Source organism: Dipodomys spectabilis, unplaced genomic scaffold, assembly GCF_019054845.1.
Source record: "Dipodomys spectabilis isolate Male_0828 unplaced genomic scaffold, ASM1905484v1 ptg000039l, whole genome shotgun sequence".
In the NCBI taxonomy this organism is placed as follows: Eukaryota; Metazoa; Chordata; class Mammalia; order Rodentia; family Heteromyidae; genus Dipodomys; species Dipodomys spectabilis.
In genome coordinates this window covers 9174439-9462796 of record NW_024870716.1, presented here as the reverse complement: position 1 = coordinate 9462796, position 288358 = coordinate 9174439, and the positions used below count along the sequence as shown (strand labels likewise).

At 40.0% G+C, this 288358-nt stretch overlaps 1 protein-coding gene and 1 pseudogene across 4 annotated transcripts; one reads left to right on the top strand and one right to left on the bottom strand.

Moving 5' to 3' along the window:
* Window positions 1-119014: 119014 nt before the first annotated feature.
* Window positions 119015-264865, bottom strand: Kif21a (kinesin family member 21A). 4 transcript variants are annotated; one of them, XM_042677566.1, is made up of 35 exons: window positions 264664-264865; window positions 191890-192112; window positions 191602-191784; window positions 188579-188728; window positions 186793-186927; window positions 185829-185996; window positions 182069-182184; window positions 180462-180657; window positions 179631-179820; window positions 178571-178634; window positions 168216-168419; window positions 158161-158248; window positions 157176-157293; window positions 156564-156752; window positions 155738-155937; window positions 153652-153759; window positions 152393-152461; window positions 152074-152288; window positions 151770-151923; window positions 151168-151362; window positions 150590-150691; window positions 148615-148780; window positions 143481-143541; window positions 142506-142560; window positions 140937-141151; window positions 138848-138955; window positions 136588-136716; window positions 133846-133884; window positions 130028-130164; window positions 127845-128025; window positions 125898-126062; window positions 123856-123973; window positions 123392-123562; window positions 122136-122335; window positions 119015-119717 (listed from the first exon to the last, which is right to left on the bottom strand). In XM_042677566.1, the coding sequence occupies exons 1-35, from the start codon at window positions 264705-264707 to the stop codon at window positions 119624-119626; spliced, it is 4950 nt and encodes a 1649-aa protein (XP_042533500.1). In that variant the 5' UTR covers window positions 264708-264865; the 3' UTR covers window positions 119015-119623. The 4 variants fall into 4 exon arrangements, with proteins under 4 accessions (XP_042533500.1, XP_042533501.1, XP_042533502.1 ...); XM_042677567.1 differs by lacking the exon at window positions 133846-133884 and having other exon boundaries at window positions 264664-264864; XM_042677568.1 differs by lacking the exon at window positions 136588-136716 and having other exon boundaries at window positions 264664-264864.
* LOC122106340 lies at window positions 188900-190714 on the top strand (annotated as a pseudogene).
* Window positions 264866-288358: the final 23493 nt, after the last annotated feature.

Below are 288358 nucleotides of genomic sequence, written 5' to 3'. Positions count from 1 at the left end.
AGTGATTAATTAGAGATAAGAGTTCACAGCTTTCTCTGCTTGGGCTGGCTTTGAACTGCGACCCTCAGATTGCAGCCTCTCGCTAGGATTGCAGGCATGAGCCATTGGGACCTGGCCTGGTTTCACTCTTCACAAAGTGCATCTTCATCACACACAAAAAATGGCTTGTTAGCTACTCAGGAGGCTGAGATCTGAGGAGTGTAATTCAAAGCCAACTCGGGCAGGAAAGTCAATGAGACTCTTTATCTCCAATAAACCACCAGAAAACTGGAAGTGGTGCTGTGGCTCAAGTGGTAGAGTGCTCACCTTGAGCTGAAAAGCTGAGGGACAGAACCCAGGCCCTGAGTTCAAGCCCGTGACCAACCAAAAAAAAAAACTTGTGTTTACAGCAGAACTCCTTTCTAATCCTACTTGCTGGCTATGGGACCCTCAGCTGGACACAGTGATACATGCCTATAATCCCAGCACTTGGGAAACAAGGTCAGGAGAATTGTGAGTTCAAAGCCAGCCTGGACTACCTAGCGAGACTGCCTCAAAACACATACAAACAAATGAACAAACAAACCAAATAATAGAAGCTCAGGCATATGATCTCCTATCCAGCAATCTCTGGCTGATGTATCTCAAATTGACACAATGTACTTAAAGCCTTCGTAAGTTTTTGTTTTGTTTTTTGCTTTTTATTTTAGAAATAAAACAAAAAAGATGGAATTTCAACGCATGTCCAAAAGCCCTATTCATAATTCTTTTTGAGATAGTCTTCTTTGTACCCACAGCACCATAGAAAATGCCTTTCAAATATCTTTCAAGCCCTTTTGCCTGCTTTAGAAGGTCTAATAGTCAGTGTGTTATATTCTGTCTTTCAGTGTCTTTATAAAAACTACAGTCATGTATTTGTCAATATTAAACTAAGGCCACTTGTTGCTGCTTACTGTATAGATTCCTGTGAATAAGTTTTACATTTCAACCCAGACCATGTGGAGGCTCTCTATTTTTCCCCAATTCTGCCTAAAAACTGTTGGTCCTGGTTCACTTTGGTTATCTGTCCCTATGGCATACACAGTTAAAGAAGATTCTATGTTGGACACAGATGGCTCAGGCTTGTAATCCTCACTACTCAGGAGGCTGAAATCTGAGCATCACTGTTCAAAGCCATCCAAGACAGGGCAATCTGCGAGACTCTTATCTCCAGTTAATCACCATAAAGCCAGAAGTGGAGCTGTGGCTCAAGTGGTAGAGCACTAGCCTTAAGCAAAAAAGCCAAGACAGAGTGCCCAGGCTCTGAGTTCAAGCCCCAGAATTGACATTTTAAAAAAAGAAGTTAAAGAAGAAAGATTCTACCCAGAATCCTCCTTTGCTAGCTATTAGCTCATTAGGCACATTACCAACCTTCTAAATAACTGGATTCATAATAAGGAAAATCAACATATTTCCTTCCCAGTAGAGTGCTAAGATCATGAGTCACTGCCACGATTTAAAAAAGAAATTCTGACTCAATGGATGATATGCCATCCTCTCTGTGTGGAATGAAATAATGAAGCAGAGGCCTGCCGCCATGCTTCATTAGCCATCAATGATTTTACCAACCAGGCCTAGCAGTAATCCATGGTGGTAATGAACAACATCGATTAGTGATCACCAAAGCTCCAGGCACAGCTCTTCCTTGCCCAGTTTTCTCTTCTTTACTCTATCTCTGAAACTGCCGCAGAATCCTCAGGTACTAGAACTTGAATTTGACACCAGCACCACTGGCCTTAACGCCACACCCTCACTCACTCCAGCCAAACTTTAGAGAATGAGACCCCACCAGGCATTGGCTCGGGCCTCTAATCCTAGTTATTCAGGAGGCTGAGATCTGAGGCTCACCATTCAAAGCCAGCCCTGGCAGGAAAGCCTGTGAGACTCTTTAATTAACCAGCAAAAATCTGGAAATGGAGGTGTGGCTCAAGTGGTAGAGCTCCAACCTTGAACAAAAAACTGAGGGAAAGTGTCTAAACCCTGAGTTTAGACCCAGTATACACACACACACACACACACACACACACACACACACACACACACGCACGCACACACACACACACACACACACACACACACATACACAAGATCTATTTTCATTAGTTTTTGGTCAGGTCCACTGTTTTTGGTTTGGTATGGAAAAGCATCTCTTACAGTTTTTTTGTGATTGAACAGTCATTCCTAGGAGGTGGAAGATTCAGTCATAGTGTTCAATGCATATCCTATGAAATTAAGAATACTGCAGGAAGAGATGTAGTTGGGATGAATGGGAAGAACAATGAAAGAGGAGACATTGACCAAGATGTGTTGTATTCACACAGTGACTTGTTGAATGGGAACCCCTTTGTACAACTACTTAACAATAATAAAAATATAATTTTAAAAAGACTAATTTACAAAGAATTCTTCAAGATTTGTGAGTTGCCTAAATTCAGTAAATACAACATCCCGATGACCAAATTGAGACCCAACATTAAGCTCCCAAGTCCAGAATTAAGGACAGCCAACAAATAACCAATAATAATAATAATCCTTCATCAAGAAAATGAGAAATTTGAAGCCAATGAATTGTTCAGAGTCCTACTGATTCTCAGGCAACTCCATTCCATATACCCTGCCTACCAATCAGACATTAATATTTTAGTCATTTCATTTACCTGATTTTTATTTCCCTTATTTAATGTTATAGTCCACAAGTCTGACTCCTTCTTGAGTTCTTTTGATTTTGATTGTAGATTTTAATCAACGTTCAGAAAACTCCCCAGAATGATCTGATTTATAAAAAAAAAATAATGGTAAAAATTCAAACCAAGGGCAAATTTAGAATAACAGAAAATAAGAGGCGATGTAAGTTAACTCAATCAAGTTCTATTTTTGAGCTTGCAAAATAAGCTGCTTTCTTCAAAGCAGAGCATTTTCAAGGTCCAGAAGCAAGAAAAACACCAAAAAAAAGTAATGATATTTTTCTTCTTTTCTTTCAATTTAGAATACATTGTGTCTCTGAGTCTAGCTCATTTCAACTCTTTTTTTTTTTTTGTCGGTCGTGGGGCTTGAACTCTGGGCCTGGGTGCTGTCCCTCAGCTCTTCAGCTCAAGGCAAGCGCTCTACCACTTGAGCCACAGCGCCACTTCCTCATTTCAACTCATTATAAATCAACTTCTCTCACCTAGACTTGCTACGGTCTCTGTGGTTGGGTTTTCTTTGTGTGTTTGTGTGCTTGTTTTTGTTTTTGTTCTTAAGGAGTATCATCCTTTAAATCCCTACTCTTAAGCATCATCAATAAATTTTTACATTACTGACTCATAAGGAATGTAACTGAAATAGATTTGGACACAGTTTTTAAACATATGCCATATAAAGCATAGAGTATACTAGTTTATAGACCGAAAAGAGAAAATATCAGTCTTTATAACACTCTTCTCAGCTTTGTAAATTACACAATTTGATACAGTCCTTACATTTTCCAGGAAAAAGAAAAAATGATTTGATCCTTCCAAATCAGGAATTTAGGCTGCAAAACTCAGCACACGAGCAAAAACAAATGTGGGGTGTGTTAGTACTAGGGCTTGAACTCGGGGCTTTGGCACTATCCCTGAGTTTTTGCACAAGGCTGGTAAGCCACAGCTCATTTTTGCTAATCTACTGAAGATAAGAAATGCCTGAGTTGGTTTCAAATTATGATCCTCAGGTCTCAGCCTCCTGATTAGCTAGGATTACAGGCATGAGCCACTGGTACCTGGCACCACTAACATGTTAAATCAGCCCTAATAGATTTATCAAGCATCTTCTTTAGTCTTTTTCCGTCTTAGATGCCCATTTATTATTACTTCTCAGTGCTCCAAAGAGAGCTCAGAAAAGTCAATATATTATTTCTTTTCTGTTGGCTGTCTTTTTCTTCATTAATTTACTAGACCTCCAACAAGAACTATGTGAAAACATTACATACATGTTCCCTCTATAATCATGGGTTCCCAACCTTCAAAAGACCCTGTGGTTCTAATTACTTGCTCATCTTCTTCCTTCTATAGCTTTTTACCAAAAATAAATCAATAAAATCCCAGCTGTGTCCATTAGCCCTGTTGCCTTCCTCACCTTTGGTATTTGGTGGAGTTTTATTGTCCTCCTGTAATTAATTGTAGGCATTACTAATCTTTTGCTCCTGTAAATTGGATAAAACACTGTAATACAAAAGAGATTTACTTCAACTCCCAAACCACAAATTGAACAGTCATAGTTTAATCAGTTTTTAATAGCAGTCATGAGCAACATTTTGATCTCTATTTGATGCTATCATTTACACCTGTAATTCTAGCTACTCAGGAGGCTGAGATCTGAGGAGCAATGTTTGAAGCCAACTCAAGCAAGAAAGCCCTTGAGACACTTATCACCAATGAACCACCAAAAAGCTATAAGTGAAGCTGTGGCTAAAAGGGTAAAGAACTAGCATTAAGCAAAAAGGTCAGAAACAGGTTTCAGGCCCTGAGTTCAAGCCCCAGATCATGCACACACACAAAATCTACCCTGCAATGCTGCAAAGAAATCTATGAAGCACCTGCTTTAGAATTCCTGTCAAATCAAGACATGCATTTAAGGGATTTTCGCATCTGCTCAGTGCTGGTGGAGACAGAATGGACCTGTTGAGCAGAAATTGGCAGTGTCTGCCAGACTGTACATGTTTTCACTGTTTGACCAAACATAGTTTGGGGTTTTTTGTTTTGTTTTGTTTTGTTTTGCACCAGTCTTGGGGATTGAACTCGGGGCCTTGGCACTGTCCCTGAGCTTCTTTTGTTCAAGGCTAGCACTCTACCACTTGAGCCACAGTGCCACTTCGGGCCTTTTCTGTTTATATGGTACTGAGGAATGGAACCTAGGGCCTCATGCATGCTAAGCAAGCACTCTACGACTAAGCCACATTCCCAGTTCCAAACATAGTGCTTCTATACTCCAAGAACATACTAAGATCGTCAAGGAAACGTTGTTTATCCCTCATGAGGAGAGTGAATGGATTATACAATGGGAAGTCATAAAAGGGGTTAAATGGCACAACTGTCTCCAAACTAATCAAAATGGCCAGACATCAAGGGGAAAAGACAGGAATCATTCTACTCCATCTCCTCTGAAATTAAGGAAATGATTTTTACCTGAGAAAAGAAAATTAAGCCAGAGGATAATCACTTGTGCATGCCTGTAATCCAGGCTACTCAGGGGGCTGAGATTGTAGGATCGCAGTTCGAAGCCAGTCAGGGCAGGAAAGTACATAAGGCTCATATATCCAATTAACCAGCAAAAAAAGCCAGAAATGGAACTGTGGTTCAAAGCACTAGCTTTGAACAAAAATGCTCAGGGGCAGCGCCCAGGCTGTGAATTCAAGCACCAGGACCAGTACCCAAAGGAAAAAAAAAAAAAAACTGCTGGGGGTAGGTAATCTCAGGTACTCAGGTACTCAGAAAGCTGAGATCCAGAGGATCAAAGAATTTAACTTTAAAATAAATAAGTATAAAGAAATAAATACATTAACGTGTTTAGGTAACTTTCAGTATGATAAAAAATATGTGCAAATTTTAAAGAAAACCATGAACATGAATCTTAATTTAACTGATCATTCTCTTTTATACATGTGCATAGTTTATTGCTTGGTTCAATGCCAAACCTAGAAGCATATGGGCATGGTGAAGTAAACCTATAATCCCCGACACTGAGGAAATAGTTCAGGGGAACTTTGGGTTGAAGCCAGCCAGGGCAAAAAGACCCCATCTCACTGAATAAGCCATGCCCAGTATTTTACCACTTTAATACCACATCTAGAAGGCATAAGTAGAAGAAATAGGGTCCAAGTCTAGCTCTGGAAAAAAAAAAATCACTAAATCCTGCTTAAAAAGAAACTGCAGTCATGCATTATGAGAGCAAGGTTCAGCTGGTAGAGCACCTACCCTGCGAGCAAGAAGCTCTGAATTTAAACCCCAGAATCAAACGTAGCAGCAATGACAAGCTGGTAGCAATAAGTCCCTTTTAACACCCAGATTTGTGGGGGGGGGGGGGTGGGTGTGTGTGTATATAGTTGCCAAAATAAATCCTAAGTATCAATTACACTTGAAATTAATAATTGAAGTCAGGGCCTAGAACTCAGGGCTTGAGTTCTGTCACTTAGTTTCTTTGCTCAAGGTTGATGCTTTACCATTTGAGCCACAGCTCTACTTCTGCCTTTTTTGGAGTAGTTAAATAGAGAGAAGAGTCTCATGGACTTTCCTGCCCCGGCTGGCTGTGAACCACACTCCTCAGATCTCAGCCTCCTGAGAGGTTAGGATCATAGACGTGAGCCACTGGCTTCCAGGCGAGAGCCCTTGAATTTAAAGAATGGCAAATGGACATTGGTTTCATTTACGGTTGCTGACTGCATTAGCATGTTCACCAAGGGAAGCAGCCTGCCTTTGCACACTGAAGCCAAGCCTTGCCACTTCCTTTGAACCTAAGAGATGCACTTCTGTCATCCCAGCTATTTAGGAGGGAGAAATCAGGATGATCACAGAACCCATCTCAACAGAAGCAAGCCAGGTGAAGCATGTACATCTGTCAACACAACATCAGTGTAAAGTATGAATAGGGGGAACCAATCCAGGCCACGGCAGGAGGGAAGGAGAGAGCCTGTCTCCAAACTAACCACGGCAAGACAAGCTGGAGGCAAGGTGCAAGCAGTAAAGCACCTGTCTAGCCACAGGGGAAGTCCAGAGTTCAAACCCAAGGACCTCCAAAATAAAAAGGAAAAAGAGAAAAGGAAGTCCTCCGTGGAATTTTCTTCTACGGTAAGATTGTTTTGCCTCCATTGCAAAGCTGCTATTCACAATGGTCGCCATAAGAATCAAAAGATAGGAATGGAGAATGACTGTTTCATGGGAATGAGGAATAACTAAATTCAGGGCAATTGGTACATCTTCGTAGACTTCTATGTTCTGGAGACAGTCTTTTTGTCAACCTTCTGCTAACTTGGAGCTTTTCTTCTACAAGTTTCCCCCTTCCCACCCCCAGCTTTCAGAGGAAGGAAGGAGAATGGAGTCTTGCTGGGTGTCTGGTTTTGGCTTAAGGGAGTGTGGTGAATTGTTTCATCTATTGCAACCACTGAGACTTTCTTCCTATCAGTGACAAGGCTCTTCTGCTTTCTTCACGTACTTGCTTTCAAAGTACTTTGTTAAGATCCCTTCAAACACCATTTTCCTCTGGACATACAATTGGAATATGAAAAGGACTGAAATGTCTTGAGAGTTTCCAAAAATATGGTACAGAGGAAAAGAAGGAGCATATTCTGGGGGTGGGGGACAGGGGAAGGCCCTAACAGACTTGCTCAAAGCAAGGGCACCCACAAACTGTAGATCTGTAAAAAACAGCAATGATGTGCCAAGCACAATAAACCAAAGGGAAATCATGAAATAAAATGAGGCAGTCCCAAGCTTAGAATAACCGCATGCAATGCAGATGCAAGTAACCAACTGTTGCACCATATTGTTTGGGCGATACTGACCAGTGTTTTGTTTTGTGCCAGTCCTGGGGCTTAAACTCATGACCTGGGCACTGTCCCTGAGCTTTTTTGCTCAAGGCCACTTGAGCCACAGCACCACTTCAGGCTTTTTTTTTTTTTTTTTTGGTGTTTCACTGGAAGTAAGAGTCTCATGGACTTTCCCACCTGGGTTGGAACTGTGATTCAAACTGTTTCTCAAATTTCAGCCTCCTGAGTAGCAAGGATTAAAGGCATAAGCTACTGAAGCTCTGCTTCAGTTTTAATTGTGCAAAACAGAGTTACAAGTAGCATGTTCTAGATACATAGAAAGCTTTTTGTTGTGACAGAACTTGGGTTTGAACTCATCCTTACTGGTACTTGCTGTCTTGCTTGCCTGGGTGGTGGTCTACCACTTGAGCTCTACCTTTTGCTGTTTATTTCAAAGATAGAGTCTCTTGGAGTTTCCTGCCTGGCCTGGCTTCCAACCACAATCCTCTAGACTTCAGCCTCCTGAGCAGTTAGGATTACAGGTGTGAGCAACCAGCCCCTGACTCCCATGAATTTGACAGATTCCTGTTGACCTGTTAGTTAGTATTTACACGATGTTTATTACAAGAAACTAGAAAGCTCTAAAAATTGCCATCTGTGATTATCAATAATGAAGATCTTCAAATTCCATTTAGAAGTCCATCAGTAACAAAAGATATGACACATTTAATGTTAGGTTGTTTTACAAGTATTTTTCTTTTCATATTAATTTTTGTGATGCTGAACACAGTGTATTAAACTTTTATTTAATTTTTTCTTATCTTTTTCCAGCACTGGGTCTTAAACTCTGGGCTTTGAACCCTTCCTTGGTTCTTTTTACTCAAATCTGGTGCTCTACTACTTGAGCCATGCCTCCACTTCCAGCTTTTTGCTGGTTAATTAAAGACTCTCAGATTTATCTACCTCAGCTGACCTCAAACTTCAGTCTTCACATCTAAGCCTCCTGAACAGCTAGGATTACTGGTGTGAACTACCAGTGCCCAAAAAGTTTAAAAATTTCTTCAAAGAAAAAAAATAGTAAAGTAAAATAAAATAATTTATCTGCCAGAAACTTTGGGGGGAAATTCCAGTAATCTATGGCCTTCATGGTTTCAGAAAAGAGACATCTATTCATTGACTGTGAGGAACTTACCCAGGATAATTTGAATAAATTGTCAATGCAATGCAGTATAAAAAGAAGCAAGAATAATTTCCACAAATGGCTTTCATTACAGTGTCATGCCATGAGATTAGCAGACAGGTGGTTTCGTGTTTCAATTTTGTTCTCCATTTGCTGTGGTGGTCTGGGTGTGCCCTTTAGGCTCTATAAATTAAGATTTCTTCATCTTTAAAATATATTTAGCACAAGGGAAACAATAGCTCAAGTGGTAGAGTGCTAGCCTGGAGCAAAAATGCTCAGGGACAGGACCCAGGCCCTGAGTTCAAACCCCAGGATCAGCACGCACACGCATACACACACACACACACACACACACACACACACTGCATACAAGCAAGCACTGGTAGCTCATACTTGTCATCCTAGCTATTCAGGAGGCTGAGATATGAGAATTGTTGTTCAAAGCCAGCCTGGGCAGGAAAGTCCATGGGATCTTATCTCCAATTAACTACCAAGAAGTGGAGCTGTGGCTCAAGTGGTAAAGCATCAGCCTTGAGCAAAAAAATTCAGGGACAGTACCCGGACCCCGAGTTCAAGCACCAATACTTCCCCTCCCCCCACACAAACATACGAACCTAGCGATGACAGAAAAGGACAATGTATATCAAATATTACTGAAAAGTTCAAGACAGGAAGCAGAGAAGCAAAGATAGAGATATTATTTCTCAATATTTTATACAAGAACCTCTTACATTACCTGAGAAGATGAGGCTACCAGAAAATAGAGTGACACTTGCACTGGTAGCTGCCTGCTGGCCTGGTTTCCCAAAATCAATTCTGCCTTAGACATATCAGAAATCAGACTGGAACTTGGGGTGGGGGTGGGGGCAAACAGAAGGACTCAGATGGAAATGTTGGTTGAACCCTCACACCTACGATTTAAATGGGGTTGTGGGCATGTGTATGGAAGAAATCCACCTTTGTGGCTTTGTTGAAATACTGCCTTTGCATTTTTGGTGTTTTGCATTTTGTTTTGGCTTTGATTTTTGTTTTCTGCCAGTACCGTGGCTTGAACTCAGGGACTAAGCTCTGTTCCTTAGCTTTTTCTGCTCAAGCCTTGTGCTCCACCACTTGAGCCACAGCTCCACTTTCAGCTTTTTTTTTTTTAAGAGTTTATTGGAGATAAGAGTCTCTTGAACTTTTCCTACCTGGGCTGGGTTTGAACTATAATCCTCTGGGTTTGAACTATAATCCTCCTAGATCTCAGCCTCCTGAGTAGCTATGATTACAAACGTGAGCCACCAGCACCCTGCTGCTTCTTCCTTGCTAATTCAAGCCACAAAGATTTTCACAAGGAAATGACTGTGGAGATCTGAGCACCTGCTCTAAATCCTGAATTACCAGGAAACATGAAGACTTACAGACAAATCCTGGAGGAATTGTGAGCGCCATAGGGTAGCATTACATTAAAATCTAGGAAACATAGCATATACATTTACCACCCCACTGTGAATGAGAATGAGGCAGTCATTCTATTCTCTGACATAAGCCAAACAAAAGTTCTTCTGGGGGGGGGGGTCTGTGTAGTGGTACTGTAAAGATACTGTAGAGAGGCGTTACATACAGTTACATGAGTAAGGTAATGAGTACATTTCCTATCAAGCATTGTTACCCCCTCCTTTGCTTTCCCCTACCCTCCCTTCCTTCCCCCACCTCCCCAACGCCTCCCTCCCTGCCCCCGAAGTTGTAAAGTTCATTTTTTGCTAAAAGCTTGGTTTTTTTTTTAGCCATTTTCAATCACATAAATCAGGAAACTCAGTGAACTACTTTCATGAAAATATGTCTCGCATACTTGAAGACTTGTCAGGCTCTCCTGCATCTGTGGTACCATATTTTTATATCACAAGTGGGACAGGGAATATGACAAATTTGCCTTTATAGGGAAAATGAGATCAAAAGTTTAACATGCAGACAGAATGAGAGAAGTCATACACACGAGAAAAATCTTAGAGTTGATTTATGCTCAGCATGACAGTGGAAGGAAATGGTCAGCTGCATTAACCATACATTTATTCCCAGCACATACATATTTTATTAAAATTTTCAGTCTGTGTTAGGATAAAATTCAGAGTGCTGCTGAAGAAGATTTTTTAAAAATATACATTATTGAATGAAATTTAACAATATGACTAGAAGTACTTCTGTATACATTATATGGGACATTAGTTTTAACTAGGAAACTAAGATATATTTTTTTAATTTTTTTGCTGGTTGTGGGGCTTGAACTCTGAGCCGGGGCACTGTCCCTCAGCTCTTCAGCTCAAGGCTAGCTCTCTACCACTTGAGCCACAGCACCACTTCTGGTTTTTTCTGCTTATGTGGTGCTAAGGAATCAAACCCAGGGTCTCATGCATGCAAGGCAAGCACCCTACCACTGAGCCATCTTCCTAACCTGGAACTAAGATTTTTAAATTAATCAAAATAATGGATGACTTATCCTAAGTGTTTGTTCAGATTTCCTGTCACCAACTTAAACTATTCATAAGTATTTATATAGCTCATATATTTTCAACTAGAAAGAAAAATATATAGGTACATATATATGCATACATATTCATATATAGAGCTTTGTATATATATATATATATATATATATATTTATCCTATAGGCATTCTTAAATTTTCCAACAGTTTAAACATATTCATTATTTACTTCTATTGGCTTCATATAGTCAAAGGAATAAGCAGATGTGTATAAAAACTCTATGATCACCCTTAAGTACAATAAGCTCTTTAATTCCTAAGGATACTGAACTATATAGTTTTGTTGGTGGGAGTGTAAACTTGTTCAACCACTTTGGAAAGAACTATGGAGATTCCTCAGAAGACTCCACATAGAGCTCCCCTATGACCCAGCAATCCCACTTTTGGGCATTTATCCAAACGATCACAAACAATGCTATACTAAAGTGACTAGCACAACTACATTTATTGCAGCATTATTTATCATATGCCCCTCAGTAGATGAATGGATCAAGAAAATGTGGTACATATGTATGTACACATATACATATATATATATATATATACATACATATATATATATATATATATACATATTTACACACAGTGGAATTCTATGCCTCCGTCAGAAAGAATGACATTGCCCCATTTCTTAGGAAATGGAAAGACTTGGAAATTATATTAAGTGAAGTAAGCCAGGCCCAAAAAAACACAGGTTCCATGGTTTCTCTTATTTGAAATAACTAGTATATGTCTAGGACAAGCAAAAAAGGTCCAAAGCTATGTACATATGACCGTATAAGATGATGTTAAGCGAAATGAACCCTAAAATAGGGACACAAGTGGTTTTATCTTTCTTGCTATTGATTTTAATGTATTTATAATGTACTATGCTTTTTTTTGTTTCTTTTTTTTTAAGTATCTTTTTTTGATTGTGAAAATACCATACAGAGGGGTTACAATTACATGGGCAAGGAAATGAGTACATTTCTTATCAAGCATTGTTGACTCCTCCTTTGTTTCTCCTTCCCATCCCTTCCCATCTCCCGCCCCCCCCCGTGCCCCGTCCTCCTGCCCCCCACCCCCACACCAAAGTTGTAAAGTTTGTTTTTCGACATAACGTCTTGTACATCTCATTGTTGCAAATTATACCAATATCAAATACAGTGAAAACAGGGGTTATACTGTGGGGGAGGGACATACAAAGCAACAAAAAAAATGACCTTATAAATATGTTAGAAACAATAGCAAGAAAGAAAAACCACTTGAGTCCTTATCTTGGGGTTCATTTCACCTAACATCAACTTACCTGACCTTTTCTGCTTGTCTCAGACATATACTAGTTATTGCAAATAAGAGAAACCATGGGACCTATGTTTCTTTGGGCCTGGCTTACTTCACTTAATATAATTTTTTCAAGTCTTTCCATTTCCTAAGAAATGGGGCAATGTCATTCTTTCTGATGGAGGCAGAGAATTCCATTGGGTATATATACCACATTTTCTTGATCCATTCATCTACTGAGGAACATCTGGGTTGGTTCCATATCTTAGCTATGGTAAATAATGCTGCAATAAACATAGTTGTGCTGGTAGCTTTAGTATGGTCTTGTTTGTGATCATTTGGGTAAATGCCCAAAAGTGGGATTGCTGGGTCATAGGGGACCTCTATGTGGAGTCTTTTGAGGAACCTCCATACTACTTTCCAAAGTGGTTGAACAAGCTTACACTCCCACCAACAATGCAGTAGGATTCCTTTCTGTCCACATCCCCTCCAGCATCTGTTGTTACCCAGCTAGCCTCTCCTTCATAACCAAAAGTCAAATAAAAACCTTCCATAACAAAGAAAAACTGAAACAATATATCTCCACCAAACCAGCCTTACAAAAGATACTTAAATATGTCCTACGCATAGAAAACCAACAAGACCACAATAAAGGCCAAGAAACCACATCCAAACTGAGAATCCAAGAACCATAGGAAGAACCCAGTTGCTGCAGCCCCCAAGAAGGTGGATAACATGGCAGGAACTCCCAAATACCTCTCAGTCCTAACTCTTAACATAAACAGACTTAACTCTCCAATTAAGTGACATAGACTGTCTAGTTAGATTAAAAAGCAAGATCCTTCTATGTGCTGCCTTCAGGAGTCACACCTTGCCCATAAAAACAAACACATTTTGAAAGTGAAAGGCTGGAACAAAATCTACCAAGCAAACAGCCCCCATAAACAGGTGAGAGTTGCAATCCAATATCAGATAAAATAGACTTCAAATTAAAATTAGTGAGAAGAGATAAAGAAGGTCACTACATACTAATTAAGGAATCTCTTCTTCAGGAGGATGTTACAATTCTAAATATCTATTTGCCAAACAAAGGAGCACCCAAATTTATCCAAGAAACACTACTTTCCCTCAAATCCCACATGGATCCAAAGACATTAATTTTTGTTTCCTTTGTATGTGCTTCCCCCATGGTATAACCTCTGTTTTCACTGTATTTGATGTTGGTGCCCTGCATCTTGTATATACATTTTCTAATTTGGGGATGGGAAGGGAAATAACAAAATGCTGAAATAAGGATCCAGGTTGACCCACAGTAACAATGAGAAGTACAAGCCACTGTGTTGAAAACGAACTTTACAACTTCGGGGGGGGGGGGGGGGAAGAGTTGGGGAGGTAAGAGGGAAGGGATGGTAGGGGAAAAACAAAAGAAGAGGTAGCAATGCTCGATAGGAAATGTACTTTTTACTTTATTCATGCAACTGTAATCCCTCTGTACAGTATTTTTACAATAATATATATATATATATATATAAAGAACTATATAGTTTTGCCAGGTGCTCAGTGTTCACCTGTAATCCTACCTACTTAGGAGCCTGAGCTCTGAGGACCAAGGTTTAAAGCTAGCCTGAGCAAGAAAGTCCATGAGACTCTTCTCTCCACTTAACCAGCAAAAAGCCAGAAGAGAAGGTAGAGCACCAACCTTGAATGGAATAAAGCTAAACAAGAACTTAAGGCCTTGATTTCAAACCCTAGTACTTGTTACACACCACACACACACACACACACACACACACAGAGTTATATGTTTTCATAAGCTTTGAGAGTGTTTTGTATAACTGTTTATTCTAGAAAAGCATAAGGACAAATCATTTGTTTATTGAAATAATCTACCTTAAAAATTCTCATTCTTGCCCATGTAATTTTAACCCCTCTGTACAGTATTTTCACAATAATAAAAAAGTTCTCATTAAACCCATAACTTAGTATCTTAAATATTTACTGATACATATTCACTGATCTGAACATTCATCCATTTTTAATCTTATCAGCAGATTAGGCTGGCCACATGAAGCACTGTATTTTTTATACAAGTTAACAGGGAATTGCTATTTAAAGCTTCTGTAAACAGAAATCCTGACACGCTCTGTCTCTCATTTTTCACAATGACATACAGATCAAAAACATCCATCAACTTCTCCAGTTCAGCATCTTTCAGCGGGACCCTGCTGGCAAGAGCATTCTGGATATTAAATCTAAATAAGAAAGATATTGAAATGGAATATTCAGCAGAAAGGAAAACCACTGGCTCTCATAACACAATAGGTATAGATGAAGAAGGTCAGAGCTAAATCGGGAATAACTTCAGCTTTCATTTACCAGACATTTGGTAATATAAGAATGAGAAAGATGACAGCTTTTTATTTTTGATTTTGAACAATATGGTAAATCTAGTACATATATAAGTCCTATATATTATGTAATAATGTATAATATATTATAATGTGAGATGTTATAAACCCTACATAATTTATGTCATACATTATATCATATGAAATGGATAATATATTATTTCACACATACATAATATGTTTATTATATGTGCATATATAACATATTTATTATGTACATTCATATAGTATATTTATTCATATTATACTGTATACTAGATATAATATGTATGAGTATATTCATATATAATACTAATACATTATATATAAATATCATATTATATAAAATTTGTATCTATATGTTTCCCTTTCCCAGATTCTTACTCCATTCAAAAAACTCTTCCATCATATTTATATATTCTTTCCTTAAAGATGTTTCCTTGAGATATGATTTCTGCCCAGAAAATAAGTTTCTGAATGACAAAAACCTATTCATTCGATAGGTAATTACTGAACATCTGTGCTCAGATGCTGTGGAGACAGCATCCATAGCTATGGACGGCATGGACACACCTTCCTCCAGCACAGGCTCAGCCTTTGCTCACGGCCACCAGTGGGGGCCTACCCCACTCGGGGAGCAGGGACCAGTGAGCATCCCACTCTACCCACCAGGCACAGCACTGTGCACAAACAGTTAGACTGATGTGACATCACTGTGTTTCAGGGACTCAAATTTGCATTTAAAACTTGGGGTTTTCCTGTTAGATCCACATCGAACAGGAGGCTAATGCTGTTGTTCTGCTTGTATATTGATCAAATTCTCTTCAAAAAAATCGACAATATTTTAGGAAATAAAATGAAACAGACTGACCAAAAGTAAATGAATGCATCATCTATCAGGTCCTGATGAAGGTAGGGAAATATTTCTAACATGAAATATTCTAACGCAAATTCCCAATGCACTGCAAAGGACACAGGTGAGAAATAATAGCACATGCTTAGAAAAAAAATGCACAAATGACACCCTAAAACCACTCATATTTGTCTCCTGTTACAATACTACTGAGAAGAGAAAAACCACAAAATCTAACATCTAACAAAGAATCCAGTGCAACGTTTGCTCTGTTTGGGTTTGGGTTTTTGTTCTGTTTTGTATGCTCATATTGGAGCTTGTATTCAGGACCTGGCTGATGTCCTTGAACTTTTTTTGGTAAAGGCTGGTGCTTTGCCATCTGAACCCCAGCTCCATTCCAGTTTTTCACCGGTTCATTGGAGATAGGAATCTCCTGCCTAAGCTGGCTTTGAATTTTGATCTCAGATGTCAGCCTCTTGAATAGCTCGGATTATAGGAGTGAACTACTGGTGCCTGGACAATTTTTTTTTTTTTTTACCTTTTCTGTAGCATATCCTGTCCATCACTCTTACTTGTCAAAGAGAGTTGATGTAAAAGAAAATAATATGAGCTCAAAAGTCATTAACCACTATAGTGAGTTCACCAGTGGCCAAGCTGTCAGAGCTCCATAGTTCTTGCCCTTCCTTCTTTCCTAATACTTTCCTCAATACTCTGCTATATCCAGTGTGTAGCATGAGTCTGTGAAAGTTAAGTAAACTTTCCAGTTTGACTTTCTGAGCTGCTTTTGCTCAAGACCAGTGGTCTACCACAGCCCTGTTTCCTTTTGGTAGTTTAGTGGAGATAAGAGTCTTCCAGACTTTTGTGCCCTGACTAGCTTGGAACCATGATCCTCAGATCTCAGCTTCTTGAATAGCTAGGATGACAGGCCTGAGCTACTAGCACTGACATCCCATTTTCTGAATCAAATAATCCACTGAACTCATTGTGATCACTCCCAAAGAATACATCATATAAACATGTTCACTGGTGGCTCTATGCCTATAATCCTAGGTACTCAGGAGGCTGAGATCTGAGGATGGAGGTTCCAAATTAGTCTGGGCAGGAAAGTCCCTGAGACTCTGATCTCCAGTTAATCACCAAAATCTGGAAGTGGAGCTGTGGTTCAAGTGGCAGAGGGCTAAGCTTGAGCATAAAAGCTCAGAAACACTGTTCAAGCCCTGAGTTTAAGTTCCAAAACCTATGTGCGCACACGTGCGTGCACACACACACACACACACACACACACACACACACACACACACAAGAATACATTATGTAACGATAGTATAAATCATTTTTAAGTGAAAATGTTTTTTGTGACAACAGGAAGAGTAAGATAGGATAAATCTATATATATTAGGCAGAATTTTCCCTACCTAGCCTTATCATCTAAATGTTGAAAACTGATCAAATACACACACATGCGCACACACACACATACACTCATTCATTTTAATGGGAAAATATCTTAGTTTATTTGCTGTAACAAAATATCTTAACTGGCTAGTTTATAAAGAACAGATTGCAAAGGAGATGTACAGAAGGGTGCCAGTTACATGTCAGGTAAAGAGTACATTTCTTTTTGGACAATGTCACCCCTTCCCTCACTCTCTCCCAGTTTTCCCTCTCGTCCCCACCCACAAGTTGTATAGCTCATTTTCCATGTGAGGTCTAGTGAACACCACTGCTGGCATTTGTTCACCCTTTGTCCATCCATTTCTGTGCATCTCTTTAATCTCCAAAGATAAATATAATAACAAACAAAAGTAAAAGACAACAAAAACAGCAGCAACAACAACAACAACAACAAAAGATCTCCTGTTTCCATTTCTTGGAGTTCATTTCAATAACATCATTTTATATGATCATATGCCCATAAGCTATTGTGTCTTTGTGATCTTCTCCTAAGAATATCCTCCTTTGGTATTATTATGTGAATGCCTAGACACCTGTAAAATTTATCATGTCCAAATGTACCACTTCTGTCTTTTACCATCCAGTGTGTTTTCTTGTAGATTTATAGGCACATTCTCATTATGACAAATAAAGGAAACCATTCAACCTATGTTTCTTTGGGCCCAGCTTACTACACTTAATATAATTTTTTTCCAAGTCTTTCCATTTCCTTATGAGTGGTACAATATCATTCTTTCTGATGGAAGTGTAGATATAGATATATCAATATATGTCTATATATCAAAAAATTGATATATATATATATATATATCAATATATATCACATTTTCTTGATCCATTCGCCCACTGATAGGCATCTGGGTTGATTCCATATTTTAGCTATGGCAAACAATTCTGCAATGATCATGATCATGCTGGTAGCTTTAGTGTGGCCTTGTTTGTGACCATTTGGATAAATGCCCAGGAGTAGACTTACTGTATCATAGGGAAGCTCTTGTTTAGTCTTGAGAAACTTCCACACTTTTGTTTTAGTATTTCTTATACAATCTTTGGTTAGAAACCAGTAACCCTGTGTGGATGTGTAAAATGCCATTGGAATCATAAAAATGAACCCTAGTTAATAGGAAAAAAGATGAGCTACTCCCCCCCCACCTTAGCCCTTGCCTTGTTTTTCAATGACCTTTGGTCAGAAATTGAAAAGCCACACACCTTTTAAAGATGGACTTATTCATCTAGGAGAAATAATTTCAGCAAAATAATCATAATAAGGTATTTACTACCCTTGTTAAAGTTCTAACAGTATACAGTGTTTTTCAAAACAAAATTGCTATTGGCAGCTTCCTTAATTAAGTGCTTTATAGTTTAAGTGAAAACTTGATACTTCAGGGGACATAATTCATCAACAATTGTCACTAGGGTGAGTCCTTGTTAGCACACCCAAACTGTGACATTTCACACATACATGTGAGAGTCAAGCTTGTCAAAGTCTAATGAGACAAAAGCAGAATTACAATAAACTGAAGAGACCACAGTTCAAACATTTCCTTTGCTTAGCAAAAGCAAATACAGATACCCTGTGAACTGATTCTTTTAGCCAAAATAGTATTTGCTTTGTTGGAAAAGCATTAATCCCATCAGTTTATACTGAGATTAAAAACCATGGTACATATAAGGTCGTCATTTCTACAGAAGGTATAGCAAATCATATCTGAAAATTCCCAGTAAATTAGATTTCCTAAAATATTCAAGTTTTAGCTAGATACCCATGGTTAACACCTGTAATCCTAACTACTCAAGAGGCTGAGATCTTAGGATCACAATTTGAAGCCAGCCCTGGCAGGGAAGTCTGTGAGACTCTTATCTCTGGTTACCCACCAGAAAACCAGAAGTGGAGCTGTGGCTCAAAGTGGTAGAACTTTGAGCAACAGAGCTCAGGGACATCACCAACAAATCCTCACAGAAACAACTGTCCAGTAGAGAAGTAAGCTAAAGGCTTACAGAGAGACTTCTCTGAAGAGGAAATAAGGATGGCCAATAGACACATGAAGAAATGCTCAACCTCTCTAGCCATAAAAGAAATGCAAATCAAAACAACATTGAGATACCACCTCACTCCAGTTAGAATGACTAAAATCAAGAACTCTAATAACAACAGATGTTGGAGGGAATGTGGACAGAAGGGAACCCTACTACATTGTTTGCGGGAGTGTAAACTTGTTCAACAACCACTTTGGAAAATAGTATGGAGGTTCCTCAAAAGACTACATACACATAGAGCTCCCCTATGACCCAGCAATCCCACTTTTGGGCATTTACCCAAATGATCACAAACAAGACCACACTAAAGCACAACTATGTTTATCGCAGCATTATTCACCATAGCTAAGATATGGAACCAACCCAGATGTCCCTCAGTAGATGAATGGATCAAGAAAATGTGATATATATACACAATGGAATTCTCTGCCTCCATCAGAAAGAATGACATTGCCTAATTGTTAGGAAATGGAAAGACTTGAAAAAAATTATATTAAGTGAAGTAAGCCAGGCCCAAAGAAACATAGGGGTTTCCCTTATTTGCAATAACTAGTATATGTCTGAGACAAGCAGAAAAGGTCAGATAAGTTGATGTTAGGTGAAATGAACCCCAAGATAAGGACTCAAGTGGGTTTTCTTTCTTGCTATTGTTTCTAACATATTTATAAGGTCATTTTTTTGTTGCTTTGTGTGTCCTTCCCTCATGGTATAACCCCTGTTTTCACTGTATTTGGTGTTGGTATAATTTGGGGAGGTGAAGGGAAAAAACAAATTGTTTAAATAGGGATAAAGGTGGACCTATAGCAACAATGAAATGTACAAGATGCTATGTCAAAAAACAAACTTTACAATTTTTGGGGGGGTGGTACAGAGGGCAGGAATGGTAAGGAAGGAGGCAATAATGCTTGATAAGAAATGCACTCATGGCTGGGGCTGGGAAGATGGCTCAGTGGTAGAGTGCTTGCCTTGCATGCATGAGGCCCTGGGTTCGATTCCTCAGCACCATATAAGCAAAAAGCAAAAAAAGCCAGAAGTGGTGCTGTGGCTCAAGTGGTAGAGCGCTAGCCTTGAGCTGAAGAGCTGAGGGACAGCGCCCAGGCCCAGAGTTCAGGCCCCACAACCGGACCAAAAAAAAAAAAAAAGAAATGCACTCATGGGGCTGGGGGTTTAGCCCAGCGGAAGGGCGCCCGCCTGGCGCGCGCAAGGCCGTGGGTTCGGTTCTCAGCCCTGGTTTAAAAAAAAAAAAAAAAAAAGAAATGCACTCATTACCTTGCTCATGTAATTGTAACCCCTCTGTATGGTATTTTCTCAATTAAAAAAACTTATTAATAAAAAAAGAAAGAAAGAACAGAAACAAAAGAGCTTAGGGACAGCACCAGGCTCTGAGTTTAAGTCCTTGGACCAACAAAAATGGGGGAAAAATTCAAGTTTAGCCAGGAACCAGAGGCTTTTACGCCTCTAGCTACTGATGAAGCTGAAATCTGAGGATCACAGTTCAAAGCTAACCAGGGCAGAAAGACCTTGAGATTCTTATCTACAATTAATCACCAAAAAGCCAGAAGTAGAGATGTGGCTCATGTGTTAGAGCATCAGCTTTGAGCAAAAAAGGCAAAGGACAGTACCCCGGCCCTGAATTCGTACTTCAGCACAAAAAAGAAAAAACAAAGTCAAGTTTTAGATATTTTCTTATAATAAAAGCATATTCTATTTTCTTATATACGAATGTATAAATAGTGCATCAAAAGCAATAGAAAGAAAACGACAATTTGACAGGGCAGATTTCTACATTGTTTGCTCAGTATGACTTATTCATGGATCTTTACTCTCCCAACTAAACTTGACAGTAGATTATGTCTTTCCAAAATCCAAGTAGAAATTTGATTGGGATTGTTCTTTATTTACAGGCTAATTGGAGAAGTGACATTTTTCTGATATACTCTATCGTTGTTTTGGAGGTGATATACAGTGCGGTTACCTTTACATATGTCAGGTACTGAGTACATTTCTGTTGTCATAGTGTCATCTTTTACTCTCTCCCATTCCCTCTTTCCCATCTCCCGCCTCGAGTTGCATAGTTCACTTTCATCAATGGTCAGTGTACTCCATTGCTGAACTTTTTCACCCTTTTTCCTCAAATTCTGTGCCCTCCCTCACCCTTCCACAGAGGTACAAGTGAATACACCGTATATAAAGCAAAGAATACAGTCATCAGAAAAAGTAAAAGCAAATTAAGAAAAAAAAGTCCTTTGTTTCCATATCTTTGGAGTTCATTTTGGTATGTATATTATTTTATATACAAACGAAGAGGTGCTTGGGTATTAAAACTTGGTGATTGTCTCCTAAGACTACCCTTTTTTTTGCTCTCATTGTATGTGAGTATCTAGAATCCTGTGTAATTTGTCATATCCCAATGCATTTTAGATCTAATTTCCACATACCAGGGAGAACATAGGGATTTGTCTCTTTGAACTTGGCCTACCTCACTTAACATGATTTTTTTTCTAGCTCCATCCATTTCCCCCAAAATGCTGGTAATTCATTCTTTCTAGTGGCTGTGTAAAATTCCATTGTGCCTAGGTACCACCTGTTTTGGATCTGCTCATCTGGATTGTTTCTACATCTTAGCTATTGTGAATCATGCAGCAATGAAAGAAGTGACATTTTTACAACATGAAGTCATGCTATCCAAGTGCCTAAAATGCCAGTTTATCTGCAGAATATCTTTTTTTCTGACTTTGACTAGAATTTGGAATCTTTCCACCTTAGTGGACTTGTTTGGCATTGTACTTGCTAGGCAGGTATTTTAACACCAGATCCTTGCACCCAGTCGTTTTTGTACTGGGCCTTTTGGAGATAGGGTCTCACTTTTGTTCAGACCTGTGCTCACACTGTGATTTTTCTGTTTACACTTCCCATAGTAGTTGGGATGACAGGCTGCATGCCCAGCTAATCCCTGATCTCTGTTTCTCAAGGGGCTGTAATTACAGGCATGAGTCTTGACACTCAATTTTTTAAAACATAGATAATTTTCAAAATGTTTGAAAAGAGATAATTATATATTTTTTAATGACACTTATCTTCAATTAACGCACTGCTGTTAGTAAAAGTGCTCATTCCCAAATAACACACAAGAGATCAATTTATCTGTGAATGTTATATCTTCTCCTTTCAGTGGTATTTTTAAAGCACATGGCATTGACTAAAATGAGAATAAAGAATTTGATCTGATGGATACAAAACAAAAATTTGGGAAATAGCCTCTGTAGGTTATTTGAAGAACATTTGTTTCACTCCTCATTTTAAAAAACTAAGAGTCTCATGGACTTTCCTACCTGGGCTGGCTTTGAACTGACATTTCAGCCTTCTGAGTAGCTAGGATTATAGGCATGAGCTACTGGCACCTGGCAAAAATAATAACTTTAAAAGTAAAAAAAGTCAAGAGCATGGGGAAGTAATGAGTTTAAAATATATTCCATTTATTAATCTTGGACATTAGTGTTCAATGCGGTAACAGACTCTAATTTTAGCAATGTTAAATAGGTAGAAAATTAGTTGCCATTAGGAATAAAGATCACGTGCTTTACAGATTTTTGGGGGGCTGAGGGTAGGTCATGGGTCTGAACTCTGGACCTGGGCACTGTTCCAGAGCTCTTCAGCTCAAGGCTAGTGCTCTACCACTTGAGCCACAGCACCACTTCAGGCTTTTTTTTCTGCTTATGTGGTGCTGAGGAATCGAACCCAGGGCCTCATGCATGCGAGGCAAGCACTCTACCACTGAGTCACCTTCCCAGCTCTATACAGATATTATTAATATTGCAAAAATAAGACTATCAAACTGTGCTACCATAGAACTAAAAATTAGTTTATTGCCCAGTCTCTTCTAGTTGTTCGAGTTACACATCTTTGGGGTATATTTTCTCTTCCAAAAAATGGTTAGCAAAGTTCCAGGCAAACTTAGAACCAAGAAACCCAATAAAAGAAAGAAAAGAGATGTCTCATTTTTTTTTCTTTTCACTCCCTTTCCTTCCCTTCTCTTCCACCCTACCCAACCCCTTTTCTTCTCTCCCTCCACCTCCCATCACCACATCTCATTTTTAAAAAGAGAACATTAAGCTGACTTCTACCTTTTGAGTCTTTTTTAGAAGTTCTAACATAAATATTTGGAAAAATCTTTTTAAGTGATGGGCATTTTTCTGTGTGTTCTAGTCCTGGGGCTTTAACTCAGAGCCTGGGTGCTGTCCTTTAGCTTTTGTGCTCAAGGCCAGTGCTCTACTGCTTGAGCCACAACTCCACTTTCAGCTTTTTGCTGGTTAATAGGAGAGAAGAGTCTCACGGATTTTTCTGCCTAGGCTGGCTTTGAACCGGACTCCTCAGATCTCAGCCTCCTGAGTAGCTAGGATTTCAGGCATGAGTCTCTAGTGCCCACCCGGGTGATGGCTTGTTATTACCAAATGCTGTTGGAGAAATGAGGTAACGAGAATCCAATTCACTGTTTACGGGCATGAACAAGGGGACAGTGAGTTTGAAAACAGCATTTGATAGTTGTTAACAAAACTGAACACAATCTTACTGCATGATCCAATCACCACACTCTTTTCAATTTTTTTTGCCACTCCTGGGGCTTGAACTCAGGGCCTGGGGCACTGTCCCTGAGCTTCTTTTGCTTCAGACTAGCTCTACTACTTGAGCCATAGCTCCACTTCTGGCTTTTTCTGTGTATGTGGTACTGAGGAATCGAACCCAGGGCTTCACACATGCTAGGCAAAGACTCTAGCACTATGCCACGTCCCCAGCCCCATTGCTCTTGAGGAGTAACAAGAGTAAATTGGAAACTTATTACACAAAAATCTGCATGTCAATGCTTATAGAAATTTTGTTTTCATAATTGCTCAAATTTAGAAGTAGCTAAGGTGTGGTACCTTTCAGTAGGTGAGTGAATAAATGTTGGTGTGTACACACATGGAATGTCATTCAATACCAAGAAGAAATGAACTGGCTGGACACTGGTGGCTTACACCAGTAATCCTAACTCCCCAAGAGGCTAAAATCTGAGGATCCCTGTTCAAAGGCAGCCCAAAGAGACAAACCTGAGAGACTCTCATCTCCAATTAACCAGCAAAAAGCTGGAAGTGGAGGTGTTGCTCAAACAGTAGAGTGCTAGCCTTATTTGTAATATAAATAATATGTAATAATATATTGCATTATATAATTGTATGTTATATTATATTTATAACATGATGTAATATGTTTTATTACATATGTACCATGTAGCAAATGTCATGTTATGTATTTTTATATCTTATATGTGTACTTTATAATATATAATACATTATATTATGTATATTATGTAATTATTATATATAAGGATATTTTACATATTACTGTATTATAATTATCACATATAATTACATATTGTATAAGTATATATAACCTTATATTACATATTATAAATTGTAGAGTGCATCTTATATACTCTATTATTTTTATAATATATTATATAACAATGTATTAACCACAAAACCAAAACTAAAAAATTTTAATGTGCCAACAAACTGCAAGTGAAAACCAGAAACTGAGGAAGTAGGAGGACAAATCAGACTAAATTCAATTCATAAAGTCAAAATCAGATATAGAGACATGACAGACAATTTGCATTTTCATACTAGCTTCCGTAGGAAATGCCTGCAGATTTCTATTGATGAGGCAAACGGAAACTTACCATAGCAAATTTAGTTCTTGTTTACTTCTATTCAAGACATTAAAAAAAATAAAATTGAGTGTTCTACTTCATGTATGCAAGAACAAAATTATGTTTTCTCTGTATAACTACTTAAAGCCTTTACTTTTTTGTAAGTTAACTAAATTCAGCCATACTAGACAATAATTTTAAGCTTTACTTGTCTAAGTTTCTCTTATTTTTAAAGCAAAAAAAAGTTTATGCTTTTATTCATCATGGCTTTGAGTTTGTACTTGGATCTCTTTGGTAAATTCCTTGCACTGTAGAGAAAAGTTTTCTTTCTATGGTAGAAAAAAAAAATCTGAGTCAAGCAGAAAAAGTCAGATAATGTGATGTTAGGAAAACAAACCCTCAAATATGTATTTTAATGTTTTTGTTTCTTTCATGCATGTGTTTCTAACGCATTTATAAGATTATTTCTTTGTTGCTTTGTATGTCCCTCCCCCACAGTGTAACCCCTGCTTTCATTATATTTGATGTCAGTATAACATGTGGAGGAGACGGGGACAAACAAGTCGTTTAAGGATTCAGGTGGACCTGTTGCAACAATGAGAAGTACAAAATGTCATGTCAAAACCAGCTTTACAATGTCGGTGTGGTGGGGGGGAGGGGGGGTATGATTGGGCGGGAGGGAGGGGGGAGGCTGGGAAGGGAGGTGAAGGGTAAACAAAGGAGGAGGCTGCAATGCTTGGTAAGAAATGTATGCATTATCCTGCCCATGTAATTGTAACCCCTCTGTACAGTATGTTCTCAATAAAATTTAAAAAAAAAAAAAAAAGAAAATGCAAAACAAAAAAACAAAAAAAAAAAAAGAAAAGAAAAGAAAAAAAAAATCTGTGTTCTGTTTTCCAAGCCAGTGTCAAGAGACAGGACTCTATGGGAGAAGCTACATTGAGCATCAATAAAAGGGACAAAGAATTAAAAAGGTGAACTCAATGAAAGAAATTCTAAGTAAAAGTGGCCAACATGACAGCAAGCAATGTCAGTTAAAAAAATTCACTCATGTTGGAAAGAAAGAGAGAAAGAAAGAAAGAAAGAAAAAGAAAGAAGGAAAGAAAGAAAGAAAGAAAGAAAGAAAGAAAGAAAGAAAGAAAGAAAGAAAGAAAGAAGGAAGGAAGGAAAGAAAGAGAGAGAGAAAGAAAGAAAGAGGTCAATCTAGGCAGAAAAGTATGGTTTGGCACCAAAAGATGAAATAAATAATTGCCATAGCTTTGGAAGTTTATGAAACTGAAGATTTTGAACAATACAAGTCAGTTCTCTGAAATTAAACAAGGAGTTACTGAGATGACAGTTTAGAATTGCAGAAGATATAAACTTTATTGAAGCCAGGCACCAGTGGCTCAATCCTATAATCCTAGCAACTCAGGAGACTGAGATCTGAGGGTCACAGTTCAAAGCTAGCCCAGGCAGGAAAGTCTGTGAAACTCTTATCTCCAGTTAACCATCAGAAGTGGAGTTGTGGGACCAAGTAGCCTTAACACAATGTTCCAGCCAAGAGAGAGAGAGACAGACAGACACAGAGAGAGAGAGAGAGAGACAGAGAGAGACAGAGAGAGAGAGGAAGCAACAAAGCAAGAAAGAGAGAAAGGAAGAAAGAAAGCAAGCAAGCAAGAAAGAAAGAAAGAAAGAAAGAAAGAAAGAAAGAAAGAAAGAAAGAAAGAAAGAAAGAAAGAAAGCAACTTTATTCACTCAATAACTGACTCTCGGAGTGTATTCTGAATGTCGAGACTTAAGATTCATTGACAAACAAATCAGACTGCTGGTCCTCCAATCCCCACCCCAGTGGAATTTATGTTCTACTTTGTGGAAAACGGAAAATGAACTTGGCATTATTCTGGTTTTTTGTTCCTGATAACAATATTGATCTTCCTACCTCTGACTCCTGAATAGCTGGGATTAGAAGTGTGTGCCATCACACATGGATTATTATTGTTGTTGTTGTTGTTGTTACACAGGTGAATACTGAGGCTTGAACTCCAGCCCTGGGTGCTGCTCCTTAGTTTTTTTCACTCAAGGCAGGCACTCTACCATTTGAGCCACAGCTCCATTTTCAGCTTTTTCTGGTTCATTGGAGATAATGGTCTCACAGACTTTCCTGCCCAGGCTGGTTTTTGAACTCTAATGCTCACATCTCAGCCTCCTGAGTTGCTGGGATTACAGGCATGAGCCACTGGTGCAGGGCTCAGACTCATGTTCTGAGTCTTTGTGTGGTTGCTGTCAAGGACAGAACCATACGGCTGGATGCACATTTATCCAGTAAGCAGACCAAATGAATGCAGTCTGTGGAGTTCACTTGGAAACTTTCTCCTAGGATAATTATTTTCCTGGTGAATCTGTAAGTCATTGCTCTTCTGCTGTGTGAAGAACAGAACGTATCATTAAATGCAGCTTCTACTGCTTTTCATTTTCACGACAGATTTTTATTCCTTCCTTATATAATCATCAGACAGAGCTGTTAACCAATTAAAATCCAAACACTATCTTCTCCCAAGATTCAGTTTAGTGAGTTTTAAACAATCACATCTAGCAGAGAAAAGAAAAGCACTTGCTGATAATGTGAAAGATATTTCAGAATTAAAAAAACCTGTAAATGTTGACATTCTCAGATCAAAAGAAAAATGAATACCTATCTGAACATGGACTGATGTATTATTTTACAATTTTGAACATATATCATATTAAACAAGCAGAAATTTTAAACGTATTTCGCTATATTGAAGAGCTTATTCAAACCATGAGTTTCAGCCAGATGCTGGTGGCTCACACCTGTAATCCTAGCTATTCAGGAGGCTGAGATCTGAAGATTGAGGTTTGAGGCCAGCCCAGGCAGATAAGTCTGTGAGAATCTTAACTCCAACTAATCACCAAAAAGCTGGAAGGATGCTGTGGCTCAAGTAGTAGAATGCCCGTCTGAGGAACAGTGCCCAGGCCCTGTGTTCAACTCCTTATTGTTACAAAAAACATTTTCAGAGCTTTTGTGTATGTAACCAAATACTCTATACATCATTGAGCATTCACTTAGTCATAGGTTATTTTTTATTTTGTTTTTGTGCCTAGGACTTGAACTCAGGGCCTAAGCACTGTCTCTGAGCTGCTTTTGCTCAAGGCTAGAGCTCCACCACTTGATCCACAGCTTCACTTCTGTCTTTTGCTTGTTGATTGGAGATAAGACTGTCATGGACTTTCCTGCCCAAGCTGGCTTCAAACCCAGATCTTTAGATCTCAGCCTCCTGAGTAGATAGGATTACAGGCATGGGCTTGTTATTACAGGCTCAACCATAATTTTATAAACCTAATAAAGTTAAAACTTAATATCTTAAAGAAACATTTTAGGCAATGACCACATGAAAGGAACACTAAAATCATTGGGAACAGATAGAAAAAGCTTTGCATGTAGTATAAACAAAAACAAGGTATTAGACTGAAATAAATGAACGAATCTCTGTACACACACCCATGCACGCACATGTGTGTAGACACATGTATAGCAAATACATTAGAATTTTGTGTGCTCCACTGAGCCCTACGGCCATCAACCCACCATTGAGACTATGTTTCTGATGGTAGAAGAAAACAGTTACATATATAATATGAACTTTTTCATGTATTAAGTCACAAGGACAGATCATTGGCCAATACTTTGGTATTCGGCAGGGGACAGTCCCTTATCAAAAGAAGAGAAAAAAAAATCTTATGGCTTAAGAAATGAAGGGTTGTTTTTCTCAGAGAAACCACAGCCCAATGAAGATACACATGCATTGGAGTGTTTGACTACCTATAAGTAATGAGTATGAGTTAAAGATTCAAAGAATAGATGGAAAAAGAGAGGAAGAAAGGAAGGTAAAGAATAAAAGGAAGGAGGGAGGGAAGAAAAGAGCAAGGAAGGAAGGAAGGAAGGGACTGAGGGAGGGAGGGACTGAGGGAGGGAGGGAGGAAGGAAGGAAGGAAGGGAGGGAGGGAGGGAGGGAGGGAGAGAGGAAATAAGGGAAGATAGAAGAAAGGAAGGAGGGAAGTCTTCAAACTATTTAACAGGAAGCGCCGCTGTGGCTCAAGCGGTAGCACGCTCGCCTTGAGCTGAAGAGCGCAGGGACAGCGCCCAGGCCCAGAGTTCAAGCCCCACAACCGACAAACAATAACAAAAACAAAACTATTTAACATACCACAATCTTGATTCTGTCATCTATTTGATATAATAAAGTCCTCATTATAATCATTTTTAAGCATGTGACATAATAAATAACCTATTATTTGGTGTGAGTTGATTTTTGTAATCCAGATGGACTTGAGGCAATCACTCACTCCACTTTTCTTTCCTGCCTCCTTGCTTGCCTTCCTTCCTTCTCTGGCTGCTTATTTTTCCCCATTTGCCTCCCATTCCCATGACATACATGAAGAGATCCTTGAAATCTGTTGTCCTTTGGGAAACTTCTCCAGTCAGGAAGCAACTTGCATGACTCGCATGAGCTGCGCCCTCCTTCCTGACCCAGGGAAGGAAACTTGAACCCAAGGGGAAGAAGGCAACATTTGAATGGGCCTTGAAGGCAAGATATCCACAGGTTACAAACAAGAGAGCTGGAAAGATGGCAAGATAGGGTCATCCCCAGCTGAGAAAATGAGCAAGCATGGAGCCAAAGCGAGCTCTGTGAGGAAGGGAAACAGGCAGATGGAGATCAGGTCATGAGTGCTATTGTTACTTCCATCCCAAGCTGCTCTTAGGAAGGAGTGGATAAGTTTAGGAACGCCAGTGTGCATTATTAAGGAGACATGCAGCAAGAGTGCATGGCTGCACCCAAAAGTTTCATCAAGTTCTGAAGTCAGACTTGATTTCTCATGCCTATCATCTGCAGGAAGGACTGCACGGGCCAGGTCTTCACAGTCCCCATTTTAACTTGGACAACTAAAGTTTTCGATGTTCTTTCAGGTATGTGGTTTCCTGAGGGATGAAATTCAGCCAGACCATGATGAGGCAGAAAAGTGATAAGCTTCACAAAACAACAACAACAAAAATCAGTTTTGGAGAATGAGCAGGAAGTGCCCCTTCACCTGACATTCTTTAACTGAATTTGTTATAAATAGGAAACAAACAAATGAACATGTCTTTCAATGTCTTCCCCAGAGCTTGAAGGGCAGCTCACATACACCAATGAGAAAGACCTAATTAGCCCAGGTATCCCACGTACACCAATAAGAAAGACCTAATTAGTCCAGTTATCCACATACACCAATGAGAAAGACCTAATTAGCCCAGGTATCCCACGTACACCAATGAGAAAGACCTAATTAGCCCAGGTATCCATATACACCAATGAGAAAGACCTAATTAACCTGGGTACTACTGGTTTATGCCTGTAATCCTAGCTACTCAGGAGGCTCAGATGGGCCGATCACAATTCAGCGTCAGGCAGGGCAAAAAAGTCTATGAGACTCTCATCTCCAATTAAACACCAAAAAGGCAGAACTGGTGCTATGTGTGGCTCAAGTGATAGGAAGCCAGCCTCGAGTTGTAAAAACTCAGGGACAGCACCTTGGCCACAAGTTTCAGCCCCAGACTCAGCAGGAGGAGAAGGAGGGGGAGAGAATACAAAAAGGAGAACAACTAAGAGTCAGCTCCACCTCACCCACAGGTTGCTGGGTAATTCCTGCCCTGGTCTTCTATTGGGTTGTGGAAGGCTTTGCAAGAATCACAGATTCAACTCCTGCTTAGCTTTGCTTGGATTTGCTCTGCCCTCCTTCCTTTCGCACTGCTGGGTTCCTCAGATTCCACGTTGGTGTCTCATTTCTGCCAGTCCAGTCTGTAATGGAATGCGAGACAAGTGCCAATCAGAGACAAGAGGCCTGTGCTACAGCACAAGGCGACACTATGTAGATATCCGAGCTCCCCAAAAGAATGCCTTACTGACACTTTTTTTTTGTAGGGAGAGGGAAGATGACGAAAAATAACCTCTCTATGGTTTCATGGGATACAGAGACATTGCCAATATATAGGTCTCACTGAATGCTGTTGATGCCAGTGTGTGTGTGTGTGTGTGTGTGTGTGTGAAATACTGGGGCTTGAACTCAGAACCTGGGTGCGAACTCTTACCTTTTTCACTTAAGGCTAGCACTCTATCACTTAGGCCTCATTTCCACTCCCAGCTTTTTCTTTCTTGCTTGCTTTCTTGCTTGCTTGCTTGCTTTTTTGGTGGTTAATTGGTTGGTGCACAAACCTTGATCCTCAGATCTCAGTCTCCTGGTCGCTGGGATTACAGGTGTGAGCCACTGTCACCTGGCTGCTGACAGCATCCTTACAGGATTATCCTGACTTTGCTAAGTGTGTTATTCCATCTGCACCTTATTTCAAAGCCTTTGCAGCATGTATCTGTATCTCATACCACTGTTCTGACTTCTTCTGGGCTTGGTACCAAATCACCCCTGCTGTCTAAATGCTGCAGCCTGGGCAAAATCACCCTCCCACTGTTCATTCAGACTGATAAATATTCACCATTTCAAAAGATCATGTAGAGGGCATTACTGCCCCCTGGTGGACATGCTGAAGACTGTTCTAAGAATGACTGGCCCCAAAATGGAATTTTCACAGGTAGATTCCCAAGGCAGCTTATGAATACATCCGGAAAACGTTCTTTGTTGCTGACTCTTGTATCCAACTGGTTATGTATTTTCCTAATTCAAAATTTCTTCCTTTCTCCTCTGTCATTATCCAAAACAGCTTCAGCAGTTTGAAATTCCTTAAGGCAATTCACAAAGACTTGGACTTAATAACCCAAACTGTTTCAACAACAAAGCTTCTACTCTGCTTTTCTGGTCTAAAAGAAGAGGAGAAATACATCTGGAGATGTAGTTCATTTTTTAAAAAATTGAATCATATGGCAATTGTTTTCACATTGGCTCTTCAAATAGATTCTGTTTTCCTGGACTATGCTAATAGGCAAATATTTTATTTACAGTTATCTTTTCGCTTTCCTATTGGAAAATTCCATATGGGATATGAACAAGGAATTCATGTCCCTTCATTCTTGTTTTGCCTGAGTAAGTGGCTGCATGCATATGTGTTCTTTGTACCTGGGTAAAATTTCACAAAAAGCAATACTGATCATGCAGCCTTTAAGAATTTCTGTTTATTTCTGGAAGTGGAGCTGTGGCTCAAACGACAGATCACCAGCACTCAGTGAAAGAGCTAAGGGACAATGCTCAGGCCCTGAGTTCAAGCTCCAGTATCGGTACAAAAAAGAATTTTATTGTTAATATCTTCTATCTAATTTACTCTCTTGTGTAAAATGAATATTAAAGCAACCACCACTTCAATTAAAGAGAAATGGTCAAATCAGGCTAAGGATAAACTGGTTGCAAATGAAAGTTTTGTCTTTAATTTGTCTCTGTTCCTCAATTTCTTAATCTTCAAAGAGGGCAATTGTACATTAGGGAATTGTGGTAAACGGGGTGTCAGTGGCTCTCATCTGTCTAGCTAGCTACTCAGGAGGCTGAGATCTGGGAATTGAGGTTCACAGCCAGCCTGGGCAGACAAATACAAGAGACTCTTATCTCCAGTTAACTAGCAAAAAGGTAGAAATGGAGCTGTAGCTCAGGCTGTAGGGAGCCAGCAGAGAAAACTAAACTAGAAAGAAAACAGAATGTGGAGCCCTGAGTTCTAGTTCCACTACACACACACACACACACACACACACACACACACAAAATGAGTTGCAGTAAAAATTTAATGAAATATTATATGTAAAGATTATGCAGTGCCTAGTATATGTTACATGAAGCTAAGCTGGCCTATAATCATCATCATCATCATCATTATTCCCAATCAACCAAAAAAGAGGAAATTGATTTGAAACAGGCCTACACTTGATCTAACTAGAATACTAGAATCCATGCATTTGCTCTCTTATTACAACTTCCTAACTAGATCCCATTTTTTAAAGAACTGTTGGCCTTCTTCAGTTCCTCTTTCACATCTGAAAATGGATGTTACCAAAACCCTGGGACACTGTGTGTTTGTGTGTGAGTGCCTATACCGGGGCTTGAATTCAAGACACTGTTCATTAGCTTTTTGCCCAAGGCTGGTGCTCTATCACTTGAACTACTCCTTCACTCCCAGCTTTTGGGTAGTTAATTGGAGTGTCACAGACTTTCCTGCTTGAACTGGCTACGAACTGTGATCCTCAGATATCAGTCTCCTGGGTAGTGAGAATTACATTTATGAGCCATTGGTGCCCAGCTGAACTCTTACAGTTTTAATATTTCATTATTTCTCTCTGTGTGTGTGTGTGTGTGTGTGTGTGTGTGTGTGTGTGTGTGTGCTGGTACTGAGACTTGAACAACATGTTTCATGCTCACACTGGCTTTTTCTCCCAAAGTTGGTGCTCTACCATTTGAGCCACACCTCTACTCCCAGGTTTTTGCTGGTTAATTGGAAATAAGAGTTTTACAGTCTTTCCTTTCCACCATGATCCTCACATCTCAGCTTCCTGAGTAGTTAGAATTAGAGGTGTGAGCCACTAGTGTCAGTCAGCTCCTTACTCTGCCCCCATCAATGACAAAAGGACCATCCGAGAACTATTTACAAATATACTTAGAGTCTATTAGTCAATTTATGCAGCCGATAATACCTGGAGGCAGATGGGTTCGTTAAACCTCTTTAATAAACTCTTGTAAGGAGAAAACAATTTGTAGTATGTAGGTTAGATTTACATTTTGTCCTATCATCATATCTCCTCACAAATGTAATAAAAATAAATCCTGTTTCTCATATCAGAGAATGAGAGAGTTGGTGGCTCACACCTGTAATTCTAACTGCTCAGAAGGCTGAGATCTGAGAATCCCAGCTAGAAATCAGCCCAGACAGACAAACCTGGGAGTCTTTAATCTCCAAATATCTTGCAAAAAAGCTGTAAAGGTTAAGCTGGGGGGGGGGGGGGGGTCAACGGTTAGAGTTCCAGCCATGAGTTAAAGAGCTAAAGGACAGTGCCAAGACCCTGAGTTCAATCACCAGTTACACACACACACACACACACACACACACACACACACACACACACACACACACACACACACACACACAGGAATTAAATACTTGGAAGACAGCCTAAGATATCTAGCTAGTTAGCTAGCTAGCTAGCTATATCTTTTTCCAATAGTCTTTTTTTTTTTTTGTGGGGGGGGAAGGTACTAGTCCTGGGGATTGTAATCCATGCCTGGTCACTCTCCCTAAGAATTTTTTGCTCACTGCTAGCATTCTACCACTTGAGCCACACTTCTCCGTCCAGCTCTTTGCTAGTTAATTCCAGCTCTTCACAGACTTTCCTGCCCAGGCAGGTTTCAAAACATGATCCTTAGATCTCAGCCTCCTGAGTAGCTAGCGTTATGGGCATGAGCCACGGGCACCCAGCCTAAAATAGACCTTTAAGCATAGCTATCAGCAAAGTTTTTAAACTATTCCATGGCCATAGGCCCTGTGCTAAAAGATGTCATTTTACATGGCAATAATAAAACCACCATCCTGAATTTTGTCTGGCTTTGTTGAATAACAATCCAAAAATCGTTGGTCAATTCTTAATTTTGAAAACAAATGACCCAAATGGACGTGACTTGTTTATTGAAGCTAAGGCAGTATGGATTGCGGAAGACGGCATCAATATAAATTTGGACGTGTCTCTGAGTGGCGATGAATTCCCGAAGGAATCAGGTTTTCTGGGTAAATGTCAAGTGCACTCTCTATTAATCATATTATGTGACTCAGTAGATGCTGAGCTTTGACATATTGAATTTGGCACCGTTTCACAATCCAAAGCTTTTTATGTATTTATTTTGGGGGTGCCAGTCCTGGAGCGTGAACTCAGAGTGTGTGCTGACCCTTAGCCATCTTGCTCAAGGCCAGCACTCTACCACTTGAATCACAGCTCCACTTCCGGCTTTTTCTGAGTCTCATGGCCTCTCCTGGATCCTCAGCTCTTGGCTACCTGAGTAGCTAGGATTACAGATGTGAGCCACCAGCTCCCAGACCCAATCCAAAGACTTTACTCTTCTAGGGGAGAAATGAGTTTGTCAGGGTAAGTGCAGAATAACAAGGTTATCTTGGTGTGGTTTAAAGTCCGGTTAATGCTGCTGTAAAGGGCTCAAGTTGACATATCACTTTCCATGTTTATATATGGATCATTCTGCCCATTAGAGGAAATGTACCAGAATGTATGAGTCCCCAGATCTGGTTCATTAGCATGTAGACTAGAATATTAACTATGCTCAGTCTGAGCTCTTTCATTTCTAGTACCTCAGGACCCACCAGGTGATAGTTCTTATGCTCTAGAGTAAGAGCCACCCAAGGGATCATTTGTAGCCTGAGTGTAACACTCAGGCCTCACTGTATGGAATTAGAAGCGTTCATGTAGTACTCCATGGGAAGGGACCGTTGGCCTTCCTGTGAGCATTATCTCAGATTAATACAAAAGACTTCTACAATGCTTGGTAAGAAATGTACTCATTATCTTGCCCATGTAATTGTAACCCTTCTGTACAGTATGTTCACAATAAAAAAAATACAAAAGACTTTATGAAAAGTAGCATAATAATGAATACTAAGGAAAATTTTGTTGAAATTTTGTGGGCTGAAACAATAGGTGTTCATAATTAAGTTCTCGGTGATAAAGTCAAAATAAGGAGCTTTGATAAAAATAGAATCCATTCATCTCCTAGGTGCTTGTGGCTCACAACTGTATATCCTCGCTACTGAGGAGGCTGAGATCTGAGGATCACAGTTCAAAGCCAGCCCAGGCAGACAAATCCAAGGACTCTTCTATTTAATTAACTAGCAAAGAGCTGGACATGGAGCTGTGACTTAAGTGGTAAGGAGTCAATTTTGAGCGAAAAATGCCAAGTGAGCGCATGAGGACTTGAGTTCAAACCCTAGCACTGGCATGTGTGCATTCACATGCACACCTCCTCCTGCACACACACATACACACACACACACACGCACACATGCGCGCACACAAACACACACACACACATATTCCAACCACGTAAGCCCTCAACAGGAATGTAAGATTCTAACAAATCCTAAGCTAGTACTAGCGTGTGTGTGTGTGTGTGTGTGTGTGTGTGTGTGTGTGTGTGTGTGTGTGTGTGTATTCAGCTATTTAACCTTCAATAGGACCATAAGGTTCTAATAAGCCTTCTGCTCTTTAGAAAGACTCTTGGATTGTTTTTCTATCAGAATAGGGTGCAGTCACTCTGTAACAGGATTCTGGTTGTCGGCTGTTGACTGTGAATCTGTTGACTTCAGGTTTTAAAATGTTGTCACAATTGCCTTGAGTAAATATTTCACGGCTAGGTCTTGTTAAAATGCACAAAAGAATAGAGAATTCATTGTGGACAAAATGGATTGTATATAATGTTTTATATCTGCTTATTAACAAATGCTTGTTTAATAGATGTCTGCATGCATAGCAGAATTTCATCTGAGGCTCGTTCTTTTTACGTTTGGTAGAAGAAGAGAGGGAGAGAGAGGAGAGAGACAAGGGGAAGGAGGAGGAGGAAGATGGAGGGAAGAAGGAGGAAGGAAGGTAGCAAGGAAGGAAGGAAGGAAGGGAGGAAGGAAGGGAGGGAGGGAGGGAGGGAGGGAGGGAGGGAGGGAGGGAGGGAGGGAGAGACAGACAGAAAGACACAGAGAGGTTGAGACACACACACACACACACACACACACACACACACACACACACTAGTACTAGCCTGGGATTTGTCTCAGTATTGGCAGCTACCTTTACCAATATCTGTGCTTGGTTAATTACCTACTTTCAGTCATAGTAATCGAGTTGCCCTAGATAGGGTAGGATTGGTCTACTTTACTTTTCTGGAAGACAGAAAGATCCTAATGTATAGCAGCTTGCTTCTTTTCCAAGACAGTCTCATTGTCTGTTCTTGAACTGTGACCGCAACGGCCATTTAACCTCTGAGGACCATTCTCAACGGCATAAAATCTGTGAGCTGACTGCACCTGCTGTGGGTTCAGTGTCCCCGAGGGAACAGAGCACGAGGCAATACAATATGAACAGGACAGCCGGGCGCCAGAGGCTCAGCCTGTGATCCCAGCTACTCAGAAGGCTAAGATCTGAGGACGGTGGTTCACAGCCAGCTCAGGTAGGAAAAGTCCATGAGATTATCATCTCCAATGAACCAAGGAGAAAAAAGCCAGAAGTAGAGCTGTGGCTCAAGTGGTAGAGTGGTAGCCTTGAGCAAAAAAATACTCAGAGACAACTCAAACCCCTCTGCTGGCGCACACACACACATGCACACACACACACACACACACACACACACACACACATACACACATACACACATCTATAGAACTTTCCATGGCAGCTATATCATTTTCTTTTCTGTAAGTTGGAACTTTGTATTCTGTGGGAGTCTGCCTTTTCTCTACTCCATTTGTAAACATTTCAATAAAATTTGAGTGTGGCTCACAGGTTTCATGTATTGAAATGTTGTCTTCATTGAGAGATTAAGTATTAGGATGGTAAAAAAAAAAAAAAAAAAACCCACTAATTCTGCTATGATGCTAGAGGGTGAAATGTTTAGGGATTAATTAGGAATTAGTAAGGTCACCCACATGGAACCCATAACTAAGTATTAGTGATGTATACGAAGGAGGAAGAGCAGAGAACTGTAACTCTCTCTCCCATCCTCTTCCCCCTGTCTTTCTCTCTCCTCCCTTCCACTCCCCATCCTTTTCTGTCTCTGCTGCCCTCCCTCTTTACTTCTTGCCCTCCTTATCTCTCGCTTTCCTTCTCCCTCCTGTTCTCTCTCTTCCTGCCCTCCTTCCCTCCTTTTTTCTTCTCTCCCCTTTTTCTTCTCCCTCCCTACCTTCTTTTCTCTTTCTCTCTCCTCCTTCCTGCTGCTGTTTCTCTCTCTTCCTTCCTCCCATCCTTCCTCCCCCTCTCTCTCCCTCCTCCTCTACCACCTCTCTCTCTGTCTCTCTCCCTCCCTCCCTCTCTCTCTCTCTCCCTTTCTCTCTCTCTCGCTCGCTCTCTCTCTCTCTGTCCATCTCTGTCTGTCTGTCTCTCTCTCTCCTACACACACACACTCTCTGTGTCAGTTGTGGGGCTTGAACTCAGGACCTGAAGACCTCAGTGCTGTCCTTGAGCTGTTCTGCTCAAGGCTAGCACTCTACCACTTTGAGCCACAACTCCACTTCTGGCCATTTGGTGGTTAATTGGAGATCAGAGTCCCATGACTTTCCTGCCTAGATTGGCTTCAAACTGCAACCCTTAGATGGCAGCCTCCTGAGTAGCTAGGATTACAGGGTGAGCCACTGGCGCCAGGCTCCACTCCCTGCCCCCCCCCCACATTCTGTTTCTGCCATCTGATGTCCTGAGCCACCTCAGGCATCTGTCAGCAAGCTCCCCACCACATGAGTCCCCTTGACCGCGCATCCCACAACACTGTACCAGACTCCATCCATTCCACTGGGTTAAAAGGGAGAGAAAACTAATGAATTCACTTGAACATGGTGCTGGGGAGGACTTGGGTCTTTTCCAGTGTTCCTTTCCAAAATCTTATTTAACTATTTAGGGTATTCCCTCTCCCCACAAACCCCAACAAGAGACTTCAGAGTGAGAGGTCAATTGTGCTGCTCCTGCTCCATCTACCCTTGATTTTTGGGATGTGTGTGTGCTGTGCGCGTGTGCGTGTGTGTGTGTGTGTGTGTGTGTGTGTGTGTGTGTGTGTGAAAACTTGGATTATTACTAATAAAAATTAAATACTCCCCAAAAGCTGTCCTAGTACAGGATTTGAACTCAACAAGGCTGGTGCTCTAATACTTGATCCATCCCTCCACTCTTGTTTTTGGGTGATTATTTGGGGAGATAAAGCTTCATGGACTTTTCTACTTGAGCTAACCTCAAACCATGATCCTCCAGATCTCAGTCTCCTGAAAAGTTGGGAGAACAGGCCTGAGCTACTAGTACCTGGGAATAAAAGTTTTCATCCTAGATTTCATGGTACCTTAGAGTCGGCGGCATGCCTCTCCTGATAAACATTTACACTGACCTTAAGCCCAGATCAGAATCAAGTTGGAAAGATTGCCCTTTATACCCAGAAAGGTCATGTGATCTAGTGCTTGGCTGGCATTGTTTTTGGCTCAAGGAGTTGGACTGTAAATAAACATGGGCTTTTATGCACTCTGACACACAGAAAGCTTCACCATTCTTGTTTTTGCAAATATACCTCCTACCCAAATATCTCCTCGTGGCCTGAATCAGGACTGCATTTTGAGGTTGTGGCTTTAGCTCTGATGAGCCTGCCTCCAGATCCAAACCGCTATTTATGTCCAAATTGTTGGGTGAGAATATGTGTTGACAGAGAGAAAAAAGAGAGAGAGAAAAAAAAACACAAAAACACATTGAAAAGAACTAATGAAAACAGACAGGGAAGAAAAGTAGCTGAAAAAAGAAATCACATTCCAGACTTTCCTAACCACAGCCGATGGCTCTCTTTGGAAATGAAGTTTTCCCATTTACTTTGGCTTATGCAAACTTTCCATAGAGGGAAGAAGAAATGACGTTTTGTGTGCATGCACACATGTGCACACCATGGTCTCACAGGGGCTGCTGTATAAATCAGTCTCAGTCACATCTTGTGAGGTAAGGTACAAAACTCCTATTCATACATGGCCAGAACCCTGCCCTTGAGCAAGTATATAATGGAAGCCTTTGCTGGCTGCTGATCTCATTCATTCAGCAACAGATTACAGTGGAAAACAGAGAGCACTTTGAGATGAGCTTCCTTCCCACCTCACTCACACAAATAAAATGCGTCCAAAGCAAGCAGAGCAGAGCCTGAGCTTCCATTAGGGCTCTGGAACTGGTTCTCAAAAGCTTTTTGCACAGTAATATTAGAAACTGCATCTATTTTGTTCAATATTTGTGTGTGTGTGTGTGTGTGTGTGTGTGTGTGTGTGCCAGTCCTGAGGCTTGAACTTGGAGCCCAGGCATTGTCCCTGAGTTTTGGTTGTGTTATTTTTTTTCCTCGAGGCTAGCACTCTACCACTTGAGCCACAGTTCCACTCTTTTGGTACTTAATTAAAGAGAATCACAGACTTTCTTGACCTGGCTGACTTTGTATCTCAGTTCTCAAGTCTCAGCCACCTGAGTAGCTAGGATTACAGGCATGAGCTACCAGTGCTTGGCTTTAACATTTTATCAGGTGTCTACCACAATAGCAACTGCTCTCAATGGAGGATGGATGGATGGACGGATGGATGGGGAAATTTATGTTATTATGTCAATTCATATTCTCTGTATCTAATCCTCCTTTTATATGTTGCAGCATAAGGACTTCTTAATACTTCGAGCTATTTGTACTTACAGGTTGTTTTATAAAAATAATATACATTCACTGTAAAAAAAACAAAAAGAGAATACAACCAGAAAACAAAAATAATAAAAAAGAACTTAAAATCCCACAAATCAGAATGGTCAATGAGATATTTTTATCCCAAACATTTCCCTTGAGAAACAGAAGTATCTGATTTTGTATATGCAGGTATGTTTTAGGTATAATTATATCTTTTTGTAAAAAGCACACCGTGCATTAGTGAGCACTTTTCTAACCATCTCTATGAAATTGAGTAAATATATAAAATATGAGTGATATAATTTTGTCTGTGAGGATTGCAAATCTAGAAATGCTAGTTTACATCAAAGAGATTCTCATGCATCGTATGTTTGTTGCCTAATTTGTCATCAACAGGATCTATTTGGTACACTCTGTGTCAGTTAATATGATTGGTACAACAGGAATTTTTAAATCATGTTCTCTAGCCTACATATACACTTGGCAATCTTAGCTGCAGGGCTTGTGATTGGGAAAAAAAATCTGCCTGAAACAGTGTGTCCTTGAGAAAAAGGGTCAATAGTGACACATAACTCATAGCGTTTCTGTAAGGATCAAGTGAATTAATTGATAAAAAAAAAAAAAGGCATTCACATTATGCCTCAGAATTCTCACTAAAAGGTTGTTGGTTGCTGGGCACTGGTGGCTCACGCCTGTAATCCTAGCTACTCAGGAGGCTGAGATCTGAGGATCATGGTTTGAAGCCAGCTCTGGCAGAAAAGTATGTGACACTCTTATCTCCAATTAACCAGCCAAAAGCCAGGAGTAGAGCTGTGACTCAAGAGATAAAGTTCCATACTTGAACACAGCTAAGAGACAGTGCCCAAGCCCTTACTTCAAACCCTAGTACTAGTACACACAGACACACAGACACACACACACACACACACACACACACACACACACACACACACACACACGGCATTAGAGCAAAGTGAGAATAGTAGCCTATTGTCTGATGGTGGGAAGTTTATGAAATTCTAAGAATGAGAATAGTATGTTGGTTCTACTTCTTTTTCAAACAGTATTGTTTTTCATTTTTGTGCCAGCCTTGGGGTTTGAACTCAGGGTTTGGGCTCTGACACTGAGCTTTTTTTGCTCAAGGCTGGCACTCAACCACTGGAACCACAGGTTTCATTTCTGGCTTTTTGCTGGTTACGTGGAGATAAGAGTCTCTCAGCTTTTCCTGCTTGGGCTGGCTTCCAACTGTGATCTTCAGATCTCAGCCTCCTCAGTAGCTAGGATGAGAAGCATGAGGCAGCGGTGTAACTTTGTAACCTTGATTGAAAAGAGCTGCAAATTTCCATCACAGCTCGCTGTGCAAGGAAAATGATGAGGTGATGATGCATCGCCCTTGAAGTAGCCTGGATGTGATCCAGCACCTCCACCATTCCCATCATCCCTCTCCACATCGCATCCTTTCTAATGAGTAAAAAGCACTTCTCAGACCCCTGCATTCCAATGCTGGCAACAGCAAGCACGAAGCATAGCTTCAAGCACGTGTGTTTATTTAGTCTGTCTTCTCTCTAGATCCATTTAGTCCACTCTTTCTGCATTAATGTTGGCTGTAGTGCTGACTCAAATGCACAAAATCTCCTGTCATCTGGAAACTCCTCTCAGGCTAGGCCTGGGATAAAGATCCCATTATTGCTTAGCGTTATTCATTTCCCAGCTCCATGTTGACATGCCTACCGCATCAAACTCATTCCAAGTAGGACAGGCAAATACAAAACGCTACCATGGAGCCTTGGTCCTCACTTCCCCTATGGAAAGCTTTGTCCTCTGGAAAATGGAAAGCTTTTCTCAGAAGAATATACTGACTTTTCTGCCATTTAATTCTGTTTGTGCTTTCTCTTTAGCCTCTTGGAACATCAATTTTTTTTACACTATTGCTGATTTTTTGTTTGTGTTTTAAATTTTTGGCTTGTTGTTGTAGTGGGGGTTGAATGCAGGGCCTTATGCTTGCTCAACTTGCTTGCTTACAATTGCTGCTCTACCAGTTGAACAATGCCTCCAACCTGGCTTTTTGCTGACTATTTTGTAGATGGGTCTTGTAGACTTTGCTGCGCAGACTGCCTCCAAATCATGATCTCTCAGGTCTCAGCATTCTGAGTAGCTAGGACTACAATCAGCGGTCTCTAGTGCCCGGCTTTGTGTTGGTTAGTTTGGAGATGAAGTCCTGTTGACTTTTTTATTTGTATTTATTCATTTATTTATATAGGTCCTGGAGCTTGAACTCTGGGCCTGGGAGCTGATCCCTAAGCTCTTTTTCTCAAGGCTAGCACTTTACCACCTAAGCCACAGAGCCACTTCCAGGTTTTCTGTGATTAATTGTAGATAAGAGTCTCTTGGACTTTCTTGCCCAGGCTAGTTTTGAACTGTGATCCTCAGATCTCAGCCTCCTGAGGAGCTAGGATTGCAGGCATGAGCCACCAGTACCCGGCAAAAATGTTGACATTTTTGCTGGATTGACCTCAGGCCGTTAAGTGTGTCTGCTCCAGACCTCTACTTTGTGACTAAGTTACAGGTGTGAGCCAACAGCTGATTGTTTTGTTTTGTGTGGTACAGGGTTTTGAATTTAAGACCTTGTGCTATCTAAGCAGGTGCTCTACCACCTAGGGGCACTTCCAGCTAACCAGAGCATTTTGGTTTTGAAAAAAACAAACAATGGGAGAAGATTAACAACATCCTTCAATGAAATGCAGTGTCTGATGGTTTGCTTATACCAAAGTTATTTCATAACTCTATAAATTGAAAAAATTTCAAGAGTAGTTATTCGTGCGTGTGTGTGTGTGTGTGTGTGTGTGTGTGTGTGTGTGTGTGTGTGTGTGTGTGTGTATTTGTGTGCTGGTCCTGGGGCTTTAACTCAGGATATGAGCACTGCCCCTTTTTTGCTTAAGGCCAGTGCTCTGCCACTTGAGCCACAACTCCAATGCCAGCATGTTGGTGGTTAATTGGAGAAAAGAGTTTCATGGACTTTCCTGCCCAGGCTGGCTTTGAACTGAGATCCTCAGATCTCAGCCCCCTTAATAGCTAGGATGACAGGCATGAGCTGCTGGCATTCAGCAAGAGTAATTATTCTAATCCATAAATTTCTTAATAAATTTTGACAAGTTTAATTTTTACCCTTTAGAAATAATTATTCCAAACATTATGTTGTATTGTCCTTCCAGATAAATTTTGTATCTGTGAATAATTTCAGTATGCCAGATTACCTCTGATTGTCTTCACGCTATCCTTTGGGTCTTTGATAACTTTTCCTGTTTATTTAATAAGCTAGTAAGTTAAATGAGATGATATGAAGTAAAAATTAGGGGCATGTGTTTGTTCTATGTCTCTGTGAGAATGATTTTAGCATTTGAAAAGTAATTTCAGTGGCCTTCACCTTCCCTCATAGAAAACCATCTTCCTCGGTGTTAGTGTCAAACTTCATGAGTTGCCAAAATCAAAGCTCAATACAAAGGACTTTCAAATACATTTATGTAACTTACTACCCATCTAGGCCATTTTTTGAACTCTAGTATACATCTTCATCTTATCTCTTCAACTTGAAACTCAAAAATCTGAATTTCTCCCTGGGCATAGTAGTGCCTACCTGCTATCCCAGTTACATAGGAGGTAGAGATGGGAGGAACGAGGTCAGAGGTCATCCATAGGCAAAGACACAGGCCTATCTCTAGAATACAACTGAAGTAACCCAGCTCTGGTGGCTTGCACTTGTAATTCTAGCTACTAAGAAGATTGAGATCTGGAGGATTCAGGTTTGAAGCCAGTCTGAGCTGAAAAGTCTATGAGACTCCACCTGCATAATAACCAGCAAAAACCAGAGATAGAGGAGTGGCTCAAGTGGTAGAGCACCAGCTGTAAACAAGCAAACTGAGCACATGCAAAACCCTGAGTTCAAACCCCACTACCACTAAATAAACAATAAATAAATAACTCAATCAAAACATATCACACCCAAAATATACACAATTAATATTGGTCAGTTAATCACTGTGAAAATCACTGGTTGCTGGTAGCTCACTCCTATAATCTTAGCTAATCAGGAGGCTGAGATTTGAGGATCATGGTTCAAAGCCAGCATCAGCAGCCAGCACTCTTATCTCCAATTAAACACCAGGAAGATGAAAGTAGGGCTGTGGCTCACATGGTAGATTGCTTGCCTTGAGCACAAAAATCTTAGGGACAGCGCCCAGGCCCTGAGTTCAAATCCCAGGACCAACACACAAACACACAAATTAAAAATTTAAAGAATAAAAATTAAAAATGTAAACCAAGTACCAGTGGCTCACACCTGTAATCCTACCTACTCAGGAAGCTGAGATCTAATGATCACAGTTAAAGCCAATCCAGGCAGGAAAAGCCCAGGAGACTCTTTTCTCCAATGAACCCCTGGAAAAACAGAAGTGGCACTGTGGCTCAAAGTGGTAAAGCACTAGCCTTGAATGGATAAAAGCTCAGGAACAGTGCCCAGGCCTTGAGTTCAAACCCACGACCACCACCAACAACAAATAAAAGGTAACGGCTACTAGCCAGACTACCTAGAATGGAGCCTGCTTCGCAGCATTGTGTCTCTGAGTAGCAGAACTCCTGCTAGCTCACTTCTTCAAGCGAGTACCAGAGTGACAGCCTCTAGTCCAATCTGGTAGCATGACAGCTTCATATGCTGTAAGAATTTAATCACAGCTACTCCATTGGCATAGTCTCTTAGCATATTCTCCTCCTATCTTAATGAAGTACTTATGTTTTTATTATTAAGGACTCTTACAAAGGAGCTACACTTCTATAAGTCAGGTGATGATACAGTGCTTCTTGCATTGTACTCCTTCGCATTCCCCTATTTTTTCCTTCCATCCCTAGCCATGAGTTACATAGTTTATTTTTTTACATGTTGTATTTCAAATACAATGACTGCATTTTTTCCGTCCCTCCTCCCGCCATTCCTGTGCTCCCCTGTGCCCCCCCCAAAAAAAGCCAAAAATACTCGTGTTTCTATTTCCTGGAATTCATTTTGATAAATAATACTTTATAATGACTTATTTTTACAGATCAGTTTTTGTTTTAACTTGTTCAAGGGAAAGGTAATGACAGGCCTGTGAGAGAGGGATTTGGATTTTTGTTTGTTATGTCTAGACATTTTCCTGGCATACTCCCTCCAGGGGCTGTGCTACTGAACACCTAGCTAGCAGAAAGTGTCCCTGATTCTAAGTGAAACTCCTCATTGTGTGTGTGTGTGTGTGTGTGTGTGTGTGTGTGTGTGTGTGTGTGTGTGTGTGTGTGTGTGTGAAAGAGAAAGAGAAAGAGAGAAAGGAATGAAGGGAGAAAGGAAGAGAGGGAGGGGAAATGGGAAAGATAGGGAAATTGAAGGAGAGGGAGAAAGAAAAGGAGGAAGAGAGAGAGAGAGAGGGAAATGGGAGAGGAACAGAAGAAAGAAGAGAGAAGAGGGAGAGGAAAAGAAATGGAAGGAGAGAGGGAGAGAGAGAGGAAAGAGGGAGAGGAAAAGAGGAATGGAGAAAGGAAGAGAGAAAGAGAAGAAAGAAGAGAGAGGAAGCGAAGGAGAAGAAAATAGAGAGGAAGGGAGAGGTGGAGAGGGAAACAGAGAGAGAGGTCCAGGCTAGAGAGGGAGAGGAGCTTTGATTTAGCAGCTGCTCAACATCTACCAGCTTCACTGCCCACTCCCATCTTCTCCTGCAATCCATCATACCCTTGCTTCCATCTACAGCCATCAAAAAGTCCACCGATGATGTGCATTTCTGTTGCCGCCTTGTGGAAGGCCTGAGCAGGAGCTGACCGAGTTCAAGGTTGTGTTCTCTGCCCTCCCGCGTTCCAGAACCCTGCCTGTTTCCAAGAAAGCCTCTGTGGTATGTTCCCTGACGTTATACAAACAACCACTCTTGGACTTTTGTCAGTTACAAGGCTTGAACTCAGGGCCAGGGCGCTGTTCCTTAGTTTCTTATCTCAAGCCTGGTGCTCTACCACTAGAGCTCCATTTCTGGCTTTTTGGAGGTTAATTGGAGAGTCTCATGGACTTTCTGGCATAGGCTGGCTTTAAACTGCAATCCTCAGATCTCAGGCATCTGAGTAAGTAGGATTACAGGCCTGAGCCACCGGCTCCAGGATCTATTTGTACCTTTTGAGATCCTATCATCCTACACATAGCAAATTTCCCTAACTCAATAGGCAACTCTTCTGTGAAACTGGATATTAAATATTTGATATAAGCACATAGTAAAGTCAGAGACAACATCCAAAAGCTTGGCCCATATTTGAAATTTTTACTGCCTTTCTGCTTTTCTAAATGAATGTGCATATATTCTCCTTCTAAAATAAAATAATGATTGGATAATGAGTGTTTTGCTGGAAGATTAGTGACTTAAACATCTTCCAAAAGCTAACTACAAGTAAAACTACATCTGGGAGCTAGTGGCTCATGCCTGTAACCCTACCTAGAGGTTGAGATCTGAGGACCAAAGTTAGAAACCAGATCAAGCAGGAAAATTTTTGAGAATCTCATCGCCAATTAATCAACAAAAGCTAGAAGTAGGGCTGTGGCTCAAGTAGTAGAGCACCAGCCTTGAGTCAAAAAAGCTAAAAGACAACATCCAGGTCCTGAGTTCTAACTCCAGTACTGCCCTTCTCTCCTTCTCCCCAAAATAGCCAATGATCATTAACACATTTGATAACTAAATAATTAATATGTTAATATATTGCCTCAATCCAACTCTTTCTACCCTTGCCCTACGATGAAATGCTGTGTTTGGAGTCAACCATGGAAGTTACAAACTGAAGTAAATAATTCTATACATTCAGTATATCCAGTTTTACCAATCACCTTGGGATTGAGGGGAGGGTAGCCTGGGGCTTGAACTCAGGGCCTGGGCATTGTCTATTAGCTTTTGCTCAAGGCTAGTGCTCTATCACTTGAGCCACAGTGTCCCATTTTCAACTTTTTTGTGGTTAATTGGCAATAAGATTCTCATGGACTTTCTTACCCAACCTGGTTTCAAATCACCATCCTCAGATCTTAGCCTCCTAAGTAGCTGGAACTATGGACATGAGCCACAGATACCTGGCTACTTACCACTTTTATAGACAGGTAAGATCATGTTTGTACCAGAGCACCGTCAAAGGGTCATCACAAAACAAGAAAGAAAAAGAGAGAGAGAGAGAAAGAAAGAAAGGAAGGAAGGAAGGAAGGAAGGAAGGAAGGAAGGAAGGAAGGAAGGAAGGAAGGAAGGAAGGAAGGAAGGAAAGAGAAAAAAGAAAAAAAAAAGGTTTTCCACAGCTAGACTAGGGAGGCAATGTGAGTTAATAGTTAGAAGTCTGGACTAAACTCCAAAGAGCATCAGTCACCTGGGGAGTTTGAAAAATGGGAGGATCAGGTCATTCCTGGCTGAGGAAGCCAAGCCCTGCACAGTTCCAGCAGGAGCCATATGTGTAATTATGATGTGAATCAAAATGGGTGGAATCCCACGGAGCCTGGCAGCAGCAATCCCACTGATTCCTGTCATTCAGGTTTTGGAAATGGCAATAGGGTTCTGTGCTTTGCAAAAAGAAGATTTCAACACAGAGACAGTGCTGAGAAGGGCTGATCTGAACCATTTTCTTTTCTTCTCCCCAGAAGCTAATTATGTGCCTTTGAGAGTCATGTGGAGCTTGTTATGGTTTGCAATATCTGCCTGCTGAGCAGAAGTCTTTCTTAGATTTTTGTTGTTGTTGTTGTTGTTTGCCAGTCCTAGAGCTTGAACTCAGGGCTTAGGCACTGACCCTGAGCTATTTTGCTCAAGGATAGCCTCTATCTTTTGAGCCACAACTCTATCTCTTGAGCCACAGTTCTATCTCCAGTTTTTTGGTGGTTAGTTGGAGAAAAGAGTCTCCACAATTTCTTGAAGCCAGCCCGGGCTGGCTTCAAACTATGATTCTCACATCTCAGCCTTGGAGTAGCTAGGATTACAAGCAGGAGCCACCAGTGCCCAGTGGAACTTGTTTGTATAACATGTTTATTCTTCCTGGGGTGCAGCAATATTTGTTTCTGTACCTTGCCCTCCTATCCCCTAAGCTGTAAGAAACTAGTTGAACCACACATCCTTTTATGTAACTATAGAACTTTAAATAGGTAATAGTAAAACCGAGCCGAAAGAACTTTCCCCACTCCTCTGCTCAAGCTGTTTATTCAGGGCCAGGTGCTGGCTGACCTCGAATGACTTTGAGGGTCTGGTGGAACCTAATAGCAGAACCTGAAGAATGAAAATAGAGACTTGAAGACATAGATTAAAAGCAAGCAGGGCCATCAATAATAATAAAAGGAACTAGGAAGAGCAGAGGCACTGAAAACTCCCAAATCACACATTCAATCTGTGCTAGACTCCTAGTCAAAAACCATTTAGGACTTGCCAGGTACTGGTGGCTCATGCTTGTAATCCTAGTTAGGAGGCTGAGATCTAAGGAGAGAAGTCAAAGCTAGCCTCAGGAAAGTCCATGAGACTCTTATCTCCAATTAACAACCAAAGAAAAGCCAGAGGTGGAGCTGTGGCTCAAGTAATAAGGGTGCTAACCTTGAGCACAAAAAAAAAGCTCAGGGAAAGTACCTAGGCCCTGAATATCCTCCAGGACTGGCTCTCTGCACACACACACACACACACACACCCTCACAAACACACACACACACCAAAAAAAGGAGAATGTGGAGAAGACTTACAGATCTAGTCAAGTCTGTCAATTAAACTCAATCCTCACCCCGTGGTGGTATTGAAATATTAATTATTTAATATTAAAGTATTAAACATTACAGCCCAGTATCAGCTGGGTAGGGCCAGCATTCTGGTGATAAGGACTTTGAACTCAGAGCTTATTCTTGCTGTATCACTTAAAGCCATAGCCTAAGGCCTTTTTGCTTGAGGTATTCTTTGGATAGGGTCTCACACTTATGGTCAGGACAACCTGGACTACAGTCCTCCTGTTTACAGTCCTCCTGAATACCTTAGAATGGCAAGTTCATGCCATCCTGTCTAGCCTTTATCGATTGAGATGTTTTCTTGTGAACTTTTTTGCCTGGGCTAGCCTTGAACCATGATTCTTCCACTCTCTACCTTCCAAGATTAGTATGGCTTTACATATGATCAGGTACGGCAGTGTCCATGTAGATGATATCGCTCAGCTATCAGACCTATTACATCAGCACAAACTAGTCCTCAGAGTCGTGAGTAAAACATCTGAAACAGGTGGTAGGGGTCCCACTTCTTCCTGGGCCATAGGACAGAGTTAAACATGGACAGAACACAGTTACACACTGTTAAAACATTGACACCAATAAGCCTTTGTTCTAAGCACCTATTTGAAAATTCTTTATTTCCTTTAAATGTGCTCACAGATTGGTAACGAGGGAGACTTCCCGCCCTAACTGACAGCTGCAAGACCTTTCCCTTGGCCCAGCTGCCATGAGCAAAGGATTGGTCACTAGGCACTGCCTACATACCAGCCTCAGCTACTGTGAACCCAAAGCACAACTAGGACTCTGGAAAACACCAACCCAGCAAGCAGCTTGCCTCCAGCTTTTAGCATCGCAATAACCATTTCCACAAAGGCCAGAGGGGAGCAGCTCTCTTCTATTGGTGGCCCAGCAGAGGAGCTGTAACTGGTGACGAGGATCACGGCCATAAATCTGTGCAGATACCCTCTTCCTGGCTACATTTGAGCAGGCTGATTGTGAGGCTCCCTTTGTGAGATCCTAGGAGATCCCTTTCTGTGTTACCTTGTGGTACTGCAGCGCTAATTCTAATCAGAGGACTTTCAATGACTCTGCTACTGTTGATTCTCAACATTATCAGAGCTAGCAACACAAAGAAGGGAAGAAAAAGAGGCAGCAGGTTAGTGCCAGCTTGACAGTGAAACTGCCACTGGCCAATCAGGAGTGTGAACCTGACATTCGCTGATGGTGATTGGCCTCTGAGGTATGAAAGAATTATACACTTTGGACCTAGACCCCATGTTGCTTGCTCTAACGGTCAAAGGCCTGAGGCCAGACAAAGGCCTGCTGTCATTTACTACCACTGCTTGCAAACATTCACTGAGAGCCTGCAATAATGGGAGATGGTTAGTTTCCCCACAGGACACTTGGATGGAAGAGAAGGAACACAGCCATCTGGTTTGTGCAAAAACAAGTCTTGAAAGCTTCTCTTTCCAGGTTGCCCTCTTCCCTACTCAACTTAATTAGTCTCTGTTATTACCTTCAGGAAGAAATGTTAATTGCTCGTTGCCAAAAACAGAGCCAGAAGTGTTGTGGGTGAAAGCTAAGGGCTCTTCTTCCCCAGGTTTGTCTAATAATAAAGACTATTGTATATAATGACAAATTTTGTGCACCAAGACTGAATTAAGGTCCCTGACCCACTGACCTGCTGGATAAGATTCAGGGGAAGAGACTAATTAAATCCACCTAACACTTGAAAACCAGCTGCAGAAACAAGATCTTTTAAAGCCTGCATTTGCTGCTTTATTTTTAGATCATATGACATGGCTTGGTTTTTATTATAGAGCAAATTCTACTATGCTGATTGAATAACATCTTTATTTCTCTATTCTATAACTCTACATTGCCCTTCCTCAATTTCAAAAGTCATTTGTATTTTAATCTTATCCTCAAAGCCATTTAACAATTTTATATCTCTATTCTCATACCAGCCGCCTGACAAATGAGCTTATAAACACAGGAAACAACCTTCGTTTTTGCTGTCTTGCTTGAACATAATTATGGATGACAGAGGCAATAAAATAGTCACAAATGACACATGATAAAGTAATTTAAAACATAGTAGATCCTTATTGAGAGAAGATGTTTGAAAAATACATCACCGCCTAAAAGTTTCTGCTGGTTAACTAAGTTTCCGCTAGAAACAGTGTCACAAAAATGACTAAATTATAATCTAACCTGCAATATTTTTATTGATCTTCCCAGTGGTACTAATGGAAAGAAGATGAATTAGACAATGAAAAAAGTAGAAAGCATAGCCAGCTGCTAGTGACTCAGAACTGTAATCCTAGCTACTCAGGAGGCTGAGAGGGGAGGATCACTGTTCAAAGCCAACCTGGGCAGGAAAGTCCACAAGACTCAACTCCAATTAACGACACAAAAACCAGAAGTGGAGCTGAGGCTCAAAGTGGTAGAGTGCTAACTAAAGAGCAGCACTCAGGCCCTGAGTTCAAGCCCCATCACAACCAACATTTTTTTAATGTTTATTTGAAGATCTCTTCTGCTCAATTGTAGGTGAGACTGAAAGGGATTATCATAAGGTCTTCATTAAGGAAGAGACAGCTTAGAGAACTGTTTCCCTGGGATCCGTTCCCTGTGTCCAGCCATCATGGCATTCAGAGACCAATACACCCATGATTCAAGTAGGACCAGCACCCTAGCCTCTAGCTGCAGGCCTTGGTGGTATGTGCTGGTTTGTCAGACGCCCAGAATGCAACACTCACAGAGTCATGGAGCTTCCACGCAGGTTTCAAAGTAAAGACTGAGAAGAGGCCAGGCAAACATAGATTGTGAGGTCAAATTCCCCACATGCCAACCCTACCTGCAGCTGGAAATGCATCACACCATGAGAATGAAGCCAGGGACCCCAGAAGGTAGAGAAGGCAGGAAGATGGAGCCTTCAGCACTGAGAGCCAGGGCAGGCGCAGTCAACACAGCCAGCCCAAGGGAGATGCTAGGTTAGTTGCAACCAGCAAGAATATAGGACTGGGCTACCCAAGACCTTCATAAGCTGATACAATGTGACAACATCCCCAGATGACAGAGAGAGCTCACATTTTTAAAGTTGGCTTTGGTCTTGCTGGAGTCCAGTTATTCAGTAGCTGGAAGGGATTTAGTGAGGAATCAAGAATGGGAATGGTAACCTTTGGGTTGTAACTTGCAATTCTGTCATTGTCGTCTCCGTCTCCGTCTCCGTCTCCGTCTCCGTCTCCCCTCCGTCTCCCCCTCTCCCTCCCCCTCCCCCCCTCCCCCTCCTACCCCCCACCCCCCCCCCCCTTTTAAATGTACAAGAGCTCACAGATAATAGTTGGCATTGAGGCTCAGAGACAATGTTGGACTTGGATCTCTGAGCAATGCTGAAACAACTGCTGGAAATAGCTAAACATTTTTTTTTCATTAGGAGGTGGTTGCAAGCTTTTGGGATGAAAAGGGTGGAATGCTATGCGCTATATGTCTAGATCTACAAAGGACCAAACTTTTCTCTAATCATTTCATAGAAGAACATAGCAGCTTTTCGTTGGTTATTTTGGTTTGGTTTTGGTTTTCTGGGTTTTTGTTGCCAGTCTTGAGGCTTGAACTCAGGGCCTGGGCCCCATCCCTGAGCTTTTGTGTTCAAGGCTAGTGCTCTACCATTTGAGCCTCAGCTGTACTTTCAGCTTTTTTGGTGCTTAATTGAAAAGAAGTGGCTCAATGACTTTCCTGCCCTGGCTGGCTTTGAACTGTGGTCCTAAGATTCAGCCTCCTGAGTAGCTAGAATTAGAGGCCTGAGACACAGGGGCCCAGCAGTGTGGAGCATCTTTATCCTCCAAGTAAGTCTAACAATAACCTGGAGTCACATAATCCCACAGTTTTTTTGTATTTGCCATCACAATACCTAATCACAAAGGAAAAGAGAGTTCATTTTAATATGATTTGTTTAATAAGGCTGCAAATTACTTGTGGCAGTGGAGAAAGTCTAAAATCCACAAGGATTAGAGTCTTAAAATTTGTAATGATTTGAAGTATTTGGAAAGCATGGGCTGTTTGGACTGACATCGTGCTGAACACTCAATCAGCAGAGATTCCCTTTTTGCTCTTCTATGATGCAAGTTAATCCCTTTTGTCCCAGTTCTATGCGCCGTGTCACTGAACAGTTAGTAGCATGAGAATACAAGAATGGTGTTTCCTACCTTATGCTATCATCTCAGTTATACCTTCTTGTATATGGGACAAGTCATGGACTGGTAGTAAAAAACTGAAAATAAATAGATAAATAGAAAGACAGATAGACAGATAGGTAGATAGGTGGTTTGGTACATACATACATACATATATACATACATACATAGATACATAGATAGATACATAGATAGACAGATAGGTGGGTAGGTAGATAGGGATATATACAGTTGTCTCTGAAAATTGTTCCATTGGCATGCAATACATGAAAAGACATTTACTCAGTAAGATATACTGAAGCAAAGAGCAAAGGCCAGTGCTATTTGAACCATGGCCTACTCCATCCTGTCTCTCTCCCTGCCAGCTCATCATGGTAGAATCCCTACCCTAGGCTCAAGCCAATGGTACTCTCTCTCTCCCAGTTCCCAGTGGAGGTCTAGAGTTTCTCATCAAGTGGGGGAAATCTGGAAGCATTTCTCATTTCTCTACATCAAGGTTGCAAAAATATAAGCCAGGCAAGAGCTGCTATGAAAGAAAAGACTCTCTGTCTCTACCCTACCCCCATATTAAAGAGGAAGTTCCCAGGCAAGGATACTAAGAAAACTGAAAGCCTAATCCCCCTCTGCCCAGCTCGCTAGTACTGCCCAAAGAAGCCTGCACCCAGGGAGACCAGTGGCTCCTACTATAATCATGGCATGGATTTTGCCCAGAAAGGCAGCAGAATCACCTTGCAAATGCCCCTCACCCAAGAAGCTGATGACGCAGATCAGATAAGGAGACTTCTCTATGATATTTATAATGTCATTATGGGCCTTACATACAAAATTATTCGGACAGTCAGACAGGTCTTGCTGAACTGATAAGAACTTCAGCCTGGATGTTCCTGTCTCTGAAAAAAATGATGTGGAGAAGTTCAAGTCTCAGGGCACTTTTAAACACAATGGCAATTTGGGGTTGTAAATAGTTAAGAGGAGCTATAAGAATAACTGGTGAAATCCTATACCAAACCAGGTGTGAGAAGCCCACACCTGTCATCCTAACTACCAGGAGGCTGAGACTTGGAGGACTGACGATCAAAGCCAGCTGAGGTGGAAAATTCTAAGAAATTCCTTCTCCAGGGAACTAGCAAATGCCAGGCTGGAGAGGTAGAGCCCAGCTCAAGCGGTAGAGCCCCAGGTGTGAGGAGACAAGTTGAGTAAGAAAAAAAGGCCCTGAGTTTAAACCCAGGTACACAGACAATAAACCTACAAATAATGTAGTCATTGTAGTCAATGGACACGGTGTAAAAAATAAACTCATAACGTGAGAGTAGAATGAAGGAAGGGGTGACCAAGAAGCACTGTACTTGAAAGCCTCAGCCCAGAAGACCACGTGGACAGCAAGTCATATGCAGCAAAGTTTATCCTCAGCAAGCTGACAGGTTGCCCCACCCGGAGAGCAATAATGCTTGTCCTTGAGCAAAGGGGTTTCTATGTCTAGGGGGCTGGGGGGGGGGGGGGTGGGGTGGGAGAATTTCACTAGGGTAGAGGGTACTCTGCAGTCTGGTTTGTATGGGATGTGGAGTTTATAAGGTGTATGAGAGCAGGGGTTTTGTTGTGGCCAGGCTAAGGTTTGTGGTTGCCGATGTCTGTGTCAGAACCTAAGGCCTGAGCCCGCTAATTTCAGGGAGGGGCCTGTGTCACCAGATTTGGGGAAAGGCCATACTTTGCAGCAAGGACCTAAGATAGGGGAGTGGCTCTTAAGGTGGAAGAGGTTAGGCTAACAGTACTTATAACCTGACTTCTGAAATTGCAACCCATTTGTACAACTAAATCATCATCATCATCATCGAATGAATAAATAAGCTAGGAGTCAATGGCTCATGCTATCATCCTAGCTACTCAAGAGACTGAGGTCTGAGGATCATGGTTCAAAGCTAGTCAGGGTAGGAAAGTCCAAGAGATTCTTATCTCCAATTAATCACAGAAAAATCCAGTTGTGGCTCAAGTGGTAGAGTGGTAGCCTTGAGTAAAAAGCTCTGGGACAGCCCCCAGGCCAGAGTTCAAGCCCCACAATGGACAAAAACAAAAACAAGCAGGCAGGACGCCCGTGGCTCACAACTGTAACCCTAGCTCCTCAGGAGGCTGAGATCTGAGGGTCATGGTTTAAAGCCAGCCCGGGTGGGAAAGTCCATGAGACTCTTATCTCCACTCAAAAACCTGAAGTGGTGCTGTGGCTCAACAAGTAGAGTGCTGGCCTTGAGCTGAAGAGTGCAGGGACAGCACCCAAGCCCAGAGTTCAAACCCCATGACCAACCAAAAACAACAACAACATTCAAACAACAAAAAAACCCAGCATACCAGTAAGCAAATAGCATCAGCTAACAACTGAGGGTTAAAAGAATCCAACAGTATAAACAAAGAAATCAAAGAAAGAGAGCAAAAGTAAGCCCTCTTGTCATGATAGCGAGACAGTTTATTCATGACTGGTGCCATACCACTTGAGCCATGTCTCCAGTCCAGCATTTTGCTGATTAGAGATGAAATCTCTCAGATTTCCCTTTCCCAACTGTCTTCGAATTGTTATCCTCAAAATCTCAGTTTCCTGAGTAGCTAGGATTAGAGGCATGAGCACCTGTGCCCAGCTCAATTTTTCCCTTTTATCTCCTATCACCATCCCCACCCCACTCTGCTTTCTCCAAGATTATTTCCTTTAGCATCTCAATATGCAAGTGTGTATGCTGGTTTATTAGCAAGTATTATGAGGTTCTGAAGGTCATTAGAGTTTTTGTTTCTAAGAGCTTCTTAAGTATGTATAAGGAAGAAAAATGCTTGAGGGAGGAACAATTCTAAGCATATTAGAAGTCTTTATGATGCAATTTAAAAGTATTCTCACTTGAACATTCAATTTATCATTCCCTTGTGCAATAAATACCTATCTGTCCATAGGTAGAAATTGATTTCTCTAAAGTAAATTTAACAAAAAATTAAATTTTGCCAACTCAAATTTCACAGAATATGCACAGCTGGATCCCACAGAACTGGAGAAAGAAAGGAAGGAAGGAAGAAAGAAAGGAAGGAAGGAAGGAAGAAAGAGAGAGAGAAGGAAAGAAAGAAAGAAAGAGGGAGGAAGGGAGGGAAGGAGGGAGGAGGGAGGGAGAGAGAAAGATACTTAAAAAGTAAATGATGCAGGGCATGATTGTTTCACACCTGTAATCGTCACTACTCAGGAGACTGAGATCTGAGAATCACTGTTCAAAGCCAGCCCAGGCAAGAAATTTTTATTTCCAATTAACTACCCAAATGCCATAAGTTGATCTGCAGCTCAAGTAGAAGAGTTCTAGCCTGAGTGAAAGGGGCAGTTCAAGACCCAGTACTGATGCATGTGTGTGCAGGTGTAACACACACACACACACACACACACACACACACACACAAAGTAAATCTTCAAGGAAAACAAATATGTGTCTAGCTCAGAGACTTACCATACCAAGGAACCTCCTTGTGGCATTAATTTATCACAAATACTTACATTGTCGTTTGCTGAGTGGTCACCATGACCAGCCCTCAGTAAGTCTACATGTATTATCGCATTATTCAGTTCTAAATTTAAAACAAATACTAAACGATTAGTGTGTTCTAGTAATTGATCATACAAAAGAGTAGATAAAATCAAGTCAGCCCACCTGTCTCCTATGTTCCAGTGCAAACCAATGAAAACCAACCTAACAATAAATGTGAAAGACTGGCAGAGCCAAAATCCCACCTGCTCATGCCACAGCGGTATTTCACATTGACTACACTAACCTGGAATATGAAGGAGTCTTTTTTGGAATGACATTTCAGCTGAAACCTGAAACTCACCAGGGAGGAATTCCAGTTACGGATGTAAAACAACATCTTAAAGAGATTAACTTGACAAAGTCAACGTCTAGTAAACCACAGAGCTGAATTCTCTCGCACCACTGATGGCAATAATCAATGAGAAGGCACCTTGATTTGCAACTGAAATGTTCATCTCTCCCCTATAGGGGGACAACGCTGATTTTCCTCTCTTCTCAGGAAATCATCAATTTTATCTTTCACCTATCATATCTGGGTATAGAAAATTGTGCTTTAATAAATGATAGAGAATAAGATCACTTTCAAACATGCATACACATACACAGATGATTCCAATTTACCATGGTGCAACTTGGGATTTTTTTTTTACACTCAATAGAAACCAAAACATTTTTTAAAAATCTTTTCTCTGGCTAGCCATCTATGATACACTAAATTCTCTAAATAAACAGAGTAAGCAAGTACTGCTTCTTGTCAGCTTCTCTATCACAAAGGTCAAAACGGGTACTCCAAAGTGTCCCACGTTACTGAGCTAGGTTGTTTGGTAGGTTAGATATTGTCCTTCCACTTTGACTCACAAGATTTTCTATTAGATGGGTTTATCAGGACACAAATTTGTCCTAAATTAAAGACCATCTGTGTTCATGTGTACATCGTTTATACAGTGACTCCTAGCAGGGTTGTAACACCTCACTATAGGTATGAATTTTCTTATGGTCTCATTAGAAGTTAAGCCATAAAATCACATATTCAGGTTCAGGCTTGGGGGGAAAGGCTCAGCACTGAGGGTACAGGTTTAACAAAACACCCCAGATGCTTCCGTTGCCCTGCCAATAGATCATGTCTGGAGAAGCATCCCACTGAGACCTAGTCCAAGAATCTTCAAACTTTTGTGGCCATCATAAACATCCAGGGGAAGGAGGGGGGCTCATTAAAAAAAGATGGCTCAGTGCTGGGAGCTGGGAGCTCATGCTTGTAATCCCAGCCACTTGGGAGAATAAGATCTGATGATCTCAATTTGAAGCCAACCCGGCAGGAAAGTCTTATCTCCAATTAACCACCAAAAGTTACAAATGGAGATGTGGCTCAAGTGGTAGAGTGCTAGCCTTGAGCAAAAAGGCCATGAGATAGTGAGGGACTAATTTAAGCCTTAGGATCAGTGCACATGTATGCACGTGCATGCGCTCACACACACACACACACACACACACACACCACAGCACACCACACACCACATAGACCACATATACACACATAGACCACACACACACACACACACACACACACACACACACACACCAGATTGCTCAGTCCCCCAACCCAGAATTCCAGTTTCACCACTGAATCCAAATGACTAACATGTTGCCAGGAATTCGCCCTTCTAGCAAGTTCTCAGAGGATGCCAGTGCCTGGGTCTGGGGTACACAGTTGGAGAGCACTTCTCCTATTCAACAGAAAAGTTACTCCCATCACCAGGTGCCTTGTCATTTCCTGAAAAAAAACAATGTTTTTGGCAAATGAAGTACAACATGCCCAGTGCGTCACCTCCTTTGAAATCAGCTACCTTTGATAATGGCGTGGCCATCATGACCGTGTGGGGCCGGCCGGGACGGGTAGGTAGGTGGATAACGGGGCAAGAGGGCATTCCTAATCCAGACATTCTGATTCTTTTTTTCTCCCAGACATTCTGATTCTTATCCTCGCCTTCGGTGAGAGTCCACCATTGATGGACAGCCTTGAAACCTACTTCAGTTGATTTGTTTTCTGCCTCAAGAACAAAAACTAAAACAGGACATGGCTGTGGCTGAGAGCCTGCGGGCTCCCCCGGGCCATCCTTCTTATTGATCTGTGGCTACTTCATTCCAAGACCTGGTGGGAAGGAATTGCCTCTAATTTGTCAGACTGTTCAAGCCAGTCTATACATTATTGAAAAGAAAGCTGTACATGGAACTGCATTTAGCATCTCCTTCAAACTGGACTTCTTCTTTTCCTTGCCATTAAATGCTTCAGTTGTATGGTGCCATTGCTCACATACTTGGTTTTATAACACACACACACACACACACACACACACACACACACACACACACACACACACACACCAGTTTTTGTTGTTGTTGCTTTAGTTTTGTGCCGGTCCTGGGGCTTGAACTCAGGGTCTGGGATGCTGTTGCTGAGCTTTTATGCTCAAGACGAGTGCTCTACCACTTGAGCCACAGCTACACTCCAGTCTTTTCTTGGTGCTTAATTAAAGTTAAAAGTTAAAGTTAAGAGTCTCATGGACTTTCTTGCCCAGGCTGGCTGTTTAAGTTTTAATTTCCAAAAGTTCTTCTGAAGCTGAAATCTCCTCAATCCCACATCACCTCTTAGCCTTACTTTCATGCAACAAAAGATATTGAAGGAAAACATCAACAAACACCTAAAACCAGATTCCTAGGGGAATATTGGAAACCCTTTAGCTTTGGTGAACCACTAGTTACATTCCCTTTTTTTAGATAGAATTAACAGATTGTCATGTTTGGGGGAAAAAAACCTATAAAATGTAGGTAATTGTGATACAATAAAAAGTTACTGTTGATTCAACAGAGATGATGGCTAGTTAAATAAGTAAGTGGAGCAAATATTTTTGCAAAATTGCTGGGGAAAAAAGGGCAAGCATGAGTCAGAACTTATGCCTCTGTGTGTGAATATGTGTATAGTTATAATTGTATATCTATGTATATGTGCATAGTACATACAGTCAGTTGTATATATATATTTATATAGCTGGTTATATACTTATGTACTTATGGATGTATAGTATGTAGTTATAACTACATATAACTATATCTAAATATATAATAATAGAGATATATAGATATATATATAACTATATAGGGGTAGCATAGTTTAGATAGGTAGATCGATAGATCAATCGATTGATCGATAGATAGATAGATAGTCAGCCACTTAAGGTTATTGTAAAGATCTGGGGATGAAGACAAGCAAATTGTCTGACACATAACAGATACACACATAGTACACACTATAATGTATTGCAATTGAGAGACTGTTAAATGAATAATTTTCCTACTGTATTTCAGTCCATGTGGGGTGGTGGCACTGTTCATTTAGCAGATAGACATTTCAGGGGCTGTGACCTCGGGTTTGTTAGAGTCTGTCACTTCTTTATGCACATCAACCACTTTGTCTGTAAAGTTAGATCCTAACCATTGTGGAAACCCAAGATGTTAATATTTTAGCATGTTTGCTAGCATGTTTAGCTTGTACACAAGTATTTCTAAAATGTGGACTTGACCGTTCCATTGGGCAACTTTATCACTTAAATTCTATGTTCCCATCAGAAAGTCAGCCTTGAACAAACATAGTTAGATCCCACCTCTAAATATGTAATATTGTTTTTCCACAGAAAGCAATTGCAAGTTAATCGTGATGATACTCAAGTTTGCAATAACCAGAAGTAGTCATTTTAGGAAATACAGTGAAGGTAATATGTTATTGACAGTGCTGATTCTTTTTTCAGCTATTACTTATAAAATGGACATTTTGTGTCTCTGAAGAATCCACTCAATGAATAATGCATGTCTTCCCGAGCCTCAGAGTCACATTTCCTAAGGAAGAATAGCTTTATTTACTGCTCAATTTTAGTCCAGTCTATTGAGGTTTTTCACATCGATTATGAAATCTTCCAGACCTACAAAATAAAGGAAAAAGATAAAATGAATATGCATGCCCAATCCTCAGTTTAAGGAAAAATGCTTACTCCAAAACCACTGTGCCATGAAGCTTCCCTCGCACAAATTCACTTTGCCACAAAGCCCCTGTGCTGTGAAACCACTGTACCACAAAGCCACTGTTCCATGAAGCCATTGTGCCACGAAGCCACTGTGCAATAAAGCTACCATGACACAAAGCCACTCAACCATGGAGTTAGCATGGCACAAAGCCCCAGTTCCATGAAGCCACGCTGCCACTGAGCCACCATGTCACCAAGCTACTGTGACCTTTTCCTAGTTGCCCTCTTCCATTCACTCCCATCATAGTTCTTGTTTTCCAAAGTCGAGCATTTATCTACACTTTTCTGGGCGCAGATCTATCTTCTGCCATGCTCTGAGTGGCCCCTGTTTTCCTCTCCCTTTTGTTTTAAAATCCTGATTCCCCAAAGGAAAAAAAAAATTTAGTCTCCAAACATTACAAAGTACGTCCATGAGGAGATGATTAGGCCTTAAAAGTATTGGGGGTTGCCGGGCACTGGTGGCTTATGCCTGTAATCCTAGCTACTCAGGAGGCTGAGATCTGAGGATCTCGGTTCAAAGCCAGCCCGGGCAGGAACATCTGTGAGTTTAATAAACCACTAGAAACCAGAAGTGCTGCTGTGGCTCAAGTGGTAGAGCGCTCACCTTGAGCTGAAGAGCACGGGGACAGTGCCCAGGCCTAGAGTTCAAGCCCCATGACCGACCAAAAAGAAAAAAAAGTTTTGATGATCCTCAAGAGTGAGAGTAGAAAAATCTCAGCACAGAAAATGAAGTCCATGGTTCAAGGATACAAAGATGGAGTTATACGGGATTAATAAACTCTGGAAAACTAGTGTAGAACTTAGTGACTCTAAGTAGTAAAACTATATTGTGTACTTGAACTTTTCCAAGAGAGTTTGTCTGATATGTCCTTATCATTGGAAAAAGAATTGTGGTAATGGCTATGTTAATTAGCTTAGTTCTGGTAGTCATAATGCATGTATACTACAAATTATATTGTTCAGCTTTAAAAGAGAATCACATCATAGAAGAGGCTAGTGACAGATCTTCATTTTCCATCATGTCAGAACACAGCAGAAATAAACAGGCAGAAAAATAAATCTAGTGTCAGTACTCCATGACTGTAATCCTAGCTTCTTAGGAGACAGATATGAGGATTGAGATTCTAAGTCAACTCAATCAGAAAAGTCTGTGAGACTCATATCTCCAATTAACAAACAAAAAGCCAGAAATGGAACTGTAGCTCAAAGTTGTAGAGTTGTAGCCTTGAGCACAAAAGCTCTGAAAGAATGTCCAGGCTCTGAGTTCAATCCAAGGAATGGCACCAAAAAAAAAAAAAGGAGGGGAAAAAAAAGAAGAAAAGGAGGAGGAAGTTGAGGAGGAGGATAAGAAGCAGAAGAAGGAAGAAGAGGAGGAAAAGGAGAAGGAGAGATAAAAGGAAAGAAAGAAAGGAAGGAAGGAAGGAAGGAAGGAAGGAAGGAAGGAAGGAAGGAAAGAAGGAAGGAAAAAGGAAAGAAAGAGAAAGGGAGAGAGAGGGAGAGAGAGAGAGAGACAGAGACAGAGACAGAGAGAGATGAACAGCAGCCCATGAACCAAAAAGCCAGCCATTGGCTCTCATCAGAAATAGAATCTGCTTGTACCTTGATCTTGGCCTCCCAGCTTCTAGGAAATACACTTCTGTTGTTTATAAGACAAGCAACCTATAGTATTTTGTTACAGTAGCCCTGTTGCACTCCCAAAGCATATCCAGTACGTGTACTGAGTGGTATGTGCTAGAACAGCCTCTTTTCACTCTTCTGTTACTTTTTTTTCTTTCTTCCCAATGACATTTTTGGCACTCAGCCATGTTAGTAACTGTATCTGTAATTCATTCACTTGTCTGGGGATAGAATTATCTCAGATGAATAGGTGACAATGAATATGTGTTCTTAGTGGTAGCTATTTCCATAGAAATTTGTTTTCCAACAAAAAAAGGAGCCATGAAAATTTTGGTGTTTATTTTCTTGGACATACTTGCAAAAATTCTCATGACATTTCTTTAAAAATAACCATTGAGGGTATCGTAAGATATACTCCTATTTTCTGAACTTGGAAATTATTCTACCCAAGTAGAGATTTTAGAATAGTCACTGACAGTCCATTAAATAAGCATGTACTCTCTGCCTGGTTCCATGCCACGTGTGGGGGCTAGATGAACCAGTGCTACAAGGCATGGAGCCCGTGGTGAGTTCAGTCACTTGGGTAAATGATTCTAAGGTCTCATATCAATAGCGCTGCAGTTTTATGACTATCTTAGAGAGTACTTAAATATTTAAAATGTAACTACAGCTCAGGGCCAGTGGCTCAAGCCTATAATCTTGACTACTCAGGAGGCTGAAATGTGAGGATCATGGTGTAAAGCCAGCCCAGGCAGGAAAAGTTTGTAAGACTTTTACTTTACCTCCAATTAACCACTGAAAAGCTAGAAGTGGAGCTGTGGCTCAAGTGGTAGAGCACTAACCCTGAGCGAAAGAGCTCAAAGACAGTGCCCAAGCTACACAGAGACAGACAGACAGAGACAGAGACAGAGAGAAATGAAATAACAGGCATCCAAAAAAACTCTCACTGAACAACAGTGGGGTTTCAGAAACAGGATAAAAATGTAAGACACTTTGCTGATCAAAAATCCCACTTTCAAGGATTTAAGATGACATAGAAAAGGGGGCTTTTGTTTTGTTTTATACTGGTCCTAGGGCTTGGACCTAGGGCCTGAGCACTTTCTCTGGGCTTTTTTTTTCTCAAAGCTAGTACTCTACCATTTGAAAGATGGCTCTGCTTCCAGTATTTTGTTCATTTACTGGAAATAAAGGTCTCATAGACTTGTCTGCCCAGGCTGGCTTTGAACCACAATCCTTAGACCTCAGCCTCCTGAATAGCTAGGATTACAGGCATGAGCCACCAGGGCCCAACTCCTTCTTCATTTTTAAGTTGCCTTCTAATTTAAAAAAAATAGAGAATTAGAAAATGTAATAAATAATTTACTGGCAACGAGAGAACAAGAAGAGAATTGTAGTGTCCTAAAATAGTAATCCATCAGGTTCAAGTCTAAATTCCTAAGTAACATCTACTGAGGTTGAGTTTCCATGGAGAACTGACAAGAGCATTTTGTCTTATAAGAAAAACCCCATTTCTATCTACCATGCTTTCTTTCCCTGAAAAAGGAACACTGATCTCATTGTGCAATGAGTAGGAAAAAAGTAAAATAAAATTAAACTGTTCCAAGACAGTAGCTTATGTAACCACTGTCAAGTAATGATTAATCACATATTTTCTTTCTAATAAAAGTGCTTGCCTCTGTTTGGAAAAGCATAAAAATTTGGCATAGGAGGGCTTCTACCTCACCCCACCCCAAATGTGAATTGCAAATACACTCATCTATCATGCCACAGAAACTCTGAGAACTTCATTCTCCTGACTCCTCAAAAATTCCAAAAGACAGCCAGGTTGAACTAACTTTTAATGTATAATATTAATTAAGTTAAAAGTCTCTGCAGAACAGAACTTTCCATGGCAACATACAGGAGCGAGTGAAGTGCTCTGCGACGCAGCTGCAAATTAAGAGCCTCTCATTGCAGTTTGTACAGCAACTTGGGAAGATACGCTCAAAGGGCCTCTGTGAGCACAGCCAAATGGCATGTTGGTTCTTTTCCTGACCATGCACTGACATTTAGGGAAGTGAAGGGGTAATCTTAAATGAATTGCATTGCTCTCAACTCATTCATGGGATATAATCCAAAAGTATAATCCACCAGTTCTAGTATATAAAACTTACATAAGAGTTAACTTACATGCATATCTTTCCTGTCATTTAAAATTATTGGCGCTTCTTGGAAAATTTTGACTTAGAAATTGAGAGTTAACTCTTCTTTTGAGGAGCTGGCCATCAGTGGCTCACCCCTATAAACCTAAACTACTCAAGAGGATGAGGGCTGAAGATCACAGTTCGTATTTAGTCCTTGGAAGGAAGTACATGAGACTTTTATCTCCAATTAACTACCAAAAAGCTGGAAGTGAAGCACCAAAATTATAAGTGTGATTCTGACTTACGTTTCAGTAAAAGAATTTACACCCACATGTTGCCCAAGTACATAGGCACAGAGCCGGGCACGTGTGGCTCACACCTGTAATCTTAGTTACTAAAGGAGACCTGAGTTAGGAGTCAGCCCTGGCAAAAAAGACTATGAGATAACTCCATTTAACCAGCAAAAAAAACAAAACAAAACAAAACCTGGAAGTTGCACTGTGTGTGATGCAAGTGATAAAATGATAGCCTTGAGCAAGAAAACTAAGGGGCTGACACCCAAGCCCTGATGAGTTCACACACCTGCACATACATACACACACACACACCTGCACAACTGTCGTACTACTTTTAAAGTCACAATTACTGTTGAAGAACCAGATTGGGTATTTCTTCCCTCAGATCAACTCTCAAATATTTCATTCTATAATGGAGCTAGGAATTGTTTTGGAACTTAAGTTTGGTAGGGAAGTGTTAAGGAAAATACTGGGTTATAAAGACAGAAACTTATCTGTAGTTTGCCTGGTATGTCATATATTTTATATATATATATATGTATATGTATTGTTTTGGTGTGTATGTATATGTACATATATACACACATACAAATGTATATATGCATATATATGTGTATATGTATGTGTATGTATGTGCATATGAATATACATATGTTTATGGATATATATACATGTATATATACATATGGATATGGATTTTATATATATATATATATATATATATACACACAACAAAGCAATTTGTAGTAGATGAAAAGCTTTGAGGAAAAAAATTGAAAAGAATATGTGGGTTATAGAGATCAATAAATTCATAGGAATTATACAGTAGGTTCATATGCTTGATTCCAAAACATCTAAAATCTAGAGTGGGCTAGGCACTGGTGGCTTAACCTTGTAATCTTAACTACTGAGGAAGCTGACATTTAAAGATTGCAATTCAAAGCCAACCCAAGTAGGGAAGTCTGTGAGACTCTTACCTTTAGTGAACTTCCAAAATGTTGAAGGTAGAGCTATGAATCAGGTGGGTAGAGCACTACCTTGAGCACAAAAGCTCACGGACAGTGCCCAGGCCCTGAGTGCATGACCTAGGACTCTCTCTGTCTCTTTGTCTCTGTCTCTGTCTCTGTTTCTGTCTCTCTCTCTCTCACACACACACACACACACACATACCACACACACACACACACACACACACACACACAATGTAGAGTGCTTAACCATAGGAAGCACTAGAGGAAACACAAAGGGACATTTAGGAGGAACCCCTATCTAAATGAATTTTTCCTTGGAGCACAAAATTCTTAAGGAGTGAACTATGTTTAACAATTATACACAAGAAATTAGTACACATTGGTAATGGTACATGTGGTGGATTAAGGGAAGCAAACAAATATACCCACTCCCAGAAAATTTCAACTTCCTAGATCAGAGTTTCAGTAGAAATAGGATCAGGGCTATTAGTGTTCTAGAACATAGGATTTGTTAATGAATTCAACCACTTAGACAAAGGGAAAGTGTAGCAAGCTTTCTGGTGATAAAACAGGAAAATTGAGCTGAGTGCCTGTGGCTCACACCTGTAATCTTAGCTACTCAGGAGGCTGAGAACTGAAGGTCACAGTTCAAAACCACCCTGGACAGGAAATTCCATGAGATTCTGGTTTCCAATTAATCACCTGAAAAGGTGGAAGTGGAGCAGTGGCTTAAATAGTAGAGCACTAACCTTAAGCTACAAAAGCTCAGGGACAGCGCCCATGCCCTGAGTTCAAGTCTAGGACCAGAAAAAAAAAAGTAGAGGGATGGATATTGGTGATATTGATCAAGATGCATTATATTCATAAACTGACATATTGCATTAAAACCTTTTTGTGCAACTACTTAAAGATAATAATTTTATTTATTTAATAATAAATAAATAATAAAGTTAAAATGAATACATGAGTAAATAAATAATTTTTAACTCTTAAAGTGCCTACCAAGTAGCTAACATCAAGCTGAATTATGCAGATTTTTTTCATTACTGTGGCCTCATACCTGAAAAAGAAAATATAAAGAAAGAAATAGTTATTATGGATAAGTTTCAGAAGTTACAATTCATGGGCAGCTGGCTCCCTTATTCTTGGGCCTGCGAGGATACAGAATGTCAGGGTGGAGCGTGTGGTAGAGCAGACACGCTCACCTCATGGCAGCCAGGAAACAGAGAGCAGGAAGTCCCACCTCCCTGATGTGTGTCATCCTTTATTTCTCTTCACCTGGGCCTCCGTCCTATGGGAAGGAGCCACCCATGAATCCCCATTCAATGGCCTCCCATCTATGAGTCCTCTCTAGATGCATACTCTTAAACACATCTGGTAGTGCACTTTCCTAATCTCCTAGGTATGTCTCCATCCATCCAGTCAAGTAGTCAATCATGATTAACCATCACAACAGCTTGCTGCTATATTATTTCAGATGAAAAACAAAACAAAACTAGCCCAGGTCTACTTACCTGGAACACTGAATACCAAGTCACAGGAAGTCATTGTGTAGGAAACATTTAGACCTTTCAATTAGTGAGTGTTTTAAATGGAACCTACAATTTACAATGACTCCCACTGATTCCTTTGTCACCATAATAAAACAATCCCGATTATATATTTTGTGGGAATGAGAGAGAAATTAATTTGTACTGTTTCTAATAGGAAGTGTATCTTTTTTTTTTTTTTTTGGGTCGGGTCGTGGGACCTGAACTCTGGGCCTAGGCACTGTCCCTCAGCTCTTCAGCTCAAGGCTAGTGCTCTACCACTTGAGCTGCAGCGCCACTTCCGGCTTTTTTCTTTTTGCTTATGTGGTGCTGAGGAATCGAACCCAGGGCCTCAGGCATGCAAGGCAAGCGCTCTACCACTGAGCCACCTTCCCAGCTCAGGAAGTGTATCTTAAAAGACTTTTTTTGTTTTTGTTTTTACTTTCACTAGAAAACCATTTCCATTCAGTCTTGTGGTGTAAGAAATATCTGAATATGTCCACAGGAGACTTGGACTTCTAAGCTCTTGGTAGTCAAACACAGGATCCAATAGTCTGTCAGAAAAGAACAAGGTTTTGTATGGGAAAAGGTCCTATTTTCTGGAAGGGTACAATGAATCCCTCAGTCTTCATTTCTGAGATATTTTATAGTATCTCTGATATCCATGATCATATTGCAAATTACAGATTTGGTAAACTCAATAGTTCTCAATAAGACCTACAATAATCAGATAAACATCTAATGTACTTAGCAATCAAACTCAAACCTCCTCACCACCTCACCCGCCATGGAAGATGATGATCTTGAGAAAGAGAAACTAGAACCCACAACTTGGGGGCAGTAGCTTCTACTTGTAACCTCAGCTACTTAGAAGGCCGAAATGCAAGTATCAAGGTTTGAAGTCATCTCCGGCAAGAAAGTGAGACTCTTATCTCCAATTAACCACTAAAAAGAGCCTGAAGTGGAACTATGGCTCAAGCGGTAGAGCACCAGCCTTGAGTGAAACAGCCAAGGGTGAGCACTCAGACTCTGAGTTCAAGTGCATGTGTGTGTGTGCGCGCACACACAAGCAATCAATTATTTATAATTTTGAATCAATGAACACAAACTTTTTATAAAGTCCACAAAATTGGTAATAGATCCAAATCCATGAGGAAACACTTGCAGGAATGGTGAGAGGGTTAAGTTCTTTTAATCACACACACACACACACACACACACACACATCTGGATCACTAGAAAAATAACCATCTGTGTATAATTTCTTTGCTTATTCTACCACTGGTATAAAATATGTCAACCAATCAACCAGATAAAGAATAATCTGTTCTAAGAAAGCCTGACGTGAAGGTTGCTAGGTAGTGTCTTGTGTGGGGGTTCTTGGTCTCAGCTGGGCATGTCACTGCCCACCCCTTCTTGCTCCACAGGCCCATAGTGACTCCAGGTCTCTGGAGCAAGAAGGCCTGGGGCAGGGAACACAGCCTATGCTCAAAATGCATTGACTTCAGGACTGCACTGCAGATGTTCACGACATTTTTCTCACAATGGCACCCAACTTCCTGTAGAGGCACACCTACTTCCAAGAAATCGCTGCTTTGCACTGTCACTTAAGTTAAGCTTGTTAACTTTGAGCTTGGTTAAAATGCACAATTTGCTTGTGTGTGTGTGTGTGTGTGTGTGTGTGTGTGTGTGTGTGTGTGCTGGTCCTGGGGCTTGTACTCAGGGCCTGAGGGGGAGTTAGGCGGGTTCTCCCTGAGCTTCTTTTGTTCTACCACTTGAGCCATAGCTCTCCACTTGCAGCCTGCCTGGGCTGGCTTCTAACCAGATACTCCAGATCTCAGTCTCCTGAGTAGCTATGATTACAGGCACTGAAGGTAATTTGCTTTTTGAGAGGCAGATTTTTTTTTTTTGCCAAATTAAGGACAGGGAAACATTCAGGAGATCACACAATGCTTTCAACACAACCAATGTTAACACAGGAGTATGAATTCCTGTGCCCACAGAACTGGACAATGTGGGGGGAAGGCATGTAAAATTGTTTACTTTGAAATTTCTTATTTTTTTTTCCTTTACCTCCAGCGTCATCAAAACTGTGTGTAAAAATCTGCAAAGAAGGTGGGCTGCCTATCCTGACCATTGACCACCACTACAAAACAGATCAAACTAAATATAAGCATTTATAAACAGGTCCATGAGTTTTTTCCCACCCAGGATGTGTCAGTATTGTTTAGTCATGGCAAGTTTGACTTACCAATTGATCTGATTGTGAGTTGCCTTCAGTTTCGTTAGGATCCAGGGTTTGGGAAAGTCACAGCTGAAGACATGGGAGAAAGATGCCTGTGAAATCAGCTCGCTGAAGACAACCTCACCACAATCTGACTGCAGACTCCTCTTTGCTCACGGTGTCCCACACCTGTGGTGATCTGTGAGGTCAGAGACAGGAGCAGCCTCGGGGACCCAGAAGTGTGAGGAGCCAAACAACACAAACAAATCCTCAACTTGAGGTTGTCGCTGACATTCTTCTCTTGCTTTTGCTGTAGTGTAAACTTAGCCTACAATAAAACTGTTAAATAAATATAATGTTTCAGTCCCATTAAGTAAATATAATGTTTCAGTAATCAAATACTTAAGATAATTAGGGCATAATTAATTCAGTATGCAAACTGTGGTTTCTCTAGCAATTGAAATAAAAGCTGTCATTGTCAAAAACTTAAAAAATATTTTCAGCTGATGCACAGTTAATAAACCACAATGTTTTAAAGACAAAACTGATGGTGAATTCCAAAACAATTCAGCATCATGGTAGCCCTCACTCTCTGTTATTGATAACATTTCTAGAAATGCTTCAAATTTTTTAATTCATCTGTCTTACAATTATAGTGTTAAGTATCATTGCAAACCTCTACATTTTAACTGTTTTTTTTTAATTGACTATAATTTATTCCGTGTGTTAGAACCAAGACTTGCACTTAGTCCTTACCCTCTTACTGGGCTTGTTTGCTCACAGCTGGAACTCTACCACTTGAGCCAAGTATCCAGACTACATTCTTGCTGGTTAATTGAAAACAGAGTCTCTTGGAATTTCCTGTCCACATTGGCTCTGAACCTCCATCTTCCAAGAGAAAAATATGGATGAGTAATTCAAGCAGTAGAGGCCCTACCTAGAAAACAAGAAGCCTTGAGTTCAAGCCCTGGTACTACAAAAAAGAAGTCATAACAACTACAGAATGAAATGAAGCCAGACTCTGGTGGCTCACGTCTATAAAGCTACTCAGAAGGCTGAGATCTGAGGATCACAGTTCAAAGCCAGCCCCGCAGGAAACTCTGTGAGACTCTTATCTCCAATAAACCACTAGAAAACCGGAAGTGGTGCTGTGGCTCAAGCAGTAGAGCGCTCGCCTTGAGCTGAAGAGCGTACGGACAGTGCCCAAGCCCAGAGTTCAAGCCCCACAACTGACAGAAAAAAAAGAAGAAGAAAATGAAATTTTCTCAATTTGAGAATCTATACAAAACTACCTACAATAAACACAAAACGTCATAGAGAAGTGTTTTTCTCTCTTTTTCTCACTCTAGAACAGAGATGATAAAACTTAGCTAGGCACTTGTGGCTCACACCTATAATCCTAGCTACTCAGGAGGCAAAGATCTGAGACTCATGATTTGAAGCCAACCTGAGCAGGAAAGTCTATGAGATTATTATCTCCAGTGAACCCTCCAAAAGCTGGAAGTAGAGCTGTGGTTTAAGTGGTAGAGTGAAAAGCTAAGGGACAGTGTCTGGGCTCTGAGTTCAAGTCATACACACACACACACACACACACACACACACACACACACACTACAAAATGGATGCTTAATCTGTTCTACCCCACATTTCCATATTTCAGTGTGCATCCTACTCTGTTCAGTATAACAGAAAAGTAATGCTGGCACAGAACAATTGGGCTTTTCTAGACACAATTTGCTAATGTTTCTCTCTTTATAATTGGCCATCAGCATTTACTATACATTAAAAGTTAGGCTCCTGGACATGTTGTAATTATTACAAATGAGGGGAACCATGCTGCCTATGTTTCTCTGGGTCTGGCTTACTTTGCTTAATATAATTTTTTCCAAGTCTCTCCACTTCCTTATGAATGGGGTGATTTCATTCTTTCTGGTGGAAGTATAGACTTCCGTTGTGTATATATCACATTTTCTTGATCCATGCATCCATTGAGGAGCGTCTGGATTGGTTCCATATCTTAGCTATAATGCTACAATAAACATGGTTGTGCTGGTGGCTTTAGTGTGGGCTGGTTGGTGGTCATTTGGGTAAAAGCCCAGGAATAGGATTGCTGGGTCATAGGGAAGCTCTATGATTAGTCTTTGGAGTAACCTCCATACTACTTTCCAGAGTGGTTGAACTTTTACATTCCAACCAGCAGTATAGTAGTGTTGCCTTTTAGACACATCCCCACCAGTGTCTGTTATTATTAGTTTTCTCAATAATGGCAATTCTAACTGGGGTGAGGCCTAGCATATTCTTAGGAGATGAATCACAATGGTTTAATAGCTATGTGCATATGACTATATAAACTGATGCTTATTGAAATGAACTCCAAGAAATGGAAACAAAAAGTTTCTAATTGTACTGTTTGCAGTTCGTTCTTTCTTTTTCTTTCTTTTTCACCCTTTGTTTTATTTACTGATGTCATTGTTTTGTTTTTTTTTTAATTTCAGTACCCTTTGTCTTGTATATAAGTGTATGCGATTTGGAGAAGGGAAGAGGAATCACAGAAGCAATGGGACAAAGGGTGAACCAATTCAGCAGACACTATGTTGGAAATAAACTTTACAATTTGGGGTCAGTGGGGTCAGGAGGGGAAAAGGTGGGAGAAAACGAGGGAAGGGCGACACTGTTCAAAAAGAAATGTACTCATTACTTATGTAACTGTAACCTCTCTGTATATCACTGTTACAATAACATTTAAATTAAAAAAAAAAAAAAAAAAGCTAGGCACCTAGCCTCCCACCAAGCAGGAGACAGGAAAGGCATCTTTTTGGTGATGTCCCTTCAAAAGAATGAGTCCCAGATCCTTAAGAAAGCCACCCCTGGGGCTTTCCCCTAGTAAGAGCCTCACTAGGTGATTTATAGACATTTCAAAGGCATAGAGAATGCATTTGCCATTACAATACATGTTTTTCTAAGTGAATGCTCTAAGAAAGGAAGGTCAGAGGCTACCTGTCAGCACGGTGTCTCCCCAGTGTTGTCAAGAGGAGAAGAATATTAGCACCCTTTCAGTCACATATTTCTGTTTACATTAACTTCAAAACAGACAAAGCTCCCTGTGGTGGAAGGAAAAGGCAGCAAGCCATCCCTCTGGGATTTCTTGGTTCTGCCGCAGAATGCTGCGTTTATGGATTTCTTACCTTTGCTCATTGTTTTAGGTATACGTGGCATTTTTATTGACAAGTTTGTTTGTTTCATTTTTTGTGCCAGTCTTGGAGCTCAACTCAGAGCCTGAATGCTGTCCCTGAGGGTTTGCACTCAATGCTAGCTCTCTATCACTTGAACTACAGCTCCACTTCCAGCTCTTTTTTGGTGGTTAATGTCTCACAGACTTTCCCACTGCAATCTTCAGATTTCAGTCTCCTGAGTCATTAGGATTACAGGCCTGAACCACTGGTGCCTGGCCAATGTTTATTTTTTAGATAGGGAAAAGCAATTGATGATGCACAGAAGAAATCAAAGCATTAAGTAGGATAAGTGACCAATGATTATATTTAAGGAAAGATCTAATAGTAAAAGAGGAGATATTTGTTGCTAGCTCAATTGCCATTCTATACATTAGATCTGTGATAGAAATCAGACACTCAGTCCCAAATCCAAACAAAGAACGTCAGAGGTGTCTTTGTTTTTACTGACACTGAGATTTGAACTCAGGGTTTTGTATTTGGCTCATCTTCCTTGTTTGGCTGAAGCTCTACCACTTGAGCCACAGTTACAACTGAGCTTTTTGCAGATCATTTTGTAAATGAAATCTAATAAAATTTTCATCCTAGGCTGGTTTGAAACAGTGGTCCTCAGATCTCAGCCACCTAAGTTGCCAGGGTTACAGGCTACCTGTGCCTGGGTAGAGATGTCTGTCTTTGGGTAAATTCAACTGTCCAGCAAAACTGGACAAGTAGAACTATACCAAACTAAAAACTCCTACACAGCAAAGAAAACAAGTTAACAAAATGAAAATCAGCCTATGGGCTGGAAGAACGTATAAGCAAATCACCCATTTGATAAGGGGTTAATGTCCAGAATAGCTAAGAAACGGCTAGAACTCAATAGGAATGAAACCAAAACAACCCTATTTAAAATGGGCAAAGAGCCGGGCGCCAGTGGCTCACACTTGTAATCCTAGCTGAGATCTGAAGATCACGAGTCAAAGTGAGCCCGGGCAGGAAAGTCCATGAGACTCTTATCTCCAAAAAAAACCACTGGAAAACAGGAAGTGGTGCTGTGGCTCAAGCGGTACAGAGCTCACCTTGAGCTGATGAGCGGAGGGACAGTGTCCAAGCCCAGAGTTCAAGCCCCATGACCGACAAAAAAAAAAAAAGAGGGGGGGAGAATATAAATGCATCTTTCTCACTGCAAAAGGAATGCACAGTTCCAAAAAGGAATGTGAAAGGATGCTCATTATTAATCAGAAATGAAACGCAAATCAAAACCACAATAAAGTATTCAGTGACTGGATACTGTTGGGAAATGGAAAGTAACAAGTATTGATTATGATGAGGAAAAGAATTGGAGACTTCCTTTACCCTTGTGAGAATGCAAAATGATTCAGCCAATGTGGAAAGCAATTCTGACTTTTCTCCAAAAAAAAAAAAAAAAAAGAATAAATAAATTAAAACACAACCAGCATTGGATACTGCACTTTCACTTCTAGGTATTAATCAAAAGAATTGAAATGAGGGCTGGTGGTTTATACCTTAAATCCTGGCTACTCAGGAGGCTGAAATCTGAGGATCTCAGTTCAAAGGAACCATTTTCCAGTGAGCAAAATACTCTCAAAAGGAATGATCCTCTTGCTTAAAACACAATATCAAAATGTTATTTTCAATAATAATTGCAATAGTTACAACAATGAATTAAGAATCAAAATGTAAAGAAACCAATTTTTTGGCAGCCGTGGTGAGGGTTGAACTCAAGTTCTCATGTTCTTGCTTGGCTCTGTCACTCAAGGCCAAACCAGCAAGCATTTATTTGGAAAACCTAAATTCTATTTCTGTGCAATGTGTTAGCCTTCATTCTGGCTTTGGGGTTTATCTACAATTTCAGTACAGTGAATACTGTATTTCTATTTTTTTCCGTGATATGATTCCATAAATTCTGCTTTGTTCCATACTCAACCCAAGAAGCATTTATTTTATTTCAGAAGCATTCTTGCAAACTGTAAGAAGAAGCTCTTGTCATTTGAGTTTTTATTTCCTCTGAAGTTTAGTGAGATCACATCCATGTTATTGAAAGCCTCTGAAGCAATTATGACTTCAAATAGAATATGAGGTTGTTGATTAATCCTGCCCTAAGGAGGAGGGATGGTGGTTCGGGGATGAATCTCCAGGGCTGCATAGAAATCTGATGGTAGACAGAACAACTCAGTCCTGGGAGAGAATCTGACCTTTGAGTCTCAAAGACAAATTGGATTGAAGTGAGGAAACACTAGACAAAGAAGCTGAGATTTGAAGGCCTCAATTCAAATTCAGCCTGGGTAGACATATCTGAGGGACTCTTAGATCTAATTAACTAGCAAAAAGCCAGAAGTGGAGCTGTGGCTCAAGTGATAGAGTACCAGTTGAGCAGAAAAAGCCAAGTAAAAATGTGAGGCCCTAAATTCAGCACCCACAAAATTGATTTATTTGTCTTTTGCTCTTTAATGTGTGGTTTTAACTATTGCAAATATTATTTAAAGCAATATGAAAATGTGAGGACCATCCCTTTCGATGATATTTGGCTCATAGCATCAAAAACTTTTCCAAATGCTGTCTCAATTAAAGAATAGAAAACTTTAATTCAGTCATCTATTTGGGGAAAGGTCGTATTTTCTATTTTATTTATTTATTTAAAAACTAATAATGCATTGTTACAATGGGTCCACCTAACCAATGAGATGTACAAGTCGTTATGTCGAAAAACGAACTTTACAACTTTGGGGGGGGGGGTGGAAATGGGAAGTGATAGAAAGGGTAAACAAAGGAGGAGGCAACAATGCTTGATTAGAAATGTACTCATTATCTTGCCCATGTAATTGTAACCCCTCTATACGGTATTTTCATACACACACACAAAAAACTAATAATGCAGTGGTCATGGTATTCAATATACATTGTGTAAAAATGAACTATATAACTGTGGACAGGCACAGGACGGGGAAACTGTGCAGAAGGGAAGGAAGGAGGGACATTGGCTAAGAAGAATTGTACTCATTGCTTGACTTATGGAATTGCAACCCCTCTGTATAGCACCTTAATAATAACAATAAAATTACATTTTAAAAATGTTTACCCTTTATTTCCAAATAGAACAATGAAATAAATATTCATTTCCAAATAAGGGTTTTTTTCTGACTCTTTTAAATTTGTTTATCCTTTGAAACATTTCTAAAACCCCTCTGTTGGGAGAAATCATTTTGACATGAAATCAAAATGCTCAAATGCCTTCTTCTAGCCAATGGGGTAAGCATAGGATTCTAGAGAAAACAATGCAAAGGCATGAGTGCCTGAGTTCAAGCCTCCATACTGGCAACAAAATCAGTCAATGAATAAACAAATAGCTCTCTGAAATGGAGTTCAGACTAACTTCATCCAAAATGGAGGATTTATTGGTATGATAATGGCATATTCTTTCATTTGTGAAAGAACTGGTAATATTTTTTTTTGAAAAACCTCACGATGAGAATATAGGAGTTGACCTCATTCAAAACTGTCCATATTTTCATCTTTTACTTATGCCTATTTATATAAGAAGAACATGGTAGCCAGGAGCAGAAAAAAATGATCCAGTCATTACTTCTACTTAAGTAAAACCCAGAAGTTGCCTGATCCTGATTTTTACAACTTGTTTACTAGCCAAACCTAATTGAGGCTCATTGCAGTTAAAAAAAAATTAAGATTGGATACTTAGTTCAACTATAGCTCAACAAAGAAGAAGGTCCTAAAGCAACCAAAACAGATGAGGTAATTCAATCCCTAGGCAGTTCAAACCATAATTGACAGAGAGATTGTGCTTAGGGGTGGTGGGGCAGTACTGAGGCTTGAAGTTGGGGCCTTTTGCACTCACTTGGCTCTTCGGCTCAAGATTTGACATTCTGCCACTCAAGCCACAGCTCCACTCTTAGCTTTGAGCTGGTTCATTAGAGACGTGATTTATGGACTTGTCTGCCAGGGCTGGTTTCGAACTGTGATCCTCAGATCACAGTTTGCTAGGGTCAGACAGAGCAGAATTGAAGATTACAGACTATCCCTCAGAGTGCCCAGCAGTGACTACTACACAAGCTTCATCGTGAAGTGATGCACAGAAGCTTGGAGGACAATGATAAACCCACAGCTGTGTTTCTTCCTGCACATAATTAGTGTCTCAAGAAATGCTCTATTTTAGCAGGAACGGGATTCTCTCTTCAAGAAAGGCAGATGGAGTCAAGAAGGCAAATAAGAATTATGTGATTTAGCAGTAATCATCTTGGCATGCTTTACATAAAACTTGCACAGGTATTGCCCCCTTAGGATACAAAATTAAAGAGCCATGTGTACTCCCATTTTAAAAGTTCTCTCTATACCTTCACCCAAAATTTAGTGGCGTTTTTTTTAATGTTATGTAACAGAAAACCATGTGGCATAAGCCATTAATAAATGAAGGAATAATTAGCCAGGCACACTGGTTACTCTCACTTGTAATCCTAGATACTCAGCCAGGTGAGATCTGAGGATCACAGTTCAAATCCAGACCAGGCAGATAAGTCCATAAGACTCTTATCTCCTGTTAACCAGCAAAAAAACTGGAATTGGGGCTGTGGCTCAAGGAAGAGAGCATCAGCCTTGAGCAGATAAAGCCAAGTGAAAGTGTGAGGCCCTGAGTTCAAGCCCTAGTTCTGACGCGTGTGTGTGCGCGTGCACACACACATACACACACACACACACACACACAAAGAATCTGCCCATTCTGGTTTGACTTGCCCAATGTGGAGGAATTACCTCCTCTGTTTTGGTTGCTACAGAACCTTTCTCTTCCCTGTAGATGTATTGTTGGGCTAAAAATCAAATCTTCATCTTTTACTTCAGTAACTAGCTAAGGTTTGGCTGGTAAATAAGTTGTAAAACCCAGGCAATGTCTGAACATCTTCTAAGTAGAAATAATTAAAAGAACCACTTTTTCGGGCTGGGAATGTGGCTCAGTGGTAGAGCGCTTGCCTTGCATGCATGAGGCCCTGGGTTCGATTCCTCAGCACCACATAAGCAAAAAGAAAAAAGCCAGAAGTAGTGCTGTGGCGCAAGCAGTAGAGTGCTAGCCTTGAGCTGAAGAGCTGAGGGACAGCGCCCAGGCCCAGAGTTCAGGCCCCACGACTGGACCCCCCCACCAAAAAAAAAAAAAGAATCACTTTTTCTTCACAGGCCCCAAAGCTCCTGGCTGTCATATGAACTGACATAAATAGAAGAAGAAAATATAGCTTCTTGTTAGTATTGTGGTTAATATCCCTGCCTGTCACACAGGAGACCAGGGTTCAATTCCCTGACAGGGAGGTTGTAGTTTTGGGCTGGGAAGGTGGCTCAATGGGAGAGTGCTTCCCTCTCATGCATGAGGCCCTAGGTTCGATTCCTCAACACCAAGCCAGAAATGGTGCTGTGGCTCAAGTGGGCACTAGCCTTGAGCTGAAGAGCTGAGGGACAGTGCCCAAGCCCAGAGTTCAAGCCCCATGGCCAACAGAAGGAGGAGGAGGAGGAGGAGGAGGAGGAGGAGGAGGAGGAGGAGGAGGAGGAGGAGGAGGAGGAGGAGGAGGAGGAGGAGGAGGAGGAGGAGGAGGAGGAGGAGGAGGAGGAGGAGGAGGAGGAGGAGGAGGAGGAGGAGGAGGAGGAGGAGGAGGAGGAGGAGGAGGAGGAGGAGGAGGAGGAGGAGAAGAAGAAGGAGGAGAAGAAGAAGAAGAAGAAGAAGAAGAAGAAGAAGAAGAGATAGACAATCCTGGCAGGAAGTCAAAGCCTGTATTTCCATCCTGAGTTTTCTTAGTATTACCAGTTCTTTCTCTGTTCTGAGCTTTGTTGCTCAAGTCTGGTGCTCTATCACTTGAGCCACAGCTCCACTTTTAACATTCCAGTGGTTAACTGGAGATGAGTCTCAATACTTTCCTGCCTTGATCCTCAGATCTCAGCCTCTTGACTAGCTGGGATTACAGACATGAGCCACCAGCACTCAGCACCAGCTCTTTCTTAAATGAAAAGAACATGCTATCCCATCATCATACCAATAAATCTTCCATTTTGGATTAAGCTAGTTTGAACCCAATTTCAGGATCTATACTGGGGCTTGAACTCAGCCTAACGCTCTTGCTTGGCTTTTTTTCTCAAAGCTGGCACTCAATCTCTTGAGCCACAGTTCTACTTCTAGAACTTCTGGTTGATTGGAGATAAGAGTTTCAGGGGATTTTCTGCCTGAGCTGGCTCCAAACTTCCATTCTCAGTCTCCTGAGAAGCTAGGATTACAGGCATGAGCCATCAGCACCTGGCTATGGGGTTATTATTGAAAGAATAGCTGTAGGATTTCCCAAAAGTGATTTCTGGGCCAGTGACCCTCAGTAAATTAGTATTTATGGGTCTGAAATCTAAAGCAAGATTGTCTTCTGTGTTAGCATTCAGGAGAAAAGCAAATCATACATTGTTTTGCCAGTAAAACAAAGAAACCTATTTGAAATAAATTCCCATACATAAACCCCTACAATTTTGATGCATTTATTATATATTAAAGGAAATGGGATTCAAAATAATTCCAATTGATTTATTTATCTGAATAAACCAATGTGCTGTTAATTCAATGATGATATCCCCAGAAACGATCCATCCATGCTACTCAAATGATGAGAAACTGCAGACAGATAGAAAGAAGGAAGTTCACAAGCTACCTTGAGGAACAAGTTGTGGGAAGAAAGTTGAGCTAGCATTGATTTCCCTTCAGAAAATCCGATTACTTGTTCTGAGAACTTTCAAGTTCCCCCACTAGTTTTTCTCTTTTCTCTCTTATCTGTCACAATGGATAGACACCAAAACTCGTCCCATGACTGGGTTGGATTCTAAATTACAACCAGGACTTTCAACAGTGGCTTGTCCTACAGTGTATTTATGGGATGTCCAGACCCTTAGTTCAAGTCATTCATTTTTTGGAAGCAATCTGACTTTCAGTGAGTTTCATTAGAATTATATCAACAGTGAGAAAGCTCTCGAAATTTAACAGATAATGGTATTTCCACAAGTGCTTCTTACTACTTAAGAGCTTAGCTTTAACTAGCCACTCGATGACAATGCGCCATGCTGTTGCCATAGCAACTGCGGAAGAGGACGCGCCATGCTGTTGCCATAGCAACTGCGGAAGAGGACATGATGAATGGGAAACTGAATAAGTGGTAAGCTAAAGACATAATGTAGTTAGGACTTCCCTGAGACCTGCTGAGGAGGCAATGGCAGAAGTCAAGGGACTACACTTGTTCTCCAGAAATTGCATATGGTGAGTTTATTTGGAATTTGATCTCGTCACGCTCAATCAAAATATATCTGAACACAAGATTCACTTCCCCTGCTTTCTTAATTTCCTTCAACGGTATCTTAAATCTTCCAGCTGAGTGATGGTAGCTCATGCCTGTAATCTTAGCTACTGTGGAGGATCACACTTTGAAGGCAGCCTGAGCAGGAAACTCTGATCTCCAATTAACCAGTAAAAAAAAAGGCCTAAGTGGAGATATGGCTCAAGTGGTAGAATGTCAGCATTGAGAGGTAAGGACAGAACCCAGACCCTGAGTTCAAGCCCAGTGCTGATCATATAAACTACATTCCTATACTGTTCATAGTTTGTTTAGTTTTGTTCTCTATGTGAAATTAGTACATCATTCCTTCACATATATGCATAGCCATCAATCTAAAATAAAAAGTCCTATAATTTCCACTTATAACAAAAAGTTTCATGCAGGGGGTTGGGATGGTGATCTTACCCAGGGCATGTTGGAGCTGAGCCTACAGTAGTAATTGTCCTTCTCAACGGCTCCTGAAAGGGCTGGGTCTGATCACAGCATATTATGTGCATATAGACAAGTCAGAATGCAACTATTTGATGCTAAACTATATTGATAGGAGTGGGGCACGGCTCAAGTGGTAGAGCACCTGTCTAGCAGTGAGAGATCCTGACTTCAATCCCCAGTGCCACCAGAAAGGAAATCCAGTATCCTTTCAGCTTTTCTGATTTCCTAACATGGCTTCTAAATGTAAATAACATTCTGAGTTTGAAAACTAATACACGACAATTTCATTTGGCAATTTTATTAAAAACTCCTATTGTGACTTTTTAGTTAGATTAATAACTCCCACTTCATATTGTTATTTTTTATCGTGGATGTATGTGTGTGTGCACACCAATAGTTAGGCTTGAACTCAGGACCTAGGCACTGTCCCTTGGCTTATTTGCTCTAGGCTAGGATTCTATTGCATGGACCACATCTCCACTTTCAGCTTTTTATTGGTTAATTGGAAATAAGAGTCTCACAGACATTCTTGCCCAGGCTGGCTTTGAACCTTGATCCTCAGATCTCAACCTCCTTAGTAGCTAGAACTACAGGTACAAGCCACCAGCACTTGATACTCTTTTGTTTATTTTTATTTTTTTGGAATGTGAAGCCAACACTTAATAGTTTCCAAGTGACATTTTTTCCCCCAAGGACCCATACTGATAAGAAAAATTAAGTTTACCTTAAGGGAGTAATTCAAACTGGTGGAAGAGTTACTAGAACCCATGAGTTTCCCAGATCAGAAGTTTCCAAAAGAGGAATGGCCTTCATCTGTCTCTGAGGGACTAAGTATGAGATGTTATCATAAGAAAGAACTTTATGACACAATTTGAGGTTTAGTCCAAGAAAGCTGGAAAAGAAAGGAAGATGATAGATGATAGATAGATAGATAGATAGATAGATAGATAGATAGATACATACATACATACATACATACATACATACATACATACATACATACATAGACACATAGATACATAGATACATAGGTACATAGTAGATACATAGATAGTACAAAATCCAGACACAGCATCTGGTAAGAAGCAGCATGAGTGCCCCAACACCATGCATATTTATGGTGGAATAATAAGTGGAGAGTTTGGCTAGGGTGAATGTTAATCTTGGTTCGGAACACCTGTGGTAATTCATCATACTTGCTGTTACAGTTTTGTCAATTGGGCCCAGAGATATGAAGGCTGGTGTGCTTATTAAATCTGCTTTATTATCATGACCTAGATGTGTGGGTGTCCCTTTAAAGAAAGGAAGGGCTCTGTGCTTTCTCTTCAACACAGGTGTCCATCCTTGAGATTGCTGTTTTCCTTTGCAAACGCTTTTGTGATCAAAAGAGTCATCTTCTCAACTGTTGTTGTTTTGCTTTCATACTACACCCCCCATGTGATACACCTTTCTTTAAGATGCCCTAGTTCAGTTCCCAGAGCATATTAATTATATGGGCAAGGAGATGAGGACACAGGGAAAACAGCTCTCTTTCCCTTCCCTCCCCTCCCCTCTCCTCCTCTTCCCTTCCCATTACAGCCTGGGTATGTGCTGGTGGCTCACACTTGTAATCCTAGCTATTCAGGGGGCTAAGATCACAGTTTAAAGCCAGCCCCAGCAGGAGAGTCCATAAGACTCTTTCTTTCTTTCTTTCTCCTTTCTTTCTTTCTTTTCTTTCTTTCTTCCTTTCTTTCTTTCTTTCTTTCTTTCTTTCTTTCTTTCTTTCTTTCTTTCTTTCTTTCTTTCTTTCTTTCTTTCTTTCTTTCTTTCTTTCTTTCTTTCTTTCTTTCTTTCTTTCTTTCTTCCTTTCAGAGGGAAGGGGCAGCTTGGGGCTTCAACTCAGGGCCTGCGCACTGTCCCTGAGCTTCTTTGCTCAAGGCTAGCACTCTACCATTTGAGCCACAGTGCCACTTCTGGCTTTTTCTGTTTATGTGATACTGAGGAATTGAACCGAGGGCTTCATGCATGCTAGGCAAGCACTCTACCACTGAGCCACATTCCCAGCCCATGAGACTCATATCCCCAATAAACTACTCAGAAAAGGTCTTAAATGGTGCCGTGGCTCAAGGATTAGAGTACTAGCCTTGAGGGGTAAACACTTTCAAGGATAGTGCTAAGGCCCTAAATTCTAGCCCCAAGATGGAGACACACACACACACACACACACACACACACACACACACACACACACACACACACATTGTAGCCCTATGGCTTAAAGCAAAGAAAGTAGCATCTGTGTGTGTGTGTTTTTAATCAAACTATTCATTAATACAGTTTGTCTCTCTGAATTTTTGGCTGCTATTCTCTTGTGCCTCCAAAGGATTGTGGACTAAGCTCAAGGGGCAGCATGCATGCCCGGTGAATCTGAGGCCCTGAGTTCAAGCCTCAGTCCTACAACGAAATGACTCAGGTTCTTCGGTATTTCTGCAAATTTAATTAATCTCTAGCAATAGCTAGTCTGAGAGGAGTTTCCCTATAAGAAATAACATATGAGAGATGGATTTGATCTTAGCTTGGCTACTCTTTAAACATCCAGGTAATACATTTACACTAATCTGTTTCTTCATGTATGAAATAGAAATGGGACCTAATTTGCCAGAACAGAAAGGAATAGAGAAAATATGCATAAAATGTTTTGGGCAAAATAGGGCAGTAAATGGGGAAAAGGTAGTTCATGCTAGATATTGAAAAGTTTAATGATTCATTGATATTCCATGACTGTAATCATAAAATGGCCTGAAAAAGCTGGGTGCTGGTGGCTCATGCCTGGAATCCCAGCTACTCAGGAGGCTGACTTCTGAGGATCATCATTCAAAGTCAGTCCAGGCAGGAAAGTCTGTGAGACTCTTGTCTCCAATAAACTACTACAAATCCAGAAGTGGAGAGGACTAGGCTTGAGGAAAAGCAGCTCAGTGACAGTGTCCAGGCCCTGAATTCAAGCCCCAGAAATGGCACGCACACACACAAAACAAGATTCATCAATACAGAGATTGATAGAAGGTTGCCGTACACAATAATAAAACATGAAATTTGATAAGACATTTAAATCCAAGTTCACCATGATATAGTTCAGTACTAATTTGTACAAGTTACTTAACAGCTCAGACTTGTATTCAATCACCTGTGGAATCTCTATCACTGTCAATAAGCAGAAAAAACATATGTGTGTATATATGTAAACATTTACATAGCTTTAATTTCACTAATCTTTTTTAAACTGGTGCTGGGCTTGAACTCGAGGCCTTACATCCTCACTCGGCTCCTTCACTCACAGTACTCTACCACTTGAGCCATAGCTCCACTTCTGAAGTTTTTTGGTGGTTAATTAAAGATAAGAATCTTTTTTTTTGGCGGGGGGGGGGGGGGGGGGGGGGGGGGGGGGGGGGTCCGGTTGTGGGGCCTGAACTCTGGGCCTGGGCGCTGTCCCTCAGCTCTTCAGCTCAAGGCTAGCGTTCTACCACTTAAGCCACGGCGCCACTTCCAGCTTTTTTCTTTTTGCTTATGTGGTGCTGAGGAATCAAACCCAGGGCCTCAGGCATGCAAGGCAAGCGCTCTTCCACTGAGCCACCTTTCTAGCCCCAAAGATAAGAATCTTCTAAGGCTAAGATCCTCCAATCTCTGCCTCCTGAGTAGCAAGGATTACAGGCATGAGCCTCTGGCATCCAACTTGAATAATTCATTTGCAAAATAAAGTAACTTTTACACTTAAGTTATGGAAGATCTTAGCATCATACCTCTCTTGGTTGAGACATATCTATATCTACATCTATAACCATACCCATATCTGAAGAAGCTTCTTTTTTAAGGATCTCCTCTATCAAATACTTATCTAATTAGAAAGTTCTTGGAAAGCACAGAGGTAGGGAGGGGGTGTCTACAGGGGAGGCTTTTCAATGTCAGGTAGGAATTGAAGTTACATATGTTTATCATGAAACTAGAGATAGGTTATTAATACAAGGAACTGGAAATAATTATGGGAGAAACAGCTTTCTGTGTTTTATGTGACTCACATAAAGTGTAAGTTTATTTCCATGTAGTGAATCTTTCAAAAACATAAAATGACTATCCACTCCAGAATGTATAGGTGACAGGTTTATTTCTATAGGCAGTACTTTTTTTGTTTTATTATTCAGGAAATTGTTGAGTCAATTCTTATATAGTCATTTTGTCTTCTGGGAAATCAAAGACAAATACATGAAACACAAGGAAAGATAAAGGTGTTAAAAGATTTGTTTTGTTTTTTATTTATTTGTTTTAAGATTTGTTTTTTTCCACTCTTTAAAAAAAATTATTAGGCCCCAATAGCCAGAAGTGGGCCCGTGGCTCAAGTGGTAATGTGCCAGCATTGAGGGACATAACTAATGGAGAGCACTCAGGCCCCAAATTCAAGCCCCAGTACTAGCACACAAGGAGAGACAGACGGCAGACAGACAGACAGACAGACAGACAGACATTGAAATTTTCTAGGGCTAAAAGAGACAACTCCTTGTATGAAAAAGTTCCTCTAACCTTCTCCCTCATGACTGATTAATGACCCATAAACACACCCATGAAGTCTCAGAACAGAATTATAAAGATCCAAAAAGCTGTGAAGTAGAGCTGGGAGAAGGGGGAGTCAGAGAAAAAGAACCAGAAATTATAAGTTGTTTTGGCTGCCTAACAGCAACCCCAAACAGTAGGGGAAAGAGAGGACAATGCTTCAGGAATAATTTCAGTGTTCTGTGTGCACATGTTCCCATACATACCTCTACCTACGCTAAAACGTGGGCAGATGTGATCTGTATATTTTCAAACACTGAAAAACTCAAAGCTTCTATAGCAAAGTGTACTTCCCTAAGCTTCAGAGGTAGTAGATAGGTAATAGAGAGATGATTGATAAACTGACCAACAGACAGAGAGATAGACAATAGCTAGATCAGTGCATGATTGATAGCGATGTAGATACATAAAATAGATCATAGGTAGACAAATAAATGTTAGATAAATAGAATGATAGATACATAGATAAGAGATAAGAGATGATCTGTTGATAGGTGGTAAATATAGAGATGATAGGTAGATAAATGATGGATGGATAAATTGATAGATGTTAAATCAAGAGATGATAGGGAGGTAAGAAAATAGATAGGTAGGTAGGGGGAGAGAGAGAGAGAGAGAGAACTAAGTGAGAGATGTATGCATAAGCATAAAGAGAGACTAAACCAAGAGGAAGACAAAATGTTTGGGAACCTGGGAGAATATTCAACACCAAATGGGATTTGAGCTTCAGACCAAGAGCCACATACACACAAAAAAGAAGGCTCTGAACTATTGATGGAAGATTTTATTTATTTGTGCAGTTCAAAAATGGTTCATCAATGTTTAAAGATTTGGCAGAATGCTAAAGAAAGAAAAATTATAAGGGCTGGAGGTGTGGCTCAAGTGGTAGAGTACTTGCTGAGCAAGGGCAAAGCCCAGAGTTCAAACCCAAGTAGTGCCAACAAACAAAGGAACAAATATATAGAAAACCAAATAGGAAACTGAGCAAGAGAAGAGAATGCTAGTGGCTCATGCCTGTAATCCTAACTGCTCAGGAGGTTGAGATCTGAAGATCCCAGTGTAAAGTCAGCCCGAACAAGCAAATCCAAAGGACTTATCTCCAATTACCCAGCAAAAAGCCAGACATGCAGGTATGGGTTCAAATTGTAAAGCAGGATCTTTGCATGATTGATAGAGATGTAGATACATAAAATAGATCATAGGTAGACAAATAAATGTTAGATAAATAGAATGATAGATACATAGATAAGAGATAAGAGATGATGTGGTAAATATAGAGATGATAGGTAGATAACTGATGGATGGATAAATTGATAGATGTTAAATCAAGAGATGATAGGGAGGGGAAAAAGACAAGTGAGAGCAAGAGGCCCTGAATTTAAGTCCCAGTACAGAAAGAGAGGGGGGGGGGGAAGGAAAGAAGGAAGGAAGGAAGGAAGGAAGGAAGGAAGGAAGGAAGGAAGGAAGGAAGGAAGGAAGGAAGGAAGGAAGGAAAGGAAGGAAGGAAAGGAAGGAAGGAAGGAAGGAAAGGAAGGAAGGAAAGGAAGGAAGGAAAGGAAGAAAGGAGAGAGGTTGTTTCTGAACATGAAATGTTTTACCTATTGTCTTTCCAATTGTCAAAACAACCTTCACAAGGAAGCAAAAACAAAATGCAACAACGCAACTTCCTAGCCCTGACCCTGTGTATCACTTTGCTCATGAGCAACCTGTTTGTTTTGTGGCCTGTCCAGAGGGAAGGTGATGGTGGGTCGATTGGGACATTTTGGTGGGGATCTTCTCGTCCCCTGCAGAGAAAGGGCAGAGGTTGCTAGCAACCTTTTCCTCTGTAGAGAACAAAAGCATTTTAAGTGCTTACTGTGTTACAAGGCAAACCCAATGGCCACTGGGGAAAGCAGACAAGGGCGGATCATCACCCAGGAATAACTGCAGAGGGTAATTATCAAACTCCTGGACTTCCTCCAGGTCAGATGGATCACTCTCATTTGGTCCCTCTCGTCCTTGCTATTCGATTCCCACTTGACTGGGCTCAATCTTAAAGATCAGATCTTAAAGCTAAAACAATATCCAAGTGGCAGAGACAACTATGTCCGGCAGAATGCCATGTTCCTGGAACTTGAGTGAAAGTTTGAAGTCTTAGTCAACTTGAAAGTACAGGTGGAGGAAGTTAAACATTGTATTGCAATATTTCAGAAACAGGTCTTTAATTCCCACTTCCTGCGTGGGGAGCAGGAAATGTTCCTCTAATTTCTTTTTTTTTTTTTTTTTGAATCTTCTACTTTATCCTGTTATAGTCAAACAAATCCTTGCTAAAACTTCAGGGGGAAAAATATGTCAAAACAGATAATACCATGCTAGAAATGAAAAGGATCCAAGAGTAAATAAAGTGATGATAGGTCAAAAACCTGTGGCCAACAAGGTCAAAGGACTCATTCAGTGTCCTGAAGAGCTAAGGCTTAATATTCCCAATGTCTGAGCTAGAGCATTTTCTACATCGTACTTAACTTCGATGTTTCCTATGTAATTCACCCATAAAAATATGGGTGGGAGGGCTGGGAAGGTGGCTCAGTGGTAGAGTGCTTGCCTTGCATGCATGAGGCCCTGGGTTCAATTCCTCATCCTCAGCACTACATAAGCAAAAAGAAAAAAGCCGGAAGTGGCGCTGTGGCTCAAGTGGTAGAGCACTAGCCTTGAGCTGAAGAGCTGAGGGACATCACCCAGGCCCAGAGTTCAGGCCCCACGACGGGACAAAAAAAAAAAAAAAATATATATATATATATAAAACTCATGCCAACTTTAGGATGTTTGTAACTTGAGAGTCTAGAATTAAACAGTGTTTTTAAAAAAGAAAACAAACAAAAAGGTCTAGTACCAATGGCTCATGCCTGTAATCCTAGCTACCCAAGAGGCTGAGATCTGAGGATCACTGTTGGAAACCAGCCAGGGCAGGGAAGTCAGTCCCTTAACTCCAATAAACTACCTAGGAAAAGCCAGAAGTGGTACTATGGCTCAAGTGGTAGAATACTAGCCTTAAAGCAAAAGGTAGTGGCCAGGCCCTGAGTTCAAACCCCAGAACCAGCAAAAGGAAAATAAAGTAAAAGCCCAAGCAATGTGCCAGTGGCTCATGCCTGTAATCCTAGCTACTCAGGAGGCTGAGATCTGAGGATTAAAGTTCAAAGCCATCCCATGTAAGAAAGTCTGTAAGTCTCTTATCTCCATTTAAGCATCAAAAAGCCAGAAGCAGAGCTGTGAATCAAGTGGTTGAGTGCCAGCCATGAGGGGAAAAACTTAAGGGACAGTGCCCTGGCCCTGAGTTTAGGCCCCAGGACTGTTATCATCAATAAATAAACAACAACAACAAATCCATGTTTTCCTTATACTGTTCTCTATTCTTCTATATTTTAAATATATCTTGGTTACAATAAAAAAATAAACGTTAAATTAGGTATTACAAAAGAAAGTGAGAAAGTGTCCTTCTTGTTCCAGGTCCCCATTGTTCCTCTTGAAATGCAACCCCTCATTTAAATTTCTTATGTATTCTTTTAGTGTGTGTGTGTGTGTGTGTGTGTGTGTGTGTGTGTGTGTGTGGTGGTACCAAGATTTGCATTCAAGGCTTTGAGCTTTTTCTTGGTTTGCTTGCTTGGCTGGTGTTCTACCACTTGAACCATGCCTCCAGCCTTGCTTTTTACTCATGATTTTGGAGATGGAGTCCCCTCAGACTTTTCTGCTCACCATCTTCTTGATCCCAGACTCATTAGTAACTGGGTTTATAGGTGCAAGTCACTGGCGCCCAGCTGAAGAAAGTCTTTTTTTTTTTTTTTTTTGTCGGTCGTGGGGCTTGAACTCTGTGCCTAGGCACTGTCCCTGCGCTCTTCAGCTCAATGCCAGCGCAGCACCACTTCCGGTTTTCTAGTGGTTAACTGGAGATAAGAGTCTCATGGACTTTCCTGCCCCTGCTGGCTTTGAACCTCGATCCTCAGATCTCAGCCTTCTGAGTAGCTAGGATGACAGGCGTGAGCACCGATATCTGGCTTCAAGAATGTCTTTATATATATAAATACCCTTGAAAACATTCAGTCATGATACAGTTTTTCATTTGGCATTTTGAATTTAAACTGCACATATAGTGGACTTCGGCATTTCTATCCTCATCCCTACAACAACCTCAAAATATCCCCACATGGGGCTGGGAAGGTGGCTCAGTGGTAGAGCGCTTGCCTTGCATGCCTGAGGCCCTGGGTTCCATTCCTCAGCACCACATAAGCAAAAAGAAAAAAGCCAGAAGTGCGCTGTGGCTCAAGTGATAAAGCGCTAGTCTTGAGCTGAAGAGCTGAGGGACAGCACCCAGGCCCAGAGTTCAGGCCCCATGACCGGACCCCCCCCCCAAAAAAAATTAAAATATGCCAATGGCTTCGTTTTAAATAATCCAAAATACCATTTCACACATAGATTCACAGAAGCTTCAATTTCATTTTAGTGTCTGGATGCGGTACTCCATGCCTGGAATCCCAGCACAGGGAAGGCTGAGACAGAAATAATGACTTTGGAGCAAGCCTAGGCTACAAAGTCAGAGCCTGTGTCCGAAGAGCAAAAGCAAGACAAATTGACTTCAAGTAGATTTCCTTCTGTGTAATGTGACTGAAAAATTAGTCTCAAGTATAATGAACTCACTGCTTAACTAAGAGACTGAACTCAAGGTGAGTGAATAAAAATCGTTAAGAGATAATTACTAAAATCCCTTCACAGATGGCTCCTATTGTGTTTAGGTACTGACAGGGACGTCTTTCCTCTCTTCCAAATGATTTAAATTAAGTCACTTGTCAAGGACCTCTACAATTACAAACATTTTCTGTGTTTTCCTAATGCCACATACCTAAGCATGCAAAGCACTGACAAACTCAGGTGAGAAAAGCTAACAAGGAAGTAGATTACCTGCAATTGCTTCCACAGTGAGAGGCGGTGCTGACACCAACGTAACCATGGCAACCACTGCTGGGTAGGTTTAGAATTGTAAAGTAAGGACAAGCTACTACATTTTCAGGCGCTTCAAATGATATATGTATATGAATTACATACAATATATGCCTGACATATATATTTATATCATATATAAAAAATAAATATATATTTAATATATACAGACTTGTATATTAGGTTATATATGTATATAATAGTTATCATATAACGTAATAATACATCACATATTTGTATATGATTATATATTATATAATGTATCTATTATATAAGTATATATAGTTGTATATATTATATATACAGAATATAATACTTTTTAAAAATTTATTTTGTCAGTCCTGGGGCTTGAATTCAGGGCCTGGGTGCTATCCCTGAGCCTCTCTGTGCTCAAGGTTACCACTCTACCACTTGAGCCACAGCGCCACTTCCAGTTTTTTCTGTGTATGTGGTACTGAGGAATCAAACTCAGGACTTCATGCATGCAAGGCAAACACTCTACCACTAAGCCACACTACCACATTCCCAGCCCTGAATATAATACTTTTTAAGTAACATGTTTTCACTGGTCTTGTTACTGTTAAAGAATTGTTCCATTTCAACCAAGTTACCAAGTGTACAAGCAGAGAATTACTTATACTACTTTAAATTATTATTTTTTTTTTTGGTCCAGTCATGGGGCCTACACTCTGGGCCTGAGCACTGTCTCTCAGCTAGTGCTCTACCACTTGAGCCACAGTGCCACTTCCAGCTTTTTTCTTTTTGCTTATGTGGTGCTGAGGAATCGAACCCAGGGCCCCATGCATGCAAGGCAAGCACTCTACCACTAAGCCACCTTCCCAGCCCTTTAAATTATTTTTTAAATGTCAATGGGGGACCTCTTTCATGTCTGGCATAATAATTTGTTTCTTCTCTGCTTTTTCCCCCTTGGTTAACCTGGATAGAGCCGTGTGTGTGTGTGTGTGTGTGTGTGTGTGTGTGTGTGTGTGTGTGTACTGGTCCTAGGACTTGAATTCAGGGCCTGGGTACTCTTCCTCAGCTTTTTAACTCAAGGCTAGCTCTACCACTTGAGCCACATCTCTACTTCCAGCCTTTTGTTGTTGTTCTTAATTGGAGATAAGAGTCATACAGACTTTCCTGCCCAGACTGGCTTTGAACTAACTGCAATACTCAGATTTCAGCCTCCTGAGTAGCTAGGATTACAGGCATGAGCCACTGCTCCCAGTTTATATTATTCCTTTTTTTTTTTTTAAAGAAAAATCACGTTTTACTGAAAATGTCTCAGAAAGAAAGAAAGACAGGGAAAAATAAGAGAAAGGGAAAGAGAAAGAGGAAGAGAGAAAGGAAGGGAAGGAGAGGGAGAGAGGGTGGGAGGGAAGGAAAGGCATAATACGGCTTAGGTGAGAGATTCATAGCACGTGCCATATTTGTTCTTGTTGAAAACAAAAGCTGAAAAGCAAAGTTCATCCAGAAAGCCCAGAAGTAAATACATCCCCTATGGTGATTAACCTCTCATAAAATCCAAGACTTGCTTAAATGGTGAATGTTTGTTCAGCTAATCTATGGTACAGAATTGATTAATCATCTCTACAAGACGAGTAGAAAACTAAAAGCCAAACCCCCAATGAAAGTTCTGGCTTCCTAAATTAACAACAAAAACTGACTATGGACTCTCACAGATAAATCCTGTGTAACCCACAAGCCCAAAGTAAGTATGGCCATCAGTCAACTTTAAAAGGTCTGCATTTGAGCCAGGCGCTGAAGGCTCCTGCCTGTAAACACAGCTTGTAGAAGGCAGAAATGGGAAGATCTCTGAAGCCAGCTCAGCCTCGCTGCTTTAAGCCCTACCATAAACTAGTCAACTATTCTCTCTTTCTTTAAAAAATTAATTTTATTGTCAAGGTGATGAAGAGGGGTTACAGTTACATGAGTAAGGTAATGAGTACATTTCTTGTCGAACTTGTTACCTCCTCCCTCATTTTTCTCCCACTTTTCCTCCCCTCCAAGTTGTACAGATCATTTCCAACATACTGCCTTGTGAATATCATTATTGCATTTGTTCCTCCTTTGTTTTTTTCTTACCAGATAAACATATATACAATACCCAGGGTACCAAAATCAAGTACAGTGACAACAGGAGATAAACCCTAGGGGAAAAAAATGCAAAAGACAAAAGAAATCACACAGCACATTAAAAACAAACACAACAAAGAAATACCTCTTGTGTCCATGTCTTGGAGTTCATTTCACTTTGCATCAACTCATATGGAGTATTATCTCTTTATAAACAAAACCAACGCTTAGCGACACGGAGTCACTTACTCACAAGTGTTAATAATACTGAAACAAGGGTTCAGACTTTTTCTTCTGCCTACCACCCATCCGTGACTATATGTGTAATCGCTAGACCAGTATTTTCTTCAGCATCTTGATGACATGGCAATGGATCCGGGTAAGGAATCAATCCAATTGTGTTAACTTTATCAAGGACTAAAATAAGCAGACATAATATAAACAAACAAAGTGACTTAAAGGGAACATTCAAATCCATGTGTGTTCATTTACCAGGCAAGCAACCATGGTCATTGTAGCCGTGGCCATCAAGAATGGAATTACAGGTCTGACAGCAGTGGCTCATGCCTTTGCTCCTAGCTATTCAGGAGGCTGAGCTTTGAGGATTATGGCTCAAAGCCAACCCAGGCAGACAAGTTTGTGATATTCTCATCTCCAATTAACCCGCAAAAAGCTGGAAGTGGAGGTATGGCTCAAGTGGCAGAAAATTAGCCTAGAGTTATGAAAGCAAGGTTAAGAGTGCAAGGTCCTGAGTTCAAACCCCAGTACTAGCACAATTTTTTTTTGGGGGGGGTCCGGTTGTGGGGCCTGAACTCTGGACCTGGACGCCTTCCCTCAGCTCTTCAGCTCAAGGCTAGCGCTCTACCACTTGAGCCACAGAGCCACTTCTGGCTTTTTTCTTTTTGCTTATGTAGTGCTGAGGAATCGAACCCAGGGCATGCAAGACAAGCGCTCTACCACTGAGCCACCTTCCCAGCCCCATAGCACAATTTTTTAAAACATGTCCCAGCACTCTAGATGAAAGGAAATAAGTCAGTACAGACTTGGTTAAAAGGACTATTAATGTTAAGTCAGGAAAATGTCTTCTGTTAGGTCCAGTAAGGGTCTGCTTTCCATCCAAGAGTTCAGGGTCTTTTTTTTTTTTTTGGATGCAGTCATGGGGCCTGAACTCTGGGACTGGGCGCTGTCCCTCAGCTCTTCAGCTTAAGGCTAGCGCTCTACCACTTGAGCCACAGCGCCACTTCCGGCTTTTTTCTTTTTGCTTATGTGGTGCTGAGGAATCAAACCCAGGGTCTCATGCATGCAAGGCAAGCGCTCTACCACTGAGCCACCTTCCCAGCCCTAGAGACAATGCTTGTTAACAGCATCCTTAGCATTACTGTATGAAAATAAGAGATAAGGACATTATGTAAGAAAATATTTCAAAATTTCAGGAGAAGGGGCAATTTCATATCATGCAATATCAACAATGATTTATTTCACTCTGTATATTGTCCAACAATGCCAGCTTCCCTAAGTAAAGAAACTTTGTCATCTAGACCTATGTGTTTTCATACATGAGAAAAACTATCTCCAGCTTTCAGGCTAACTAATTGAATCTCTCCACTCTGAGCACCGACTCTGGGCTTTTTCACTCAAAACTGATGTTCTACCACCTAAGCCACAGCTCCACTTCTGGCTTCTTGCTGATTTAATTAGAGATAAGAGTCTCACAAACTTTGCCCAGAAGACCAGCTTCCAATCACAATCCTCAAAACTTCAGCCTTCTTTGTAGCTAAGATTACAGATGTGAGCCACTGTGCTGGCTGTTTTCCTTCATGTTTTATTTTCAAATGGTTGGACAAGGGGGGTTACAATTTAACATGTCCAGTGAAAAAAGTCAAGAAATATACTTTAACTGGCTAAATTTTAACACTAAGTCAGAAAAGAGCTCCATCTCTTAGGCTGTTTATCACTGCTCTACGGCAAAGTAATATATGAGATCTTGAAATCAGGCCAGGGACCTCACAACTGAGAAAGAAAAAAATTCCTTGTCACTTGTTTTGGTCAAGTGGTTAAGATGTAACAATGAAGAGGGGCACTTTTATTTTCATTTCTGTTTTGATTCATCCTTAAAGAAAAAGATGTCTTGTTTCGTGCAGAAAATAAGAAATAAAATGTCATGAATACAATGCTTACGCCAAACCAGATTTGCCACAGGGAACAGATGGTTTGTGAAAAGTCTGGAAATAATTTTTTTTTCTCTCTTCCAGTAATCTTGTTAAGTCAGCCCTCCAGGGTCATCATCTTGTCTTGGCCATCTGTTGGGGGGGGGGGAAGCCTGAACCCCAGGGGTCAATATTGTATAAAATTGTCTTTAACTGAGCACATTATTTTGAGTGTGTGCCTGTAGTAGGGCTTGAACTGAGGGTCTGGGCACTGTCCCTGAGCCTTTGTGTTCAAGGCTAGTGCTCTACCACTTGAGCCACAGCTCCACTTCCAGCATGTTTTGGTTTTTGGTTTGGTTTTGTTGTTTTGTCGTGTTTTTAATCTGTAGCTTTTTAAAAATTATTTTAATTTTATTGTCAAGGTGATGTACAGAAGGGTTACAGTTACATAAGTAAGGTAGTGGGTATATTTCTTGTGGGACTTGTCACCCCCTCCCTCATTTTACTCCCACTTTCCCTGCCCTCCGTATACCACCCCCCAAGTTGTACAGATTATTTCTAATGTATTGCCTTGTTAAGTATCAATGTTGAATTGGTACCCCCTCCTTTGTCCTTTGTCTCACCATTAACTCAGATAAGCATATATACAAAACCCAGGGTACCAAAATCAGATACAGTGACAATAAGCGGTACACCACGGGGGGAGGGGAGACACAGAAGACAAAAGAAATCACGTAGTACATAAAAACAACAACAAAGAAAAATTTGCCCCCTCTTCATGGTTAATTGATGAGTCTCATGGACATTCCTGCCTATGCTAGCTTTGAACCATGATCCCCAGATCTCAGCCTCCTGGGAAGCTAGGATTACAATGCAGGTATGAACCACCAGTACCAGGCTAACCTTAATATATATATATTTTGGGGGGAGGGGGGTCCGGTCATGGGGCCTGAACTCTGGGCCTGGGCACTGTCCCTCAGCTTTTCAGCTCAAGGCTAGCGCTCTACCACTTGAGCCACAGCACCACTTCTGGCTTTTTTCTTTTTGCTTATGCAGTGCTGAGGAATCAAATCCAGGGCCTCATGCATGCAAGGCAACTGCTCTACCACTGAGCCACCTTCCCAGCCCCTTTAACATATTTTTTAGATTAATTTTATCCAAACCTAAGAGAGAGAGGAATGTGGGAATTCAGTCTCTCTAAACAAGTCTCTAGTAGAAGTTGAAGTCACAGATTTGAGAATAGAGAATATTTGTTTCAAGTTACTTTTAGAATCCCAGTTAGTATACTAACATTCACTAAAGAAAAAGAGTACATTATACACATATATTAGATAAATGTGATATACATATATAAAAAGCATATAATATGTATAAAATGTATATTACTATAGCTATATAAGAAAATAAAAGTTGGGATTAAATGTATATGGTTTTTGTTTCCTTAATAACTTGAGAAAGGATGGGCACCTGTAATCTTAGCTACTTTTTAAAAAAGCCTATCATGTTGTATACCTTAAATACATCCACAAAAAATGAAATTAATTTAAGTACATGATATTGGCTAGAAACATAGAAGTAGCTAGTAGTATCACTTCATCCTTTGTTTCCCATTGATTCAGAAAGCTACTATTCCATTACATGTGTTTTATTCATCACATTGTTTAATCATGCTGAAATGAGCAAAACTGTTCAGTTTTGAATTGTGTGTGAACACATTGGGGTTATTACAGGGCAAGAATCAGATTTCCACATAGGCACAGCATGTATAGAACTGAATACGAATCTCAAGCAGTGGTTTATTAATGGGGTGCCAGTGGCTCATGCCTGTAATCCTAGTTACTCAAGAGGCTGAGATCTGAGGAGCAAGGCTTGAAGACAATCTGGGCAGGAAAGTCCTTTAGACTTTTAACTCTAATTAACCAGCAAAAAGCCAAAAATGGATCTGTGGCTCAAATAGAGCATCAGTCTTCAGAAAAAAAAAAAAAAAGCCAAAGCAAGAGCTCAATGTCCTGAGTTCAAGCCCCAGTTCCAGCACACACACACACTCCAAAACAGAAGCGGTCATGGTGGCTCAAGCCCACAAGCCTGGCCACTTGGAGAGGCAGAGATCAAGGGATCACAATTTGAAACCAACCCCGGGCACAGAAGTTTACAGGACTCCATCTCAACCAATGTCTGAGTGTAGTGGTAGGTACCTGCCATCCCTGCCACAATGGGAAAGCACAAGTGGGAACACAGCTCAGTCTGGCCCAGGCACAAAGTAAGTTAGACTCTATCTTGAAAATAATCAACACAAAAGGGACTGGGGGCATGATTCAAGTGGTAGAACAAGACTTAACAAAACAAATACCAGGAAACTGAAACATGTTTTGTCTGAGGGGAGTCAGCCTTTAGGAGAAGTGGACATGGAGAGAGAAGTGAGGGGAAATACAGACATCATACTCAACACTGAACGTACACAAGTGAAAATGGAGTCAGGGAACTTGAGGGGAAGGGAGGGGCCGGGAGATTGGGGGAAACGATGGGAGGGGTGACAAGATGCATTGTACTCATAAGCCAACATGGCACATCAAAGCCCCTTTGTACAACTGTTTAAAGAAAATAAATAGACCAATAATAAATAAGGGAAATGTGTATAGTTAACAAAGCATTCAATCCAACAAGAGCAGGAAAGTGTATGTGACTTGTTCACAAAATGAGACTCTCTTGAGGATTAATCAACCCATAATGGGGCTGGAGGCCTGGCTCAAGTGGTAGAGCAACTTCCTAGCAATTATAAGGTCCTGAGTTCAATTCTGAATATTTCTCAATAGCTAGGTGACAGATAGATAGATAGACAATAAACAGATATCTACAAGGATAGACAGATAGATAGCTATGTACATATGTAGAAATGGTTACTTAAAGCTTGCTGCCCAGTGAATTTTAAGTTTCTCAGTAGACAGGTAACAGAAATGGACCAGGGCTCATCAGGTGTCAGCCGCCCCCGGACGCTTTCCCCTGGTGGCCATTTTGTCACACTGGTTGAATTTCCTCATTTCGCTTCATTGCCCAGTGCACCGCTGTCACTCTCCATACAGTGTTTCTAAACATTCTTTCATGCGCTCTCTTGCTGCTGTCTTGTTAAATTGCCTTCACCTTTATTCTACAAAGCAAAGATGTAAACTGTAGCTTTACTGGATCTCCAGGAAAGCACTCAGCAAAGCTTTAGTTCATTTTCCTCCACTACGGCTGCGATTTCTCTTCGGTCGCAAACCCTGCATTGGGCTTGGCCCTTCCATCACATTGTCGCACACACTCCTTACCTCAGATCCCACTCACTGGACTGCCAATAAAACTGCAGCAAGAGGGAGGCTAGCAATGCTTTGTGAAATCTAGACACATAGTCTGGCCTCAGATAAAATAGAATAAAATAACAAAAACAATTTATAGCTACTATGACACTGCCAGTGTTGCAAGTCTCAAATTTATCTCGACTCTCGCTCTCTCCTTCTCAGAGGTGCCTTAGCATTAGAACTCTCTGGAAGTTGTACAAATGATTGATGCTCAGATCCTATCCCTGGAGATTCTTATTCACTTTCCTTTTGAAAGTGATAGAAATTCAAAACATAAATTGCCAGGAACCAGTGGCTCTCATCTGTAATTCTAGCTACTCAGGAGGCTGAGAGCTGAGGATCAAGGCTCAAAGCCAGCCCTGACAGATATATCTGAGAGATCTTATTGTCAATTAACCACCAAAAGGCTGGAAGTGGGGCTGTGGCTCAAGTGGTAGAAAGTTAGCCTTGAGTGAAAAAGCTAAGGGACAGTGCCCAGGCTCTGAGTTCAAACCCAAGCACTGGCATAAAATATAAGTAGATAGACAGACAACAGACAAATAGAATAATTCAGGCAAAAATATTTGTGAGCCTCTTATCTCCAATTAATCACCAAAAGGCCAGAAGTGGAGCTGTGGGTTAAGTTGTGAAGAGCCAGCCTTGAGCAAAGGAGCTCAGAGTCAGCACCAAGGCCCTGAAGTTGAGCCCTGATCTGTTCTCAATGACCCAGGTATCCTACAGGCAGAGAGCTGGCCCTCAGATGACCTTGAACAGATCTGTTGTCTCAAATTTGAAAAGAGAATGAAAACAGTAAAAACAAGGAAGGAAGATATTTTCCCCCCAAAGAGCAGAAATATTTCAGAGCTGAAGGGGACAATGTCACATGAAAATAGTGTCTGAGGGGCTGGGAAGGTGGCTCAGTGGTAGAGTGCTTGCCTTGCATGCATGAGGCCCTGGGTTCCATTCCTCAGCACCACATAAGCAGAAGAAAAAGAAAGCTGGAAGTGGCACTGTGGCTCAAGTGGTAGAGTGCTAGCCTTGAGCTGAAGAGCTGAGGGACAGTGCTCAGGGCCCAGAGTTCAGGCCCACGACTGGACCCAAAAGAAAAAAAAAAATAGTGTCTGAATAGAAATAGAAGAATACACATACATTTCACAGACATTTAAGAGCAACAGTGACAAAAAGGACATTTCAAAAAGAAAACACAAAATGATAAGCAAGAAGAACCAAACAGGCATTACTCCTTGGTAACAATAAAGTATTCCAGGAAGAAACAAAAGGTATATTGTTAGAGAATTGAGTCCCTTCCCATGGTCCATTCCTTCCCTTCTCCGCAGCTTAGCATGCTCCCTTCCTAGACAGCACTAGGCCCACGTAGTAAAGGCAGTAAATAATCAACTTCCAGCCCCCTTTACCTTGGGATGGCACTTCTCTGGGGCAGCTACCACCATATAAGACAACAGGAGCCCCTTAGAGTGACCTTCAGGTCTGGGCAGCTGCAGGACCCTTATCTACTATTTGGACAGCAGCCGTATATCCTAGTCTGCCATGATGAAGCCCCTGGCTCACACGTCCACACCAGGATCTCTGCCTCCTAGATCCTTCTAGTCCCTCCTAAACCTCCTAGGTTATATAGGTCACCTCAGAAAATAGCCAGCGCTTCTTCTCACTTCTCCCTTGTGAGAAGGGGTCTTGCCAGCTCCCTTTCCCAGCAATAAACCTTTCTTTGTTCTCTGTACCTGGATGTCTGTGTGGTTCTCTAGCAAAGTCTATTAATCTTAGTGTTGCTAACATATATACTTTCACAATGCAACTTAACATTCAGCATTTTCAACTTAAAATTCTGCACCATGTGCAATCAATAATGAAATGTCATGGCTCTTGGTTGTCATGGTTAGAGGTGATTCAGAAAGTGTACGTTCCTTCTACTTTTTCTTTAAAAGTCACTCCAGGGTTGATTCTAGGCAAACGAGAGTAAAGCAATGAATAAAATGATATTGGATTTGAGGAAACTGGAATTAAATAGAAGCTAATTAGAAGGAAAGTCTCAGGAGACCTAGAGAGCTTAGCATCATCATTTGGAAAGAATGTGAATGGGAAGGGATGGAGAGGGAGGAAGGGAGAGAGAGAGATGGGGGAGGGGAAGAGATCGAGCGTGCACACCACAAAATAAGACTAGGAGGTGGAAACAAGCACATGCAGAAACAAATGCAAAGGCAAAAATAGTATAATGAAAAACCAAAAAGTAAACTTGAAAAGACCCCATAAAAATTCAAGGTCCTACCATGGCTGACACCTATAATCCTAACTACTCAGGAGGCTGAGATCTGAGAATCGTGGTTCAAAGCCAGTCCAAGCAGGAAAGTCTGTGAAACTCTTATTTCAAATAAAGCACCAGAAACCAGAAGTGGTGCTGTGGCTCAAGTGGTAGTTTGCCTTGAGCTGAAGAGCTGAGGAACAGCGCCCAGGCCCAGAGTTCAAGCCCTACCATCGGAAAAAAAAAAAAAAATCAAGGTCCAAATATAAGACAAAATGAACATTCTTTTACACAATTTGGACTCTATCTGAGCAGAGCGCTGGTGGCCCATGCCTGTCATCTCAACTACTCAGGAGGCTGAGATGTGATCACTGTATAAAGCCAGCTCAGGCAGGGCTTATCTCGAAAATTTGGGAGTGAAGCAAAAGCTCAAATGGAAGAGCACTAGCCTTGAGCAAAAAGCTCAGAGACAGAGCCAAAGTCCTGAGTTCAAGCCTAGTATTGGCAACAACAACAACAAAAAATGTTTGCCTCTAAAGTATGTGTGTATAGAACTGGCAGAAACTGAGGGCTCACCACTTTTCATTATATAAGAAATTTAATGTTTTCACTGAATTTGATTCCAGTGGCCTACATCTTGTAGATACATTTTTCTAATTTGGGGAGGGGAAGGGAAATAACAAAATGTTGAAATAAGGATACAGGTTGACCCATTGTAACAATGAGATGTACAAGACACTATCTTGGAATTGGGGGGGGGGGCGGGGGGAGGCTGGGAAGGGATGTGAAGGAGGAGGCTGCAATGCTTGATAAGAAATGTACTCATTATCTTGCCCATGTGATTGTAACCCCTCTGTACAGTATGTTCACAAAAAATTTAAAAAAGACACTATCTTGGAAACGAACTTTACAACTTTGCAGTTGCGGGGGGGGGGGGCGGGGGGGGAGGTAGGAGTTGGGGAGGTGGAGAGGGAAGGGATGGTAGGGGGGAAAAACAAAGGAGGAGGTAACAATGTTCTATAGGAAATGTACTCATTACCTTACTCATGTACTGTAACCCCTCGGTACAGTATTTTTACAATAAAAGATATATATTAAAAAAAGAAATTTAATAGGAATTTAAAATTGTATAAATGTTCAAATAGTGAAAAGAAGGAAAAAAGAAACAAAATTCAATTGAGGAAATAAAAGAACAAATCAAGAATAAAATACACTGGGAAAAAAAAAAAGCAATGTTTCTTATAGGGTTGAATGATCCAGAAGTTCTGCATTTTAATGCTAATTTCTTTAAGAATTTCCTGACAGCATCTAGTGGTTGTTAGAAATAACCATGGGAGATAGAAAATGGTGGAGATGAAAATAGACCTGGCTTCCTTCAAGATCTTTTGGAAGGAAAGAGGTTCTATTTTTCCCTTGAAAGAACAAATCCATTTAATCCATAGCTTGCTGACAGGCTTTCTTCTATGTAGCAATATGAAACCACACTTCAGGGGTTTAGTATTCCACCTTTTATTTGTTTTCTCTCTTTCCCTGGGACACACACACACACACACACACACACACACACACACACACACACACTAACTCTCAAAGACTGAATTCTTACCTATAATCATTCTACTGCTTGGAGAGCTGGAATAGATTTCTGTTGTCATACAATCATTTTATTACACCAACACACATACACAGGGATGAGGGATTAAATGTATCCTAGAAAAAAATTAAAGAACACACACACTCAAAGATAAAAAATAATTAAGCTCCTACAACAAGAACACTACTGCTCACAAAAAGCATTCTGATCTTATTTCCATCTACACACCTTGGTATGTCAGGGTTAGAAAAAGACTTTCAATGATCGATCTAGGCAAACAAAGGAAAAAGCATACCCTGGCACAAGCGATTTAAAAGAATTGTCAGGATGTAATGGATTTTTTTTAAAATAAGTTTTTAATCAACCCAAGTGAAGTCCCTCAATTCAGCAAAGAAAAAACAAACTCTTTAAGCTTTGACGAAGGAAAACATCAAAAGTACCTAAAAAAGACTTTCAGGCCACTCCTGTTACTGAGAAGATCATGTTTATATGTTTGAGAACGATCAAAGACCAAAATACTAAATTCAAGACAAGCTTTAAAATTTCCCCAATGTGCCAGGCGCCAGTGGCTCAGCTACCTAGGAGACTGACACCTGAGGATCCCGGTTCGAAGCTAGCACAGGCAGGAAAGTCCATGAGCCTCTTATCACCCATTAACCAGCAAAAAGCCAGAACTGGGGCTGTGGCTCAAGCAGTAGAGTGTTAACTCTGAGTAAACTCCTAGTGCTCAGAGTTCAAGCCCTAGGACCGGCATGCGTGCACACACACACACACACACACACACACACACACACACACACACACACACCAGATGTAAGAATCCATTTATGAAATATTCACACAATGATGGAAAAGAATGGGCCCTTGAAATGACCACAGGTTTCATAAGTATGAAGTGCTAGCTGTCAATCATCCCCAAACCAGCCAAGTCAGAGCTGAGCCCCCATGGCGCAATGCCCAGTACCACACGCTGAACCTCGTCTCAGGTGATGGACACGGTAGAAACCCACACCCAACGATGACTTCGCAGTCAACTCTAGTGTCTTCCACTCACTCTTCTTCTCTTGGAGACAATCTTCCCCACCGCCTGTCTGAGCCACGCACTTCTCCCTGGGACTCTGTCCTCTGAGCAAGAGGCCTATCTTGAGGAAGCCCCACGCCATGGAGCCCTGGCGCTTCTCGCACCTTCTTTTGCTAATTTATTACCACTATACTTCTATACAGTTGGTTCTCCAGCAAAAGCATCAGCTCAAGCTACGCACTGGTGGCTCATACCTGTAATCCTAGCTCCTTGGAGGCTGAGATTGTTGAGATTGTGGTTTGAGGACAGTTTGGGCAGGGGGAAAAAACTAGTAATACCCCCTTCTCACACCTGTTATCCTAGCTATTAAAAACCTACCAGTCGGATCACATCCGGGCATACAATAGGGCATGAAGTGAGACACTGTCTTAAAAAAAAAAAAAAAAGCAAAAGTCAGCACTGGAGGCATGGCTCAGCAGGAAGAACATCTCTTTAGCAAAGCCTGTGAAGCACTGAGTTCAAGAAAGGACAAAAAAAATCAACTAGCTCAAGACCTTTTTGTCTACTTTTCTTCTCCTTTTTTGGTCAGTCCTGGAGCTTGAACTCTGGGCTTGGGTGTTGTCCCTCAGCATTTCAGCTCAAGGCTAGCGCTCTACCACTTGAGCCACAGCGCCACTTCTGGCTTTTTTCTGCTTATGTGTTGCTGAGGAATTGAACCAAGGGCCTCATGCATGCAAGACAAGCACTCTACCACTGAGCCACCTTCCCAGCCCCCACTTTGCTTTTTTTTTTTTAATCCAGAACATCCAACAGAATGAATCTTGGCCTTTCTCTTGTTCACTGGTAAAGAACTCAGAAATAATGGACTAATGTCCTTCAGATGAGCATGCTTAGGATGCCGTTTCCCAGCTCTGCTCATTGAATGCAATCATGAACTTCCTTTGCTAACTGCCTCCAGACTCTGTGCTGACAGATAAAGTTGGGAAAGTTAGTCATGTGGAAAACCCTTCTTCTATGGAACAGTCTGTGCTGCAGGGATTGGTGTGATTGTGAACTTAGAATTCTCTAGTTGTGACATGTGTGCAAGCTCACCTGAACTACAGGTATGAACTGTGAAGATGGTGGCCGAGTGAGGCTTAAGTCAGGATTGGAGGATATTTTTTGTTGTTATTAAAAATTATTTTTATGAGCCAGCCACTGATGGCTTACCACCTATAATCCTAGCTATTCGGGAGGCTGAGATCTGAGGATCATGGTTTGAAGCCAGCCTGCGCAGGAAAGTCCATGAGACTCTTATCTCCAACTAACTACCAGCAAATTGGAAGTGGAACTGTGACTCAAAATTCTAAATACTAGCCTTGAGCAAAAAAGCTCAGGGATAGCACCTAGGCCCTGAGTCCAACCCCTAGAACTAGGAGAAAAAAATATTTTTATTAGTGTATATTAATTATACAAAATGAGAAGTTTCATGGTGACATTTTTGTACATACGTATGATGTACTTTGATCATATCCACCCTGTTACTTGTTTTATATCTACATTTCCCTCTTTTTAACCTTACAAATGTTTTAAAAGTGGGTTTCATTATGTCTTTTCCATGTGTGGATATCATATAATTGTGGAAACAGTAAGAAATAGAAAAACAAAGTGAAAACTTAGGGAAAAGATGAATTCAAATTTCATCTAAATTTACTTCTTCTTATTCTCTCCTCTTCATGAGTGCTCATGTGCCTTTTCATTTTTTTCCTCTTTTATTGTTATTATAAAGGTGATGTACAGAAGGGTGCCAGCTGCATAAGTCAGGTAAAGAGTCCATTTCTTTCATTTGGACACTATTACTCTTTCCTCACTCTCTCCCAGTTTTTCCCTCCCATCTCCACCCACAAGTTGTAGAGTTCATTTTCCACATAGCGTCCAGTGAGTATCACTGCTGCATTTGTTCACTTTTTGTCCCTCCATTTCTGGGTCCTCTTTGCCTGCCCAGAGACAGATAAATAAATAAAGAAGATAGAAAGAAAGTAAACAAAAAAAAACTGGTAGCTGGTAGGTCACATCTATAATCTTAGCTACTCAGGAGACTGTGATCTGAGGATCATGGTTCAAAGCCAGCCTGGGCAGGAAAGTTCCGATGAGGCTTTTATCTCCAATAAACTATTCAGAAAAAAGCCAGAAGTGGCTCAAGTGGTAGAATGCTAGCCTTGAGTACAAAGAGACTCAGGGACAGTGCCCAGGCCCTGAGTTTAAGCCCTAAGACTGGTAAAGAAAAAGAATAAAAGAAAAGAAAATTATCAACAAAGAAAAAAACCTCCTGTTTCCATTTCCTGGAGTTAGAGTGAAGGATCTGTTGATCTATTTAGTTTTTGATGATACCGGAGTGCAAACTCAAGAAGATCTTGTACTTGATAGTACTCCTCACTTTAGCCACATCCTCCCCCAACTCTCTCCTCTCTCTCTCTCTCCTCTGTCTCTGTCTCTGTCTGTCTGTCTGTCTGTCTGTCTGTCTGTCTGTCTGTCTGTCTGTCTCTCTCTCTCTCTCTCTGTCACTGTCTCTCTCCTCCCTCTCTCTTAGGCTATTTTTTCGATAGAATTTCTTACCTGGGCTAATGTGGGACTCCCTACATATTGACAGACTCCTACATAGCTGGGATTACAGGAATGTAGCACTGTGCCCAACTCAACTTGTAAGATCCCCATCTACATACATTAAGAACAAGATTGAAGCAGCCTTCCCTGTTGGTGAGACCATTTTTTTACTATATCTTCATGGCTCCTCTAGTCTTGCTAAGAGCTATGACCACTATACTTGGTCAATTTAAGCCTTTGAGTCACCACATCTCTCTTGAGAAGCTAAGACTGAATTCAAGACAAAAAACAGAGACTTAGGCTGGGAAGGTGGCTCGGTGGTAGAGTGCTTGCCTGGCATGCAGTATCCATGGTTAGTCAGAATGAATAAATGTCTCCCATTCACATTCCTTTTGTGTCCCAAAAAGTATGACAAATGGTCCTAGCAACAGTCACTTTCAATCCAGAGGACATCACTGCCCCCTGGTGGACATGTTAAAATTGTTCCCTAGAATGTCTCCAACCAGACCAATCTTGCAAGTAAAAGTGTTCTATTGCTTATTTAGGAAAACAAAACCAAACCCATGAACATCCTAGTGATCTATACATTGAAAGATCCTGGGGTTACAAGCATCATATTTTACCTTGTTTCCTTTTTCTTCCCTGCTCAACCCCTAGCTCAAACTACTTCTGGAATCTATGGCTCATCTTGTGATGTTTTGCAGGGAGGGACACTATGTACCAATAGTCTCTTTAGGCCAAGGCCAATGTGGGTATTTATAAACTAAGATTATTTAATGGTTGGAGGCCTCTAATTCATGCATCTTGGTTTTTGTTTTGTGTTGTTTTTCATTGTGTTTTTGTTTTTGTTTTTTGGTCATAGGGCTTGAACTCAGGGCCTAGGTGCTAGCTATCTCTAATCTTTTTCACTCAAGGCTAGTGCTCTACCACTCTGAGCCACAGCACCACTTCTGGTTTTCTGGTGGTTCATTGGAGAAGTAAGTTGCATGGACTTTCCTGCGCAGGCTGGCTTTGAACTGCAGTCCTCAGATCGCAGCCTCCTGAGTAGCTAGGATGACAGATGTGAGCCACTGGAACCTGGCTGCACCAATTTTCTTTTTAATCTAGCTTGTATACAAACTTTACACATTTATAAGTGAATTCTTAATTCTTTTTCATTTTTTATTATCCAGCTCTTTTTCCTATTGAAAAACTTGCATGAATTGGGCATCAGTGACTCACACCTATAATTCTAGGTACTCTAGAGGCTGAGATCTGAGGATCGTGCTTTGAAGCCAGCCTGTAGGAAAGTTCACAAGACTCTTACTTCCAATGAACTACCAAAGAAGCTAGTCGTGGAGCTGTGGCTCAAGTGGTAGAGCACTTGCCTGGAGCAAAAGCAGTTCTCAGGTCCTGCCCTCAAGCCCCAGGACTGACACAACAAATGCACACATACAAACTTTTTCCTGCCACCATCGCTTAAACATACAGTGTAATACCTATTTACATAGCAATTCATCAGTATGAAGTCTTATAAGTAATCTAGAGGTGGTTTATAACCTTCAGAAAGATGAGTGGGAATGATGTAAAAATATGATGAAAGTTTATAGACCACGCTTGAGTGCCTTCAGATTTTGACACCTTTGGAGCTGAGAGGATTCTGGAACAAATTTAGTGGACATTGATGGGCAAGGGGAAAGGGGGCCTTATCAATTATCCTTGGCACTACTTTTAGACTGGTATTTGTACACATCAAAAAGGTTTCTAGGAACTTGTTCAACCACTTTGGAAAGCAATATGGAGGTTCCTCAAAAGACTCCACATAGAGCTCCCCTATGACCCAGCAATCCCACTTTTGGGCATTTACCCAAATGTTCACAAACAAGACCACACTAAAGCTACCAGCACAACTGTGTTTATTGCAGTATTATTTACTATAGCTAAGATATGGAACCAACCCAGATGCCCCTTGGTAGATGAATGGATCAAGAAAATGTGGTATATATACACAATGGAATTCTATGCCTCCATCAGAAAGAATGACATTGCCCCATTTGTTAGGAAATGGAAAGGCTTGGGAAAAAATTATATTAAGTGAAGTAAGCCAGGCCCAAAGAAACATAGGTCCCATGCTTTCCCTATTTGCAATATCTAGTATATGTCTGAGTCAAGCAGAAAAGGTCAGATAAGGTGATGTTAGGGAAATGAACCCTAAGATATGTATTCAAATGTTTTTTTCTTTCATGCAATTGTTTCTAACACATTTATAAGATTATTTCTTTGTTGCTTTGTATGTCCCTCCCCCATAGTATAACCCCTGCTTTCATTGTATTTGATGTCGATATAATTTGTGGAGGGGAAGGGGAAAAACAAATCATTTAAATAGGGATACAGGTGGACCCATTGCAACAATGAGATGTACAGGTCATTATGTTGAAAACAAACTTTACAACTTTGGGGGGGGAGCCACGGGGAGGATTGGGTGGGGGGGGGTGGGGGGAGGATGGGAAGGGATGGGAAGGGTAAACAAAGGAGGAGACTACAATGCTTGATAAGAAATGTACTCATTATCTTGCCCATGTAATTGTAACCCCTCTGTACAGTATTTTTACAATAAAAATAAATAAATAAATAAAAATTTAAAAAAAGGTTTCTAGGGGCTGGGAAGGTGGCTCAGTGGTACAGTGTTTGCCTTGCATGCATGAGGCCCTGGGTTCCATTCCTCAATACCATGTAAGCAGAAAAGGCTGGAAGTGGCGCTGTGGCTCAAGTGGTAGAGCGCTTACTTTGAGCTGAAGAGCTGAGGGACAGTGCCCAGGCCCAGAGTTCAGGCCCACGACCGGAAAAAAAAAAAAAAAAAAAAAAAAGGTTTTTATAGGTGTCTCACACCTGTAATCCTAGTTACTCAGGAGGCTGAGATCTGAAGACCGTAGGTCAAAGCCAGCGCAAGCAGGAAAGTCAGTGAGACTCTTATCTCCAATGAACCACCAAAAACACCAGAAGTGGAGCTGTGGCTCAAGTTGTAGAGGGCTTGGACAGTACCCAAGCCTTGAGTTCAAGCCCCAGTATGAGCACAAAAAAATTAGTCAAGAGTCACACCTCAGGTAGAAGGTAAAATGAGTAACTTCATTCATTTATATCTCCTATACAGCAAGAGTAATCAGGCTGTAGAAAAGGAACTAGTTCCTGGCAGTGACCTATGACCTGCTGCCCCTGTCAATTCTGTTTGATTCAGCTCAGGCTATAATATATATTTCACCATACTGAATAATCATAAATAGATCACTTTACCTGTATAGTGATTGTGCCTACATTTTGTTCAATTATAAGTATCCTGTAATGATAGGGAAAAGAAAGCTTCAACACCTAGATCAGGTTCTTTGTCTCTCTGAACTCCAAGAGTGACTTCACAGACAAAGAAGGAGAAACAAAATAGCCAAAATTCATTCAAGAGAAAGATAAGCTCAGTTGCTGCCAGGCAGGAGGGATCCAAGGGAGGGTACCGCCTGGGGTGCGGTATGTGGGGTTAATGAGGTGACTCTAGGAGAAAGCTACAAGATGTCAAGATCATTGGACAGCCTGCGAGTCATAGCTGTCTCCAGAGCCAGTCAAGAGGCTCCACACAGCCTGCACTAACACTCCATGGATGTTTTAACCTCTCTGATTGGATGCTCATTACGGCGCATATCTCTAATGTCCAATCAGCCATTTGTTCACATGCACGTCTTCCAGGGACAATGTCTTAGGAGGGGATGCCCAGAGGCCTGCACACGGGACTGCTCAGGGCCATGGTAATGACATGTCTAGGGGTCTGCACACGGGACTGCTCAGGGCCATGGTGATGACATGTCTAGGGGTCTGCACACGGGACTGCTCAGGGCCATGGTGAAGGGCGCAGAACCTCTATGGGAGGGGGCCTCTGCCGTGATATCCTAGCCAGGTTCTCTTTCTACTTTCAGTAAGACTTATGATGGTTAAATGACCTTGATATATAAATTTTTTACTACATAATTATGAATCAAAATGAAAGAAGTATTTTTGAGCCTTATACTTAATGGCAAACAATAATGAAACAGCTCCTTTTCAGGTCCCTACATGTAACGAACAACATCTATGCGGACATACATTTGCATACATGCATAATCATTATTAAGCAAACTCAAGGTTGTGTGTGTGTGTGTGCGCGCGCGCGCGTGTACGCGCGCATGCACTGGTCCTAGGGCTTGAACTCAAGGCCCGCCAAAGAGAGCGAATTAAAGGATGGAACAAGATAATGCTCCCTAGACCCCTTCTTCCTGTGGAAGGGAAAGATGGAAAAGGGGAAAAAAAAAAATAAAAGTAGTAGGCCAAAACTGTGGATAACTTCCCACACCTACATCTGAAATAATTGTCTGGTGTCCTTACTCCTAAAATAGCTTTTTCAGTAATTCAAATAATTTCCTCTGTCTTCAGCACAAGCAGGTACACCTTTCTGGTTATAAAGCAGGAAAATAGAAATGGGGTGTGTATGTGTGAAGAAACATATGTTCAACTACTGGACTTTAATTACAAAGTAAAATAAAATAAAAGCTATTTCATGAAGTCCTTTGTTAACCTTAAGGTAGGGATCTTTATTATTATTTTTTTAATCTTTAAGTAGTTGTACTAAGGAGTTGCCATTTAGCAAAGCAGTTTATGAACACATTGCAGCTTGATCCATGTCATCCTTTCCCTCATTCTTCTTAATTTTGTAGAATATACATTGGATTCTTGACTTCATGCTCCCCCTCTTCTTTTCATCTGTCTATCCCTTCCCCCTTGACTCCACCCCAACCTTTACAAGTACTCGCTTCCTGTTGTTTATTTTTCTGAATTTTGACTTTGCCTTTCTAAGGAATTACACTATTTGAGTTCTCCCTTGACTCTACCATATTTCAGTTAATACACTTGCACACCACCCATTGTATTTACTTTAAGCTAAATCCACCTTCCACGTGAGGGAAAACACACATCCTTTGTCTCTCTGAGCCTGACTTACTTCACTTAAGACAAATTTTTCCAGGCCTTTCCAATATCATTCAGTATCATTCTTTCTAATGGATGAGTAAAATTCCATTGTGTCTATATACCACATTTTTAAATTTTTATTGTTAGGTTGTTGTCCAGAGGCAATCAGTACATTACTTTTTTTTTGGTGGGGGGGGGTCCGGTCGTGGGGCCTGAGCTCTGGGCCTGGGTGCTGTCCCTCAGCTCTTTCAGCTCAAGGCTAGAGCTCTACCACTTGAGCCACAGCACCACTTCTGGCTTTTTTTCTTTTTGCTTGTGTGGTGCTGAGGAATCGAACCCAGGGCCTCATGCATGCAAGGCATGCGCTCTACCACTGAGCCACCTTCCCAGCCTCTCAGTACATTACTTGTTGATCACTGTTACCCCTTCCCTTCCTTGTCCCATTATCCCTTCCGTCCCCCACCTCCCACACTTCTACCTGACCCCCTCACTGCCTGAAGTTGTGAAGTTCATTTCCAGTATATTGTCCTATGGGTGTCCTTGTACCACATTTTTTTTAATCCATGAATCTGTTGAGGGGCCTCTGGGCTGATTCCATGCCTTGGCTAGGGTGAATAGTGCTGCAGTGAACATGGTTGTGCTGATGGCTTTACTGTATCCTGGTCTGTAATCTTTTGGGTAAATGCTCAGGAGTGGAATTGCTGGATCATTTTAGGGGGTTGGCATCTTTATAAGCTAAGGAACTGAGTTTTAATATGGGAGTCTATGACATCTAGGACAGATCAATTCCTTGAGAGATCTGTTATCCCAGCTACTCAGGTGGATCTCTGTGTGAGGCAAGTCCTGGGCAAAAATGTGAGACCCTATCTGAAAAAAAAAACAAACTAAAAACCCAAAAAGGGCTGGAGCCTTTCAGTAAATGATGCTGGCAAAATTGGTTAAACATTTGTAGAAAACTAAAGCTAGATCCGTATATATCGCCCTGCACCAGAATCAACTCCAAATGGATGAAAGACCTCGAAATAAAAGCAGACTCCATGAAAACATTACAGGAAGGAATATGAGAAACTCTAGGGCTCCTTGGCACAGGCCGAAATTTTCTTAATAGAGACCCAGAAGCACAACAAATCAAAGAAATGTTGGACAAATGTGACTGCATGAAACTGCAGAGCTTCTACAAGGCAAAGGACATAGCTAGCAAGATCAATAGAAAGCACACAGACTTGGAGAAGATCTTCATTAGCCATACAACGGACACAGGTCTCATATCTAAAATATACTTAGAACTCAAAAAACTAAATTTCCCAACAACAAATCTTCAAAACAACAACTGCCCAATTAATAAATGGGCTAAAGACTTAAAGAGAGACTTCTCTGAAGAGGAAATAAGAATGGCCAATAGACACATGAAGAAATGTTCAACTTCTCTAGCCATAAAAGAAATGCAAATCAAGACAACATTGAGATTAGACCTCACCCCAGTTAGAATGACTATACTCAAGAAATCTAGTAACAACAAATGCTGGAAGGGATGTGGCCAAAAGAGAACCCTACTGCATTGTTGGTAGGAGTGTAAACTTGTTCAACCAGTCTGGAATGCAGTATGGAGGTTCCGCAAAAGACAACACGTAGAGATCCCTTATGACCTAGCAATCCCACTTTTGGGCATTTACCCAAATGATCACAAACAAGGTCATACTAAAGCTACCAGCACAACCATGTTTATCACAGCATTATTTACCATAGCTAAGATATGGAACCAACCCAGATGTCCCTTGGTAGATGAATGGATCAAGAAAATGTGGTATATATACACAATGGAATTCTATGCCTCCATCAGAAAGAATGACATCGCCCCATTTGTTAGGAAATGGAAAGACTTGGAAAAACTTATATTAAGTGAAGTAAGACCCAAAGAACCATAGGTCCCATGGTTTCCTTTATTTGCAATATCTAGTATATGTCTAGGACAAACAGAAAAGGTCAAAAGCTATGTACATATAGCCAGATAAGATGGTGTTAAGCAAAATGAATCCCAAGATAGGGACACGAGTGTTTTTTTAATTTCTTGCTATTGTTCCTAACATATTTATAATGTACCATCTGATTTTTTTTTGTTGTTTCTTTGTGTGTTCCTCCCCCACGGTATAACACCTGTTTTCACTGTATTTGATCTTGGTGCCCTGCATCTTGTATATACACTTCTCTAACTTAGGGAGTGGAAGGGAAAAAACAAAATGCTTAAATAGGGATACAAGTTGACCCATTGTAACAATGAGATGTACAAGATACTATGTTGAAAAACTAACTTTACAATTTAGGCAGGGAGGTGGGGTGGGGGGAAAGGAGGAGTGTAGTTATGGAGGTGGGAGGGAAGGGATGGGAGGGAAAAAACAAAGGAGGACGTAACAATGCCTAATAGGAAATGTACTCATTACCTTGCTCATGTAACTATAACCCCCCTGTACAATATTTTTACAATAAAAAAGTATTAAAAAAAATAAAAGGGCTGGAACCACAGCTGAAGTGATAAGAGTACATACCTAAGAAGATTGAGCCCCTGAATTCAATCCCCAGTACCACCACCAGAAACAAAAGAGAAAAGAAAAAATGTTTGGTTCCACACATACTTTATAATTAATCTCCTACAGTGAAATATATAGCAATACGAAATATACTAGAGGGAAAAAGCAATATGAAATACATTAAGGGGAGGAAAGCTGCAAAATCCTAGTGTAGTTAAGTATAAAGCCCTTCTTTAGCATTTAGCAGAATTCACCAGTGAACCCATTTGGGCCTAGAAAGATTTCTTTTTCTTTCTGAAAAAAAAAAACAAAAACAAAACCCTGATTATTGAGTTATTTTCTCTAACACTAGTCCTCATCTGATCTTCTTTTTCTCCTTCTTCATCTTCTTTTTTCTGTCATTACCAGGATTTGAACTCAAGAACTGTGCTTACTCAGCTTGCTTGCTTGGCTGGTGCTTTGCCTCTTGTGCCATGACTTCAGCTTGGCTTTTTGCTGGTTAATTGGAGATGGAATCTTGTAGGCTTTTCTTCCTGGGCTAGCTTTATGTAAGAATGAATCTTCATGAAGACACAGAAGTATCCTTCTCAAAATGTATCTATCTTGTGGTGATCACACTCTTGATTCTTGACATCTTGACTCATTTCATGACTTTTCCCAAACCATATCACAATTTAATAAAATCAAGGAAATTAATTCATTTGAGGTTGTTCCCATCATTCATTAACAGTTCCTAACAAAAGGATGATGTTAAGCCAGGCACCTGTGGCTCACACCTGTAATCCTAGCTACTCAGGTGGCTGAGATCTAAGGATGACGATTTGAAGCTATCTGGGGCAGGAAAGTCTGTGAGACTCTTATCTCCAATTAACCACTAAAGAGCTCAAAGTGCAGCTGTGGCTCAAGTGGTAGAGCACTAGCCTTGAGCAAAAATGTTCAGGATCAGTGGCCAGGCCCTAAGTTCAAGCCCCAAGACAGATACAAAAACAACAACAAAAAGAATGACATTAATCTTCTTTCTTACTGCTTGGCTTATCACATTTTGTGGTCATTTGTGCAATTGTTTTAAACTACTTCTTCCTGTTTGATATTTATAATCACTTCAGTAATGACAGTACAGTGCTGTGCTGAATAGTACAGTGCTGAAATCCTTTGGATTTCAGAAGTGTGAAATCTCTGCTATTTTCTCAGCCAATTTCTCTGGGAAATACTCAATTAATTGTCACATTTTCATTGGTTCCATTAAATTTTAAGACAAAGAAAAGAAATCTCCCTGGCAGGTTAAGCTAACACTGGTGACTGGTGAAGCAAGGGATGAAGCCCAACTTCAAATACTCACCTGAGGAGTGTCAACTTTTATTCTTCATTTCTGACATTTTGTAACTTCCCTGTTAACCATCTGGAGATTAGACAGTCTTATGGTTTCCCAGCAAGATCCCATGTAGACAATGCTGGTACTATGTTGAGTGTAGAAGATACAGTGAGAAAGAAATCAGACTTCATTCTCAGAAGTTGAAAACAGCTGGGTGCCAACGGCTCATGCCTGTAAGCCTAGTTACTCAAGAGGCTGAGATCTGAAAATCATGGTTCAAAGCTAGCCATATCAGGAAAGTCTGTGAGATTCTTATTTCCAACTAACCAGCAAGTAGTAGAGCACCAGCCTTGAGGAAAAAAATAGGTCAAGGACAGAGCCCAGGGCCTGTCCTTGGACTAGCATGCATGTGTGTGTGTGTGTGTGTGTGTGTGTGTGTGTGTGTGTGTGTGTGTACCCACACACACAAAATGGAAAATTTCCAGGTACCAGAGGCTCACATCTGTAATCCTAGCTGAACTCAGGAGGCTGAGATCTGAGGATGGTAGGTCAAAGCCTGCCTGGAGAGGAAAGGCTGTGAGATTCTTATCTCCAACTAATCAGCAATGAGCCAGACATGGAACTTTGGCTCAAATGGTAGAGCACTAGCATTGAGCAAAACAAACAAACAAAAAGTAAACAAACTCTAAGGGATAGCATGCAGGCCCTGAGTTCAAGTCCCAATATGGGCCCAAAAAAAATTAAAAATCAAATAAGGAAGGCAGTAAACCAGGGCAAACTGAAATCCATTGTGCAAAAAAAAAAAAGGAACCCTGAACTTTGGTATAACCAAAATTGCTCTGGGACTGGAACTCATGATATTCTAAGAGAGTTGTGCTGGAACTAAGGTTTGATGGACAACTGGAGTTGACGGAGCAAATGAAAGACAGCATGAGGGAGACCTGGGGAACTGGACATGGCGCACAGGGTCTGGTCACAGAGATCCTCGTAGACCTTTGTCTTTGCAACACTATGGAAAGCCTGGCAACAACTGGAAGCAGAAGGTGGCTGGGAATCTGACCCGACAAGTAGCACTCCAGTGGCAGTCTGGAAGTGTGATTGGAGGAGAAAAATCTATGGAGTGGATTATGGTAGAAGCTGAGATTGGAGGTGATGGAAAGTCAAAGTAGTAGGTACAGAAGACTGAGAGCTATTACAAAAAAAAGAAGAAAAAAAAAAGCTTTGGTGGAAAATCAGATGTGCTTGGCACTCAAGAGAGGTGTTAAGAGGGACTTTCAGATTCACCACCTTTCCTATCCTGGCACTACATGCATCAAAGCATCGGCAATCAAATTCATAGGACATTCATCATCCTCATTTTTACATCCCAAGGGTCTTTAGTATAGAGTCCCCTCTATCTAAGATTCAAGGGCTTTTTCTCCATAGTCCAATTTGCCAGCCTATTGTGTGAATGTTTCTCTCAGTTTCCAAAGAGTTTCCCGGTGCCCCTCGCTCCCCTTCCATCCATCACCACCATTCCACCACTCATTTCTTTTTGTATTATTACCACCCTGAAGTAGTTATACAAAGAGCTTTCAGTTCCATATGTCAGTTTGTGAGTACAATGCATCTTGATCAATTTTACCTTCTCCCTCATCTCTCAACCACTCCTCCCCTCAATGTTCCTGCCTCCATTTTCACATAGAATATTATGACCACATCCACTCACCCCTCCTCTCTCCTTTTGTCTACCTCCCTCTGCTTGACCTCAACACCCCCCCTCCAAGACCTCAATTTCCATCTTCTTAACATTCATTGTATTAAACTGCAAGTTAGCTTTTCAAGGAAGTAACACCATTGAAATTCCCCCAGCACATACTTCGGTGAATTTCTATCAAACTTCCACACAAGAGAAAACATTCATCATTTCTGAGCCACACTCTCAGCCCTCTTTTTGCAGGAGATGGAGTCTAGTAAACCTTTCTGCCCAGGCTAGCCTCAAGCCACAATTCTGCAGCTCTCGGCCTCTTAAGTAGCTAGGATTCAAGTATGAACCACTAGCACCAGGCTACCATCATGGTAATTTATTACTGCCATATCTAGAAACTTTTTTGGGGGGGCGGGGAGGGAGGGCTTCACTCAGATGAGACAGAACTCAAATTCCTTAACTCGGCACACAGGCTGATTATTCTAATGTGACCTCTGATCCAACACTCATAACTCTGTGTGGAATTCTCCTCCCTTCCTACTGTTCTTCAGGACCACCTTTCTAATTAAAACTCAAAAGACCCCTCTCAAAGAGAGAGGGAAAATATTCTTTAGTTTTCTGTTTACCTGAAGTAAAGATAAAAAGAAATCCAGTTCAATATTTTCAGGCCAAAGTATTAAAAACAATAGCTGATCCTCTGGAGAAATACACAATAACCTTGACTTGGGAAAAAAATATTATGGAAGGCCAGGCACTAGTGGCTCACACTTGTAATCCTACCTATTTAGGAAGCTGAGATCTGATGATTGTGGTTTGAATCCAGTCTAGGCAGGAAAACTGATGAGACTCTTATTTCCAATTAACCACCAGAAAACTGGAAGTGGAGCTATGACTCAAGTGGTAGATACTAGCTTTGAGCAAAAAAGCTCAGGAACAGTGCCCAGGCCCAGAGTTCAAGAACCAGGACTGGCATACACACAAAAAATTATGGAATGACTTGGAATCTCAGATCACTCCTGGCGACTTCTCCCTCCCCCAAGATGGTTCTTTGATAGGAATGTGAAAATAGCTAAGGCTATTCTTAACCAGGCAAAGCCAAAGTAAATGGCAGAAATAAAAAAAAAGTTATCTATAACTGGTTCTAAAAGTTATCTGTTACTGACTGACCGGCACCCCTCACTCCCAGGACATGGAAGCTCAGTCTCCAGCAAATATTCATCATTTATCTTAGGGGCAAATAAAATCAGAACTGGAATCTAGCCAGGTGCTAGTGGCTCATGCCTGTAAGCCTAGCTACTCAGGAGGCTGAGATCTGAGGATCACAGTTTGAAGCTAGCCCAGGCAAGGAAGTCTGTGAGACTCCTATCTCCAATAAAGTTCCAAAAATGCTGGAAGTGCGGCTGTGGCTCAGGTGATAGAGCACTAGCTTTGAGCCAAAAAAGCTCAGGGAGAGTGCCCAAGCCCTAAGTTCAAGCCAGGACAGGCACAAACAAATGGAATTTACTGGAGTTATTAGGGACAGTGTACAGTTCCTAAGTGTCCAGAGAGGGAATGTGGTTTGGAGATCATACAGCCAGAACAACATCCAAAACCACATCTCACAGGGCTTGCTTTGTTCTCCCTCGCCCAGAGTCCACAGCTTGTACCATGGACACTGATGCCGCCCTGCCCCACTGCTGGAAATCCCCGTTAATGGGCTTACTCAGGTGGCGACATTTTTTAACCTCTAATTCCCAATTCAAAAAATCTCGTTTGTAGCTCCACTGGGCCAACTCTAAGAAGGATACAGACCACCCCAGCTTGGCCACAAGAAGTGAGTAAAACAAGACCTGGTATGGAGAAAAAGAGGCAGTACTCACAAAGGCAGGATACATGAAACAGAGAGTTGATCAAAGATGCCAAAAAGTCAGAATGGAAAGCCTGTGCTAGATCTATTCAGATCCAAATGCCTTGAAAATAAATATATATGTATATATATATATATATGTGTGTGTGTGTGTGTGTGTATGATGATATATGTATATATGTGTATATATGATATGCATACATTATATATATATACACATACATGTATAGCCCCAGTGGCTAATCCTAGCTACTCAGGAGGCTGCAATCTGGTCAGCCTCGACCAAAAAGTTTACTATATTCCATCTCCAAAACATAACCAACAAAAAGCAGGACTGGAGGTACAGCCCAAGTAATAGAGAACCATCAGGAACAGAAGTAGAAGCCACTGCACCTCCTACCCAAGTGCACTCTTGGAAGAATCTCTTACTATTATGATATAAAGGACAGAGGCCAGTGCTTCAACAGTACCTGTGCTTTCATGTGTGCATGCATGTGTGCATGCACACGCATGCACACACACACACACACACACACACAATTAGGACCCTAATTTTAAAAACAAAGCCTTGCTGGGATTTATTAGGCCCTGTAAATCCTTCTAACTCCCATCTCATCTGCCAGGACCTCTCCTCTCCAGGCAACCAAGACTACAGCAGTCTTTACATTGATGGGAATACTTTTTTTTCATTTGTTTTACAATCTGTGTTCACATCCTTAAGTCATTTTATTTCAGTTCATTCCTTTGAGGTGGTTTTCCATGACTCATCAAAATGAGGTTCCATATAAATTTTCCAGAATGTTTCATGTCTAGTAAGCAAAGAATTTAATTGATAGGTAACAAAAGCTTACCTTTCCTTGGATGACACAGCTTTACAAACAATAGTTATTTTCTTATAATTAGAACAAGAATGATCCATAGCCATGTGTTTATTGAAGCACTAGCTAAGCTTTCATTTACAAGCTAGTATTTTTGGAGGGAAAAAAATCACATAAAACAGTATTTTCAAATGTTATACAATCTACATAAACATTAAACTTGCAGGATTTACAAATTAATATTCTGGACAGACAGATAAATTATACATCATTTCGCAAAATCCAATCTACAGACTTAAAAAAAATTCATACAGCCATAATGCAAGATAGTCTCTCTTTACAATCTACCTATATACATAGTTTTTCCCACCACACAGCATGAGAATTCTCATCACAGCTACCTAGGTTTGCAAACATAGTATATTCAAAATATATTTAGCAGCATATAAAAAAATTAGAGGAAAGGGAAAAGAACTACTATTAAATTAACAAAAAGAAATTAAAAAGTGATAATAGAAACAACTCCATAAGAAAATAGATCAAAGTATCTTTCTGTTAGAACATCAAAAATGTATACTGATACAGAACATCGGCCCAGTGCTAAGAAAAACAACAATTTTACAGTAGTTTAGTCCTGAGCACAGTATGTATTGTGATATATATATATATGCATATATATATATGCATATATATATATATATCACAATTACAAACTTTTATCAAGACAAGTAAATGCCAACATTTAAAACAGTTAGTAGATCAAAATCAATTCCACTTTATGAGAAATCCATAATATTCTCCTTACTTTCTTTTTTTTTTTCCACTGCATTAAAAGAGCTTTGAAATTTGGGAACCCTCCAAGGCTGATAGGAATGCTTGACAAACAGACTACAATTTTACTAATGCTTCCAGTACAGTTAAATATGTAAATCACATGAACAGACTACAGGAAGGAGTTAACAGGTAGATGTACTCTATCCCAGGGGTGTTTTCTGACTATCGTCAAAGTTGATACCTCATGATTCCAATAATTTAAAGGTGCCTTTTATAGCTAGGCACAAAAATGCAGCCACAATAAAAGTGCGAATCAAGCAATAGATTGATAGCAAGATACATATGTATCAGTGGATACAAAATTAAGCACACAGGATAGCACACAATTTCACTAGAATATCTTATATCTTCAACATTTGGATTCAGATATATTTTCCAGTTCATCCCATTCTTAAGCTTTTGCAGGACATTTTAAATAAAGAACCCAGAGCATTATCACAGCATTCAGTGTATGACCTATCTTCAGGTTTAATTACTAGAAGTCTCTTCTCCCAGATCTCCTGGATCAGATATTTGGCCATCTTGCAAATTTCGAGCCTTCCAAATCCTCACCGTTCGGTCACTACAAGAAATTTAACATGGACACATGAACAGAAAGGTAAAGAAGCAGCTTTGCCTTTAATAAAATCAGGCTTAAAATAGACATCATCACATAAGAATAACAAACGTGGGTTTACAATGTCAGAATAGCAGTTAATATGATTGGCTTGTGTGGCATGTGTACTCTAACTATTTTAAGTTGAATTCACTCTAACCTACATTAGAAGTAAGGAACGTAATACCTTTATTAAAAAAACGATTTTTGAGACAGGGTCCTGCTATCTTTCCCAGGCTGGCCTAAAAATCTCAGCTCAAGCTATCCTCCTGCCTCAGTCTCCCAAGTAGTTGTAATTATAATGTCCTTTTTATTGATAGGGTAGCCCTGATCATAAGATAACTGTCAGATCTGGGCACAGTAGTCCTACCTACTCAGGAGGCTGAGATCTGAGGATCATGTTTTGAAGCCAGCCAGGCAGAAAAAAACCCTTAGATCTATTTAACTTGCCAAAAGCCAGAAGTAGAGATTGGGCTCAAGTGGTAGAGCACCAGTCTTGAGTTAAAAAGCCAAGTCAGAGGGTGAATTCCTGAATTCAAGCCCCACTTCTGGTCACAATAAATAAATACTTTAAACAAACAGCAGAAATAAGATTTGAATTATGGCATTCTAGCCCCAGAGTCACACCTCATCACATCAGACCTGCACTTGAAAGATTAGAAAACATGCGATCTGATACAGGGTGGGAAGTCTCCAAGCTCAACAGCCCACATGAAGCTCAGAAACCCAGTTTGTGATATCTTGTTTTTAAGGTGACTGTACTGTTAGTAGATACAGCAGATTGATTTACATTAAGTTAGTCCTACTGTAACAAACATATAGTTTCAAGACAATTCAGAAGGCTATGCATGACTATGAAGCCTCAGAAAAGGGAACCCAAGAAGGTCAACTCTGGAACAGCTCTGGCCTCTACTGGGACTTGAACTAGGGGCCTACACACTGTCCCTGAGCTGCTTTTGCTCAAGTTTACTGCTCTACCACTTGAGCCACAGCTCCACTTCTGATATTTTGCTGGTTAAGAGAAGAATCTAACAAATTATCCTCCTAAAATAGCTTTGAACCACAATTCTCCTATCTCATCCTGGGTAGCTAGGGTAAGTTACATACAGGCCTGGCACCTAGCTAACTTTGCATCTGTTTTGCTTACTTCTTTATGCCCAAGAGTCTGTAGTAGTGCCTAGCACATAAGAGATACACTATGAACATACAAATCGATGCAAAAATCAATCAATTCAGTCACATTCAGGAGAAAGGAGAAAATTACCATTACTACTTACATGTTAAAGAGAAGCAAAAACACAAATTTTTAAAAAAAAAAATTCTTTCTTGGCCAGGTATATTGGCACAAGCCTATAATCTCAGCTACACAGAAAGTAAAGATTTAAAGAACTTCCATTCCAAGCTAGCACAGGCCAAGAGACAGCAAAAACTCATCTCAATAAAAAATTAGGCATGGAGGTTAACAACTGTAATAGTAACTTGTCAGAGGGTGAAGGTAGAAAGATCGCAGTACAGGGCTGGCCCCAGGCAGAAACAGAAGACTCTGTCTAAAACATAAACTAAGACAAAACTGAATAATTAAATAAAACACAAAAAAAGAGGAGCCAGGAGTATGGCTCAAGCAGTATAGCCTGAATTCAAACCCCAGGATCCTAAAAAAATAAAAAAGTTCTATGAAGATTAGCAAAAGTGCTGCCTGCTACAAACAAAAATCCTTAGAAACTAGTCATCTGTGAATTATTTTTAAAAAAATTAAAATCACCAGCTGGCACCGGTGTTTCCTGGCTGTAATCCTAGCTCCTCAGGAGGCTGAGACCTGAGGATTAAGGTTCAAAACCAACCCAAGGAGGAAAGTCCATGAGACTTTTATCTCCAATTAAACACCAGAAAGATGGAAGTGGAGCTGTAGCTAAAGTGGTAGAGCCTTGAGCAAAAGAGCTCAGGGACAGCGCCCAGGCCCTGATTTCAAGCCCAGGACTGGCACAAAAAAATAAATAAATAAAATCACCAAGGAAAGATCTAGCAGCCATTTGTATTACAAACAGAATAGTAACACCCAAGCAACAGTACAGTCATGTAATGGAAAACCTCGATTCAATGCTTACATAAAAATAATATAAATTAGGAGCTGAGTATGGCAGTGTGTGCCTATAACTGCACCTGGGAAGATGAAGCAGGAAGGTCACAAGTTCGAGGCCAATCTAAGCAACAGAGCCCAACCTTGTCTCTAAATAAACCAATACAACAGGTATCTTACAACAGACGGTTTAAGTCTGCAGAACAACCTCTCATGTGCAATGTTTTTAGACATTCACAGCCTTTAGTGCTGCTTAAATCTGAAGACAAGCAACCAATACAGTGCAAACGTCCCCTGGAAAGACTTACTCCGCGGCCGTAAATATATGGGTAGAATTCACACAGATGGCATTGATGGGGCTGTCATGACCCTTCATCTCCCCCACTGGCACGAATGTATCCATGTTCCAGAGCTTCACAATGCCCCCTCTGCAGCCGCTGAGCAGCACCGGGTAGGCTGGTACCACGCCCAGGGCGCAGACCCAATCCTTGTGTGCATTTGGAACTTGCTGAGAGAAAAGACAGAGGAATCAACAGCTGCAGTGCAACCTGCCCCATACTGGCTTTTTTTTTTTTAAAATAGCACACGTAATTACAAATACTTTAGATGATGAAGTTTAATGACTGGTTTGTAGAATAGCCCAATAAGTATTAAAGTTTATTTTCTACATGATCATTCAGCCCGCTAAAGCAATGAATCTGTGATTTGCTCCTTGATTTGGTTCACTAATTTTATTACTATTAAAGGCTGCTAATGTTAATAAGCTATAAAATCGAATGCCCTCTTAAAGCCTAGCTACTCAAGAGGCTGGGATTTGAAGACTGATTTTTGAAGGCAGCTTGGCCAGGAAACTCCCATGAGATGCAGATGCTTATCTCTAATCAACCATCAAAAAAGCCTGAAGGAGAGCTGGGGCTCAAGGAGTAGTCAGCTTTGAGCAACAAAGCCGTAGTACCAGGAGGAGAGGGGAGGGGAGGTAAAAGAAGAGGAGAGGAGGGGAGGGGAAGGGGAGAAGAAAACCTCCACTGCTCTATTCCAAGGATGGTTGTATTTAATAAACACAGGCATGGAGCAATTTCAGTTGTTTCAGTTCTTACTCTTGTCTTTTCCTGTCTAGCAGGTATTAAGTGCTGAATGTTAATTCTTGAAATTAGTAATTCTTGTGGTTGATAATAAAGCATTCTTTAAGAACAAATCATAATTAAAGTTGTCCTTACACAATGAAGATCTACATAAAGCCTCTTTCAGATCTTGAGTCAATCAGGAAAAAAAAATTTAATTCATATTCCAGTCATGTGGCTTGAACTCAGTATCTAGGCACTGTCCCTGAGCTTTTATGCTCAAGGCTAGTGTTCTACCACTTGAGCCACAGCTCCACTTCTGGTTTTCTGGTGGTTAACCGGAGGTAAGTTTCTCAGACTTTCCTGCCCAGGCTGGCTTCAAATTGTCATCCTCCCATCTCAGCCTCCTGAGTAGTTAATATTACACGCTTGGGCCACCACGTTCCCCACAACTGATTGCTTTAGAAACGTAAGGTCCATATCATGAAAAGATTTGGCATTACCTGAAGCAGATCTTTTTGAGCAAGGTCCCACTTCTTGATCCCATTGTCTCTGGACCCACTGAACAGGTTGTCCCCTTGAATGGTGAGGGCTTCTATGCCGTCATAATGAGGGGGCTCAAAATTGTGCGTGGGGTTCACAGTTCCCAGAGCCCCTTCGGTTACATCGAACATCTACAAGAGCAGCATGCAAACTTAGTAACTTTCCACTAAACATCTATAAGTACATATTCAAAGAAGCACATACACATATACATACACACATACCACATTAATCAGACATAGTTCTGTTTTGCTACAATACTTCACTAATCCTCAAATGAGTAACACAGAGAATGAAGCTGAGCCTTGTTTCATGCTGTAACATGTTCGTATGTTTGCAGGCTTTTAAGATAAGCCTATATACTCCAAATTCTATTCGCCTACCACTCAATAGGCAAATAGAGTCCACAACTTGTAATGCATACTTTGATGTAATGGTCCTTGGAGCCGGTGATGATGAGATCCTGACCGCTGGAAATCTGGTCCACAGTAAGACACATAACAGTCCCGAGATGGCCTGTTAGCTTTCCGGTAGACTGAAACCTTTGGAAGGAAAGAAAAAATTGTTTTGAAAATGTTTCTTAGCATGATAGAGTTAAACCTCAACAAAACTGATCTATAGTCTTTCATAAACCTGTGAAGCTGTTGACTAATTTTTTCTTGTTTCTTCCTCTTTTTTTTTTTTTTTTTTTAGTGTGTGTTGGTACTGAGGCTTAAACTCAGGACCTGGGTGCTACCCCTTAGCTATTCTGCTTAAGGCTGCAAAACAGTCATGAGATAGCCAAGAGAAGGAGGCTGAGATCTGAGGATTGCAGTTCAAAGACAAACCTGGGGCAGGAAAATTTGTAAGATTTTTTTTTATCACCAATTAACCACCAGAAAACTAGAAGCAGAGCTATGGCTCAAAGTGGTAGAGCACTAGCCTTGAGCAAAAAAAACAAAAAACAAAAAAACACCCAAAGACAGCACCCAGGACCCAATTTCAAGCCCCACAACCAACTAGAACAACAAAAAAGTCCATGAGACACTTAGCCCCAATCAATTACCCAAAAGCCAGAAGTGGAGCTATGGCTCAAGTAATATAGTGTCAGAAAAAAAAAAAAAAAGGTTAAGCAAGAATGTGAGGCTCTACTGGGGCTCCACTCCCACCACTGGCTCAAAAAAGAAATAAAAAAAAAGGAGAAGGAGGAAGAAAAGAAGTAAGGAGGAGGAAATGAAGATGACATCCTTACCTCTTTCTTACTTCCCAATCAAACTGTCTATTTCTAATACACTATTTCAGGACTATAATTTCTCTGTCATCTATTTATCTATAAATTATGTTTCTACTTCCTCAGTCATGCTTTAAAATGTATACTACACAAGTTTTTCCGAAGTTTTTCAAATAGATATTCACTGATTTAGCACAGACAAGTTCCTTGTGAGAAGCGCACTGTAGTATCTGAACTCACTTTCCTGAGCAGCTAAGATTACAGAACTTCACATTTCATGGGAAATGAAAATCAAGTTTACAATTCAACTTACCATATTTTCTTTCTGACTACTTTTTCTTCTCAATTCTTCACAATTTATATAGATCTCTTTTTTCCTGTGTCTGTGTACTCAAGGCCTGAGTGCTATCCCTTTAGGTTTTTTGCTCAAGACTAAAGCTCTACCACTTGAGCAAGAATTCTACTTCTGGCTTTTTGTGGTGAGCTGAATATAAGAACCTCACAGACTCTCCTGCCAGGGCTGTATTTGAACTGCAATTCTCAGATGTCACCCTGGAGAGTAGCTAAGATTATGGTATGAGCCTCCAGTGCCCAATTCCACAATATATATAGATATATATATCTATATATATCTTATAACAAAATTTAAAAAAACTCTTTATGAGGATTTATGCTCTATAAAGTTATTAATTTTATAAACTTTCAAGTAAAGAATGCTTAAATTATTTGACATAAATGATTCTTCCAAATGTACCAGTAAATGTGGACGAAGATTTTCATCTCTTTCTAATAAAAAACACCATTTTCAGACAAGGGTTAAGAGACCATAAAATAATTCTGTCTCTCCTCCATTCACTTTTTGGCCTCATTAAGGAAAATATAAAGGGAAAGAAGACTGGTGAGTATGTGGATGAAGATGTAGGGGACATTCAGGGGTAGTGTGTTGACATTCAGTTGCTCGTGGCTCACACTTGTAATCCTAGCTACCCAGGAGGCTAAGTTCTGAGGATCACAGTTTGAAGCAGTCTGGGCAGAAAAGTCCTGAGGTTTTTATCTCCAATTAACCACCCAAAAACTGGAAGTAGAGCTATGGCTCAAGTGGTAAAGCAAAAAAGCCAAATGAGAGCATAAGGCCCTGAGTTCAAGGTCCAGTACATGTCCACAAAAAATAGATATGTTTGATAGTACCTTCTCTGATTATAAAATTAAATTTTATAAGCATAATTAGGAAGCGTTACATTTTCTCAAATGCCTACCTTTTCAGATCCCACATTCTGACAGCATTTCCAGAAGCTGCATAGAGGAAGGTGCCGGTTGGGTTCAGTGCAATTTGATTGATTTGGTTTTCTCCAGAAGGAATGGCCACTGTCCGGCTGGTACTTGAAGAACAAGCATCTCCAAGAGTAACCTGACCTGAAGATCTTAACAAATGCAAAACAAAGCAAAAAGATATTACATTTTCAGATATAAGTTTAGCTCACCTCTTCCTGAATTCCTAGGAGACAGGCTCTAGAAACTTTGTCTTTTTATTAGCATATGTACAGTGCCGAGCCTCCCACCCATCAGACAGCTGGCACATAGAAATGAATATAAGGTGAATAAATAAATATATGATGGATTACACGGTTTAAAACTCAGTGTATGTCTAATATAATGCTAGAAATTTCAGGCTTTTAATAAGAGATGATTAAAATATTGTTCAGAAAAGTCAGACATCAATGATAAATACACAGCAAATGATAGAAAGGTAATCCACTTTGTGGCAGTTTCAAGAAGCCCAGAAGGCCTAGAATATTCCTTTTGAATATAGATTTCCTCCCTGCCCCACTTTGGTGGGGCAGAGATGGGGCTTGAATTCAAGGCCTCCAGCTCTCACTTGGCTGTTCAGCTCAAGGCTGACAATAGACCACTTGAGCCACAATTCCACATTTTTGTCTGGGCTGGCTTTGAAACACAATCTTTAGATCTCAGCCTCCTGAGTAGCTACTATTACAGGCATGAGCCACTACGGCCTGTTGTCATAGATTTCCTCTGGGAATTACAGACATTAGGGACTTCTGTAATAATTTGCCATTTTTTTTCCTTCAGCCCAATTACAAATGATATATCTACTATGCACTAAAGCTACGATACACTAAAGACTTAAAACACACCTGACTTTGATTTCCTTAGGTAAATTCTAGATGATAATTTTTTGAAACATTTTCCCTTTTAAACTCTGAAATAATAATTAAGCCAATCTTTTCAAATTTGATGCAATTCCATTAGATTGGTAAAATTCTAACATAGGATATAATATCCTTTCTCTACAAAATTTCCCTATAGGAAATTATTGATAGTTCTCAAATAATAAATCAGTCCTGAAAAATGATTAGCCTCTTTCACTTCTACTCTATCAATAAGTAAATATGAAACTTTTCAATGTTTCCTTCTTTCCTGTAAACAATTACGGAGTTCACCAAAAGTCTGGTTACATAGAAGCTTGTTGATCTCAAGGCAGAATGAATTATTATTTGTTTATGTTGTTTGTTTTGTTTGCCGGTCGTAGGGCTTGAACTCAGGACTTGAGCACTGTCCCTAAGCTTCTTTTGTTCAAGGCTAGCACTCTACCACGTGAGCCACAGTGCCAATTCAGGCTTTTTCTGCGTAGTTTATTGGAGATAAGAGCCTCACAGACTTTTGTGCCTGAGCTGGCTTCAAACATCAATCCTCAGATCTCAGTGTGCTAAGTAAACCCACAGTTCATTTTGTTGGGCAATTTTCTTTTCTCCTTATGTTCTCTCTGTGCTTTTATGATGAAGATTTTAACATCCTCTATGGAGTAGAGAAGTATTTTAAAAATATAAAACTAAGCCAGGTGCTTGTGGCTCACACCTGTAATCCTAGCTTCTCAGGGGGTTGAGATCTGAGAAGTGAGGTTTGAAGTCATCATTGGCAGGAAAGCCTATGACATTCTATCTCCAATTAACCACCCCCAAAAGCCAGAAGTGGAGCTGTGGCTCAAGTGGTAAAGAACGAGCCTTGAACAAAAAAGCTCAGAGATGGTGCCAAAGGCCCTGATTCCAAGCCCTAGGATGGGCACCAAAATAAGCAAAGAAAAACAAAACAAACCTACTAAAATGTAAACGTAGCATATAATTCCTTCTATTTCATAAGAAGAGAAGTAGTTGACTCTTATGCTATTTGTTTTCTTAATTACTTACGTTAGTGTTCGAACACACTTCGCTGAATCTCTGATATCCCACACCTTAATATAAGATGTTGACACGGTAAAGACCAGGCTGGTGTAATTACAGTATTTCACAGACACAACGTTGTTGGGATGGCTGCCCAGCGACATGATCTCCTGCCCTGTCACTAGATTCCATACTTTACAAGTACGATCTGCAACAGACAGAAATGGAGACAAATGGTTAATACAGTTCTATTGACAGTCAAAACTATTTAAACCATTTCTCTTTCATGAGAAAAAAAATAGGAAAGAATAATATAATTATCCAGTTCATCCCTGGCCTACTACAGCAGGTTCAGAGGTATGAGAGATGACAGTCTGGGGGTCTGTGCATTATGTGGTATTTTTAAGTAATTATGTAAAATTTTGAACTAGGTGCCTGTGGCTTATGCCTGTAATCCTAACTACTCAGGAAGCTGAGATCTGAGGGTTGCATTTTAAAGCCAGCCTCAGCAGGGAAGTCCATGAGACTCTTCACTCTAATTACCCAGTAAAAAGCTGGAAATGGAGCTGTGGCTCAAGTGATAGAGCATTAGCCTTAAGCTCAGAAGCAGCACCTAGACACTAAGTTCAAGCCCAGGACAGACACAAAAGCAAGCAAGCAAACAAACAAATAAATTGAAATAGTCATATCAAAAGGGTCTTGATTTAAATGGCTCAATTTTAAATGGCTATCTTACATCAGTCTCTTCAAAACTACTGTTTGGTCATATTCCTGTAGCCTTGAAACACTAATCACACTGGTAAACACACATACCTTTCCTTTTCAGTGGAATGGTAGATTTTACTTTTATTCTGAGTCAAAATAGAAACACAAAATTATTCTATTTTTTCTGACATGTTGACTATCCCGGAGAGAACAATTTAATTTGAATTATTAGAAAAGTATATTTTCACACAACAGATTTTTTTGACTGAGGAGTTTCCATTGGAATTTTAATTGGGATATTTACCAATATTTTCAATTTGTGTGCACGTGCACAACACACATGTGCGCCCCTGCCAATACCGGGGGCTTAAACTCAGTACCAAAGCACTGTTCCTTAGCTTTAGTCCCTCAAGGTTGGCATTCTACCAGTTAAGCCACACCTCTACTCCAGCTTTTTTTCTGGCTAATAGGAGATAAGAATCTCATAGACTTTTCTGTCTGGGCTCATTTCAAACCTTGATCCTCAGATCTCAGCCTTCTTAGTAGCTAGGATTAGAGGTGTGAGCCAATAAGTATCATCAAATCTCTTCTTTTTCTTCAACTTCTAAACTCTTGGTCTGGTATGCTCCAAAGCAGGTATTTCAAAAGGAGTGAAAAGAGTACAAGTGGAAATGTTTCCCCAGTTTTCTTACTTACCAGTTATATCAACCCACACTATTTAATCTCTTAAACACTAAGTTCCTCTACCTGTGACAAAAGAAGGCAACAGGTTCCATGGGTACTGGGTACTGGGTACTGGGTACTACAACAGTTCTCACAGATAGAGTTGGGAGAAGTAAATGAGATATACAGTGCTGTGTCCCTTCTGGTACATGCATCAAACATGGCGGATCCAGTGTCCTTTTCTTTTCTTTTCTACTGCATTGTGTATTTTAATGGCCTGTTATAGATCTATGTACCGGTATGCATTACAAAAAGCCCAGAATTCTGCATATACTAGGTGCCTTCTTATGAATGGAGATGCAATCTCTGGATCATAATACAATGTATTTATAAAGGGGCTGTTCTTTCTCCCCAGTAGTGTAGTGATTTGATATAATTTAGGAGTTCAACCAACTGGTCAGATTTCTTACTGGAGATAAATAGTTGCACTTAAAAACAAAAACCAACTGACCAAACAAACAAACAGGACTTTTGAGCAGGGCCCTTGTGGCTCACACTTGTAATCCTAGTTATTCAGGAGGCTGAGATCTGAGGATTACAGTTCAAAGCTAGGCTGGGTAGCAAGTCTGTGAGACTCCAATCTCCAATTAACCAGAAAATCAGAAGTGGTTCTGTGGCTCAAGTGGTAGAACAGTAACCTTGAACACAAAGAGGCTCAGGGACATTGCCCAGGCCCTGTGTTCAAGCCCTAAGAGTGACAAAAAAAAAAAGTCTGCTGAAAACTTAGCCATTAAAATAAACCAAACACCTATTAGATATCCACATTAGAGAACAACTGGCACCTTTTGATCCAGTGAAGAGAAGGTCATTGGTAGAATCCACACAGAGCACAGCTTTGGTGTGTCCTTCTGCGATGTGCACACACTGAAGTGGAGAGGCCCGAATTCCTTTGGAAGCAGGAAATGGGTTGATTATGCCCCTGAGGTATGGAAAAAGAAACAAGCAAAGGTTCACTTCCACAGCTCTAGGGTGAGGCCAGGTTGAATTATTGCTCTCATTTTATAAAACCTTTATTAGCAGGGACCAGTGGCTCATGCCTGTAATCCTAACTACTCAGGAAGCTGAGATCTGAGGGTCACTGTTAATCTAGACGGTCTCTGGTATGCAGTTAATCTTTCACTAGTCATAAAGACAAAGGTAGCATGTCAACTAAATTGATACACTAAAAGGTGTTATGTGGACTGAAAAACATATCAGTGAAACACACCAAAAAATTCATTTACTTTATATACCTATCTAGTGCTAAAATAATCATTGGATAAAATTTAAACAAAACATTTAAGTCAAAGATAGAACTGAATCCCACAAATAGAAAAAAGATCAAAAGTATTCTAAATTGTAAAACCTAATGGGGCTGTATCTGTTGAACACAAACTGGAGGAGTTAATAACTTATAGTCCTCTGTCTACTGACATCGTCGATGGTTTATTGGTTCAGTGGAAGCAAACATTTCAGGAGGATATGCTGGGCATACTGCACTGTGCCTAGGCCACATGTGGAATAGAGCTTAGTCTGAGATGCCACATTTTAAGACCATGGAGAAACTAGAGCCCTTCTAAAGCAAGAGAAGCAAAAGAAAGGACTTAAAGGTTTAAGGAACAATTGATGAAACTAGAACTATGAAGCTGACCAAAGCACACACATCAGAGACAGGAGGACACAACAGCATAATTAAAGGGCTGAATATGCCAGGGGCCAGTGGCTCATGCCTGTAATCCTAGCTGCTCAGGAGGCTGAGATCTGAGAATGGTAGTTCAAAGCAAGCCAGGGCAGGCCATGAGACTCTTATTTCCAGTAAACTACTCAGAAAAAACTAGAAGTGGTGCTATTTGGCTCAAGTGGTAGAGTGCTAGCCTTGAATAAAAAAAAAAGGTCAGGGATAGAGCACAGGCCCAGAGTTCAAGCCCCAGAACCAGAAAAAAAGGGGGGGGGGGGAGACTTAATATTAAGCTGGGCTCTTGTGGCTCATGCCTATAATCCTAGCTACTTAAGAGGCTGACATTGGAGGATCCTAGTTCAAGCCAGCTCCAGGAAGAAACTCCATGAGACTTATCTCCAATTAACCACCAAGAAGTCAGACATGGAATGGTGGTTCAAGTGGTACAGTGCCAGCCTTGAGCAGAAAATCTAAGGGATGGTTGGTGACCAGGCCCTAAGGCTAAGCTCAGGACTAGCACACATACACACAAATGAAGGCTGAATTTATTTATTTATTTAATTTTGTCCGTTGTCGGGCCTGAGCCCTCAGCCTGTGCACTGTCCCTCAGCTCTTCATCTCTATCACTTGAGCCACAGTGCCACTTCTGACTTTTTCTGCTTATATGGTGCTGAGGAATCAAACCCAGGGCCTCATGCATGCAAGGCAAGCACTCTACCACTGAGTCACCTTCCCAGTCCAAGGCTGAATATTTTTAAATATAGTATCCCACTCTAAAAGTGGGATACTGGAGAGAACGAGGCTGGCGGATCTGAGTTCTCGGCCAGCTTAGACAAAGTTAGCAAGACTCTATTTCTAAAACAAAATAAAACAAAAGGATTGTAGTTGTGGCCAAGTGGTAGAGCATGTGCTTAGCATATGCAAGGCCCTGGGTTTCATCTCCAGCATGTTAAAAAAAATTAATTTTTAAAAAATAGCTGGGCATGACTATAATCTTAGATACTTAAGGGCCTGACATCTAGAAAATCATGATCCAAATTTCTCCCCAACAGAAAAGTCTGGGAGAGTCCACCTCCAAAATAACAAGGAGGGAAAAATGGGCTGAGTTAGCTCAAGAGATAAAGCATCAGCTCAGCAAGTAAACTGGGCAGACATGAGACTCTGAGTTCAAACTTCAGTACAAGGAAAGAAGGAAGGAAGGAAGGAAGGAAGAGAGAGAAAGACAGACAAAGAAAGAAAGAAAGAAAGAAAGAAAGAAAGAATGAAAGAAAGAAAGAAAGAAAGAAAGGAGGGAAGAAGGGAGGGAGGGAGGGAGGGAAGGGAGGAAGGAAGGAAGGAAGAAAGAAAGAAAGGATGGAGGGAGGGAAGGAAAGAAGGAAGGGGAGGGAGGGAGGGAGAGAGGGAGGAGAGAGAAGGAGAAGAGAGGAGAGTAGAGGAAAAGAAGGGAGAGGAAGGAAGGGGAAAAGAGGAAAGAAGGGAAAGGCGGGAAGAGATGTAGGAAGGGGAGTAGAGGGGAAAAGAAGGTAGGGAAGGGGAAGAGGAAGAGGAAGAGAAGGTGGTGGAAATTTCCTCAAAAATCTGAATTTGCCATGTTGAAGTTCTATTACTATGTGGTTCATAAATGTGAATTAATGTCATCATATTTACAAGCATACCTTCAAATACTGGAAAGGCACTATTCTAATGAAGTGTAGGCTCTTGTTACTTTTCAAGCAGCAAATATATATGTATATATATATATATATATATGAAATGTGTGTATGGACTATATATATATGGAATGTGTGTGCGTGTATACATATATATATACACACACATATACATACACATACATGGATGGATAATGAAAGTTTATGTTAGAAGTATAGGCACTGTTTTTGATATGTATTTAATGACAGAAGTCATCCTAAGGGAGGGAAAAAACTAAACCACACCTTTAGTTACAAAATACTATGTTTCTAAAACATCTAGGACATCTCTTTTTGGGGGGATTCATTCACATTCTGAAACATAAACATAAAGATGGTTTTTTCAAATTAAGTTTAAATTATGCAAATTTGTACAACAGCTCTGATGTGAAGGGGAGGAAAATACTTTTATTTTTCCATGCAACCCAGTCAAGTCTTGTAATACTGTGAGGCGAATGTGATAACCACTACACTACGGAAACCCCTCTTAAGTCTTGTAATACTGTGAACAAGATTAATCTCCCCTTCTCCTGTCTACCTTGTGGAATATCTGCTGATGACAAGGAAAATATCTATAAAGCAGGTGAACCAATGGGAAGGGAGAGAAGACAAAAGGACGGATAGGACCTGAGTGTCAGAGAAAGAGAAAGACCTGCTCTCAAGCTGTAACATGAGACGATGTAAAGGTATTTTGGTTTGGTTTGGTTTGGTTTGGTGCCTGGGGCTAACCTCAGGTTCTGGATGCAGTACCTGAGCCTGCGCTCTACCACCTGAACCACAACTCCACTGCCAGCTTTTTGGTGGTTAATCAGAGATAATTGATTGGGTCTGAATGTAAATCCTCAGATTTCAGACTTTTGAGTAGCTAGGATTACAGGTGTGAGCCACTGGTGCCTGGCTTTTTCCATTTAAGTTGCTCAACTAATGAGAAGGGGAAAAAAATACCATCTACCTCCCCAAGTTTGAAGCAACGAAAATACTGAAATCACTGCGAAGGCAACTCCCTTCTCACCAGTATTCATCAAACTTGATGGCTTTTGAAGAACATATTTAGATTAGAGACAGAACAAACACCATGACTTGGAAGGCACCATATAAAAAGACTTGGCCACTATAAAAATATCAATGTGCTTCTATGATTTCCAACAAGTATTGCATGCAACAGAAAAAAAAAGGTATTTTCCTAGAATTTCTAAGAAAGGCATTAAAAACATCAGTGAAATGCAAGAAGGTAGGAAGGGTAGAAAGAAAGTACCTGTGTACCTCCGACAGAGAGGAGTCACTCTCATCAGACCTACAGTGGAAGAGTTAGAATTATGAGGAAAAGAATTACAGATGTCAACAGGCAGAGACGCTGACATTGGGTTGAAAGCCAACAACACGAATAACAGAAATACAGCAAACATTTCCTTTTAGATTTGCAGTGGGTATCAGCAAGGTAAAGCTCAGTCAAACAAGGTAGTTTTAGTTCTCAGTTTTGTTTTGTGTTTTACAAAGACTTGAGGGGGCTGAAAGCATGGGTAAGTTTCTATTATTGACCCACAGAACGTATTTTTACCTTGATAGGTTAAGCTCTGGAAGGGAATAATACTAGCTACAAGCTATATCACTTCAAGTTTTGTTCTGTTTACTTGGATGAATGCTTAATGTTTTTATATTCTCATGTCAATAACTATTAATGAATTTAATTCATCTTAACAATTAGGTTTTTGTGTGCCAGTATTAAGGCTTGAACTCAAGACCTGAGTGCTGCCCTTAGCTTTTTCACTCAAAGCTGGCACCCTACCACTTGAGTCACAGTTCTACTTTTGGCTTTTTTGGGTGGTAACTGGTGATAAGAGTCTCATAGACTTTCCTGCTTGGGCTGTTTTTTTTTTTTTTTAATTGTGAAAATACTGTACAGAGGGGTTACAATTACATGGGCAAGATAATGAGTACATTTCTTATCAAGCATTGTAGCCTCCTCCTTTGTTTCCCCTTCCCATCCTTGGGCTGATTTTGAACCTTGATCCTCAGATCTCAACATCCTGAGCAGCTAGGATTACAGGCATCAGCCACCAGCACCTGGACATCTTGACAATTATTACCTTAAATTTAGACTTTGATGTGGAAGATCCACAATGCATTGTATATTTACATATAACATAAATCATTCAAACTTGTAATAACCCTTGGGTTTATTGTTGTTTTCTTTTGTGCCAGTACTAGGGCTTGAACTCAGGGTCCCTGACTCTTGATTAGCTATTTTGCTCAAGGCTGGGGCTCTACCACTTGAGCCGTAGCTCCATTTCTGGGTTTTGGGTTTTTTTTGCAGGTTAGTTGGAAATGAGTCTCTTGGATTTGTCTGTCCAAGCTGGCTTTGAACAGCAATCTTCAGATCTCATCCTCCTCAGTAGCTAGGATTATAGGCATGAGCCACTGGCTCCCGGCTTAACCCACGGTTTTAACTTAGCTCAAAAACACTGAGTTCTTTGGCATAAAGAGGCCCCTTTGTAATTGGGAGACTTTTGCAGGGTTTCAAAGTTAAGCAAAGCCACTCCTCATTGCCTTATCTGAAGGCTCAAAAACTGTGAGTGAGGGAATTGTAAAAATTCATTCAGACTGTGTAACAGGCATGGGGCAAATGTCATAAAGTATGGAGACTTAATACCTCACTAATGAAATACACCAGTCTCAAAAAGGAACCCCAAAGACAGTGATGTAAAAAGGTAGAGGGCCTTTGAATAGAATAAAGTCAATTGTTCAAAGTTTTAGCTTAACAGAGGGACATCAGAGTCAAATTATTGGAAGATCATAAAGAATTTCATAAAATGTAAACTATAATCCAATTGTCAGTATTACCTGACAGAAATTTTTTTAAAACACTGTGAATGTAACATAGACAAAATGTAGTAGATTTTAATATATAGACAATAAAAATAGGATTCCCAAAGATATTCTGAATGTCTGACTTTTCTAATTATTGAGAAAAATGACTTCATAATATTAATGATTTTGTTATTTAGTAGCAGCACATAATAACATTTAATTCTCTAGATAAATTTAAACAACGTGCTGCTAATGATCAAACTATATTAAAATCTAATAAAGACAGTTGATCCACAATTCAAACAGATTAGAAGTTAACTTGACAATTGTAAGTGATTTTAAGTTTATAGAGCCACTTGACACAAGTTAAACATGCCAGAGAGAGCTTAAATGGCATCTTATACATCTCAGAGACTGTTAATATGTGTAGGGAGATAAGAGCAAAAGACAGGATAACAAAGCATATAGGAAACAGTTACATATTAAACACATGAATTCACAATGTCATTATTCAAAATCCAAGCAGAGTTAGTATTTAATGGCAATACAGTTAGTATTAGGTTCTTGCAAGAGAGGTTCTGGTTCTATGTGAACATACCTTTTCTCTTTTAATTTAATGAAAGCTACACTTTTTCCCACATCCTTCTAATTCCTCCTCCCCTGTAACTCTTTTCCACTTTGACCCTCTCTATCCACTAAAGTGCTGTTCTATTCAAAGATCACAATGACTGAAACGTGGTAGTGGATTTATCTAGCACAACCAAATTGACAGACATAGGTTACATGTCAAACAGTGGTCTTTGTCAGTTTTTAAGCCTACTAAGGCAAGAAGGGTGTGGGGAAAGAGCCTCCTTTTAAGATTGGTGGTCTTGGAGAAGCTGAAGAATCCCAAGAAATTAAAAAACTTTAAGTTGGATCAAAGGTTTCCCAGTTCAAATTTACTGGCAAAAAGAAAGAAAAGATAGCAGTGCAAATCTACAACAGGGAATAACGTTCAGCAGGAGAATGGTTTTCTCAAATTTGGGCTCTTATGCCTCCTTTCCATTTGAAAACTATATAAAATATGGCAAGAGTTCACATGTCAGACTCCATCTCTTACATGGAGATGACTTAATGTTTCCACGGCCTCCAATGAGGGGTTCAGAATGCTGTTTGCATAGTGTGAGGGGCTCCTTCCACAATGACTTACTTATCCTGCTGAACTGTTGTGTTTCCCTGTGAAACAGTTAGACGATTAAAGACATTCAGGTCATTACGGGGCCGGCTTGGTGGGGAAGAAGGAGGTGAGAGGCTAGCCTCTGAAGTTCCAGAATCTGAGCTACAAGAAAAAGAGAACATTAAAACGAGCAGCTTTAAATGGTTATGCTTTGTTATGTACATTATAAGAAACATGCATTAAAATATATATGTATATAAGCTTTTTGTTAGATAATTCCTTCTTTTCTTCCTCTTTTTCTTTTTTCAAAGATTAATAAAATGCTCTTGGAGCAATTTGTTTTGCACTGGTTTTTGCTACCCTGGCCACAAGATGGCACTATAGCTAGCTTTGCTATAGTGCCATCTGGTCACTAAAGAAAGATACATTTAAAATCACACAGTTGTAGAATTAAGACCAAACTGCTCACTTTACAGGTAAGGAAACAGACCCAGAGAGCTTAAAAGCAACTTTTCTATTAAGTTGAATTATTTATGTGTTTTTAATGTATTTATTTGTTCCATTCCTCATTTTCCAATGATTCTTGAGATATCAAATTTCATAGAAACAAGCAAATTTCATCTTTAAAAATAGAAGAGAAAGGATGATTCGAAGGATAATTCCTACGACATTCAAGTCAGCTATAGCAGTGGTCAAAGAAGAGATTATAGTCATGCACCAGTGGCTCATGCTTATAATCTTGGCTATTCAGGAAGCTAAGGATTCAGGTTCAAAACCAGCAAAGGCAGATAAATCCCAGACACTCTTACCTCCAATTAACTAGCAAAAAGCTAGAAGTGGAGCTGTTGCTCAAGTGGTAGAGCATCAGTTTTGAGCAAAAAAGCTAAAGAGCAGGGCCTTGGCCCTGAGTTCAAGTCCCAGTACTGAGTGTGCATGTGCATGCGAGCGTGCGTGCCTGTGTGTGTGTGTGTGTGTGTGTGTGTGTGTGTGTGCTTGCGCGCATGTACATGTGCAGTTTTTTTGCATGAAAGAAAGGATGGATAATCACTTAGGAAGGAAAATACATGCACATTTTTTCTGGTTAAAAATAATGATGGAAATGCACTTTACTAATATTTAAATTAGGTTGGCATGGATGTTGTCCCTTAAGAATGCATCTGAGACCTATCTGTCACTAGCAGAAGTTTAATAATCTGAGGGAAATGTGGGAAGATGCATGCTGTGGTGTCGTAATTTATTAAATGCTCAGGGACATGGATCAGCAGATTATACTATGCACTGCTAAGTAAACTGACCCTCCCTATACATCCAAAAGAAACAATTGAGGAGAATATTCACAACTCAAACAGTTAAAAAAAAAATGGCAAAAACGAACACACCTTAGGATTAACAGTATGAGTAGGGCTTTTTTTTGTTGTTAGTAGTCTAAAGAGGTAAAGTCAATGTCAGATATATCAGATGACATAATTAATTCAAATTCTTCCAGAAGACAACTTGCAACATAGATTAAATAAACCTCAGCCCATGTGCATATTAACTCTTTCAGTGATAGATAAAGCCAGGCACTGGTGGCTGGTACCTATAATCCTAGCTACTCTGAATGTGGAGAGCTGAAGATCACAGTTTGAAGCCAGCCCAGACAGAAAAACTTGTGAGATTCTTATCTCCAATGAACTAGCACAATGCCAGAAATGGAGATGTGGCTCAAGTGGTATAGTACCAGCTTTGAGTGAAAAAGCCAAGAGAGAGCATGAGATACTGAGTCCAAGCACCAAACAACAAGAAAAAGAGAAGCAACTAAAAACGGGACAGTGTACATGAATGGTGACAAGTGCTCAAATATATTAACAGGTATATGTGTAACAAGAAAGTTACAATGAGCTGGGTGCTGATGGTTCACACCTGTAATCCTAGCTACTCAAGAAGCTGAGATCTGAGGATCGTGCTTCAAGGCCAGCCCTAGCAAGAAAGTCTCTATGAGACTCTCAGCTCCAATTAACCACCAGAAAACTGTGGCTCAAAGTGGTAGAGTGCAAGCCCTGAGCAAAAGAGCTCAGGGACAGTGTCCAGACCCTGAGTTCAAGCCCCACGACTGGCAAAAAATAAAAATAAAAAAAGTACATAACCACTTAGCTAAGCCAACAGCTGACTTGATTGTCCTAACTACTTAAATACTCATAACCACACAGCCAGTCTCAATAAAGCAAATAAATCCACTCTTTTCCTTTAGCAAGGTGCAGGGGACACTGTGATGTACCACCTAATAGATAAAGAACATCAGTAACTAACTTACTGCTTTTGCTCCTTGGCCTTTGGCTTTTCTGTTTTCTCATATACCTTTCTCCTTGTTACTGGTGAAGGCTCTGGTAATTTTTTTTCTGATATAGATGACTGTCTGGAACTAAAATAGGAAGAGGTGACTTAAATTATCTTTTATTATTTTAAATATAAAATACCATTTGGGAAGATATTGAATCTAAAGTTTTTAGTACAGTAATAACTGCAACTTACAAACAGTGTTACTTGGGAACAACAGCAAAATAAAAGTAGGATAGAACAATATTATATACTAAATATGTAAAAACTTTTAACATAAACAGAAAACACACCAATGTCAAATAACCACAATAAGTGTTAAAGTAAAAACGTTAAAGTTTCACTGGAAATTGCCTCATCTAAAATAAAATTACCCTTATGATAATTATTGCAAGAACAAAAACACTAGAATATCAGAATGTGAGAAACAACTGGATTTAAAAAAAATAAATGTTTAGGTTCACTTTTAAAATGGAAGGAAAAAAAAAAGAAAGTATTACCTGAATCTGGATTCCTGGTCACAGATTTATCCTTGACGTTCCAAAGTGTCTACTCATCTGACAAACTGAATACTGAATATATGCGAGTTTCTAAAAGTCTGTTCCCAATCTACATTACTACCTTTGCTAAAAATATTTCTTCTACTCTCATCACAAAAGCATTGAAGCCATATGGGTTAGCAATATCCAAAACTAATTATATAAGCCACCTCAAGCACATGCCAGAAAATTCTGTATCATCATTAACACTAATTTTGAAATAAAAGGTAGCAGGTGGGACTCTGAATAGAAGACAACAGAAATACCTTCATGAAATGAAGAATATTTGGGAAAACAGATATTCAAGAGTGGAAAGTTTATTACTTTGTATTATTTGCAGAGTCCTACAGTGTATGCTTTTGGGAAGCTAACATTCCTCAATGCAGAGATGATCAGCCACTTGATAGATAGTATGTGAGGGTTAGTTTGAAAAGTATTACTAAAAATTCATTACAAATGAACAAATAGTCTTATTTTGACATTAACTACCAAAACTTAAAACACACCACACACACACATACACACAGTAGACATTCATATTAATCAGTGTAGGAAAAATCTTTGTTCTCAAAATAAAATGAAAAAAAGTTCTAAGCAAGACTTTTTTGAATAGAATTTTTGTTCAAAATATCAGGTAGGAGGGCAAATATTAACTTCTTCAAATCTTTAATAATGCCAAGAAAAAATACTTTGTGGACACATTTCTCTCAGACATACAATGTGCTTTATGGTAAACATTTAAGAAAGCAGCCAGGCACTGGTAGTTCATACTTGTAATCCTAGCTACTTAGGAGGCTGGGATCTGAGGATCTTATTCCAAAGACACTTCAAGTAGAAAAATTCATGTCCAGTTAACTAGGATAAAAAACAAACTAGTGATATGGCTCAAGGGGTAAAGCAACAGCCTAGAGTGATAAAGCCAAACTAGAGTGTGAGACTTTAATTTAAAGCCCCAGTACCAACAGCACAAGGAAAATAAATTGAAAATTAGGAAAGCTTAAAATGTACTGTTTATAAGTAGCATTTTTTTCTTGAAGGATCAACACACTTACATTCCTAATCAGGCTCTTGCAACTAGAACATAGGTAATTTGAAGCAAATTTGAATCTTTTGAGCTTGTATTTATATATCATGGTTTAACTTTAACTTAGGTATTTCTAAATAGGTTTTGTCTGCAATTCATAAACCCAGTCCTTGTGAAAATTATAATCCTATAGAATGATCCTAAAAAAAAATCTCAAGGACTTGGATTGTGGCTTAATGGTGGAGTGTTTGCTTAGCATGTATGAGGTTCTGGGTTCAATTCTTTGGCATCACATAACCAGCAACAACAACAAAAAAATCTCAAATTACTTCAACTGTTCAAACTATTATGGAAGAAAACACCTAACAGAAATTAACTTTGAAAAATAGAGACACTGCTTACATAATCTTTTTAAAAAAAAGAAATAAGAAATTGGCAACATGCATATTAAAAAATTTTTTAAGCAAAGAGAAAGGAAGTTAGTGTAGCTAGGCCCAACTTACATGCTGCCTATCTTAGAAGGCAAGCCAGATGGGGGAGGAAGCTCTTTTTCCCTAGCAGAAGTACCACTTGTCTCTGTATGCATTCCAATCTCTTGCCCTTCTGCGACAGGAGTAAGAGGGCCAGGCAAGGAGGCATCTCCTGTACTAGTGTCTGAAGCTAGTTCACTGCTATCTGCATACAGCAATTCCATCTGAGTGGTGGTTCTCCTCCGGGCCTAGTTAGAGAATGAAAGGAAAAGCAATCAGGAGCAAACTTATGCATAAAACTTGATTAGGGAAGAGAGATGTATATTAGTTTGAAGTAGGTTAAAAAATACATATACATATATATATATATATATATATATATATATATATATATATATATATATATATATATGTAGTGTCTTTTCCTAGCAGGTGTGTCAAACAGAGTGTATGAGATGGTGATGAGCCAGCATGGAACACAGCCCTTACTCAGAACTCCTGCAAGCACCAGTAACAGCTAACATTTATATTGTACTCATGTGCCAGGTATTGTTCTAAACACTTAATTACATTAGTGTGTGGCAGAAAACAAACCTACCGAAAAGCTAAATAACTTGCCCAAGATCACACATCTGATATCAACATCACTGTATTAAAAGGAAGAGAAGAGAGAAGAAAGAGGAGGGGAAGAGGGGGGGGGGAAGAGGGAAGGAAAGGGAGAAGGAAGGAAGGAAGGGAGGGAGGGAGGGAGGGAGGGAGGGAGGAAGGGAAGGAAGGGAAAGAAGGGAAGGAAGGGAAGGAAGGGAAGGAAGAGAATGAAGGGATGGAGGGAGGGAAGACATGTTTCAGCTTCCTGGTGTTCATTTGTTCAAAGAAGTTATACCATTTAATTATATCTTATTCAAAAAAAAAACAGTGCAGGGCTAGGAAGGTAGAGCGCTTGCCTTGCATGCATGAGGCCCTGGGTTCGATTCCTCAGCACCACATAAGCAAAAAGAAAAAAGCCGGAAATGGCGCTATGGCTCAAGTGGAAGAGAGCTAGCCTTGAGCTGAAGAGCTGAGGGACAGCGCCCAGGCCAAGTTCAGGCCCCACGACCGGACCCAAAAAAAAAAAAAAAAAGTGCAAAAGCATAGTAAAGTTTAGTTTCTAAAAGAGAAAATTTTCAAAATTAATTTCTTTCCAATTATCACAAGGGGAATATTTAAAAAACTGAATTTCTTATAAAGGAGAGTTTGAGCACAAGCATGACCCTTGCTACTTTTTTTTTGGGGGGGGGGGGGGGGACAGCCATGAGGCTTGGACTCTTGGCTTGGCACAGTCCCTGCACTTTTCAGCTCAAGGCAAGTGCTCTACTGCTTGAGCCACAGTGCCACTTCTGGTTTTCTAGTGGTTTATTGGAAATAAGAGTCTCACAGATTTTCCTTTCCAGGCTGGCTTTGAACCTGAGATTTCAGCCTCCTGAGTAGCTAGGATTACAGGCATAGCCACTAGCACCCGGCCCTTGCTACTCTCTTAAAAAGGTAAATCTGAGACCTCTCTGTTACTCTGATTGTAGACAACACTATAAACAAATGTTTACTGGTCATTTTAATTCTCCTTACCTTGTTCTTAGGTTTCACCTCACCACAAAGCTTCATAAGGTCTGAGGATAGTGTGCTGTATGTAAACAAGGAATTAACCATGAGATCATGCAAACTTATTATAGAAAACTACATTTTTTAACTATTGAAAAATGTCTATGGAAAACATAAAAAGATGATATTTCACATCAAAATGAGCTAGATGGCAGGTGCTCATGCCTATAATCCTAGCTACTTAGGAAGCTGAGATCTGAGGATCAAGGATGAAAGCCAGTGTGGAGAGAAAAGTTCATAAGACTCTTAACTCTAACAGCAAAAAGCCAGAAGTGGAGATGTGGCTCAAGTGGTTGAATACCATCCTTGAGTGAAAAAAGCCAAGGGAGAGCATAAGCATGTATGTGTGTGCACACACATGCACATGCACATGTGTACACACACACGTACACACACTCACATAAATGAAATTGACTTTTCTACTTTAAATATTCCTGTATTTTTTATTTTATTTTTTGTCTGAGACCAGGACTCAAACTCAGTACCTGACAGTTTCACTCATTGGCTGGCACTCTACTAACTAAGCCATGTCTCCAACTCCTTTTCTTTTTGTTGTATTTTTATTTTAAAATTGTGAGAGTTAATTGTGATAGTTGGTTTGCTCTCCATCTTATTGATTCTATTGCTATTAACTTAGCCATAAAATTCAAAGTTATCTCTGTTTTATCATAACTTTTTTTTTTCCAGTCCTGGGGCTTGAACTCAGAGCCTGGGCATTGTCCCTGAGCTTCTTTTGCTCAAGGCACTCTACCACTTGAGCCACAACACCACTTCTGGCTTTTCCTGCTTATGTGGTACTGAGGAATCGAACCTAGGGCTTCATGCATGCTAGGCAAGCACTCTACCACTAAACCACATTCCCAGCCCTTATGATAACTTTTGATACAAGATGACAAGTATAGAAACAAATCAAGTCTATTGAGTCTCTAAAGGTTCTTTTACCTTCCCTCGGATCCTGGGCTGTTTAGAGGTGCATCTTCATCAGTACTGTCATCTACATTTTCTAAAAGGAAATGTCACAAACGTTAAGTGTTATCCACATGTCATTGATGGAATGGTGACCATAATCCCTATGCTAAATCTCTCAGATATGGTCACTTGGGCTTTACTTGCTGAATCAAAATAGATACTTACAAAATACTTCTGTGAAATCCCATTGACTACATGTCTGAAGATGGGGCAAAGTTTGTTCAAATAGGAAAAACATAAATCTGAATGATGACACATGGAAGAATAATATTGAAAGACTGGGAATTAGATCATCATTTCAGTATATGTAATTATATATATATATACATACATATATATACTTTTTTATGTGTGTGTACCAGTACTAGGACTTGAACTCAGGGCTTCTCACTCTCTCTTGACTTTTTACTCAAATCCGGCACTCTACCACTTGAACCACAGGTTTACTTCTGGGTTTTTAGAAGTGAGTAGGAGATAAGAGTCTCAAAACTTTTCTGCCTGGGCTGGCTTTGAACCATGATTCTCAGATCTTAGACTCCTGAGTATTTAGAATTACAGGTGTGATCCAACAGCACCCGACTCTCAAAAGACCCTAATTTTGAAGATAGCATGTATGTTTATATGTGTGTGTGACCTCTTATCAGAGTTCTGTATTTATCATATATTATTCAAGCACCCAAATACACAGATTAAAATTCCAAGGCTAAAGTAAATGCTGCATGGGCACCTTCCATGTATTGAAATACATCAATATAATCATATTTGGTATACTTTAACAGCTATCCCAACCTAGTTATGTATTTTTCTGTTTTTTTCTAACATTTGTTTCTAAGTAGCAAGAATGTATATGTTACGTAGAAGTTACTCATGGGCATGCAACTCATTCACATGTACACAGAAGACACAGAAAATAGGTTCACATGCAACAGTCTGAAAACTAATACAAATAAACCAATGCTACTTTAGAACCATGGTAGCACACTAGAAACAGGGGGTAGGACAAAATTAAACAAAGAAACCTAGTAGGAAGCCAGTATACCAAACAGCCACAACAAGTAAACAATAAAACACATGTTTTATTATAAAATTATTCCAAAAAAGTGAAGACAGTATTATATGCAACATCTACCTATGAATGCATGTCTCTATCTATCTAATCTATCATGTATCTATCACCTATTAAATGTGTGTATATATAGAGAGAGATGTTAATTCACTCCTTTTTAATTTTACATCATGTAAGTATCTAAAAGGGACATAGATAACTAATTTCTATCTTACCACGGACATATGCTTCCTTTCTCACTGGTTGGCATATACCATGGCAGAAATTCAGTAATATTTCATAGTATTATCTAACATGGAGTCACATCTAGGACACACACCCACACACTTCAATTTCTGAAATGAAGACAATGGTGTTTTCCAAGGCAATTTGTACCCCAAAGCACATCATTCAAAGGAAGCATAAGGATCTGCTCTAAAGATTGGCAAGGTAATGAAACTATCTAGAAAATAGAACTATATAAAACAACAAGCTTCGTTCTGCTTTCCCAGGTATATAGGTAGGCTAAGATATGTTAGTGTCTTTCTTGCAGAGAGTGATGAAACCAAAGACAACTTTCAATGTTATGGGTATACTTAGTTTAAAAAACAACAACAAACCACTTTGTGCATGGACATGTATGACTTTTTAGAGATAATTGGGTCCTGATATAAGCCAACTTGGCCAGGGCAAAGCAGACCCCACCCAGGTCAGACTTGTCTTCAGAACCAAAACTGATCTGAAGCACTCTGGTTATATGAGTAGAAGAATACAATATAACCTCATCTTGGTACTCATTAACACTAGCCAAGTTCAACAACTTTTCTAATCAGAGCATTAAGTTCAAGACATATAAAACTCCCCCAAGTCCTGAGGTTCATCCATGTCTAAAGGTTCACAACCTAACATTACTGGAAGTTAACCAAGTGGTTCAAGCTTTTTCTTTAAAACAATTTTTTTTAGTATAAAAGATATCCACTTAGAAAGTGGCGCTGTGGCTCAAGCAGTACAGTACTTGCCTTGAGCTGAAGAGCTGAGAGACAGTGCCCAGGCCCGGAGTTCAAGCCCCACGACTGACCAAAAAAAAAAAAATTAAAAAAAATCCCACTTAGGTACTGATGGCTCACACCTGTAATCCTAGCTACTCAAGAAGCTGAGATCTGGGATCATAGTTCAAAGCCAGCAAGCAGGAAAGTCCATGCGACTCTTATCTCCAATTAACCAGCAATAAGTCAGAAGGGAGATATAGCTTGAGTGGTAGAGCACTAAGTTTGAGGGAAGAGTGTTCAGCTCTGAGTTCAAGCCTCAATACTAGCACAAAAATGAATGAATGAATGAATGAAATAATAAAAACACTCTCCCCCCCCCATATCTTTATCTACAGATATAGATATACGTACATATGTGTGTACATGTAGGGGCTGGGAATGTGGTTTAGTGGTAGAGTACTTGCCTAGTGTGCATGAGGCCCTGGGTTTGATTCCTCAGTACCACATAAACAGAAACAAAGAGACCAAATACAATTCTCATAAATAGAAATTATATGATTACCTTAGTTTAAAAAATCCAAAATGAAAATTGAAAATAAACTATTAAAATGTGTGTGTGTGTGTGTGTGTGTGTGTGTGTGTGTGTAGTATACAGTAGTATGTAATGAGTGCATAGAAAGGAATTAATAAAGCAATCCTGCAACTGACATCTTTAGAAATATTTGGTTGCAAGCCAAGCATCAGTGGCTCAGGCTAGCTACTCTGGAGGCTGAGATCTAAGGACCATAGTTCAAAACTAGCCCAGACAGACAATTTCACGAGACTCTTATCTCCAATTAAATACCAAAAAACCCAGAAGTGAAACTGTGGCTCAAATGATAGAGCACTAGTGCCCCACCAGGGCTGGTTGGTTTGTTTATTTTGGTGGGGGGAGGGCTTGAACAATTCCTGGGAGCTGTCCCTGAGCCCTTTTACTAAAGGCGAGTGCTCTACCACTTTGAGCCACAGTGTCACTCCAGTTTTCCGGTGGTTTATTGGAGATAAGAGTCTCAAGGCCTTTCCTGCCCGGGCTGGTTTTGAACTGCAATCCTCAGATCTCAGCCTCCTGAGTAACTAGGTTTACATAGGTATGCGCCACTAGCACCTGGCTGTTAGTTCGGGTTTTTTTGTTTTGCTTTGTTTTAATGTACCTTTGTCTGTCTAGCTTCTATGAATTTAACTTCTATTTACTTTAGGCTTTTGCTACAGCTCCTCTGATCTATATTATGTCTCTAGTTTCTGGGAAACTTTCTGCTGAGAGTCAACTCCATGTGCTTCTGACCTTTTTTCAAACTGGACGTTGGGAATTGTTTGAAAGTTATAAAAAAAACTTTCAAATTGACACTTTGATATGTACTTGCATTAAAAGACATAAGAGAATTTTTCTCTCTAAATTAAAAGAAATCTCTAGCGCCAGTGGCTCATGCCTTTAATCCTAGCTGAGATCTGAGGATCACATTTGAAGCCAGTCTAGGCAGAAAAGATTCTGAGATTCTTATCTCCAATTAACCAGCTGGGAGTAGAGGTGTGGCTCAAGTGGCAGAGCATCAGCCTTGATCAAGAAAGTGAGGCAAGAATGTGAAATCCTGAGTTCAAGCCCCAGTATCAAAAAAAGAGAAGTCATATATTAGTATGTGTTAAGAAAGAGGTAAGAAGAAAAAAAGAACAAGGAGGAAGAAGGAAAGGGAAGAGAGGTGGGGGAAGAGAAAGGAGAAACATGGTGAGGAGAAGAATAAGAAGGAGGCAGAGGTAAAAGAAGAGGAACAATGGAGGAGGGGATGGAATTTACTTGGTAACAGATGAAATGTCAAACACACTGGTTACAAGCCAGGCACTTAAGAAGCCTCACATGAGCCCTATTTACCAGTCCTAATCAATCCTAATCAGTTGTAGACCTGTCCTCATATAGCTTGAGTAGCTTAAAACAGAACCTTTCCATATGGACTATACTGTATACCTAACTGAAAAAAATTACTCTTGTGATTATGTCCATTTGTTTAGTCAAGAACAAAAGTTCTTAGTTTTGTTCACTTTCTACTGGTCAATATATGTATGCCTAAGTTTACAAAAATAAAGAACAGATGAGAACCAAGTGAATATATACCAAATATACATACAAAGAAAGTTCTTTGGATGGTTAAAACAATAGATGAGAGTTAATAGATACATTTAAAAAGTAAAAAGGAATGTATATTCCACATTTTCCTATAAGAATGAGAAAGTAATGAGAAGATTTATGAACCTGGAGCTCATCACTGGAGCTCAAATAACAAAAGAAATAACTAAAGGAAAGCATACTTCTTTAAACCTCTAAGAATTTTACAATCAGGAATGTTTAAATAAAGACAAAAAAAGACTTAGTATGTTTGTGATCATAGCCACATTTTAAAAAAACGATCATGCAAAAACCAACTGGCTGCCAATTTTTTTAAATCTTTAAAATAAGATGTACCACAATTAGTGTACATGAACAATTAGTAACTCATGCAGCTGTAGAGTACACAGAAAGCTAAACATACTTACCTATGGGTACGCTATCTAGATCTGTATAAATCACAGCAAAAAAGGAAACAAAAAGCAATACTCCAATCAAAACAGATCCAATGTTAAGAACTCACATAAAACAAGATTATGTACCATTTATAAGGTAGGTAGAATAGATGCCATAGCAAACACTTATAAATTAATTTTTAGGGAAGTTAGTGATGCAGAATAAAGTCATGAAACCCAGTTAATCTTCTAAGTAATATAAACAACCAATTCAGAAATTTTGTTGGTCTTTTTTTTTTTCCCAAAAAACTAACTGCTTAATGAGACTAGGTAATAAGCATTTTCAAGTTGGAAATTACTTCTTGGAATAACAATACTCCCCCCCCAAAATTTATATAGACATGCAAATTAAAGAAAAAATAATTGTTAAAAAGCATAAGTATAGCATCTATTCAGATAGGCCATAGAAGAAGGATATAATATAGCATATTTGAAGAATAAAGCTACCGTGCAACTCAGTAAATTAAAATTTAGCCCAAATTACCTTGTAAAGCATGGCCAAGTAAAGCATCTAACTCAGGATTTAATTCTGCTTTTTCTTTTAGCATGTGGAATAAGAGCTGGTTTTGGGTGGCACTGGTTATTTCAGTTTGTTTGAGTCGACCTTCAAGTACTTTAATTTGAGCCTCTTTCTGAGCAGCCTGAAGACCCTATGAAAAAACCACCAGGACAAATTAAGTCACACAAAACAGAAATCTCCCAGGTACAGATCTATGCCAAACAGCAATTGCATAGATATATGACTTTGACATCAAATAGATTTTGATTGGTGCCATTTTTTCTACCTACTAGCTTAGTGATCTTGGAAAAGTTCATCTGTCCAAGATACTATCCTCCTAATCTTCAGTTTCCTTGTATATAAAATGATATGAATAAACTGGACGCCAGTGTCTCATGCCTGTAATCTAGCTACTCAGGAGGCTGAGATCTGAGGATCAGGTTCAAAGCTAGCCTGGGCAAGAAAGTCTATGAGACTCTTATCTCCAATTAACCACCAGAAAATCGAAAGTGGCTCTGTGGCTCAAGTGGTAGAGAGCTGAAGAGTTCATGGACAGCGCCCAGGCCCAGAGTTCAAGCCCCACAACTGACCAAAAAAAAAAATAAAAGATATTAATAAATTTCTACTTTCTGGCACATTGTGAATATTAAATGAGAAAACATAACATAAAGAGTTTAACACAGTCCCAGTGTGAGATACAACGAAGTCAGTGGTCTTTATTGCCTTCAATATTTGGGCAGAAGTTCCTTACTGGTGACAGATTTTGCATTTACATTCCATAGATAAAAGCTAGAGATGTGGTTGAATAGCAGAGTACCTGCCCAGCAAGCACAAGGCCCCAATACTGCCAAAAGATGAGGTTGGTATAATTATTATTTTTCCTGATTCTTTTTTAGACTATAAAAGATCAGTATCGTCAGTTACAATACCAAACTTCACTCGGAGGATATTTTCCCTTGTTAAAGCAAAACATGAGCCAGGCACTGGTGGCTCATGACTTACTCCTAGCTACTGAGAAGGCTGAGATTTGAAGATCACGGTTTGAAGCCAGTCCAAGCAGGAAAGTCCTTAAGATGTGAGTATGAGGTTAGGGGTTAGGAATGGGTATATATCACAGTCATGTGGCTTGACCTCAGAGCCTAAGTGCTGTCCCTGAGCTTTTTTTTTTTTTTGCTGGTCCTGCGACTTGAACTCAGGGTCTGGGTGCTGTCCCTGAGCCTCTTTGTGCTCAATGCTTTAGTACTTCACCACAGTGCCACTTCTGGCTTTTTCTAAGAAGCTTATTGGTGATAAGAGTCTCACAGGCTTTTCTGCCTGGACTGGCTTCAAACCTCAATCCTTAGATCTCAGCCTCCTGAGTAGCTAGGATTACAGATGTGAGGCACCAGTGCCCAGATTTGTCCCTGAGCTTTTCTGCTCAAAGTTAGCACTCTACCAATTGAGCTACAGCTCCGACTTTTTTTTTTTTTAATTAATTAGAGATATAGACTTTCCTTCCCTGGCTGGCTTAGAATTACGATCCTCAGATCTTAGCCTCCTGAGTAGCTAGGATTACAGGAATGAACCACAAACTATACAGATAGTCATTGAGACTCTTATTTCCAATTAACAAAAAAAGAGCTGAAAGTGGAGGTATGGCTCAAGTGGTAGAGGGCCAGCCTTGAGCAGCAAAAGCTAAAGGATCAGAGCCAAGGCTGAGTTCAAGCCCCACTACTGGCATACCCCCGCTCTCCCCAAAAAGGCACAACAGAAATTTTCTTCTTTTGATACAATAAGCATAACATTTATCAACATTTATCAGTGACCTCTTAACTCTAAAGAAAGATTTAAAATTTTTCTTTCAATCAATTACTTTATTCCTATTACCAAGAGAAGTATGACTGAAGAGAAGAAACAGGACAGAACTACAGTGAATTGGTCAAAACTTAGGTTTCTCAGGAGCAAGATGGGTAAATCTTACCTTGTTGATGCCCATTGACAGGAAGTGATCCAGCAGATATCTGGCTTCCGTAAGTGTGCAAGCATTAATGACTGCGGTCACATCTAATGTCTCACCTTCCTCCTACATCAAACCAGAGCATAATGGTCATGAATTTAGACTGGATATATTTAAACAGGAAGCAAAGGTCTATTGTGTTTGATAGCTTTGGATTGGTCAAGAGGCTGCACAGAAAAGTATAATGTATGATATCTGTACTAAGAAACATCTGGTCTAGCTGAAAAGACATATTTGAAGCTATTAAGAATTCAAAGCAGAACAAGGCACTGGTGGCTCATGCCTGTAATCCTAGTTATTCAGGTCAGAGTGACATGTAAGAATCACAGTTCAAAGCCAACTTGGACAGAAAAAGTCCATGAGACTATCTCCAATTAACCACCAAAAAGTCAGAAGCAGAGCTGTAGCTCAAGTGGTAGAGAACCGGCCTTGAGCAGAAATGCTAAGGGACAATGCATGCCCAGACCCCTGAGGTCAAGCCCCAATACTGGCAAACAGAAAAAGATAAATGATAGCCATTAAACATCTTTCACATTACAAACCTTTGCTTCTTCCATTTGCATGATGTTGGCTTGACAGTCAGAAATGCTGTCATTGATGTAATCTATGTTAGCAGTTAGTGACTCCACCTCCTCGTTGATGTTAACCACATTTTTATCTCCTTCTCCATTCTCCTTGATGATCTTCTCTCTTCTTTTAGATAGTTTCTCTCGTCTTTTGGTGAGTTCTTCCCTTTGCTATTTAAAGACAAAAGTTGGATTTGAATAAAATGATATGCATCTACTCATGCCCAAGCACAATCAAAACTAAAACAAGCCAGATACCAGTGGCCCACCTGTAATCCTAGCTACTCAGGAGCCTGAGATCCTGGTGCCCAGAATTCTAACATCTGAGTCTCCTGAGTAGCTAGGGTTATAGGGCAAGAAAGGACCACTTCTGGCTTTTTATGTCTGATTAACCACCAAAAAGCCAGACGTGGGACTGTAGCTCCAGTGGTAGATGCCAGCCTTGAGTGGCAAAGCTGAGTTCAAGCCCCACTACCAGAATGAAGAAAGAAAAGGCCCAAATGACAACATGTTAAACATTAAAATGAGTACAGTTGAGAGTTGGTGAAAGCAAGCATATGAAGCATCTAGTTCCACACCTTAAGAAGTCTGTTCATATCGGACTCCATGTTGGAAATGGTCATTTTCTGCATGATAATGTCGGTAACCCTGCGTTCCAGCAGCTGCCACTTCATCCGGGCTGTCTTGGAAGTGAACACTCGGCCAGTCAGTCCTTTCCTCTGATATTTTTTTCTACAATCATTTTTTTAAAATGGACAAATATAATTACTTATATACTTACTGTCTCCCACCCCAAAGCAAGACTGATTTCATTTATATACAACATTCAATATGAACGCTTTTAAGGATTGCGTATCAAGAGAATAGAAGAGTCACAAGAACCTGGTTCCATTTGTGGTGGGTGTTGGTAAGGCCTGTACCCTTGCCACGGGAATTTTCATTTTCTGCTGGGCACCTGCCCTTGATGCATCCACATCAACGGCAGCTGTACTTGAACCAACGTCCTGAGCAGGGGCATCAGAGGAGCTTAGCTTCCGAGTAACCTTTCCAGCAACTTTATCAGACATGGGCCTTACTTGCCGACGAAGAGCTGTCACCTGAAATGACAACAGAGGTTGATGCACCCTCTCAATCTATAGGAACCCATCATCGATCTCAAAGTTGGGATGTAGTCTCCAAATGATCAACTAGCTCACTGCACCTCTTCAGTTTTGCGACGAAGAACCACTTCCTGGTTTCTCTTTTGGGCTTCCAGAAGTCTAAGTTGATGCTGTAAAATAAAATTAAGCAAACTGAAATCAGAAATTGAAATATACAATATTTCCTGTTCATTTGCTCAATGTATTTCTCCAAGTTCTTGGAAACTGTAAGAGTTAGAAGAATTTTGTATCCATTTCTATAGATACAGTTTATCCTAACAAACACATACTGATACAGAAATCCCTGTCTTAAAAGTGAAGTTATCTATGTGCCACATATATTTATTTAACAAACATTAGAGTGCTTACTAGGCAGGTCCTTTTCTAAATCCTTTAAATATGTCTCTTTAATAGGCACACGTGCACACGCGCACGTGTGTGTGTGTGTGTGTGTGTGTGTGTGTGTGTGTCTGTGTGTGTGTGTGTGTGTGTGCACGTGCGCACACACGCGCGCGCGCGCCAGTACTGGGGCTTAAACTCAGGGCTTGGGTGTTGTCCCTTAGTTCTACTTTTCAAGGCTGGTACTTTATGACCTGAGCCTCACCTCTACCTCTGGCTTTTTGGTGACTCAAGACTCAAGTGATAGCCAGCCTTGAGTGAAAAGCTAAAGGACAGTGCCCAGAGCCTGAGTTCAAGCCTCAGTACTGACACAAAAAAGCAAAAGTCTTACTGAAATAGAACTCTCACAATGTGTCATATAGTGAGGACTGGTTACTATGCAAGAAGAATTTGTAGAAATCCCTAGAAACACCCTGAACTTACCTCAGATATCATATTGAAACATTAGCCATTTATTACTATCTCATCACCTAAGAAATACACCACAAATAAAGTTTATAGTAATTGGTCTTTTTTTTTTTTTTTGGGGGGGGGGGGTGGTCATGGGGCCTGAACTCTGGGCCTGGGTGCTGTCCCTCAGCTCTTCAGCTCAAGGCTAGCGCTCTACCACTTGAGCCACAGCACCATTTCCGGCTTTTTTTCTGCTTATGTGGTGCTGAGGAATCAAACCCAGGGCCTCATGCATGCAAGGCAAGTGCTCTACCACTGAGCCAACTTCCCAGCCCCAGTAATTGGTCTTTTCATAAACTTTTACATTAAATTACTATAATCTGCATACTATAGCAAATATCCTTTCATAAAAATCAGTGCTTACTTACTGCCCTGAACCTGCAATAATTATAATGAGAGATGTTTCTTCTATTGATTATAGTTTTGTTCCATGCATAATATTCTTACATAATGAAGAGTAAAATCTACTCACATCTCTTTTACGCTGATCCTTCTTCAACTGAGCAATTTCTCTGTTTCTTCTAGACTCTGTCAGCCTGGCTTTCTCTTGTTCTTCCTTCATTTGTTTCATGAGACGAACCTAAAATTAGGTATATACATTTATTTACTCCATTATTAAATTCATTAAAGAAACTATGGGATGGAAGCAAATTCTTAGAATTCTGAATACTGATCATGGAAATATGGACTTGCATTATATACGTTAAATAGTAAATTCTTACTTTTTCAGGGTTAATACATTTACATTTCTAACAAATTATTTAGTACTTTATTCTTTGCATACTCAACATTCAGTTGATTTGATTAAAATGGAATTTGGTACTCATTATCAGTAGCTGTGTTGAACAAGTTGCTTAACCTCTTCAGGTTAAGCTTTGATTTTTCTCAACCACAATTTTTGTGTATATGTACAGTCTTGGGGCTTGACCTCAGGGCCGGGGTGTTATCCCTGAGCTTTTTTGCTTAAGGCTACCACTTGAGCCTCCACTCTACTTGCAGCTTTTGGAAGTTTACTGGTGATAAGAGTATCAGGTACTTTCCTGCCTGGTCTGGCTTCAAACTGTGATCCTCAGCCTCCTGAGTAGCAGAGATTACAGAAGTGAGCTACCACTTCCCAGCTCAACCACAATATTTTTTTCTGTTGTAGGAATTCAATGACATTACAACCTGATCGTGTTTACCTAAAACAGAGTCTGATATACAGTAAGCACTAAATTATTTTCAATTACTGTTGGTGTTATCAGAGATAATACAAGATAATCATTTAACCACTCCTCCATCATTTCCATGACAGCTAGTGTGTGAGTGTGTGTGTGTGTGTGTGTGTGTGTGTGTGTGTGTGTGTGTGTGTGTGTGTGTGTGTGTGTGTGTGTGGTACCGCAGCTTAAATTCAAGGCTTCATATTTACTGCTTGGCTTTTTCACTCAAAGCCGGTACTCTACCACTTGAGTCACACCTCCACTTCCGTATTTCGGTAGTTAAAGAGATTTTGGAGATATCCCACAGATTTCCCTGCCCAGGCTGGTTTTAGATCTTGATCCTCAGATCTCAGTCACCTAAGTAGCTAGGATTACAGGTGTGAGCCACAAGCACTTGACTTTGCCAGCTATTTAAATGTTTAGATTTTTACATTAACCCCACAAGAAAAACACCAATACAATCATCACATACTCTCTTTGGTTAGGAAAAGAAAACTTGCACTTTTCCATGAATGGGAAAGTTAAATAATAAATTTAAGGTAGCTGCTACCTCTTGAGAAATGGGGAAAATGACTAGGAAGACATATATAAAAGGCTCAGTGTCCAACTGTTTTAATTTTTTTTTTGCCACCTGGGGGCTTGAACTCAGGCACCATCCCTGAGCTTATTTTGCTCAAGGCATAGCACCACTTCTGGCTTTTTCTGTGTATGTGGTACTGAGGAATTGAACCCAGGGCTTCAGACATGCTAGGCAATCACTCTACCACTAAGCCACCTTCCTAGCCCCTGTTTTAATATCTGAAAGTACATCATCAACATAGTGTTGTTTTTTTATTCAAGTTTTTTGCATGTATGATTATTTTTTATCCTTGTTAGCCTTGTAGAAGAGATTTAATACGAGAAATATCCATAAACGTACTTGTGCATATGTGTGTGTGTACATGCATGCATGCATGTGTGTGAGGGCCTGGCCTTGAATTTAGGGCCTGGGTGCTGTCCCTTAGCTTTTTTGCTCAAGCCTGACACTCTACCACTTCAGTAATGCCTCCATTATTGGCTTTTTACTTGTTAATCAGAGTAAGAGTCTCACTGGTTTGTCTGCGTAAACTGGCTTTAAAGCATGACCCTCAGATCTGTCTTCTGAGTAGCTAGGGTTATAGGCATGAGCCACCACTGGCAGGCTAGAAGTGCTTTATGCACATGGTTTTGAGCTTACTCAAGGAAGACTTTGATGAGAATGCCTATTGGATGAGAACTTCTAACGGTCACAGGAAAGTGCATCCTTTGTAGTTCTGGGTTGTTACTGAATAGGGAAATAATATGGCATAAAGCATCATCAACATTAAGCCAAATCAGTACCTTTGTCTTTTTCATCTCCATCACATCCTGCTGCAATTTCTTCAGCTGTTTTTCATACTGAGACTGATTTTTAAGCAACCTTGCATGTTCTTTTTGAGCTGTTTGAAGTCTCTGCAATTCTTTATTCATGGCTTGCAGTTTCTTTTCATACTCAGACTTGACTTTCTTTGCCTTCTCTTCTGAGTAAGATTCCACAGAACCTAGATGAACCAAAGGATATTTACATTTGATTTTGTGAGACATAGATTTTTTACATCACATTACACAACTTAGAACACTGAAGAAGAAAGCACTTATACTTCAACAACAATTATTAAAGTTTTTACTGAACAATATACTAAGTATAAAGCAAAGTAGTACATTTTGAATATAATAATGAAATAGTCTAGGTAGATAGCAGTATCTAAAATAACTAACAATATTTAACATGTAATACTGTCTTATTTAGCCAAAAAATAGTCAAAATCATATATAATTTTTCAATGAAAAGCAGGAACTAACTTACAAAAAAAAATACCATTTGATGACTGAGTTTGAACTTTAATCTACATTAAAAAATAATTCTTGCTGGGTGCTCTGGCTAATGCTTACAATTCTAGCTACTCAGGAGGCTGAACTCTGAGGATTACAGTTTGAATCCAGCTTCAACCACAAAATTCTGTGAGACACTTTATCTCCAATTAAACAGCAGAGAGGCTGGAAGTGAAGGTATGGCTCAAGTGGTAGAGTGCCAACTTTGACAAAAAAAAAAAGCCAAGTGAAAGAGGTCCTGAGTTCAAGCCCCAGTACTGGCACCAAGAAAAGAAAAAGAAAAAAGAAATCTTACCCAAATTTTGGAGCACCTGATCTCTTTCCAGCTGAGTATCCCGAATTTTATGTTGCAGCATCATTAGCTTCTCTTCGTATTGCCTCTTCAGTGTCTGCAACCTTTTCTGGCTGTTTTCCAGTTCATCAATTAGCTTTTGTTTAATTGCAATTTCACAAGTGATATTTGCTAAGTCAGCTTGATAGTTGGCTATTTATAAGAGAAATAAGGAAAAAAACAAATGGGGGTAAGGCCAAACTGTCATTAATTCTACCTATCAAACAAGTGTGTAAAAAAGCATCATCTCTACTGGGTATTCACTTGGTACCTAGTGGGGAAATTCTCTGGATAAATGAGAATCTAAAAAGACGAACAAAGAAATGTTCCCATTGGTCAGGACAACAGATACTATTTGTACTAAAGAATGGAAATCACAGTATGCTTAAATCCTGTTAGGAAAGGAAGACCTCACTGGCTTCAGCACCTGAGTCTCCTTGAAGGGTATATGTAGGTCAGTGGTCACAAAAGCTGCTTTCAATAAGGATGAAACAGAGAATGTTAAGGGACTTTCATTTAGGTTTTAAATAACTCCTCAAAATGACTTTCAGCCTTGCTACTGAGGGTTTTAAGTACCTTTTTCATCTGATTCAGAATCTGATTCATCAGAGCTTTCACCCCCTTCAATGTCATCCTCTTCCTCTTCCTCCTCCTCTTCCTCATCCTCATGATCACTCACTTCTTGACTCTCTTCCTGAAACGGAATTTGTGGCAATATTGGCAAAGCAAACTGACTGCCTCAGTAAGAGAAATACTAGAGTAGAAAGCATAGAAGCACACCAAAAAAATAACTTTTAATTAGTACAAACATTATGCCTAGATTTGAAGAGTATTATATAATAATTGTGTCTGTGTATGTATATGTATATATGTATGCTGATATTGGGACTTGAACTCAGGGCCTCTGACTGTTGTTTGGCTTTTTTGCTAAAGGCTGATGCTCAATCACTTGAGCTACACCTCCACTTTTTATTGGTTAACTGGAGATAAGTCTTACAGATTTGTCTATCTGGGCAGATTTTAGACCATGAGCCTCAAATCTCAGATTTCTGAGTAAACAGAATATCAGTACCCAGCTTGATAACTGTGTCATGAATGAGAGAGTATTTCATCTCTCATCGGATTCTATCTCTACACTTACAAGATGCTTACAGGATACATGTTATCTTATTAGCACATCTGTTATCCTAACTACTCAGGAGGCTGAGATCTGAGGATCCCAATTCAAAGCCAGCCCAAGCAGGAAGAAGTTTATAAGACTTTTTATCTTCAATTAACCACCAAAAAGCCAGAAGTGGAGCTGTGGTTCAAGTAGTAAAGAACTAGCCTTCAGCAAAAAAGCTAAGGGACAAAGCCTAGGCTCTAATTTCAAATCCTAGTACTAGCACACAAAATATATATGTATCAGAATGAGACTTATCAAGACTTTATAGTTTATGCTGCTGGAGAGAAGTCCTCAAGGAAATAGTATTCTTCTACATGTAACTTAGTGCATTCATTAGCAACCAAGAACAAATGAATTTAGTGTCTAAAGTCCACAAGTTCATTCCACTACACTTACCACTTCAAACTCATTTTCTCTTTCTGAAATACCCTTTTCTTCTTTCTTCTCCTGGTCAGTGTCTGCATTATCATCTTTTCCAGACACACTAAAAATAAGTAAATGAAGGAAGGAAGATAAATGTACAGTGTTACAATGCAAAGGAAAATTGTTCACTTTATTTTTTTACCAGATCTTCTTTAAAAATGTAAATCATTTATAAAAAAGAAACAAAGAAGTTGTAACTTGACTAAGAGAAATTATGCTGTTTAATGCTTCAGAGAAAAATACAAGTCACTACTCATTCAATAATATCATCATTTACAACAGTAAAGAAAAGCTTATTTTCTAGAAATACTGAGTTAAGAACTGGTCACTCCAATTAACTACAATACAAGAAATGAAAAACATTTTAGTTTCACGCCTAAAACAAAAACTTTCATCAAATAAAGCTGTAAACTACATTTTTATTAATGTCTGAATAAATGTAAAGATTTGGGGGTAATTCTACCTAAAATGACTATAGACTGTGCCTCAGTGTTCAGCTATTTTCTGAGGCCATCCATGTAGTATTGGCTTGTTTCTTGTTATGTTCTCACAGAGGAAGTGACCCATTCCACACCAAAACTGCCTGACATAATTCTCTGATAAAAGAGGAAATTCCAGGGTCTGCCACAGATTCACCACGTCTAATACCTATAGCCAAAATTACATGCTAGCATCAGATAATGTTTCTAGCTAAAATAATTCAGCCTTGATGGTCATGACATGAAGGCAGTAGACCACACTAAATGAAGTTTTTGCCTATCCAAACTATTAGGAGACTTAACAACCATAGTCAACTATGCAGAGAGACTACACTTTTGTTCACTACACGTCAACATTCATCAAGTGTGAACACTCAACACATTTAGATGTTTCTGTGCTATCATAACATTTTTAAATCTTTAAGGATAAAAATAATACTCAAGTAAGGCAGTATTTTCCAAATAAAATTCCTCTAGAAAGAGTTATAAAACTTAATCAGAATTTCCCTTCCAAATTGAGAAGAAAGGTAGAGGTAAGATCACCAATAAATGCCATGACAAGCATCAAGTACATTGTAATGGGTTTCATTATATTAGAGAAAAATGAACTTGAAAAAACTAGGAACCCTTCAGAAAGACCCTCTAGCCTGGAAGTGGGGGCTCATACCTGTAATCCTACCTACTTAAGAGCTTAAGATCTGAGGAAAAGATCTTAAGCCAGTTTGAAGCCAGCCAGTCTCAGGAGCAGTCTATGAAACTCTTATCCCCAATTCACTACCAAAAATCCAAATGTGAAGCTGTAACTCAAAGAGTAGGAAGAGCACCAGCCTTTAGCAAGACAGCTAAGGGACAGCACCTAGGTACTGACGTCAAGCCTCAGTACCAGTGTGCACATGTGTGTGTGCATGTGCATGTACGTGCACAAGCATGCACACACATACACACACACACACACACACACACACACACACACACACACCCATACAGCTAAGAAATTTTCTTGCCATTCAATAAAACTAGCCAAACAGAGCTGTACTGGAGGCTGAGGCCCAAGGTTTAGGGCTAAAAAACATCCACACAATAAAAAAAATCACAACATCCACAATACCTTTCAGTTGTACATTAAGTATCACATAAATTGCCCAGGCTACTCTGTTTGTAAAAAAATCATCACTTATAGCTTTCCATGGTTCATTCACCTGTAGAAATCACTTGCAAGGCTTAAGCTTTTTAACAAGAAAATTGGTATTTATCACTATTGTACCTCAAATATTCAAGTTTTCCTTGATAATCTGAGGCAAATTGATGTTTAAAACATCCATCTAAGCAGCATTGGAAGATATTTAAATCTGTACTCTATCTAAAATCAGAATCTTGGGAGCCAGAGGAATATTAGAAATTAATGCTTTCATTAGACAAATACAAAAGAAACTGTGGCCTGGGGAAGTTTATCTACTCAAGGGAACTAAAGCTAAGTATCCTGACTCCTAGGACAGCCTTCCAGAATGAGTTTTCTAGAATTTTCTAGATACTTAAAATTCAGCTCGCAGACCTTAAAGCATCCCTAAGAATTTTATCAGGTTCCAACTCAGACCTACTGAATTAGAGTTTTCATTTTTCCAGAATCCTCAGCGATAGGGTTATGTACATCTGTGATTGGAAAGTGCTGTTCTAGAACACTCTGCTTTTGTTACCCTCTACTGATCACATAAAAACTGGAAGCAACCTCTACTTAATTTTATTTAAAGAACTTGTATATTTTAAGGTGGTCAAAATGCTTCCACTCACAACTTCAATGATGCATCTTAGTTTGACATTCCCAAATAGAAGAAATGTCACAATTGTCATGCTTAAGTTCAATCTATATTAAGTTCAAACTATATTATCCTAAACATATAATAATTAGATATATTCTAGTGTAATCTGCAAACATTAGGAATTATATTCTAGCCATAAGGTACTCTTGAAAAGTTATAGATTTATAGAAATATATGTTCAGTAATGTTAGCAAACTCTATAATATAGAATATAATTATAGGATGTATATACTAAACTTATAAAAGATTTAAGCTATTTAAAGCCAGTCCTTTAAGACACAGGAAAAGTTTTCCAGTCCTTATTTTATATAAGAGATGAATTTCTAAAGTAGTACTTCTAAAATATTTACATATTTGTTTGAAACTATTTTCTTGATCAATTTTTTTCATGCCAGTACTGAGGTTTGAACTCAGAGCCTGGGCTCTGTCCCTTGACTTTTTCACTCAATGCTGGCACTCTACTATTTGAGCCATACCTCTACTTCCAGGTTTTGCTGGTTCACTGGAGATACGAGTCTCATGGTTTTTCCTGCCTAGGCTGGCTTTGAACCAAACTACAATCCTCAGATATCATCTTCCTAAGTAGCCAGGTTTACAGAAGCCCTTGGCTTCTTAATCATTTTAGCTACCTAAGTTGGAGGACTGGTTTATAAATATATATATATATATATATATATATATATATATATATATATATATATGAAGAAGAGTTCTAATTAAAATACTACTTGATCTTTATTTGAATTGTCATAATTCTGAATCAATGACATGCAAATGTTCATTATCTAGAGTTCAGAAATGTGCTTCTAAATATTTCTTAAATTTCAAATGGAAGAAAGGAGACTGTCATGATTTTGATGCTCACTTAAAATATATTTTAAAAGCAAAAATCACTTTACTAGTTAAACTTCAAGAATGCCTGGCAACTTGTGGGTGAAGACTGGACAGAAAAACTGGGAGAAAGGAAGGGAAGGGGTAACATTGTCTAAAAGAAATGTACTCTTTACCTGACTTACGTAACTAACTCCTCCGTACATCACCTTTATAATAACAATAAAAAGAAAAAAATTAAAATTTAAAAACAGGATGCTTGGTAAATTGTATCTAAAGTAAGGCCACAGTTTCCATTGCTTTGTTGCTGTTTTAATGTTGCTTTCCAGATAGGATTGCACCAGATAAAGAGAATAAAGAAGCCCATCCGTAGTATAAATTCCCACCTAAATTAATAATTCCCATTCTGCTCACAAGTTTCTGAAAGATACAGAATTAGTGATTTTTTTAAATAAATCAAATAGGAGTTTGTTTGGTCATTGTTATATTTTGGTCATTGTTATACTATCACTATGGTAGATCACTCTGAAACAAAATAAAAATATTTGAAATTAATTCAAGGAGTTAGTAAGGGTTTTTATATTTACCTTAGAAAGTACTTTTTAAAATGTTGGTATTTTGTTATTTTGATAAAAAAAAATCATCATTTTTATGAGTACACAGCTAATCTAGAGTGATGCAATCTATAATTCTGTAACACATTCTTGTACAGGGTAACTAAATATTTCAATGACATTTTAATTTTTAAAAAAAACCTGGGAAATATTCCAACCTTCTTTCTTCTCGATTGCTTTCCTCAAGTTTCTGTAGCCTTCAAAATCACGAGGCACAGTATTGGAAGGCCAAGCCAATGAAGGACAAAACCAGACAGTAAAAAGCGAAAGTGGTAAGAAGGTAAAAATGATACATGAGCTTGCAGACTTTAAAATAAATTGTAAAAGATATCATCAAAGGACAATAAGCAGTAAAAAGGCAGTACATTTTGCATGAATAAAAAGTAAGCAGAAAATCAGGTAGTATTATATCTGAGAAGAGTACATAGACTACCCAAGGAAATGACTTAATAGTAAAGTATATTTATATAAGTTGAGAAGCAGTAAGTATATTTGGATGCCATGTTTTGGGGTATTTTTTTAGTCTGAAGTAGATCAATTCTCTTAATTTTTCCCCAGAAAGAAAGCTTGTTTTTAACAATATACTCTTCCTTTTAAATCTTTACCAAAGACTTTTTATGGCATCATTCAAAGGATTGTACAAAGTAATGCCTTTATACCATCATATGAAAATATTCATACTACATACATTCTACTTACTACTTTTTAAAAACTTGTTTTTGGTTTAATATACTACATGTGAACATCACTAATTCTTAGCAAAAAAATAAGTCCTATATCAAAATAATACATGAAATGATATTACAGGCAAATGAATATGGGTGTTATGCTAACAGTGAAAAATATAATTTATACACTGAAAAATAATATCTAATAGTATCAATTAACAAGTTTACTATGCTAATTATTATAAAGAAACTATTAAAAGGCCCTAAGTAAGGCAAACATGGAAATAAAATAGGACATGTAGTACTTTCCATTAGTAAGACTGTTTTTAGCATGAACACTAAAGAAAAATAATCTGCCAGCAGAGGCTTGTTAATAGAATTTATAGAAGACACAATCTTGGAGTATCTTTACTAAGCGTATTGAACTGTATACCAACGTTTGTCATGTTGACCAAAAATAAATAGCTAAACTCTTTAAACAGATAGCAATATGCCCAGAATTCCATTTCTGTCTGAAATTACAAAAATGCTTTTTTGAATCATCAATTTTAAAAAATGAAGAGATGGAGCCGGAGGTATAAATTATTTCATTAAGCCAGTTTTCTCATTTTAAGTGTGTGTGTGTGTGTGTGTGTGTGTGTGTGTGTGTGTGTGTGTGTGTCTGTCTGTCTGTCTGTCTGTCTGTCTGTCTGTCTGTTCCCAGTACTGAGGCTTAAACTCAGGGCCTTTTATTTTTGCTTAGCTTTTTCCCTCAAGGTTGAGGCTCTACCAATTGAGCTAAACCTCCACTTCTGGCTTTTGCTGGTTAGAGATAAAAGTCTCATGGACTTGTCTGTCTTTGCTGGCTTCAAACCAGGATCCTCAAATCTCAGCCTCCTGAGTAACCAGAATTATAGGTGTAAACTACAGCACTTAACTTTCATTTTAATTTTTTAATATATGCTTTTATGTGTCTTTTAGTCTGTGATTGGTCTTCCTAGTCAATTTATATACTGCAGTTATGAGACTAGTAATCTTTCTGATAAAAAAATGGCTATATACTGATACTGGCCTGGGATGAAATGGTTGAGTATTGTGACTAGAAACAGGAAGGTAAGACCAATATTTAAAGAATCTGGGCTACTAGAGTTCCAGCTCAACACTACTAAATACAAATACACTGCAATCTGAAGTTGTTGTTTTTTTTTTGGGGGGGGGGGGGTTGTTTGTTTTGTGTTGGTTTGTTTTTTGTTTGTTTTTTACATTACAGGTCAAGGCTAGATATTCAAAAGTATTGAACTAAATATATGAATGGCAGATTTCTATATCTATATGTGCAAAAAAAAGCAAAAAATAATTTCAGTCTAATCTAGGCTTATATTGGTGATAATGAGCTAAAAAGGACTCAAAGAATCTGACTCCCTGGGGACTTTTCTATTTCTAGTGTAGAGAGTGTTTGTGTGTTTTACACAATACATCTATATTAAAATGTAGGGTTCACATGAGCCAATAAGCAGGTCAAAGTTTAAGTGCTTTCCCAGAATCCTGAAATCGACACTCCTCTTGACCCTAGTCAAAGCTTAGGAGACAGCATGAGAGGAGGTCTGCTTCCTTGCCAGTACTTTCCATGGCCTCTCCTTCTTAAGGTAATTAGTGGTCAGGGTGAAGTTAGAACTTCTCCCTAGGCATAGAAAAACTACATATCTAATCACACTGAGGCACCTGCACACTGGAACTCCTTACATCCTTAGCCTGACCTCAGCCCAATAAACTCCTACTGCAGTGGCATATATAATGCATATCTTATACTTAGAACCCTGGGATGGCAGCTTTACTCGTATACAGATTCCTTCCAAAACTCAGCAAAGTCATGACCCCTCCTTTTCCTAAGATCAGCTCACTCTCATAACCATGCAGTTCTCCCACACTGTCCAACCCTAGAAAGATGACATGTCCTTAACCACATGTTTGCTTTTGAGCCATCTAGTTCCACTGCTGTTTCCTTGGTGTTCCAAGTCCCCCCACCCCCCATTCTCTCTCTTTCCTTGCTTTGCAACGTTTAAATATAATAAATAATAATAAATGCTTTCCCAATTGCTCTTTTAAAAACATTGCAGTAATTAGTTCAAAAAGACAATGGAGTTGGGCACTGGTGGCCCATTTCTGTAATCAAAAGTACTCAGGAGGTTGAGCTGAGGATCACAGTTCAGAGCCATCCCAGGCAGAAAAGCCCATGAGACTCTTATCTCCAGTTAACTACCAAAGGGCCAGAAGTGAAGCTGTGGCTCAAGTAGAATAGCAAAAAAGAAGCTCAGGGATAGCACCCAGGCCCTGAGTTCATGCCCCAGGATAAGACTTATCCCCCTCAAACACCCCCCCAGCCCAAGAAAAAGAGAAAGAGGAAAAGGAAGAAGAGAAGGGGAAAGAAGAGGAGGAAGGGGAGAGGTAGAAGGGGGGAGGAGGAGGAGGAAGAGGAGGAAGAGGAGGAGGTGGTAGAGGTGGTAATGTGGTGGTGGTGGTGGAGGAGGAGGTAGAAGACAATGACAATGACAGTGGAGGAACAGAGACTCTAATCAGCCCCTCTCTGTATCTTATAGGAATTCAGTTTTTTAAAATAGGAATTTATATTATACATAGAAAAAGACTTATTGGGTTCTAAATGTAATGAATGAAATACTCTAATAAACTGAGTATTTTACTGTTTTTTTTAATCTTAAACACTACATATCATGTGGCAAGATAAATTTCATCAAATTCTCCAAATTTATATGTAAAATCATATGAATTCAGAGATGGCTCTCAAGGTTTATTATAGTTGTATAGTGTTCACAGTGCACAAGATAAATTTTTAGGTTCACAAATCATATTGTGTCAATGTTACAAAGATGCAACAGAGCTTTGTGAAAATGCCTTATAAAGTATTTTTAAATAAAGTACTTTATATATAGTCTTTTCTCTTACTCTTTCTTTTTGTAAGAGTTTTTTTAGTTTTGGAAATTGAACGCAGAGACTCATAGTGCTTTATCCTTTGAGCCATAACTCCAGCTCTTTTGGTTGTGTTTTATGAAATAAGGTCTTACTAATGTAGCCCAAGTTGGCCTTGATTCTGCCTTTACACCCTAAGTAGCTAGAATTACAGTTATGCAACATCATGACCAGCCCTAAGCTTTCTCTTCTTTTCTAGTTTATTCTCTTGTAAATAAATATTTTCTCTCCAAATATATCTCTGCTAACAACTAACATTTTCCTGACTTATTTCTTAATATTTAAATCCAGGTACTTTGTAAGTTATTATTATTAAAATTTACTATGACCTGTATCATAAAAATTTTACATCTATGATACTTGTTAAGTTATACTCACAAATGTTTAATTTGAAATAACTGCTGTTTAATTTCAATTGTTTCCTTTATGATACAAACAAGGACAAAAATATTAATAATAAAATATTTCTCCATCTGAACCATTTATCATGTGAGATTATCATAAAAATACTCTGAACCAGAGGTATTAAGTCTGGGTATCTAGCATTACTAAAAAATAATCATAAACCTTTTTATTGTGATCTGTCAGGTTTTCATTATTTTAGACCCAACAGTGCTTAAAACAATGTCTCTAAATTTAACTTAAAAGGAAAGGGCATACTCAGCTCATGACTTTGAAAAGTATACCCTTGCTTATGCTTATTTGTTATTCATAAACACAAACCACCTTGGCCTTAAGAACAAGTCATATCACGTGACATTATAACCACCCACAGAATTGGTTTTTACAAATAAACAATAAGTCACATACAAAAGTGTCCTGTTCATTCCAGCCAAATGTTGGGTAACACTAGTTTCAATAATCCTATGATCATTAATTAGTTCAGTTTTAATTGCCTTCCATAAGGGGAGAGCTAGTGATTACACATGTACTAATGCTGTTTAATCAGTCATCCATGGAAAGTATCCACTGAAATACTAATATCTCAAAAAAGCAGTGCCTAGCCATAAATTCCTGGTTTATAGTTATGTGGAACTCATTGTTTCAATTACTTTAATCAAAGCAGAATTAAATCTCAGGAGTTTAAACTTTCAATAACATTTTTATCAACTGACTATTCAAGGAAGAATTGTGTAGTTTCCTAAGTCAAATTCTAAGTAAACTAAGAAAACAGTATGTGCCAGGTGCCCCTGGCTCATACCTGTAATCCTAGCTACTCAGGTGGCTGACACCTGAGGATCAAGGTTCAAAGCCAACCTGAGCAGACAAATCCAAGAAACTCTTTTTTTTTTTTTCCGGTCGTGGGACCTGAACTCTGGGCCTGGGCGATATCCTTCAGCTCTTCAGCTCAAGGCTAGCGCTCTACCACTTTGAGCCACAGCACCACTTCCAGCTTTTTCTGCTTATGTGTTGCTGAGGAATTGAACCCAGGGCCTCATGCATGCAAGGCAAGCACTCTACCCCTGAGCCACTTTCCCAGCCCCCCAAGAAACTCTTATATCTAACTAACTAGCAAAAAGCCAGGAGTGGAGTTGTGACTCAAGGGATAGAGAGCCAGTCTTGAGTAAAACAACTAAGCAAGGGTACAAAGTCCTGAGGTTCAAGCCCAAGGAAAGGGAAGGGGAAATAAAGGAGGAGGAAGGGGAAGGGGAAAGGAAAAAGAAAGGAAAGGCAAAAAGAGAACAAGAAAGGAAGAAAAAGGGAAGGGGAAGGGAGGCAGGAAGGAAGAGGAGAAGGGAAAGGGAGGGGAGGGGAAGAGGACAGGAGAAGGGAGAAAAGAGAAATCACTACGTAGACTAAAAATGAATAGTTCTACAAAGCTTCTCCTTGTAACAACACGTAACTCGTCATATGCATCAGCCCTCTTTTGAATATGTAGCCAGAAATACTTCAATTTGATTTTCATGTTTAAAATATATTCTCAACAAATTATTTGACTGCATTATAGAATCAATATGTAAAGAACATGTGAAGAGTTTTTGAACATTTAACCAGGCACACATTACAAGTGGTCAAAATTATATTTTCCTTCCTCTCCTTCTGACCAGTTGATTTCAAAGGGAGATGTTATCATGGGCCCAAAGAAGAGAAAAACCTAATCCAGTGGTAAAAAGCTGAGTTACTCCATGTAGGAAGATTCAGGAAGCCAGAAAAAGCATGAGTAACTTTTATGTATTGTATTTGAAGCCCTAAAGGAAATACTCCAGAGATGAGAAAAGACATTTTGATAGATTAGTTTAGCCTTTAGGTAAACTAATCTAGACAGAATTAGAATGTCTATGAGACTGCTTAATGATATTAGGAAAACAAGGGGAAAATATAAGTGAAAACATTGAGTTGTAATGTTACATAGCAAGCTTTGTGGAAAAGCAAGATGAATGGAATGCAAAAGCAGCTATCTGAAGAAATAATACAATAATTTCAAATAATGATCTTTATTTTGGCATAGTCTAAATAAAACTTATGACAGCTAAGCTTACTTAACTTACCTATAACTGGAAATAAACCCTTAAAAGTATCATTGTAAATGTGAACTCACTTAAATGATTTCTTTCATATATTCATCTCCTTATGACATTATGCATACTCATAATTACAAATCAAAATATCCTTGAAAAGAAAAAGAGAACAGTAACAGTAATTTTATAAGGCTACCTTTTTTTCTTCTTCTTTTCTTTCCTCTTCAGCTTCTCTAAGTCTTTCTTAGCTAAGTCAATAATCTCAATAGTTTCTTTGTCTGAAGACAAAATAGTTGGAGAGAAAGGCGTGGAGCCACTGAAATAGGGTGATCTTGAAGTGGCTCTTGTCAAATTCTTTCGAAGGTTCTCATTCACAGCTTCACTTTCTAGCAACTTTGCCCTAAAGAATAAAAATATATGTTAAGTGTAGATCATTTTTATGACAGGATAACATATATAACATAAGTTTACTATCCTATCCTTTTCTAAATGTACAGGTTTCTAGCATTAACCATGTTTATACAATTGTACAACCATCCACTCCCATGGCCAGAATGTTTTCATTGTCCCAAACTGAAACTCTGTATCCATTAACTAATTTACCCTTTTTCCCTCTCATCCTTCCTTTTTGTTTGTTTGTTTTTGTTGGACTTTTGTTTGTTTGTTTCGGTGCCAGTCCTGGGGCTAGAATTCACTGTCCCTGAGATATTTTGCTCTACATTTGAGTCATAACTCCACTTCCAGCTTTGTGGTGTAAACGGGAGATAAAAAGTCTCATGTGAGCTGGTTTCAAACTGAGATGCTCAGATCTCAGCCTCCTGAGTAGCTAGGATTACAGGCCTGAGACACTGGCACCTGGCCACTATCATACCTTCTGCATCCTTTTTTTTTCTTTTCTTCCATTTTTTTTTTTAATGTGGGTACTAGGGCTAGAACTCAGGGTCACCTGCTCTTGCTTAGCTTTCCACTCAAAGTTGGCAATCTATCACTTGAGCCAGCTCTACTTTCAGCTTTTTGCTGTCTAACTAGAGATTAGAGTCTCACAGATTTGTCTGGCTGGCTGCCTTGGAACTGTAATCCACAGATCTTAGCCTCCGGATTAGCTCACATAGGTGAGCTACTGGCACCGGACTACCCTCTTTCTGTTTCTATGAACATCACTGTTCTAGGAATAGGGAACATTATATAAATAGGTTGTTTTATGTACTAAAAGCTTGTGTATGTGTGTATGTGCACACATACATGCTAATAGTGGTACCTAAACTCAGGCCTGGACATTAACCTTAGTTTTTGCACTCAAGGATAGTGCTCTACCACTTCCATCACTGTTCCACTTTCAGCTCTAAAAGGTGTGTGTGTGTGTGTGTGTGTGTGTGTGTGTGTGTGTGTGTGTGTGTGTGTGTGTGTGTGTGTGTGTGTGCGCGCATGTGAGAGAGAGAGAGAGAGAGAGAGAGAGCACTTATCCTAGTCATGGGGTTTGAATTCAGGGTCTGGGCATGGTCCCTGAGTTTTTTGGGTTTTATGTTGGTTGGTTTTGTTTTGTTTTGTTTTGCTCAGAGCTAGTGCATTACCATTGGAGCCACAGCTCCAATTCTGGCTTTTTCTGGCTGTGAATAATTTGAGGTAAGAGTCTCACAGACTTTCCTGCCTGGGCTGGTTTCAAAGTGTAATCCTCAGATCTCAGCCTCTTGAGTAGCTAGGATTACAGGTATGAGCCATAAGCACCCAACTTCCAAAAGCTTTTTCTTTTTTCGTACTGATACCTGAAGCATGAATTCAGGGCCTGGGTAGTGTCCCTGAGCTTTTATGTTCAAAAGTGTTTTACGACTTGAGCCAAGGCTCCACTTTAGATGTTTTTGTAGTTTATTGGAGATAAGAATCTCACAGACTTTCCTGCCCAAGCTGGCTTCTAAGCCCAATCATCAAGTCTCAGCCTCCTTTGTATCTTAGATTTCAAGCATGAGCCATTGACACCAGGCCTAAAAGCTCTTTTAAATGCATTCCAACTTTGTTTCAAAGGTAGGAATTTTCATAAATATGTTCACAAACTTTAAGATTTAGAACATTTTAAAATATTCTGATTGAATAGTTATAAATCTGAAATCATATTCTTAAGTGATGAAGAAAACCCAGAATCTTCAATGCCAATGGTAATGAGATTACTTCAGTTCTAACCAGTGGCAAGTAGCCATCCATGGTTTGTAAGCCCATTGTTTAAACTTAAAATACAAAAGCAGCATGGTGCTCTCAGTTTCCAGTTACTTATTCATTTCATGATAATAGCATTTTTGAAACTCTGCAGGCAATCCTTCATCAAAATTGCCCCTAACTGACAGACATCTGGCTCTTAAACATGGCATGGGAAATATGAGATCTCCAAGGAAACTTGAGTTTGGTCATTGAAAGCATTCTTTTGTTTCCTCATGTAGACCTAAACATGACAAGACAGTAAGGTATGTACTGTCAACAATATGTGAAAACACAGAACGATGAGGTATTAAAAGTCTAGACTTGACAATAAAAGGAATACTGAAAACTTCTATTTGATTTAAACCATTAAGAACACAATGGTCCATTTCAAATGTAATCAATTGTCAAGGTTCATTTGGTACGTGGGTGAGTGAGACAAGGCTCTTAGGAGAGACAACCGTGGATCTCTGTCCTAATACTGTACTACTTGTGCTTTTTCCATGAATTCAAATATCTCAGAGGAAAATGCTAGGTTCTTTGCAACGCTGCATAGACAAGCTCTGTGTTTTTCAATGTCTACCAAAACTATCCCTAACATTGGGAACCAAGTAGAGACAGAGTATGAATAATTCAGTGAATATACATAAATGTATACATATATACATAAATCAGTAAATATATATGTATGTGTATATATATAATATGCATCAGTGTGTGTATGTATGTGTGTATGAACAACAACTGCACTATTTTTACATTATTGAATAGGTCTGGGAGTGTTGCTTAGGAGCCAAATGTATTATTAGCCTGTGTAAGATCCTGAGTTCAATCCATAGCACCAAATGTAAAATAAATAAACAGTTAAATAACTATGTATGGAATTCTGGGTTTATTAAATGGCTTCAAACTTGTTTTAAAGAAAATTAATGAAAATAAATAAATAAATCTAAATACAATACTCCTTTGGGGGGAGAAAGGGTAGTCCCAGAGTTTGAACTCAGGACCTCATACTTAGTAGGCAAGTACACTATCACTTGAGCCACTCTCCCATCCCTGTTTTGCTTTAGTTATTTTCTGATTGAGTCTTGAGGTTTTGCAGGGATTGGCCTTGGACACTTATCTTCCTACCTCTCTTCCTGCCTATCACTTCTATGTAACTGGGATTACAGGTGCATGCTACCATACACCAACCTATGAATATACTATTGTCATTTTTTTTAATCCAGAAAGCAACCTAAGTATAAAAACTTAGGTTAACTATAAAAACCCAAAGTCAAGATTCATCATAACCAAAAACGGCCAACAAAATAATATGCTTTTCTACATTTCCAATATAGCACAACACTTAGACACACAATAAGAATGCTATAAACAAAATAAAACTAAAATAAATAGCTAAAATAACGGTCAGCATTTTGTTGATTTTGTTGTTATTCTGGTCCTAGGGTTCAAACTAAGGGCCTGTGCACTATCTCTTAGCTTTTTCACTCAAGAGTGATGCTCCATCACTTGAGCATAGCTCATTTCTGGCTTTTTGCTGGTTAACGAAATAAGAATCTCATACTATGGAAGAAAGACAGCCTCTTCAGTAAATGGTGCTGGCAAAATTGGTTAACTACTTGTAGAAAACTAAAACTAGATCCTTATACATAACCCTGCACCAGAATCAACTCCAAATGGATCAAAGACCTTAAAGTCAAAACGGACACTCTGAAACCATTACAGGAAGGAACAGGAGAAACCCTAGGGCTCCTTGGCACAGGCCAAAATTTTCTTAATAGAGACCCAGAAGCACAACAAATCAAAGAAAGGTTGGACAAATGGGAGTACATGAAACTGCAGAACTTCTGCATGGCAAAGGACATAGCTAACAAGATCAATAGAAAGCCCACGGATTAGGAGAAGATCTTCACTAGCCTTACAATGGACAAGGGTCTCATATCTAAAATACACTTAGAGGAAGTGGCGCTGTAGCTCAAGTGGTAGAGCGCTCGCCTTGAGTTGAAGAGCTGAGGGACAACGCCCAGGCCCAGAGTTCAAGCCCCACGACCGACAAAAAATAAAAATAAAAAATAAAAAAAATAAATAAAATACACTTAGAACTCAAAAAATTAAATCCCCCAACAACAAGTCCTCAAAGAAACAACTGCCCGAATAATAAGTGGGCTAAAGACCTAAAGAGAAACTTCTCTGAAGAGGAAAGAAGGATGGCCAATAGACACATGAAGAAATGCTCAACCTCTCTAGCCATAAAAGAAATGCAAATCAAAACAACATTGAGATTCCACCTCAACCCAGTTAGAATGGCTATAATCAAGAACTCTAATAACAACAGATGCTAGAGGGGATGTGGCCAGAAGGAAACCCTACTGTATTGTTGGTGGGAGTGTAAACTTGTTCAAGCACATTGGAAAGCAATATGAAGGTTCCTCAAGAGACTCCACATAGAGCTCCCCTATGACCCAGCAATCTCACTTTTGGGCATTTACCCAAATGATCAAAAACAAGGCCTTACTAAGGCTACCAGCACAAATATGCTTATCACAGCATTATTTACCATAGCTAAGATATGGAACCATCCAGATGCCCCTCAGCAGATGAATAGATCAAGAAAATGTGATATATTTGAATTCTATGCCTCCATCAGAAAGAATGACATCACCCATTTGTTAGGAAATAGAAAGACTTGAAAAAAAATATATTAAGTAAAGTAAGCCAGGCCCAAAGAAACATAGGTCCCATGGTTCCCCTTTGCAATAACTAGTATATGTGTAGGGCAAGCAGAAAAGGTCAAAAGCTGTGTACATATGACCATATAAGATGATGTTAAGCAAAATGAACCCCAAGATAGGGACCCAAATATTTTTTTTTCTTTCTTGCAATTGTTTCTAATGTATTTATAATGTACCATGTGATTTTTTTTTTGTTTCTTTGTATGTTCCTCCCCCACGGTATAAGCCCTGTTTTCACTGTATTTGATTCTGGTGCCCTGCATCTTGTATATACATTTCTCTAATTTGGGGAGGGGAGGGGAAAAAACAAAATGCTTAAATAGGGATACATGTTGACCTATTTTAACAACGAGATGTACAAAAAACTATGTTGAAAATAAACTTTACAACTTCGGTGGGGGGGGAGTAGTTGTGGAGGTGGGAAGGAAAGGACGGTAGGGGAAAACAAAGGAGGAGGCAATAATGCTTGATAGGAAATGTACTCATTACCTTGCTCATGTAACTGTAATTTCTCTGTACAGTACTTTTACAATAAAAAATACAAAAAAAAAAAAAAAAAAAAAGAATATCAGCTGGGCACCAGTGGCTCACGCCTGAAATGCTAGCTACTCAGGAGGCTGAAATCTGAGGATCACGGTTCAAAGTCAACCCAAGCAGGAAAAGTCCATGAGACTCTTATCTCCAATAAACTACTCAGAAAACCGGAAGTGGCACTGTGGCTCAAGTGGTAGAGCACTCACCTTGAGCTGAAGAGCTGAGGGGCAGGGCCCAGGCCCAGAGTTCAAGCCCCACAACTGACAAAAAAAAAAAATCTCATACTTTCCTGCTCAGGCTAGCTTCCAACCTCAATCCTCAGAACTCAGCTTCCTAAGTAGGCATGAGCCTACTTCCTGTGGCATGAGTCACAGGCACCCAGCTTAAAAGTCTACATTTTAATTTCATAACATTTCATAACAAATAAGAAGGGTCTTAGTTTGTTTCACCTGATTTTCCAGGCTTGTGTTTGGTAGGGACACAGTTGATACTTCTTAAATCCTTTTACTGATTAAACCTTGCCACCTGTAGCGTTTACCTCCATAAACCCCAAACTGTGTTAGCAGAAGCTGATTTTTGTATAAGCTATTGAGAAAATGTATGTCTTTCCCTCCCTCTCTTTCTCTCTCTTTCCATTCGCCTTCATGCACATTCATGTGCTGCTTGCACATCACCTGAGAGGAGACTGAGCAGTGAGACATATAGGGAATATCTGGAGTCCCCATGTGGGCAGACAGAGAGCTTGCATTGTCTCCGTTGCTGCCACTGGATCTTGGACCATCAGTCTTTAAAAGTCTCCAGTCACCCCTTTTTAAAGACAGATTAAAATAGATACTTTATTTTCCCTAGGATTGTTATGAGAATTAATGATATAATGAAAGTAAAAACGTACCTAAGTGAAGCTGGGTACTGGTGGCTCACACCTGTAATACTAGCACTCAAGAATCTGAGATCTGAAGATTATAGTTCAAAGCCTTCCTAGGCAAGAAAGTCCATGAGACCTTTATCTTCAATTAACTAACAAAATCCCCAAAGGTGGAGCTGTGGTTCAAGTGGTAGAGTGTTAGCCTTGAGCAAAAAAGCTCAAAGACTGCGCCCAGGCCCTGAGTTCAAGCCCCAGGACCAGCACAAAAACAAAAAACAACAACAAAAAGCATGCATAACACCTAAGAGCTGGTAGTCACATCATAATAGATACTAAGGAGGCTGAGATCTAATGATCATGGTTCAAAGCCAGTTCAGGCATGAGACTCTTACCTCCAATTCAACACCAAAAACCCAGAATGTCAGCCTTGAGCAACACCCAGCACCCTGAGTTCAAGCTCCAGTCTTGGGGAGTTCATGCAGGCATGTATGTGCACACGTCCACGCGCACACACACATGCACACACAAGCTTAAGTAACCGATATGGGATTGAATAAATGATAATTATTCTTATAAAAATTGGAAACTATCTAGAGAAAGGATTAAATACAGCAACTATAATCACCAGATAGTGCTATATGGAATCATGCAAATGTCATTTCAGAAAAAAAATACCAAGTAACATTGAAGACTGGTCATGATATATTGTGTTAAACAACTGGTGGTAAAACAATAATGTATACAGTGATATCAATTTTGTTGAAGTACACATTGGAAAACTATCAAAGAAACATACCAAAATGTTAGCTTCAGCTCTTGCAGTGGGAGGAATATAAGTGATTTCAACTTAAAAAAAAAATCTTCCTATGCATTTGTTTAAAAAAATTCTACAAAAATGGTTTGTTTGTTTTTTTGCTTTTTTTTGTGAAAATATCGTACAGAGGGGTTACAATTACATGGGCAAGATAATGAGTACATTTCTTATCAAGCATTGTAGCCTCCTCCTTTGTTTCCCCTTTCCATCCCTTCCCATCTCCCACCCACCCTCCCTCCAACCCCCCCCCCCCAAACCCCTACAAAAATGTTAATACCCTTAGAATACAAAGTTTAATTAGTAGTTATTTTACAAATACTAGTGTAGCTGGTAAATTATTAAAAGGTAACCACTATTACTTTATAATTAGAATGAGATAAAACAGAGATATCCCAAATATATCAATACTAATAGATTTTTATATACTTATAATATATGTAATGTAGAAAGTATTTATATGTAAGTATAAATAATATAATAATAAATATATTTATAAATATACATATATATGCATTTAGATTAAGAACTGTAAAATCAAAGTCTTCATGAAACCAAGTTTTGAAAAAATTTAGATTGAAGTAAGATTAAATAGGTAAAAACAGAATTTGAGAACATGGGCCTGAAAAAGTAATAACCTATTAGACCTTTACAGTACCTTTCTTTTTTTTTTGGGGGGGGGGGGGGGTCCGGTCGTGGGGGCTGAACTCTGGGCCTGGGCACTGTCCCTCAGTTCTTCAGCTCAAGGCTAGCGCTCTACCACTTGAGCCACAAGCCACTTCCGGCTTCTTTTTCTTTTTGCTTATGTGGTGCTGAGGAATCGAACCCAGGGTCTCATGCATGCAAGGCAAGTGCTCTACCACTGAGCCACCTTCCCAGCCCTACAGTACCTTTCAATATAAGAAATATTGCATTCTATTCTTTTGAGAGCCATAGTAACTCTGTGAAGCTAGCAAGTATTATCTTATTCTTACAGATTAACAAATTAGAGCTCAGAGTTAGTTAAATAAGTAAATAGGGTGAGGTTACACACCTTATTAATAAATAGAAGTTTAAATTTCAATCCAGGTAATCCAATTTGAATTCAAAGCTTATTTATGCTTATCTCACATGTCAATTACTTTTACATTGTATATTATAATCCTAGGATTCTAGAAGACTACTCCCCAGGGCTGGGACACATCTAATTAAAGAAGCATCAAAGCTGGGAATCTGAAACTATTTAATCCTCTACCAGGAAAGATTTGGTCCATGATTGAAGTCAGGGCCATGAATCATCTCTGCTCTCTAATGGCTTAATAGTCTGAATTCAAGACTGTGCAGAAGGAGAATATCAGATGCTGCTTTTAGCAACTAGGAAGGGTAGAAATGATTCAGTCAATGTTCTAGGAAATAATATCAAGCCATTTGTGCAATAATAAGATCAAAACTAGGTATAGTCTTAGAATAACAGGGTGGAGAAAAGAAACCAGATCAAATCATTGACAGAGAGGAAATAGAAGAAATGAAAAGAAGTAGCTTAGAAATGGAAGAAGCTCTTTGGAAATTAAGAAACAGAGATATCAATTGTGTCTCAAAGTGAGGAAAAACTGGTCAAAGAATAAATGCTGGGCTTTAGCTAGAGAAGAACACTGAAAACCTGGATAAAGACTGTGAGTCCAGGTTGACTGTAGTACAGAGCTCAAACAAAATGTCCCAAAGGCCAAACAGTAAAGCATGAAAAATGTATGCATGTATGCATGTATACACACACACACACAACACACAGTGGTACTTATTTGAGTAATATTATCGATAGCTACTTTAAGATGTCTTCTCATTTTTTTGTTTTTTGAAACATTTAAAGGATCTCTTATGCCTTGTGGAGCCAGAAACAGTAGAGGAAGTTCTATCATGGTTTGAGACCCTCTGGAAGATCTCAAAAAGAAGATGGAGGAGAAAGAACAAAAGTTCAAGATAGTGAACAGGTTAGGTTAGCTGTGAAGCACGATCTCTTCCCATACACTTCATTTCTACAAATAGGCAGCAGGAATTATATCTGAACAACATAGATGCTACCTCACGGAAACGACTGAAGTTTAATTTCAAGAGAAAATAGCTCAGTGTGAAGGCATTCCATGAAACCTTCAAATCTTACAGAAATGATTAATGTCCCTGACATTCTTTCCCACTCTCATTCTCCCATTCGGGGTCCCATGATCTTCTCCACATTTCCACACTATGCCCAGGGTTTCTTTCACTGAATTCCACCATTCTGCTTACTTTGTGGGACTATTTAAGATTCCCTTCTTTGACTGTGAATTCCTTTATATTGAGCTTGCCTCCAGTCCATGACATGGTATTGGTATATAACCAGCCCTATAGCATACTTCAAGAAAAAGGCAAGCAAATGGATGGAGTGAGATGATTCACACACACGAATGGCAGAAGTACAAAAGAACAGGAAAAATATGAGATTCAAGAAATTAATGATGGGGCTGGGAAGTTGGCTCAGTGGTAGAGCGCTTGCCTTGCATGCCTGAGGCCCTGGGTTCAATTCCTCAGCACCACATAAGCAAAAAGAAAAAAGTCAGAAGTGGCGCTGTGGCTCAAGTGGTAGAGCGCTAGCCTTGAGCTGAAGAACTGAGGGACAGCTCTCAGGCCCAGAGTTCAGGCCCCCCAACCGGACCCAAAAAAAAAGAAATTAATGATGATGTATAGATGTTGATCTATTCCAAAATGATGGAGGAAGAGGTACAAAGAAGAAAGATATCAAAGACAACTGTATTGCCAAGCATCAGTGGCTCATGCCTCTAATCCTAGCTAGTCAGGAGGCTGAGATCTGAGAATCACAGTTCAAAGCCAGCCCAAGTAGGAAAATCCATGAGAGTCTTACCTACACTTAAGCACTAAAAAGCCAGACGTGGAACTGTGGCTTAAGTAGTAGACCACCAACCTTGAGCAAAAAACCTCAGGGACAGTGCCCAGGCCCTGAGTTCAAGCCTTAGTACTGGCACAGAAAAAAAGAATTTATTAGCATCAATTGTGTCTACCCTATGTATCAGTTTATATACAGTAAGATAATTTGGAAAGGGAGAAGAAAGTTTAAAATATGACATATGGGAAATGGAAGTATTTAGTGCTCTCAAAGTAATATGACTGAAGCAGGATCCTCAGATCTCAGACTCCTAAGCAACTAGTATTACAGGTGTGAGCCACAGATGCCAGGACTTGAAAAGGGATGGGGATGCAGCTCAGAGGTAGACTGTTTGCCTAGAGCACACAAGGCCCAGAGCTTCATTTCCATCCCTAGTACCAAAGGGAATAAGAAAACAATCAAGCCACTGAAGTATTACCATGTATAACTGCTGAACAACCAATCCCAGCAAATAAGAATATCAGAACCGTAGCAAACCCCCAAACTAACAGAAAAACTATACCTGAGATCTTCAATTTCTTTGATGTAACTATGAATCATATTACTAATCTCTTCATTCCCTTCACCTGAAAGATAAATGAAATGACAATTTTCTTTTAAAATGAAGACTTCAAAAAAAGAGAGAAAGTATAAGTTTGGATCCGCACCAATATTTCTTGCAAACAACATAATTTTATTTATTTACTTTTGTGCCAGTACTGGGATTTGAACTCAAGGCCTGGATGCTGTTCCTTAGTTTTTTCCATTAAGACTAGTGCTCTACCACTTGAATTACATCTTCACTTCAAGCTTTTTTTTTCTTTTTTGTAGTTAACTGGAAATAAGAGTCTCAAAGACTTTGCTGCCCAGAATGGTTTTCAATCATGATCCTCAAATCTCAACCTCCAAAGTAGCTACATTTACAGACATTAGCCACAGGTACTCAGCTTACACACTATTCTTTTTCTCCTTTTAATTGACTTTATTTAGTTACTTATTTATTTGTTTTTGTGCTGATACTGAGGTTTAAAGTTAGGGCTTCACATTCTCACCTTTTTCACTCAAGGGTGGTACTCTACATGACACCCCTCTACTTCCTTAAAATATAGTTGTTTTTTTTTTGGCGGGGGGGGACGGTCTGGTCGTGGGGCCTGAACTCTGGGCCTAGGCACTGTCCCTCAGCTCTTCAGCTCAAGGCTAGTGCTCTACCACTTGAGCCACAGCACCACTTCCAGCTTTTTTCTTTTTGCTTATGTGGTGCTGAGGAATCGAACCCAGGGTCTCAGGCATGCGAGGCAAGCGCTCTACCACTGAGCCACCTTCCCCGCCCCAAAATATAATTCTTAATGTCAAATTTTCCATCCATAATTACTGGAACCAACAATTAACAAGGTAATATGACACAATGGGCAGAAAATGTTTTTGTAAAAATTTCTTATTTGAAAAAAATGATAGGTTTACTACAGACTAAATACACAAACTTTGATATTTCTACTTCAACAATTCCAAGTAATTAATGAAGACAAAGAAGGTTCCCAGCCCTCCAGAAGTTAATCCTTCTCTTCACATACTTGTCCACTTACCTGCTCTGGCAAGAACCTGGTTTGCCTGTTCACTAACAAGCTGTGTCACTCGGGTCCTCAATGCATCAACCGTCTCTTGCATGGCTTTGATTCTCACACGCAGGTTATTATTTTCAGTCTGTAGCATAGCATTCTCATGAAACATGTCATTGATGCTTTCCACGCCTTCCTCGTCAATTATTCTTTTCCCCTAGAAAAGAAAAAAAAAATCTCTCCTTGTTGGTTTTGAAGCCTTAAATCCACAGAGTTTTGATTAGGACTGTTGTATACCCAACCACCCATTTATCTTACCAGCAGCAAGGCAAGGATCCTTTATCCCTGAACAACCCTGCATGATGCATTAGTCACTATAATAACTGATTGAGCAAGAAGCCTTTTGAATAAGTAGTCGGTTAGGTTCGGAAGAATATTCTTGACACTATCCACAAGGAAGACTACAAAATTCTGTCTCCAAAACATTTCCACTTTTATAAAACTAAGGTTGCTGAACACTAATGACTCATACTCCTAATCTTAGCTACTCAATAGACTGAGATATAAGGATCCTAGTTCAAAGCCAGTCTGAGCAGTTAAGTCCTTGAGACTCTTATCTCCAATAAACCACTAAAAATAGCTGGAAATCAAGCTTTCTATCAAGCGCTACAGTCCCAGCCTTGAGCAGAAAATGCTAAGGGTCAGTGCCCAGGCCTTGAGTGCAAGCACCAGTCAGTACTGGCATACACACACACACACACACACACACACACACACTCACTCAAAAGATGTTACCATGCTCACAACATGCCAGCCTTAGCTGCATCTGAAAATGTAAGGCCAGGCCCCTCAGCTTACTGTTTTGTACTCCATGAGCTCCATTTGAAGTCGTGTGATCTCACTGCGAAGTGCATTGATTTGTTGACTAGCTCTGTCTTGATTCACCATGACTTTGTTCTTGATATTTCTAGCTCGATTAGCATATTTCAGAGTGTTTAATGTTTCCATAAAATCTCTGTCTGAAGGGCTGACACATGCTATCATGATCGTTTGGCTGAAAGATACAAATGACAAGATTAAATAAAATACAGAAATTATGATTTCTTGAGTCATCTGTTTTCTTCATGATAACAACCAATTGATGCTACAAACTAAAAACTCCTATGCTTTTAAACTTTAAGTAAGAAAGAAAACATGAGCCCTTTTGTATCTCTATGAAAACATAAAGAGGATGGGTGGGTGTATAAAGTCATACTATTCAATGTCCTTATGTGAAAATAGAAACAGGTATAAGTTGGTGGGATGAGTGAGGCTGGAAGAAATGGAGGAGAATGATAGGAGGGGTGACATTGATCAAGATAAATGAACAGAAATGTATGCATTATCCTGCCCATGTAATTGTAACCCCTCTGTACTGTATGTTCTCAAATAAAATAAAATAAAATTTAAAAAAAAAAAAAAAAAAAAAAAAGATAAATGAACAAATGACATGTTGGATTATAACTTAAAGATAATGGTGACAATAATAAAATAATAATTAATAATAATAATAATAATAGCCAGGTGCCAGTGGCTCACACATGTACTCTTAGCTACTCAGGAGATTGAGATCTGAAGATTATGGTTCAAACCTAGCCTGAGCTAGAAAGTCCACAAGACTCTTATCTCCAGTTAACCACCAAAAAAAAAAAAAATGATATGAGTTGTGGCTCAAGTAGTAGAGCACCATTCTTTTTTTTTTTTTTTGTCGGTCGTGGGGCTTGAACTCTGGGCCTGGGCGCTGTCCCTCAGCTCTTCAGCTCAAGGCGAGCGCTCTACCACTTGAGCTACAGCGCCACTTCCGGTTTTCTGGTGGTTTTTATTGGAGATAGGAGTCTCACGGTCTCTCCTGCCCGGGCTGGCTTTGAACAGCGATCCTCAGATCTCAGCCTCCTGAGTAGCTAGGATTACAGGCGTGAGCCACCAGCGCCCGGCGAGCACCATTCTTCAGTACAAAAGCTAAGGGACAGCATTCAGACCCTGAGTTCAAGCCTCGAGTAATTACAAAATGCTAATTTTGTAATTATATTTTTATTTAATATAATCATTAATTATATTTTTGTTTACTAAATATAATCATTTATTCCTCATCCTATTAATTTGCTCTATAATGAAGCAATCTTTATAAATTACCTTAATAATTTACCTTTTTTTTGGCGGGGGAGAGGTCAGTCATGGGGCCTGAACTCTGGGCCTGGGTGCTGTCCCTCAGCTCTTCAGCTCAAGGCAAGCACTCTACCACTTGAGCCACAGAGCCACTTCCAGCTTTTTTTCCTGCTTATATGGTGCTGAGGAATCGAACCCAGGGCCTCATGCATGCAAGGCAAACGCTCTACCACTGAGCCACCTTCCCAGCCCACAAATTTGCTTTTAAAATAATGAATAATGAAAATTCAGGAACGTGGAAGATAAACTCTTTTGCATACCTGTTACCCCCAAGGGAATCCTGCAGGAGTCTTGTCAGCTTGGAATCTCTATAGGGGACATGGGTAGCCCTCTTACTCTTGTCACCCAATGCACTTATGACATTGCCAAGTGCCAACTAATAGAGAGAAAAAGAGAAAAAATATAATATTGTTTTTGGCAATATTGAGATTGGAACTTAGGGCCTCATGCTTACTAAGGAAGCACTCTACCACTTGAACCACTCCACCAATCCTTTTTGTGCTGGTTATTTTCAAGATAGGGTCTCACTTTATGCTGGAGGTGGTCTGGACTTTGATCCTTCTATCTGTGATAGCTTTTCTACTGGAAATGTCATGTCCAGCCACAGTGGTTCCCGTGGCAGGAGTGTATTCCATGCCTAGACATTGATTGGAATGGAATCTCATGAATTTTGGGAATTAGTTTTCAACCATTGTCTCAATTTCCACCTCCCACATACCAAGGATTACAGGCTATACATTTACTAATTGTAACACTTTTAATAAAGAAAGTCTATGGGAAATAAAGAGGAGACATGAAAAAAATTAAAAACAACTGTGTTTGATTTTTATTTTTGTATATTCAAATACACATAGAGTAAACTTCAAGATTTTCTGTCTTAATTGCTAATAACTGACACTACACAAAGTTTAGCACTATCTATATTAATGTATATACAAAAAAAGAAAGAAAGAAAGAGAGAGAGGAGAGAGAAAGAGAGAAACAAACAAACAAACAAACAAACAAGCAAAAAGAAAGAAAGAAAGATAATGAGTCACCTAGAGCAGGTGGCTCACATCTGTAATCCTCTCTACTTTGAAGACTAAGATTGGAATTTGTGGTTCAAGGCCTACCCAGGCAGAAATATTCTCAAGACATCTTTTCAATGAAGAGCTGAATGCAGTGACATGAGCCAGTTATCCTAGCTACTAGAATGTCTAACATAGGTGAATTGCACCCAGGTAAATGTCCTATCAGGAAGTGAGACCGTATCTCAAAAATTACCAGGAGAAAATTGGGCTAGAATCATGGCTCAGTTGTAAGAGCACTGCTTAGCAAGTGTGACAACCAAAGTTCATTCCCTAGTATCACTACCCAACAACCTCACATTACAAGGAAATAATTCATGTCAAGCATCCAATTTTTTTAACAAATGGTGACACTGATCAAGATGCATTATACTAATGAAGTGATATGTTGAATTGAAGCTCCTTTATACAACTACTTAAAGACAATAAAAATAAATAATAAAAATATAAATAAATACTATGACACAGAGCTGTTATTTTTCCTGCAATGTCTATTGATTTCTACCATTTTTACCATGGTCAATGAGGTATTACTTGTAAAACAAGTATTATTCAAAGCAATGGTCACATCAGTCTCATTACATAAACATCTACAATCATGTCATTGTGGAGGCCAAATATTACGCAAAAACTAGCATTAGAGTCACACTCTAGCTTAGTCCTCTTTTCCAGAAATCTTAAGCTTTGGCAAACACTAAAACTCGACTTGCTGTGTTTCAACATGCCTTAACAGAATAAGCATGAAAAGAGAACAACGGCTTTGCCCTGTGTCTGAAAGAACAAAGGAAAACACCACCAAGATTTTTCATCTCTTAGGAAATCCCAAACAATATACAAAGCCCAGGATCCAAGTCATGACCTTTTATGCAATGTTTAAACACATAATCATGAGAAAATTAAGATGGTGGTAGGTATTGGGAGCCTTGCTTATCTCTAATCATTATTCAATGATAATTTTAAAAGGTTATAGTCATGTAAGACCACATATTGGCAAAGATTTTTTAAAATAGACCACAGGGCCAGGAGCTGGTGGCTCATGCCTATAATCCTAGCTACTCAGGAGGCTGAGATCTGAGGATCGCAGTTCAAAGCCAGCTCAGGCAGGAAAGTCTGCGAGACTCTTATCTCCAATTAACCACCAGAAAACCAGAAGTGGTGCTGTGGTTCAAGTGGTAGAGCCTTGAGCTGAAGAGCTCAGGGAGAGCACCTGTCCCAGAGTTGATTCAAGCCCCACAACAGACAAAAAAAAAAAAAATAGACCACATGATTGGAGAATCCCGCTACAGTATTACAATTGAAGGATGTTATAGACATTTATATAAGAACAAATGCCCAATTTTATAATGAAGTCAGTAAGAAAAGATTCAGTACACCAAAATTTGCTGTTTTTTGGTTTGGTGCCAGTACTGAGACTTGAATGCTAAAACTCAGAGCCTGGGTGCTGTCACTTAGCTTTTTCGCTCAAGGTTGGTGTTCTACTGCTGTAGCCACAGCTGCACTTTTTTTCTAGTAAATGGGAGATCAGAGTCTCACAGACTTTTCTGTCCAGGCTGGTTTTAAACCTCTAACCTCAGACTACAGCCCTCCTGAGTAGCTAAGATTACAGGCATGTGTAAGTGGATTTTGAAAAATTAACAAAAAGCCATTTTTTACTCTTATCCATTGAAATACTTAAAATTAAATGTTTGATTGTATATATTTTTAAATGTTTTTTATTGTGAAAATACTGCATAGAGGGATTACAGTTACATGAATAAGGTAATGAGTACTGTATGTTTTTTGTTTTTTGTTTTTTTTTTGTTGGTCATGGGGCTTGAACTTTGGGCCTGGGCGCTGTCCCTCAGCTCTTCAGCGCAAGGCAAGTGCTCTACCACTTGAGCTACAGCGCCACTTCCGGTTTTCTGGTAGTTTATTGGAGATAGGAGTCTCACGGTCTCTCCTGCCTGGGCTGGCTTTGAACCGTGATCCTCAGATCTCAGCCTCCTGAGTAGCTAGGATTACAGGCGTGAGCCACCAGCGCCCGGCTCATGTACTGTACATTTTTAAAGGTAGAAAGAAGTTTTAAAATAATTTCTATATAATATTCTGTGTTTATTAGAAATTTTAATTCAGTTAAATTTATACACATGAAGAAAACTTGCAATGTGGAAGAGAAAAAGAAAAAAAGTGTACAATGTGAAATTATAATTAATGAATTATATAGCATTCCTTCTTAGATCAGGCCTGGTTTTCACTTGGACACATTATGTGTTACAAGAAAGAAAAGGGACTATAGTATGGCTCAAGTGGTAGAACGCCAGCTGAAAACTCAGAGAAAGAGCCCAAGGCTTGATTTTAGTCCCCATAAAAGCAAAATTTGAATAAAAATAAAACAGACACAGGCAGCAGTGACTCAAGCCCCAGCTCTCAGCTACTCAGGAGGCTAAGATCTGAGGATTATGGTTCAAAGGCAACATAACCAGGGAAGTCCATGAGACTTAAATCTCCAATTAACCAGCACAAAGCTGAAAGTGGAGCTGTGCCTCAAGTGGTAGAGCTCTAGCCTTGAACAAAATAAATCTAAGGGACAGCACCCAGACCTTGAGTTCAAGTCCCAGTACTGGCACAATGAATCAATAAGGAGGAAATCTCTAGTTAACCACAGAAACACCAGAAGCGGAGCTGTGGCTCCAGTGGTTGAACACTTGTCTTCAGCAAAAAAGCTAAAGGACAGCGCACAGGCCCTCAGTTCAAGCCCCAGTACCAGCTCATAAATAGATGAATAAATAAATGAGTAAGTAAATAAACAAAAGACAGGGTAGGTGTGTTGGTAATATACCTTTAATACCAGTACTCAAAGCAAACAAGAGGATTACCTTGAGTTCATGAGGCAGCCTGGGTTATTTAGACCCTGCCTCAAAACACAAAAACAGAAAAGTCCTGAGAGATTCTCAGCACAGTCCTCTAGTCTTACCAGTCCACAGTTGATAGAAATGCCTTCTTTTGCCCTCTCGCCTGTAGCTCCAGTTCGCTTCAATCTTTCTGACCCTGCCAGATCAACAAAATGGAACTTTGCAGTCAGGGTTTCAAACTCATTCATCTGTGACGATTCAGAAACCATCTTATTATCAGTTGCATTTTCCTACAATGAAGGGAAACAATTGAAAATACTTAATATTTTCACATTAAATATCCTTTAACCCTGTCCACATTCTCATGCATAGATAAGCACAAAGAGGCAACTTCTGCAGAAATTAGAAACAATGTCAGAATCTGCAATAAGAGTTTCCAACTGCTCCCAGCTGAGGCTTTGCTTATGTTGAAGGGAAACACAAAATGATCAAAAGCCAAGGGGTCTTGGGTGACTCTGCCCCCAGCCACAGAGACACAGCAGGCTTTCTGCCAGATGCAGACATAAATCCACTTTCCCTCCCAAATCTTACATGGTGGGCTGGCTTTAACTTAAACAGGATCAGAACTAGGAATTAGAAAAATGAATAAACAACTGTATTTGAGCCAAATTTAGAGATTCATAAGATTTTTCATTTATTTTATATATTTTTCATTGCAAAGATACTGTACAGAGGGGTTACAGTTACATGAGTAAGGTAATGAGTACATTTCCTATCTAGCATTGTTACCCCTCCCCACCCCTGTTTTCTTGTGTTCCAGGACTAGAGCTTGAACTCTGGGCCTGAGCACTGTTTCTTAGCTTTTTCATTCAAGGCTGGCACTCCATCACTTGAGCAACAGCTCCACATTCAGCATTTTGCTGGTTAATTGGACTTTTCTGCCAGAGCTGCCTTAGAACCATCATCTAACAGATCTCAGCCTCCTGAGTAGCTAGGATTACAAGCATGAGCCCCCAATCCCCAGCTTCATTTGATTTTTTTTTAAGGTGAAAAAGACTGAAAGTTTAGGAAATGAGAGTAACTCACAGGCTCTGTTTGGGGGCACACTCTGGTCTGACACACATGAATGGTAAAAATGGCATGTGAACGGGAGCTCTGAACATTCATCTGGGTGCTGGCAGTGGTACGGGATAGAGCACCCAGCTTCAAACACTGCATCATCTGGGAGAGAAGAGAAGAGCTTTTACATTGAGCAATACTGATACAAGCTATCATCCAATTCCATGTCCAAGCTAAAGGCAAATGTACACCATACTAAGGGATAGAAAAGACGCGGTTTTCTTCTATTATTATTTTAGTGACAAGCACTTTGAGAGCTGAACTTCTCAGTATAATAGGGTATTATTTTTTTTAATAGAAGAAAACACTGAGATGCTATTGTTTGCCATTTGCTGACATTTGCAGCTTCCGTTCCAAAACTGTTACAGTAGAATACTTGGGTACAAACTGAACAATAATTTGAATTGCTCAAGCTATTCTCTGTCTTCTACTGAAGTTTTCTGTGTTTGTGTAATTTTTTTTTTTGGGGGGGGTCCACTCGTGGGGTCTGAACTCTGGGCTTGGGTGCTGTCCCTCAGCTCTTCAGCTCAAGGCTAGCACTCTACCACTTTAGCCATAGTGGTATGTAATACTAAGGAATGGAAGCCGGGGCTTGATGCATGCTAAGCAAGCATTCTATCACGAAGCCACATTCACAGCCCCTGTGGTCTCACTCTGGAAAACCAATCGTTTAACCAGCTTTATCTGTAAAAGAAAACTATATACACTGCTTTAAATTCTTTTGATTCTATACTGCACTTATCATAACTTATGACTTTTTTTTTTTTGTTTAAAATAAGTTTTTTATTGTGAAAATACCATACAGAGGGGTTACAATTACATGAACAAGGTAATGAGTACATTTCCTATCAAGTATTGTTGCCTCCTCCTTTGTTTTTCCCCTACCATCCTTGCCCTCCCATCTTCGCGACTACACTAGACCCTCCTTCGCCAAAGTTGTAAAGTTTGTTTTTCGACATAGCTTCTGTACATATCATTGTTGCAATGGGTCTACCTATTTCCCTATTTAAACAATTTGTTTTTTCCCTTCCCCTTCCCAAATTACACCAACATCAAATACAGTGAAAACAGGGGTTATACCATGGGAGAGGGACATACAAAACAAAAAAAAAAATCTAAATATATTAGAAACAATAGCAAGAAAGAAAAAAAAACACTTGTGTCCTTATCTTAAATCCAAGAAATTCTTATTTCCAATTAACTAGCAAAATGCTGAAAGTAGAGGTGGGGCTCAGGTGGTAGAACACCAGGCCTTGAGTGTAAATGCTAAGTGAGAATGTGAAGTCTTGAGTTCAAGCTCCCCTCATAACTTATGACTTTTTTCCCTCTGTGTGTGTAGGTGTGTGTACACACGAATGCGCACTGATACTGAAGCTTGAACTCAGGGCCTTGTACTTTCACTTGGCTTTTTCTGCTCCAAACTGGCCCTCTACCATTTGAGCCACTCCTCCACTTCCAGCTTTGTGGTTAATTGGAGATGAGTCTCACAGACTTTTCTGCTGTTTTAACCTTTAACTGCAATCTTCAGATCTCAGCCTCCTGAGTAGCCAAGATTAGTGACATGCGCTACCAGCACCAAGTTGTAACTCAAGATATTTTAAAATAATAACATATTGCTTAAAAATACGAAGAGAGAAAACAAGATTTTTAACTTTGATACACTTAAGGATATACAAATTTCGTAACAGGCTATCAGAAAAGATGGCTAGATAAAGTAAACAATGATATGTTTTAACCACAGCATAGAAGTCACCTCTGATTCTGTATTCACAGTACGCGTTGTCACTCCCACAGTGTAAATTCCTCCAGTCGAGTCTTCATGAATTCTTATATTAGATTTTTTATTTTTTGCATCAATGTCACGAGCAGTATCAAATAAGTCAAGGACCTCTTCATTATAAAGCTATCCAAAAGTAACATTAAAAGGTTAATTTGGGTAAAATTGTAAGTATCAGAATACACTTTACATGATGTTAATTTATCTCACATATTTTTAATTTCCTCCAAATCATACCTATTTCTTCAAAATCACACATAAATATAGATGAGTTAGTTATTATAAATATATCATCAAATGTATTTTCAAGTATAAGAATAGCAAATGACTTAAGTCATTTAATGAGGGCTCAGAAATAGCTAAAAAGATGCATTCTTTGCAAGATACTAGCGAATACTTACATATATAAGCAAATAAGTGTATATCAAATGTGGATTAACCCCAAATTTAAAGATTTCTTTCTGGGCTGGGAAGGTGGCACAGTGGTAGAGCGCTTGCCTTGCATGCCCCAGGTTCAATTCCTCAGCACCACATAAGCAAAAAGAAAAAAAGCCGGAAGTGGCGCTGTGGCTCAAGTGGTAGAGTGCTAGCCTTGAGCTGAAGAGCTGAGGGACAGCGCCCAGGCCCTGAGTTCAGGCCCCACGAACAGACCCAAAAACAAAAAAAAAAAAGATTTCTTTCTTTCTCTCCCTCTCTTTTCCTCTCCTTCCTTTTTTCCTTTCTTTCTTTGTGTGTGTGGTTTTTTAGGGGTATAGGTACTGGCGCTTGAAATCCTGGGGCTTAAAATCGGGGCCTCAAGCCCTCCTTTTAGCTTTTGCCTCAAGGCTGAAAACTTTAAAACAGTTCCACCTTCAGCTTCTTGGTGGTTAACTGGAGATACCAATCTTGCGGACTTTCCTGCCTGGGCTGGCTTCAAACTGAGATTCTTAGATCTCAGCCTCCTAAGTAGCTAGGGTTACAGTTGTGAACCTCCAATGCCTAGAGAGCTTAAAGGTTTTAAGTAAACAAATACTTAGATGAGATTTTAGGAATTTTTACTACTTGAGCTAAAAGATATATTCCTTTTTGTCCTTTGATCCTTAATAGATCCAAAAATCAATAATAGGGTAAGACCTGGCTACCTCCTCAGAAAAAAATAAGAGACCTGTTTTATGATCAATATACTGAACAAAGCTTAACATTATGAGGGTGGCGCCGACGGCCTGGCGGGCACCGCCGCCGGCGACCCGGGCAAGGGCCGCGGCCCCGCGGAGCAGGACTGGGCCGGCTGGCCCAAGGCAGTGCGCCACACGCTGCTGGCGCTGCACCAGCACGGCCACGCGGCGCCCTTCGATGGCAAGTTCAAGTAGGAGCCGGCCCTGGCCGCAGACAGGTTGCTGGGGTTCGAGGCCAACGGGGCCAGCGGGGCCAAAGCAGTTGCGAGAACTGCTAGGAAAAGGAAGGCCTCCCCGGAGCCCGAAGGCGAAGTCGGCCCCCGTAAGATGAATGGCGAGGCCCAGCCCTGGCTGCCCGCGCCCACCGAGGGGCTCAGGATCCCTGGGACCCCGGCATCCCATCTTTTGTGTCTCCGCCGCCACCCACAGCCTCTCCTCATTCCAACCACTGCCAGAAGCAGGCCAGAAAACGGCCAGTTCCCCATGGCAGCTCTGATCTTAGTGGCAGACAATGCAGGGGGCAACCATGCCTCGAAAGATGCCAACCCGGTGCACTCCACCACCAGCAGGAACAGCACCAGCCCCCCCTCGCCGTCCTCTATGAACCAAAGAAGGCTCGGTCCCAGGGAAGTCGAGGGTCAAGGCACCGGGTCAAGGCCCGTGCACCCCCACCAGCCTCCCGGACTCCTCCCTGGCAGCCAGCGCCTCCCTGTGCTGCACCCTTTGCCACGAGCGGCTAGAAGACACCCACTTCGTGCAGTGCCCCTCTGCACCCTCGCACAAGTTCTGCTTCCCCTGCTCCAGACAGAGCATCAAGCAGCAGGAGAGGTCTATTGTCCCAGCAAGGAGAAATGCCCGCTGGTGGGCTCGAATGTCCCCTGGGCCTACATGCAGGGCGAGATCGCCACCATCCTGGCCAGAGATTTGAAAGTGAAGAAGGAGAGGGATTCGTGACTTTCCCTGCTCCAGAGGCGCGATGGCTGCACCCGGCTCAGATTGCTTGAACTGTATATAGCTCTCCATACATATATAAATATATTTAAATACATATATATATATATATATATATATATATCCAAGACAAGGGAAATGTAGACTTCATAAAAATGGCTGTATAATTTTTATTTTTTTTGAATACATGTGTTTCTATATTTTTTGACGACAAAAGGTATGTACTTCTAAAGGCATTTTCTTCTTTTGCTAACGTTATTGACAGATCTTTTTGCTTTATTTTCCTGGTGACAGTTACCTTCTGTTAGGCTGTGACTTGGCTGCTTTTTTTTTTTAAGAGCACTTGACAAGCAGATGCTTCTAGCTGTATTTGTATGCACTTATTTTAAAGAGAAAAAAAAAGCCAAATACATTTTCTGAATTGAAAAAAGAAAACCATTATGAGGGTGGAAAGGAAAATAGAAGAACACATTTCCACATCTGTGGCTCAAGTGGTAAGAGTGCTAGCCTTGAGCTGAAGAGCTGAGAGATAGTGCCCAAGCCCAGAGTTTGAGTCCCACAACCAACAACAACAACAAAAAAAAAAAGAATTCAGAATTTACTTGGGAGGCTGAGATCTAAGGATTGGGGTTTGAAATCAACCCACTCAGAAAAGTTCATGAGACACTTATCTCTAATTAACCAGCAAAAACACTGGACTAGAGCCATGGCTAAGGTGGTAGAATGTCAGCAGAGCAAGAGCGTGAGGCTCTGAGTTCAAGCCCCACTAATATCACACTCCCTCCCTCTCTCTCTCTCTCTCTCTCTCTCTCTCTCTCTTACACACACACACACACACACACACACACACACACACACACACACACAGAAATTTAAAGACAATTATATTATTACCTCTAAGAACTGGGCATTCACTTTAAAATCTGGAGGAGGAAGTCCATTTTTAATTGCTGTGTTTTTTTTTTCTTCAATGCTCTTGAAAAGATGTTTGACAGCACGGGAGATAATACCCTGCTCTTCCTCAATGATGTTAACATCAAATCCTGTTCCCATGGTGTATGTTTTGCCAGCCCCAGTCTGAAGAGAACAGAGCAAAGTGAACCTCCAACCATAATGCAAATTTAAAATACACAAATAAAAGTACAACATGAATGGAAAATTGAACAATTCCCACATACTTACTTGTCCATAAGCAAACACCGTGGCATTGTATCCCTCAAAACACCCTTCAATTAGTTTCTCAATACACTGATTGTAGATATGTTCTTGCTGGGAATCAATGTCAAACACATAATCAAAGGTAAAAGCTTTGTCCTTCCCTAGGAAGACTTGAGGTTCTCCTGGAGTGACTGATGTACAAATATGGCATCCTTCAATTTTTTCTTTGGCAAGCTGTGGTCTTATTCTATGAGAAATAAATACAAATTTATTTCAGAAAAATGAAATAAGATGCAAGTGAACAACCACAAAGAAATCCCTCAAGAAATGGGGCTCTAAACTCCAGGGCTCCTTGGCACAGGTCGAAATTTTCTTAATGAAGACCCAGAAACACAACAAATCAAAGAAAGGTTGGGATTGCATTCAATTGAAGAGCTTCTAAGAGCTTCTGCATGGCAAAGGACATAGCTAGCAAGATCAATAGAAAGCCCACAGATTGGGAGCTCTTCACTAGTCATACAACAGACAAGGGCCTCATATCTAAAATATACTTAGAACTCAAAAACATGAATCCCCCAACAAGAAATCCTCAAAGAAACAACAGCCCCATTAATAAGTAGGCTAAAGAGGAAATAAGAATGGCCAATAGACACATGAAGAAATGCTCAACTTCTCTAGCCATAAAAGAAATGCAAATCAAAATAACATTGAGATTCCACCTCACCTCAGTTAGAATGGCTACAGTCAAGAAATCTAATAACAACAGATGCTAGAGGGATGTGGTCAAAAGGGAACACTACTGCACTGTTGGTGGGAGTGTAAATTTGTTCAACCACTCTGGAAATAAGTATGGAGGTTCCTCAAAAGATTAAACATAGAGCTCCCCTATGACCCAGCAATCCCACTTCTGGGCATTTAGTCAAATGACCCCAAACAAGACCATATTAAAGCTACCAGCACAACTATGTTTATTGCAGCATTATTCACTATAGCTAAGACATAGAACCAACCAGATGCCCCTCAGTAGATGAATGGATCAAGAAAATGTGGTATATAGATATACACGATGGAATTCTATGCCTCCATCAGAAAGAATGACACCACCCCATTTGTTAGGAAATGGAAAGACTCAGAAAAAATCTTAAGTGAAGTAAACCAGACTCAAAGAAACATAGGTCCCATGGTTTCCCTTATTTGCAATAATTAGTATACATCTAGGATAATCTTATCAGATGAGCAGAGCAGAACAACTCAATAACTACTTACACATGACCATATAAAATGATGCTAAGTGAAATGAACACCAAGACACAGACACAGAGGTTTTTCTTTGTTGTTGTTGTTTTTAATGTATTATGTGATTTCTTATTTCTTTTTTATCTTCTGCCCCCTATGGTATATCCCCTGTTGTCACTGTGTTTGATTTTGGTTCCCTGGTATTGTACATACATTTATCTGAATTAGGGAAGGGAAAGAGAACAACAAAATGATGTGACAAAGGACAAGGGGGAAAACAATGCAACAGTGATATTCACAAGAAAGCATGTTGTAAATGATCTGTACAACTTGGGGGGTGTTGGAGGGAGGGAAAATAGAAAAGTGAGGGAAAGGGTAACAAGTTTGACAAGAAACGTACTTATTACCTTACTTATATAACTATAACCCATCTGTATATCACCATGACAATAAAAAAGAGGAAAAAAATGTATGAACTCTCCTCCAGAAAAATTCATACCTGGAAAACTATGATGATTGCTCTTGTCTTTTTGATGTTTATAACAAACTCGAGTGTTGTGTTTCATAAATGTTTGCATTCTTTAAAAAAAACCTGATGTAATCACCCAACTTCTTCCTTAATTATAACACTTACATATATTGATTTATACTCAGTTAATTTCAATATATAATTTTATCTAACAATCACAATGTTACTTAAAAATCAGTCAGGTGCCAGTGCCTCACAGCTATAATCCTAGCTACCCAGGAGGCTGAGATCTGAGGCGTTTAAAGCCACACAGAGCAGAAAAGTCTGTAAGACTCTTATTTCCAATTAATCAGAAAGTGGTTAATTGCCAGAAATGGAGGGGCAGCTCAAGTGGTAGAGTGCCAGCCTTGAGCATAAAGCCAGACCTTGAGTTCAAGCTCCAGTAGATTCTCAGTGAAATAATTACTACCAAAATTCTATTTGTTATTTTTATTTTAGATTTATTCACTTGATTTTCAGTGACCATCATATGCAAAAATGAAATGTGGAAGACACAATATTTATCCTAGATTGATCTTTCCACACTTTCACCTGTGGTTTGCAAGCCTGGAAATCTAATGTCAAGAAGATATCCTACCCAGGCACCAGTGGCACCAGTGGCTCATGGTTAAAGTCCTAGCTGCTCCAGAGGCTGAGATCTGAGGATCACAATTTAAAACCAGCCCAGGCAGAAAGTCTGTGAGACTTTTTTTCCAATGAACCACCAAAAAGCTGTAAATGGAGCTGTGGCTCAAATGGTAGAGTGCTAGTCTTGAGAGAAAAAGCAGGGGACAGCATACAGGCCCCAAGTTTAAGCCCCAGTACTGTCACACAAAGAAAGAAGAGAGAGACATACACACAGAGACAGACAGACAGACAGATAGAGACAGACAGAGACAGAGATAGAGGAGGAAGAATGGAAGAGAGGGAGAGAGGGAAGGAAGAAGAGAGGGAAAGAAGGAAGGAGAAAAAGAGAGAAAAGGAAAGCATGCAAGTATATCCCCAGAATATATATATATATATATATATATATATATATATATATATATATGTACAGCTATGCATGTATTAAAGATATAATGTTAGAACTCCTATATTAATTATATACACATATACCAAGATAAATACTGAAGCAGAAGTTTGTGAAGAAAGAAATTAAAAATAAATACAAATAGGAGTTCTAATATTTTCTCTCCAAAATCCTATAAATAATTATGGGTTGTCTTAACTGCACTTGAAGACCACAGCACGCAGCACTACAGCTATCCTACCAGCTCTCAATTCTAATACTTTTCTGTTCTGTCTTTTCTTTTAATTTTGTGGCCTCTTTTCAAAGAAGGAAAGAAAATGCACGTTCATAACAGAAGAACACAAAACTAAGCGCCATCTGACTTGCTCTACAAAGAGAACCGTGTTTGGCATACACAGCAATGATGACTTGTTGAATTTTTAGAGAGACTCCTATTTGCCATGAAGAAAGATGCAATTTTTAAAAGGTAGGACAACCAGAGACAGAAAACATAAAAATGGGGCTGGGAAGTTGGCTCAGTGGTAGAGCGCTTGCCTTGCATTCATGAGGCCCTGGTTCAATTTCTCAGCACCACATAAGCAGAAAAAGCCGAAGTGGCGCTGTGGCTCAAATGGTAGAGTGCTAGCCTTGAGCTGAAGAGCTGAGGGACAGCGCCCAGGCTCAGAGTTCAGGCTCCACAACTGACCAAAAAAAAGAAAACATAAAACTGATAACAACAAAGAGAGGAATGGATTTTTTAAAATTCTGACCACACATGATTATGAGATTTAAAGTTAAGTCTATACAGAAAGAGTTAATCTATTTATTAAAGATAAACCCGTACGTATACATCCCATAAATTTAACTCTTTTTAATTCATCAAGATGGAAGGTCAATGGAAGAACAGAAAATACAAAATTGAAAAGGGACTGAATTTCTGGAATCTTCATTATCTAAAATAGGATGCTATACTTTTCTTCTGTGACATTGTAGGGCTTGTGTTTTGTTGGGTGTTTTTGTTTTGTTTTTATTTTTTTTAGCTTTTACTTGTGTGTTTGTGTAATTACTATGGCTTGAACTCAGCCTGGGCACTGTCCCTTAACTATTTTGCTCTAGGCTAGAACTCTAACATTTAAGCCATATCTCCTATACCTCTAACTGTAAGGGTCTCTTTCCTTCCCTCCCTCCCTCCTTCCTTCCCTCCCCCTCCTCTCTCTTTCACTTTGGGGGGTAGGGTTGAGGGTGGGGGTTGATTGGAAGTAAGAGTCTCTTTGATTTTTTTTTCCTCTGCTGTTTTCAAACCATGATCCTCAAGATTGCATATACCCGAGCAGCTAAGATTGAAGGTGTGAGCCACTAGTGCCTGGCTTGGTATTTTTCTTTGATAAAGTCTTCAGTTGTAGGGGCTGAGAAGGTGGCTCAGTGGTAGAGAGCTTGCCTTGCATGCATGAGGCCCTGGGTTCGATTCCTCAGCACCACATAAGCAGAAAAAAAAGCCGGAAGTGGTGCTATGGCTCAAGTGGTAGAGTGCTAGCCTTGAGCTGAAGAGCTGAGGGACAGCACCCAGGCCCAGAGTTCAAACCCCACGACCAGACCCCCTTCCTCCCCCTCCAAAAAAAGTCTTCAGTTGTGTTTTCTTTTAATGGAATACAACAATCAACCTGGGAATGGTAGGTACCATGGAAAGAGCAATAAAGTGATCATCAGAAGACTTGGACATTTTTACTCACTGCACCATCTCAAATGGTATTCTTCTATGTGGATCTCTGCTCTGTAGAAGGGAGTTACCATTTCCAAGATTCCTTTTGGATCTAACATTTACACTAGAGGATATTATTTTAGAAGACAAAGAGGAAGCTGGTGGCTTGTGCCTAAAATTCTAGCTACTCAAGGAGGCTGAGATCTGAGGATCATGGTTCAAAGCCAGCCCAGGTAGGAAAGTCTATCTCCAAGACTATCTCCAAGTAAGCACCCAAAAAGCCAAAAGTGGAGCTGTGGCTCAAGTGGTGGAATGCTAGCCTTGAGCAAAAAACTTCAGGAATAGCTCCCAGGCCCTGAATACAAGCCCTAAGACAAACACACACAAACACACACACACACACACACACACACACACACACACACACACACACACACACAGGAAAATAATACTTATGCACTATTATAAAAGGATAGTACAAGAAAACAAAGAATTCATCATAAAACTCTACATTCTTAGACTAAAGAAATAGCCTATGGTATCAGCATTCTGATTCCACATATTGTTTTTATTTTGTTGGGCACTCACTGGGTACTGTCCCTTAGATTTTTTGCTCAAGGCTGGCACTCTACCATTTGAGCTGCAGTTCTACTACCAGCTTCTTGATTGTTAACTGCAGAGTCTCATAAACTTTTCTGCCCCACATGGCTTCAAGCTGTGATCCTCATATCTCAGCCTCCTGAGTAGCTAGGATTACAGGTGTGAGCACCAGCTCCCAGCCCTCATACTGTTTTTACTGGAATTTAGAACTCAGGACTGCATGCTTATTAGGCAGGCACTCTACCATATGCCTAGCCTTATTTTGCTTTGTTTTTGATTTTCGAGTAGGGTCTCATACTTTTTTGCTGGAACAAGCTTCAACCCCCAGTTCTCATGTCTTACAAAGCCCATGGAGCTAGAATTTCAGGGCAGCATCACCACCACACCCTACCCAAATATATTCTTGATGAGATTTCTCAAAATTAATATTTTCTTCTTTCCAAACCTCTCCTCCCCTACTTTATGAAACCAGAATAAGAACCTAATCACCTCCAGGAGAATGACTATCTTGATTAATGCAAACCAGAAAAATGAGATCCAGAAACATCCTCCAATTACACCCTCTTCCTTATTGTGCCAATAATCTATCTCCAAGAGCTATTAATTATCCTTGAAATAGCTCTCCAGTCCACCTAGTTCTTTCTTTGCACAGGCATACCATGCTAATCAAGGCCATCATTATCTTACTTCAAACATTGCAAAAGTCTCACTCCTGTGCCTCCATCACATCTTGTCCTGAACAATCAGTTCCATGCACACATTGCAGAATCATTGATATTTGTGAAATACAAAATTAACCAGGTCACTAGACCCATTCAGTCCAACCCTCTGCTTTTGCTATGCTCTATCATTGCATTCAAGATTTCCATCTGTAGGAGTGCTGTGAGTACTAAAGCTATGATCTCTCGTTTCTGTGCCATCAAACACAGTGCTTTCTTCCTCCTTTCTTCCTCTTCACAATTTTCTACTCCTTTACCAGTATGAATAGCTTGGGTGTTTTTTTGTTTCTTTTTGGTGCTGATACTGGGGCTTAAACTCAAGGCCTGGGTGCTGTCCCTTAGCTTCTTTGCTCAAGTTAGCACCCTACCATTTATTGGTTTATTGTTGGTCAATTGAAGATAAGGGTCCCACGAACATTCTTGCACTGGCTGGTTTGAAACTTTATCCCCAGATCTCACCTCCTGAGTAGCTAGAATTTCAAGTGTGAGTCACTGGTGCCCAGCTCTGAACATCTTGTTTTTAATCTCTGTTCAGTTATCAATTCATCTGGAAGTTCCTGTGACTTCTCTGTATCCCAATAGAGCATCACATCTGAGTTCAATGTGTTCTAAAGACACCTCATTAATACCATGTCTCTGCTTTCTACCAGCTTTCTGCCTGCTTCACTCCTCTGAAAACTTAACGAAACTCATGTAATAAAACAAATAAAAGTAAATACAGGTGTATAAATGAAAATGAACACTTGACTACAACTTGAAATCAGATGCTCATTAACTTTGTGTGCTGATACAGGGGCTTGAACTCAAGGGCTGCCCACTGTCCCTTACCTTTTACAGTCAAGGCTGGTACTCTACCACTTCTGGCTTTTGGTAGTTAGTTGGAGATAAGAGCCTCATGGACTTTCCTGCCTGGGCTGGCTTTCAACTGTGCTCCTCACATCTCAGCCTCCTGAGTAGCAAGGATTACAGGCATGAGCAGACCCCCAGCAACATTGACTTTATATAAATAATTATAACCATGGGGTAATTTATTCAGTTACTAAGATACTTTTCATTTCATTTCAATATAACAAAGAAAAATAGATGAAATTTCTACTGCAGAGCTGAAGGCCAATTTTAGAATGCTAACTATACTCTCTGGATTTAACCCCATCTCCTAACTTCTACTCATCTGACTGTTGCCCTTACTAAGGGCAGAGTGATGTGTTTGAAACAGAACTGATACCCAGTTCCATTTGGATGGAGAAGAAAGAGATTTTGAATGTCAACAGATGCGTGCACACTCATTCTGCTAGATCCCAGTCATGGCAATTTCCTAGCAAGCCTGAGAACTTCAGCCCGGAAAGGGGTGATCTCTCACACACACAGGGAAACGAGAGGAAACTATTTTTAAAGGCCAGACATGTATTTCCATTCCAAAGCCCATTCAAAAGTTAGTATTTCAGCCGGTGCTGGTAGCTCACATCTACAATCGTATCTACTCAGAAGGCTGAGATCTGAGGATCATTAGTTCAAAGCCAGCCTGGCAAAAAAAATCTGTGAGACCTTTATCTCCAACCAAGCAGCAAAAGCCAGAAGTGAAGTTATGACTCAAGAGGTAGAGCACAAGCCTTAAAAATAAGTGGGAATTCAAGGCCCAGAGTTCAAGCCCTAGTACCTGCAGAAAAAAAAATTTAAACTAATGTATTGAATATTTTTCCATAACCCAAGAATTCTCAAAGTCCTACCCCATACCAATTCACTTGCTTAAAGTGTAAAGAGCTTCAGACCTACCCAGCTACCCGCCTAAATTTCACAATTATTTATTGAAATTTTATAGGAACAAAATCTAGTATCAGTCTAAGAAAAAGGAAGCTACCAAAAAAAATTTTTTTAAGAAGATGACATTTACACCAGACACCAATGGTTCATGATTGGAATCCTAGCTGTTCAGGAGGCTGAGATCTGAGGATCATGGTTCAAAGCCAGCCTGGGCAGGAAAGCCCATAAGTTTCTTATCTCCAATAAACCACCAGAAAATGGGAAGAGGTACTGTGGCTCAAGTGGTAGAGTACTAGCCTTGAGCTGATAAGCTGAGGACAGCACCCAGGCCCAGAGTTCAAGCCCCATGACCGACAAAAAAAAAAAAAAAAAAGAAAATGACATTCACTACTCTGATATTTTCATTCTTATATTTTATGTAAAAAATAAGACATTAAAGTATGTTCATCTAATCCCAATGCTAAGAAACTATTACTGTAATCAATCTCATTATTAAAATTAAGAAACAATAAAACCTCACCGATCTTTAAATACTAGGTCTATTTTGTGATGTTTCTTTCTTTTATTTATTTTTGGTTGTGGTGCTTGAACTCAAGGCCTATTGCTGTCCCTGAGCTCTTTTGCATGAGCTAGCGCTCTACCACTTAGAGCCACACCACTTCCAGTTTTCTGATGGTTAATTGGAAGTAAAAGTCTCACAGACTTACCTGCCCAGGCTGGCTTTGAACAGTGATCCTCAGCCTCTTGAGTAGCTAGGATTATAGGCATGAGCCACCAGTTCCTGGCTTGATCTACTTCTTCATAGAAGGATATATATTTTATTTGTTTGTTTGTTTATTGGTCATGGGGCTTGAACTCTGGGCCTGGGCACTGTCTTTCAGCTCTTCAGCTCAAGGCTAGCACTCTACCACTTGAGCCACAGCACCACTTATGGTTTTCTGGTGGTTAATTGGAGATTAAGAGTCTCACCTATTTCCTGCCCCAGCTGGCTTTGAATCGTGATCCTCAGATCTCAGCCTCCTGAGTAGCTAAGATTACAGGCGTAAACCAGGCACCCAGCTTGGAAGGATACATTTTAAGCTGCATAAAACATGTGCTATACATATTTAGGGGAGGATATTCTAACATTACCCAGCAGTATTACAGTGTATGATGCCACCAAACTATACTATATACATAACTATAGCTTTCTATATATAACATTTAAGTAATTATAGATTACCTATACATAATTATGTTATCTATACATCTGAATAATTTTGGATAATTATATATAATCATATTGCATGTGGATAATTATAATATAATTATAGCTATAAAAATGTAATTTGTTGTGCCTAGCTGGTGAATGTTGCAGGTTTGAAATAAAGTATGATACAAGCTGTAAATTTTAAGTTGAATCCATGCTGCCCTCATTTTCTCCCACCTTAATCTTTCTTTTAGCACACAGTAGATTTAGTTTTCTGCCTTTGCCCTTTCTGATATTGCTCTAACAAAAAGCACCAAAAAGTTTATTTCCAAAAACTAAGGAACTTTCACAGCCTTCATAAAACCTGACCTCTCTTCAAAGTCTGATCCTGTTTACAACTCCCTATTTCCCAATTTCTATTGCAGTTGGCTTTGTGCCATCCCTTATATATTTTTTTTTACTAATCCTCATTTCTGAAGTGATATTTTCCCCTCCACCACATATATCTGCCTATTTAAAAATGTCAGTCTTTCCTAGGAAAAAAATATATATACAGATTCTTTGCTTAGTCTCTAATGTCCTCATCTGAAATTGCTCCTGTAAGTTGAGTTAATTACTTATCCTCTTAGCGTATTCCTTCATAACTCCATATAGCAGATATAAAAACTAAATTACTGCTCCTCATTTTAAAGACAAGATCATATCATATGAAGTCGTAAAATAATTTAACAAATGATTACAGAGGACTCCTATAAACTGTACCAGGTAATCTAATATCTAACATCATTTCACTTTGTCATAAGAAACTTGATGTTTTGGAGGTTTGGGTTGTATTTGTGGGGGGGAGGGAATTTAGAGGAGGGGCTGTGTGTGCCAATACTGGAGCTTGAACTCAGATAATTGTACTCTCACTTGGCTCTTTTGCTCAAGGCTGACGCATAACCCTTGAGCTACACCACTACTTCCAAGAAATTTATTCCTATGTGTGTGTCCTGGGACTTGAACTCAGGACACGTCTGCTGTCCCTAAGCTTTTTTGCTCAAGACTAGCACTCCACCACATGAGCCCACAGATCTGTCTTCAGCTCTTCTGCTATTAAATGGAGACAAGAGTCTCACAAACTTTCCAGCCTAAGCTGGCATCCAAGTGTGATCCTCAGATCTCAGGCTCCTGAATAGTTAGGATTACAGATATGAGAAACTTGTTCTTAAACAATCATCTAACCATTATACATCTCAATTTCTTAATTTATAAAATGAGGAACTTTATAAAATAAGGTTATTTGCAATTCAAATTCCATTTTAATTGATCTTTTAAGGAAAACAAAAAAAGGTTTCTTATGCTGGCTTTACAAAGAAAGTATTAATAAACTACTTGTTTTGCCTTTTTTTTATTTCTTTTTTCTTTCTTTTTTTTTCTTTCTTTGTGCCAATACTAAGACTTGAACTCAGGGCCTTGAGTTCTTATTTGGCCTTTCCACTCAAGGCTGGCATCTCCCACTTGAACCATACCTCCACTTATGGTTTTTGTATGCCTGAGTCTTTAGGAAAGCTAACTGTCAATATACTCTGGAAAGAATTTAAGTATAACACAACAGTGAACATTGTGTATGCACACATGACAAGAAAAGTCTTAATCCCCAAATGAAATTTTTAATTATAATTATCAATACCACTGTCCATATCCATACAGGGTATATAAAAGGAACCAAAATGGGAGAGGGGGTGTTTTTTGCTGGTTTTGTGTGTGTGTACTGAACTCAGAGCCTCCCATATGATAAATAAATGCACTTTATCACTAAGCTATTTCTTAAGCCCCCTAAAGGGGAATTTTCACCCTATTAATATTATTACCATGTTGCCATACAAACAGTAATATAATTTCATTCAAAAAGGAACAGAATTAAGTTCCTTAGTAACAGGTTTGCTCAAAGGAGGGAATCAAATCATTATGGGGCTGGGCTTGGCTTGGTGGATCATGCCACTAATTCCAACTTCTTAGGAAGTAAAGATATGAGGATCTCAGTTAGAAACTAGTGCAGGCAAAGTAACATAAATAAGACCCTATCTCAAAGCACAAGCGAGGTGTAATGGTACATACCTGCGATCCCCAGCAACATGAGGGACACAAGTAGAAGGATAACGCAAAACATGAACAAGAAAAAAGTACAAGACCCTACCTAAAAAATAACAAAAAAAGGGCTGAATGTGTGGCTTAAGTAGTAGAGTGATTGTTGAGCAAGCAGGAGGCCCTTGAGTTGAAGCTCTAGTAACACAATAAATAAGTGAATAAATGCATAAGTATAATTTGTTTTTATAGGTATATATACATTTGTCTTATAGGTACAAAATACACAAATACATATGTGTATATATGCATGTCTGGGTGTGCATATGTATATATACACACATATGTAATGCATATAAACACATAACCCAGAATAAGCCTTTCTTTTCCTAACTTATTGGTCACATTATTTTTCCTTATAAGCAGGACAGAACATCTTCCTTTTTTGCAACTGGCTACTGCGTATTCCTCACCCTGTTAGAGGGCACAGATGTCCTTAAGCTACAAGTACATAAGTGTGATGAACTCTTCCACTACCTACATGTCTTTGTGAAGCGTTTCTTCTCTCTTTTTTCTATTCCTAAGTTATTCTGATATCATCCTCACACAAATGTAGTGGTTTTCCAGATGACACAATAATCTGACCTGATTCCCAGTGTGTGCAGCTCTTTCCTTAAGCTTATCTGTAACTTGCCCACTTGGCACATAGTAAAGAGAACCATTCTTTGTGCTGAACACCAATAAACCTATCCACGGCACAGATCTTTTGTGGTTCTTGATCTCATTCTTTAGGGTTTTGGATTATCTCTATTATTGCCTACTACTTACTTGTGTTCACTTTGATTGTGTGTGCATGCAAGCATGCCAGTATTGGGGCTTGAACTCAGGGCCTAGGCATTATCCCTTAGCTTTTTCACTCAAGGTTAGTGCTCTATCCCTTGAGCCAGAGCTCTCTCTACTTTAGCTTTTTTGCTGGCTAACCAGAGATAAGAGTCTCGTGGAGTTTTCAGTCCAGGCTGGCTTCAAACCAAGATCCTAGGATCTCAGCCTCCTGAGTAGCTAGGATTACAGAGGTGAGCCACCAGCTCCCAGCTTACTTTCTATTACTCCTTTCTTCTAGTTCTTAAAAACTTAAACAGCTATCATTCTGACACCATACTGAGCCACTTAGGTGTCTGGTCCTTTTTCTAATCCCTCTGCAGTTCATTCCAGTGAGTAGACATCACATCAAAAAAGTATCCACTCTCTTTAAGCCCTCCACTCCCTGTTCTAAAAGTTTCTGACACACTATAGGAACTTACTAGATCATTTCCTAAGAGCTCAGCCACTGCATATAATAAGCAATTCAGGTCCACAGGAAGAAATTCCTCCCACACAAATGGATCTTTCATTACAGTGATGGTTGATGGGAACAAAGGTATTTCCTCAAGACATGCAAGAAAAAAACACATCTCGGGAATTCTGTGGAATAGACTATGAGTTCAGCACAAAGCCCAGAACAAGAAAATATAGCTCTGTGTGTCCTATAGGTCAGAGAGCGTATATTTCTAAAAATGACAAAGATCAAGCCAGGGGCTGGTGGCTTACACCTGTAATCCTAGCAACCCAGAAGGCTGAGATCTGAGGATGGTAGTTTGAAGCCAACCTGGGTAGGAAAATTCATGAGACTCTTAACACCCATTAGCCACTAAAAAGCCAAAAGTGGAGCTATGTCTCAAGTAGTAAAGCGCTAGCCTTGAGCAAAATTCCAAGCAAGAGTACGAGAACCTGAATTCATGCTTCAGTACGAACACACACACACACACACACACACACACACACACACACACACACAAAGACTGAATGAAAGTGCTTCATCTTTAATCCACCAATAAATAAGTTATTTTAAAAAAAATCACATTGGACACTGATGGTTCACACCTATAATCCTAGCTACTAAGGAGGCTGAGATCTGAGGATCACAGTTCAAAGCCAGCCAGGGCAGGAAAGTCCCTGAGACTATAATCTCCAATGAGCCACCAGAAAACCGAAGTGGAGCTGTGGCTCAAGTGGTAGAGTGCTAGCCTTGAGCTGAATGGCTGAGGGATAGTGCCCAGACCCAGAGTTCAAGCTCCACAGCCAACAAAAAGAAAAAAAAATAGTAAATTTATCCCAATCTATATAATTATTTATGTACCCTACTGCTTCATCTCTGATGATCAATCTATTCATATTTGCTCTTACTCAATAACACACAAAAAAAGTATCCATACAATTACTCATTTGCAATTAAAATGTTTCATATAGCCAGGTGCTGGTGGCTCACACCTGTAATCCTAGCTACTCCAGAGGCTGAGATCTAAGGATCACAGTTCGAAGCCAGCCCAGGGAAGAAAGTCCCTGAGACTCTTATCAACAATTAAGCAAAAACGTCAAAAATGGAGCTGTGGCTCAAATGATAGAGCACTAGCCTTGAACAAAATAATTCAGGGACAGTGGCCAGGCCCTGAGTTCAAGTCCCAGGACCGGCTCACAAAAAAATAATAAAAATAAGAATTTTAATACACACTGTGTGCAGCTAATATTTTAAGCTGAAATTCTGGACTAGGGCCCTCAGTCTCTTGTGTGAAGCACCACTTGGAAAAGCAATGACTGAGTTCTCTCAAGTGAAGTTGCATGGTGGCTAGCCAGAGATGGAATCCAGGTGAAGATACAGCCCTCCCTGTACTTCTCCCCCTGACCTCCAGTCCAGTGTTTCCTACCTTTGTATCCCCAAGTTCATCTAAGGATACAGCACACTAAGACAATCTCTCTCTTCAAGTAAGAAACAAGCACCTTTCTCTGGGATGGCACAGTAGTACTTCTTCTGGTGAATATCAGATGTCCAAAAAAGGACAGTTGACAAGCACACATAGCCAGAGAAAATGAAGAACAAATTAGCTAAATTCTGGTTTTTAAAGAAAATCCCAATCTGCCTTAATTGCTGAAAAGAATCCTTCCAAAAACTCAGGGACCTTGCTTCTTTGGTCTTTCTCCCAGAAAGAAAAACATCTATTCCAAAAGACCAGAGCAAGTGAGAGAAAGGAGGTGCTTTATGTGCCAGACAAACCACCTGCCTGTTTTCCAAAATGCTCATAAAATGTCTGTTCTTGCAGGTTGGCTCCTTCTGTTGCCTTGTCTGTAACCCAAATCTCTCAAAAAGCTTCAGTGGGCTAACAATTCCATGTCAACCACCTACCAAATACCAAATTCCAGTGCGAAAAGGCAAAAATTGTGTGTGTCTGTGTCTGTGTATGCATGTTTGTATGTCTACATGCACCAGTACTGAGGCTTGGACACAAGGGCCTGGGAGCTGTCACTAAGTTTTACTGCTCTGCCTGGTGCTCTGCCATTTGCCACCTCTACTTGCTGCTTTCTGCTGGTTGATTTGAGATAAGAGTTTCATGGACTTTGCTGCCACTGGGCTTTGCCCAGTGATCCTCAGATCTCAACATCCTGAGTGGCTACAGCAAATTTTTTAAAAAATAAAAACAGTGGGCTGGGAAGGTGGCTCAGTGGTAGAGCGCTTGCCTTGCATGCTTGAGGCCCTGGGTTCAATTCCTCAGCACCACATAAGCAAAAAGAAAAAAGCCGGAAGTGGAGCTGTGGCTCAAGTGGTAGAGCGCTAGCCTTGAGCTGAAGAGCTGAGGGACAGCGCCCAGGCCCAGAGTTCAGACCCACGACTGGACCCAAAAAAATAAAATAAAATAAAAAAATAAAAACAAAAAACTTGAGGCAGAGTTCAAAGAAAATTAAACATATGCCCAGAGGAGAAATACAAACGAATAAATACAAAAGCTCTATGTAAGAAATAATATTCGATCTAGGTTTTGGAGGATAATTAGAATTTTCCAGACTCAGAAGGGAGAAAAGATCAGTTCAGACAAAATATTTGAAGTGTGTCTGTTCCCTAGTGATAAGCTAGTTCCTTGCAGCAGAAACAATAACAATAGCACAAGAGTTTTTAAAATAAAGGCAGGTTTGGGAGTTTTGATATTTTTTTTCCTTGCCAGTACTGGGTCTTGAACTCAGGGCCTCAGACTCTCTTGGCTCATCTGCTCAAGGCTAGCATGTTTTATGCATGTTATGACATCACCTAAAAAGACATCCCAGTAAAGACATAATTCTCCAAAATGAGCATCCCATTATATTTTTATGAACATTTTTAATATATATATATATATATGCATGCGTGTGTGTGTGTGTATACACACACACACACACACACACACACACACCAGCAGTGCCAGCAGCTCATGCCTATAATCCTAGCTACTCAGAGGATCCTGGTTCAAAGCCCAGGCAAGAAAGTCCATGAGACTCTTATCTCCAATAAACCACTAGAAAATTGGAAGTGGCACTGTGGCTTAAGTGGTAGAGTGCTAGCCTTGACAGCTGAAGAGCTGAAGGGCTGAGGGACAGCGCCCAGGCCCAGAGTTAAGCCCCAAAACTGACAAAAAAAAATCTCTCTCTCTCTCTCTCTCTCTCTCTCTCTCTCTCTCTCTCTCTATATATATATATATATATATATATATATATATGAATACATATTTAAGTCAGGCACTGGTGGCTCATGCCTGTAATTCTAGCTACTCGGTAGAATGAGATCTAAGGATCATGGTTCCAAGCCACTCCAGGCAGGAAACTCAATGAGACTCTCATCTCTAATAAACTACTTAAAAAGAGGAAGTGGCACTGTGACTCAAGTGGTAGAGTACTCACCTTGAGCAAAAGAAGCGCAGGCACAGTGCCCAGGCCCAGAGTTCAAGACCTAGGCCCAGCAAAAAAATGTATGTATATGTGTGTGTGTGTGTGTGTGTGTGTACACACATAGTCTCGTGTAAACTGGTTCAAACACTCTGGAAAGCAGTATGGAAGTATGGAGGCTCCTCAAAAGACTAAACATAGAGCTCCCTTATGATCCAACAATTCCATTCCTGGGCATTTATCCAAACGATCACAAACAAGGCCACACTAAAGCTACCAACACAACCATGTTCCATGCAGCATTGTTTACCATAACCAAGATATGTAATCAACTTGATACTTGGACCACAACCTCAGGAAACCTGAGCAAAAGATCCAACAAAAGGTGTACCTGAACATCTGAGCCACAGTAACTGAGCTATAATAGATACATGTTGTTTAAGTTTACAAATCTGTAAAATATTTGTTACATACCAATAGAAAACTAATACAGAGGATATCTTATTATCTTTATTGCAATAGACCCAATTGTTTCAAGGCCATAATCTTTGAAAGTACTGCTTATGCAAGTCTGAACTCAGAAGTCACATTAGTAACATCTTTGCATACTATGCTGACGGTACTAAATAGGTCAAAGGAGGCCCATTCACGACACCATTAATCTATATATCCTTTTGCCAGAAGAAGAAAAAAAGTGAACTCATCTTCTTTCTAAATTATAAATCTCTACCTTATATAAGCTTAATTTTTTTAACAACATCCTTCAATCAAATGTGGGATAATAGCCTGTACTTCCCTTCTTTTTTCTTTTTTTTTTTTGCTGGTCCTGGGGCTTGAACTCTGGGCCTGGGTGTTGTCCCTAAGCTTCTTTTGCTCAAGGAAAGTGCTCTATCACTTGAGCCACAGCACCAAGTCCAGCTTTTTTGAGTAGTTTACTGGTGATAAGAGTCTCATGGAGTTTCCTGCCCGAGGTAGCTTCCAAACGGTGATCCTCAGATCTCAGCCTCTTGAGTATTTAAGATTACAGATGTGAGCCACCAGCACCTGGCTGCCTGCACTTCCTTTATGTGTTAAAATAAAAATAATTTTGATGAGAATTAAAAAGTTAAATTAGAGCTAGGTGCCAATGGCTCTTGCATATAATCCTACCTACTCAGGAGGCTGAGATTTGATGACCAAGGTTCCAAGCCAATCTAGGTGGGAAAGTTCATGAGATTCTTAACTCCAGTTAACCACCAAAAAGTCTGATGTAGAGCTATAGCTCAAACAGAAAAGGCTAAGAGACAGAGCCCAGCACCTGAGTTCAAGCCCAAGTACTGATACTAAATATCTATATCTAGATATAGATATTGATTTATGTAGATCAATCAACAGATAGATAATATTTCCTGATCCTTCAATTCAGAAGCATTACATAGTAAGATAGTAATTATAATGTGGGTAGTATGTTCTCTATGCTACTATTTATATTCCTACTAGGAAACTGTGATGCTATCCTTTTGGTAGTAGCTACTGATACTTAACGAGTACCAAAGTACAGCAACAGGGGACAAAATAGGTAAGTAGCCAACTTAATAAGAGTCCTAAATCCCTGAAACCCATGAATATATTACCTTACGTCGTAACTCAATCACAATGACCACTGCGTTTAGGATTTTGTGATTATCCAGGTTGCCAGTATAAGCAGAGTGTCTATCTATCTAATAGCTAAGGAGATTTGCTTTAGCAGAAGCATGTCCAAGTCATGCACTGTGCAAAAGACTTGACCAGCCATTGCCAATTCTGAAGACGGGGGAAAAGGCTTTAAGTCAAAGCATATAATAAAATTCAAAATCAAGGGGAAAAAAGAAAAAGAGAGAAAGAAATCCTACTCAACGTCTCCAGAAGAAAAAGGAATTCAAGTCTACATTTAGAACTTTTGTGCAAAGGTGAAAGAGAAGAAATCTTTATGTATTTTATAAACCTCAACAAATTATGGTATTTTGTTATAGCAGCAAAGCAAACCCTAAACTTGCCCTTCAACTTCTAATAAACAAGCCTGATACTAAAAAAAAAAAAAAAAGTGTCATTGGTAAAGTGATTTTCCATTCTATTATCCAAACAAAAGGATTTGAAAAGGATTACAAACTCATGCTTATAATCCTAGCTACCCAAGAGGCTGAAATCTGAGAAGCATGTTTCAAAGCCAACCCAAGCAGAAAAGTCCATAAGACTCTTATTTCCAATGAACCATCAAAAAGCAGGAAGTAGAGGAATGACTCAAGTGTTAGAGTGCAAGCCTTGAGCAAAAAAGCTAAAGGATAGCATACAGGCCTGAGTTTAAATGCCAGTACACATACATACATATACATATACATACATACACACACATATACACACGTGCAAACACACATACATACACACACACATACAAGAAATACTGATAAACATTCCAGGATAACAATCATAAACTAGGAATGTCCCAGACAAATTGAGATATATACTCAGTCTATTCATAGCAGAGACTTCAGTTAAGGGATAGACCTGTACATGTCCCTCAAAATGAGAGTATGGCTTATGAACAATTAAGGTATCAAAAACAGGTTGTTTTAGGATGTAGGGAGGTACCCATAGTGGCTCTGGCTGCTGATAATAGATAAGAGTAATGCCAATTCACAAATCTGACTGCACAGGAGAATCACTTGCTAAATTCAATGTGTTTATTTTCTTTTGTTGTATCTTTAGTTCAGATTCTCAGGCCCCACCCAGCCCTATTAAGTCAGAATTTCCAAGGTGGGGCCCAGAATCTATATTTTCAGCTAGCTCTGTAAGTGATTCTCACACAGTGCTAGCAATCTCGGAAAGCAGTGGTGAGGATGTTCATTCATTCTTCCTTTTGGAGATGGCCCATGACATCCAAAGGCTCCCCACCAAATACACAAATAGCTGCGTGGCTTCCACCATACTTTTTCTTCTCACACACAATCTTAAGATGGAGAGCCATTGCGTAAAAAATATAAAACATAAAAATACAAAAATGAAGCCATTCCTTTGGGGGTTACCCTGGAGATTCCTTACCCACCCCCCAGCAGCTACGAAGACTCTCCCATGAAATACCAGGACTCCTATAAGAATCAGTCTAGGAAATCCAAGGCTTGTGCTACAATAAGCAAGCTTTGTCATGTCCAGTTTCTTGTAACTTCCAGTGCAGCAACTACCTGCTAAAATTAGGTATAGACTGTGGGAACTCATACAAAATGCCGAGAAACAGAGGTGCATCACTGTTGAGCTTTTCCAAATTGAGAGCTATTTGCATAAACTTTTTTTCAGGATTTTATTTTTTATTCAAAAAAGCACTATCATAGAGGAAATTCTTATATACAGTGAGAGATTATGAAGGGAATATTAATTTCCCCTTAGCACTAGCTCTAAAATTCCAGCATCTTCATATTGTAATACTTTAAGAACAATTACAGAGAATCTGATTGCCAATAAAACAAAAAACATGAGTCATGTTTTAGAGGGCAAAACTTCCATATCTCTTAATTTCTCAGGTAACCATGTATCTAATTTTTAAAAAGAAAAGAAAACAAAAGACTGTATTCCTATGGGATATTTTTTAAAAGCAGAACAGACATAGGTTTTTGTTGTTTGTTTTTGTTTTTATTCCAATATTGGGGCTTGAACTCAGGGCCTCACTCTCTCACTTGGCTTTTTCCCCTCAAGGCTGCTACTATACTAGTTGAGCTACAGCTCTACATGAAGATTTTTGTAACAGGTCTGGGGCTTAAACTCAGACCCTCAATGAGACAGCACTGAGTTTTCTGGTAGTTAATTAGAGATAAGATTCTCATAGTCTTCTGCCCAGACTGGCTTTGAACATGATCCTCCTGAGTAGCTAGGTGAATACCAGCACCCAATATAGGTTATTTGTTTGTTTTGCCAATCCTAGGGCTTGAACTCAGGGGCCTGGGCACTGTCTCTGAGCTTCTTTTGCTCAAGGCTACCACTCTACCATTTGAGCCACAGTGTCACTTCAGGATTTTTCTGTTTATATAATACTGAGAAATCAAACCCAAGGCTTCATGCGTGCTAGACAAGCACTCAACCACTAACACATTCCCAGCCCCAGGATAGAAAAGTTTTTAAATTGTTTTTTGTTGTTTTGTTGTTGTTGTTGTTGTTGTTGTTGTGGGGTTGTTTTTTGCCAGTCCTGGGGCTTGAACCAGGGCCTGAGCACTATCCCTGAGCTTCTTTTGCTCAAGGCTAGCACTCTACTACTTGAGCCACAGTGCCACTTCTGGCTTTTTCTGTTTATGTGGTACTGAGGAATCGAACCCAGGGCTTCATACATGCTAGGCAAGCATTCTACCGCTAAGCCACATTCCTAGCCCTTAAATTGGTATTTAATTGTACTGGATTCACCCTATGAAACAACTCTGCTATGTTATATGGTAGTGCTTATTATATCCAAAGAGGCAGACCTAACTAGGGAGAATCTTAACAATTTTTAAAAGTAATAATAATTTTGGAAATATACTCACAATACACAATCAACACAGCATATTTTTAAAAAACACTATAGATAGATCATACAATAGCAAATAATATGAAATTACCTGTCCATGAAATGACCTTGCGCCAGTAGCTAAACTACTATATATTTGCTTTATTTTTTCATATTTGCTTTTATATGTGTATGTGTGTATGTATATATGTATGTATGTAGCCAGCTGAACATTATTCATGGGTTTTTCCCTTATTTTATGATGCTTCAGAAAGGGAAGGGATAAGCAGGAATGCCCATACAATTCTTGCCAGATGAATTTGGCCTGTTACCTTTAAAATGAGATCAGAGTTCGGAAGTCACAAGATCCCTGGCATGAATGGTACAAGCTGGCTTTCTCAGACTTTTTTTTAGCTCCTGAATGTACAAGAGAAACATTAGAGAACAAAGTATCTTTGATAGATGTACAGAATGCACTTAATCCTGTTATTGAATTGAAGGTCAGAGGAAATAGATAAATGTCATCCATTAGCAAAGACTCTAAAAGGGTCAAGAATTACATTTGCACACTCAGAAAAAAACAATCTGAGTCTTAGGAATTGAATAAAAATGTCATTAGAGATGTCTGAACCACAAAGAGCTATTTTACCTATTAGCTTTCCCTTCCCGGATAAGTTCTAATGGCTGCTAATAGATTATCAAAGTTCCTGCCCGATCAACAAAATGATGACCTCAACTGTCAACATTCGAGGCTACCTAGAAGAATTAAAGTTTCCAGAAAATAAGAGGAACTCCTTTGGAACCGATTAAATCTAACAAATAATTATCTGTACTTACATACATAAGAAACCATGCTAGGTACTGCAGGAGAAACAAATAAATAAATAAGCTTTGACCTCTCGATACTGTGGAATTCTTCATCTAAAGAAAAAAAAAAAAAAATCAAGCAAGCCAGGAATTGATGGCTCACCCCTGTAATCCTACCTATTTAGGAGACTGAGAGCCTGAGGATCATGGTTCAAACTCAGCCTGGGCAGAAAAGTCCTTGAGACACAAACAAGAAAATAGGCAAAGGAACTGTAATTAAATATGATGCACATACAATAATCTGAGATCAGTACCTCCGAAACTTGACTGTTCATGAATTACATGAGAGCTAACAACAACAAAAATAAATAAAACATTCTGGTATGATGGTCTGGGTATCAGTTGAGAAATTTCTAAATTTCTAATCAGCTGCACATAATACTGTTGCTATATTGCATTTCAACATCTTAAATTTAGCTGGGTGACAGTGGCTCACACCTGTAATCCTAGCCTCTCAGGAGGTTCAGACCTGAGGATCCCAGTTCAAACCCAATCCAGGGCAGGAAAAGTCCATGAAACTGTTACCTCCAAGTAATCACTTAAAAGGCCAGAGGTAGAGGTGTGAGTCAGATGGTAGAGTGCCAACCTTGAGCAAAAAAATGCTAGGAAACAGTGCTCAGGCCCTGAATGGAAGCCCCAGTAAATGGCACACAAAAATAAACAGAAAACCCTTAAGTAAAGTGGATGAAAGGAATCAGGCCAAGTTAAGTACAGCAAAGAAGTACAGTTATGAAAGAGAAAAGACAATGGGATCTCAGAGGGCTTTTGGAGGTTGAAGGAAAAGAAATTAAATATAAAACAAATCAGCAGTTTGAATGTAACATAAATCAGTTTCTTCTTACAAACACAGTGGGGGTTTTTTTCACCTAAGGAAAATTCTAGTAGTAATGAACAGATTTATTGTTTCTTTTAAAACCTTCTATGTTATGTGCCCATCCTACTAATTTCATTTTTAAACATGGTAGAGTCAAGCAGCTTCATACATGCTTGTCTTTGTGTGTGTGTACGTGTGTGCGCGCGCGCGCGCGCGCACGTGTGTGTACGTGCGTGTCAGTCCTGGGGCTTGAATTCAGGACCTGAGCTTGTTTTGCTCAAGGTTAGCATTCTACCACTTTGAGCCACAGCTCCATTTCCAGCTTTTTTTGAATAGTTTATTGGAGATAAAAGTCTTACGAACTTTTCTTCCTAGGCTGGCCTCAAATCTCAATCTTCAGATCTCAGCCTCCTGAATAGCTAGGATTACAGGCCTTAATCTTCTGTACATGCTAGCTTCATACATATTTTAATCAACAGTTTTTCAGGACTGGGTTGTAGCTCTGTAATGGCACACTTCCATAAGATGTAAAAGGATTAAAAGGGTTTGATCCTCAATACCTCAAAACAAATAAGTAAATATAGTTACATATGTCTAACTAGTCAGCCGGGCACAGGTGGCTCACGCCTGTAATCCTAGCTACTCAGGAGGCTGAGATCTGAGAATCGCGGTTCAAAGCCAGCCCGGGCAGGAAAGACCGTGAGACTCCTATCTCCAATAAACCACTAGAAAACCGGAAGTGGTACTGTAGCTCAAGTGGTAGAGCGCTGGCCTTGAGCTGAAGAGCTAAGGGACAGCGCCCCGGCCCAGAGTTCAAGCCCCATGACCGACAAAAAAAAAAAAAGTCTAACTAGTCAAATCTAACTAGCACAAACCTAAGTTCATTAAAAAAAACAAATCCAAGCCAGGCACCAGTGGCTCATTCTTATAATCCTAGCCACTCAGGAGGCTGAGATCTGAGGATCATGGTTCAAAGCCAGTCCTGGCAGCAAAGTCCACAAGACTCTTATCTCCAATTAACCACCAGAAAACTGGAAGTGGCACTGTGGCTCAAGTGGTAGAGTGCTTGCCTTGAGCTGAAGAGCTGAGGGACAGTGCCCGGTCCAGAGTTCAAGCCCATGACCGACAAAAAAAAAAAATCCATTGTTCTCATAAATTGACATGTTGAATAGAAACTCCTTTGTATAATTACATAAAGATAATAACAACAAAATAAATAAACAAACTGGTGACTTCCTACTTCCAAACCACCAGGAGAATCTCCACCTCCAGTCTGTAAAAACCTAGCCCATCTAACACAATGGTGAGCGTGGTATCTCATTATTTTTGCAGGTGTGTTGGTATTGGAACTTGAGTTCATGGCCTTGCACTTTCACTTGACTTTTTCAATCAAGGCTGGTGCTCTACCACTTAACCCACAGCTCCACTTCTGGCTTTTTGGTGGTTAGTTAGAAATAAGATGAGACTCATGGGCTTTTTTTTCCCTGGTCTGACTTTGAACTATAATCCTCAGATCTCAGCCTTCTGAGTAGGTAGGATTTCAGGTATGATGGGTCAGCATTTGGCAGCATTACTTTTTTCTACTGATTTGGCATAAATCACAGGTACTTCCGATTCAAGCTAAGGGAGTTACAGGGAGTTAGTAACATAAGAAGGCAAAGGGCATTGGTTATTGCCTTAAAACTATGTACCATCATCTAGAAGGTTCTTTCTCAGAAAATATGGCATAAGATCAGACACGAAGAATGAAAAATCAGGTATATTAGAAGAGTAGAGGGAAGAAACCACTGAGCAAAGAAGGAAGAGGAAAAGTAGCCTTTAGAATTCCTGCCACCCAGGGCCAGGTGTGAAAGTACACCCTTGTAATCCCAACTACATTAGAGGAGGAGGGAGCAGGATTGAAGTCCAAAAGGCAAAATATGTACATCTCCAGCAATGTCAAGTTTACATTTGCTAAAATTAAATAGGACTCTATAAATATTTTATATAAAAAAGAAATACGTCTAGAATGTGTATTCAAAATGGGGAATACAAAATTTACACTAAATGTTTTTAGATAAGATTTGATTCAAAGAAATTTCCAATTGACTATTATATTACACATTTTTCTTTCACTGTAGTAAAGAGAACTTTTCTAGAAAAGCTTGAAACTCCATGCAGATAGCATGGGTCTCTTCTGCACTTTAGACTTCATTAAGTATTAATGAGGGTAACAAAAACCTCACAGGTGAAGAAATAAATTTTTAAACACACAGTTTCAAATATAATGCACATGAGCATATAGCCTCTCAAAGGCAAATAGAAGAGCCAATTGTTAGAAAAACAATTAAATTTATACATCATGAATTTAGGTTATTGTATTTTATAATTGTCCTGCTCCATCATTAAAATTCAGTACAATGAAATTTTCCACTTATTATGTCTGTTACATTTTGTGGCATCAATTGCTTATGGTACTTCAAATCCATTCTCTCTTTCTCTCCCTCTCTCCCTCTCTTTCCCTTCCCCTCTCCCTCCCACCCTGCCCCCAACTTTTAAAATTTCTCATCCTAGTACTGAGGCTTGAACATAGGGCCTAGACGCTATCCTTAGCTTTTTCACTCAAGGCTGACATTTTACCACTTGAGCCACAGTTCCACTTCTGGTGTTTTAGAGCCAAATACTAGAGATAAGAGACTCACAGACTTCCCTGCCTTAGCTGGCTTTGAATCCAAATCCTCAGATCTCAGCCTCCAGAGGAACTAGGATTACAGGTATGAACTACTAGTGCTCAACTCATTGTTGTTTTATCCTTACATATTTTGTTACTAATAATATCTTTGCCTGAACCAGACCTTGCGCATTTTAAGCCTCTTTGTAGCTAGATGTTTTCAGATGGGCATGCATTGGCCAAAGCTAACATGAGAGACCTTTAAAGGAAAGGAGTCGTGCCTCTTTCCTTCCCCTTCTTACTGGCTAGAGTGTACCATCCTGAGTCATGAGAGACAATAGCAACACATAAGCAACGTGAAGCAATGAGACACGATGGTCTTGAGTCCTCTACAATGGAGCTCACCAGGCTCAGGTTCCATACACAGTCTATAAACTATGGAAGAGAGGCAAAGTTTGAGTTTGTATTTTACTGCTCCTGGAACTTTATCTCAGGGCCTGTGTGCTGTCCCTGAACTTTTGTGCTCAAAACTTGCATTTTACCACGTGAGCCACAGCTTTACTTCCAGCTTTTTAGTGATTAATTGGAGATAAGGATCTCATGGACTTCCCTGTCCAGCTGGCTTATGAACTGCCATCTTCAGATCTCAGCCTCCTGAGTAGCTAGAATGATAGGTATAAGCCACCAATGCCCAATGAAACTTCTGTTTTAATTAAGCATTTCTTTGTTGGGCTCCTTATCCAAATAATACAAATCCATATCCCATGCCAGTCTGATAGCTATAAATAGTCATTGTCCTCACAGAACTTGTCATATTCTGCACCGACCAACAGTTTGAACGACAGTTATTGACCAAACAGGAGAGATACTGCTGCCTTGCTCTGCCAGGACAAAGAATTCAGTCAATTGTCACCTTGAAAGTTCCATATCTGGGTAATATTGATCAAGATGCATTGTACTCCATAAACATGTTAAACATGTTAAACTGAAAGCCCTTTGTATAACCACTTAAAGTAATTGGTTTTTAAGTTCTATACCCTGAAAGAAACTAAGTCTCTGGCTTACAGGAAAGTTACTTTAAAAGTATTTAAAATGTTAGTATGGCCAGGTGTTGTGAACTCATGTCCATAATGCCAACTACTGAGGAGGCTAAGATCTGAGGAACAAAGCTCAAAGCCAGCCCAGGCCAAAAAGTCCAAGAGACTCTCATTTCTAATTAGCCACCAAAAAGCTGGAAGTGAAAGTGTGGCTTAAGTGGTAGAGTGCCAGCCTGGAGTGGGAAAAAAAGACAAGAGAGAACACAAGGTCTTGAGTTCAAGCTCCAGTATCAAGAGGAAAAAAAAAAAAAACAATTCCAAGCCAAATAATGAGAGTTGGCCCAGCAACCCTCAGCTAAGCCTCAAGAAACTTAGTGATATGTAGAAGACTAAAACCAACAGTTAAAATCCTACTCTGGGGGCGGGGAGGGGAGGGATGTGTACTCTTAACACTAGAACACTAGAACCTGGCACTGCCACTTAGCTTTATTTGCTCAAAGGCTAGCAGTCTACCATGTGAGCCACATCCCCACTTCCAGTCTTTTGGTGGTTAACTGGAACTAAGTCTCACAGACTTTCATGTCTGGCTTTGAACCATGATCCTCAGATCTCAGACTCCTGAGTAGCTAGGATTATAGGCATGACCCATGAAATACCAGCTAAATCACCTGTTTTTTTTTTTAACCTTGGGATCAGAGTAGTATGTTTACAGTTGCTTATACTTGGAGCTAGCCAGCTCACATAAGCAGAAAGCCCAATGAGTTTTTGAGAAGATGTAATACGTAAGCACACACCGACACATGCCTGGACTCTAAAAGCCTATGATTGTTCAACATAAGGACAAGTCCCTTATCCACACAGGCAGGAAGTTTGAAAACTCTATCCCCAAGAAAACAATATATTTCCAAGGCCCACTTTTGAGCCAGGCCATGAAGAATAATAAACAATAAAGAAGCCAGGAACTATGGAGAACAAGTGATTCCTCCCCGAACACAGTGGGGCAAGAATGCCAAAACAGGCAAAAACAAAACAAAAGAACCTTTTCCTACTGTCAGGATCAAATCTCCCAATCTCTACACACAGCATTTCACAGGTGCTAATGACCAGTGGCTCACATTTCCTCACTTCCCTTCTCCAGATGGAATGTTTTACCCTGCTTCTTCTGTAACACTGTACACAGGGTGCTACTTTTGTATACTGGATGTGTATTTCAGATAGAGACAAATTGGTGTCCAGGTTGGACGTACCAATCATAAGAAGCCACCCACAGCAAGTGATTTGGCAAATGGCTTCCCATTGCACAGGTAATAAGTCATGAGACGGATAAGACTTGGTGAAGGGATAGAAATGTTTCCTGGATAGGAAAGACTGTGTATGTGCAAGATGTCTTCCCAAATCCATGGTTTGAATTCTTCCATAAAAATAGAAATACTAGCTAGGTCTATGGCACCTGACATTTCATATCATGCTTTGCTAACACATGGTCATATGACTGAGGTCTGGCTAAAAGGCTGTTAGATAAAGGATGAGTGTTACTTCTAGGATAGTTCTGTAAACAACAGGACCATGTCTTTCCTGCCCCCATTCCTATTGGAATGTAATTGTGATAGTCTCCATCCATGCACAAGTATCACTGTCCTAGAGACAAAAAACCAAGCAGGAATCAGGAGCCTGAATCCTGAGTCTTTGCTAGGCTTGGACTAGCGTAATAATTCTAAGCATCTACTACTTTGTATTTCTGTTACAGAAGGAGATCTTATATCCTAACTCACACAAGTCTATAACACTATGACAAGAAATTTTAATGTACAAGCCAGGCAAGGGTGGCTTAGGACTGTAATCCTAGCCTCTCATGAGGCTGAGGTCTGAGGATCCTGGTTCCAAGTAAAGCTAGGCAGACAAGTCCAAGAAAAGTCTTCTTTTCCAATTAGCAAGCAAAAAGCCAAAAGTTGGAGGTATGGTTCAAGTGGTAGAGTGCCAGAGTGGCAGCCTTAAGCAAAAAAAGCTAAGCAAGAGTGACAGACCATGAGTTGAAACCCCAGTACTAGAACATATATACATATATACATACATATGTGTACAAAAAATGTACAAATAGGTATAGAAACAAAGAGAATGGCTTAAAACACAATCACAACCAAAACTGTTGGTTGATTTAGATTGTGTCTACTATGCTAATTCTATGTTTTCTAAAGATCATTTGCTACAAGATAATAATAGGACTTTAAATGCTGTGCTAAATTACCACTTACTTTAAAAATTAGGAAAATGTTAAACAAACTGAAACTTCATTTAGATGAAATACATTCTCAAATTCTAATTTATAAGCACAGTTAAGCATACTCTGAACTATAAACATTAAGCAGTTTTAGCTGGGCACCAGTGGCTCACACCTCTAATCCTAGCTACTCAGGAAGCTGAGATTTGAAGATCACAGTTCAAAGCCAGCCCAAGCAGAAAGACTGTGAGACTCTTATCTCCAATTAACCAGCAAAAAAACAGGTTCTTGCCCTGAGTTCAACCCCCAAGTTCAACCTACACACACACACACACACACACATACACACACACACACACACAGAGCACTTTAAAACTATTTTTAAGGTAGCATTTCTTATCACATTTTCCAGAGAATTTTTTTCTTTTTTTTTTTTTGGGGGGTCCGGTCATGGGGCCTGAACTCTGGGCCTGGGCGCTGTCCCTCAGCTCTTCAGCTCAAGGCTAGTGCTCTACCACTTGAGCCACAGCGCCACTTCCGGCTTTTTTCTTTTTGCTTATATGGTGCTGAGGATCGAACCCAGGGCCTCTGGCATGCAAAGCATGCACTCTACCACTGAGCCACCTTCCCAGCCCTCCAGAGAATTTTTTTTTTAAATGGAGACTTTCATAGGTTCCCACTCCTTGATTGTTCTTTTTATGATGACTGAGAATAAATTCAGGACTTCTCAGATGCTAAACACATGATTTATCTCTAAGCTACATCCTCAATCCTCTCAATTTAAATAAACAAATAAATATATAAAGAAATACTTCAAATTAAAAAAGCACTTCATACATAATATTTATTCCATATCTGGTTAATTAAAATTGATTCAATATAACCAAATGTATTGGTTCATATCTATAATCCCAGTTATTCAGGATGCAGAGATCATGAGGATAGCAGTTTGAAGCCAACCTCAGGGAAAATATTAGAGTGGCTCATAACTATAATCCCAGATATATGTCAGACATTAAGTAGGAAGATTCAGGTATATAGGCTGTGGCCCCAGGCCAAAAAAAAAATGAGATTCTAACAGGGGCACTCTAACAGGTTAATGCCTGTATATAATCCTGGCTACTCAGGAGATTGAGATCTGAGAACACATGTGCAAAGCCAGGCTAGACAGACAAATCCAAGAGACGTATTTCCAAGTATGCAGCAAAAAGCTCAAAGTGAAGGTATGGCTCAAGTGACAGAGGACCAGCCTTGAGAAAAAAAAAAAATCTAAGCAAGAGAATGAGGCCCTTAGTTTATGCTCTTAGTAGTAGTAGTAGTAGTACTACTACTACACACACACACAAACACACACACACACACAAGAGCATAAGACACTACTGTATGACACCCTGAGTTTAAACTCTAGTATAGCCAAAAAGAAAAAGAAAAAAAGAAAAAAGAAATTGACTCAATAAACCCTTACTACTGATATCTCCTGACAGAATAAAGAATAGTTAAAAAAAAAAAAATAATACCTATGTGGTTAATGTTTTGATTTACATAATGTTTGTCATGTATCACTAAAATATAGGAATTCTTTTGCCCATCAAAAGAGCAACCTAAGATATGAATTCATTGAAACATGTACCACAATTCATAAGATGGATGCCAGAATAGGCAACTTAAAATGTTTCCACTGGTGTATACTGCCATTGTTCCCAGCTCAGAACCTCCTAAAGCCCATATTTGTAAGCAACTTAAAACATGAAAGAAATTTTGGAAAGTATTACTATAGTCAAAAATATTTTCCAAACCAGGTGTTAGTGGCTCACATCTGTAATCCTAGCTCCTTGGAAGGCTGAGATCTGAAGATGGCAGTTCAAAGCCAGCCCAGGCTGAGTTTTTTAGTAGCCTTAAGCAGTTATACAAAGGAGCTTCCACTCAACATGTCAGTTTGTGAGTACACTGCATCTTGATCAATGTTACTCCTTCCATCATTCATCCCCATCTCTCCTGATACACAATTTGTGATTTCAGGTCTTAACATCTCCTTCCTGTACTCTCTCCTTGTACTTTACTTTCATTTGGGGCACTATTCTCTCTCCCACATGCACTTCAATTTGTGTCTTAGGGAACTGCAAATAAATGTATAATTCCTTGTTTTGGATATTTTATCTAACATCATTCTAACCTGATAGATTCTTAGGAGGATGAGAAAAGGAAGATTATTAAAGCTATTCAAAGGTTAAAAAAAAAAACCAAAATAAACAACCACAACAAAAAAAGCACATGTATCCTCTCATAGGTGTGCAATCCCCTCACTGTGCAATCTTTACTAAGTGTGAGTCTCCAGATCATTCCTACTACATTTTCACATAAGTAAAACAGTCTAAGTGAGAACCTTTAAAAGAAATTATATTTTGTATATAAGGTGTACAACAAGTTATAAGATACACAAAAATAATTATTAGATTTACTTCTCTTAAAGGTGGCTCTTGATGAAAAGACTAAAACTTTTTCTCTCTCTCTTTTTTTTCTTTTTTTTTTTTTGGTGCCAATCTTGGGGTTTGAACTTAGAGCCTGAGCACTACCCCTGAGCTTTTTGTGCTCAAGGCTAGTGCTCTACCACTTGAACCACAACTCTGCTTCCAGCTTTATTGGTAGTTAATTGGAAATAAGAGTTTCCTGGGCTTTCCTACTCAGGCTGCCTTTGAATCACAATCCTCAGATCTCAGCCTCCCAAGTAGCTAGGATTACAGACATAAGCCACCAGCACCTGGCTTAAAACTGTTGTTTTTGGGTTTTTTTAATAACATAAAGAAAACTTAAGACTTAAATTTTGTTCCATCAAAAAGTTGTAGTAGACATTGATTAAAATGCACTGTACCCATAACTGATAAGTTAAATTGAAAGCCCATCAGACATTTACTTAAAGATATTTTTAGAAATTATAGGAAAGAGAATATAAATAAATAAAATAAATTTCATTTCTATTATTCCAAAAGACAATTGAAGTCAGATCATTTTAGTGTCTAATCTATACAAGTTATTCAATAAAAACTAGCTGTTTGGTTGCTTTACAGGAGAAGAAAACGTATGTCAGACTGAATTATTTGATTAATGGTATTGACTAGAGGGATGATGATACCTGTCAATCATCAAACACATATATATGTATATTCAATATATAACAGTATAGATATCTCAATATATCACTATATATACTTCATATAGATAGATATGTCAATTATTTTATTATTTTTATTCTGTACCACAGTCTTAGGGAATATATATTATTTTATCTATTTTACAGGTGAGAAGAGTAATACGCAGACAATGAGGTGCCAGAGGAAACCAGAATTCAAGCAAGTCAGGAATCAGCTTCTTCCAAAACCTCTGAGGATTCCCAGGGTCCTGCTTCCTGCCTGGTCACAGACCTCACAATAGTGGTAACAATGTGATCACTGCACATGGGTATTCACAATTACAATAACTGAGTGTAATGACTATAGTGAAGTCAAGATAGAAGAAAGTATTGTCAGAATCTCAGTGTAACCCACAGGGATCTCACCACGGCCACAGCATGAGGAAGTAGAGTGTGACTCAAAGTGGTAGAGGGCTAGCCTTGAGCAAAAGAGCTCAGGGACAGCACCAAGGCGTTCATGCTCTATGACCGACAAAAGGAAAAGAAAAAAGAAACAGAATGGGAGGATAAACTAGTACCTCAACCAAGTTGCTTCCTGAGCTTGAATAGAGAGTCCCCCCAACAAGCTGTGCTAACAAGGAATTTCAGACCTACTTGGTTTTTAGTGGCCATTGACAAAAGTGTGGGTCCTGAGAGATTCTTTCAAACATCATCAGATTTTTTTTTTCCTGTTCTTGGGTTCAGATAGCTAGAATTCATTTGACAAAAAAAGATACTGATATAGGACATTGTGGCATTAAGGTTTGCTTAAGATGTAAAACATGACTTTGGTTCCCAGAGTATGACAATTTATTTGGAGGAACAAGTCTATATAGTACATGTTAAATCTATAACAATCTAAAATGGAAAGGAAAGAAGGAGACAGGAGGGAGAAGGGAGGAGAGGAGAAAAGGGGAAAGAAAAAAGAGGGGAGAGGAAGAGAGAAGAGGGAAGGAAAAAGGAGAAAGGGGAGGAGGGGGGAGCAGGAAAAAAACAAGAGAGGGAGAAGAGAGGAAAAAAGGTGAGGACAAAGAAGGGGAGGGGAAGGGAGAAGGCTCCAGGCTAGCTTTAAACCATGATCTTCAGATCTGTCTCCTGAGTAGCTAGGGTTATGGTATGAGCCACCCGGTGTGCAGCTCACTTACACACCTTTAATCAATCACTGATGCATATGAGCACATAAAGCACAGTGGATAGACACCCCCCCCCCAAAAAAAAGTGCTTGCGACCAGACAGACTCCCCAGCTCTGGACAAGGAAGAGGTTGGCAGCACTGTGCACTAGTAATCAAGGACTGAGAGAAAACAGCACCATCAGCTGGGGGGGGGGGGGGGGGGGGGGAGGGGGCCGCGCAGCGGGAGGGAGATACAAGAACTATACTAAAAGAACCTGCAATGCCTGCTGACCCCTTCACTCGGCTCAGCCTTACCTGAAGGTAGGGCTGAGGCCCTGGCACGGCTCAAGAGCTGCAGCAGTCTGGCACCAGATGGGGGTCTAACTAGAGGCCTGGCCCCCAGAACCACCCACCACTTTCAGACTCAAATGAAAGTCTGCTTCATGAAGTTGCAGATCCAGCTGCCCAGCTATGCCCTCAAGCAGCAGAAACTTAGAAGGACAGTTGACAAATGCTAACCAATGGAAGAGAATAGAGGAACATATTATTTCCCTTTCCTCCTTCCAGCAGATGGGCTTTTGTATATGTGTGTTTTGTTTTGTCAGTACACAGGCTTGAACGTGGGGACTAGGCACTGTCTCTTGGCTTTCACCACAAAGGCTGGAACTCTACCATTTGAGCCACAGCTTCCGGCTTTTTTGGTAGTTCATTGGAGATTAGAGTCACCAATGGGCTAGCTTTGGGTTGGCTTTGAACTGCAATCCTCAGACCTCAGCCTGAGTACAATTGACTGTTTTTAAATGAGTAATGCCATGTGGCTTCTACGGAGGGACCCCTGACTTAGTTGTGATTTTTTTTTTGCAGTTGTTGTTTTTGGCTTTTGATTTGTTGTTGTTGCTGCTGCTGCTGATCCTGCGGCTTGAACTCAGGGCCTGGGCACTGTTCCTGAGCTTTTTTTGCTCAAAGCTAGTGCCCTACCACTTAGCGCTACAGCGCCACTTCCAGTTTTCTGGCAGTTGATTAAAGATAAGAGTCTCTAGGACTTTCCCTGTCTCTGTTGTCCTGGAAATCTGAGCTAAGATAACTAACTGAAGCATTAAACTAACTGAAGCATTTTTTGATACTTTGCCTACAAGACTGAGAGAGAAAGAGAATTAAAGCTATAACTCACTAGGCCTGCATGGGAATGAGGAGAAAGGGAATTAATATAGGTCAAGCATATGCAATGGGCTTGGCACTCTACTAGGTTTTCATGTTATTTCATGTTTGTCATTTCAATCTCCCAATGAGCCATCTAACTCTGTTGGGAAGAACAAGGAAACAGTGAGAGCTTTCCACTTGTCTAATTGCCAAACTCAGCACAAGGATCCCAACTTGGATTTAGTGGTATGGCTGGCCAAATCAATTCAGGCATATTCCAGAGCTTAAGTATCTAACAATACTAAATCAATCTGCAGGAATTCCATTAGTGCTCCTCATTTTGAATGGTTGGTTTCATCTCTTTTTTTTTCCAAGTCACCATTCAGATGCTAATCTGGGCCAGCCAGAGCCAGGCAAGCAGTGCCTTTTTCTAGGCCAATTCTTCAGGGAGTTTGGCAGCACTTGCCAGACAGATGTCATTTTATGTCAAATATTGGAGTGTTTTTCTACTGATCTTTGTGAAGAAAATCTGCTGGAGTTTAGCTTGCTTAAACTTCATTTTCTTTTAGTAGACCTTCAAAGAAATGACCTGTGTTCCCACTGGGCAAGCTCCTCTCTGGGCCAACCTCCTTACTGCTTTTGGCAAAGCTCCTAATAAATAACCAGACAAATTAAATCACTGGTCTTTATTTTTGTTAATTTTGCTACTTGCATATTTGTTTTACCAACTAGCAGATATTATGGCATGCAACATTTACAAAAGCCACCAAGATTCCACAGATTTCAATCATATTTATATAATGCTTACCATTTGCTTAATATTGTTTTACACTGGTTAAACGAAGATCTTAGAGCCAGGTACCAGTGGTTCATGCTTGTTCAGGAGGCTAAGATACAAGGATCTCAGTTCAAAACCAGCCTAGACAGGAAAGTCCATGAGACTCACCTCCAATTAACAACCAAAAAGCTGGAACTGTGGCTCAAAAGTAGTAGAGCTCTAGTATTGAGCAAAAGAAAATCAAGGACAGGCCCTGAGTTCAAACTCTAGAAAAGACACAAAAATAAATTAATAAAGAAATAAATAAATAAACAGGTCCATGCTTAGCAGTTGTGAGAAGCAAAAACAAAAGGCAAGAGTTTATTTTCACAGTTTGCAATGCAAAGAATACACACATGTTCCTTTATAAACAAAAGATGAAATACCACAGAAAGGTAGAAATTTAAAGGGACTAGTAATTATTAAAAAAAAACTCACTGTGGAAGGCAGTTTGGAAATTCTTTCAAGAACTAAAAAATATAACTACCCTATTGTAGGGCACATGGGCAGCAAAGATGGTGCTGAGAGGGAGTTGAGTAGGCAGAGCCCGATTTGCCTTACGATCAGTGCGTAACCTTGGAAGCTTAGGTGCATGATAGGGTGTGACCTTGACAGTGATTGGTTCCTCTACCTCCCCTGCCATGGTACCAGTGGTACCCGCTCTTTTTGGCTTTAAAAAGGGCTGCTCCGTGTTAAAAAACGAGTTTCTACCTGCTTAACTTGACTCCCTGCTGCGTCTGATTGTCTCCCGGGCTGAGGGAGGCTGGGGAATGGGCGAGCGCCACACTTACCTTTCCTCGGACCCATCCGTCTTTCGTGGGATGGACGAAGACCCAACACCCTATGATCCAGAGATAACACTCTTGGACATTTATCCAAAAGATTACAAATCAGGGTACAACAAAGACACTTGCGCAGCCACCTTCAGTGTTACACCATAGCCCAGTTACAGAAACAACTCAGATGCCCTTTGATGGATCAATGGATCAAGAAAATGTCATATACACACACACCACAGTACACACACATACACACACACACACACACACACATGCACACACCCCACAAAGTTTTACCCATCTATCCAAAAGAATATTAAGTCATTTGCAGAAAAATGGATGAATCTGGGGGAAACTATGTAAAGTGAAGCAAATCAGGTTCAGAGACACAAAGGACACATTTTTCTCTCAGATGTAGAAGTCAGATCTAAATTATACACACACACACACACACATATGCCAGGTCACATGTTAAGTAAAGTATGGTATAAGCAGAAGATTCTAATGGTATAAATTCTTTGAGCAACTAACTTGCAGTTCAGCAAAATGAATACCAGGAAGCTGGAGCTTGTGGCATGGGAGAGGTGGCAGAGGTTAGGAGGAGAAGGGCGGATGAAGTGAGAGAGGAAAGTAAGTGAATACAGTCATAATGCTCAATGCACATTTGTAAAAATGAAATCAGATAACTTGAGGGGATGGGTAAGCTGGAAGAAATGGGGAAGAATGACGGAAGTGGTGACAATGACCAAGATGTACTGTAATTATAAGCTGATAAATTGAAGTGAAACCCCTTTGTTCAACTACTTAAGGATAATGCAAGGTAAATATTTTATAGAAGAAAATTGGAATACTTTAGAAGTTTGCCAAACTTGAGGGAACAAAGTATAACTAGATTAATGGGAAGAAAGGAAGGAAAGAAGGAAGGAAGGGAGGAAGGAAGGAAGGAAAGGAAAGGAAGGAAGGGAGGGAAGAAGGAAGGAAGAAAGGACAGAAGGAGGGAAAGAAAACTAATAAAGATCAGTCAGCACATTAAGAAAGAAAAAAACAATCTTTACACAGAAGAACTGCAAGCCAGGCACTGGTGGTTCACACCTATAATCCTAGCCACTCAGGAGGCTGAGATCTGAGGATCACGGTTCAAAGCCAGCCTAGGCAGGAAAGTCCATGAGACTGTTACCTCCAATAAACCATTGAGAAAACTGGAAATGGTGCTGTGGCTCAAGTGGTAGAGCACTAGCCTTGAGCTGAAGAGCTGAGCCCAGGCTGTTCAAATCCCACGACTAACCCAAAAAAAAAAAAAAAAGATATTTAACCAATTGCCTTTTGTCTTTTTAAAAAGACAAATTTATAAAGCATTTCTTAGACTGAAAAAGGCTTTTGGCAAAATTTTGATGTACCAGCTATTAAAGGGTATTCGCAATAAAATGATATCAGCAACAGTAAAAGTCAATTCCCATGTTTCTACAGATACTCAGGCAAACTCAAAGTACAGCCAGAAAGAACTTGAGTATGCATGGGAGGAGCTCTTGGCTAAGCCCCAAAAGCTGAATGAAAGCCTGTGCTCAGACTATGAATTAAAGGCATGCCTTTAAATTCTTCCCAAATACTTTTCAAGAAAAAGTGTTTCGACAGACACATATCTTCAAAAAGAGAAGACCAGTACTGGTAATGAATATATTTACCTATATATCTCATATAGAGATATATAGGAGAACTATACAAATATATGAAAATCCATTTACCAAGAAAGCTTCAGTTGAATCATTGGTTCAAAGGTGCCTAGCACTGGTGGCTCACACGCATAATCCTAGCTACTCAGAAGGCTGAGATCTGAAGATCGTGGTTCAGAAAGGCCAGCCTGGGCAGACAAATCAGTGAGACTCTAATCTCTCATTAACCAGTAAAAAGCTGAGAGTGAAGAATAGAGGGATTGAGGGAGGAAGGGAGGGAGGGAGGAAAGAAGGAAAGGAAGGAGGGAGAGAGGTTTTCATCCCTACTTGAAAAATCAAGAGCACTATAATGAGCCTTTCCCACTTCAAGACATGAATACACAACAAATCCTCCATTTTGATACCAAATTCTAAAGATCCTTCACATATCATGCATTCGTTCATCCAAGATTTGTCAGAGTACCTGTATATCCTGACAAATCAAGAGACAAGGCAATGAGAAAATGAAGATATGTAAAACATGATCCATATCCTTACGGAATTCACTGTCTAAAGTTCCTAAGATAAAGCATATATACTCTAAATAGGGGATTGTGGGGTTGGGAGAGATGCGGGGAATGATGGATGAGGCAACATTGATCAAGATACGTTGTACTTAAAAAAATTTCTCAACTGATGCTTACACACGTATGGGTACTGACACAAACACACACCTATACACACACATATAATCCGCACATGTGGCTATCTGTGTATGTCTATGTATATGCATTCAGACATACATTTTTTCATGCTTCAGTATTCAATAACTTACATGGTTTGCTATCATACAAAAAGCACTGGCCTGTGTGTCATGACTCATGTTTTAATAAAGCTCAGATGCTTATTACTACATGACCTAGGGCAGGTCATTCAATTCTTGACTCCCATAATTCCTAATCTATCAAATGAGGACAATAATACCTGTTTTACCAACCTCACAGGATTGTTGTGAAGATAAAATAGCAGCAGATGTAATCATGTCTAACAAGCTACAGAACGCTATACAAAAAGTACAGTATTATTATAATCTAACACATGAGAACTCATTATTTGAACTTTAAAAGGCTATTAAATAAAACAATCTCCACCTAATAGCAAAGTTTTGCTCTCTCTCTCTCTCTCTCTTTTTTTTTTGTTTGCTTGCTTTTGGATGGGTCCTAGGGCTTGAACTCAGGGCCTTGGAGCTTTTTGCTCAAGGCTTGTACTCTCCACTTTTGGCTTTTTGGTAGCTGAAGATAAGAGTCTTTCTTGCTGGGGCTGATGTCAAACTGTGATCCTGAGATTTCAGCTTCCTGGTAGCTAGAATTACATGTGTAAGGCAAATTTTGCTTCTTTTAAGCCACTGGGTACTCAAGAGTCTGAGATCTAAGGATATCTGTTCAAAGCCAGTCTAGGCAGGAAAATTTCTAAGTCTCTTATGCCAACCAGCAAAAAGCCAGAAGTGGAGCTGTGGCTCAAACCTTGAATGAAAAAGCTCAGGGACAGCACCCAGACCCTGAGTTCAAGCCCCACACCATCACCAACAAAACACACATACACAAAAATAAACAAAAAAACAAAACTCAAAGGAGTTTAATCAAGTCCAAGCCCCAATACCAGTGGACTTGATAAAAATTAAATTAATGCTGAACTGATATTGAGGTACTGTTAAAGAAATGGCAGCTGGAGAAAGTTTCTCAAAGAGCCCAACCAGTCCTAACCACTTTATTAAGCATATGGATTCATAAGGGGAAACTTCTAGACGAGCTAGTTTGAAAATCCACATATTTACCAGGCACCCACAAGATTCTAAAATGTAAGCCCCACTGACTTACTGTGAAAACTTACTAACAAGACCAGAAAAAAAAAACAATAACAACAACTTGTCAGGAGGGGGGGATATAATCACATGAAAATGTTATTGCTTTCTTAGCAACTTTAAAAATATTTTTAATTAAGAGAGGATAACCTGTTTTAGGTACCTGTTTTAATACTACTTAAGCAAAGCTAGCTCAAGTAGTAGTAAAGTTTTGCTACCTTAAGTAGTACTAAAAATAATGAGTTGTTACTTTTTTCATAACTTAGAAAAAGCACACCCAAAAAGCAGTTAGGAAATATGTAATAAGCATCTGGCTATTACACATAAATATTCTCCTTTACCTTGGGTTAATGCCATTTAGCACAAATGATATCTACTCCTTGTAATAAAATAGGGTCAACATGCTTCAAGACACAGACAGAAAAGTAAAAATTTATAATCAATAGTCCTGGAAGCAATTTTTCAATAATTTAATAGTAAATGTGATTATGACATGTTCTTATGTTGAGTTTTATATAAAACCTCTATTAAGAAAATGATAGAACTCTAAAAGTTACTTATCTTGGAAAACACATCAGTTATGCTTTTATATTATTTCATAAATATAGATAATATTCCAAATATTATATGATTCCTCACTCAAGCAACATAAATCTCAAACGTACAGTGCTATATTTTCCCTGTTGAAGGTGAATTTTCCTAAGGGATTTTCTCCCCACTTGGCCTTACCTTAAGGATTTTTACTTTTCCAATTAAAAAAATAGTGGGTAGCCATGAAAATTTATAATGGAGAATGTACAGATATTTATGTGATAATACTGACTGTTATCCTTAAGAGATTAATTAGAAAATGATATACAATTTTATGAAGTCTTTACCAAAATAACTGCAACCTTTTTAAGAATGTTTTATTTTTTTCTAATTCTTATGCAAAACAAGTATAAGCACTTATCTAAGCTGCAACCATCTAATGCAACTACAAGACAGAAAATATTTAAATAATATTAGTCAAATAAAACATGTTTGAAAAGTTCCATAGTTTCTTAAGTATTCCTTACATTAACATTTAAGAAACAAAAAACCTACACATACTTTTTCCTTTGCAGCTACTTTATAAAAGTGTATATAAAGTTCCAAAACAAACTACTAAAAAAAAAATCCCACATGATTGTTGTATGTTTCTTATGAACAGACGTTCCTCTGTTTGAAGCAGAGGGCTGCCTGTTCACTGAGATGACTAAAACCAGACTGGGTCATTCTTAACCAGGCCATAAGGAAAAAATATGCAATTGAGTAATAACAAATTCACTCAGGAATAGACAAAATAGCAAGAGGACAGTTATAAACCCAACATTATATATGTGATTAAGGTATCATTTTGCATTCAAAAAAATCCCTTCTTTAGTTCATACAAAACATATGAACTAAGACTGGGAAGGTAGCTCAGTGGTAGAATGCTTGCCTTGTATACAAAACATATGAACTCATGTTTAAATCAAAGGAAACAAAAATCACTCAAGACCAGTAAATTTTAACAGAAACTTGAAAGCTACAGAACATATTCTATGTTTGGTTGGTTTTTGAGAGGTTTTTTTTGTTTGTTTGTTTGTTTTTAGTATGCCAGTAAGTACTAAGACTTGAACTTAGATCCTGAGCAGAGCCCCTTAGCATTTTTGCTCAAGGCTAATGCTCTTGAGCCACTTGAGCCACTACTCTACTTCCAAGTTTTGGTGGTTATTCTGAGATAAGTATCTCATGGACTTTTCTGCCTAAGCTGGCTTGGATCTACCACGATACTCAGATCTCAGCCTTCTGAGTAGCTAATATTACAGATGTGAGCCACCAGTGCCTGGTACATTTTGTTTTGTTTTGTTATTTAAAAAAACTATTATTCCACTTCTATCTATACACCCTGACCATCATCAGCATCTACATCAGCAGCAGCAGCAGCATTTTCTTGTTTCAACACTTAAGCCTTTTCTTTGTATTATACCTCATTTAAAATAACTATGGGTTGAGTTGAGAGGGGTGGGTGAAAATATTGAAAGGGTCACACTGAATAAGATGCACGCCATTCATAAACTGTTTTTTTAAATGGCAACTCCTTTGTACAATGACTTAAGGATAATAAAAGAAAAAACAAGTGTGATTATATTATCTTCAGAGGCACCCAACTCTTCCACTACAGTAAGTAGAGTCAACAGATTAGGAATACAAGGTCCTGAATTTTAAAAGCACAGCACTAAAACTAGAGATGCTAAATTCCATTTTCATTTGCACTTGTTTTAATACCAAATCAATGTTCACATCTCATTAAAGCCATCATGTTGTCCTAGTGTTTACTCCCTCCTCAGAATGAGAGAAGTTTTGTGGTCCAGGTAAGCCATTGGCATTTATCTTTCGCTCAGCTGTGTATCACAAAAGTTGACAGGTAGATTTAAGAAGACTGTTGTCCTCCTTTCTTCTTAAATTTTTTCATTCCTTCTCAAAAATGTTGGGCTCCCTGCCTGTCTTTTTCTCTCTTATCTCCACAATCCCTATGTTAAATTTATGAATCCAAAGTTGGGTGCTGATGGCTCATTATTTGTAATCCTAGCTACTCAGAAGTCTGAAATCTGAAGATAATGGTGCTAAGCCAGCCTGGCCAGACAAATCCATGAGTCTTACTTCTAATTAACCAAAAAAGCCCGAAGTGGAGGTGTGGCTCAACTGGTAGATCACCAGCCATGAATGGAAAAGCCAAGGGACAGCTCCCAGGCCCTGAGTTCAAGCCCTATACTGGCACAAAACTAATTAATTGAATAACTAATGATCACAAAAATAAGATGGCCCTCAGCCCTAGCAAAAAAAAAAAAAAAAAGAAGTATTAGATTCAAAGGCAATTCACTTACCCATTGTTCAAAATAACAAATTTGCTGTTTCTATTCCAATTCCTCCAGACTTTCTCATAACTAACTTCTTTTTTTTTAACTTCAAAGAGAAGCATAAACTGTCGAAATGAAACTTGATCACCCCATACCCCAGTCTATTGTGCTAGCTATCCATACTGTTAAGGTAAATGCACAGTCCTTGCTCCAAGCAAAAGTCAGTCTTACCAGACTGGTGGCTCATGCCTGTTATCCTAACTACTTGAAAGATTGAGATCTGAAGATCCTGGCTAAAAACAAGCATGGGCAGAAAAGTCCCTGAGATTCGTATCTCCAACGGATCAGTAAAGTCAGAAGCAGAGTTGTGGATCAACTGGTAGAGCACCAGCCCTCGGCCCTGAGTGAACAAAACTAACGAAAAGTTCAAGTGCAAGGCCCTTAATTCAAGCCCCAGTACTGGCAAGTAAATAAATAAATAAATAAATAAATGTCAATCTCTTTACTTTTGGGCTACATTCCATCACATTTGTCATCTGCTTGGAAACTTAACCTGCTGAAATAGCCCCTTCTAGCACTTGCATATGCTAGAATTCTTCCTTTCCTAGCAAATTATTCACAAAATATAAGCATTCTTTCAGCCAGGAGTCAATGGCTCATGCCTGTAATCCTAGCTACTCAGGAGGCTGAGATCTGAAGATTGTGGTGCAAAGCCAGCCCAGGCAAGAAAGTTGGTGGGACTCTTATCTCCAATAAACCACTCAGAAAACCAGAAGTGGTGCTGTGGCTCAAGTGGTAGAGTGCTCGCCTTGAGCTGAAGACCTGAGGGACAGCATCCAGGCCCAGAGTTCAAGCCACACGACAAAAAAAAAAAGCTGGAAGTGAAGCTGTGGCTTAAGTAATGGAGGACTAACCTTGAGCACAAAAGTTCAGGGACAGGGTCTAGGCCCCAGGACGTGCACAAGGGGAAAAAAGTATTCTTTATACCTCAGATTCTTCATTTTTACACTGAGGATAAATGTATACCTACTTTATAGAGTTACTATGAAGATTGGTATAATTATTATTATCATCACACTTTAAATCTATCCCTTAGCCTCACATTCCCCCCTTCTAACAAACACATTTCTCTAATCTTCTTTAAAACATGTACTGTTTTTACTGTCTATTTCCTCATTCTTTCTTGAATCTCCTTTGCTCAGGCATTTGTTTTCACCAATTCCTGAAAACCCACTATCAAAAGACAATTAGAGATTGTCCTGCAACTAAATCCAGTAATCTACTCTCAGTCCTCATTAACAGCCAACACACACAGAACACTTACTATGAAGCCAAACGTACTCATTTAGTCCTCACAATAACTGAAGGATAGATGCTGTAATTATCTAACTTTAGAAAAGGGGAAAGCAAGGCATCTACAGGTGAAGTAACTTGTTCAAAGTTACACAGTTTACTCAATCTCTCAGCGAGTTCTACAGAAAACCCCATAATTTGCTATATTATGAAGTTATTTTAACAAATACTATCCTACTCAATTCCTTCAGAAGCAATAAGCTGGTATCCCATTATACTATTTACAGTAACTTTTCAGTTACTGTCAATGCCCTACTGCAGGGGAAAAAAATCATACTATTTATCTTTTACACAACGTAAGACCAATGACAAGAAGACATGAATACAGGAAAATATAGCAAATAATAAGAAAATAAACAAGCCAATAAAAACAAATCAGTGGATGACCTAGATGTTAGTTTACTAATAAAGATTTCTGAAATAACTATTACAAGGGCAGAATGTGCATATTAGTGATAGTGTACTTAGCTATATATGAGACTCTGGGTTCAATCCCCATTTTTTACACATGCAAAAATGTGTAAATAAAATAACTCTTACAAATACACTGAAAAATGTACAAAAATAAAAGAGGATTTAAAAAGAAAATGTGTGAATCTAGAAAATTAATTAAATGAGTATTCTAAGATGAAAAAATATAGTATCTAAAATTGAGATCTCAGAATAGCTTAGACAATGCTCAAAAACAAATCAGTAGAAAATAGCCAATCTAAAGCACAGAAAAAAATATAATAATAACTGAAAAGAAAACAAGAGCACATGGGCGCTGTGGAACTCTCTTAGCGTGTTACCTACATATAACAAGAAATGAGAGAAGCAGACACTGGTAGCTCTTCCTAGCTACTCAGAAGGCTGAGATCTGAGGATCATGGTTGTAAGCCAGCCCAGGCAGGAAAGTCTGTGACTCTTATCTCCAATTAACCAGTTGAAAACCAGAAGTGGTGCCATAGCTCAAGGTACAGTGCTAGTCTTGGAGCAAAAGAGCTTAGGGACAGCACCCAGCCTCGAGTTCAAGCCCCAAAACTTACAAAAAGAAAAAGAAAAGAAAAGAAAAGGGACAGAAGCAGTATTTCAAAGGCTAGAAGTGAAGAGATTTTTTTCTAAGACTGATGAAAGAAATAAGCTCAGAAATTTAAGAAACTTAATGAGCCTTAAAAACTAGAATGAGTTAAATATTTAAAGACACAGAATATTTCATCCTGAAAGAACGATTATAATAGAAATATCACACTTCCCTCTTAAAAACACACACAAGAGAAACTCTGTCCTAATCCTTGGAACCCAAGAATACATTACTGTATAGTCCCAAAAACTTTGCAAACATGACTACAGCAAAGATTTTGAGATAAGAAAATTACCCTGCATATCCCTTTGGTTCTGATCCAATCACAAAAATCCTTCTAAGAGAAAAGATAATGCAAATATTAAGGGTAATATTCAACTAGTTTTAAAGATGAAAGCAAGGGTATGTGCAATTATTTCAGTACTGGGGAAAGGAAAAAGTATTCTAGAATTCCTTTCAGTACTTGGCTTTAGGCCAAAGGAAACTTATTTTAGACTTCCAACCTCCAGAACTAAAAGAATAGTACTGTTGCAAGTCAGTAATGTATTACTACTACAGTAGTGGGACATTAATATAAGAACCTATAAAACAAAAATAAATAATAATCCCAAGTTTATCTCTACTCAATAATATTGCTACAACTCTAAAAGCAAACACTGACAGAGCAAACAAACAAAATAAAATCACTGAGTCCATTATATTTGGAAAATTTAACTTATTTCTTTCAGAAACTAATAAAGCAGGAGACAAAAAAAATCATGGGCTGGGAAGTTGGCTCAGTAGTAGAGTGCTTGCCTCACATGCATGAGGCCCTGGGTTCGATTCCTCAGCACCACATAAGCAGAAAAAGCCAGAAATGGCACTGTGGCTCAAGCGGTAGAACACTAGCCTTAAGCTGAAGAGCTGAGGGGCAGGCCCAGAGTTCAGGCCCCATGACCGACCAAAAAAAAATCAGTAGACAGCACAGATGTCTCATGCCTGTAACACTAGCTACGCAGGAGGCTACTTAGGAGGCTGAGATCACAATTCAAAGCCAGTCTGGGCAGGGAAGTATCTGACCCTTTTATCTCTAACCACCAAGGAGTCAGAAGTAGAGCTGTCTCACAAGTGGTAGAGCACTAGCCTTGAGTGAAAAAGCTAAGGGACAGTGGCCAGACCCTAAATTCAAGCCCATAACTGTGCACACACGCACACGCACGTGCGCGCACACACACACACACACACACCAGTAACATATAGATTTAGTCAATACTATTACCTATCTTGACCTAATTGACATTTGATAAAAAATAAAATCAAACACTGTGAAACACATACTCTTCATAACGTTTACCAAGGCAGATCATATGCTAGCCTCAACAAATACAGAGGACTGACTAAAGTGAAACTAGAGGTAAACAGAAATAACAAAGCAAAACAAAGTCCATTTGCTGGTTCACAAATAAGGAAATTATAGAGGTATCTCCCTCTCTTTCCACCATCCTAAAGTTGTCATACCCTGGAGGCAAGTGGGGAAAGGTAGGGAAGGAGGGAGGGAAAGGAAAGAAGGAAGAGAATGCTTCTCACTTCTCAGAAAAGTCACTCTTTTAGAATCATCTTTGTCTTTGATCCTGCTCCTCTTGTTCCTAAAGTCTTTGTTTTCCTTTCTATTCCCTGCCTCTCATTCTTCAGAGCCTACTTTAACCCTACTTTTGCCATAAAGTAATTCCTACTTGCTTTTTATCTATGATGATCTGGCCCTTAATCTCAACTTCTAGACCAGATGTTGTCCATACCTGGGATTGGGTCCCAAATACCTCAACTTTGAAGTATTACCTAAGCATTGCATACTAATTATTCAGATGAAATGTCAGCTATTTAATGACACAACTTATATCCTTACAACCTTGCTATTCAAGGATCAGCATCAACTGAAAAGCATGTTCCTCTCCAGACTTACTGTAGTAAAATATTCAAGTTTTTTTGTTTTTTGCTGGTACTGAGACTTGAACTCAAGGTCGAAGCATTGTCTCTTAGTTTTCTGGCTCAAGGCTGAAGCTCTACCACTTAAACCACACCTCAACTTCCAGCTTTTTTTCTGATTAATTGGAGATAAAAAGCCTCATGGCCTTTCTGTCCAGGCTTGTTTCAAACTGCAATCCTCAGATCTCAGCCTCCAGAGTAGCTAGGATTACAGACATGAGTCATTGGTACCTGGCTTACACAAGATAGTTCAATGTTGCTAATAATGATTCATGATGACAAATAAAAATCAAGATGCTAGGTTAAGCCTCCTCTGCCATAATAGATGAAAATTAATTGATGATACATTTCCTATAATTAGTTTCCTATAACTAGAGGAATAGCAAATTCCTACTTCCAAACTGCCTCATTACCACCTCAGGCCCTCAAGATACATTCAATTTTGCTCAAACTAGTTCTAGATTTTTAATAAAATTTATATAACTTACCAGAGTTCTGAAAAACTATCACACTTATAAAAACTTGAAAAATTAATTGAAAACAAAGAAACATAAATTGACCCTCCTACCATTTAAGAAAACCTGTATAGATGCTTTGAAATTCTAAGTTGCAAGCACCCATGTACTGTATTCCTACAGCAAGAATTTTAGGATTTTTCAACAGTCTTTTAGGTCCAATCATAATTACCTTCTGAACTTCATCTTTTAACACAAATGAAAATGACATTTTAGAAGGTGTCATAAAGAATAAATAAAATAACTGTAGTAGTTGCACATATTTGCTTTCTGTTTAAACAGATAAATTTTCTCTTATATTGCATGTCCAGTTTCATCCCCATTTTGGAAACAATTAGTTGATTCTTCTCTCTAACCCTACCTAGCCAATGCTATTCCACTTAAACAAAACAGCAACACCTAATCCTGAGTCTCTTTGACCAGGCAGAAAACTTTTCAAAGAGGTTTCTTGGGGACACAGAGAATGTGTGCCAAGACAGACACCAACTATTCACACCTTGTTTCTTTATTCCAAGAAACCAAGCTGATTTCTGACAGATATCATTTTGAAAACATACAAGGACTCACTAATTCAAATTATTTCAAGAATGATTGTTGGTCCAGCACAAGTGGCTCATGCCTGTAAACTTAGCTATTTAGGCGTCGGGGAGGAAAGGCAATCACAGTTCGAAGCCAGCCCAGGCAGAAAAGTTCACCAGACTCCCTTTCCAAACTAAACAGCAAATAGCCAAGCTATATGTGTGACTCATGTCGTAGAAGGCCATCCTAACAAGCCTTGAGAGTTCAGAACCCCTTATCTCCAAAAATAAATAAACTGATTGTGAAATAGGAGTTTTAAAAATAAACATATTATGAGAAATAAAAAAATGTTCAGATACGCTTTTTTTTGTCATAATGATAAAAAACAAAAACAAAATATCCAATGAAGGTAGGCACCATGACTCATGCCTGTAATCCTACTACTCAGGAGGCTGAGATCTAAGACTAACAGGTCAAAGTCAGGCCAATCAGGAAAGTCTGTGAGATTTTTATCACCAATTAAGCACCAAAAAAGCCAGAAGTGGAGAAGTGGCTCAAATAGTAAAGTGCTAACCTTGAGCAAAAAAGGCTGAGAGATAGTTCCCAGGCCCTGAGTTCAAGCCCCCAGGACACACACACACACACACACACACACACACACACACACACACACACACACACACACACAATAAAATGAGACATACAGACTCAGAGCTATATTAAAGTGTGTTTAGCTGATAAAATTATTTTCTTTCAGAGATATGTATATCTAATATTAGAATTAAATTCTAATAAATAAGATCAACAAAATATCATTAAATAATGGGCTAGGAATGTGGCTTAGTGGTAAAGTGCTTGCCTAGCATGCATGAAACCCTGGATTTGATTTTTCAGTACCACATAAACAGAAAAAGCTGGAAGTGGCACTGTGGCTCAAGTGGTAGAGTGCTATCCTTGAGCAAAAGAAAAGAAGCAGCTCAGGGACAGTGCCTAGGCCCTGTGTTCAAGCCCCAGGACTGGCCGAGAGAGAGAGAGAGAGAGAAAACCTGACATTAATAAAGCTGTCTACACTGATACCCACAAAATGATCAGAAACACTGTATGGATTGATTTCACAAAAGGTTCAAAGGTTGCCAGGTGCCGGTGGCTCACGCCTATAATCCCAGCTACTGAGGAGGCTGAGATCTGAGGATCACGGCTCAAGGCCAGCCCGGGCAGAAAAGTGTGTAAGATTCTTATCTCCAATTAACCACCAGAAAACCAGAAGTTGTGCTGTGGCTCAAGTGGTAGTCCTCTCACCTTGAGCTGAAGAGCACAGGGACAATGCCCAAGCCCAGAGTTCAAACCCCATGACTGACAAAAAAAAAAAAAAGGTTCAAAGTTACACTAGTTCATTATTTATTTAATATATATTTGATGCTAAGGATGGAACCTAGGGCCTGACACATGCTGTGTCCACTATACCACTGAGCTACCTCCCAGCCCTGTACTCTAATTAAAATAAAGCTCGACTATGTAAGAAATCTAAAAGAACATTCACATGGTTTGTATTAACAAATTGAACACAATCTTAATAAAATACCTAACATTTTATACCATCTAAAAACCTAGCAGAGTATTGGGAACATAGTTAAGTTACCTTCTTCGAAATAAAAGGTACATGGACTTGATGTTTTCTTTTCCTTTTGTCTATTAGTGGAAACATTCAAAATTATTGCAATTGATGATTTAGACATAACTCTTCCTGTTGGTAAAAACAGTAATATAAGGGTAAACAAAGGAGGAGGCTGCAATGCTTGGTAAGAAACGTATGCATTATCCTGCCCATGTAATTGTAACCCCTCTGTACAGTATGTTCTCAAATAAAATAAAATTAAATTAAAAAAAAAAGTAATATAAAGGTTATGTTACACCTAAAAGCATATTTTACACACACTCTCTCTCTCTCCTCCCACAGTTTATTCAATAACAAAGAATAACTAAAATGTCCATGAGACCATTAGCTGTTATTATCTTACTATCACCAATAGCTGGCTGTCAAAAAAGTCTAGCTGATTTGATTGGCACTTAGGTACTAAAAACAGTTGAAAATCACTTTCAAATACAAACATCAACAGCTCCTAAAGAAGTTGACTCAGGCTTCCCAAACATCTAAACACTTGAAAGACCAAATAGTCCATTGGACACTGGTGACTTGTGCTGTAATCCTAGCTACTCAGGGGGCTGAGAGCTGAGGATCTTGATTCAAAGCCAGCCTGGACAGATAAATCTGAGAGACTCTTATCTCTAATTAACCAGCAAAAAGCCAGGAGTGGAGGTGCTGTTCAAGTGGCAGAACACCACCCTTCAGTGGTGTTCTTGCCACAAGCAAGAGCATGTGGCCTGAGTTCAAGATCCATCACTCACAAATATACAAAAACAAAGTCCCACAGGTCTCAACAACTGCAGGATCTCAGCAGCACCATACAATATGTAGAAATATATTTGTGCAGGCAGACCAGACTTTATAGGAACCAAAGTAAGCAGCACATACCAGGAATCTCAAATGAAGCTAAGTAGCAGGCAGAATTCTGAGCACACGTACAATCACACATAACCAGCCACAGGCAGATAATGTCAGCAGCTATCAGGGACTGGACCACAAAGATGTATTTTGATGGGTAACAAAAACTCATGGTCAATCAACAAATACATATTAAAGGCTTCTTATGAATTAATCACTGTCCTGAAGACTGAGAAGCTAATTATTAATAAAGATTGTTTACTATAGAGAAGGGTCTATGTTCAAAAGTATATGAATACAAGTGTTGTTTTGTTGTTGATGTTAGTTCAAGGGAATGTTGAATGATGAACTAAGCAGTAAACACAGGCTGTAACTAAGACACTGGGATCAACAAGACAGTACAGATTATTGGAATAGCAATACAAGGCAGGGTCAAAAGTTCAGTTCCTGGAATCAAGCCATTGAAGGGCCAAGAAGAAAGGCTGAATTCATTCAGCAAAATAAGTTTATGCTTATACTAAGCACCAGAAAAGAAAAAAATAAAAAAGACAAGACAATGCTGACCTTCTGATCCTCTGAAGCTTCACGTTAGTTTTTAAGGACAGACTCTGTCTAGACTGTAGGGTAATGAGAAACCTGCCAAGCATTAGATGGCTTAATTTCAAATGGTAGGGGTATAGAGAGGTAACTAGGCAAGAAAGATCGGCAGAAATGCACACAAAAAAAGATAGTTAAGGAAAAAATAATCTGCTACCAGAAGTGGTGCTGTGCTTCAAGTAGTAGAACACTTGCCTTGAGCTGAAGAGCTGAGGGACAGTGTCCAAGCCCGGAGTTCAAGCCCCACAACCAACAAATAATAATAATAATAATAATAGGATACCAATTTAGAATAAGAGGCTGCCTAAAAAATAGGCAGAAGAGAATCTCTGTTTTTCTAGTTACTATTAGATGTTCTCCATCTATTTTGTCATATTTAAAACAGGAGTAAGTTAACTAAAAGACTCAGAAAATGAAATGGGAGGGCTCATTCTCTGAACTACAAAGAGTTACACAAATGTCAGTTATTTCTATCATTAGTTAACAGACTGAAGCAGACAGTCAGACATTAAATAATAAAGACCAGACTAGAATGAAGGCAGTGAAAATGGTAAGAAGTTGTATAAGAAGAAAATTGCAAGATTATATATAAAATATATCACTTGTCAAACACACATTGAAAGATATGGCTAACAATCAGGGAGTTCATCAGAAGGAAATTTTTTTATCATAAAATCAGGAAGGATGAAAGATATGACAGCACTAAAATTCAAAAAAATAAAACTATTAAATACAGCCAGGTACCATGGTTCACACCTGTCATTCTAGCTGTTCCAGGGGCTAAGATCTGAAGATGACAGTTCAAAGCTAGCCAGGCAGGAAAATCCAAGAGTCTCTTATCTGCAATTAACCAACAAGAAGCATTAAATTCAGCTGTAGTTCAAGTGGTAGAGCACCAGCTATGACAAAGCTGGAAGAGGCACTGTGGCTCAAGTGGTAAAGCACTAGCCTTGAGCTAAAGAGCTGAGGGACAGCGCCCAGGCCCAGAGTTCAAGCCCCATGACAAAAAAAAAAAAAAGAGTGACAAAGCTAAGGGGAAAGTACCCTGAATTCAAGTCCCAGTATGAATACATACACACACATACACATACACACAAAGTAAGTACAAATATAACATCTTTTTTTAAAAGTATAATAAGAAGAAATTGCAGAGGACAAGGAGTTCTGACAGGCTGACTGTGGAAGGCTGAAGACTGTCTGTGGAATATTCATGCCCAGCCTCCCAAATACTATAAATATAAAGCCTCAATTTCTTTTTTATTTTTTTGCAATAGAGGTATATTCTAAGTTAGGTTGATTGCCTTTATGACATTCCTGATGGTTCTTTATATCTGAGGTATGTTATTTTGTACAAATGTCTGTATCTGAATTCTTTTGTCTAAGATCAGAGATCAAAATCTTTTATTTATTCAATAAATGTTACACACAAGTTATACATTAAAAGATACATATCAGAATTGGTGGCAGCTTTAATCAATTCAAAAATAACCCAAAACAGAATGCAAACAATAGGTGGATCTTATTTTTTATCTAATCTGCTATTCTTCTTTTGATTGGAGAATTGAGTCCATTAATATTTAGGGTTATTATACAGCAATGTGTCATGTTTCCTTAATTTTTTTTTTTTTTTTGGTCAGTTATGGTGCTTGAACTCTGGGCCTGGGCTCTGTCCCTCAGATCTTCAGCTGAAGGCAAGCACTCTACCACTTAAGCCGCAGCACCACTTCTAGTTTTCTAAGTGGTTTGTTGGAGGTAAGAGTCACACCAACGTTCCTGCCTGGGCTGGCTTTGAACTGAGATCCTCTAGATCTGAGCCTCCTGAGTAGCTAGGATTACAGGCATGAGCCACTGGTGCCTGGCCTACTTGCAATTTTTTTTTTTTTTTGGTTAGTCGTGGGGCTCGAACTCTAGGCCTGGGCGCTCGCTGTCTCTGACTGAGCTCTTCAGCTTAAGGCTAGCGCGCTACCACTTAAGCCACAATGTCACTTCCGGCTTTTTCTGTTAATGTAGTGCTGAGGAATGGAACCCAGGGCCTCATGCATGCAAGGCAAGCACTCTACGGCTGAGCCACCTTCCTAGCCCCTTCTTCTAGCAATTTTTGTCTGATATGTTCCTTTGATTTTGATTGCTTTCTTCAGATTGTATTCCTCCCTTTAGAATCCTTTGTAATGCTGGTTTAGTTGTCACGAATTCCTTTAATGTTTGTATGTAATGGAAAGTTACAGTTTCACCATCTAATATAAATGATAGTTTCACTGGACAGATGAGTTTGGATTGGCAGTTGTTGATCCTCAGTGCTTGGATTATACCATTCCAGGCTCTCTTTGCATTGAGGGTCTGTGTGGAGAGGTCTGCAGTGATTCTGATTTTCTTTTCATTACAATATAGCTCCTTGTTTAGTTTTGCAGCATTTAAAATCAGTTCCTTACTATTCATGGCTGATGTCTGGCAATTGCTTAGACTTCATTAAACTTTCTTCTATTTTTTTTTTTTTTATTCCAGACGAGTAATGAAAACACATGAGCTGACTATTTCTTAACCAGTACAGGAATAGTTATCAGAGACTTCTTTATGTTATTTTGCAATGTAGAGAGACAATAAGGAAAAGGTATTGCTTCCTTTTAAGTTATGTTTTAGAAAGGCTATGGCACAAAACACCTAACTTTATTAATGCTGGATATTATGGTCAGATCTTGGGAATAATCATAACAATCATTAGCAGTATACATCATTGAGATACCATTGTCATTCCAGCATAAAATAATTTAAATCCTGAAGTAGAAGACCACCAAATGACAATTATATAGACTATAACAATACATGTGTACCACAAACAGAATGACAAGTTCTACCACTTCAACCATACAGGTGTATTGTTCCATCTCCTAAAGAATGGCTAAGTCTGCCACAGAAATCAACAGAAACTATTTTCTAGGATCTATAAATCTTTTGATTCTCACATGTAAAATCAGATTGTGATACTTCACCTGGATAAGTGAGAAATACTGGGATACTATAGTAGCGACAGAAATAATGAACTGGTTATTAAATTCATTTTTTATTTTTTTTTTATTTTTTTATTTTTTTTGTCGGTCGTGGGGCTTGAACTCTGGGCCTGGGCGCTGTCCCTCAGCTCTTCAGCTCAAGGCGAGCGCTCTACCACTTGAGCTACAGCGCCACTTCCGGTTTCCTGGTGGTTTATTGGAGATAGGAGTCTCACGGTCTCTCCTGCCCGGGCTGGCTTTGAACCACGATCCTCAGATCTCAGCCTCCTGAGTAGCTAGGATTACAGGTGTGAGCCACCAGCGCCCAGCCTGGTTATTAAATTCAGAGGATTCTTTTTTGTTGGTGGTGGTGTCAGTGGTACTGGTCACAGAGCTTGAACTCAGGGCCTGGGCGCTGTCCCTGAGCTCTTTTGCTCAAAGCTAGTGTTCTACCACTTTGAGCCACAGCACTACTTCTGGTTTTCTGGTGATTAATTGGAGATAAAGAGTCTCACAGACTTTCTTGCCCAGGCTGGTTTTGAACTACAATCCTCAGATCTCAGCCTTCTGAGAAGCTAGGGTTGCAGACATGAGCCACCGGTGCATAACCAGAAGATTCTTTAATCAATGGTGATTATTCAAGCATCTACAGCAGCATCAGTAAGAATTACTAGTGAGTTAATTATCCATTAACAGTTTTGAAACAAAAGCAAGTTGCTAAATACCTGTAACAGATATTACATGATTATATTGCAGTGATAATGTACTAAAAGTACTGACAAATCAATAAAATTTCCTGTTAACAAAAACAGCAGCTCCCAGAATACGTTTAAATGATTTAAGTTTTTTTAATGCAGAATTAACATTCCTAAGCAACTATGGTCTACCAGGAACTATACATCTACATTAATATCTTATTTGCTTTTTGCTCATGTCCCCCAAACTGTTTCATTTTGCTTTATTTTTGTCCTTATAAGGGAAAAAAAGGTAAGAATATGGCACAATGGCTGGATTCATACACATAAAATAGTATTAGGTGAGTGAATAAATTAATGAATGAATGGAAAGGATACACTTAAAATGGCATGACTTACTTCTGACATCATAGGCAAAACATTTCTATTATCAGTAGAAATTCAGTGGAAACCAACCCATAAACTCCTGAGCCAGAAAGAATCTTAGAGAAGATTCTTTATTTTACTCTCTCACTTTTATAAGGATGAAGCCAAGAGAAAATATTTGATATGTCTAAAGCAACTGATCTAATTAGTAGCAGAAGTAGAACTGTACCCTGAGTCTTGTAACTACCATTTCTGTAGTATAAACTACATTTCCTTGAGGGTTGATAGGAGCTCCTACAGGAAGGAACTAAAATGACAATGAAATCACATGAGCTATTAATTCATGTAAGGTACTCGCAGCTACAATAAACTAAGGAAAGGACTCTGCTTGTCTCCTACTGCAAGCTGCAAGACACATCCCCAAAGGATTTCAGAAGAGGTCACCAAACTGGCCTTATCACCCATCATCAGGTCATAGAATATTAGGCTAAAGATTCATAACGGAGATATTTTTAAAGTAATTAAATATAGAAAGCTGTTTTCTCCTCTCCAAAGAATAGGGGTATAGAAGGTCTCTCTCTCTTATCAAGCCAACTAGGATGACCCAAGGTTTTCTTTACTTAAATAGAAAAACACCTAAAAGAAGTTCATGGCATTCTTTCACTTCTATAGAACTGTCATAGTGACCCATTCATTCTTATCTGATACCACTCACCCACATAGAATGAATGGGTTCTGGAGAAAATCTCAGGTTCCAGAGTCCTGGCATATAAATAAAGATATAGTGATGTCTGCTACTCACCTGGAAAAGTCTGAAGGGAAGAATACAAAAAAAAAAAAAAATAAAGTGAAGGAATAGTAACTAAGCAAGCTTCATTTTCACTGTTTGACAAGTCACAGACAGAGATACTTCCCATTGCCTAAGTGGACAAAACTGAAAATGGAACAAAAATAAGCCAGTTCATTGGAATTTGGTCAAAAAGCTTTGGGTATGAAAAAAGAGTAAGTAGGAAATAGGATCCAGGGATTATAAACAAATCAGAGACAGGGTAGAACACTACCACTCTCAGAAGTCTTTTTTTTTTTTTTTCCAGTTAGCAAAACATCTTCAGCCTCCAGCAAAAGCAAGCATCTATATAATCAAGTTGCCATTTGGCTTTAAAACATAGAGAAAGTTCATCCGACTGCTCTTGACCAGATTTTCCATCAAAAACCCAACTCCCAAAGTATAGAAATGTTCAATCAGGTGTTATAATCCCATTCTTATAATCCCAGCTGCTTGGGAGATAGACATAGCAGGATCACAGTCCAAGGCCAGCCTGGGCAAGGGCAAACTTGGCAATGGAATTCTTATTGGAAAGACAAACTGAAAAGCAAAAGAACTGGAGGTATGACTCAAGTGGTAGAGCACTTGCCTAGAAAGTAAAAGGCCCGAAATTCAATCTCCAGTACTCACGCCCCCTCCCAAAATAGTCATTCAAGAGTGCTACATATTCCATAATTTTACCTTATTTTGAACTCTCTCTTCCTAAACACCTCTACCCCAAAATGTGCTGGAAATTGTTCAGCAGCAATACTACAGAGGAATGATTAAGGCTAGAACACAGCCACAGGTAAGATTCAAATCTAGTACAAACATATCCACCGGTGTTGCCTTTATTTATAATTTTATTTTATTTATGCTGTTATTGGGGCTCAAACTCAGGGCCCAAACACCATCCCTAAGCTTTCTGCTCAAAGCCACTGGGCAATACCACTTCTGGCTTTTTGGCAGTTAATTGGACTTTCCTGCCCAGATTGGCTTTGAACTGAGATCCTCAGATCTCAGCCTCCTAAGTAACTAGGATTACTGGTATGAGCCACCAGCTCCCCACACAAGTGCTCTTAAATGAAGTTTTTGTTTTTGTTTTCAACTTCATACCACATGTCAGTGCCCAAAACGTTTTCTCAAAATGTGCTTTAGGTGCTGAACTTGGTGAGCTGCAATAGCTAACAAAATTAATTGACACTGAACAAATAAAGGACATTGAATTGACTTGAAACAAATTCAATTGGAACATACTTAAGAAACTTCAACTATACTTACAATGAGTATGGAGCAATAGCTTTCTTTTTGTGTGTCAGTCTTAGGGCCTGGGCACTGTCACTTAGGTTTTTTGCTCAAGCCTGGTGATCTACCTCTTGAGCTATAGCTCCACTTCCACAATAGCTTTCATTTTATATTTTTACTCAGCCTGTAATGGACACAGGCAAGGTATTATCCACTTGACATGTAGGGACTGAGTCATTGAGAGGTGTATCAGTATTTTCCACAGGGTTCCATTACACCGTGGCCACCTCACAGTGAGTCATGGAACAGAACGGATTTGAACTCAAAAGTCCAAGAACATTACTTGTATCACAAAAGTTCACCTTCAAAGATTCAGTGTAAAAGGAAAATTCTGAAATGTATGAATAAACATATTTTATAATCTATAGGGTAAAAAAGACTCAATTGCTTTGGAAGGAAAAATTCCTGTTATATCTTTTTTCTCAAGGTAGACAGACAACATAGTTCTCATCCACATGTACAGAAAACCACTGAAATATGACATATACACATCTATTTGTATTCTAAGGGTAGGGACTTTAACTATGATTGTGAAAGGCATTTATCCTTAGTTATATTATTGTATTTCCGCCACTTGTGATCCTTACTTTAACAGCTTACAATTAAGATGGTTTTTCTGCTTTGGGGTGTGTGTGTGTGTGTCTGTGTCGGTGTCTGTGTCAGTGTCTGTGTCCGTATGTGTGTTGTGTGTGTGTGTGTGTGTGTGTGTGTATGTGTGTTTTTGTCTGTGTGCTTGGCTTTTTCACTCAAGGCTGGCACTCTGAGCCAGCCACACTGTCTGTCACTGGCTTGTACTGAGCCACAGCTCCACTCCTGGCCTTTTTGGTGATTAATTGGAAACAAGTGTCTCATAGACTTTCCTACCTGGACTAGCTTCAAACCTCCATCTTCAGATCTCAGCCCCCTGAATAGCTAAGATTACAGGTGTGAACCACCAGCACCTGGCTGATTGAAAGACAGCCAAACATGGCCTTCTTAGTCATCTTCAGCAGTTGATTTAGTTTTCTACCATCTGCATTCTAGGTTCATCTCTCACCACAATACTTCACACTCAGGCAACTTGTAAAGGACACAAAGATATTTATTATTTCAACAGTTCAGTCATTGACTGGTGACTGACCTAACTCATCAATATGTGCATAGAAGAAGCCTGGGCTCAGTCTTCACCACCAGTCAGATTTGTATTCTAAACAGATTTGTTTTATAACATGGACGTTTATTGTTTGTTTTTTTCAAGATCATTTACGTTTCAGACTTCATTTGCTGACATCTTATCTCACAGAAATGTGCTTGCAGTGCAAACAAAAGTAATCATCTAGTCAAAGGTTTGGGTAGCACTATTATGTAAAAAAGTATTAAAAGAAGTATTTTTTAAAAATGGGTTTATTTTTAAAAGAGAGAGAAGTCACAAGTATTTTGTTGTTGATTTTTTTTCTTCTTTAGCCAGGATAATTAAAATATGTAAAATCACATGGCTTGTGTTTCAATATTCATCCAAGTTAATATTTCTTAAGATAGAAAAGGAACTCTTTAGAAGTTCCAACCAAATCTTTAGAAGTTACCTTAGGTTAGGTTTGCCACAAAGAAATAATGAGACATTCCCTTAGAGTTTATATATAAACTATGTGTGTATTTAATCACTTTAGGTAAGGGATCTTAGTAAGATCCCAGTTAGTAGAAGTATGCTCAGGTTAATGATACACTAAGTAATACACTTAAGAAGTTTAAGGATTAACGTGCCAGTCAGTTCACTGGGGCAAGTAAGCAGTTGAAAATCAATAAGTAACCCCCAAGTCCTTAGAGATAAAAAGAAAAAGAAAAAAATGCAATTCCATTAGTGTGCAAATCAACGATGTCATCTAGGTGTAAGAGTCCATTTCCCTATCAGGTAAAGAATTTAGAAGCATGCTGGCTACCAATGCTCATGTCTACAATACTAGCTGCTCAGGAAGATGAGATCTGAGGATCATGACTTGAAGTCAGCCCAGGTAGAAAAGTCCATGAGACTATCTCTAATTAGCAAGCAAAAAGCTGGAAGTAGAGCCACGTCTCAAGTGGTAAAGTGCTAGTGTTGTGAAAAAGCTCAGCAACAGTGCCCAGGCCCTGGGTTCAAGCCCTAGGACTTGCCAAAAAGAAAATAAAAGAAAAAAGAAGAAAAGAGAGGAGAGGAGAGGAGAGGAGAGGAGAGGAGAGGAGAGGAGAGGAGAGGAGAGGGGAGGGGAGGGGAGGGGAGGGGAGGGGAGGGGGGGAAGGGGAAAGGAGAGGTTGCCACACCAGCCAGGCACTGGCTGAGGAGGCTGAGATCTGAGGATCACAGTTCAAAACCAGCCCAGGCAGGAAAGTCTCCGAGACTCTTATCTCCAATTAACCACCAGAAAACCGGAAGTGACACTGTGACTTAGTGGCAGAGCACTAGCCTTGAGCAAAAGAGCTCAGGGACAGCAGCACCCAGACCCTGAGTTTGGCCCCATGACAGACTAAAATGCCAAACTATTACTACACCTTTATTGTAAAGTCATAATAGAAGCCAAGAGAACCATTTTTATATTAATGTTATTAGGCAACCTTCAGAAAATTTCTATTTTCAAATGGCAATCAAAGCTGTGTACAGTTGGCTCACACTTGTAATCCTACCTCCTTAGTAGGCTGAAACCTGGAAGATGAAACTTTGAAGCCAACCCCAGGCAGAAAGTTCTCAAAGACTCCATTTCCAATTAATCAGGAAAAAGCCAGAAGTGGTATTGTGGCTCAAGTGGTAGAGAGCCAAACTTAAGCAGAAGGAACTAAGCAAGATTGCATGGAACTCAGTTCAAATCTCAGTACTACCACAAAAAAAAAAAAAAGGAAGGAAAGATGGAAGGGAAGGAGGGAAGGAGAGAGAGAGAGAAAATGCTATAGGTAATGGTTATTCTGAAGACCAATTATCTAGATTCCCCTAAGTAGAAAGTTGGTGAAGGAGTATGAAGTATAAGATGGGGAGAAATTTACTCCAGACTGTTGTTGTTTTAGCCTGTGTTCTCATATCAGAGTTCAGGATCACTGAATAAACACTTTAATACTTTTTTAACTTTTAATTTTCTTCTTCTGCTAAAGGAAAAAAAAAGGGTAATAACAAAAATGATAGTAATAGGGGTGATATCAATCAAGATGCACTGTACTCATAAAATGACATGTTGAATGATAATGCCTTTGTACAACTTCTTGAAGATAATGAAAATATAATTTTAAATTAAGTAAATAAAGGCCTGGGAGCCAGTGGCTCATACTTGTCATACTAGCTAGGAGGCTGAGACCTAAGGATTACAGCTTGAATTCAAGCCAGACAGAAGAGCCCGTAAGACTCATCTCTAATTAACAACTTGAAAAATGGAAAGTGGAGCTTTGGCTCAAATGGTAGAGTGCTAGCCTTGAGCAAAAAAGCTCAGGGACAGTGTCCAGGCTCTAATAAGCTCAAGCCCTAGGACCAGCATGGAAAATAAATATCCAGGAAAAAATTTATAGCCATAATTATCATCTTTAAAACACTTACTAAGCACCAAAGTGCAAGAACTTTAATTTATTTTCAACGTTTTTAATTCTCACAACAAATATACAATGTTATTTCCATTTATTTGGCCCATGTAGCTTTTCAATATTCATTGAGCTCCTATAGACACATGAGTACAGCATTTCATTCATGATGACTAGATGAAAGACTTGAAAACTCTGAAACAGTACATGGCTGGAGATGTTTTTCATCAGCATTAAGTACTGGTATTGAGCTGGGCACCGGTGGCTCAGGCTTATAATCCTAGCTACTCAGGAGGCTAAGATCTGAAGATCATGGTCCAAAGCCAACCCAGGCAGGAAAGTTGGTGAGACTCTTATCCCCAATTAACCAACAGAAAAGTGGAAGTGGCACTGTGGCTCAAGTGGTAGAGCGCTAGCTTTGAGCTGAAGAGCTCAGGGACAGGGTCCAGGTCCAGAGTTCAAGCCCCACGACCAACAAAAACAAAAATAAATAAAGTAAAAAAAGGCTGGAGGCATGGTTCAAATGGTAGAGTAAATTCTAGCAAGTATAAAGTCCTGAGTTCAAACCCCAATAATATATATAATCTCATTATCTTATTTTTTAATACAACAAAATGGCATTCTAATATTGAAAGATAGGAAAATCAGACAACAAAACTGGTGTCCAAAAATGCTCAAATTTAAAAATGCAAAGTCTGGGCTGGGAAGGTGGCTCAGTGGTAGAGTGCTTGCCTTGCATGCATGAGGCCCTGGATTTAATTCCTCAGTACCACATAAGCAGAAAAAGCCAGAAGCGGTGCTGTGGCTCAAGTGGTAGAGTGCTAGCCTGGAGCTGAAGAGCTGAGGGACAGTGCCCAGGCCCAGAGTTCAGGCTCCACAACCGACAAAAAAAAAAAAAAAGCAAATTATTAAATGTCCTTGAGTTATCTAGCCTATGTCGAGTGGTAATCGTAAAAGATAAATGAAAAATTAAGGGGGGGAGGAGAGATGGGAAGGGATGAGAAGGGGAAACAAAGGAGGTGGCATCAATGTTTGATAAGAAGTGTACTCATTACCTTGCCCATGTAATTGTAACCCCTCTGTACGGTATTTTCACAATTAAAAAAAAAAAAAAGATAAAAAAGTCCTGGAGGGGGGGGAATGAAAAATTAAGAGCTATAGAAAGTTCATACAACATTAAGAACCACAATTAAAGAACTTCTATACTTAAAGACAAGAACTGAATCTGCTACAAAAGTAAGAGAGGTCCAATTATGCTTATGTAACAAAACAGGTTAATAATATAATTGAGACTAATAGAATTTGTTGCCAAACTCAGGATATACTGGCAAATTAAAATTCAGAAGCATCAAAATGCCTAAATAGATATTCAAAAATGTCACAGAGCCAGGCTGCAGTGTCTCAGGCCTGCAATCCTAGGCTGAGAATCTCAGTTCAAAGCCATCCCAAGCAGGAAACTCCATGAGATTCTTATCCCTAATTAACCATTGAGAAGATGAAAGTGAAGGTGAGGCTCAAGTGGTAGAGACCCTTATCTCCAATTAACCAGCAAAAACCCAGAAGTAGAGATGTGGTTCAAGTAGTAGGTGCCAACACTGAGGAAAAAAAGCTAAAAGAGAACGTGAGGCCCTGAGTTCAAGTCCAAGAGTACCACCACAAAAGAATAAAAAAAGAGAAGGAAGGAAGGAGAGAGAGAGAAAGAAACAAGAACGAAAAACAAAAAGCATAGCCGAACACATAAAAACAGACTGAAAAGAAATATACCAAAATTCTAATTGTAATTATCAGGGAAGTGAATCATGACTAGCTGTTTTCCTCATTTGTTCTGATTCTTTCCTAATGAGATTATGTTATTTCAATAATAGAACAAAAACTGAATAAGAGTAACTTCCTTATGAAATTAAAAACTGATTTTGAAGATCCATGAATTAGGCTTGTACAACATATTCCCTGCATCTAAGTATCATTTTTTTTAATGCCCTCAGCTCTGCCAATGAGTATTACAGGTGCCGCGCCCCATCAGCTCTAGATACCAAAGAAAGGGTACAAAAAAGGTAAATGTGTTGTGAATGTATCATTGTTGCTTCTGGTCCAGTTATTCAATTTACTTCTTAGAGTAATCTTTAACCTACTGCAAAAGTATTCGCTAGCAATGGTTCCAGAAATCAAATGACAGCCAATTTAGGAGGAAGTCTTATTATCCATTTTAAGTCTCCAGCCTCTTATATTAGGTGAAATTAGTAGAAAGTAGTATATCACCAAGTATAGCAAGCATATGGCAGTATGGGGTGTGTGTGGTGTGTTCATGTGTGTGTGTGTGTCTATTGTGTGTATGTGGGGGGTGTGTGTATGTGTGCCAGAACTCAGGGCCTCACACTTTCACTTGGCTTTTAAGCTCAAGGATGGCACTCTACCACTTGAGCCACAGCTCCATTTCTGGTTTTTTTGTTGGTTAATTAGAAAAAAAGAGTTTCATGAATTTTCCTGCCTGGCTGGCATCAAACCACTATTCTCAGTTCTCAGCCTCCTGATTTGCTAGGATCATAGGCTTGAGCCACCAGCACCCAGCTGTGTTGGTAGTGATTTTACAAAAATACTAAAGGCCATAGCAAAGAAACATAAGGCTACATGGTCTACCTCATTTGTAATAACTAGAATATGTCTAGGATATTCTTTTTTTTTTTTTTTTGTCGGTCGTGGAACTTGAACTCTGGGCCTGGGCGCTGTCCCTCAGCTCTTCAGCTCAAGGCGAGCGCTCTACCACTTGAGCCACAGTGCCACTTCCGGTTTTCTGGTGGTTTATTGGAGATAGGAGTCTCACGGTCTCTCCTGCCCGGGCTGGCTTTGAACCGTGATCCTCAGATCTCAGCCTCCTGAGTAGCTAGGATTACAGGTGTGAGCCACCAGCGCCCGGCATGTCTAGGATATTCTTAACAGAGGATCACAATGGCTGAATAGTTATGTGTATAAGACCATATAAAATGATGCTTATTGAAATAAACTCCAAGAAATGGAAACAAGTGGTTTTTCTAGTGTACTATTTGCCATTATTTCTTTATCTTTCTTTTTTGTTCCCCCTTTGGTTTATTCCCTGTTGTCACTGTTTTTGATATCTGTTACCACTTGGAAAATGGTTTCTACACAAACGTATTTGGTAATATTGTTGAAAATTAAATTCAATATGATCAATCATGGGCATGTCAGGTATAGTCTAGACTCAAGAGACTGGATTAGTCATTCTCTGATGTGGAACCTATAACATGAGCTTGCAAGGTACTTTGAAGGTACTTAACTCTGACCCTTGGCTTTCTGAGTGTTTCTTATTTTCATCACTATGAGTTATACAACAATGTACATAAATAGTTCCCCAAACTTTATCCTTCCTACTCCCAGTTTTCTTCTTGTTATAAATATGTAAGTCACATACTGTAACCATACCACATTTCTCCTATTCTAATTTAGTAAAAGCCACCATTTAAATTCTTTTCCCATACAGGTTTTCAACTGGTATGGATTTGTTTTTAGTTTTTTATTTTTATTTATTTATGTTTGAATAAGTGAGTTTTGTTTTCTTTTTTTAACTTAAATTTTATTGTAAAGGTGATATCCAGAGGGGTTACAGTTACATAAGTAAGGTAATGAGTACATTTCTTTTTAAGTGGCGTTACCCTTTCCTTCATTTTCTACCATTCCCCATACACACCCTTCTCTCCCAAGTTGTAAAGTTCATTTCCAACAGTGTGTCTAGTGAGTATCCTGGTTACCTTCATTCACTCTTTATCCCACCATTTCTGTGATTCCCTTTCCCTTCCCAAATCAGATAAACTTATATACAAGACAAAGGACACATAATCCATACATAACATCATAATCACTAACTGGATAGCTCTGTATTCCTGCTTGCTGAAAATTTCTTTTTAATCCCTCCAAGAAAATTCCTTTAAAAAAAAGTGGGGGCTAGGAAGGTGGCTCAGTGGTAGAGTGCTTGCCTTGCATGCATGAGGCCCTGGGTTCAATTCCTCAGAACCACATAAGCAGGAAAAGCCAGAAGTGGTGCTGTGGCTCAAGTGGTAGAGTGCTTGAGCTGGATAGCTGAGGGACAGCGCCCAGGCCCAGAGTTCAGGCTCTACGACCAACAACAACAAAACGAATTATGTAGAAGGGGCTGGGAAGGTGGCTCAGTGGTAGAGTGCTTGCCTTGCACGCATGAAGCCCTCAGCAAGACATAAGCAGAAAAAGCTGGAAGTGGTGCTATAGCTCAAGTGGTTGAGCACTAGCCTTGAGCTGAATTGTTGAGGGACAGCGCCCAGGCCCAGAGTTCAGGCCTATGACTGACAAAAAATAAAAAAGAATTATGTAGAAAATAATTGAAGAATTCACTAAGCTTCTTTCAATCATATATAAAAACTCAATAAAGTAATACAGAATGTCAATAAGGAATAAACCAATTAGACCAACTAGACATATAAAGCACTTTATCCCAAAACATCAAAAGAGAACAACTCCTAACTGACTTTGTAGATATGACAAAGAACATCTACTCTACAAAATACAATTCCTATCAGGCACCAGTGGCTCATAACTGTAATCCTAAGTACTCAGGAGGCTCAGATATGATCTTGGTTCAAAGTCAACCTAGGCAGCAAAGTCCATGAGACTCTTATGTCCAAATAACCAGCAAAAAAAACTGGAAATGGGCTGTGGCTCAAAGGGATAAAGCATTACCCTTGAACAAAAAAGCTCAGAGACAGCAACCAGACCCTGAGTTCAAGGTATTGGATAGGCATAAAAGAATAATTACTATTGTATTATTATTATTATTCCTTCATCATATTCAGAAACTGATAATACTATCGTGTAACAGACATAGTTCTCCAAAGTTGACAATAAAGTTAAATCTAATTTCACAAACTAAAATCTTGAGGCTAGGAATGGCAGTACACATCTGTAATTCAACCACACAGAAGGCAGAGAACAGGAGGATCGAGGCTCCAGGACAGTTCAGATAAAAAGCAAGACTCTGTCTGTAATCTTAGGTACATCGAAGTCTGAGATAGAAGGGCTAGATTAGCCCTAGGCCAAAACCCAAGGTATTATCTGAAAAACAAACTAAAAGCAAGCTGGGCTGAAGGTGTGTCTTAAGCATTAGAGTACTTCCTTAAAAATGTAAGGGCCTGAGTTCTAACCCTAGCAGAGCTCCAAAAGACAAGAAAAAGAAGAAATCTTACAACTTACTAAGAGAAACAAAGAATAAGGCCTGAGATCTGCTGTGTCTTCGGTTTCCTGGCCTGTCAGTGAGTCCATGATCCTCATTTATACACAGGGACATATGACATTTTCCTTGTTTCCCTTTTTTTTTTTTTCCTATCTGAGCCCAGGATTAGAACTCACTACTGGACACTTTTTGCACATTAGCAGGCATCTACCACCTGAGGGACCTCCAACCCCCTTAGTTCCTTTCTTATGCTAAAGGAACAGATGGAAAAGCATGGTCCTATGAAAGCTGATCCCAAAGCTGATCCTGAGAGTTCATTGGTCTAGTCTGCACATTTAGCTATTTGTTTTATATCAACAACCCCAACAGGCTTCAAATGTTACACTATTATGATACGATCAATACATTTGTGCTCCCTTTAAAAAAAAAAAAAAGAAAAAGCATTAAGTAAGCCAGTTGTACAACACCTGTTACCCTAGTTACTTAAAAGGCTGACATAGAAGGTTCATGGTTCCAAGCTGGCCTAAGCAGAAAAATCCCTTATCCCTAATTAACTACCAAAATGCTGGAAGTGGTTAACTGGAGATGAAACTCTCCAAGAGTTTCCAGCCCAAGCTGGCTTCAATCCTCAATCCTTAGATCTCAACTCCTGAGTAGCACTAGCAGTAGGCTCAAATATAATTCTTTTTTTTTTTTTTTTTTTGGAGGGGGGGTCTAGTCGTGGGGCCTGATCTCTGAGCCTCAGCGCTGTCCCTCAGCTCTTCAGCTCAAGGCTAGTGCTCTACCACTTGAGCCACAGCGCCACTTCCAGCTTTTTTCTTTTTGCTTATGTGGTGCTGAGGAATCGAACCCAGGGCCTCATGCATGCAAGGCAAGCGCTCAACCACTGAGCCACCTTCCCAGCCCTCAAATATAATTCTTTTTTTTTTTTTTGGTCGGTCGTGGGGCTTGAACTCTGGGCCTGGGCGCTGTCCCTCAGCTCTTCAGCTCAAGGCGAGCGCTCTACCACTTGAGCTACAGCGCCACTTCCGGTTTTCTGGTGGTTTATTGGAGATAGGAGTCTCACGGTCTCTCCTGCCCAGGCTGGCTTTGAACCTCGATCCTCAGATCTCAGCCTCCTACTGAGTAGCTAGGATTACAGGCGTGAGCCACCAGTGCCCGGCATTCAAATATAATTCTTAAACATTCAAAAAGACCTCATAATAATCCTAGTGTTGTGAAAATTGTTCCACTAGTTGGCTGTCATTTGCTTCACATAAAGCCTGAGCCATAGGAAAACTATGCTAGCACTCCGAGAAGATTAAACAGTTAACACACTGGGAAAACAAACAAAACAACAGAATTCACAAATCCCCTTTCCAGAGGAAATGTTAAAGAGAACAACAACAAAAATGTTTTCCTTCACTAGAACTGTCCTAATTATACAAGGTATGCATATACTTTTATCTGGCATACAGGTTTTGACTGAAGTGTTTTCCTTCCAGATCTAAAAATCAGATGATATCAGATCATCCATAATTTTTGACACAAAACAGCTATTTTTAAGCCAAGGTCTCACAGGTGAGTTTCAACATGTTGTTGGGGGAGGGGAAAGAGGGAACATCAATAATAATCAGGATTCTCAGTCAGCTTCTTCAAGGATAAATGGATGAGAACTTAAAGGATTGTACAGATGATGGTATTAACTGCCAGGCTAATTTCTGCTTTCCTGGCTTCACTAAACTGGATTTTCTAGTGCACCGTTCACTACCCCATAATTATGCTTCAAAATATTAATCAATTAGCAGGTAGGATGGCTAAAGCTCAAGGGGAAATAATAAACAAGAAACAGGAAAAGCCATCCAGTGCCACAAATTACAAACAGGTCGACTAAAATTTGAACTCCAGGCTTAGGACTTTTGCTTAGCTTTTTCTACTCAAGCCTGGAACTGTCCCACTCAAGCCACAGCTCCACTTCTGGCTTTTTGGTGGTCAATTGCAGGTATGAGTCTCATGGCTTTCCTGCCTAGGGCTGGCTTCAAACTTCACTCCTCAAATTTCAGCCTCCTGAGTAGCTAGGATTACACATGTGAGCCAATAGCACCCAACAGGTTCACTACACTTTTTAAACTTCTTAAACCATATCTGAAAAAGAAGAATCAACATGTTTTAGGCATTCAATAATTCCATATTTTTGTCTTGTTCTTTAGTCCCTCTCTTTTTTTTGTTTTTTGTTTTGTTGTTGCTGTTGTTTTGTCAATAGTGGGGCCTGAACTCTGGGCCTGGGCTCTGTCCCTCAGCTCTTCAGCTCAAGGCTAGCACTCTACCACTTGAGCCACAGCGCCACTTCCGCTTTTTTTTTTTCCTGCTTATGTGGTGCTGAGGAATCGAACCCAGGGCCTTAAGCATGCAAGGCGAGCGCTCTACCACTGAGCCACCTTCCCAGCCCTGTTTCTATGTTCTTAAACATGCTTCCAAGTATTTAAAGATATTACATTAATTTCAATTAGTAAGTATCTTTCTGAGACACAGATATATATTTGAAATAAATTATTTGAAACAATTTAATATTTATTACACAGTATATTTCATGCAAAAATTGGGCTCCAAAGTCTATGCATTAGGGGAACATTTTATATATATATATATATATATATATATATATATTTAAATAAAATACCATGTTTGGAACCTATCTATCTATCTATCTATGCATGCTCATATGCATTTGTGTTTGGCTTAGAATAAAAGAGAAGGGACTGGGCTGGGAAGGTAGCTCAATGGTGGAGTGCTTGCCTTGCATGCATGAGGCCCTGGGTTGGATTCCTCAGCACCACATAGGCAGATAAAGTCAGAAGTGAAGCTGTGGCTCTAGTGGTAGAGTGCTAGCCTTGAGCTGAAGAGCTGAGGGACAGCACCCAGGCCAAGAGTTCAGGCCCCACGACTGGACCCAAAAAAAAAAAAAAACATAGAAACAGAAATCAAAAATTTGAGTTTCAGTTCTAATCCTTTTTTTTTGCTAATACCAGGACTTGAACTCTAGGTTCAGGCACTCACTTGGCTTACTTGCTAGGCTGGCATTCTAACCTACTTTTTCTAGTTGTTCTTTTTTGAGATGGAATCTCAAACTTTTCTGCATGGGCTTGCTTCAAAAACTGATCAATACCGGTGTATCCCAATACACCTTGAAGAAAAAAAATATTGCTGTTAAACTACATTGTGTGTCTGTCTGTCTGTCTGTGTGTCTGTGTGTGTCTATGTGTATGTGCGTATATGTCTAACCACTGTAAAAGCAAATACCAATATTTGGTATTTCTGTGCCCTCAGGGTATGCTTAGTTTAAGTCTTTACATGCCTGTCAACAGTTTTATTTGTGACAGTACCGGGGCTTGAAGTCAGGGCCTCGAAGTCAGGGCCTCAAGCTCATTTGGCTTGCTTGCTCAATTGACAGTCTACTACTTGAGCCAAACCTCTAGCCAAGCTTTTTGCTAGTTAATTGGGAATGGAATCTCTCAAATATCTGCCCAGGCTGATTATGAACCAAGTCTCAACCTCAGAATAGCTAGAATTACAGATATGAGCCACCAGTGCCTGGTAACTTTTTATTTTATACTATGTTATAAAGAAGTACTCACCAACATATATGAAATGCAAACTATATGTGTTCAAACTATATATGTTTATGTTTAAAGTTTCCAGAAACTAATTTTTTGATAGTATCAGGGTTTAAACTCAGGGCCTTGTGCTTGTTAGGCAGGCACACCTTTAAACCCTTTTTGCTTTCATTAGTATTTTTTTTAATAGGGTCTCACTTTTGTTCTGGGACAGCCTGGATCATGAACCTCCTATTTACGCTTTCTGTACAACTGGGATGACAGGTGCACACTATTGTGCCAGCTTTTATTATTACTATTATTATTATTATTATTATGTTGATATTGGGAAAGTTCACAAACTCTTTGCTCCCATTGGCCTCAACTCATGACTCTACAAATCTCAGCTTCCCAAGTAGCCAGGATATAAGCATGAGCTGCTGAGCCCAACTTAACCACATTTCTGAAGAACAAATTGATAAAATTCATTCTAATGCTTAACTTGGTATAATCAAAATAGCATTTCAACATGTAATCAATATAAAGATTACCATAATGATTACATTCATTTTTTTTCAGACTGGGTACTTAAAATTCAAAGTATTCAGTCACTGTATGTGGATCAAAGTTTGTGTGGGTGCTGACACTGGGGCTTGAACTCAGGGCCTGGGTACTGTTCCTTAGCTTTTCTCCTCAAGGCTGGTGCTCTACCACGTGAGCCATAGTTCCACTTTCATCTTTTTGTTGGTTAATAGAAGATAAAAGTCTCATGGACTTTTCCTGACCAGCTGGCATGGAATCACAATCGTCAGATCTCAGCCTTCTAAGTGGCTAGACTTACAGGCATGAGCCACCAGTGCCTAGCAACACAAATTTCTATATGAAATGCATTGTCAGTATTTAGATTTCATGAGCATTCCAGTTGAAAAGGTAGATCTAGATAACCAAGTTGTTCTAAGAATACTTGTTTCCAATAGGCAAATCAAGGACTACATTTTAAATTTAACTAAAATTAAATTTAAAAATCAGTTCCAAAATAGAACTACTTATATTTCAGGTATTTAATAGCCATATGGGGGTTGGACAGCAATTCCATCTTCTGAACCCATCTACTTCAATGAAAGATAACATACCTCAAATATACTATACCAAAGAGCACCTTTAGAAAGCACATTAAAAAATTTTTCCTAAATGAGAAACTTTCTGTTCAATATCTTTTCCTGACACATAAGTATCATTATTTTGAGAGAAATAACAGTCATAGGTTTTATCATATTTATAAGTCTCTAATAAAACACAAGCACCAGGTAGCTTTGCAAGTTTACCTGAATGGAGTCAATGCTAGTATCTGTTACTCCATAATCACTAGAATGAGTGGATTTGTTAATAAAATGACTCCAATATTCACTGAGAAGGAAAGGCAGGTTAAAAGTTTCTGTTGATTTTGTGTGTAAAAATGGCATTTTCTATTGATTTATTATTGGTTTAGTTGTGTCTGTGGTAGTACTGGGGTTTTGAACTCAGGGCCTTAATACTTGCTAGGCATGTATTGCTAGCCCTTCATATTGATTTCTTTTTTCTTTCTTTTTCCTTTTCTTACTTGTTTGTGTGTGTGTGTGTGTGTGTGTGTGTGTGTGTGTGTATGCATGTGCGCATGCTCAGCCTAGGTGCTTACCTGAGCTTTTTTGCTCAAGGCTAAGTGTTCTTAGCCACACCTCCATTTTCTCCTTTTTTTGGTGGTTAATTGGAGATATAAGAGTCTCAGACTTTCCTACCCAGGCCGACTTTGAACCATGATCCTCAGATTTCAACTTACTCAGTAGTTAGGATTTCAGGCATATGCTATCAGCACCCCATTGATATTAATTTCTGTATCGTGTAAAAGCCTGTCATAACTTGGAGAGTCAGATTGGAGGACATGGAAAGATTTCTAAGGACATCTTTAGTTGATTTAAGTTCAGGCTTCTCTTTCTTAGCTCTGTCTTTTCTTCTAGCAATGTCAAGACATGAATGAATGACTTGTCAAAAATCACTCCCTTGTCATGGAAATAGTTTTGTAACAGGAAGAAGCAGCTGACCTTAAGCTAACTCACACTTTGCAAAGCATGTTCTTGCCTCTTGCCTATACACAGTTAATGGTTAAGAACTTGTGCTGTTAACTCAAGCTGTCTGAGTTAGAACTCTGCTTCTACCATAGCTATCCCGTTTAACTTTGGGCAGCCAGTCCTTTTGTGCCCCTTCAGTAAGAGGGCCAACAAACACAACAGGATCTAAGTCATAAATTATTGTAAGCAGTTACTCAAATGTTTACATGACATAAAACATCTTAATAGTCAGTCCTGACTCTGATATATGGCATATGTGCAGCATATTTTACTATTTTAAATGCAGAAATCAGAATAATAAAGATATATACTCAAGAAATATTTGTTGAAAAGGAATGTTCAAGCCAGGTGCTGGAAGTTCACATCTGTAATCATAGCTACTTAGGAGACTGAAATCCAAGGATAGCAGTTTGAAGCCAGACAGGGCAGGAAAGTCTGTGAGATTTTTATCTCCAATTAATCACCAAAAAGCTGGAAATGGAGGTGTGGCAAAAGTGGTAGAACACCAGACTTGAGCTAAAAAACTAAGAGAGAGCAACCAGGCCCCAGTACTGGCACTAAATAAATAGATAAGTAAATATTCAAGGAGTTTAAAATAACTAAGGCATTTCTATCCTGAGTAAAGTTTAAGGGATATTTCTGTTCAGACCAGAGAACAATGTATTTCATTAAAAAAGAAAAAATCAGAAATTTTGCCAAATGAAATCTTAATCATGTGGATTGCTAAGTTCTGTTACTATGTGTATAAACCCTTTCCCCTCCAAAATCAGACTCACCCAGATCCACCTAAAAAGTCCTCACATCATATCAAAGCCAAATATAAAATGATTTATCTGTTACTATCATTTCAGGGTGGTCCAGGACTGTTCACATCAATTGGGAGCAGTGTCAAACATAATGGTCCCCACAATGTTCTAGTATATTCTAAAGAATGCACGCATACAAATCCCAAAAGAAAATTATCATAAATACCATTTCCGTTTATATTATTATTCTATGTTCTTTCCTTACCTTCCATGATAGATTCTGCTAAATAAGACTGTCTTCCTGGGCTTCCTGGCTTTTCTTTCCCCTTCCCTTGCCTTTACACTTATTAATTCATATAGCCAAAAGGAAGGTAGTATCAATGAAGGAGAGGGGGGAGCTTTTCTAACAATGCATACATAGCCCCTGAGTAACCAAAGGGGCTGAATTAGAACTTTAAAGCTTTATAACAGGCCTTTCTAAACAGTCATAAAACTGTCGCCTCTACCGATGATTGTTTCCTCCTCTGTAAAATATTAAAATATAGCAAAGATTTTTAAGCTTTTGAATTCATTCTCTTGTTTAAGTTGATTGAAGATACCATGTCTAGGGCTGGGAAGGTGGCTCAGTGGTAGAGTGCTTGCCTTGCATGCACCACATAAGCAGAAAAAGCAGGAAGACGGCTGGCCTTGAGCTGAACAGCTCAGTGAGGGACAGCGCCCAGGCCCAGAGTTGAGGCCCCACGACTGAAAAAAAGATACCATGTATATAAAATTACTATTTCTATCCCTCATCAAGATTTGTCGTCAATATAAATAGTATAGAAATGCTCGCATGACATGATTTTCAAAACCCCTTTCCAGAATAAACCACCAGAGTGGAAGACTTTTTCTCTCTCTCACAACTGTGGATGTCTGGGGAAGTTGGGGGGAGGGGAAAGGAGCAGATTATTTGTGTCATCTTTCAAGCTACTGAATAAAGAGAAATGAATTGACAGAGGGCTCTCAGAGCAGGGAAAGCCACGCGCTGTGGCCCTACGATGAATGCTTCATTAATTTTTTAAAAACAGTCTGATGATGTTGCAATTTTTTTTTTCCATGACCCAACTGTCAAGAGTTTTCCTTCTTGGTATGAATCAAACCAAATCATCGACATGACACTGCCGACTCGTGCCCAGCTTATACAACGCTAATGTTTCAATCGCCCCCCCCCCTACACACACACACCACCCCGGATGTCACCGACAGGTTGTATCCACTCGGCTGCCCACTCGGGATGCGCCCCGCTCCCGCCCCCCTCCGTGCCCACGGGACCCTGGGGGGTTCCACATCTATCCCCGGGGGCAATTTCTGTCCTGAAGTCCCTCTCTTTGCACCCTTGAGAGGCTGTGTCGCCAGTCGTGTCTCCTGCACCCCCACCCCCACCCCGGGTGCGCACCCCGAGGCCCTGGAAGGCGCGGGCGGGGGGTGGAAAGAACCAGAGTGGGTGCGCGGTGGGGCCGCGACAGCCAGCGCGGACAGCGTCACGCTTTGTCTCCGCTTTGCCAGGGAGGGGAGGCCACAGGTCTCACACACACACACACACACACAACCATAATCAAAAGCACAGCGCGCAGCCCGGCGCAGCTCCATCTCCAGGCACAACCAACAAACCAGGCGATCGGGCGCCGGGGAGGGGGAGGCCAAGCCTGCCTGAGGTGACTGTGGCCCGCAGGCCCGCGGGCTGCGGAGCCGGGACACCCCGCGAAGGAGAGGGAGGGGAGGACCCCGAGCCTCAGGGCCAACCTCCGGCCCCCAGCAGACGCCCGCGCGGCCGGGGCGGGGGTCCCAGCGCCGGGCCTCCGCGCGCGCCGGGCCCGCGGGCGGCGGGGGCCGGGGGGGCGCAGGCGGGCACCGGGTGACCGCCTCAGCCTGCACCGCGGCCGGGACCCCGCTCAGGTGTCTCTACCCCCGCAGAGGTGCGGTGCGGACCGGGCCCCGCGGGCCGTCCCCCGCGCCCGCGCGCGCCTCACCTGACAGCCACCCTCACGGAGCTCTCATCCGGGGCGCCCCACATGCTGGCAGCCGCGCCGGATCCCGGGGCCTCGCTCGCTCGCTCGCTCGCTCTCCGCAGTTAGACGCTGAGGCGCCCCGCCCGGGTGCGGGGCTGCGCGGCAGGGCGGCCGGCTCACCTCCGCCGTGCTCCAGCCATGTTGGGCGACTGAATGGAAAGGTGGGGGCGGCGGCGGCGAGGCCGCGGCTGGAGCAGGTGATTGACGGGCGCGCGGGAGCCCGCCCCCTCTCCTCCCCCGCCCGCCCCCTCCCTCCCCCTCCCTCCCCCTCCCCTCTGCCGCCCTCGGGCTTGAGGGGCGGGGACGTGGCGACTGGAGCGCGCAGGCCGCGCCGGTGGCCTCCGGAGGCCGGCTGAGTGCGCCCTGCCCCCCTCCGGTGGGGACGCGGCCTCCAGGGTCAGCGGGAAGGACTGGGCGCCCGGCCTGCCCTGCCCTGCCCTGCCCGGCCCGCCCCGGGCGCCCTGGGCCCGGTTCCCCCCCTTTCCTCCACCACCACCCCCCGCACTGCGTCAGCGCCCGCCCCCAGCCTGTGGCGAGGGAGCGGGCCACGCCCCGCCGGGCACTGCCAGGCGCAGCTGGACAGGGAGGACACCGGGAGGGAGGGCAGGGACCGCTGCGGCCGCAGGCTGCCCACGCCCCGGGCCACCAGCCCTGGGCTCCCTGCTTCCAGACTGCTGAGGGTGAAGCCGCCCATGCCTAGAAGAGAGGCAGACCTTTCCAAATCTCCAAAACGCGAGTTCACCAAGCAGCCGGCCGGGAGCTGACCAGCTGCTGCCCGGCTTTGTGGACGCTCGGTGCCGCCCTCGTGGCCTTAGCGTCCTCTCTGCAAGCTTGGACTTTGACCCCCTTTTCCTCCTCGCTCACAGTGGGCCGGTTTGGGCTACCTGGCTCCTCGCCTTTGTCCACCCGAGTCTGTCTCACTCTGCTCTGCAGCTGGCACCCTACCAGCCAAGGATCTATTCTGACTTCCTAGTGTTTCTGTGCAATCACTGGCAACCCTGGAAAATGAACTGAACCTTGGTATTGCCCAGTGTTCCCAGAACTGAATTACAGCCATCAAAATGAGAAGTGACTGAGCATGGGTGGCTCTATGCAGGTAATCTTAGCTGCCCAGGAGGCTGCGATCTGGGGATCCTGGTTCCCAACGGCTAGAGGAGAAAGTCTGTGAGACTCTGAACTCTAAGCATCAAAAAACCAAAAGTGGAGTTTTGGCTTAAATGGTAGAGTGCTAGCCTGGATCAGAAAAGGCTCAGAGACAGCATCCAGGCCCTGCCTGAGTTCACACACACACACGAACACACACCTGCACATAAGGAATTGTGTGGCCAATATCTCCCAACTGATTCTCTCTCCCTGCTGGACACCCCTCCCCCCCCCCAAAAAAAAAAAACTTCTCCCGGTCCCAGGTTTCTAACAACATTATTCCAGTGTGGGTTTTGCTTGTCACGATTGTGGTACCACATACCTTTGGATAGTGCTGTGAAAGTCTTTGTTAGCTTTGCCTCAGAGAATCCTTTGTGGACCGCTCCACACAGTTCTATAAATAAACATGTGGCTTTGCACAAAACAGGGTAATAGATTAAATGGCAAGATCTAAAGAAAGACACTGCCCAAGTATATATAAGCTAAAAATCACACAGCTACTCATCCTAGTCAGCAGAGATACAAATGTGGGTCAAAAGAAGCAGCATACTTTGGAACAACAACAAAAGCAAGGAAATAGTAAGATTTCGACCTATGGGAAAGTGCATAGGATATGTAATTATAGTTTCAAACATATTCTGTCTCTTAATCTCCCCACCTAGTAAGTAGTTACAGTGAACCTAAACAGGAAGAGGTAAGGAAGGTAGAGACAGGAGCATCATTCTAAGCCAAATTAGTGGCAAAAATCTTGGAGGTAAGTCTCTGGAGAGGCTTTCCTAGTATATCTACCTCTCTATCAAAGCTGCTGTCTTTAATCATGCCCTGGCAGGCCCTATTAGAAGGATCTGGACTGGCCACTTTACAGAGATCTCAGCTTTGATGAAAGCTTCAAGAAAAGCAAGAACAGCAGAGCATATTTAGCAAGAAAAAGACATTTGTACAATTTCTCTGTCTCTGCCTCTCTGTGTCTGTGTGTGTCTGTGTCTGTCTCCCTCTGTTTGTCTCTGTCTCTGTCTCTGCCTCTCTGTCTCTGCGCCCCTCTCTCTCTGTGCCCCCTCCCCCCCAGGCTGGTACTAAGTTACTGGGTTTGAATTCCAGGCCTGGGCATTTTCCCTTTTTTGTAGACACCCTCCCACTTGAGTCATATTTCCACTTCTGGCTTTTCTGATGGTTAAATGAAGATGCCAGTTTCATGATTTTCCCGCTCAGATTGGCTTGGATTGATCCTCAGATGGCAGCTTCCTTCGTATCCATCTGGGGTCTGAACTATCCATTACCTAAAATTGTCTTTCCCCACACCTTCCCATAATTGGCTTATTCTGGACTTTTCGCTATCAACTTGAATAGTATTTTGAAAACAGTACACCAACAAAGGCCAGCTACATGATTGTTATAACCAAATACAAAATGATAATGTACAAATGATAATATTGGTAGAAAAACAGAATAAAAATACTGCTCTGTGCATGGAAATATAGAGGTTCCCCTGCTTTCTTCCAAGTTCTCTCAACTGATTACTATTTTATTTAGTACTTAACATTACTCTCCATAAAGAAGATTGAAATTTTTAGATTGCTTGCATGACTTTTATAATAAATCTCTATATTGTTGTGCCTGCTTTAAACATAAATACAAGAACACTTAACGCATGTTAAAATCATAAGAATTATAGAATTCCTTTTTCCAAGTTCATATATGAATGTTTTTTTTTTCTCAGAAGAACAGAAGAAACATTGTACTAGAGTAACACAGAGTCAGACTCCAGTGGCTCATATCTGTAATCCAAAATACTCAGGAAACTGAAAGCTGAGGATCAGGTTCAAAGCCAGTCCAGACATACAGAGCTGAGAGACTTTTATCTCCAGTTCATAGCAAAAAGCAAGATATGTGGGTGTGGCTGAAGTGGTAGGGCACCAATTTTTGAGTGAGAAAGCCAGTGGAATATGGTATGTGAGGCCCTGAGTTCAAGTTTCAGTAACAGAGGTGCACACACACACACACACGCACACACACACACACAAATCACAAGAGGTTGACAACAGAGTATTAAGCCAATGGGGCCTTCTAAGCACAAGGCCCTCTGTGACGGCTGGAGCTGGTAACTGTACCCAAAGCATTTACTATATTTTATCTCTTCTCAGTTCTATCACTAGCTGATACTCTTGGTTTTGTTGTTGTTTATTGTCTTCTTTCCTTCATTTCCCTATGAGCTCCACAACAGTAGAGATTATTAGAGATTATTTCTATTTTATTCACTGATATTTCTGTTGCTCCCTCAATGGTGTCTAGAGTATAGAAGGTTCCATTAAATATTAGCTGAATGATTGTGACTTTGGGCCTTTCTAAGTTTAGACTTTTTAACCTGTGATATATTTTGTCTGTGTACCTTATAGAGTTATTTTGAAAGAGTTGGGGTTTTCGTTGTTTGTTTGTTTGTTTGTTTGGTCTTTTTTTAGCTCTGCTAACTCCTAATGAATACACAATCAACTAATAGTTAATTTATTATAAGTATCTTTGCAAATATGGGGTGGTGTTTTTGCTTGTTTTTTGCAGGTACTAGGGCTTGAATTCAGGGCTTTGTGCTTCCACTTTGCTTTTTTCACTCAAAGTGGGACTCTGCTATTTAAATCACACCTCCAGTTCAAAAACTGGAGCAGCTCTATCCTGCTTACTTGGAAATAAGAGTCTCATGGATTTTCCTGCCTAGGCTGGCTTCAAACTGCAATCCTTAGATCTCATTCCCCAGAGCAACTAGGATTACAGGTGATGAGTGACCAGCATTTGGCTATGGAGTGATTTTATAAGCAGGTAGTGATGCTTCATGTGTACTATTCCTACACACCCAGAATAGGCAGTCAAAAAGAAGCTACTACCTGCCCTAAGGTTAGGACCTCCCTGATTCACTCACTTTCAATCATTTACAGTTGTCTGATTTTCAGTTCTAATCAGTGATTAGCTCTTTCTTTTTCTGCAGCTAGTAGAAGGATTAAAAGAAAAAGTTCTGATTATAGTTCCTTTGTAAAAAACTGGTTTTGGCAAAACATGCCTAGACAACCATCATCTCAGAAATCTTTTTTGAAAATGACTTTTAAAAACTAACCTTTAATCCTATAATCAGAAATGTCAGTTAATTTCACATATCTTGTTTTGTTTGATAGGTTTTCTCATTAATTACAACCAAAAAAATCTTTTTAGAGCTATTCTACCAAGTCAGTATATTATGTTAAATGCTTGACATGTATTATTTCAATTATTGCCCTAGAAAATAGGTATAATAATTTCTCCAAATTATATATATGAGAAACCTTTCTAACAACTTCTGTTAAAATGTTATCCTTATTTATGGCCTAGCTTTAAAAACCAAACAAAGCTGGGCAAACAGTGGTTCATGCCTGAAATACTAGCTACTCACAGGCTGAGATCTGAGGATTGTAGTTTGAAGTCAGCCCCAGCAGGAAAGTCTCTGAGACTCTTTATCTCCAATTAACCACCAGAAAACCAGAAGTGGAGTTGCAGCTCAAGTGGTAGAGTGCTGTTCTGGAGCAAACAAAGCTCAGGGAGAGTGCCCAGGTCCTGAATTCAAGCCCCAGAACCCACAACAAACAAAGAAATTTAAGAAAAGAAATTTTTTAGGAAATATGCTCTTTTACTGATTTCATCCCTTTTCTGGACATATATGTATGTATGTATGTGTATATATATATATATGACTTTTTCTCCTGCCAAATTACCATAACATTTTACGTATGTCTTCATTGTGGTGGTAAAATTCACTTACTAACTCCTCAAATAGATTGCAAGTTCCTTAAGGGCAGAATTTGTAGAACACCAGCAGAGCCAGTACTTATTCCTTGAAGAAGTAAGTCAGTGATTACCAGAAGAGCATGTTCTACTTTCATTTCAACATAAAACAAGTTTTCATCATAGCTAAACTAGTGCCTCCTAGTTATAGTTCTACAGAAAGACTATTCTTAGACTATGGTATCTATTAAAGGTGGTATTCAACACAGAGAGAAGAAAAGATTCTGTGCACCAGCAAATAATCATTAGCAGTGTTCCTTTCATTCTGAAAATGAAAAACATTCTACAATCCTAACCTATCCCATTTACTTGCAGTTAAGAAAGAATAGAAGGCCATTAGCAGTTTTCCTTGCCCCTACACACATACACACACACACACACACACACACACACACACACACACACACACACACACACACACACACCACTGCATAACAAGTTAGTGGTAGAGATTAAATACAAGAAAAAAGTCAGATATTTTGAATCTAGGCTCTTTGCTTTTCATTGTTAGTTTCATAAGCATTTAAATGTTTGGGGTTAAAAAATCTTGGTGTATGCCCATGTAATTGTAACTCCTCTGTACAATATTTTCACAATAAAAAAAAATCTTGGTGTACATGATAAATGTTTGCATATAAAGACTAATAATATTAATCAGATGATCTTAAATTCTTTTTTGGGGGGATCTGAGAAGGGAACTTGAATTTAATAACTGACACTTGTACTCTATGACTAGAGCTGTGCCCCAAACCCCTTAAATTCCTTTTTCCTTTTCTTTCTCTGTGTGAGTGTGTGTGTGTGTGTATGTGTGTGTGTGTGTGTGTGTGTGTGTATGCTGCTATGGGGCTTGAACTCATGGACTCGTTCTTTGTCTTGGCTTTTCCACTTAAAGCTGGCACTCTACCACTCGAGCCATACCTCCGCTTTCTTAAATCCTTATAGTAGTAATTTACTTTTTATTAAAGCCGTTTATTAATATTTATGCTAACTCCTTTTACAGGTTGTTTTTTTTTTTTTGGTCCATCATGGGGCTTGAACTCTGGGCCTGGGAGCTGTCCCTCAGCTCTTCAGCTCAAGGCAAGTGCTCTACCACTTGAGCCAGAGCGCCACTTCTGGTTTTCTAGTGGTTTATTGGAGATAGTCTCATGGGGCCGTGTGCTGGTGGCTCAGGCCTGTAATCCTAGCTACTTAGGAGGCTGAGAGCTGAGGATCACAGTTCAAAGCTAGACTGGCAGAAAAGCCCATGAGACTCTTATCTCCAATAAACCGAGTGCAGGGACAGTGCCCAAGCCCAGAGTTCAAGCCCCACAACCGACAAAAAAAAATAATAAAGAGTCTTACAGACTTTCCTGCTCCAGCTGGCTGTGAGCCGTGATCCTCAGATCTCAGCCTTCTGAGTAGCTAGGATTACAGGCATGTAATGCTAACTCTTGTTTATAAAGATTCATAGCATTTCTAAAAATTAAACTTAACTACATATTTTCTTCACATTTTCTCACTTCTGTTTATTTCTCACTTCTGTTTCTTGATAGGAGTCATTCATGAGTGAAAAGTAAGAATTCGAAGATTTTCTTTTTCCTTCTTATCTATTTATATTGCTAAAAGTAGTGAATTAAAACTTTATTAAGAATGAAGTTAGCTGGATGCTGGTGGCTCATGCCTGTAACCCTAACTACTCAAGAAGTTGAAATCTGAGGATCATGATTCCATAGCAGCTTGAGCAGAAAAGTCCAGGAGGAGGTATGGTTCAACTGGTAGAGCACCAGCCTTTAGTGAAAAAGCTAAGGGACAGCACCGGTCTTCTGAGTTCAAGTGCCAGAACTGACACACAAAAGTAATAAATAAAAACATTATATAAAAATTCGATTGTGTTACTCATACTTACTACCAAAATATGAAAACTTAAATTGCATTTGTCCTGGATCTGCATGTCATGTGTAAGGGAAATTCTGAGAATGAGAACTCTCTTTAAATGCTCTGAACTTTTGTTGAGTTTGTAGCATATGTGTTCTGCTGGCAGCTTGATTACCCTCAAAGTACTGGCCCAGTTAATTGCATTCAAATGCAAATTACAGCTATTAAGTCATGCTGGTCTTGAGCCAAAGTCTGGAGCCAAATGCTTCAGAGGAGCATTTTTTTTTTTTTTTTTAACTAACTGTGCAGGACCAGACTTGACAGGCAGTTAGGGATAACACATTCATTACAATCTCATCCTTTGTAGCCTTGGTTTTCGTTGTTGTTGTTTAGTTTTTTAGTTTTGTTCTTTTTTTTTTATATTTTAGAACTAAACCTTTAAAAGATAATTATTTTAGCCTCTTTTAGTAGAGCTAACTTTTCCCTCTCATGTATTTAGCAATACCAATGTTCTTTTTTTTTTTTTTTTTGGCGGTTGTGGGACCTGAACTCTGGGCCTGGGCGCTGTCCCCCAGCTCTTCAGCTGTAGACCAGCGCTCTACCACTTGAGCCTCAGCCCCACTTCCAGCTTTTTCTGCATATGTGGTGCTAAGGAATCGAACCTAGGGCCTCATGCATGCAAGGCAAGCACTCTACCATTGAGCCACCTTCCCAGCCCATGGAGGCTGAGATTTGAACACCTTGGTTCAAAGCCAGCTGGGGCAGGAAAGTCCATAAGACTCTTATCTCTAATAAATTAAAAAACAAAAACAAAAAAAACAAAGCCAGAAGTGGATCTATGGCTCAAGTGGTAGAGGGCTAGTCTTGAGCACAAAGAAAGTCTCAGAGACAGTCAGTCCCCAGGCATGAATTCAAGCCCGAGGGTGGGGGGGTGGGGGGGGGGGGAAGAATTAGACTACCAAGCCAAGTATAGTTGTACATACAGATATAGTTGTATATACCTATAATCCCAGCTACATGGGAAATGGAGACAAGAGTATAATATATTTCCGACAATCCTGGTTAGAGAGACCCTATCTCAGAAACAAAATATAAAGCCACGTCCTGAATTTAAGCCCTAGTACTGACTCTCTCATTCTCTCTCTCTCTCACACACACACTCTTCCCCTCCCTCCTTCTTTCTTCTCTCTCTCTATATAATATATACATATGTATATATACATATAATAGTGTGAAATTTTGAGTTCTTAAAATTAGTAATTATGATTAGGATTGAATCAAAAAAATCTGTGAATGTGAAATGAAATCAAGGGTACTGGCGATTTAAAGGCAACAAAATGAACATAGCTTGTGAATTTATTGCTGTTCCCTAAATTTTAACAGAAACAAATCATGGTTTAACTATAGTTCTCTTGATTTCTTTCTCTCTCCCTTCCTTCCTTCTTTTCTTTTCTTTCCTTCTTTTATTTCTTCCCTCCTCTTTCCTTCTGTCTCCTTTCCTTCCTCCCCCTCTTTCTTTTCTTTCTTTCCTTTCTTTCTCCTTTCTTCCTCCCTTTCTTCTTTCCTTCCTTCCATTTTTCTTTCTCTTTCCTTTCTTCTTTCCTCCTTCCTTCTCCCTTCCCTTCCCATCCTTCCTTCCCTCTTTCTTTCTCCTTTCCTCTTCTTCTTTCTTTTCCTTTTTTCTCTTTCTCTTTCTTTTTCTTTTTCGCTTCCTTCCTTCCTTCCTTCCTTCCTTCCTTCCTTCCTTCCTTCCTTCCTTCCTTCCTTCCTTCCTTCCTTCCTTCCTTCCTTCTCTTCCTTTCCTTCTTTACTTCTTTCCTCCTTCTTGGTTCTGGTACCAGGGCTCAAATTCAGAGCCTCACACTCTCTCTCAGCTTTTTGCTCACATCAGGAACATTAACCACTTGAGCTATATACCTCCTGCCCAGTTTTTTTTACTGGTTAATTAGAGATGGAGTCTAATGAACTTGTCTGCCTGTGCTGGCTTCATATCTTAGTCCTCAGACCCCCATCTCCTGAGGTGTGAGCCACTGAAACCATCTCATTAAATTTCTGGCATAGTTTGTTCATCACAACTCTACATGTCTACTTTTCCATTTCCAATGGTTCTTGATACCCTAAAGCTGTGGTTAATGAAGTGGTAGATGTTTTATTCTTTTTCTGTTTCAGAAAAACAATAGCAATAAAAAGTATGAAGTTGAGGGCTGGGAAGGTAGCTTAGTGGTAGAGCTCTTGCCTTGCATGCATGAGGCCCTGGGTTCGATTCCTCAGCACCACATAAACAGAAAAAGCCGGAAGTGGCACTGTGGCTCAAGCGGTAGCGCGCTTGCCTTGAGCTGAAGAGCTGAGGGACAGCGCATAGGCCCAGAGTTCAGATCCACGACCGGCAAAAAAAAAAAAGTATGAAGTTGACATTTTAAATTGGAGATGTCTATTTTACTAACTTCTGTCTGCAGTGAACATCTAATGTTTATTAGATTCTACCACCTGCCGCCCATAAATAATATAGCTATAGTAAACAAGATAATATAAAACCTTGATGTCTAGATTGCTAAATTTTCCTTATACAAATATCCATTTGGTGCTTTTTAGAAAAAATACATGTGTTATCTCTGTAAGATGTGTTCCCTAAATCCTTGTGAAACTTCTCTTATCTTCCCAATCTTTTCTGAGACCAGTCATTTCACAGTACTCTAACAGCAAAGACCTCCAGGAAGGTGACATTAGTATTTATATTTGTATATGTTTTATCATGTTAATTCGTGTCTTTGATAGTGTGTGTATACGCGTGTGCATGTATGTGCACGTATGTACACACAAGGCACTACTTTTGCTTAGCTTTTTACCTTGAGCCACAAACTCTATTTCATTATTTTTTTGATGATTAATTGGACTTTCCTGTCCAGGCTGGCTTCAAACCTCAATCCTCAGATCTCAGCCTCCTTCGTAGCTAGGATTAGAAGTGTGAGCTACCAATACCAGGCTCAATCCAATCTTAATGTTACTCATCCACTTTTTCTTCTTCACATTTTTATGGGTGTTATTCAAGTTTTTCATTTTACATTAAAATGTTTTAAAAATTTCTGCTAGGAATAATGTTTCTGTGCCTCTATTCCTAGCACTTTGGAGGATTGAACACAGGTTCAAGGCCAGTCTGGGATACATAAGAAGACACTGAACTCTGGGCCTGAGCACTATCCTCAGCTCTTCAGCTCAAAGCGAGTGTTCTACCATTGAGCCACAGCACCACTTCCAGTTTTCTAGTTGTTTATTGGAGATAAGAGTCTCACAGAGTTTTCTGCCCGGGCTGGCTTTGAACCACGATCCTCAGATCTCAGCCTCCTGAGTAGCTAGGAGTAGCGGTGTGAGCCACCAGTGTCCTGCCTGAGCCTTTTTTTTTCCCTAAAGACTAGAGCTCCACCTCTTGAACCACAGCTCCACTGCTGAGTTTGGTTTTTTGTTTTTGTTTTTGTTTTTTTTCTTGCAATGATAAGAGTCTCTGGGACTTTCCTGCCCAGTCTGGCTTCGAACTGCAGTCGCCAGATCTGTTTCCTAAATAGTTAAGATTATAGGCATGAGCCACTGGTACCTGGACACGAGTTGATTCTGTTACTGAGAATCAACTGTGTGTCACCAGTTCCAGGTGAGGAGTTATGAGGTTCCTCCTTGAAGTTGAGATTCCCCACTTCCTACTTAGGACTTTAGTTCCCAGGCCCTTGTCTTCAATCTCAGAGTAAGAATTTCTGGATAGGGCTGGGAAGGTGGCTCAGTGGTAGAGTGCTTGCCTTGCATGCATGAGGCCCTGGGTTTGATTCCTCAGCACCACATATGCAGAAAAAGCCACAAGTGGCACTGTTGCTCAAGTGGTAGAGCGCTAGCCTTGAGCTGAAGAGCTGAGGGACAGCACCCAGGCCCAGAGTTCAGGCCCCACAACCGGCAAAAAAAAAAAAGAAAAAAGAAAAAAAAAAAGAATTTCTAGATAAGTCACAATGGTACAGAAACTTGGCAGGGCTTTATTGAGTAAGTCAACAAGCAGGCAAGCAGAAAGGCAGAGAGGCACGCTCTAACAGAGCATGGGTGCTCAAAGGAAGATATGCGGAGCTCTTTGACATCAAGGAGTATGTATAACAGTAGCAAGGGTTTGACTTCAAGTTATGCTAGGATAATTGTGTTTCTTTATTCTCACACCTGGCACAGTTAATGACTCGACATTACATTTTTATCACTTGAGCTCAGAGGCTCTAAGACTGAGCTTGAAGGAGGTCAGGTCTGGCTGATGCATATTGGCCACATAGTAGATGGTAGGGTCTGGCATCATGCTGGGGGAAGAAAAGCCCCTGCCCATCACCTGCCTCCCAGGTAATGCGCATGCCCAGATCTCTGGAGGCAGGGATGGGCACTTGGCTAACAGGGTACTGACTCTGTCAGTCCAGTGCCTGGGACTGGGAATTTCCTGAGGATCTTGCCCCCTGCATCGACCTATTTAGGCCTGGACCAGCCTAGCCGCCATCACGCCATGCCACGTGTGTCTCCGTGGTCATCTCCTGTGTCCTGTCTCCTGGCTCATCTCCAGTCATCATGGAGACCCATTGAAGCTGAATTTTCTTGTTGGTATTGTTTTTGTTCTCTCTTTCCTCTTTAGCATGTTTCCAGCTGTGTTATGTGTATTTGCGTGCTGCAGGCCTTTTTAACAACTGGCAGCCTGCAGCCTGTTCACTGTATAATAAAGACTCCAATAGTCTATATTTCAAAATGTGGCTTCTGGGATGATTCACTTTACAACAAGCTGATTATTAAACTTTGATCATTGATGTCAGGGCATGCCTTCAAAGAAAGGGTGCATTCTGCCATACATTTTTCAAGACAGATGTCCATCCTTGAGATAAGTGTTTTGTGTCAAGAGGAATCATTCTCCCAAGTGTTTCCTTTTCTGGGATACATGCTTCTCTCTATGATGTCCTTGATTAATTTTCAGAGCACACTCATTATTTGGGGCCAGGAGGCAAGGTCAGATGGAGAAAGCCGCTCTTGCTCTTTTCTTTTCCCTTGTGTTAAGACTGAGGCTTGTGAAGGAGTGTAAGGGATAAAGCAAAGAAGATAGTGCTTCTGTGTTTCTAAATACAGTGTTTGTTTCTAAATTCTTGGCTGCTGTTTACCGAGCCTCATTTTTCCTAATCTATCCTGACTCAAGATTTCTTTTTAGACTCTGATTTAGATAACTGTATCTCAAGCTTCTTTGTGGCTCTTGTGAGGGAAGTTTCTGAATTTTAAAACTCTCAACTCTTGGCCTAAAGCCCTCTTCCTTTTCCTTTTTACACTTTTTCCTGGGGCTTAAATTTAATCTATGGGCCAGGCACTGGTGGTTCGGCCTGTAATACTAGCTACTCGGGTAGTTGAGATCGGAGAGACCTCATTCAAAGCCATCCCAGTCAGATGAATCCTAGACTCCAATTAACCTACAAATGGTGGGAAGTAGAGCTATAGCGTAAGTGGTAGAGCACCAGCTTTAAGTGGGAAAACCTAACTATGGAACAATGCCCTAAGGCTCTAAGTTCAAGCCTCAGTCTCTCTCTCTTTCTCTCTCTTCCTTTCTCTTTCTCTCTCACACACACATGCACACACACACACACACATTCACACACCAATACTTATAGGATAAGTACCAGCCATTCATGCAATCATGTATTTATTCAATAATTATGACTTGAGTGTCTACAGCATTCAAGACACTGCTTGAGGCAAAGGAGATACAGCAGAAAGAAAAATGGGTGAAAATTTTGGCCCTCATGGAACCTAGACTGGGTAGGTAGATCAGGGAAAATAAGGCACGGAAAACAGCTTCCAGAAATTGAGACAAACACTTTATCACTAACTCTGTTAGAATCACAAAAGCACCGTCTGCTTTGCTTTTAGCCTCGTGTTTCCATGTAAGCAGCAGTAAAAGAGCTGCCTTCTCCCGCTGACCTTGCCTACTTCCTCAAAATAATCAGCATGCTCTCAAACCTTAGCAAGGGTATCTTTTAAAAAAGACAATCATAGCCGGGTGCTGGTGGCTCACGCCTGTAATCCTAGCTACTCAGGAGGCTGAGATCTCAGGATCACGGTTCAAAGCCAGCCCGAGCAGGAAAGACCGTGAGACTCCTATCTCCAATAAACCACCAGAAAACCGGAAGTGGCGCTGTAGCTCAAGTGGTAGAGCACTCGCCTTGAGCTGAAGAGCTGAGGGACAGCGCCCAGGCCCAGAGTTCAAGCCCCACGACTGACAAAAAAAAAAAAAAAAAAAGACAATCGTCTTGACAAACACTTGGAAAAATGACTCTTCTTGACATAATATGTGTTTCAAAGTTCTATTTATATATTTATATCAAGGATGGATGAGTATGTGACAAAATCCATCCTTTTTTGGGGGGGTGAGGGGCAGTCCTAGGGCTTGAACTCAGGGCCTAGGCACTGTCACTGAGCTTCTTTTGCTGAAGGCTAGCACTCTACCACTTGAGCCACAGTGCCACTTCTGGATTTTTCTGTTTCTGTGGTAATGAGGAATCAAACCCAGGACTTCATGCATGCTAGGCAAGCACTCTACAACTAAGCCACATTCCCACCTTCAATGGTCAAAACTTAACAAGCTGGCTTCTCTTAAAGTCTCTGAGTCCAATTGATAAAAGTGTAACAGCAAGAGGGATTAAATGTACCAGACAGCAAATCAAAAGGAAATACTTTTCTCTAAGATGAGCTTAAACCAAACCCCAACCTCCTTTTCACCATAAATACCCCTGATGTTAATAATGCCTTCAATCTATGATAACACATAGATTATAGCACAGAAAGACAGAGGGATGAAACATAAAAGAAATCTTAAGACTGTAAGGTCCACTCTTGGATGGCGAGCAGACTCCACCCTCCTAGCAGCAAAGTCTCCACCCAGTACCTGCGTTACCTAGGCAACTGGGACACCTGGAAGAGGTCACATCTGCATCTGCTGAGGTCATATCTGAATTTGATGTGGCCACACCTTTCTCCGTCCTTACCCTAGATAAGGCCTAGCCCAGGCTCAGACTCTCTCTCTGCTCTTTTCTAGCTCTCTCTCAGCTCTTTCCTTCTCAGCTCTTTCGCAGCTTTCTCTCTCTCTTCCAGCTCTCTTTCCCAGTTCTTTCCCCACCGCGTGGAGGACCTAGATGGCCTGGTGCCAGCCAGAACGATGAATAAACCTACCCCTTACCTGAATACCACATGCGTGGTGCTGTTCTTACTCAGCTACTTCTTTTTAAAAACCTAACAAAGACAAAGGAAGAATAAATCAAGCAGGTCCTATGCCTGTTTTATTCAAGAATCCAAGGTTGTTAGGGAGAATTAAGACATTACTGCTATTGATTTGTGTGTGTGTGTGTGTGTGTGTGTGTGTGTCTGTGTCTGTGTGTCCCCATACATACTGGGGCTTGAACATAGAGCCCTACACTCCCATTTTTTTTTTTTTCACTTAAGGGTAGCACTTACCACATTTGCTTGTGACCTTTTGTCTTCCTTAATCTGAAAATGCTTAATATATGACAGTCATTGTTTTCAAATATTGCTTCTTTGCTAGTGTCTGACTTATTTTTTTTTTTCTTTCCCTTTCCTCTTAAAAGGGAAAAATGAGGTATCTGAGCTTGAATTTAGGGCATCATTCTTTTTTTTCTTTTTTTTTTGGTTGGTCATGGAGCTTGAACTCTGGGCCTGAGAGCTGTCCCTCTGCTCTTCAGCTCAAGGCTAGCGCTCTAGCATTTAAGCCACAGTGCCACTTCTGGTTTTCTGGTGGTTTATTGGAGATAAGAATTTCATGGCTTTTCCTGCCAGGCTGGCTTTGAACTGTGATCCTGAGATCTCAGCCTCCTGAGTAGCTAGGATTACTGGTGTGAGCCACGGGCACCTGGCCAGGGCATCATTTTTGTTCATAGCTGGTATTCTACCAGCCATGCTCTACTAGTGCTCTACATGAGCCATGCTTCCCACTTATCATTTTTCTAGTTAATTGGAGATGGCATGAGCCACCAGCACCTGGCTAGCTTTATAGTCTTGTGTGCTTATTAAAATTGAAAATTCCGAAGTGTTATTAGGACTGCCAGGGTGAACAACCTCTCCCCCTTCCTTTTCCTGAAAGATAGTGCGTAGAAATCACCTGCCTGAAATCAGTAATCACCTGACTGTCAATCACCTGACTGTGAGTCAGCAAAGGACTCCAGACACTGAGGTCCCTTCTTTATCTGCTGAGGTCACTTCCTGAACCACCCCAGTCATGCCTCCTTCAGACAGTGAGAGGTTTCCCAGGCTCTGAGATCACTTCCACATCCGCTGTGGTCACACCTCCCACCTTTCCCTATATAATCCCACTCCTCACAGTCCCCTGTTTTTGCCCTTCTCTCTCTGCACACTTCCATCTCATGCAGGCAGGCAGTTTGCTCCCCCCTCAATAAACTCTTCTCTGCCTGAAGCATTGATGGTCTCCTTTCACTGAACCTTGCAGAACTGTGGCTCAAGTGGTAGAGCTAGCTTTGAGGGAGGCAAAAAAGTCTTAGGGGCAGCATCCAGACACTGAGTTCAAGCTTGGGGACCAGCACCAAAATAACAATAATAATAGTAATAATAATTGAAAACCGTTGACACTGCTGGCTCACATCTGTAATCCCAGCTACTCAGGAGGCCGAGATCTGAAGCTGAAGATTTGAAGCTAGCCCAGGCAGAAAAATCTCCCAGATTCTATCTCCAATTAACCAGCAAGAAGCTGGGATGGAATCTCTTAGATTATTAAAGTCTCATAGACTTTTCTGCCTTCAGGTGTTAGGGACCTGAGTAGACAGGATTGCAGGGATGAACTATTGCTTCCTGGGTTTTCCAAGCAAGAACTTTTAACTTAAAACTGAACATCAAGATTGCTTTGGCACATCTTACCAGGGAGTAAAGCCAATGCAAATGAATTTTAAACATAAGAAATTCTGTATACATCCACCCATTCACTCACAAGTTTTAAGTCTCTTTTGTTTAATCCTTGTTGGAGGTCCCTGTTGCTTCCTGAGGGTTGAGCCATAACAACAGGCCTGTAAACCTTTGTACTTGGAGACTACCCTTTTGTTCCGTCCTGCAGCTCTGAAGATTCCCAGGCACCAATCAAAAGCAGTGTTTCCCCAGCTCTGAGTGACAGCTGAATACATGTCATTCACAACAAAGGAAAGACTCAAAGCAGGGGATTAAACAGAGGGCCTTTTCAGAAAGGAACAGAAGAGCCTATAATTTGGACTTCAGTTAATTTAACCTGTTTCTAGACCTGTACCTCTTTCTTATTTTCTATCCCAAGACATACTCTACAACATATGTGATAAGAATAAAGTCAGCCTCTGTTTCTATAGCTTTGGCTACAGATTTGGATATGTGGCCAAAGATACAGAAACACTAGATTTAAGTATATAATTTATCATTATAGATTTTTAGGATTTATAACAATGTTTTTTGATCTATTAAGTACTAAGAAGTCAGTGGTGTTCTTTCTGGCAAGTTTTGCTGGACAATTGAAGTTCAAAAATGAAACTTGAAGGAACTATATATAAAAATGGTGGCTCACACCTGTAATCCTATCTACTTCAGAGGGTGAGATCTTAGGATCTCAGTTCAAATCCAACCTGGGCAGGAAATTCCATGAGACTTCAAATAACTAGTAAAATGCCAGAAGTAGAGCTGTGGTCCAAGTGGTAGACCTTAGCCTTGAGCCAAAAAAGCTCAGGATAATGCCTAAGTCCTGAATTGAAGCCCAAGGACCAACACCACACACACACACACACACACACACACACACACACACACACACACACACACGTATATGTACATGTGTGTATATATACATATATATAAATGAACTAAGTAAACTATTTTCAAAATTATTATAAAAAATCAGCATAGTGGAATAAGGTCAATGAACTGTATGATTTCTGTGTGTGTGTGTGTGCTGGTTCTAGGGTTTGAACTCAGGGCCTGGGCACTGTAGAGCTCAAGACTAGTCCTCTGCTGTTTGAGCCACAGCTTCATATCTTACTTTTTGATAGTTAATTGGATAAGAGTCTCACAGACTTTGCTGCCTGGGCTGGCATTGAACCACCATCCTCAGATCTCAGTCTCCTGAATAGCTAAGATTACAGAGGTGAGCCTCCCAGACTTAGCAATTTCTACATTTTAAAAATTCATTTTCAAGCCGGGCGCTGGTGGCTCACGCCTGTAATCCTAGCTACTCAGGAGGCTGAGATCTCAGGATCGCGGTTCAAAGCCAGCCCAGGCAGGAGAGACCGTGAGACTCCTATCTCCAATAAACCACCAGAAAACTGGAAGTGGCGCTGTGGCTCAAGTGGTAGAGCGCTCGCCTTGAGCTGAAGAGCTGAGGGACAGCGCCCAGGCCCAGAGTTCAAGCCCCATGACCGACCAAAAAAAAAAAAAAATTCAATTTCAGAAGTATTTTTTTTTTGGGGGGGTCCAGTCATGGAGCCTGAACTCTGGGCCTGGGGGCCCAGCTCGAGGCTAGCGCTCTACCACTTGAGCCACAGCACCACTTATGGCTTTTTTTCTTTTTGCTTATGTGCTGCTAAGGAATCGAACCCAGGGCCTCATGCATGCAAGGCAAGCGCTCTACTACTGAGCCACCTTCCCAGCCCACAATTTCAGAAGTATTTATAGGAAGAACAGAACTTGGCTATGTACAGGGACATCCAAAATGTATGTACATAGTGCTGAGGAAAAACTTCCAACTTAAAGTAGAATAATCTTAAAGTACAAAGTGTGTTCCTTTGAGTACGTTTAAAGGCTGAGGATTGTATACCAACGTTGTTGGGTGCTTGTTGGACAGACCTCCATGGTTTCTCAAAGCCTTGAGGTAGAAACTGAGATCAGAATCTAAGTTGTCTGACCCAAACTGGATAGCATCTGGGAAGACAAATCTTGTCACGTCACACCCACACCTAGGCTTCTTTTATAGTTCTGTACTATCTGAAGTCAAGCCTGTGAGGCTGTCTTTATTATGGGCACAAGTTGTGTTACCTTCCTAATCTTCTAGCCCTTAGAAACCCCACACTCTAGCCCACCCTACCTGGCTCCAGGGCCCGTCCATGCTTGTTCTTTCATTTTTTTATATCCTTCATGCATCTTTTTCTTTTGTGCCGGTACTGGAGCTTGAACTCAGGGTCTTAGCTTTCTTTTTTTTTTTTTTTTTTTTATTGTAAAGCTACTATACAGAGGGTTACAGTTACATGAGTGAGGTTATGAGTACACTTCCTCTTGAACATTGTTACCCCCTCCATTGTTTTCCCCCTACCATCCCCTCCCTCCCTCCCTTCCCCGAGGTTCTTTTTTTTTTTTTTTTTGATTGTGATTAAATGATTACATAATTTCAAAGTCACAAGTTCATTCTAACTTCCCTGGAGCAAATTGTCTACCACAGTCTGTAATATATAACAGTGTTCACATGTTATATACCATATTTGTGATCAGCAGCATGAGGATATTTAGTAGTGGTTCAACCAGATGAGCGGGAGTTCTTTGTTTCTTAAGTCCTGTTAGTTTTGTCGTATCACTAACCTTTTGGATTTAGCATCCACTTATGAGGGAGACCATGTACCGTTTGTCTCTTCGTTCTTGGCTTACCTCGCTCAACATGATTCCTTCTAGCTCCATCCATTTCCCTGCAAATGCCATTATTTTGTCATTTCTAATGGCTGCATAATATTCCATTGTGTATAGATACCACAATTTTTGGATCCATTCATCTGTGGTGGGGCACCTAGGTTGTTTCCATATCCTAGCTATTGCGAACAGTGCTGCAATAAACATGGAGGTGCACGTGTCCTTGTATATTGGTTCCTGTTGTTCAGGGTAGATGCCTAGAAGTGGTATGACTGGGTCGTAAGGGAGGTCAATCTTTAGCTTTCTAAGGACCCTCCAGACTGCTTTCCAAAGTGGTTGTATAAGTGTACATTCCCACCAGCAGTGTAATAGGGTTCCTCTTTCTCCACATCCCCTCCAGCATTTGTCGTTGGCTGATTTGTGGATGTGGGACATTCTGACTGGGGTAAGGTGGTATCTCAGGGTTGTCTTTATTTGCATTTCCTTCACCACCAGGGATGATGAACATTTCCTCATGTGTTTCTTTGCCATTTTTATTTCTTCATTTGAGAAGTCCCTCTTTAGTTCCCTTGCCCATTTAGTAATTGGTTTGTTAGGTTTGGGAGGGATTAGTTTCTTGAGTTCCCTGTATATACAGGATGTTAACCCCTTGTCTGATATATTACTGGTAAATATTTTTTCCCAATTAGTTGGTTGTCTTTCTAGCTTAGTTGCGATAGATTTAGCTGTGCAGAAGCTTTTTATTTTAAGGTAGTCCCATTTGTCGAGTCTCTCTCCAACTTGTTGTGACCCTGGGACTCTGTTCAGGAAGTTCCTTCCTGTGCCTATTAGTTCAAGTGTCTCTCCTACTCTGTCCTGCAGTAGTTTCAGAGATTCAGGTTTAATGTTAAGGTCTTTAATCCATTTTGAGTTGATGTTGGTGCATGGTGATAGGCTGGGGTCCACTTTTAGTTTTCTGCATGTGGCTGCCCAGTTTTCCCAGCACCAGCGGTTGAAGAGGCTGTGTTTCTTCCATTGTATGTCTTTGGCTCCTTTGTCGAATATCAGCTGGCTGTAGGCCTGTGGATTTATATCTGGATCTTCTATTCTGTTCCATTGGTCTTCGGGTCTGTTTTTGTGCCAGTACCATGCTGTCTTTGTGATTATAGCTCTGTAGTAGAGTTTGAAGTTCGGCATGGATAGCCCTCCCATATTGTCTTTATCCCCTAGAATTGTTTTGGCTATTCTAGGTCTTTTGTTGTTCCATATAAATTTTTGGACTGTTTTCTGTATTTCAGTGATGTACGTCATTGGGATTTTAATAGGAATTGCATTGAATTTGTATATTAGTTTTGGAAGTATCACCATCTTTACTATATTAAGTCGGCCTATCCAGGAGCATGGGAGGTCTTTCCATTTCCTAGTGTCTTCTGCAATTTCTTTCTTTAACTTTTTATAGTTCTCATTAAATAGTTCTTTTACATCTTTGGTTAGGTTAATTCCTAAATATTTTATTTTTTGGGAGGTTATTGTGAATGGGGTTGCTCCCTTTATTTCCCTCTCTTCCTGTGCGTTATCAGTGTATAGGAAGGCAACTGATTTTTGTGGGTTTATTTTGTATCCTGCTATTTTGCCGAAGTGACTTATGATTTCTAAAAGTTTGGGGATGGAGTTTTTGGGATCGTGGAGGTATAGTATCATGTCGTCTGCAAAAAGGGATAGTTTCACTTCTTCTTTCCCTATGCGGATCCCTTTAATGTCTTTTTCTTGCCTTATTGCCCTGGCTAAGGGTTCTAGGACTATGTTGAAGAGGAGTGGAGACAGTGGACATCCTTGCCTTGTTCCTGTTTTTAGGAGGATTGGTTGTAGCTTTTCCCCATTAAGTATAATATTGGCTATTGGTCTGTCATAAATGGCTTTTATTGTTTTTAGAAATGTTCCTTCTATTCCTATTTTCTCCAGAGCTTTTAGCATGAATGAATGTTGAATTTTATCAAAGGCCTTTTCTGCATCTGTGGCGATAATCATGTGATTCTTGACCTTGGCTCTGTTGATGTGCTGGATTACATTTATTGACTTACGTATGTTAAACCATCCCTGTGTCTCTGGGATGAAGCCTACCTGATCATAGTGTATTATTTTTTTTATGTGTTTCTGGATTCTGTTAGCTAGAATCTTGTTAAGGATCTTTGCATCTGTGTTCATCAAGGAGATTGGCCTGTAATTCTCCTTTTTGGTTGGGTCTTTGCCTGGTTTGGGGATGAGTGTGATATTGGCTTCGTAGAATGAGTTTGGGATAGCTCCCTCCTTCTCTGTTTCTCTGAAGAGCTTGAGGAGTATGGGTATTAGTTCTTCTTTAAAGGTCTTATAGAATTCTGCTGTGAATCCATCTGGTCCTGGGCTTTTTTTTGTTGGAAGACTTTTGATAGCTTCCTGTATCTCATTATAGGATATTGGCTTATTTAATTGGTTAACTTCTTCTTTGCTCAGTTTGGGTAACTTGTATTTCTCTAAAAATGCATCCATTTCCGCCAGATTTTCTTCCTTTAGAGAGTATAGCTTTTGAAAGTAGTCTGTTAGAATTGTTTGGATATCTTGGGTACGTGTTGTGATGTTTCCCGTGGCATCCCTAATCCTATTAATATGGGTTTCCTCTCTTCTTTTTGTAATTAATCTTGCCAACGGGCCATCAATTTTGTTTATTTTTTCAAAGAACCAGCTTTTTGTTTGGTTTATTTTGGTTATGGTTTTCTGATTTTCTAATTGGTTAATCTCTGCTCTCAATTTGGTTATCTGGCTTCGTCTAGTAGCTTTAGGTCCCATTTTTTCCTGTTTTTCTAGCTGTTTTAGTTGCAACATGAGATTATTTACTTGGTCTGTCTCCATTCTCTTGATGTGGGCACTGAGGGCAATAAATTTGCCCCTCAGGACTGCTTTTGCTGTGTCCCACAAGTTTCTTTGTGAGGTGTTTTCATTTTCATTGAGTTCTAGGAACTGCTTTATTTCTTCTCTGATCTCTTCTGTTACCCAGGCCTTGTTAAGGAGTGTGCTGTTCAATTTCCATGTATTAGAGAAATTTCTGCGGTATGCTTTGTTATTGAGAGCTAGCTTGATTCCACTGTGGTCAGATAGGATACAGGGGATTATGTCGATCCCTTTGTATTTGCTTAAGTTCCTTGAATGAACTATGATATGGTCTATTTTGGAGAAAGTTCCATGAGCTGCTGAGAAGAATGTGTACTGTGTTGTTTTAGGGTGAAATACTCGGTAGATGTCAGTTAATTCCGCTTGAAGTATGGCCTCACTTAATTCGGTAGCTTCTTTGCCAATCCTCTGGTTGGTAGACCTGTCCTTTGGTGAGAGTGGCGTGTTAAAGTCTCCTAGTATTATCGTATTGGGATCTATTTTATTCTGTAAGTTTGAGAGCATTTGTTTAACATATCTGGGTGCACCGATATTTGGGGCATATAAGTTGATGATGGTTATATCCTCCTCTTGGATTGTTCCCTTTATTAATATGTAGTGTCCGTCCTTGTCTTTCTGTACTGATTTTAATGAAAAGTTTATTTTGTCAGATATCAGGATAGCTACACCTGCTTTCTTATTGGGGGAATTTGATTGGTAGATCCTTTTCCACCCCTTCACTCTGAGTTTGTTTGTATGTTTGGCTGAGAGGTGGGTCTCCTGAAGGCAACAGATGGATGGGTCTTGTTTTCTGATCCAGTCCTCAGTTCGTTTTCTTTTAATTGGCGAATTCAGCCCATTTATATTAAGAGAAAGTATAGAGAGATGCATTGTTGTCCCTGCCATTCCGTTTTCCTAAGTTTTTCTTCTTTCCTTTCCTCCTGTGCTTGCTCAGTTAGACTTTGAGTAATGCCTGTTTGGGGCAGGTCCCAGTTCCTGGTTGCTTTCTTCAGGTTGTGTCCCCCCTCTTAGAATTCTTTGTAATGCTGGCTTAATGTTTATGTATTCATTTAGTTTTTCTTTGCTATTAAAAGTTTTCAGTTCTCCATCGAATGTGAATGCTAGCTTTGCCGGGTATATCAGTCTGGGTTGGCAGTTATTGGCTCTCAGGGCTCGTATGGTGCTTTCCCAGGCTTTTCTTGCATTCATTGTTTGTGTGGAGAGATCTGCAGTGATTCTAATTTTTTTCCCGTTGTAGTATAGCTCCTTCTTCATTTTTGCTGCATGCAGGATTGTTTCCTTATTATTCAGATCCATCATTGTTACTATTATGTGCCTAGAAGTGTTTCTCCTGGGATCTTGCTTGTTGGGTGTTCGATAAGCTTTTGTGATGTAGTTAAGATGGTCGTTTTTGAGGTGGGGAAAATTTTCATTGACTATCTTGTTAAATAGGTGTTGCATTCCCTTGCTCTGGAATTCCTCACCTTCGTCCACTCCGATTATGCGAAGGTTAAATTTTTTAGCATTATCTGCTTGCTCTTGAATTTCCCTTTGGTTTAATTTGAGTGATTTTTCCATATCTGTCACTTTTTGGTCCAGTTGGTGTATTCTGTCTTCTGTATCTGACACTCTACCTTCCATTTCATTCACTCTGTTGACCGTGGCTTCTATTGTGGTTTGCATGGTGGAAATGGATCCCTTTATGGATTCAATGTTGGTTCTCAGAGTACTGATCTCACCTCTCAATGAGGTGATATCAGTATGCATTACCTCTAATTTGGCGTTTATCTCACTTCTTACTGAGGTTTGTGCAGCTTCTATTTTTGCATCCAATTTTTGTTTGATATCCTGTATATCTTTTGATAGTTCATCCTTGTGCTCTTTCAATTTCTGATCCATTTCTCGCTTTATTTCTTGAGTCATTGCCTCCAGCAACCCTTGGATGTAGTTTTTGTCTTCCATTCCTGCTTTGCTCCCACTGGGGCTCTCCCCTGCGTGGCTGCTGGCTTTTGAGGTGAGCTTGCTGTCCTGGGTAGTGGTAAACCTTGTGATTTTTCTCTGTGATTTTCGCATGGGGGTTCAGGAGACTGCTCTTCAATCTTGTTTTGGTGTGTCTGTCTTTGCTTGGTTGCTGATTCTGTATTGGTAGAGAGAGTCTGTGCCTGATCTGGATTCTGTTGGGAGCCTATTTCCAGCTGCTATTCACTTAGGATTCTCAGCTCTCTGCTGTAGCAATTCCCGCCTTTGGAAGGGTTGAGCAGCCTAGACTGCTTGTGTTTGCTCTTGCGGGTGCTCTTGGGAAGATCAGATGCTCTGGATGCACTCTCCCAAATACTGGAGT

Coding starts and splice junctions, on each gene's coding strand:
- Kif21a (XM_042677566.1), bottom strand. CDS start 264,707: ATGTGGGGCGCCCCGGATGAGAGCTCCGTGAGGGTGGCTGTCAG. Junction 178,635..179,630: donor CCAGGTTCTTGCCAGAGCAG/GTAAGTGGACAA, acceptor TTTATCTTTCAG/GTGAAGGGAATGAAGAGATT. Junction 122,336..123,391: donor CTCAAAAAGATCTGCTTCAG/GTAATGCCAAAT, acceptor CTTTTCTCTCAG/CAAGTTCCAAATGCACACAA.